Source organism: Dendrobates tinctorius, unplaced genomic scaffold (genome assembly GCF_039654945.1).
Source record: "Dendrobates tinctorius isolate UK_male_01 unplaced genomic scaffold, ASM3965494v1 ptg000221l, whole genome shotgun sequence".
NCBI classification, from domain to species: Eukaryota; Metazoa; Chordata; class Amphibia; order Anura; family Dendrobatidae; genus Dendrobates; species Dendrobates tinctorius.
The window spans coordinates 30491-251029 of record NW_027361888.1 but is presented as its reverse complement, the minus strand read 5'-3'; the positions used below and the strand labels follow the sequence as shown (position 1 = coordinate 251029).

General features: G+C 48.3%; 2 protein-coding genes across 2 annotated transcripts; one reads left to right on the top strand and one right to left on the bottom strand.

The window, feature by feature from the left end:
- Nucleotides 1-42462: 42462 nt before the first annotated feature.
- LOC141058940 (uncharacterized) lies at nt 42463-149085 on the bottom strand. Its single transcript, XM_073555153.1, has 7 exons — nt 148966-149085; nt 139041-139190; nt 138732-138911; nt 138525-138648; nt 138347-138441; nt 138058-138148; nt 42463-44285 (listed from the first exon to the last, which is right to left on the bottom strand). The coding sequence occupies exons 1-7, from the start codon at nt 148984-148986 to the stop codon at nt 42934-42936; spliced, it is 2013 nt and encodes a 670-aa protein (XP_073411254.1). The 5' UTR covers nt 148987-149085; the 3' UTR covers nt 42463-42933.
- A 32528-nt stretch (nt 149086-181613) lies between these two features.
- LOC141058930 (uncharacterized) lies at nt 181614-219115 on the top strand. Its single transcript, XM_073555144.1, has 4 exons — nt 181614-181907; nt 182037-182216; nt 218612-218761; nt 218891-219115. Exons 1-4 carry the CDS (start codon nt 181641-181643, stop codon nt 219113-219115), a joined length of 822 nt encoding a protein of 273 aa, XP_073411245.1. The 5' UTR covers nt 181614-181640.
- The last annotated feature ends 1424 nt before the right edge of the window (nt 219116-220539 follow it).

The window sequence follows — 220539 nt, the reverse complement described above, 5'->3', positions numbered from 1 at the left end:
TGAGCAAAGACGGGGCCCAAAAACTACCTAGATAGGAACGGATAGGAAGGCTGCTGACTGCAATCTGCCAAAACCCTATCAGAGACAAAAGCCAACAAGCTGATATAAAAATGGCCCTGAAGCAACTAAGCTTCAAAAATTAAATCAGCACTCAGGTACTTTCAGAAGACAGAGCTAACGGAACACTGCACACTCCAGCAGGGAGTGGCAGAATCCAAAAAGCAAGAAAAACAAAAAACAAATCTTAAATGCAAAAGGCAAAACAGAAAACTTAGCTTTAGGAGAGCAGGAATCAGACTGGTGTCCAAGAGTCCACAGAGAAATCACCCACAGGGCAGAAAGGGCGTAGGCTGCCTTATATCCAATCAGTGACTCCACTCAGCCAATCGTCTTCATTAGTACCAGGTGCCTGATAATCAGGCTCACTACCTTCCTTCACTAGAATAGGGAGTTCACCAGGCCTCAGTGACGGAGGGGAAAATGAACTCACAACACTTGTCGATACCTGCTCTCTGTGTATGGCCTATACTATTACTGGTGGTTCAGTCCCTCTGTCCTTGTTCACATTTACGTCATTTGACAAGTGGAAAGGTTTTAAATACAAGAGTTAGGACTGTCCCACAAGGGTTGCCGTGACGTGGCGGGATGGCTTCTACATTATTTTGATCAAAATTATGTTAACTAAATACCCTTATTATTACTATTATTACTACCTTCATGCAATTTTTGCAATATATTTTTTCACTTTTTTATTCCAGGATATTTGTTTTGTGTTTTGCTTTTGGTTTTCTCTGTGTAAAGGTCATGTGTTCATATGCAATTACATTTTGCATGCACATTAATTTACTTTTTCTGCTCAGACCCAGTTTCTCTGTGTATGTGCCATAGGTGAGGTAGTGACCCTGGAAGATCTGAAGTCACAGCTGCTATTATCCAGGCAGGTCAGTGGAAGGGTGAGACTCTGTAATGTGCCCCATCTTGGGTCCTGTGCTGGGACTGTTCTATGTGTTATCTGCCTGTTTTGTGGTACAATAAAGCATTGCCCACACTGTGTTACCCTCACCCTGTGTTGTCTGAGTAGCGTTCATGCTAATAGGAGAGCGGGAGTTCGGCAGGATGATCCCTGGTTCATGTGGTTTTGGCTAGTGGGTGGCGCTCATAGCATTCTGGCAGTGACAAGCATAGAGGTCTGCTGGAGACCTCTGGTTGTCATGCCAACCCATCAGTGACCCAAGATCATGTGATGGGGTCACCGATGGGCGGATTTCCGGCGCGCTTGCTGGAAGTGCGCATTAAATGTCGCTGTCAGAGGCTGTTAGGGGCAAATGGCAGCTGTTCAATAGAGCTGACGTGTGATAGAAAAGATGTCAGCTCACCGCCGGAGCCCACATCAAAGGGAGGAAGTACATTTACACCCGATGTCAGAAAGGGGTTAAAGGGGATTGTTTTTACAGAGACAGAAGTGGTAATCAATCATGTATACATACAAATAATTACAGAAATACACAGCTTCTAATGGTAAATAGTATAGAGTTACCACAAGAAAATATAATTTGTGTAAACCATGTGTAGATATAAAAATTCAGGTAAATGTCAAATGTTGTAGCTCCATCTAGTGGCCGTGTGCAGAAGTGCCATCATAGAGTAACATGTATCCTAAGAGAGCGTCACTATCAAGGTGGAGATGAGATAAGTGCACCGTATTTATTGAGTGTAAGATAAATCCATACATAGATATATGTAACCGGATTGTAGATCTATCACTGGATATCAGTGTATAAGGGGAATAGATCCTGTGCACTTATAGATGAATAGCTTATATAATGAGAGGACACGGGGGGGCGTGTCTGGATGAGGAGCTGAGCGGCTGCAGGGAACACTAGCTCCGTGCCCCAGCAGCAAATAACAGCAGGGGAAACCCGCAATTCCACTTACCACTACGTCAGACGGGGTCCGGGCTCTGATGGGGCACGCAACGAGGAGCAGGGGAGCAGCGCTGTCAGGATACCGGTCTTTGTGCCAGCGCCCGTGAAAATCCAAGATGGCCACCGCAGCATTCACCATGCGGCCAGTGGCGGTGTGGATCGCTCTGGGGAGGTCTGGTCTGACACCGGGTCAGACCTCACCGGAGAGGGGCATGAGTGCAGCGGAGCAGGCACAGGAGAGATCGGGCAGTTCTTCATCCAGAAGCCCGGAGAAGCAGAGCAACAAAACGCAAGTATATGCCCCTGACACAGGGCACCCCTCCACCCCCATCACTGAGGCCACACTGAAGTCCCTGCTGGGAGATATAAAGCAGGCTGTACATAGTGACATTACCTCAGCCCTCACTGCACTACAGAAAGACATTGGGCACATAAGGGACAGAACAGCCTGAGGAGAAGCTGGAGGAATTCACCACAGCCAACAACCACTTATTGGACTCTCATTATGAGGCAGATGAGGAGACCACCGCCCTAAAACTAAAGCTGGCGGATTTGGAGGACCACTCCAGGCGCAACAATCTGCTCTTTAGGGGGATACCGGAAAGCGTTGCTGCGGGCGCGTTGTAGGAGTTCCTAACAGATTTCTTTACCACACTAGTCCCTGAGGCGGAGCAGCGACACCTCATAATAGGCAGAGCGCACAGGATCCCCAAAACTGCCTCTGCGCCCAGGGATGTAATTGCCAGGCTTCATTTTTATCATTTTAAAGAAGCAATTACAAAAGCTGGAGCGAGTGGACCGGAGCTCCCAGAGGTTCAAGAGCATCATGGTGTTCACCGACCTATCCGCCGTCACCCTGAACAGAAAGCTGGAGTTGTCCACAGCCACCAAGATCCTACGGGACAACGGGATCGTGTGCAAGTGGAGCTACCCGGTGATCATCACCAAGAATGGAGCCACAGAGCTCCTGACTTCCCCACCAAGAGGCCATGCCTCTTCTGCAGAAGTGGTCACTGGCGACGGTGGACGAGGATACCAGCTCCCCGCTGAAGAAGATGCCGCCCACCTTGATGAAGGAGTGGACATGAACAAGAGAAAGGAATACAAGACTATTTTTCACTGTGGAGGCACGAGAGGAGAGTTTTTCTGTTCCTCTTCACCCCCCCACTATATAATGGATAGCGGAGCATATCAGCCCCAAATACCCCCTCTATGTACTGGATAGGGAGCATATCAGTCCCCAATACCCCCCACTATATACTGGATAGAGGAGCATATCAGCCCCCAATACCCCCCACTATATACTGGATAGCGGAGCATATCAGCCCCCAATGCCCCCCACTATATACTGGATAGCGGAGCATATCCAGGAGATTCACTTAGAGCCAAACTCTTGAAACTCTTACAGTTTTTTCACAAAATTAAAATTTAAATGTTTTTTGTTATTCCCCCAATTTTTCTAATTGTGTAGTGGTGATACATAGATTGTATCTGTAATCTGTACATGATTCTTCACAATTCTAGCATTAATGTAGAGGGAATGAATAGTCCGTTCAGAAGATCCCTTCTATGGAAAGAGGCCCAATCCCTAAAAGCAGATGTATTGTGCGTTCAGGAAACCCACCTATATAGCCCTGACGTCCATAGATTGCAGAATAGAAGTTTCCTAAATGTCTTTCATTCCCATGCCATTGATAAAAAAAAGAGGAGCAGTAATCGCGATATAGAACACCGTCATCTTCCAGCTAATCACCAGCGTAGTGGACGACGAAGGCAGATCTGTCATCCTAGTCTGCACCATGAATAACAAGACCTACACAATTGTCTCTATTTATGCCCCTAACTCCAAGCAGATCTCATTTCTTAAAGGAAAGCCCACCCTGGCGGTAGTAGCAGAGGCGTAGCTAGGGTTTTGGTTCGGGGGGGCAAAACATTTTCCGGGACTTTGTGGATACATTTTTGATCATCTATCTGGATGATATTTTGAAATTTTCCAGGGATTGGGACTCTCATGTGGAACATGTTCGGACTGTGTTCTGGATTTTGAGGTAGAATTCCCTCATAGAATCATAGAATCATAGAATCGTAGAGTTGGAAGGGACCTCCTGGGCCATCTGGTCCAACCCCCTGCTCAAAGCAGGATTCGCTAAATCATCCCAGTCAGATGTCTGTCCAGCCTCTGTTTGAAGACTTCCATTGAAGGAGAACTCACCACTTCTCGTGGCAGCCTGTTCCACTCATTGATCACTCTAACTGTCAAAAAGTTTTTTCTAATATCGAATCTGTGTCTCCTCCCATTCAGTTTCATCCCATTGCTTCTAGTCTTTCCTCGTGCAAATGAGAATAAAGTTGATCCTTCTAAAATGTGACAGCCCTTTAGATATTTGTAGACAGCTATTAAGTCTCCTCTCAGTCTTCTCTTTTGCAAACTAAACATTCCCAAATCCTGCAACCTTTCCTCATAAGACAGGGTTTGCAGACCGGTCACCATTCTGGTCGCTCTTTTCTGAACTTGCTCCAGTTTGTTGATGTCTTTTTTAAAATGTGGTGCCCAAAACTGGACACAATATTCCAGATGAGGTCTGACCAAAGAGGAGTAGAGGGAAATAATGACTTCACGTGATCTAGACTGTATGCTTCTGTTAATACATCCTAGAATTGCATTTGCCTTTTTTTCTGCTGCATCACACTGTTAACTCATATTCAGTCTGTGATCTATTAGTATACCCAAGTCTTTTTCACATGTGCTGTCACTTAGCCCTATTCCTCCCATTCTATATCTGCTTTTTTCATTTGTATTGCCCAGATGTAGTACTTTGCATTTCTCCCTGTTAAAAACCATTCTGTTAGTTGCTGCCCACTTCTCCAGTTTATTTAAATCTTTTTGAATCCTCTCTCTCTCTTCTCTAGTATTAGCTATCCCTCCTAGCTTTGTGTCATCAACAAATTTAATCAGTTTACCCTCAATTCCTTCATCTAAATCGTTGATAAAGATGATGAACAATACAGGGCCCAGGACAGAGCCCTGTGGTACACCACTTTAGACATTCTTCCAACTGGATGTGCAGCCATTTACGACCACTCTTTGGGTCCGATCACTAAGCCAGTTATGAATCCACCTAACAGTTGCCTTGTCCATTCCATACTTAGTCATTTTTTCAATAAGGATTGTATGAGAGACTTTGTCGAATGCTTTGCTGAAGTCAAGATATACTATATCTACAGCATTTCCTTGATCCACCCAATCAGTGATAATCAGTGATAGTGATATACTATATCTACAGCATTTCCTTGATCCACCCAATCAGTGATACCATCATAGAAGGAAATTAAGTTAGTCTGACATGACTTATTAGTTACAAACCCATGCTGACTCTGTTTAATCACTTCATTCTTATCCAGGTATTGACATACATGTTGTTTAATAATTTGTTCAAAGATCTTTCCTGGTATAGAAGTCAGACTCACCGGCCTATAGTTGCCTGGGTCCACCTTCTTCCCCTTTTTGAAGATAGGAACAACATTTGCTCTTCTCCAGTCTTCTGGCACTTCTCCTGTTCTCCAAGAATTTTCAAAGATTATCGAGAGGGGTTCAAACATTTCTTCTGCTATCTCCTTCAGTACTCTTGGGTGTAATTCATCTGGACCTGGAGACTTGAATTCATTTAGGTTAGCTAAGTGTTTCCTCACTATCTTTCTGTTTATAGATATCCTGGATTCTTCTATTCCCTTAATAGGACAGTGAATAACAGTTGATGTTACATTTCCTTTCTGAGAGAAAACAGATGTAATAGGAATTTAAAAGTTCAGCCTTCTCAACATCCTGTCTTACCATTTCATCATTTTCATCCTGTAAAAATCCTATAGCATCTTTGACTTTTCTTTTACTTTTGACATATCCCCAAAATCCTTTAATATTGCTTTTGACATCTCTTGCAAGCCTCAATTCATTTTCAGCTTTACTAATCTGATTTGTGCCCTGCAGGTTCTGCAGACAGCATTATATTCTTCTTTAGATATGCCTCCCTCTTTCCATTTTATAAACATTTTTTTCTTCCTTTTTAGCATGTGCTTAAGTTCTGTGTTCATCCATCCTGGTTTCCTTAAATGCTTCCTATTCTTCCCTCTTTTCGGAATTGTTAACAACTGTGCTTTGAGAATTTCATTTTTCAAGATTTCCCATCCTTCCTGGACATTTTTGTCTTTAAGGATATCCAGCCATTGGATCCCTCCAATTCTCTTTCTGAATCCCTTAAAATCTGCCTTTCTGAAATCTAACCTTGACGTCTGAGTCTTCACAGGTCTTCCCCCTCTAGTTATCCAAAATTCTAAAATAGCATGGTCGCTACCTCCTAGGGTCCCAGCCACTTTTACCTCCTCAACCATTTCCTCCCTGTTTATAAGGATTAGATCCAAGGTAGCAGTTCCCCTTGTTTTCTCCCTTACCTTTTAAAAGATAAAGTTGTCAGCAAGAGAGGATAAGAATTTCCTTGACCTGTTAGTTTTGCCTGAGAGAGATTCCCAACAAATGTCTGGATAGTTGAAATCTCCCATGACAACTATGTCATATTTTTTGGAGAACTTGGCCATTTGATGCATAAAGAGTTCATCCATATCTTCAGCTTGCACAGGCGGCCTGTAGTAAATGCCTACAATGGTGTCCTTTCCATTGTTCTGTCCTTGTATTCTTACCCAAACAGTTTCCACAGAACTCCCAGTCTCTGAAGCTTCAATCTCTGTGCAGATATACGCGTTTCTAACATACAATGCGACACCCTCTCCTCGTTTATCAAGTCTGTTTCTTGCAAATAAGTTGTATCCTTCTAGTCTTATATTCCAATCATGTGTATTGTCCCACCAAGTTTCAGTGATTCCAATGACATCATATTTCTTTTCCTGTGTTAGTAGTTCCAATTCTCCTTGTTTGTTGCCCATGCTTTGTGCATTAGTATAGAAACATTTTAGTTTGTGATTGGTTTCTCTTTCTCCAATATTTTTATTAATTAGATTCTTTCGTCTTTGTCCTTCCTTTCCACTTCTAATAGCAGAGTTCTCAATAGCATTTGTCAGGTGTATGGCTTTTTCTGGTCTTTTGCTTCCCTTCCCATGTTGTTCTAGTTTAAAGCTCTCCTTACAAGTGTAGCAAGGCGACTTCCAAATACATGCTTTCCAGTCTTCGTAAGGTGCACCCCATCTCTAGCAAGTAGTCCATCGTATAAGTAGTTCACTCCGTGATCCAGAAATCCAAATCGTTGTTGACAGCACCATCGACGTAGCCAGTTGTTCACCTGCAGAATCTTATTCCACCTCCTTGTTCCTTGGCCATCCACTGGGAGGATGGAAGAGAAGACCACCTGCGCTCCCTGTTCTTTCACTTTCTTGCCTAAGTCTTCAAAGTCTCTGCAGATGGTTTCCAGGTCGTTTCTTGCTGTGTCATTTGTCCCCACATGTAGTAGCAGGAATGGGTAGTCATCTGTAGGTCTGAAGAGTCCTGATATCCTGTCAGACACATCTTTAATTTTTGCACCTGGAAGACAGGTATGTTAAGGGATTGAAATGCCTTTTTGGTGTACAGAGGATTTCATTTTTGGGATTTATTTTGTCTCCGTCAACTATTGAAATGGACCCGGCCAAGGTACAGGCCATTTATGATTGGGTTCACCCCCTTCTTTGAAGGCCCTGCAGAAGTTTTTGGGTTTTGCTAATTTTTATCGTAAATTTATAGCTAATTTTTCTGGTATTGCCAAACCATTTGTCTGATTTGACTAAGAAGGGTGCTGATGTCCTGAATTGGTCTCCAGAGGCTGTTTCTTCCTTTCAGGAGCTGAAGCGGAGGTTCACTTCTGCTCCGGTTTTGCGGCAACCTGATGTCTCACTCCCGTTTCAGGTAGAGGTGGACACTTCTGAGATTGGTGCAGGAGCTGTTTTGTCCCAAAAAGATCTGGTAACATCTAAAATGAATCCCTGTGCTTTCTTTTCCCGAAAGTTCTCCCCATCCGAACGCAACTATGATGTGGGGAATCGGGAACTGTTAGCCATGAAATGGGCATTTGATTTGAGGAGTGGATACATCGGTTGGAGGGAGCTAAACATCAAGTCGTGGTCCTTACTGACCACAAGAATTTGATTTACCTTGAGTCGGCCAAACGCTTGAATCCTAGACAGGCTAGGTGGGCCTTGTTTTTCACACGTTTTGATTTTGTGGTCTCTTTTCTTCCGGGCACTAAGAATGTCAAGGCAGACGCCCTCTCTAGGAGTTTCTTTGCCGATTCTCCTATTGTGACCAAGCCTGCTACCATCTTAGGTGAGGGGGTAGTTCTTTCTTCCATCTCGCCCGATTTGAGACGTGCTCTGGAAGAGGTTCAGGAGGACAAACCTGAGCATTGTCCCATTGGAAAATTGTATGCTCCTGACCAGTGGAGGAAGAGAGTGATGTCTGAAGTTCATTGCTCCACACTGGCTGGTTATCCAGGTATTTTTGGTACTAGAGATTTGGTGAGTCGGTCTTTTTGGTGGCCCGCCTTATCTCATGATGTCAGGAATTTTGTGCAGTCCTGTGGGACTTGCTCCTGGTCTAAACCTTGTTCTCGCTCTAGTGGGTTGTTGATGTGTTTGCCGGTGCCCAGGAGGCCATGGACCCATATTTCAATGGATTTTATTTCTGATATGCCTATCTCTCAGAGAATGACTGTTATCTGGGTGATTTGTGATAGATTCTATAAGATGGTCCATCTCGTGCCACTCCCTAAGTTGCCATCTTCCTCAGAGTTAGTGCCCTTGTTTTTGCAACAGGTGGTTCGCTTGCATGGGATTCCTGAGAACATTGTGTCTGACAGTGGAGTTCAGTTTGTTTCTAGATTTTGGAGGACTTTTTGTTCCAAGCTGGGAATTCAGTTGTCCTTCTCCTCTGCATTTCACCCTCAGACCAATGGGCAGACGGAGAGAACAAACCAGACTTTGGAGTCTTGAGATGTTTTATCTCTGCTGATCAGGATGATTGGGTCTCATTTTTGCCCTTGGCCCAATTTGCTTTAAATAATAGAGCTAGTTCTGCCACTTTGATGTCACCTTTTTTTTGTAACTTTGGGTTTCATCCTCGATTCTCTTCAGGGCAGGTGGAGTCTTCTGCCTGCCCAGGTGTTGACACTGTGGTGGATAGAATGCACCAGATTTGGGACCAAGTGGTGGATAAGTTGTCTCTTCCCAGGAAAAGGCCCAGCGGTTTTCCAACCGGCATAGGACCATTGGTCCCCGGTTTAAGGTGGGTGATATGGTTTGATTGTCATCAAAGAATATCTCTATGAAGGTGGCTTCACCAAAGTTTAAACCTAGATTTATTGGACCTTACAAGATTTTGGAGATTCTTAATCCTGTTTCTTTTCGATTGGCTCTTCCTGTTACATTATTTGATCCATAACGTGTTTCATAAGTCTCTGTTGAAGAGGTTTGTTGAGCCGGTAGTTCCTTTGGTGGCACCTCCTGACCCTATATTGGTTGAAGGTAACATGGAATATGAGGTAGAGAAGATACTGGATTCCCGTCTGGCTAGACGGAGACTCCAGTATTTGGTTAAGTGGAAGGGTTATGGCCAGGAGGATAATTCTTGGGTCTCTGCTTCCAATATTCATGCCGAAAGATTGGTTCGTGCTTTTGATCGGGCCCATCCTGATCGGCCTGGTGGCGTGGATGAGGGTTCGGTGACCCCTCCTCAAGGGGGAGGTACTGTTATGAGCTCATTTTCTCGTTCACCTTTGATGTCAGATGAACTCCCTCTGCTGGTGAAAGGAGGTGGTAAAACTGATTTGGATGGGAGAGACTTGTCACCTGAACAGGTGGATTGCGATTGGATATCCGGAATCTCTGAGTAGATATAAGGCAGCCGACGCCCTGTAGGGTTGCTGGTGATTTCTCTGCTCTGAGCTCTGGCCTCTAGTTCAGTTCCTGTCTTCTAAAGCTAAGTTTTTGCTCTGGTATTGTTCCATGAGATTTTGTCTGATTTGCTTAGTTTTGTGTTCAGCCAGCCCCGGCTGGGGCTTTGATGAATTTCCATTTTTGTCCCTGATCGGTTAATTCTCTTTTGCTCTGTCTTCAGAATATATCGGAGTGCTGATATAGGGATTTTGAAGTCTAGTGACTTCAGGGCCGTTTTTCCTATCAGATGTGTTGGGACATTTTTGTAGGGTTTTTGCGGATTGCAGCCAGCATCTTTTCTGTCCTTTCCTATCTAGTTAGTTGGGCCCCATCGTTTGCTCTGCCTGTCTTTCTGTCTGTGTTTGTGTTTTCATCTTTTTTCACCGACAATACATGTTGGGGGCTGTCTACTGCTTTGGGGTTTGCTCTGGGGCAGTTTAGATTTCCCCTTTCTTTCTTGAGGCTTATTTAGTTCTCCGGCTGTGACGAGGCATCTAGGATCAACGTAGGCACGCTCCACGGCTACTGCTAGTTGTTGTTGATAAGCTCAGGGGTCTGCAATCCGCTAGCTACCAACCTCTCCGGTTTTCTGGACTTAGCTTGCATTTTTGTTTTTTCCTCCTCCGGTGACTCATTCATAACACACACAACTAGCAGCAGTCGTGGAGCGTTCCTACGATGAATTTAGATGCCTCGTCACAACCAGAGAACTAAATAAGCCTAAAGCAAGAAAAGGGGAAAACTAACTGCCCCAGAGCAGACCCCAAAGGAAAGACAGCCCCCACACATGTATTGACGGTGAGCAAAGATGAAAACACAAACACAGGCAGGAAAATAGGCTGAGAAAATGATGGGGTCCACACTAACTAGAAAGGATAGGAAAGAAAAGACACTGTCTGCAATCTGCCAAAAACCCTACAAAAATAATGTCCAACACTTCTGATAACAAAATTAACCCTGAAGTCACTATATCAACACTCTGAAATATTCTGAGACAGAGCAAAAAGAGGCCAATCTAATAAGGGACAGAAAAAGCAAATTGGCAAATACAGATGAATAAGAGAGGCAATTCAGCACAGCCCCAGCCGGGGCTGGCTGGCCTCACAAAAAACTGAATAGACCAACAAAGTCAAGTGTGAACATTAGCAAAAGACTTAGCTTGAGATGACTGGAACAGAGCTGAAAACCAAGACCTGAGAAGCCAGAAGTGTTACCAGCACCAGAATAGGGCGTCGGCTGTCTTAAATCCAGAGATTCCAGAGATCCAATCGCTGTCCTCATCAGGTGGCAGATCTCCACCACTTCAATCAACCTCACTACCTCCTGTCACCACCAGAGGGAGAACGGAAGGAGAAATCCCATCTCGTAGACCAGACAATGTGTTCACAACAGTACCCCCCCCCTTGAGGAGGGGTCACCGAACCCTCATCCACGCCACCAGGCCGATCAGGATGGGCCCGGTGAAAAGCACGAACCAATTTATTGGCATGAATATCAGAGGCAGAGACCCAAGAATTATCCTCCTGGCCATAACCCTTCCATTTGACCAAATACTGGAGTCTCCGTCTGTATTGTAAGGGTTCCAATGAATTGTAATGAATAAGAAAATGCTCACACAAGAATTGAATTTACTACATTGATTTACTATATAAAGTGATAAGATCAAATAATAAACAATATAAAACTATAAATACATATGCGTTAATCAGAAACAGGCATTATTCATACATTACATTATTCAGATAGTCTCATCTCAATGTCCTCTCTGGTCTGTCACATCTCTTTCTCTGTGTCTCTCCCTCTCTCTGCTAACCAGTACCCTCCTTTTATCCCCCCTAAAAGCATCCAAATGTGTCTTAGTTAAAAAGCTTTGATCTATCCTTGAATGCTAATGAGAAAGTCCCCTGACCAGATAACAATCCCTGGGAATGTTTACTCACCCAATCTAATTATGGCAACGAAGGTCCTTTGTTGGTAGATAAGGGTAAGCCAGTTATTTGCTCTGCTTGGACAATTTGACAATCTGGTTGAAACAAGTTTCAATGACCTTCTAGGAAGGTTCAAAAAGCGGAATATATATATATATATATAGTGTAACTGATTGAAACTATATCAATAGTTGGTATTAATTAATTGCGAGTGTTGAAACCATTAAAAATAAATCAATGTATACATTCCACCGCTTGGTTTCAATCACTTTAATTAATTAACCTGCCACTAAACTATACCATTTATCATTATTTGCATTGCTCATTTATATATATATTTATTTATTTGCTACCAATAGAAAACCGCTTGATAAAAAAATAACATCCTGGGCTTAAAACGGAACAAAAACAACATTGGACCAACAGGTAATGAAATATCAAATGTCTGTAGAAATCTTTTCTTCGGATCTTCTTGACCGCAATTTTTAAATGGGTCTCTGTTGCAGGGAAGCACAGGGATTATTATGCCCTCATCACTTTGGGGTGACTTCACTACTTTCCCTGGTTAGCAAAAGAACAGACTCTAAAGAGCAATCTGTCCCTGCCCTTCATGACATTAACCCCTCGTTTCTCCAAAGCAATGGGTGAGGGAAGTGCAGGTGTCCATGGCTGAGCATAAGAGTACCTTTCATCTTCTATTGCTGCAGCTGTTCAGGGCCTCACTTTATATGCCATTTGCATCAGCTGGCAGTCATGAGGATTCACCCTGGTTGACGGTTCAGCATCATCTGGGCTCAGTCTCAGCGCTCAATTGGACATCTTCAGTCTACACACAAGACACAGCCTGCACTGAGGGAAAGTGAAGTTCACAATCATACTTGAAAGTTCCAAAGTCTTGGCAGAGCTAACTCAGTCCAAAGCAACAGTCCAAAATAACTCAGTCCTGGTGGCTTGTTTTCCACCCCTTGATCAAATGAATCAAACAAAATTACCGTAGGTTTGTTGGTCCAAATTAATTGTGTCCAGAATGACCTTTGAAATTTTCTACTGTAGCAAATATTTCTACTCTAGATAATAATACTACATAAAATATATATCATATGTGTATGGACTTATACACTGATCAAACACATCAAATTCATGTCAATCGCATTTGCATAAGAACGATGATCATAATTACCAGTACAATCATGTTCATGGAGATCACAAAATAATGTTACTACTAAACACAATCAGTACAATTACATGTTAAGGAAAACAGAACCCAAACCAATTTGCTATTAACCCAATTCTAGCAAATTATTATTTTTACATAATATACACATTACATCAACACACACTCTGGCTTCGCCTAATGCATTCATTCAGTAAGCAGGAGAGATTCTCATTTATGGATCCAATGTAAATTTCACTGAGCTTACTCTGCAAAAAACTGCAATAAATGTGTATCTAGAAAAATGTTGCACCAAAAGGGTACCAGAAATATACCAGACCCAGTCCCTGCCAGGTGGCAAATAGTTAAATAACATGCAGTGGCTGTGCCCCGGGAATGCTATGCAGACTGGCCTCTCACCGCTAGCAGCAGAGAATGATGAGATATAATCTCCACTGATAAGGATGAAAGGTGTAGTAATTAAGTTCTGCTAATTGAATTAGGCGCCACAAAAAGTTGTTTAGATATGCAAACTGCTATTGTTAATAGACAGTAGGAAAGTGAGGCATTTACTTGTTTAGTCTTGGGGCCCAATAGCCAGGTGGTCAGTTAGGAAGCCATAAATTCTGAAGACACAGAAAACTTCCAGTGTACTGCTGAAGATCGGCGTGCTGACAGCACGTGGAGAGTGCAGGCAGGGAGCTGGGAAGAAGCAGAGGCTGACGACAGGCTCGGCCGAAGCACCGCCGTCAACACACCGCAAAGCACAAAAAAAGCCGGGGGCGTGACGTCATGTGACCAGCCGCCGTGCTGGACGGGTGGTGCTCAGGGTCAATCCGAACAACGCGCTTCGAGGGACGCGGTCCCTCTTCATCAGGTTACAGGTATTGGCCCTGATCCGTCTTAATAAACCCCTTGCCTCCCTGATTAGCTCTGCCCACCTGGTTAAAAAAATACACCCCCTTGAAAGTGAAATTGCACGAACTGGGAGCTACAGCATGAGTGGCATATGTAATGAGTTGAATACCCTGGACTTAGATAATATGCACCACGTGTATTTAAGTGATCTAATATTTAAAATAAACTGTGCGGGTTTGAATTAAAAACATACTTTATTAAGCTATATAATAAAATTGCATGCATATAAAAAACCTCATATCCACTGTACTGCTTAGATAAAAAGTAGAAAAAATATAAAATATTTTTGGATTAAAAAAGGCAACATAGAATGCTCATATAAAGAAGAAAGGGGGAACAAACGGAAAAGTTTAAAAGCATAAAACTCAATATCATGATTTAGGCCTTTAGGGGCCATACTGTCCAGAAGAAAAATCCATCTGGATTCGGTTCTAGACATTTGTTTCAAAAAATCACCCCCTCTTGGATTAGGACAAACTAATTCGATACCACAGAAAGAAACTCCGTGGCAGGAACGATTGTGAAAATCCAAAAAATGGCGAGATAGGGGGTGACCTTTGAACCCCTTATTAATGTTGTCCAGATGCTCTTTAATACGTACTGTGAGTCTACGTTTGGTCCGGCCCACATACACCCTATTGCATGGGCATTTTAGTATATAGATTACTCCTTCAGATTGACATGAAATAGCAGACTTGATATTAAACTCGTTCGTATGGTCCGAGTTATGAAAAGTGGTTTTTAACTCTTTTTTAGTGCCTGTCCGCAGACAGCATGCACATTTGCCACATGAAAGAAAACCAGTTTTTGGTGTAAAAAAATGATTTTTAGAGGTTGTTTTCGAAAGAAAAATGGGTTTGGTGGTCGGAGCTAGTAAAAGACCCAAGTATGGAGCTTTTTTATATACAAATTTAGGGTGGGGAGGTAAGAAGTTACCAACGATTTTATCTTTCATCAGTATCGGCCAATATTTTTTGATAATTTTGTTAAACTTCGTATGACCTGAGTGAAACTGGGTGATAAGAGGTAGCTGATATATTTGTTCCTGAAGAGTGGGCGAGTTCCTTTTTGAAGTGGATTTATGAATCAGATTATTTCGAGGGATGTTTTTAACAGTCAGACGAGTTCTCTCCAATATGTCATGATCATACCCCTTGGCTACCAGTTGATGAATGAGGTGTCCGGGTTCGTCATCATAGTCACCATTGTTAGTACAATTTCTCCAGATTCTGATGAATTGTCCCTTAGGGACATTAGTTAGCCAGACCGGTAAATGGCAGCTGTCGATGTGAAAATAGCTGTTGGAATCTACAGCTTTCCTGTGGCACTTAGTTACTAGTTGGTTATTTTCAATGAAAATTGTGAGATCAAGAAAATGGACACTGGTTTGACTAATAGTTGGTGTAAATTCTAGGCCAAAAGGGTTTTCATTAAGGCCTGTGAGGAATTTTTCCAGTGCCAGTTTTGACCCCTCCCAAATGAAGAAAATGTCGTCTATAAAACGACACCATAAGCCCAGCACTTTTAGTACTTGACCTTCATTATTATAGATAGCGGATTGCTCCCACATGCCAACATATGTGTTGGCATAGCTGGGCGCAAACCGCGTACCCATTGCAGTTCCGCATATCTGCAAATAAAATTGTTTTTCGTACAAGAAATAGTTGTGTGTGAGAATAAATTCAATGCTTTTCCTGATGAAATTGACTTGGCTGTCCTCATAGATCCCCAGTTTTTGAAGGAAATAAATTGCTGCTTCGCAACCCTTTTGATGATTAATCACCGTATAAAGGGATTTGATATCAAGTGTACCCAAAAAGAAATTTGATTCCCAATGTGCAGTTTGAAGGACTTGAAGAACATGGGTGGTGTCTTTTAGATACGCTGGCAGAAGACACATGGATTTTTGTAGATGTGTATCCACTTATTTTGACAAGTTGGCTGTTAGGCAGTTGATACCAGATATAATTGGTCTACCAGGAGGATTGGTTAAATTTTTATAAATTTTCGGAATATGGTAGAAAACTGCCAATGTGGGTGTTTTGTTGGTGATGAATGAATATTCCTTCTTAGTGAGGATTCCTAAGGTTCTACCTGATAGAGCCAGTTCATTCAATTGTTTAACAAAGGCAATAGTAGGGTCACCTGATAATTTACAATACGTAATAGTATCCTCCAGTAATCTTACTGATTCAAGATGGTACTGCTTGCGATCAAGAATAACAATGCCTCCCCCTTTATCGGCCGGTCTTATAATTATATTGTTATTCTCTTGGAGATCAATAAGCGATTTCTTTTCCTGGTTACTAAGGTTGCTCTTTGAGAATTTAGGCTTCCCCTTATATAGTTTTCTCAAATCAGAAGTAACCAGGGTTTCAAATGAATGAAATGCACTAGAATATTCACTGACTGGATTGAATACTGATGGATTGGCCAGTGTTGTGTGAATAAATGGTGTACTATTTTGAATCGGTGTGGTAGACATAGGCATTGACTGTGTTTTTTTAATAAAATATTTTTTATCTGAAGGAGTAATCTATATACTAAAATGCCCATGCAATAGGGTGTATGTGGGCCGGACCAAACGTAGACTCACAGTACGTATTAAAGAGCATCTGGACAACATTAATAAGGGGTTCAAAGGTCACCCCCTATCTCGCCATTTTTTGGATTTTCACAATCGTTCCTGCCTCGGAGTTTCTTTCTGTGGTATCGAATTAGTTTGTCCTAATCCAAGAGGGGGTGATTTTTTGAAACAAATGTCTAGAACCGAATCCAAATGGATTTTTCTTCTGGACAGTATGGCCCCTAAAGGCCTAAATCATGATATTGAGTTTTATGCTTTTTAACTTTTCCGTTTGTTCCCCCTTTCTTCTTTATATGAGCATTCTATGTTGCCTTTTTTAATCCAAAAATATTTTATATTTCATCACCAACAAAACACCCACATTGGCAGTTTTCTACCATATTCCGAAAATTCATAAAAATTTAACCAATCCTCCTGGTAGACCAATTATATCTGGTATCAACTGCCTAACAGCCAACTTGTCAAAATATGTGGATACACATCTACAAAAATCCATGTGTCTTCTGCCAGCGTATCTAAAAGACACCACCCATGTTCTTCAAGTCCTTCAAACTGCACATTGAGAATCAAATTTCTTTTTGGGTACACTTGATATCAAATCCCTTTATACGGCGATTAATCATCAAAAGGGTTGCGAAGCAGCAATTTATTTCCTTCAAAAACTGGGGATCTATGAGGACAGCCAAGTCAATTTCATCAGGAAAAGCATTGAATTTATTCTCACACACAACTATTTCTTGTACGAAAAACAATTTTATTTGCAGATATGCGGAACTGCAATGGGTACGCGGTTTGCGCCCAGCTATGCCAACACATATGTTGGCATGTGGGAGCAATCCGCTATCTATAATAATGAAGGTCAAGTACTAAAAGGGCTGGGCTTATGGTGTCGTTTTATAGACAACATTTTCTTCATTTGGGAGGGGTCAAAACTGGCACTGGAAAAATTCCTCACAGGCCTTAATGAAAACCCTTTCGGCCTAGAATTTACACCAACTATTAGTCAAACCAGTGTCCATTTTCTTGATCTCACAATTTTCATTGAAAATAACCAACTAGTAACTAAGTGCCACAGGAAAGCTGTGGATTCCAACAGCTATATTCACCTCGACAGCTGCCATTTACCGGTCTGGCTAACTAATGTCCCTAAGGGACAATTCATCAGAATCCCGAGAAATTGTACTAACAATGGTGACTATGATGACGAATCCGGACACCTCATTCATCAACTGGTAGCCAAGGGGTATGATCATGACATATTGGAGAGAACTCGTCTGACTGTTAAAAACATCCCTCGAAATAATCTGATTCATAAATCCACTTCAAAAAGGAACTCCCCCACTCTTCAGGAACAAATATATCAGCTACCTCTTATCACCCAGTTTCACTCAGGTCATACGAAGTTTAACAAAATTATCAAAAAATATTGGCTGATACTGATGAAAGATAAAATCGTTGGTAACTTCTTACCTCCCCACCCTAAATTTGTATATAAAAAAGCTCCATACTTGGGTCTTTTACTAGCTCCGACCACCAAACCCATTTTTCTTTCGAAAACAACCTCTAAAAATCATTTTTTTACACCAAAAACTGGTTTTCTTTCATGTGGCAAATGTGCATGCTGTCGGCGGACAGGCACTAAAAAAGAGTTAAAAACCACTTTTCATAACTCAGACCATACGAACGAGTTTAATATCAAGTCTGCTATTTCATGTCAATCTGAAGGAGTAATCTATATACTAAAATGCCCATGCAATAGGGTGTATGTGGGCCGGACCAAACGTAGACTCACAGTACGTATTAAAGAGCATCTGGACAACATTAATAAGGGGTTCAAAGGTCACCCCCTATCTCGCCATTTTTTGGATTTTCACAATCGTTCCTGCCACGGAGTTTCTTTCTGTGGTATCGAATTAGTTTGTCCTAATGAGAGGAGACTTAATAGCTGTCTACAAATATCTAAAGGGCTGTCACATTTTAGAAGGATCAACTTTAAAAATGAAAAAAGCAGATATAGAATGGGAGGAATAGGGCTAAGTGACAGCACATGTGAAAAAGACTTGGGTATACTAATAGATCACAGACTGAATATGAGTCAACAGTGTGATGCAGCAGCAAAAAAGGCAAATGCAATTCTAGGATGTATTAACAGAAGCATACAGTCTAGATCACGTGAAGTCATTATTTCCCTCTACTCCTCTTTGGTCAGACCTCATCTGGAATATTGTGTCCAGTTTTGGGCACCACATTTTAAAAAAGACATCAACAAACTGGAGCAAGTTCAGAAAAGAGCGACCAGAATGGTGACCGGTCTGCAAACCCTGTCTTATGAGGAAAGGTTGCAGGATTTGGGAATGTTTAGTTTGCAAAAGAGAAGACTGAGAGGAGACTTAATAGCTGTCTACAAATATCTAAAGGGCTGTCACATTTTAGAAGGATCAACTTTATTCTCATTTGCACGAGGAAAGACTAGAAGCAATGGGATGAAACTGAATGGGAGGAGACACAGATTAGATATTAGAAAAAACTTTTTAACAGTTAGAGTGATCAATGAGTGGAACAGGCTGCCACGAGAAGTGGTGAGTTCTCCTTCAATGGAAGTCTTCAAACAGAGGCTGGACAGACATCTGACTGGGATGATTTAGCGAATCCTGCTTTGAGCAGGGGGTTGGACCAGATGGCCCAGGAGGTCCCTTCCAACTCTACGATTCTATGATTCTATGAATCCAAGAGGGGGTGATTTTTTGAAACAAATGTCTAGAACCGAATCCAGATGGATTTTTCTTCTGGACAGTATGGCCCCTAAAGGCCTAAATCATGATATTGAGTTTTATGCTTTTTAACTTTTCCGTTTGTTCCCCCTTTCTTCTTTATATGAGCATTCTATGTTCCCTTTTTTAATCCAAAAATATTTTATATTTTTTCTACTTTTTATCTAAGCAGTACAGTGGATATGAGTTTTTTTATATGCATGCAATTTTATTATATAGCTTAATAAAGTATGTTTTTAATTCAAACCTGCACAGTTTATTTTAAATATTAGATCACTTAAATACACGTGGTGCATATTATCTAAGTCCAGGGTATTCAATTCATTAAATATGCCACTCATGCTGTAGCTCCCAGTTCGTGCAATTTCACTTTCAAGGGGGTGTATTTTTTTAACCAGGTGGGCAGAGCTAATCAGGGAGGCAAGGGGTTTATTAAGACGGATCAGGGCCAATACCTGTAACCTGATGAAGAGGGACCGCGTCCCTCGAAACGCGTTGTTCAGATTGACCCTGAGCACCACCCGTCCAGCACGGCGGCTGGTCACGTGACGTCACGCCCCCGGCTTTTTTGTGCTTTGCGGTGTGTTGACGGCGGTGCTTCGGCCGAGCCTGTCGTCAGCCTCTGCTTCTTCCCAGCTCCCTGCCTGCACTCCCCACGTGCTGTCAGCACGCCGATCTTCAGCAGTACACTGGAAGTTTTCTGTGTCTTCAGAATTTATGGCTTCCTAACTGACCACCTGGATATTGGCCCCCAAGACTAAACAAGTAAATGCCTCACTTTCCTACTGTCTATTAACAATAGCAGTTTGCATATCTAAACAACTTTTTGTGGTGCCTAATTCAATTAGCAGAACTTAATTACTACACCTTTCATCCTTATCAGCGGAGATTATATCTCATCATTCTCTGCTGCTAGCGGTGAGAGGCCAGTCTGCATAGCATTCCCGGGGCACAGCCACTGCATGTTATTTAACTATTTGCCACCTGGCAGGGACTGGGTCTGGTATATTTCTGGTACCCTTTTGGTGCATCATTTTTCTAGATACACATTTATTGCAGTTTTTTGCAGAGTAAGCGCAGTGAAATTTACATTGGATCCTTTATTGCTGTTCATATAACAGGACTCGCACAGTGCCTGTCTTCACTTGCAGCTTCTTCATTAGGTACATCAGCAGAACGAGTGCCAGTGTGTATAATTGTTTGCTGTTTACTGTTTTAGATTCTCCTTTACATATAGACAAACACACACTTTGGGTGCCCACACATTTGCATTGCATGACTCAGGTGTAGGTGAACAAAGCTATATCAAGACATTAACAAACTAGCATTCATTGAAATCATTTAACATATATATTCTTCAAAACCCAATTTGCACGGGAGCTCCCAAAAAAAAATAAAAAATGTTAAAACTCAAAAATAAGTCATAAAATATAATCTTATATTAGGTAGATGGACTCCTTTTTCACTACTGCAGGAATGAACAATTTACTGTGCACTGTATTTACATGTTAATTAAATGGCCAAGGTTTCTTCTTTCACTCCTGCAAACAAACAAAAGGTTAATTACACCCCCCAATCCAACATGTAGTGGACTGAAAAGAGAAAAAGCAATTCCTTTAAAAACCAAGAATGCTAAACACAGTACAATTAAAATTCAGAAAATGAGCTCTTAAAATAAAAAATATACCAAATAAAAAGTAAAAATAAAAATACCACGTGGGTTTTTTCTTTGGCTGTGAACCAATTTTAATCAAGGGATATCCATGACAAATACACAAAGCACATACAGTGACAAAGACAAACACTTAGTACAAATAAGTCATCTATTTATCTTGTCAACCCCCCAGTATATTATCAGTCATCTAACTTTAGGTCAGTCTTACATTCATTGTCTGTACTGTCACTCCCTCTTTGCCTTGTATGTTCCTCTCACAATGGCTCCCACATACAGAATCATCTTATATCTGCTGTGGTCTTTTGCCTTTTAAAACATCAAGGTCTATTACAAACCCTCAGGTGAGGAATGCACATTTATGCATCACCAAGACCAAACCCAATTCATCACATATCAGCCAGCGCATACGTCACAGTATGCTCACAGGAGTATTTATCATCATATATCAGCCAGCGCATACGTCACAGTATGCTCACAGGAGTATTTCTCTTCATATATCAGCCAGCGCATACGTCACAGTATGCTCACAGGAGTATTTCTCTTCATATATCAGCCAGCGCATATTTCACAGTATGCTCACAGGAGTATTTCTCTTCATATATCAGCCAGCGCATACGTCACAGTATGCTCACAGGAGTATTTCTCTTCATATATCAGCCAGCGTATACGTCACAGTATGCTCACAGGAGTATTTCTCTAAAAAACTCTAGAATGAAAACAAACATCATTAGACATCAAAAAATGGCAAAACTGTTCAAACAACAATTTTCAGGGATGTTCCACAACTTTTATAATTAGTCCATGAGGGAATCTTGGCAGGGGGTGTAGTATGCCATGGTATTGGAAGAGTGCAAGGGGCGGTTACAGTGGGGGCTTTGCATGCCTCCATCAGGTGTCCCACCTCTACCTTTCCAACCCCCTATCTCATTTGTCGCCACCCTCTTGGGTCTGGCGAGTTGCAATTTACCTTTTCTCCTCAGATCTTGCCATCTCCTCAACAGGTCACTTGTAGAGATCCCATCTATCTCCTGGAATGGAACTCCACTAGCTATCAGGTCACAAAACAACTCCGTCCTGCTCTTTCTAATTTGAGTATCATCCTCTTTTCTCCTTTCTTGATCTACTCTCTTTACTGTACTATTTTTTGATACTTTTGCTCTCTCTAGAGCAGATAGCTGGGAGATTAAATTGCATGCTGTGTAGACAGTAGTGGAATTTCCCATAAGTGCACTGAACATAGTGAACAATGGGGCTTTGTGTGACGCTGGGGCACCTTCTATGCACTTATTCTTCATCAATACTGTCAATATTGCAGCATCTGGTCCCTTCCAATCCTTAACAACAGCAAAATGATTATTCAGATCAGGCAAAGGATTTTGAGTTATGCCACCTATACCTGCGATTTCTCTCAATCTCTGAACTCCATCTGCAAGATTCTCCCATCGTGTCTGTGGTATTAATTCCATGGGAGAGTCATACACTTGTGCCACAGAATCCCTCAAATCAAAAATCAAATCAAATTTATTATCGCCAAGTACATTTTACATATATACAAGGAATTCTTTGTGGCAAAGAGGCAACATAATATATAACAACAGATACAACAAGTAACATCTAACAAGACAGATACAGTATATAGTCTACACATGACGATTTAATTGTTGAACAGAGAGTGGATAGAAGCTGTTCATATGGCGGTTGGTGCTGCATTTGGGGACTCTGAAGCGACGTCCTGAAGGGAGTAGTTGGAATGAGGAGTGTCCCGGGTGAGAGGGATTGGATGAAATTTTCAATGCGTGGGATCGAATACTCTTATCATAAAGATCCTGGATTTTAGGCAGGGGGAACCTATAATTCTCTCTGCTGTTCTGAAAGTCCTTTGTAAGTGGAGTTTGTCATGTGCAGTGGCTCCCCCATACCAGACTATCAGAGAGGAACAAATCACAGATCTGATGACAGCATTAAAGAATAAGATCAGCAGATTCTTAGACAAACCATATCTTTTCAGCTGACGCAGGAAGAACATCCTCTGTTGTGCTTTTCTTAAGACAGCATCCACGTTTTTCCCCCATTTAAGATCATGAGAGATGATAACACCAAGGAATTTGGTCTCTGTGACCCTAAGAACCACTTTGTCATGGATGTAGATTGGAAGTATCTCATGTTGATCTTTCCTAAAATCCACAACCATCTCAGCAGTTTTTTTAGTGTTGAGTACAAGATTATTGGCTTTACACCAGTCACATATTCTTTCCACCTCACTCCGATACAAGTCTTCAGCATTTCCACTAATGAGACCAATCAGTGTCATATCATCGGCAAATTTCAAGATTTTTACTGAGTCTGCTGAAGAGATGCAATCATTCGTACTCACCAAATGCAGCAAAGAGAAAGTCTCTGTAGTGTCCCTTGCACGCCTCATTTTTAGACGTACCATAGGATCAGTACAAATACTACCAAGTCCTACTGCCTCAAGACGGTTCAAGATTATAGTATCGGCTCCCTGATCCCATAATCTGAGAATCCATGCTAACAAAGGTTCTCCTGCTTGCTGCCTGTTCCTGGTAGCTAATTCTGTTAATTCTCCGGCCGTATAATTCCTAGTTTCCTCGGTCATTGAAGCTTCTGCTCCTGTAGCTGCGTTTCCTGCATCCATCCTATCTCCACTACGCTGTGTGACTTCTCTCCTAGTTTTAGTAGTCACAATCGGTCTGGCTTGCTTTTCTTCCTCATCTGTCTCACAGCCATCCCATTCTAGCAAATCTGACCATTTCTCACGTGCAATCAAGGTTCTAATCTGTGCAGTACAAATATCTGACACTGGCCGCTGTCTCCTCCTGCGCCTATTCTTATTCACATTTTTCATTACATAAGCTTCAAAATTCCTTTGCATATTGTCATGCTGTTTCATTTGGTCTCTCAAGGCTGATTGCAAGCTAATCCTTTGCTCTAAAACTGTATGCAGCTCTAAAGGCAAATTGTCTATCTTCTCCTGTATTCTTTGGGACACTTGCACACAGATCCATCCAACGGCTGCTGCAGTTTTCTGCTCTTTTGCATCATACCTTGAGAGATCAAATTTGCCAGCCACATCCTGAGGATTTGATAACCGCTGTCCCTCCATATATTTGTTACATTCCTGTGCCATTGGGGTCCACTTTCCTGGTAACACCCATTCTGGCAAAGATCTGACACTACTCTCAACGGCTTTCCTACTCTTAACAAACTTATTCAATTTTGCAAACATTTTTATTCAAAACAATCCCACTTCTGACACCAATTTGTATTGTAAGGGTTCCAATGGATTGTGATGAATAAGAAAATGCTCACACAAGAATTGAATTTACTAAATTGATTTACTATATAAAGTGATAAGATCAAATAATAAACAATATAAATCTATAAATACATATGCATTAATCAGAAACAGGCATTATTCATACATTACATTATTCAGATAGTCTCATCTCAGTCCTCTCTGGCCTGTCACACCTCTTTCTCTGTCTCTCTCCCTCTGCTAATCAGTACCCTCCTTTTATATGTAAAAACTTCTCTAAAGCCTTTGATGTCCCAAAGTAAGTGTGAGACTTAAACAGTATCTATCCTTGGATGCCAGTGAGACGACCCCCTGAGGCCAAATAGATGAGATTTCACCAGTTGACAATCCATGGGGAAAGTTAACACACCCAATCTAATTATGGCAACGAAGGTCCTTTGTTGGTAGATAAGCGTAAGCCAGTTATTTGCTCTGCTTGGACAATTTGATCATCTGGTTGAAACAAGTTTCAATGACTTGTGAAATATGTTATGGATGGTACCCGCTCATTAAATATGCGCATATTTAATGAGCGGGTACCACGTGACTGCTGAACCAGGAAGAGAGCAGCGCCGACAACATGGAACATGCAGGGGAGTAGCAGAGACAAGCGCCAGGACCCGGTGAGTATGAACGGGGGGGTGGGGAGGCATATTCACCTGTCCCTGCGCTCTGCTGTCTTGCGTCCTCTGCAGTGACATTCAGGTCAGAGAACGCTAATCGTGCTCTCTGCCTGCACAGTCACTGCAGAGCCCGCAACGCTGATGAGCAGGGGGCAGCGACTGAGGGGAGTATACAGTTTTTTTGTTTTTTTGTAAGTGAGGCAGCGGCAGCAGCACCATGATGGGGCCACACACTGTGCAGATAACTGGGGCCACATACTGTGCTGTATAACTGGGGCCACACACTGTGCAGGTAACTGGGGCCACATACTGTGCATCATGACTGGGGCCACATACTGTGCATCATGACTGGGGCCACATACTGTGCATCATAACTGGGGCCACTCACTGTGCATCATAACTGGGGCCACATACTGTGCATCATAACTGGGGCCACTTACTGTGCATCATACCTGGGGCCACTCACTGTGCAGTTTAACTGGGGCCACATACTGTGCATCATAACTGGGGCCACTCACTGTGCATCATAACTGGGGCCACTCACTGTGCTGTATAACTGGGGCCACACACTGTGCAGGTAACTGGGGCCACTCACTGTGCATCATAACTGGGGCCACACATTGTGAATCATAACTGGGGCCACATACTGTGCATCATAACTGGAGCCACACACTGTGCATCATAACTGGGGCCACTCATTGTGCATCATAACTGGGGCCACTCACTGTGCATCATAACTGGGGCCACTCACTGTGCATCATAACTGGGGCCACTCACTATGCATCATAACTGGGGCCACTCACTATGCATCATAACTGGGGCCACTCACTGTGCATCATAACTGGGGCCACTCACTGTGCATTATAACTGGGGCCACTCACTGTGCATCATAACTGGGGCCACACACTGTGCAGATAACTGGGGCCACACACTACAGATAACTGGGGCCACTCACTGTGCACCCTCGGCTTATACACGAGTCAATACGTTTTCCCAGTTTTTTGTGGCAAAATTAGGGGGGTTGGCTTATACTCGAGTATATATGGTACTCACCAAATCTCTGGTACCCAAAATACCTGGATGACCAGCCAATGCGGAGCAATGAACTTCAGACATCACTCTTTCTCCACTGGTCAGGAACATACAATTTTCCCATAGGGCAACGCTCCTGTTTTCTCCACCTCTCCTCAGTCTCGTGATATTCCTGATCATCTGGCCAATTTTTCTGGGATTGTCAAGCCACTGACTGATCTGACCAAGAAGGGAGCTGATGTGCCGAATTGGGGCTGGTGATTCTGTTATGAATGGGTCACCGAGGAGTAAAAACAAAACAAGCTCGTCTCAGAAAACCAGAAAGGTTGGTAACTATGCAGATTGCAGATCCCTGATCATAACCACACAACTAGCAGCAGTCGTGGAGCGTTCCTACGATGAATCTAGACGCCTCGTCACAACTGGAGAACTAAATAAGCCTAAAGCAAGAAAAGGGGAAATCTAACTGCCCCAGAGCAGACCCCAAAGGAAAGACAGCCCCCACACATGTATTGATGGTGAGAAAAGATGAAAACACAAACACAGGCAGGAAAAATAGGCTGAGCAAATGATGGGGCCCACACTAACTAGAAAGGATAGGAAAGACACTGTCTGCAATCTGCCAAAAACCCTACAAAAATAATGTCCAACACTTCTGATAACAAAATTAACCCTGAAGTCACTAGACTTCTCCCACTATATCAGCACTCTGAAATATTCTGAGACAGACCAAAAAGAGGCCAATCTAATAAGGGACAGAAAAAGCAAATTGGCAAATACAGATGAATAAGAGAGGAAATTCAGCACAGCCCCAGTCGGGGCTGGCTGGCCTCATAAAAAACTGAATAGACCAACAAAGTCAAGTGTGAACATTAGCAAAAGACTTAGCTTGAGATGACTGGAACAGAGCTGAAAACCAAGACCTGAGAAGCCAGAAGTATCACCAGCACCAGAATAGGGCGTCGGCTGTCTTAAATCCAGTCAGAGATTCCAGAGATCCAATCGCTGTCCTCATCATCAGGTGGCAGATCTCCACCACTTAAATCAACCTCACTAACTCCTGTCACCACCAGAGGGAGAACGGAAGGAGAACTCCCAACTGGTAGACCAGACAATGAGTTCACAACACACCCCCATATCCACCCTCTGTATACGCACCCCCATAGCCATCCTCTATAGTATATGCAACCCCATAGCCACCCTCTGTATATGCAGCCTTATAGCCACCCTCTGTATATGTAGCCTTATAGACATCCTCTGTATATGCACCCCCATAGCCACCCTCTGTATATGCACCTCCATAGCCACCCTGTATAAGCTGTTATGATTGAGTCACCGTAGGAGGCAAAAATAGAAATGCTAGCTAAGTCCAGAAAACCAGAGAAGTTGGCAGCTATCGGATTGCAGACCCCTGAACCTATCAACACAACTAGCAGTAGCCGTGAGGGGGGGCTCCTACGATGCCCTAGGCCCCTCGATCACAGCCGGAGGACTACATAGCCTAAAGACAGAAAGGGAAATCTAAACTGCCCCAGAGCAGACCCCAAAGCAAAAGGCAGCCCCCCACATATAATGACGGTGAAGCAAGAAGAAAGAACAAAACACAGACAGAAAGATAGACTGAGCAAAGATGGGGCCCATGCTAGGTTAGATAGGAAAGGACAGGAAGGCTGCTGTCTGCAATCCGTGAAAAACCCTATGAAAATAAGAGCCAACAAACTGACAGTAAAAAAGGCCCTGAAGACGCTAGGCTTCAAAAAAGCTATGTCAGTACTCAGGAATATTCTGAAGACAGAGCAACAGGCAAAAGGAGATTCAGCTCACCCCAGCAGGGAATGGCAGAATCCAGAAAAGCAAGGAAAACAAAACACTAATGCAAAAAGGCAAAGCAGAAATCTTAGCTTTAGATGAGCAGGAATCAGACTGGTTTCCTAGAAGTCCACAGAGAAATCACCCGCAGGCCAGAAGGGCGTCGGCAGCCTTATATCCAGTCATTAACTCCACTCAGCCAGTCATCATCATCAGCCCCAGGTGTTTGACAATCAGACTCACTACCTTTCTTCACCAGAAGAGGGAGTTCCTCGGGCCTCAGTAGTGAAGGGGAAAATTAACTCACAACAGTACCTCCCCCTTGAGGAGGGGTCACCGAACCCTCAACCACGCCACCAGGGCGATCAGGGTGAGCCCGATGAAAGGCACGCACCAATCTTTTGGCATGAATATCAGAGGCAGAGACCCAGGAAATATCCTCCTGACCATAACCCTTCCACTTAACCAAATACTGGAGTCTCCGTCTAGCCAGATGGGAATCCAGTACTTTCTCTACCTCATATTCTATGTTACCTTCAACCATTACAGGGTCTGGAGGTGCAACCCCCGGAACAACAGGTTCAACAAACCTCTTCAACAAAGATTTATGGAACACATTATGGATTTTAAATGTGACAGGAAGAGTCAAACGAAAAGAGACCGGATTAATAATCTCCAAAATCTTGTAAGGTCCAATAAATCTAGGCTTAAACTTAGGAGAAGCCACCTTCATAGCAATATTTTTTGATGATAACCACACCATATCACCAACCTTAAATTGGGGACCAATCAGGCCCGGATTGGCAATATAACCAACCGGGCATTTTCCCGCTGGGCCGCTGTCACGTGGGCCGCGGGCGGCAGCGCCGATCATCTGGCCGCTTGCCAGCTGCTGCGGCCACTGTTGCTCCTGCCGCCGGCCCTCTGCGGGCACGGCGGTGATAGTTTCCAAGTTCCTCCCGCACTGCAGGGAGATAAGCCGCCACTCACCCCCCCCTCGCACCCCATCCTCGCCTTAGCATGAGACCCCCTCCCCCCCGCAGCCACTCACAGCGTCGCACTCGCTTGACTGCTTGCTCTGTTCGCAGGACCTGTGATGAGGTCACAGGAGGGGAGGAGTCAGGGGGTCACATGATCAGGAGCCTTTGTCCAGACCCTCGATCATGTCACCCCTGACTCCGCCCCTCCTGTGACCTCATCACAGGTCCTGTGCGCTCAGCCTTGCCTCTACCGTCTGCAAGACTCTGCTTTGCTGTTGTCATGGTGCTGGTTGAGGTAAGTATGTGTGGGGTCAGGATTTACAGTGTGGATGTAGCAGAGCTGTGTGTGTATGAGGTGAACGGAGCGGAGCCGTGTGTGTACGAGGTGTACGGAGCGGAGCCATGTGTACAAGGTGTACGGAGCGGAGCCGCGTGTGTATGAGGTGTACGGAGCGGAGCCGCATGTGTATGAGGTGTACGGAGCGGAGCCGCGTGTGTGCGAGGTGTACGGAGCGGAGCCGCGTGTGTACGAGGTGTACGGAGCGGAGCCGTGTGTGTACGAGGTGTACGGAGCGGAGCCGTGTGTGTACGAGATGTACGGAGCAGAGCCCTGTGTGTACGAGGTGTACGGAGCGGAGCCGCGTGTCTACGAGGTGTACGGAGAGGAGCCGCGCGTGTATGAGGTGTACGGAGAGGAGCCGCGCGTGTACGAGGTGTACGGAGAGGAGCCGCGTGTGTATGAGGTGTACGGAGAGGAGCCACGCGTGTACGAGGTGTACGAAGAGGAGCCGCGCGTGTACGAGGTGTACGGAGAGGAGCCACGCGTGTACGAGGTGGACAGAGTGGAGCCGTGTGTGTATGAAGTGGAGCCATATGTGTACGGGATGTACGGAGCGGAGCCAAGTGTGTAAAAAGCATACAAAGCGGGCTTTTCCCACGGACACAGGAGTACATGGCGGAGCCCCGAGGAGCATTTTAAAACACACACATGACGTTCCACCTGAAGTGATGTGCTGGAAGCTGACCGGAAATTAGATAATTTCTTGAGGAGATTGTGACAGAACCAGGAATGCTTCAGATCCATCACCGTGTCCTCCTCCGACAGCGCAGACAGCAGGATCGCCTTGGAATCGGGGATGCCGGCCATGTGAGCGGATCATGATAGGTCCTGCACCGGGAGGCTCAGGTGGGCACTACAATGGGAGCCGGGCTGCTATAGTATCTTTGTAGAATCTTTCTTTATTTCTTTCTCTCTTTTTCTTTCTCTCTCTGTTCTTTCTTCCCCTCTTTCTTTTTCTTTCCTCTCTCTCTGTTCTTTCTTTCTTTTCTTTCCCCTCTTTCTTTCTCTGTCTCTCACTGTTCTTTCTTTGTCTCTCACTGTTCTTTCTTTCTTTCCCCTTTCTTTCTCGCTCTCTGTTTTCTTTTTTCTCTCTCTCTCTGTTTTCTCTCTTCCTTAGTACCAGTCAGTGTGCCCATAATGCCAGCCACTGTGCCCTCAGTACCAGTCAGTGTGATCAGCAGTGCTAAATGGGTGCGATTAGGTGTGGACATGGGTGTGACTATTTGTGAAATGGGTGTGGCTGGGCGTGGCCAAAATTTGTGCGCCGCAGTCTTTGTCCATCTTTCCCTTCTTCAAAAGTTGGGAGGTATGATAGGGGCGGCTATGACCAGGTGGTCTGGTTGCCCAATGGATAGCAGTTCTGCCAGGAATTCTGTAATCATGCATACAAAAGGGGACAGAGATTTGGGAGGAGTACTGTACCTAAAAGCAATAAATAGGACTGAGCTGAAATACTGGGCACAGCTGTGACTACATGTTATATAGTCGTGTTAATCTCCTCTCACTTCTTGTAAACTACAAGTGTACAAAGATATTATATAGTCACCATGTGACTAGTGGGCCTGTGTAACTTCAAATGCCAGGGCTGAATTTTAGTCCCAGTCCGGCCCTGGGACCAATGGTCCTATGTCGGTTGGAAAACCGCTGGGCCTTTTCCTGGGAGAGAGATAACTTATCCACCACTTGGTCCCAGATCTGGTGCATTCTCTCCACCACAGTGTCAACCCCTGGGCAGGCAGAGGGCTCCACCTGCCCTGAAGAAAATCGAGGATGAAACCCAAAGTTACAAAAAAAAGGAGACATCAAAGTGGCAGAACTAGCTCTATTATTTAAAGCAAATTCGGCCAAGGACAAAAATGAAACCCAATCATCCTGATCAGCAGAAATAAAACATCTCAAAAATGACTCCAAGGTCTGGTTTGTTCTCTCTGTCTGCCCTTTGGCCTGAGGGTGAAAAGCAGAGGAGAAGGACAACTGAATTCCCAGCTTGGAACAGAAAGTTCTCCAAAATCTAGACACAAACTGGACTCCTCTGTCAGATACAATGTTCTCAGGAATCCCGTGCAAGCGAACCACCTGTTGTAAAAACAGGGGCACCAATTCAGAGGAAGACGGCAACTTAGGGAGTGGTACAAGATGAACCATCTTAGAGAACCTATCACAAATCACCCAAATAACAGTCATCCTTTGAGAGATAGGCATATCAGAGATGAAATCCATTGAAATATGGGTCCATGGCCTCTTGGGGACAGGCAAAGGCATCAACAACCCACTAGAGCGAGAACATTTAGACCGGGAGCATGTCCCACAGGACTGCACAAAATTCCTGACATCACGAGACAAGGAGGGCCACCAAAAAGACCGACTCACCAGATCTCTAGTACCAAAAATACCTGGATGACCAGCCAAAGTAGAGCAATGAACTTCGGACATCACTCTCTTCTTCCACTGGTCAGGAACATACAACCTTCCACTGGGACAACGCTCAGGTTTGTCCTCCTGGAACTCTTCCAGAGCACGTCTCAAATCGGGCGAGACGGCAGAAAGAACTACCCCTTCGCCTAAGATGGTAGCAGGCTTGGTCACCACAGGAGAATCAGCAAAGAAGCTCCTAGAGAGGGCGTCAGCCTTGACATTCTTAGTTCCAGGAAGAAAAGAAACCACAAAATCAAAACGTGTAAAAAACAAGGCCCACCTAGCCTGTCTAGGGTTCAAGCGCTTAGCCGACTCTAGGTAAATCAAATTCTTGTGGTCAGTGAGGACCACGACTTGATGCTTAGCTCCCTCCAACCAATGTCTCCACTCCTCAAATGCCCATTTCATGGCTAACAGTTCCCGATTCCCCACATCATAGTTACGTTCAGATGGAGAGAACTTTCGGGAAAAGAAAGCACAGGGATTCATTTTAGATGTTACAGGATCCTTTTGGGACAAAACAGCTCCTGCACCAATCTCAGAAGCATCCACCTCTACCTGGAACGGAAGACATCAGTGAGACATCAGGTTGCCGCAAAACCGGGGTGGAGGTGAATCTTCGCTTCAGCTCCTGAAAGGAAGAAACAGCCTCCGGAGACCAATTTAACACATCAGCACCCTTCTTAGTCAAATCAGTCAATGGCTTGGCAATACTAGAAAATTTTGCTATAAATTTCAGATAAAAATTAGCAAAACCCAAAAACTTCTGGAGGGCCTTCAAAGAAGTGGGCTGAACCCAATCGTAAATGGCCTGTACCTTGGCCGGGTCCATTTCAATAGTTGACGGGGACAAAATAAATCCCAAAAAAGAAATCCTCTGTACTCCAAAAAGGCATTTAGATCCTTTGACAAACAGGGAATTCTCCCTCAAGATCCGGAACACAGTCCGAATATGTTCCACATGAGAATCCCAATCCTTGGAGAAGATCAAAATATCATCCAGATAGATAATCAAAAATTTATCGACAAAATCTCGGAAAATATCGTTCATGAAGCACTGGAAGACAGAAGGGGCATTAGTGAGCCCAAAAGGCATCACCAGGTACTCAAAATGTCCCTCCGGAGTATTAAACGCCATCTTCCATTCATCCCCATGCTTAATGCGAATAAGATTATACGCCCCCCTGAGGTCAAGCTTGGTAAACCAGCAAGCACCTTTAACTCTGGAGAATAGATCAGAAATCAGGGGTAACGGATACTGATATTTAACAGCAATTTTGTTGAGAGCACGATAATCAATACAAGGTCTTAATGATCCATCCTTTTTGGCTACAAAAAAAAAACCGGCACCTAAGGGTGACGAGGATGGTCTAATATGACCCTTCTCCAACGCCTCCTTAATATAGGATCGCATAGCCTCGTGCTCGGGTACAGATAAATTGAAGAGCCGACCCTTGGGAAATTTACACCCCGGGCTCAGTTCAATAGCACAGTCATAACTCCTATGAGGAGGCAGAGACGCAGACTCATTCTCACTAAATACATCATAAAAGTCCGCCAAATAATCAGGAACATCATGCGACTGAGGAGAGGTGGAAAACACCGGAGCCTCACTAAGGGCACACAGACAACCCCAACTCACCACAGACACAGATTTCCAATCCAAAACTGGATTATGAATTTGTAACCAGGGAAACCCCAGAACAATAGTATTTTGCAGATTATGTAACACCAAAAACCTGCAATTTTCTTGATGGTCTGGGGCGACCCGCATTACCACCTGGGTCCAAAACTGAGGTTTATTTTTAGCCAAAGGAGTAGCATCAATCCCCCTCAAAGGGATAGGCGTCTGCAGAGGTGTCATCGGAAATCCACAACGTTTAGCAAAATCCAAGTCCATTAGGTTTAGAGCTGCTCCCGAATCCACAAAAGCCTTGGCGGAAAATGTGGACAGGGAGCAGATCAGAGTAATAGCCAGAAGAAACTTAGGTTGAACACCACCAACAGAAAACGTGTGTGCAAAGCGTTTCTCGCGTTTAGGACAGACAGAAATAATATGCGAGGCATCTCCACAGAAAAAACACAACTTATTACGCCTTCTGAACTCCTGACGCTGCTCTCTGGAAAAAACTCTATCACATTGCATAGGTTCAGACATCTGTTCAACAGGTGGCAACACCTCTCGTGCAGCTCTGCGTTCGCGTAAACGCCGATCAACCTGAATGGCTAAAGACATAGAATCGTCAAGACCAGAGGGAACAGGAAATCCCACCATAGTATCTTTTATGGCTTCTGACAACCCCTTCCGAAAGAGAGCAGCCAGCCCACTTTCGGAATTTTTGACAGTACAATTCTGCAGAATCACGACCCTGGTTCAATGCCAACAGGGTCTTTTCAGCCTGATCAATGGCATTAGGTTCGTCATACAACAACCCCAAGGCCTGAAAAAATGCATTCACATTAGTCAGAATAGGATCATCTGGTTTCAAAGAAAACGCCCAATCCTGGGGATCGCCACGCAGCAAAGAGATGACAATTTTAACCTGCTGCGCGGAGCTCCCTGACGAGTTAGGCTTCAAGGCAAAAAATAATTTACAATTATTTTTGAAATTCAAAAATTTAGACCGATCCCCAAAAAATACATCAGGTACAGGAATCTTTGGTTCAGCAGCATGTGAATGAGCAAGGTAGGCGGAAATTCCCCGCACTTCCGCAGCGAGCTGCTCCACACGATCAGACAATTGCTTTATCTCCATTGAGAGAAAAAAAAATTCCCCCTACGGCCTCAGAGATATAGAGGAAAAAATATACACACTTTTTTTTTTTTTTTATACAATTCTTTCCTGCTATTGAGTACCCTAGAATCTGCGGTAGGGCGGGTGATTCTGTTATGATTGAGTCACCGTAGGAGGCAAAAATAGAAATGCTAGCTAAGTCCAGAGAACCAGAGAAGTTCTCAGCTCTCGGATTGCAGACCCCTGAACCTATCAACACAACTAGCAGTAGCCGTGGGGGGCTCCTACGATGCCCTAGGCCCCTCGATCACAGCCGGAGGACTACATAGTCTAAAGACAGAAAGGGAAATCTAAACTTCCCCAGAGCAGACCCCAAAGCAAAAGGCAGCCCCCCACATATAATGACGGTGAAGCAAGAAGAAAGAACAAAACACAGACAGAAAGATAGACTGAGCAAAGATGGGGCCCACGCTAGGTTAGATAGGAAAGGACAGGAAGGCTGCTGTCTGCAATCCGTGAACAACCCTATGAAAATAAGAGCCAACAAACTGACAGTAAAAAAGGCCCTGAAGACGCTAGGTTTCAACAAAGCTATGTCAGTACTCAGGAATATTCTGAAGACAGAGCAACAGGCAAAAGGAGATTCAGCTCACCCCAGCAGGGAATGGCAGAATCCAGAAAAGCAAGGAAAACAAAACACTAATGCAAAAAGGCAAAGCAGAAATCTTAGCTTTAGATGAGCAGGAATCAGACTGGTTTCCTAGAAGTCCACAGAGAAATCACCCGCAGGCCAGAAGGGCATCGGCAGCCTTATATCCAGTCATTAACTCCACTCAGCCAGTCATCATCATCAGCCCCAGGTGTTTGACAATCAGGCTCACTACCTTTCTTCACCAGAAGAGGGAGTTCCTCGGGCCTCAGTAGTGAAGGGGAAAATGAACTCTCAACAATAAGCACCCCCATAGCCACCCTCTGTATATGCACCCTCATAGCCACCCTCTGTATATGCACCTCCATAGCCACCCTCTGTATATGCACCTCCATAGCCACCCTCTGTATATGCACCTCCATAGCCACCCTCTGTATATGCACCCTCATAGCCACCCTCTGTATATGCACCCTCATAGCCACCCTCTGTATATGCACCTCCATAACCACCCTCTGTATATGCACCCTCATAGCCACCCTCTGTATATGCACCCCATAGCTATCCTCTATAGTATATGCAACCCCATAGACACCCTCTGTATATGCACCCCCATAGTCACCCTCTGTATATGCACCCCCATAGTCACCCTCTGTATATGCACCCCCATAGCCACCCTCTGTATATGCACCTCCATAGCCACCCTCTGTATATGCACCCCCATAGCCACCCTCATAGCCACCCTCTGTATATGCACCTCCATAGCCACCCTCTGTATATGCACCCCCATAGCCACCCTCTGTATATGCACCCCATAGCCACCCTCTGTATATGCACCCCCATAGCCACCCTCTGTATATGCACCCCCATAGCCATCCTCTGTATATGCACCCCCATAGCCATCCTCTGTATATGCACCCCTATAGCCATCCTCTGTATATGCACCCCATAGCCACCCTCTGTATATGCACCTCCATAGCCACCCTCTGTATATGCACCCCCATAGCCATCCTCTGTATATGCACCCCCATAGCCATCCTCTGTATATTCACCCTCATAGACACCCTCTGTATATGCACCTCCATAGCCACCCTCTGTATATGCACCCCCATAGCCACCCTCTGTATATGCACCCCCATAGCCACCCTCTGTATATGCACCCCCATAGTCACCCTCTGTACATGCACCCCCATAGCCATCCTCTGTATATGCACCCCCATAGCCACCCTCTGCATATGCACCAGTTGCCATGGCTTCAACCTTTTTCTACCGACAGCTCACCTTTATTCTGAAATGCCCCTCTAGTGTGCCTAACCTTATCTACGGGCGGCCACACGTAGCAAGTCAGAGCGAGCCTGCCAAGCTGTAGCGGGAAGGCTCCTTGCCTCTCACCCGGTAGACCTACAGGATGTAACGAGAAGGCTCTCACCCATTAGATCAGCTGACTAGAATAGGAATAGGCCTTTTACCTTCCAGCCCAGCTCCATGGATTGTGGGAAGGCTACTTTAACTTAGACAGCTCATCTTTCTTTTGAAATGCTCTTCTGTGTGTCTGGACCTCTGTCTTACAGCCCACACATAGCAAGTCAGAGTGAGCCTGCCAAGGTGTATCCAGAGGGCTCCTTGCCCTCTCCTCATCCACAACAAGAAAACCTGCTGACTAAAGTAAGAAGGCCCAGGTGTGATAGGCCTCTGACCTACTTTATCAGCCATACAGTCGGCTACCTCCTTTGCTGATACACAATTTGCTATACAAATCAATCACACAACTAGAAGCGGGTTCAAACACATTAATGACCAAACAATCACTTACAATTTCCTCCTAAATTAGGCACCATATTTTACTTTCAACTTCCACAATTTCTTTCCATTTCAATTAAGTACTGTTGCTTTAAAATGCACAAATCTTACAGCGAGCCTTTCAGAACCACAAAGAATCTGAGCGCCGCTCTGTGAATCCTCTCATTAGACACTCAGCAGAGATAAGACGAGAGGAGCGAGAGAAGGGGAGAAGAGAAAGTGTGCAGCGCCATCCTTCCCCCTCCCATCAGAATGTAGTGTCCTTCAACTAACAGAATGCCATAGCTCTTTAGACTTAATCAAAATCAATTTCTACAAGAAAAACTCAAAATCACGGGATTTCAATGTAAGAGCAGATAACTGTATAATGTGAGTAACCACGTCTTGCCCTTTTATGGCCAAATGCATTCAGGAAACTTTACAATGTAATGCCACATATAACACGAGCTATATCATTACTCAATTCATTCAGTCTCAGATGTAGATTTGAAATATCTATAACGCATCTGTCCGGGATTCCCCCACAACTAGAAAGGTCACAAATCTCTTGACACAAAATGATGTGTGATGATTCATTCATATTGTCATTTGATTTTACAAAGAGAAGATAACAAAAATCCCTTATCTCAATTACCGTATTTTCCGCTTTGTAAGACGCACTTTTTTTCCCCAAAATTTGGGGGGAAAACAGGGGTGCGTCTTACAAAGCGGACATGCCTTACCTAGGCTGTGATCGGGGGCGTCCGGCGGTTGCTGGCCGCTGCTGCGGGTGTGTCCGGTGCCGCGTTGTGTGCCCGTCGATGCCCGGGGCTCTGCCAACATTGTGCGACAGGCCAGAGCCCCGGCATTTCCTCGGTTCCCTGTGTGCCGGTAAAAAGATGGCCGCCGGCGCGTGCGCAGATGAGATCTCGGGACCCAGTTCTCGAGAGATGAGATTTGAAATCTCATCTCTCGAGAGCTGGGTCCCGAGATCCCATCTGCGCACGCGCCGGCGGCCATTTTCCCTGGGTTCCCTGTGTGCGCGCGGTGGTGCCTGCAAAAAAATGGCCGCCGCGCGTGCGCAGATGAGATCTCGGGACCCAGTTCTCGAGAGATGAGATTTGAAATCTCATCTCTCGAGAGCTGGGTCCCGAGATCCCATCTGCGCACGCGCCGGCGGCCATTTTCCCTGGGTTCCCTGTGTGCGCGCAGTGGTGCCTGCAAAAAAATGGCCGCCGCGCGTGCGCAGATGAGATCTCGGGACCCAGTTCTCGAGAGATGAGATTTGAAATCTCATCTCTCGAGAGCTGGGTCCCGAGATCCCATCTGCGCACGCGCCGGCGGCCATTTTTTTTTTTTTTACCGGCACTTCAGCGCACGTATACAGGGAACTGAGGAAATGCTGGGGCTCTGGTCTGTCGAACAATGTCGGCAGAGCCCCGGGCATCGATGGGCACACAACGCCGCACCGGAGGCACCCGCAGCACCGGCCTCCAACCGCCGGACAAGTGGAGAAACCTGACACCAGCACAAGACTCTGCAGCAGCAACGGCACACATCGGAGCCCCCCTCATCCCTGAATGCGGCCTGCAGCATCACTCCACGCCTGCCTCCTCCAGCAGCGAGCCTGGGACCCCGCTACACCGCAGCCACCAACCCTGGTAAGCAATAAGATGCAAGGATTATAAGAGGCACCACCATTTTATTAAAAAATATTTTTTTCTTATTTTTCTCCTCAAAAATTGTGGTGCGTCTTATAATCCGGAGCGTCTTATAAAGCGAAAAATACGGTACTCATCTCTCATTTCATTCGGAGGTTCTCATAGACATATATACAAGGATTCACACAGCCTGCGTATCCTGCACTTTGGATTTGACACCTTAACCTGCAGCCGTGTCCACTGACACTCTGAGAACACCAAAGCCAACTTCTTAAGCAACAGGAATCAATGAAAACCTGAGCAACCAAAAACCACAGCCCTATACAAAATAGAGCCTCATATGATTTACTGAAAATCCAAAATAGACGCTGCACAGAGTCTATCCCAGACTTTGTGATACACAGTACACCAGTACACGACCAGTTAGTATATTAGTATATTGCCAGAACAGATTAACAGATAATACAGATGACAATTATTATCTTATTACTCTATTATTCAACTCTCATACGGACATACTCACCGCTCACTGGTGATGTGGGTTATTTTTGAACCGTGTTTGTACAGTCTTACCCAGAGATAAGTAGAGATTAGAGTTGAGCGACTTTGGTCGGATCGGGTTTCGTGAAACCCGAATGAAACAAAATAAGTTTCAGATGAAACTCGTCCGACTAGAGCAAAAAAAGTCGGAGTTTCGTCCGACTTTTATTTCCCATTGACTTGCATTGGGGTCGGGTTTCGGACGAAACTCCGACTTTTTTTGCTCTAGTCGGACGAGTTTCATCTGAAACTTATTTTGTTTCATTCGGGTTTCACGAAACCCGATCCGACCAAAGTCGCTCAACTCTAGTAGAGATCCTTAGAGAGGTTGCAAATGCAAAATCAGTGTAAGAATAAAAGTTCTCACCTGCTGCAGCCGGGATTCTGCATTTTCAACCTCCCAGGAAACTCCCACATATGGATTCCGAATAGGCTGGTCTCCACACGGTCCCCGTTGGGCATCAAAACTGTCGTAGCTGCTTTTTGTTCTGACCAAGCGTCAGATCTTGCCAGATCACCAGTGAGGCCAGAGTACGAGGTTTCGCCCTTCTGTTCACAAGCGCTTGGAGACAAAGAGACTCAACACACATGCAGTGGTCAAATCACTTTATCTGACGTAATGCAGCAAAAGGCAATATTTTTATACCATTTACAACAATATGTGGCTCTATGGAGCTCATTTGACCCCCACCATCACCTCAGGGTCGTACCTTGTTTACAATGTACCCAGAACATGTTGTTGAGAACAAATATGATAACAAGTATAGTTTCCTTGAAGACAGAGACTAATACTCTACATAAGAATAACACATAGCAATAATAGGAAAAAAGGCATTTGAAGTCTTAAAGGTAATTAAAGGGATATAAAAGCAAACCATTAACTCTTCTATATCATACACAGGACCTCTGTATATAGTATACAATGTATAGTGTCAGTGTACAGGTAACACACTAACTCACCAGTGATGTCTCTAGGTGAAGTCCTTCATCCTTGTTTTTCTTCATCCAGCACAGATCGCCATCACTTCTTCCAGCCAGCACTCGTCTCTGCAGGAAATAACAGTTATCTAGAGCTCCGCTTGCAGAACACATTATTTATTTTTTCCCAACTACTACATTACACCACATGAATAAAAAAGGCGACAGTGTCGCTCTGCACAGTACAGGACCGCCCCCCCATTTAAAACAGTATACTCAAAAAATTAAATACATCACTGCAGTAATAATATCCCTTAATTTACCACTATGGTAATAATATCCGCCCTTCCTGACACCTGTGTGTCTCATTCCTGGCTTTAGCCATATGTTCTCCCATCCCGCCCTCATGAGTGTCCATTCTTCCCCATATGATCTCCATTGTATCCATCCTGCCCCATGATCCTGTGTGATCTGTCTCCAACCCTGCCCCATCTGTCTCCAATCATGCCCCGTATCTCCATTCTGCCCGTCTCCAGCATTCTGCCCCAGTCTCCAGCATTCTGCCCCAGTCTCCAGCTCTCTGCCCCAGTCTCCAGCTCTCTGCTCCAGTCCAGCATTCTGCCCCATGTTCAGCATTCTGCCCCATGTTCAGCATTCTGCCCCATGTTCAGCATTCTGCCCCATGTTCAGCATTCTGCCCCATGTCCAGCATTTTGCCCCATGTTCAGCATTCTGCTCCAGTCCAGCATTCTGCCCCAGTCTCCAGCATTCTGCCCCAGTCTCCAGCATTCTGCCCCAGTACAGCATTCTGCCCCAGTTCAGCATTCTGCCCCAGTCCAGCATTCTGCCCCATGTCCAGCATTCTGCCCCAGTATCCAGCATTCTGCCCCAGTATCCAGCATTCTGCCCCAGTATCCAGCATTCTGCCCCATATCCAGCATTCTGCCCCAGTCAAGCATTCTTCCCCATGTTCAGAATTCTGCCCCAGTCTCCAGCATTCTGCCCCAGTCCAGCATTCTGCCCCAGCACACAGCATTTTGCCCCAACACTTTGCCCCAATCCAGCATTCTGTCCCAGCACCCAGCATTTTGCCCCAAATCCAGCATTCTGCCCCAGTTAAGCATTCTGCCCCAGTCCAGCATTCTGCCTCATGTTAAGCATTCTGCCCCAGTCTCCAGCATTCTGCTCCATGTCCAGCATTCTGCCCCAGTCCAGCATTCTGCCCCATGTTCACTATTCTGCCCCAGTCCAGCATTCTGCCCCATGTTAACCATTCTGCCCCAGTCCAGCATTCTGCCCCATATTAAGCATTCTGCCCCAGTCCAGCATTCTGCCCCCCGGATCGCCGCTGTCAGAAAAAAAACAAAACAATTTCTCCTTACATGGCCGCGTTCCAGTGGCGGGCGACGCTCGCACTCCCTCCACGCTGCAGCGCGCTCTAGCCGGCGACTGACACTAACGTCACATGCCGGCGAGGTGCACGCTGCTGCTGACGTCAGCTGCCAGCCTCTGATTGGCTTGTGGCTGCCGTGGCTGTTAACTATTGACGTGCGGGCCGCCGGGCCCGCATGTCAATAGCGTTTAACTGCCACTGCGCCGAGGGCCCGGTTTAGCTGCCGATAGGGGCCCAGTGAGCAGAGGAGACCAGGCCCGATGCGGGCCCCCTCTGCCCTCCGGGCCCCATACGCCAGTCAGGGCAGTAATGCCCAGATGGCGGCCCTGCATGTATCATGTTAACCGAAACAGTCAGAAAACTAGCTCCATATTGGCAGATCCCAGACCTCAAACTATATACTGTGTAAGTTTATAAGCCACTCCAGTGTCGAGAATAGATAGTATGTGAAAATACAGTATATACCACTCAGGGAACACTTATCTTTCAGAGATAATTTCCATATTCATACTAAATAATGGCACAGATCTCCCAGACATTATGGTTGCACATATCCCTAGTCTTTATAACGATATTGCACTCATTCCCTGACAGACCGCAGCATGGCCATTAGTTAGAAGCTTCTAATGATCTTTGGAGCAGGTAAGTTTTCCCTGAGTGGTACATATTGGGCCGTCTGAAGACTGAGTTTAGTCTAGGACAATTTGTCTGCACTACTAATTAACAGCTGTTACAATCCCACCAAGGACAACATCTGCAAGGAGTTTGTATGTTCTCCCCTTGTTTGCGTGGGTTTCCTCTGGGTACTCCAGTTTCCTCCCACATTCCAAAAACATACTGATAGAAAATGTAGATTGTGTGCCCCATCGGGGACAGCGATGATAATGTGTGCAAGCTGTAAAGCGCTGCAGAATATGTTAGCGCTATATAAAAATAAAGATTATTATTAAGATTATACCAAACTAGGGCAGTCCCTATAGGAGAAAAATCGCAAGAATTATACTGTATTGTCACATACTATCTATTCCTGACACTGGAGGGGCTTATAAACTTACGAAGTATATAGTTTGAGGTCTAGGATCTGCCAAAATGTGGCTAGTTTTCTGACTGTTTCGGATAACATGATTTTAGCTTTTTTTGTCTAGTCTCGCTTGAATATAGGTCAATATTAAATACTCTCCTGATGAGTCGCGTTTGGTGAGGTCGATGAAGCACGTAGAAATGAGAGCCTTGGACAGTGAGTGTGTATACGTCATCTCACCCACTGAACTTTGGGTACATGTTTTTTCTATTAGTCACCTTCTGACTAACCTTCAGGGGGTGAATTATGGGTATAGTTTTACATTTGGAATTAATAAAGTTTACTTTTATCCTTTTTTCAGCAAAAATGAGGAATGACAAGAGACAACCCATTTAAGAAGATTCTATTTTGGTTAAAACTATTCAAACATTATGGACATAAAAAAGGCTTCTCCCCTATGTGACGTCTCTGATGTTTATTAACAGTTGATTTCCAAGTAAAATATTTCCCACATTAAGAAAATGAAAAAGGCTTCTCCTCTGTGTGAGGTCTCTGATGTCTAACAAGAAGCGCTTTCCGGTTAAAACATTTCCCACATTCTAAACAGGAGAAACGGCTTCTCCCAATGTGTGCTCTTTGATGGCGATCAAGATCTATTTTCCATTTAAAACATTTTCCACATTCTGAACATGAATATGGCTTCTCTGCTGTGTGAATTCTCTCATGTGTAACAAGACTTGAATTCTGAGTAGAACATTTCAACATTCTAAACATCAAAAAGGCTTCTCTCCTGTGTGAGTTCTTTGGTGAGTAAGAAGCAGTGATTTATGTGCAAAACATTTCCCACATTCTGAACATCAAAAATGCTTCTCTCCTGTGTGAGTTCTCTGGTGTTTTACAAAATGTGATTTCTGCTTAAAACATTTCCCACATTCTGAACAGGAAAAAGGCTTCTCCCCTGTGTGTGTTCTATGGTGAGTAACAAAATTTGATTTATCTGCAAAGCATTTCCCACATTCTGAACAGGAAAAAGGCTTCTCCCCTGTGTGAGTTCTCTTGTGAGTAACAAGCAGTGATTTACATGCAAAACATTTCCCACATTCTGAACAGGAAAAAGGCTTCTCCCCTGTGTGAGTTCTATGGTGTTTTACAAAATGTGATTTCTGCTTAAAACATTTCCCACATTCTGAACAGGAAAAAGGCTTCTCCCCTGTGTGAGTTCTCTGGTGAATAACAAGCAGTGATTTACGTGCAAAACATTTCCCACATTCTGAACATGAAAAATGCTTCTCCCCTGTGTGATTTCTCTGGTGATTAACCAAAATTGATTTCTGGTTAAAACATTTCCCACATTCTGAACAGGAAAAAGGCTTCTCCCCTGTGTGAATTCTCTGGTGTTTAACAAAAGTTGATTTCTGGTTAAAACATTTCCCACATTCTGAACAGGAAAAAGGCTTCTCCCCTGTGTGAGTTCTCTGGTGAGTAACAAGCATTGATTTACGTGCAAAACATTTCCCACAATCTGAACAGGAAAAAGGCTTCTCCCCTGTGTGAGTTCTCTGGTGTTTAACAAAATGTGATTTGTGGTTAAAACATTTCCCACATTCTGAACAGGAAAAAGGCTTCTCCCCCATGTGAGTTCTATGGTGAGTAACACAATTTGATTTATCTGCAAAACATTTCCCACATTCTGAACAGGAAAAAGTCTTCTCCCCTGTGTGAATTCTCTGGTGTTTAACAAAAGTTGATTTCTGGTTAAAACATTTCCCACATTCTGAACAGGAAAAAGGCTTCTCCCTCGTGTGAATTTTATGTTGAATAACCAAATTTAATTTCTGGTTAAAACATTTCCCACAATCTGAACAGGAAAAAGGCTTCTCCCCTGTGTGAGTTCTATAGTGAGTAACCAAATCTGATTTCTGGTTAAAACATTTCCCACATTCTGAACAGGAAAATGACTTCTTTGCTTTAGGAGCAGTTTGTTTTTTAATGCCTCTTTTGTGACTTTGATTTTCCTTAGTAGTCAGTAATGAATCAGAAGATGGGACCTGTTTCATAGGATCAGATGACAGATCTTTGCTGTGAATGGATGATGATATATCTGGAGTAATAGCATTCACTTCAGTTGTATCTTGTAGGATCTCAAGATCATCAGATTTAAAAATTGAAGATGTCAGCTGTCCCTCTGATCTCCTGGTGCAGTCATCTGCTAAGATAGAAACAATTTTTTTAATAAAATATCATTGAGTTTTATATTTTTGAACATTTCTACTTAAAGAAGTTGTCCACCACTATAACTTTTTTTTCATAAATCTTGCCATTATGTGCCAGTAAAAACATCCACTGTGTTTATATTAGCAATATTACCTTTTATCATGCTCTAGAAGCACATTTTCTGTGCTGGCTCCAGCTCTCATCGGGTTAATCGACAACTTCCTTTCTCCCGACTTACTGTGCTCTAATACTACAAGTTACATGATGCATTGCACTGGCCTGTAAGCCAGCACCTAGCACACCCACTCCAAAACACACCCAAACCCCTCCCTCCTCTCTCTTCAATCTGAAGCATCTTATTGTAAGGGTCTGTGCACACGTTGTGGATTCTACTGTGGATCCGCAGTGGATTTGGCCCTGCGGATCCACAGCAGATTCTCTTGCGTTGTACAGTACCATTATAGTCAATGTAAAACAAAAACCGCTGTGCACATGGTGCAGAAAATCCGCAGCATAAACGCTGAGAGTTCATTACTGCAGAATGTCGGATTCCGCAGCGTTTTACACCTGTTCCATTATAAGAATCCGCAGGTGTCAAAAAGCAGGTGAAAGTCACACAAAATCTGCAGGTAAGACGCCAGTCATTTTACCTGCGGATTTAACAAAATCTGCATGGAAAAATCCACAGCACAATCCGCCACGGGTTCACATAAAACACACTGCAAGCATCATGAGCGCACACACGCAGGAGCGTGCACAGACACAGACGTTCTTAATAATAAGTCCCCGTGTACACACCGTTATAGTGCTGAGAGCTATAAGGCTGTGTGCACACCGGGCGGATTCCAGGGCGGATCATTCCACACAGAATCTGCAGCTCTTGGCAGAAAATGCAGGTGCGTTATTGATGCGTTTTTCATGTGTTTTTCACATGCGGATTTGTCTGCGTTTTTGCAAGCTAAATAAAGATGTCATTTAACAAAAAATGATTTGTGATGTCATTTCTGTCCAACCTCCTCTTTTACACTTGTCCAACCCACACTACATTACACACCGATAGATAGAGGATAGAAAAAAAGATAGATAGATATGGGATAGATAGATATGGGATAGATAGATATGGGATAGATAGATCCATATATCTATCTATAGATAGATCCATATATCTATCTATAGATATATCCATAGATATAGCCATGGATATTTCCATAGATATTTTATTTCCATAGATATTTCTATATATATATATATATATATATATATATATATATATATATATATATATATATATATCCATAGATATATCCATATTTATTAATGAACAATATTTCATTTAAAAAAAAATAAGAAATAAAAAAAATGGCGTGGGCTCCTGCACAATTTCCTTTGCCATAGGGGGAAAGCCGATGGCCGGGGGCCAATATTTGTAGCCTGGGAAGGGGATAATACCCATGGCCTTTTCCCAGGCTATGAATATCAGCTGGCAGCTGTCTGCATGTCCTTTACTGGCTATTAAAATAGGGGACCCCCAAAAAAATGACGTGGGGTCCCCCTAAATTTTATAGCCAGAAAGGCAACACAGACAGTTTCGGGCTGATATTCATAGCATAGGAAGGGTCCATGGATATTGGACCCCCCTGGTTACAAATACCAGCCCACAGTCGCCCCAAAAATGGCGCATCTATAAGATGTGCCAATTCTGGCACTTATCCCCTCTCTTCCCACTCCCGTGTAGCAGTGGGATATGGGGTAATAAGGGATTAATGTCACCTTGGTATTGGAAAATGACATTAAGCTCGGTTAATAATGGACAGGTGTCAATAAGACGCCTATCCATTATTAATCTTATAGTAATAAAGGGTTAAAAAACACACACACATAAGAATAAAGTATTTTAATGAAATAAAACACAACATGGAATTCATATTTTTTTTGCACGCCCAGATCCAAGCGATGCCCTTGGTCTCCTGTATTAAAAAGTAATAAAATAAACAAACAAACCGTATACTCCCTGTCCGACACAGTCCAATTAATAACAAGTGTCCCACGATGATCTCCCCTACAGAACAGTGACATCAGGGGACTGGGCCTCCCAGTGATGAACTGACAGGAGACAATGGCTCCTGCAGTGCATCACTGAGGTTACATGAGTTCAGGCTCTCACTTTGCAGCAATGCTGCATGAGAATTAGGATTAGGGTTAGGGCTATGGTTACGGGATCTCTTTCCCGGTGGTGGAGGGATACACAGCGGAGGATTACCTCTGCCTGTCATTTCATTGCTGGGGTCCCTGGAGAGAGGTCACATCAGCTAATGCAACTGCTCTATATGGGAGATAGTCTTGGGACCCTCATTATTATCTGGACTACAGCGGAAAGGTGAGTATAGGTTGCTTTATTATTTTATTACAGGAGATCGATGCCCGCAGACCCCCGCATGGCCTGTCCACCAACCTGCACAGCCAGCAGACAGCCCACAGATCCCCGCACGGCCCGTCCACTCCCCGCATAGCCAGCAGACAGCCTGCAGACCCTTGCACTGCACACACAGCAGCCCGCAGACACCCGTACGGCCTGTCCACCCCTTGCACAGCTGACAGACAGCCCGTCCACCCCCCCGCACAGCCCCGTCCACCCCCTGCACAATCCCATCACTCTTGATGGGTGAGGAGACAGATGCTGCAGAGTGATGGGGCTGTGACGTGTGGTGCAGCACCGCCCACACACTGCTGTGACTCTTGATGAGTGACAGCAGTGTGTTGATGCTGGGTCACACCTGCTGATGATGTCACATCAATTTCCAGAGTCAGGAAATTGACATGACATCAGCAGATGTTAGCGGCAGCTGCAGCCTGGGGGTCACGTGACCTGGAATCAGCTGCCCGCATGACGCCGCTCACAGGCAGAATTGGCAACGCAATGTAATTACAAAAATCATTAGGGGCCCCAGGGGGATATAATGGGGGGTTACAAAAAGTAGTGGACAACCCCTTTAAATTGTCCATAAAAATGGCAAGCTATGTAAAAACCTTTAATTATTTACCAAGACAATGACAGCTCACAGTCTAATAGAAAACCTTGTTGGATGAACCAGTAGTGTGTGGTGTTCAACTGTTTGTTCATTCTGCCTCCCAAATATCAAATAAAAAGAAAAACAGATAAGGCAGGTTAGTTAGGGTTAGTGTTGGGGCTAAAGTTAGGGTTTATTCTGAAGTTAGGGGTAGGGTAAAGAATTAGGCTTTTCTCCATTGTTTCCCCAATAATTTGGTCACGTCAGTCACGTCGTAGCTTTGTATTTACCGTGTTTCCCCGAAAGTAGGACCCCCCCGAAAGTAAGACAGGATGGGGGTTACGGGGGGGGGTCCTTCAATGTAAGGCCTCCCCCGAATGTAAGGCAGGGTTGGGGGCCGCTGTGAAATGTAAGGCCCTTACCTTTGGGCCACCGCTGTCCCCCATTGGGTCCCCAGGCTCCAGAGGTGTCCTCAGGTGCAGCTGGGCGGGTCCAGCACTCATGGGGTTAACTCGCCGTGTTAACCCCACAATCCGCCCAGCTCAACAGCTCATTGGCCGCCCCTGTTCCCCACGTCACCGCCGGCCCCCGGCTCGAGCACTGATTGGTCCAGCAGCTCGGGCTGTAATTGGCCGCCCCAGCCCCACGTCACCGCTGTTTCCCTGCTGATTGGCACAGCGTTCCCTGCAGCACAGGCCTTCCGCACCCACAGCCGCACCGCAGAGGAAAACGTCCAGCATTTAAAAACCAAGTAGGGAAACATGTACTGTATAGGGTATGGGGCTGTGTGCAGTGGGATACGGCACTGTTATGGGGTGTGGGGCTGTGTGCAGTGGGATACGGCACTGTTATGGGGTGTGGGGCTGTGTGCAGTGGGATACGGCACTGTTATGGGGTGTGGGGCTGTGTGCAGTGGGATACGGCACTGTTATGGGGTGTGGGGCTGTGTGCAGTGGGATACGGCACTGTTATGGGGTATAACAGCATGTTAATAAATGTTAATTTATTGGTTAAAAGGAAATTGTCATTTTTTTTCGGCTAATGTAAGACCTCCCCCGAAAGTAAGACAGGGTGGGACTTTTTGGGGTAAAATTAATGTAAGACAGAGTCTTACTTTCGGGGAAACACGGTACGTAAAAAAAAAGAAAACGAATAAAATGGCCGGTCAGTATTATAGTGCAGAGGAGGCTTATGCACTTTTATGTTCCGACAGCGAATAAAGTATTGAAGAAAGCATACAGGATAGTATTACATACATAAGTATACATTAGAGTACAAATTATAATACTTTCCCCATATTTTAATAAATGCAAATACACCAAACACATCCCTCCCCCTTCCCATAACAAGAACCCCCCCAATCACGCATCTACAATCCTTAGCCATGCATTACAATGTTGTACACTGTTTTATAACCCTAATAACCTATTTTTGACGAGTTCTGCGGAAGCCAATCCGGGAAAGTCCAAGCACCCCCCCCAGATATTCTCGTAGTGGTTCATCTTGCCTCTTTTCATGTAGACGCTTCGCTCCATAAGGATTACAAAATTAACTCTCTTTACAAATTCCTGCCTAGCTGGAGGATTCTCATCTAACCAGTGCAATATGATAGTTTTACTTGTAACATAAAGCAGTCTGGCTATTGCTAACCTACCCCATTCATCCAACGCCACCTCCTCTACATGATCTAAAATACACGTCAATGGATCTCGAGTAATATTTGCTTCCGTCACGCTTTCCACCAAATCCAGGACCCCGATCCAAAATGCCTGTAATCTTGGACAAGACAATGGCATATGAAGAATATCCACTTCATCCATCGTACATCTCGGACATCCAGAGTCTGCCCTTAGTCCAGCCTTTTTTATCCACACAGGTGTCCTGTATACCCCATGTATAGTGTATAACTGCGGCCCCCTCCCAGATTCACTTACAGATATTCTAGGGACATATTGTAAAACCGACTCCCACTGCTCATCCGATATGTCTCCCAAATCCCTTGTCCATTTGGATCTAGCCATCAATGGGTGTCTATGCAAAAATGTACCCAGCAATCCCCTGTAAATTATCGATATAACACCCCTAGTGCCCCTCTGGGGGCCAAGCTTATTCAATATACTGTCATTCTGTATCACTATCGGTGACCTTCACTGTCTAGAGAATGCGTGTCGCAGCTGCAGATACTGGTAAAACATAGTATGCTCCAAAGGGAACTCTTCCCTAAGTGTTTCAAATGTTTTAAATGTCTCACCATCTAGCAACAGCGACACATACCATATACCTATTCTTCTCCACTGTCCAAAATTCCATAGACTTAGCAGTTCAGTCAGCCGGGGGTCAAACCAAATAACTGTATCTCATGTATTCCCCTATACCCCTCTATAGCTTTATTTTTTTTCCACAGTTTGAGATTTTGGCATTTTTATGACACTAGTCAATGTCTGCCCAGAAATGCCCCTGAACATGACAGACTATTCAAAATCAGACCCATCATCGTAGACTTGACAGAAAAGTTCTTAAAGCTCTACACCCCAACAGAAAACATTTCCATTGATGAGTCCCTTGTAAAATTCAAAGGAAGACTGCACCTCAAGCAATTTATTCCTTCGAAGAGGGCAAGGTTCGGAATAAAGCTCTATAAAATGTGCGAGAGTTCAAGCGGATCCACATCAGCTTTTCACATTTATGAGGGGAAAGACAGCCAACTAAACCCACCAGGAGGCCCTTCTTATCTGGGGACATCTGGAAAAATCATTCATTTTTACAAAAAGGCTCCAATCTGTATCTTGACAACTACTACACCAGCATACCCCTATTTAAAAGTCTGGTTGAACATAACATAGGAGCTTGTGGGACCATTCGAAAAAACCATCAGGGGTTTCAACAATCATTGGTCAGCAAAAAGTTCCGAAAGGGGCAGTCAGGGGCTTTACACAATGGAGAGCTGCTTGTCCTTAAGTTTAAGGATAAAACAGATATTTTTATCCTGAGCTCGATCCACACAGATTCCACAAGGGCCACTGCAGACCAACAGGGATCCACTACTCCAAAACCTGTGTCGGTCACTGACTACAACAAATATATGGGGGTGTGGACCTTGCAAATCAGGTTCTACAGCCATACCAGGTATCAAGAAAATCATATGTCTGGTATAAAAAGTTATTTGTTTCAGGTGGCCACATATAATTCTTTTATGTAATGCAGAAAAGCCGGAAATGCAGATACTTTCCTTGATTATCAGGAAAAGGTCACTGAAAATCTTGTTTTTGAAAATGTTGTCCCAGCCAATCCTTTAGAATCTGAAGATGTCAGAAGACTCACTGAGCGACATTTTATTGCGCTCATCCCAGTAACTGAAACAAGAAAGAACCCCCAGAGAAGATGTCGTGTATGTTCCTAGAGAGGAATGAGGCATGATACCCGCTATTATTACCCACAATGCCCATCACTGCCAGCCTTATGCCTCCATGACGGCTTTACAATCTTCCACACAGAACCACGTTTTTGAACTGTTTTGACATTCAAGCATTTGGTTTATTTAGTGACAGACACATTTGAGTAGAGCTGACTTAACAATTTCTGGGGGTAGGTGGGGGGAGGTCTCCAGAGATACAAGCTGGGCACAATATATTGGGCACTACAATGACATTTTTGCTCTAAACCTTCCTCTACGTGCTTCTGGAAATCATTTGTGTAGTGAAAATGGTCACTATATCCATAGATGAATTCCCAGAGGGGTGTCATTTCCAAAATGGGCACAAGAAATATAATTCACCGCACACTTTTCTTGGATATTATGCAAAATTAGTGAATTTTATTCATAAACATCCAGTCCACAGAAAAAAAGTGCCAGAACAGAAAAATTAGTATATACAACCTAGATTCCCATACCCAACGTTTCGATCCTCCCGGATCTTAGTCATGGGGTACTACAAAAATAGAGAGGACAATATAAGAAAACATATATGACAATATATACATATACACTGTGTGCAGAATTATTAGGCAAATGAGTATTTTGATCGCATCATCCTTTTTATACATGTTGTCCTACTCCAAGCTGTATAGGCTTGAAAGCCAACTGCCAATTATGCAAGTGAGGTGATTTGCATCTCTGTAATGAGGAGGGGTGTGGTCTCATGACAACACCCTATATAAGGTGTGCTTAATTATTAGGCAACTTCCTTTCCTTTGGCAAAATGGGTCAGAAGAATGATTTGAAGGACTCTGAAAAGTCAAAAATTGTGAGTTGTCTTGCAGAGGGATGCAACAGTCTTGAAATTGCCAAACTTTTGAAGCGTGATCACCAAACAATCAAGCGTTTCATGGCAAATATTCAACAGGGTCGCAAGAAGCATGTTGATAAAAAAAGGCGCAAAATAACTGCCCATGAATTGAGGAAAATCAAGCGTGAAGCTGCCAAGATGCCATTTGCCACGAGTTTTGCCATATTTCAGAGCTGAATCGTTACTGGAGTATCAAAAAGCACAAGGTGTGCCAAACTCAGGGACATGGCCAAGGTAAGGAAGGCTGGAACACGACCACCTTTGAACAAGAAACATAAGATAAAACGTCAAGATTGGGCCAAGAAATATCTTAAGACAGATTTTTGTAAGGTTTTATGGACTGATGAAATGAGAGTGACTCTTGTTGGGCCAGATGGATGGGCCCGAGGCTGGATCAGTAACGGGCAGAGAGCTCCACTCTGACTCAGACGTCAGCAAGGTGGAGGTGGGGTACTGGTATGGGCTGGTATCATCAAAGATGAACTTGTGGGACCTTTTCGGGTTGAGGATGGAGTGAAGCTCAACTCCCAGACCTACTGGCAGTTTCTGGAAGACACCTTTTTCAAGCAGTGGTACAGGAAGAAGTCGGTATTGTTCAAGAAAAACATGATTTTCATGCAGGACAATGCTCCATCACATGCATCCAAATACTCCACAGCGTGGCTGGCCAGCAGGGCTGTGGAGTCGGAGTCGGAGTTAGTTTTGGTTGGAGTCGGAGTCGGTAGAAATGTACCGACTCCGACTCCAGCTTTAAAAAAAATGTATTAATATTTCATAATTGAACTTTCATATGAATTTTATAAATGTTACTCAAATATACACTCACTGGCCACTTTATTAGGTACACCTGTCCAACTGTGTGTTAAGACTTAATTTCTAATCAGCCAATCACATGGCGGCAACTCAGTGCATTTAGGCATGTAGACATGGTCAAGACAATCTCCTGCAGTTCAAACCGAGCATCAGTATGGGGAAGAAAGGTGATTTGAGTGCCTTTGAACGTGGCATGATTGTTGGTGCCAGAAGGGCTGGTCTGAGTATTTCAGAAACTGCTGATCTACTGGGATTTTCACGCACAACCATCTCTAGGGTTTACAGAGAATGGTCCGAAAAAGAAAAAAAATCCAGTGAGCGGCAGTTCTGTGGCCGGAAATGCCTTGTTGATGCCAGAGGTCAGAGGAGAATGGGCAGACTGGTTCGAGCTGATAGAAAGGCAACAGTGACTCAAATTGCCACCCGTTACAACCAAGGTAGGCAGAAGAGCATCTCTGAACGCACAGTGCGTCGAACTTTGAGGCAGATGGGCTACAGCAGCAGAAGACCACACTGGGTACCACTCCTCTCAGCTAAGAACAGGAAACTGAGGCTACAATTTGCACAAGCTCATCGAAATTGGACAGTAGAAGATTGGAAAAACGTTGCCTGGTCTGATGAGTCTCGATTTCTGCTGCGACATTCGGATGGTAGGGTCAGAATTTGGCGTAAACAACATGAAAGCATGGATCCATCCTGCCTTGTATCAACGGTTCAGGCTGGTGGTGGTGGTGTCATGGTGTGGGGAATTTTTTCTGGGCACTCTTTGGGCCCCTTGGTACCAATTGAGCATCATTGCAACGCCACAGCCTACCTGAGTATTGTTGCTGACCATGTCCATCCCTTTATGACCACAATGTAACCAACATCTGATGGCTACTTTCAGCAGGATAATGCGCCATGTCATAAAGCTCGAATCATCTCAGATTGGTTTCTTGAACATGACAATGAGTTCACTGTACTCAAATGGCCTCCTCAGTCACCAGATCTCAATCCAATAGAGCATCTTTGGGATGTGGTGGAACGGGAGATTCGCATCAGGGATGTGCAGCCGACAAATCTGCGCCAACTGTGTGATGCCATCATGTCAATATGGTCCAAAATCTCTGAGGAATGCTTCCAGCACCTTGTTGAATCTCTGCCACGAAGAATTGAGGCAGTTCTGAAGGCAAAAGGGGGTCCAACCCGTTACTAGCATGGTGTACCTAATAAAGTGGCCAGTGAGTGTATATGTTCTATCAAACTATGAACAACAGTGATAAGCAGTTCTGCTGGAGATAGAGACATTTCTTACTTCTTGTGTGTCACTGTTCTCCACTGCCCTTATCTAATCTTATACTTGGTTAACCTCATGCTGCCCCAACCCCCCTACTTACAATGTATGAAACTGAAAGTGAAAATGTGTTGCAAATTCTTAGTAGTAAAGCTCCTCCTCTAGACTAGATCATACTAGGTGTGCGTCTTCCATGCATCTCACAGCTGCCTGCTACTCAGAAGAGGAAGACTGTAAGAAGTATTATCCTTTCAACAAACTTTGCATCAGTTAACTGTGAGTACATGAGGAATAACAACAGTATTACTGACCACTATATCAGTTGTACGACCTGGCAATAATTTTGTACAATTGTTTTTAGGAAAAACAATTGTCATTTGGATTGTGAATGCAGAATTAAAAACCTGAGAATGTCAAAGAAGCATCACATTAAATCAGCTGTATTTGAACATTTCACCATCACTCAAGATAGAAAACATTATGTCTGTCAGTGTATGACAAATGATCCAGACGAAAACAAATGCTGTGAAGCCAAGATGAGTGCATATTCAGGCAAAGATAAAAATGCTCCTACCAGAGCTTCTAATCTAAAGAGACATTTACAGCGCTTTCATCCAGAAGTACTGAAAGCAGTGGATGAGAAAGACTGCATCCAAACCAATGAACCAGTGCCCAGCTCTTCCAGCCAAACAAAGCAGCAGAGAACTTTGCAGCCATCAGTTGCAAGATATTTTGTCAGTGACAAAGTTACTGTGACAATGACAGTAGATACATTTAAAAACAGATCATAGAGCTTGTTGTAAAGGATAGTGTGCCTATTTCATTATTTTCACGACCAGCTTTTATGTGTCTGAATGGGGAAATGGCCCGCAAGCTTGGTGTTTCTCTGGAGAGAGTATTAGAAAATTAGTAATTGAAGAAGCTTTTAAACAAAAGGAAGAACTTAAAAAAACTCTCAAGGGAGCCTGTTTCTTAAAATGGATGCCTGCACACGTCACAGAGTGAACTATTTTGCCATCAATGTCCGATTTGTTTGTGACAAAAATGAAAGTTACCAAGACATTGGCAGTAAAAGACACCAAAGCTCATCACACCAGTGAGTTTCTCCAGGTCTTGGTGGAAAAGGTTCTGCAAGACTATGAACTTAAAAAAGAGCAAGTTCTTTCTGTCGTAACTGACAATGCTTCAAATATGATAAGTACTATTAAGCTAATGAATGAGAGTAATGATGGTGACCAGCAGCTAGAAGAACATTCTGGGTCCACAGACACAGAAATGTTTGAAATAGAGGAACACAGTATTGTAACTGAGGAGCAAACTGAAGTTGCTTCAGATGAACAGCAACATGATAGTTTAGATGATCTTGTTGAAACTGTGTCAATATGTTCTTTCATTCATCACATGCGCTGTGTTGTGCATACGCTACAGCTGGCTATAAGAGACAGTCTGCAAGAAGGACATGCTGCTGCACTGATTGGCAAGGTGAGAAAATTGGCTACTGTTGCCAGAACCCCTAAAGTTGACTCAATTTTGAAGAGACGTGCTGGAAAAGGGGCAATTATTGATCAAGCCACACGATGGGGCAGTACTTACTTAATGATTCAGCGCTTGGTTGAACTGAAAACCTTTCTTGTAGACATGGCTAACCCTCAACTGACGCTAAATGAAAGTCAGTGGAATCAGGTGACTGAGCTGGAAAAATTGCTAGAGCACCCATTTACAGTGACTAAAAAATTACAAGCAGAGGACTTAACTCCAAGTATTTTCTTAAAGGAGTGGAAGAACCTGATGTTTTGCCTGTCCCAAAGAGGAGGGTTAATTGCAAGTGGCATTGCTACATCAATGAAACGGAGAGAGGAGCTACTATTACAAAATAACATTCTTTTGGCAGCTGTTTATGTAGACCCAATGCATCGGATTCTTCTAGATGATCAACAGCTAAGTAAAGGAAAAGAAGCTCTGTTTGAAATAGCAGTAAGGATGAAAGGGTTGCAGAACAGTCAGGAGGAACAAGAAGAATTTGGTCGTCCTGCCACATCTTCACCCTCATCATCAACTGATGAAGAATTTAATTTCGAAAAATATTTGGATCACAAGGACCGTGTAAAGCGTTCCCGCATAGAAGAAGAGTCATCCCCATCAAGGAACACAGCCAGTACATTTCAGCAGAATTTTTCATGTGCACTAAAAGAAATTGAGAAATTTGACCGTTCATCAAAAATAACAGTGCAACAAGCGATTCCTCTGTATCCTGACCTTGTCAGAGATGTTGCCCGAGTGGTTACTGCTTTGCCACCAACACAAGTTAGTGTAGAGAGGTTGTTCTCTGCTCTCAAAATAATTAGATCAGATTTGAGGGCATCCATGAAGGAGGATCTGACAGAGGCAATACTTTTTCTGAGGACAAATTTATAGATTTCTTCCTTTTAACTGCATAAAAGTGTTTATTGCATATTTACTTACAGTTTAGAAAAGTTTATAAAAGTTATTTGCTATATTCTAATTGTATTCTAATAAATGCAGTTTTTGCTCTAAGTGGTCTGATTACTTATATGATGGTGAGAAACTGAATAAGCACGATGTTTAATATTTTACAACAGTAAATTTGTTGTTATGAATTGGCCATTTATGAAGGAGTCGGAGTCGGAGCCGGAGTCGGAGCCTGATAAAATCCAGGAGTCGGAGTCGCAACTGTGGCTTACCGACTCCACAGCCCTGCTGGCCAGTAAAGGTCTAAAAGAAGAAAAAATAATGACATGGCCCCCTTGTTCACCTGATCTGAACCCCATAGAGAACCTGTGGTCCCTCATAAAATGTGAGATCTACAGGGAGGGAAAACAGTACACCTCTCAGAACAGTGTCTGGGAGGCTGTGGTGGCTGCGGCATGCAATGTTGATCGTAAACAGATCAAGCAACTGACAGAATCTATGGATGGGAGGAAGGCCAGTGTCATCATAAAGAAAGGTGGCTATATTGGTCACTGATTGTTTTTGTTTTGTTTTTGAATGTCAGACATGTTTATTTCTACATTTTGTGTTGTTATATTGGTTTCCATGGTGAAAATAAACAAGTGAGACGGGTATAGATTTGTATTTTATTAAGTGGCCTAATAAATCTGCACAGTAATAGTTACCTGCACAAGCAGATATCCATCCTCCTAAGATAGCCACATCTAAAAAAAACCCACTCCAACTTCCAAAAATATTAAGCTTTGATATCTATGAGTCTTTTGGGCTGATTGAGAACATAAGTTGTTATTCATTAATAAAAAGAATCCTCTCAAATACAACTTGCCTAATAATTCTGCACACGGTGTACATATGGCTAATACATAAAAACCATATATACAAAATGATTATGTACAAAAGAGGGACTGTTAATACCAGATGAAGGGAAACCACGGTTTAAACAAGGATTTTTAGTGATAGAAATCCAGAATTTGTAAATATGCAAATAAATACAGCAACACAAATTATGGAACATACGTAGAATGTATTGTATTGATAAACGAACGCTGTAAGCTAAAGCTGGATGTTTTTGAATAAAATTCACTAATTTTGCATAATGTCCAAGAAAAGTGTGCGGTGAATTATATTTCTTGTGCTTATCTGGGTCCCACGTGGTTCATTTCACCAGCACCTTGCCCTTTTAATGACACGAGTGCACGCCATCCTACCATTATTTCCAAAATGGGGTCACTACAGGGGGGATTCTGTTGGTCTGGGAATTGGAAATGACACCCCTCTGGGAATTGGAAATGACAGCCCTCTGTGAATTCATCTATGGGTGTAGTGACCTATCTACCTATTTTCCAATGTAAAATCTGGGGTTAAAACAACATTTTAGTGGTAAAAATGTAATTATTTTTTCTTCAAAGCCCAATGGTATAATTTTCTATGGAACAGCTGTGGTGTCAGTATGCTCACTGCACCACTAGAAGAATTCATTCAGGGAAGTATTTGGTAAAATGCAGTCACTTTTGGGGGTTTATGCTGTTCTGGCACCTCAGGGGCTCTGACAATGTGACACGTCACCCACAAACAATTCCAGCAGAATCTGCTCTCCAATACGGCGCTATTTCCCTTTGGAGCTCTGCCATGCGCCCAAACAGTGGTTTACCCCCACATATGGGGTGTCAGCATACTCACGACAAATTACACAACACATTTTTGGGTCCAATTTCTCCTGTTACCCTTTGGAAAAAATTGAGGGCGGAAAGATCATTTTTTGTGGAAAAAATATGATTTTTTAATTTTCACGGCTCTACGTAATTATCTTCTATGAAGCACTTGGGGTTCAAAGTGCCAACACACATCTCCTTGGGGGGGTCTTGTTTCCAAATTGGTGTCACTTGTTGGAGGTTTCCACTGTTTAGGCACATCAGGGGCTCTCCAAATGCAACATGGCAACCGCTAATTATTCCCACATATTTTACATTCAAAAAGTCAAATGTCGCGCTTTCTCTTCCGTGCCCTGCCGTGTGCCCAAACAGTAGATTTCCCCCACATATGGGGTATTGGCATGCTCAGGAGAATTTGCAAAACAAAACGTATAGTCCATTTACTCCTGTTACCCTTGCAAAAGTGAAAACATTAGGTGTAAAGGAACATTTTTGGTATAGAAAAGTAAATGTTTATTTTTTCCTTCCAAATTGCATTCATTCCTGTGAAGCACTTGAAGGGTTAATAACCTTCTTGAATGTGGTTTTGAGCACCTTGAGGGGTGCTGTTTTTAGAATGGTGTAACTTTTGTGTATTTTCTGTCATATTGACCCCCCAAACTCACTTCAAATGTGAAGTGGTCCCTAAAAAATGGTTTTGTAAATTTTGTTGTAAAAATGAGACATCGCTTGTCAAATTTTAACCCTTATAACTTGCTAATGAAAAAAATTTGTTTCCAAAATTGTGCTGATGTAAAGTGTGGGAAATATGATTTATTAACTATTTTGTGCAAAATTTTCAAAATTTTTGACAAATTTTTCTTTTTTAACAAATAAACGCAAATCATATCAAATAAATGGTACCACTATCATAAAGTACAATATGTCACAACAAAACATTCTCAGAATCACCAGGATTCGTTTAAGCGTTTTAGAATTATGACCTCATAAAGTGACACTGGTCAGAGTTGAAAAAATTGGTCACAAAAGCAAAAACAGGCTCTGACGTGAAAGGGTTAATATTTTGTTGCACAACCTTTTGATGCAATCACTACAATCAAAAGATTCCTGTAACGGTCAATGAGACTTACGTAGTGTGCTCTGATTACATATTTATCTATATTGGCTTATGACAGGTTGCTGATCCCTCACTGACCTGCCCCCATTTTTACGTAATGCATATAATAGCATTGATATTATTGTTGATAATGCCTGTAACGATAATGTAAAATATGACGTAAGATTTCCCTGATTATCACATTTTCTGGAACATTCAATACTCTTCTATTCACATACTGAACTCTGCTATGCCAGTTGTGAGGGCTTGACACCCCCTGTTTTTTTCCTGTCATGCCTGCATCTTCACTCACAGCTTTTAACCTGAGACTACAGCTCACTCGCTCCTTCCTGTTCCCCCTCCCCATTAAGGAATGCTAATTAGCCAAGAATGTTCTTTGTATAAGCCCATGTGTTGTATATATATGTGGGAAATATCAAAGAGGCCATAACTCGGACCCAATCAGTGATAGAAATATGAAATTACATAATTGGCATGTTCTTCGATGGGACTATTTAGCCTGTGTTTTTCCAAATTATAGCTTCAGCAGAATCCGAGAAGTGGATTCCTGCGCAACCAGGGCAGCCCGATGCTTTGTGTTTCATTTTGAATGAACGCCAGCGACAAGCTGAATAAGATGATACTATGTGCGTTTCTATACGAGGTACCCTCTGCAAGATATGATTATTATAGTTTTCTTAGCCAGATTGTAACTCTGAAAGCAGGGGGAGGACCGACACAAGCCAGACCCTTTACTGATGTCACAAACCCAGGGGAATAAGTCACTTTAAGTCAGGACAGCTCATTCTAGCCTGGGAAACTGCTGCATCCAGACCCCTCAATGCATGGTGATGTCTGGCTTCTCCCACCAGCATGGTTCTGCCTGAAATTATCTAAGTAAAGGCCCCTTTACATTTAGCGATGCACCAGCGATCCCGACCAGCGATATAACCCGGTCAGGATCGCTGGTGCATCGCTAAATGATTACTAGTGAGCTTCCACACAGGAAGATCTCACAGCGATGCAGCAGGGATCTAGCGGTCGTTACTTACCTTTCACACGCAGCCCAGCAGGAAGCAGATGACGGGAAATGGAGCTACGCGATTAGCGATGGACAGCGGGGGAGCCGGTCGGAGGTAAGTATCACACATAGCGATATCGCTGCTGCGTCACCAAATCGGTGATGCTTTAGCGATATTGTTAGCGATATTGCTATGTGTAAAACCCCCTTAACATGTGAATGCCTCTTTTCTGGTTAATCCTCTTTTTTTTATTTGTAATTGCTTTGTACATAATTTAATTGTCTCATATTGTAAAATCTTTTTATATCTTCTGTAAACACTGCCTATCTTTTGGGAGTAAAAATATAAAATTACTAGTTCCGTATCTCCTTGCTCTATCACAAATTCATACGTGCCTGAAGTTGATTACGATACTAATTTGGGTTGTCTTCGTACCCCTTTATTAATTTAAATATTGATAGAGAAATCACAAGCTGGTGGTAGCGAAGTGTGCTCTGGCCTAGGTTGGCTAGCTGGCAGTGACGAAAGGGATTTTATAAGCTGATTGTCTAGCTGCGGCCAGAGCCTTTATAATTCCCTTGCTGCAGTGGGCCTAATAGCCAGTGCACAACAAGTAGCCCGTCTGGCAACTAATTATCCTAGGTGCAGTTCCCTGATTGACCTGAGGGTAAAGGGGGCGCCGGAGAGTTGCAAATTCCAAAGCGGAACTGGAAAGTGGGATATACACAATTCCCAGCAGTTTGTAACTCATTGTTGGCAGCGGTGGGATGACTAAAATAAGCCCCCATGCAGTAAATTGATAGGTCAAGACTATCTTGCTGTTTTTCATCACATTGTGGCAGTGGTAGGATAACTAAGATAAGCCCCCTGGCCCATGTAATAGCCGTGTGCTTGCCAAAGGTCATGCAACCCCTTTTCCTGACATTTGGTGGCAGAGCGGTAGGATCATAGAGCACAAATGATCTGGATTAAGCAATCATCCCTCTCACTAAAACTTGCATGGTTCTTCCGAGGACCCTGCAGCAACAGTTTGGAGAACGAACTCAGTGTTTACTAGTCCTGAGACAATTGTGTGTACTTGTGATTACCCCCTCCCTTCTCTTTGTTTTTCTATCCTATCTCTTCCTTTATTTTGCAACCATGGATACGTGGAGAGAATCTTATTATAAGCGGCTGAACAAGGATGCCCTTGCGGCCCTGTGCACATCAAACCAGCTTGACGCCGCCGACAAAAGCAGAGAAGTTGATTGCGGCGCTGGTGCAATGGGAAGAGAGCCAGGACCATTCCCAAGGCCCAGTGGACACAGAAGGCAGCGCCCATGCTGATGGTGCAGCCTCAGCGGTCTAGCTGGTGCTGGCCAGCCTTACCTGTAGCCAGGGAGCCATGGACCGCTATCCGGAACTGGCCCTACAACACGGCCCCGCTGAAGATATGGACAGACGTCAGCTGCTGATCCAGCAAGCGCTGGAGAGAGCGTCAAGCTGAGAGAGCTGAGTGCCAAGCAGAGCCTGAAAGAGCTGAGCGCCAAAGCCCAGTGAGACAACGAACTGGAGGTTCTTAGGCAGGGGGGAATCCTCTCCACAGCCTGGAGCCGCAAGCCCAACAGCGCTCAGAGTCCTAAACCCCGGCCAGAGCATTTTCCTGTGATAGAAAAGGACGGGGACTTGGACAGTTTTCTGTGGGCCTTTGAGAAAGCCTGTAGACAGTACCAGCTGCCTATGGAACAATGGGACCAGGCACTTGGCCCCAGGGCTAAAAGGCAAAGCTCTGGAGGCGTTTGCTTTTCTCCCGCCAGAAGAAGATGACCACTATGGTGCCATCAAGCAGGACCTGATCACCAAATACTGGCTAACCCCTGAGGTATACCGAAAGAAGTTCCGGAACCTCCAACATGGCCCATACGACAGTTATATTGATGTAGTGCAAGGACTCAGGACCCACTTTGACCAGTGGATCCACGGACTGTCAGTGAACACCTTTGAGCTGCTGAAAGACCTTATGATCTAAGACCAGTTCTTACATCTTTGCCCAGCTGAGGTCCGACAGTTCATACTGGACCAAGAGCCAACGGATGCGAACAAAGCAGCGCACCTATGAGGCCAACCGGAAACCAGAGACACGGAAGCCAGTCACTGCCAGCTGGAGAGGGGGTAAGCCTGCAACCAACCCCAGTGCCCCGGCCAGCCGACACACCGGAGGCCCTGTCCCATTTGCCAATGCCAGACCCACATCAGACCCTCGCCAGTGTTTTCTCTGCAAACGGACTGGACATCTCAGTGCCACCTGTCCGGAGAGGCAGAAGAACCCCCCAGTCAAGGTGTCTGGGCCCAATGCCTCTGTTCTTTTGGTGGGTGGTGTGGTTGGAAAGGTCGATGACAACGTGCAGCACATCTGTGTGGGGGCCCGCCTCGATAGAAGCCTCAAGGACACCAGGGCCGAACGAACCCTCATCCAACCCGGACTGGCGACCAGTGAAGAGATGATTGATGGGAAAACCCTAAACGTCACCGGGATTGGGGGCGTCAGCTGCCCCTTGCCGATGGCCCGGGTTTTCATTGATTGCGGTGCTGGGAGCTGGGTGAGGGAAGTGGGGGTGTCCGAAAGCCTGCCCACTGATGTTTTATTGGGGACTGATTTGGGGAGAATGGTTGCATATTATTTCCCTGACACCCCTCCCCAATCTGATAATAAGGGTAACATTGACCCTGATGATGGTCGGAAACTGAATGGGTTACCTGACAATGCTTTATATAGTAATGATGCATTTGATAACCATTCTTTCCCTAGGAATGATGCTGATAGTGATGTAAATGTGCCAACTGAACCTGATAACCATTTTTCTGAGAAGGTTGATGTGTCTACAGGTACAGGAGTGCTCAGTCACGTTGCTCTGCGGAGTGAGATGGCTGAGGAAACCCTAGCAGGAGCAAGTGTCGATGCTACAGGAAATGGGGAGGTGCATGGGAACCGTGAGGAAGGTGATGCCATGCCACTGGCCAGTGCCACCGAGGAAGGTAACTGGCCCATAAGTAGCACTGCCCCTGAAATGTTGGGGGTGGATGGGGAGGTAGAAATCCCCTTGGAGACAGCCTACGTAGCTGCTGTCACCCGCAGTCAAAGTGCCTGGAATGCAGGTAGCACCCTGCATTCTGGACCCTCCTCCGCTACAGTAGTGACTGAACTAGAGGTGGACCCACAGCAGGTCCCAGAGGGTCCCAGTGAAGAGGGGACCCCACTTCTGTCTGCCTCCAGCCAGGAGTTTCAGGTTGCTCAGCGGTCAGATGCGAGCCTGGAGAAATTGAGACACCTCGCCGAGACACCCACCTCCGCAACTGATAAGGAAAGGGTGTTCTGGGAACGAGGAAGGTTGTACCGGGAGACAGTACCTGGAGAATCCCAAAAGGAGTGGCTGAGGGAAAGACAGCTGGTCATTCCCTATTGATTTAGGGCTGAGTTGTTACGGATTGCCCATGAGATTCCACTTGCTGGACACTTGGGGATCAGCAAAACTAAGGACCGGCTGTCTCAACACTTCTATTGGCCCAAGATGGGGACAGACATGTCCGAATCATGCCACTCCTGTATCATCTGTCAAAAAATGGGGAAGGCAGGGCTTGCCCCTAAGGCTCTCCTGATCTCTTTGCCGGTGATAGAGGAGCCTTTCCAGAGAATCGCAGTGGACATTGTGGCCTGCTGGCAGTCCCCAGCAGCTCTGGAAAGCAATGCATTCTTACCATGGTAGACTACGCTACGTGGTACCCAGAGGCAGTAGCTCTGTCCTCAACCAGGGCGAATAAGGTGGCGGATGCACTGGTGACCATCTTTTCAATGGTAGGATTTCCCAGGGAGATGCTTACCGATCAAGGGACCCAATTCATGTCTCACCTAATGGAGGCTCTCTGTAAGAAAATGCAGGTGACGCAGATGGTATCGAGTGCGTATCACCCACAGACCAATGGTTTGTGTGAACGCTTCAACGGTACCCTCAAACAGATGCTCCGCTTGCTGGTTGAGACCCAAGGGCGCGACTGGGAGCGGTACCTCCCACACCTGCTATTCACTTACAGAGAAGTTCTGCAGGCCTCGATGGGGTCCTCCCCCTTCGAGCTCCTCTACGGCAGGCCAGTCTGGGGTCCCCTTAGGTTGGTAAAAGAATCCTGGGAAGATGAGCTAAACCCCACTGAAGTGTCCATCATGGATTATGTCATGCGCTTCCGTGACAAGATTAAGATAATCCTTTAATCGTCCCACCATGGGGAAATTCAGAGCATTACAGCAGCAAGGCAGGAACAAGTACAGATACAGATGCATAAAGGCATTACATTGACAGTAGGTAGGTACATATACGAAGAAAAAAAAAAAAAAAAAATTTAACCGGACTGTCACAACTTTGGATCTATCAGTTCTCTGTTTGGGTCGTTCTCCGTTTTGGACAGTGCTGGTTATACAGCCTAACTGCAGCAGGAAGGAAGGACGTTCGATAGCGCTCCCTTTCACATTTAGGATGAAGTAGCCGGTCACTGACAGTACTGCACATCTTTGTCACGGTCTCATGCATGGGATGGGAATCATTCTGCACCATGTAGCTCACCTTGGCCAGTATCCTCCTGTCGCCTACTTCCTGAACTGGGTCAAGGGGGCATCCCAGGACAGAGCTGGCCCTTCTAATCAGTTTGTCCAGCCTATTCCTGTCCCTGGTTGATATGCCACTACCCCAGCACGCCACACCAAAGAAGATGACTGATGCCACAACAGAGTTGAAGAATGATGCAAGGAGTGCCCCTCTAACTCCGAAGGCTCTCAGCCTTCTGAGCAGATAAAGCCTGCTTTGGCCCTTCCTGTACACTGCATCCAAGTGATGGGCCCAGTCAAGCTTATTATTGAGGATCACACCAAGGTACTTATAGGTGTCGACTATCTCAATGTCATTTCCCTGAATGTTCACCACTACTGGTGGATTTTTGCCCTTGCGAAAGTCCACCACCAATTCCTTGGTCTTCCCGGAATTAATCCTAAGGTGGTTCCTCTGACACCACTCCACAAAAGCTTGGTTAGTATCTCTGTACTCTCTTTCAACTCCTCCTGTGATGAGGCCTACTATTGCAGAGTCATCAGAATACTTCTGCAAGTAGCAGCTAGATGAGTGGCACCTAAAATCCGCAGTGTACAGTGTGAAGAGAAAAGGGGCAAGAACTGTACCTTGAGGTGCCCCTGTATTGCAGATCACTGTGTCTGACACACTGTCCCGAACCTTTACAAACTGAGGTCGGTTCGTGAGGTAGTTAAGGATCCAGGTGGAGAGTTGGAGGTCCACGCCAACAAGGCCCAGCTTGTCTCTCAGTAGACCTGGCTGTATGGTGTTAAAAGCACTAGAGAAATCGAAGAACATTATTCTCACAGTGTTCCCAGGTTTCTCCAGGTGAGAGAGAGTCCTATCTAGAAGGTGGATAATGGCATCATCCACACCAATGCCCGGCCTGTAGGCAAACTGGAGAGGGTCCATATCAGAGCTCACTAGAGGACGGAGACGTGTGAGAACCAATCTCTCTAGTACCTTCATCAGGTGTGATGTCAATGCTACAGGTCTATAGTCATTAAGGTCTTTCGGATAAGGTTTCTTCGGAACTGGTACCACACACGATAATTTCCACAGTTGTGGTACTATACCCATTCTCAGGCTCATATTGAACAGATATGTAATGATCTCACTCAGCTGGTGCCCACAGGTTTTGATTAGCCTTGCACTGATGCCGTCAGGACCTGAAGCCTTCAAAACTTTGATCTTATTCAGTTCTTTTGCAACCTGGGTACTTGTGAAGAATCATAGAATCATAGAATCGTTGAGTTGGAAGGGACCTCCTGGGCCATCTGGTCCAACCCCCTGCTCAAAGCAGGATTCGCTAAATCATCCCAGTCAGATGCCTGTCCAGCCTCTGTTTCAAGACTTCCATTGAAGGAGAACTCACCACTTCTCGTGGCAGCCTGTTCCACTCATTGATCACTCTAACTGTCAAAAAGTTTTTTCTAATATCTAATCTGTGTCTCCTCCCATTCAGCTTCATCCCATTGCTTCTAGTCTTTCCTTGTGCAAATGAGAATAAAGTTGATCCTTCTACAATGTGACAGCCCTTTAGATATTTGTAGACAGCTATTAAGTCTCCTCTCAGTCTTCTCTTTTGCAAACTAAACATTCCCAAATCCTGCAACCTTTCCTCATAAGACAGGGTTTGCAGACCGGTCACCATTCTGGTCGCTCTTATCTGAACTTGCTCCAGTTTGTTGATGTGTTTTTTAACCCCTTCACCCCCAAGGGTGGTTTGCACGTTCATGACCGGGCCAATTCTTACAATTCTGACCACTGTACCTTTATGAGGTCATAACTCTGGAACGCTTCCATTGATCCCGGTGATTCTGACATTGTTTTCTCGTGACATATTGTACTTCATGTTAGTGGTAAAATTTCATTCAAATAACTTGCGTTTATTTGTGAAAAAAATGGAAATTTGGCAAAAATTTTGAAAATTTCGCAATTTTCCAACTTTGAATTTTTATGCCCTTAAATCACAGAGATACGGCACACAAAAAACTTGATAAGTAACATTTCCCACATGTTTACTTTACATCAGCACAATTTTGGAACCAAACATTTTTTTTGTTAGGAAGTTATAAGGGTTAAAAGTTGACCAGCGATTTCTCATTTTTACAACACCATTTTATTTTTAGGACCACATCACATTTGAAGCCACTTTGAGGGGTCTATATGATAGAAAATACCCAAAAGTGACACCATTCTAAAAACTGAACCCCTTAAGGTGCTCAAAACCACATTCAAGAAGTTTATTAACCCATTAGGTGCGTCACAGGAATTTTTTTGAATATTTAAAAAGAAATTAACATCTAACTTTTTTTCATAAAAAAAATACTTCAGGTTCAATTTTTTTATTTTACCAAGGGTAACAGGAGAAATTGGACTGCAAAAGTTATCGTGCAATTTGTCCTGAGTACGCTGATACCTGATTTGTGGGGGGGAACGACTGTTTCGGCGCATGGCAGAGCTCAGAATGGAAGGAGCGCCGTTTGACTTTTTCAATGCAAAATTGGCTGGAATTCAGATCGGACGCCATGTCACGTTTGGAGAGTCCCTGATGTACCTAAACAGTGGAAACCCCCTACAAGTGACCCCATTTTGGAAACTAGACCCCCCAAGGAACATATCTAGATATGTGGTGAGAACTTTGAACCCACAAGGGCTTTACAGAAGTTTATAACGTATAGCGGTACAATTAAAAAATCATATTTTTTCCACAAAAATGATCTTTTCACCCCAATTTTTATTTTCCCAAGGGTAAAAGGACCCTAAAAGTTATTGTGCAATTTGTCCTGAGTACGCTGATACCCCACATGTGGGGGTAAACCACTATTTGGGCGCATGGCAGAGCTCGGAAGGGAAGCAGTGCCATTTGACGTTTTTGGCTGGAATTGAGATCGGACACCATGTCGCGTTTGGAAAACCCCTGATGTACCAAAACAGTGGAAACCCCCCACAAATGACACCATTTTGGAAACTAGACCCCCTAAGGAACTTATCTAGATGTGTGGTGAGAACTTTGAACCCCCATGGGCTTCACAGAAGTTTATAACATAAAGCCATACAATTAAAAAATCATATTTTTTCCACAAAAATGATCTTTTCACCCTCAATTCTTATTTTTCCAAGGGTAACAGGACCCTAAAAGTTATTGTGCAATTTGTCCTGAGTACGCTGATACCCCACATGTGGGGGTAAACCACTATTTGGGCGCATGGCAGAGCTCGGAAGGGAAGCAGCGCCATTTGACGTTTTTGGCTGGAATTGAGATCGGACACCATGTCGCGTTTGGAAAACCCCTGATGTACCAAAACAGTGGAAATCCCCCACAAATGACACCATTTTGGAAACTAAACCCCCTAAGGAACTTATCTAGATGTGTGGTGAGAACTTTGAACCCCCATGGGCTTCACAGAAGTTTATAACATAAAGCCATACAATTAAAAAATCATATTTTTTCCACAAAAATGATCTTTTCACCCTCAATTCTTATTTTTCCAAGGGTAACAGGACCGTAAAAGTTATTGTGCAATTTGTTCTTACGCTGATACCCCACATGTGGGGGTAAACCACTATTTGGGCGCATGGCAGAGCTCGGAAGGGAAGCAGCGCCGTTTGACGTTTTTGGCTGGAATTGAGATCGGACACCATGTCGCGTTTGGAAAACTCCTGATGTACAAAAACAGTGGAAACCCCCCACAAATGACACTATTTTGGAAACTAGACCCCCTAAGGAACTTATCTAGATGTGTGGTGAGCACTTTGACCCCCCCCAGTGCTTCACAGAAGTTTATAATGCCTGGGCGTGAAAATAAATAATTCGTATTTTTTCCACAAACATGATCTTTTAGTCACCATTTTTTTATTTTCCCAAGGGTACCAGGAGAAATTGGACCCCAAAAGTTGTTGTCCAATTTGTCCTGAGTATGCTGATACCCCATATGTGGGAGAAAACTACTGTATGGGCACACGCCGGGGCTCGGAAGGGAAGTAGTGACGTTTTGGAATGCAGACTTTGATGGAATGGTCTGCGGGTGTCATGTTGCCTTTGGAGAGCCCCTAATGTACCTAAACAGTGGAAACCCCCCACAAATGACCCCATTTTGAAAACTAGACCCACTAAGGAACTTATCTAGATGTGAGGTGAGCACTTTGAACCCCCAAGGGCTTCACTGAAGTTTATAATGCCAGGGCATGAAAATAAAAAAATCGTATTTTTTCCAGAAACATGATCAATTAGTCCCCAATTTTTTCATTTTCCCAAGGGTAACAGGAGAAATTGGACCCCCAAAAGTTGTTGTCCAATTTGGCCTGAGTACGCTGACACCCCATATGTGGGAGAAAACTACTGTATGGACACACGTCGGGGCTCGGAAGGGAAGCAGTGACGTTTTGGAATGCAGACTTTGATGGAATGGTCTGCGGGTGTCATGTGCGTTTGGAGAGCCCCTGATGTACCTAAACTATTGAAACTCCCCACAAGTGACCCCATTTTGGACACTAGACCCCCCACGGAACTTATCTAGATGTGTGGTGAGCACTTTGAACCCCCAAGTGTTTCACAGAAGTTTATAACACTCGGACGTGAAAATAAAAAAATCATTTTTTTCCACAAAAATGATATTTTTGCCCCCAATTTTTTATTTTCCTAAGGGTAACAGGAGAAATTGGACCCCCAAAATTGTTTTGCAATTTGTCCTGAGTAGGCTGATACCCTACATGTGGGGGTAAAACACTGTTTGGGCGCATGGCAGAGCTTGGAAGGGAAGGAGCACCATTTGACTTTTTCAACTCAGAATTGGCTGGAATTGAGATCAGACGCCATGTTGCATTTGGATAGCCCCTGATGTGCCCAAACAGTGGAAACCCCCAATTATAACTCCATCCCTAACCCCAACACACCCCTAACCCTAATCTGAGCCCTAACCCTAGCCCTAACCCTAGCCCTAACCCTAACCCTAGCCCTAGCCCTAACCCTAGCCCTAACCCTAGCCCTAAGGCTGTGTGCACACGCTGCGGATTTTGCTGCGGTTCCGCAGCGGTTTTGGCTGCTGCGGACCCGCAGCAGTTTCTGCTGCGGTGTACAGTACCATGATTCCCTATGGGAATCAAAAACCGCAGTGCAGACGGTGCGGAATTTTCCGCGTGGATTATCTGCAGTTTTCAATCCGCAGAAAGAATTGACATGTCAATTCTTTCTGCGGATTCTCCTGCGGTTTGCCATCTCCTCTACTGAGGAGATGAAAAACCGCAGGACAAAACCGCAGAGCAATCCGCAGGTAAAACCGCAGGTCTTTTGACCTGCGGTTTCACCTGCGGATTTTACAAAATCCGCGCGGATGAATCCGCACCTAATCCGCAGCGTGTGCACACAGCCTTACCCTAACGGGAAAATGGAGATAAATACTTTTTTTTTTAGTTTTATTATTTTTCGCTAACTAAGGGGGTGATAACGGGGGGTTTGACTTACTATTTATGGCGGTTTTTATGTTTGGCGGCTGTCACACGCTAAAAGACGCTTTTTATTGTAAAATAGTTTTTGCATCACCACATTTTGAGAGCTATAATTTTTCCGTATTTTGACCCACTGAGTCATGTGAGGTCTTATTTTTTGCGGGACGAGTTGACGTTTTTATTGGTACCATTTTCGGGCACGTGACATTTTTTGATCGCTTTTTATTCCTATTTTTGGGACGCAGAATGAACAAAAACCAGCGTTTCATGAATTTCTTTTGGGGGGGTGCGTTTACACCGTTCCGCGTGCGGTAAAATTGATAAAGCGGTTTTATTCTTCGGGTCAGTACGGTTACAGCGATACCTCATTTAGGTCGTTTTTTATGTTTTTGTCGGTTTTATGCAATGAAAACTATTTTATATAAAAAATAATTATTTTTGCATTGCTTTATTCTGTGAGCTATAACTTTTTTATTTTTTCGCTGATGATGCTGTGTGGCGGCTCGTTTTTTGCGGGACAAGATGACGTTTTCAGCGGTACCATGGATATTTATATGCGTCTTTTTGATCGCGCGTTATTACACTTTTTGTTTGGCGGTATGATAATAAATCATTATTTTTTGCTTCGTTTTTTATTTTTATTTTTTAAGAGGTTCGCTAAAAAGGTTAACTAATGGGACAGTTTTATAGGGTCATTACGGACGCGGCGATACCTAATATGTGTACTTTAATTGTTTGTTTTTTTTTATTATTTCCAAAAAATGGATTTATTGAGGGAATATTTTTTTTTTTTTTCTAATTTATTTGGCGATTTTTTTAAATTTATTTTTAAATTTTTTTTAAATTTTTTTTTTACTTTATTACATAGTCCCAGGTGGGACATCACTGTCCTGTGACAGATCGCTGATCTGTCACATCACAGATCACTGTGACAGATCAGCAATCTGTCACAGGCATTGAAGAAGACTTCCTCTTGCCTGCGCTTTGCAGGCACTGAGGAAGCCAGCTTCCTCAGGTCCCCGAAGGCCCCCGTCGCCATCTTGGATTCGGGGGCCTGGAGGATAGGAGCCCCCCGCAGCAGCGCTGCACATTGCGCTGCCGTGGGGGGCTCAGGGAAGCACGGAGGGAGCCCCCTCCCTGCCGATGCTTCCCTTTAACTCCCGGTACACCGCGATCATGTTTGATCGCGGTGTGCAAGGGGTTAACGTGTCGGGGGCGGTCCGTGACCGCCCCTGACACATAGTGCCGGGTGTCAGCTGTGATAATCAGCTGACACCCGGCCGCGATCAGCGGCGCTCACCACGTGGGCGCCGCTGATCGCGGTAGACGTACTATCCCGTCCACGGTCATACGGGCCCGGGTACCGTGGACGGGATAGTACGTCGCATGTCAGGAAGGGGTTAAAATGTGGTGCCCAAAACTGGACACAATATTCCAGATGAGGTCTGACCAAAGAGGAGTAGAGGGAAATAATGACTTCACGTGATCTAGACTGTATGCTTCTGTTAATACATCCTAGAATTGCATTTGCCTTTTTTGCTGCTGCATCACACTGTTGACTCATATTCAGTCTGTAATCTATTAGTATACCCAAGTCTTTTTCACATGTGCTGTCACTTAGCCCTATTCCTCACATTCTATATATGCTTTTTTCATTTTTATTGCCCAGATGTAGTACTTTGCATTTCTCCCTGTTATAAACCATTCTGTTAGTTGCTGCCCACTTCTCCAGTTTATTTAAATCTTTTTGAATCCTCTCTCTCTCTTCTCTAGTATTAGCTATCCCACCTAGCTTTGTGTCATCAGCAAATTTGATCAGTTTACCCTCAATTCCTTCATCTAAATCATTGATAAAGATGTTGAACAATACAGGGCCCAGGACAGAGCCCTGTGGTACCCCACTTGAGACATTCCTCCAACTGGATGTGCAGCCATTTACGACCACTCTTTGGGTCCGATCACTAAGCCAGTTATGAATCACCTAACAGTTGCCTTGTCCATTCCATACTTAGTCATTTTTTCAATAAGGATTGTATGAGAGACTTTGTCAAATGCTTTGATGAAGCAAGATATACTATATCTACAGCATTTCCTTGATCCACCCAATCAGTGATACCGTCATAGAAGGAAATTAAGTTAGTCTGACATGACTTATTAGTTACAAACCCATGCTGACTCTGTTTAATCACTTCATTCTTATCCAGGTATTGACATACATGTTGTTTAATAATTTGTTCAAATATCTTTCCTGGTATAGAAGTCAGACTCACCGGCCTATAGTTGCCTGGGTCCACCTTCTTCCCCTTTTTGAAGATAGGAACAACATTTGCTCTTCTCCAGTCTTCTGGCACTTCTCCTTTTCTCCAAGAATTTTCAAAGATTATGGAGAGGGGTTCAAAAATTTCTTCTGCTATCTCCTTCAGTACTCTGGGGTGTAATTCATCTGGACCTGGAGACTTGAATTCATTTAGGTTAGCTAAGTGTTTCCTCACTATCTTTCTGTTTATAGATATCCTGGATTCTTCTATTCCCTTAATAGGACAGTGAATAACAGTTGATGTTACATTTCCTTTCTGAGAGAAAACAGATGCAAAATAGGAATTTAAAAGTTCAGCCTTCTCAACATCCTGTCTTACCATGTCATCATTTTCATCCTGTAAAAATCCTATAGCATCTTTGACTTTTCTTTTACTTTTGACATATCCCCAAAATCCTTTATTATTGCTTTTGACATCTCTTGCAAGCCTCAATTCATTTTCAGCTGTAGATAATCTGATTTGTGCCCTGCAGGTTCTGCAGACAGCATTATATTCTTCTTTAGATATGCCTCCCTCTTTCCATTTTATAAACATTTTTTTCTTCCTTTTTAGCATGTGCTTAAGTTCTGTGTTCATCCATCCTGGCTTCCTTAAATGCTTCCTATTCTTCCCTCTTTTCGGAATTGTTAACAACTGTGCTTTGAGAATTTCATTTTTCAAGATTTCCCATCCTTCCTGGACATTTTTGTCTTTAAGGATATCCAGCCATTGGATCCCTCCAATTCTCTTTCTGAATCCCTTAAAATCTGCCTTTCTGAAATCTAACCTTGATGTCTGAGTCTTCACTGGTCTTCCGCCTCTAGTTAACCAAAATTCTAAAATAGCATGGTCGCTACTTCCTAGGGTCCCAGCCACTTTTACCTCCTCAACCATTTCCTCCCTGTTTATAAGGATTAGATCCAAGGTAGCAGTTCCCCTTGTTTTCTCCCTTACCTTTTGGAAGATAAAGTTGTCAGCAAGAGAGGATAAGAATTTCCTTGACCTGTTAGTTTTGCCTGAGAGAGATTCCCAACAAATGTCTGGATAGTTGAAATCTCCCATGACAACTATGTCATATTTTTTGGAGAACTTGGCCATCTGATGCATAAAGAGTTCATCCATAACTTCAGCTTGCACAGGCGGCCTGTAGTAAATGCCTACAATGGTGTCCTTTCCATTGTTCTGTCCTTGTATTCTTACCCAAACAGTTTCCACAGAACTCCCAGTCTCTGAAGCTTCAATCTCTGTGCAGATATACGCGTTTCTAACATACAATGCGACACCCCCTCCTCGTTTATCAAGTCTGTTTCTTGTAAATAAGTTGTATCCTTCTAGTCTTGTATTCCAATCATGTTTATTGTCCCACCAAGTTTCAGTGATTCCAATGACATCATATTTCTTTTCCTGTGTTAGTAGTTCCAATTCTCCTTGTTTGTTGCCCATGCTTTGTGCATTAGTATAGAAACATTTTAGTTTGTGATTGGTTTCTCTTTCTCCAATATTTTTATTAATTAGATTCTTTTGTCTTTGTTCTTCCTTTCCACTTCTAATAGCAGAGTTCTCAATAGCATTTGTCAGGTGTATGGCTTTTTCTGGTCTTTTGCTTCCCTTCCCATGTTGTTCTAGTATAAAGCTCTCCTTACAAGTGTAGCAAGGCGACTTCCAAATACATGCTTTCCAGTCTTCGTAAGGTGCACCCCATCTCTAGCAAGTAGTCCATCGTATAAGTAGTTCACTCCGTGATCCAGAAATCCAAATCGTTGCTGACGGCACCATCGACGTAGCCAGTTGTTCACCTGCAGAATCTTATTCCACCTCCTTGTTCCATTGCCATCCACTGGGAGGATGGAAGAGAAGACCACGTGCGCTCCCAGTTCTTTCACTTTCTTGCCTAAGTCTTCAAAGTCTCTGTAGATGGTTTCCAGGTCGTTTCTTGCGGTGTCATTTGTCCCCACATGTAGTAGCAGGAATGGGTAGTCATCTGTAGGTCTGAAGAGTCCTGATATCCTGTCAGACACATCTTTAATTTTTGCACCTGGAAGACAGCACATTTCTCATGAAGTTATATCCGGTCTGCAGATAGCGGCCTCTGTTCCTCTCAACAGGGAATCCCCCATGACCACCACTCTCCGTTTCTTCTTCACAACATTTTTCTTTCTCCATCCTGGAGGACTCTGAAGGCGTACAAGGTTGCTGTTTGTTGGCAAAGTCTTATCCTGATGTATTTCTTCATCGTTTTCCTGCGTGAGAGCCTGGTACTGGTTTCTGAGCAGTATGGGTGCTGACTGCCTCCTGATCCTCCTGCTTCTCTGGGTCACATGTCTCCATTCCTCTGTTTCTTCAGGTGCACTTCGAATTTCTTCTCTTTCTGTAACATGAAGAGATAATTCTGCTCTGTCTAAGAACTCTTCACCTTCCTTAATGATCTTCAACGTAGCTAACCTCTCTTCGAGATTTTGCAACTTTTCCTCCAACAGGGACACAAGCTTGCATTTGTGGCATGTGAAGTTTGGCTTTTCCACTGGTAAATCTGTGAACATGTAGCAAGAAATGCAGCTCACCAAATGGCTCCTGGCCTCTTCCATCTTGAGATTTCTTAAAAACGATGAAAGATGAGCCAAAATGGCGCGCGTTTTTTCCGATTTCCTCTTTTCAGCTGCAACGGTCAACACCCAGTGATCGTTGAGCTCGCGGAGACTCTTCACTTATCCCAGAAGGCACTGGGAATATGCAAATGATCTCCTCAAGACTCTTCCCCTGGTTTTCCGATTTCCTCTTTTCAGCTGCAACGGCCAAAACCCAGTGATCGTTGAGCTCGCGGAGACTCTTCACTTATCCCAGAAGGCACTGGGAATATGCAAATGATCTCAAGACTCTTCCCCTGACCCTGGCTCAGTTGACAAGTTGCAGCAGGGGGTGAGGTTATTGTAGCAGAGAGGTGTGAATGGTATGCAGGGGCAGGAGCAGCCAGTGTGTGATTAAATCTGTTAAAGAATAGATTAAGTTCATTAAGCCCCTCTTTATCTACAACTATCCTGGAGACAGTCTGTCTATGCCCAGATATACACTTTAGACCCTCCCAGACTTCATGGATCCTTTTCTGTGACAATTTCAGTTCAATCCTTCTCTTATAATTAGCCTTTCCCTGCCTGATTAGATACTTCAGATCCTTCTGAACCTCTCTCAACCTGCCCTTGTCACCTGATCTGAAGGCCAACTTCTTCTCTTTGAGAAGAGCCTTTATTCCAGGGCTGATCCATGGTTTGTTGTTAGAGAAGCACCTCACTACTTTTGTGGGTACCGTGTTGTCTACACAGAAATTAATGTAGTCCGTTATACAGTGTGTGAGACCTTCCATGTCATCACCATAGGAATCTTGCAGCACATCCCAAGTGGTTGTTTCAAAGCAGTCTCTCAGAGCATCATCACTCTCCTCAGTCCATATCCTCACTGTGCGAGTGACAGCAGGTTCTCTCTGTACAAGTGGCTTGTACACAGGTTGGAGGTGCACTAGGTTGTGATCCGATCTTCCAAGGGGTGGTAGGGCTGACGAGGCATATGCCCCTCTCACATTGGCAAAGAACAAGTCCAATGTTTTGTTGTCTCTAGTGAGGCAGGTAACATACTGTGTGCAACTGGGTAGTATGGATGCTGGAGACACATGATTGAAGTCTCCCGAAACCAGAAGGAGTGCTTGGGGGTGAAGGGACTGCATCATGCTCACTGTGGATTGTAGGACCTCAGCAGTGGCGGCATCAGCTTTCGCAGAAGGGGGGACATATGCAGCTATCATGATTACATGCGATAGTTCCCTCGGTAAATAAAAAGGTCTCATGCCCACAGCTAATAGCTCAATGTCCTTACAGCATGTTTGCTCTTTGACCACGATGTGCCTAGAGTCACACCATCTATCATTCACAAATATCGCCAGCCCTCCGCCTTTCCTCTTACCGCTCTCCCTTGTCCTGTCCGCGCGAATGAGTTTAAAGCCATCCAACGAGACAACAGTGTCCGGAGTACCTTCGGTGAGCCAGGTCTCTGTAAACAGCAACATGCTGCTCTCCATTAATTCCCGATGATGTCTGGTCAGCGCTGATAGTTCGTCCATCTTATTCCCGAGTGATCTCACATTGCCCATAATGACAGAGGGAAGAGCAGGTCTATAGCGCCTTCTTCTAGCTAAAAAAGATGCAGACCTTGATACAGTTGGTGCAGGACAACATGGTGCAGGCTAAGGCTAACCAGAAACACTGGTACGACCGGTACACCAGGGAGCGGACCTACCAGATGGGTCAAAAGGTGTGGGTGCTGGTCCTTGTACCAAAGGATAAGCTTCAGGCAGCCTGGGAAGGCCTGTACGTCATCCACCAACAGCTCAACCCAGTCACCTACGTGGTCACGCTTGACCATGCTCGGGGTAGGCGCAAGCCCTTTCAGGTCAACATGATGAAGGCTCACCACGAACGTGAAGCCTGCGTCCTACCAGTGTGCAACTGCCCGGGGTTGGGGAGGAAGACCCCCTCCTCGACATGCTGGCCCAAGCCAAGGCCGGTGGGTCCATCGAGGACATGGAGGATAACGACTTGTTAACCGTACCCCAGCGGTCGCAGTTGTTGACCACACTGGAACTCTTCCGGGCCGTGTTCTCCAACCGACCAGGAGGGACTGAGTTAGCAGTCCACGAGGTGGACACGGGGAATCATGCCCCACTACGGCGAACACCGTATCAGATCTCTGAGGAGGTGCAGCAGGTTATTCGCCAAGAGATCGATGAGATTTTACAGCTGGGGGTGATGCAATGGTCCAAGAGCGCGTGGGCCTCATCTGTAGTCCTCGTGCCCAAAAAGGATCGGACCACCCGGTCCTGCGTGGACTACAGGGGGCTCAACGACATCACAACCTCTGATGCACACCCGATGCTGCGCATTGAAGATCTGCTTGAGCGGTTGGCAAACGCAAAATACATATCCATCATGGATTTGAGTTGGGGATATTGGCAGATTCCCCTGAGCCCTGCGGCGCAGGAAAGATCCGCCTTTATCACCCCCTTTGGACAGTACGAGTCCATGGTCATGCTCTTCGGCATGAAAAATGACCCTGCCACTTTCCAGTGGATGGTCAACCACCTGCTTCAGGGACTGGAGAAGTACGCCGTGGCATACCTGGACGACATTGCAGTCTTCAGTTCCACCTGGGAGGAACACCTTCAACATCTCCAGGAAGTGCTCAAGCGTATTCACCAGGCAGGTCTGACCATCAAGCCGGGAAAGTGCCAAATGGGCATGAGCAAGGTCCACTACCTGGGACACCGGGTAAGCGGGGGTTCCATGAGTCCAGAGCCGGAGAAAGTGGATGGAATCGTGTCCTGGCCCACTCCCAGGACCAAGAAACAGGTGATGTTCTTCTTGGGCACTGCAGGGTACTATAGGAAGTTCGTACATGACTATAGCGCCCTTGCAAGACCCTTGACGGACCTCACCAAGCAGAAGCTACCCCAAACAGTCGACTGGACATAAGGCTGTGAGGCAGCTTCCGAGCATTGAAAACGGCCATGTGCAACTCTCCAGTGTTGAAAGCAGTTGACAGCAGTCGCCCATTCCTGGTACAGATCGACGCCAGTGAGTTTGGCCTCGGTGCTGTGCTCAGCCAGGTCGACTCGGGGAACCAAGAGCACCCCGTGTTGTACCTGAGCTGGAAACTTCTGTCGAGGGAAGTGGCATACTCCACCATCGAGAAGGAGTGCCTGGCCATGGTCTGGGCACTGCAACATTTGCAGCCCTACCTGTACGGGCGCACCTTCACGATGGTTAACGACCACAACCTTCTGAGCTGGCTGCATACAGTGTCCGGAACCAACGGAAGGTTGCTACGCTGGAGCCTTGCCCTCCAGCAGTATGACCTTACCGTACAGCATGAAAAGGGCAGCGAGCATGGAAATATCGATGGGGTGTCCCGTTGGGGCAAACCCGCTGAGGTGCACATGGACGAGTACCAACGGGTCCTAGGTCCTTAGCGCACTCTAAAAGGGGAGGTGTAACAATAATGTAAAATATGATGTAAGATTTCCCTCATTATCACATTTTCTGGAGCATTCAAGACTCATCTATTCACATACTGAAATCTGCTATGCCAGTTGTGAGGGTTTGACCCCCTGTTCTTTTCCCATTGCCTGTCATGCCTGCATCTTCACTCACAGCTTGTAACCTGAGACTACAGCTCACTCGCTCCTTCCTGTTCCCCCTCTCCAATAAGGAATGCTAATTAGCCAAGAATGTTCTTTGTCTAAGCCCATGTGTTGCATATATGTGTGGGAAATATCAAAGAGGCCATAACTCGGACCCAATCAGTGACAGAAATATGAAATTACACATTTGGCATGTTCTTCGACGGGACTATTTAGCCTGTTTTTTCAAATTATAGCTTCAGCAGAATCCGGAGGAAGTGGATACCTGTGCAGCCCGATGATTTGTGTTTTGTTTTGAATGAAAGTCAGCGACAAGCTAAATAAGATGATACTATGTGCGTTTCTATATGACGTACCCTCTGCAAGATATGATTATTATAGTTTTCTTTGCCAGATTGTAACTCTGAAAGCAGGGGGAGGACTGCCACAAGCCAGCCCCTTTACTGATGTCAGAAGCCATGGGGTATAAGTCACTTTCAGTCAGGACAGCCCTCAATTTAAAAGGGGGGGGGAAAGAGGGGGTTTATAAACCAATACTTACTTTTAATTGAAGGGATTTTGAGGAATATTCTTAGTGATATAGGGCGTTTGTCTGGCGGATACCTCGCCTGTGATGTTGTATTCGTGATTTCTTGTAGTGATCAGTGATACTGATAAAAGAATATATTAATAGGATTAAAATATCAGTAGTGTTAATATCCTATACTAAACCTTAATAAATTAACTGTACTCACTATGATTTACTGAATATTGCTATTTCCTTCAGTTTGGTACCGTGGTGTTTACTGTGGTGCTTGCTGATAGCCCACTTTCACAGTGCTGACCAAATAAAATGAAATACAATTAGTATTAATAACCGTGATAAAGTATCACAGCTACGGAGTAGCCGCTGCACTTACTTATATTTGTATGTGTCTGCAGATAGTATTGATTATCATATGAAAAGTAGTTGTGTTTGAGGATGAATTCAATACACTCAACTATAAATGCTATCTGGGAGTTGTGGTACAAACCCAACATATGAAGCGACCATTCGGCTGCTTGGCATCCTTTTGTTGGATCATTAACCGTATAGAGAGACTTTATGTCTAACGTCCCCAAGATAAAATTGCTATTCCACTCTAATGAATTTAAAATTTGTAGAGTATGAGTGGTATCTTTTAAGTATGCTGGTAATAATGCCATGCACTTTTGTAGGTGTGTGTCTACGTACCTGGATAGATTGGCTGTTAGGCAGTTTATGCCGGATATAATTGGCCTGCCAGGGGGGTTATTTGTATCCTTATGAATTTTTGGAATGTGATAGAACACTGCTATAGAGGGGGTTTTGTTGTTAATATATTGGCATTCTTTTTTATTTAAAATCCCTAGAGCTGTACCCTTTATGGCTAATGTATTCAATCCCTTCATAAATTGTGCAGTGGGGTCAGATAGTAATTTCTTATAAGTAATTTGATCCCCTAGGAGTCTCAAGGACTCTTTATGGTACATAGTACGATCCATTATTACGATGCCCCCTCCTTTATCTGCCGGGCGGAGTCCAGATGAAATAAGTCCTATTTGGACTGACCGATTACTATAACATCACTATATTAAGTGGTTTTCTTCCTGTCTAGTGCCTGACATAACCAGCAAACCTTGCTCCTGCTTTGTCCAACTAGCAGGAATTATCACAAGCACTCTACAAGTGAAAGTTTCTTTACAGCTAAAGCCTCATTACAATGCTTACATGAGAGGATACTGTTCCTGCTTACTTCTTACATACAAATATAAGTAAGTGCAGCGGCTACTCCATAGCTGTGATTAGTGTTGAGCATTCCGATACCGCAAGTATCGGGTATCGGCCGATACTTGCTGTATCGGAATTCCGATACCGACTTCCGATATTTTTTCAATATCGGAATTCGGCATCGGAATCGGAAGTTCAGTTGATTGACGGCCTGACGTCATCATGATGCGCGGTGTGTGCGCATCATGATGCGCCGTCATTTCGGGCCTTCCGGGGGTCTCTGCCGGCCTGCCGGGGGGCTGTGCCGGCCTGCCGGGGGGCTGTGTGGACTGCCCGGGGTCTGTACCGGCCTGCCGGGGGGCTGTGCCGGCCTGCCGGTGGTCTGTGCACCCTGTGGGGGTCTGTACCGGCCTGCCGGGGGGCTGTGCCGGCCTGCCGGTGGTCTGTGCACCCTGTGGGGGTCTGTACCGGCCTGCCGGGGGGCTGTGCCGGCCTGCCGGGGGGCCGTGCTGATGTCCGGGGGTCTGTGCAAGCATCGTCCGATGGGACTACAAGTCCTGCTACCATGACAGTGATTGACACATTAGCCAATGATGGGACAGTAGTAGTCCCATCATCCGGCTAATGTGTTAAATGTTAAAAAAAAAAATACTACATACATACTACATGCTACATACATACTACATGCTACATACATACTACATATATACTACATACATACTACATACATGCTACATACATGCTGCATGCTACATACATACTACATACTACATACATACTACATGCATGCTACATACATACATGCATGCTACATACATACTACATGCATGCTACATACATACTACATGCATGCTACATACATACTACATGCTACATACATACCACATACATACTACATACATACTACATATATACTACATGCATGCTACATACATACTACATGCTACATACATACCACATACATGCTACATACATACTACATATATACTACATACATACTAAATACATACTACATGCATGCTACATACATACTACATGCATGCTACATACATACTACATGCTACATACATACCACATACATACTACATACATACTACATACTACATATATACTACATGCATGCTACATACATACTACATGCTACATACATACTACATGCTACATACATACCACATACATACTACATACATACTACATACATACTACATGCTACATACATACTACATATATACTACATGCATGCTACATACATACTACATGCTACATACATACCACATACATACCACATACATGCTACATACATACTACATGCATACTACATGCATACTACATACATACTACATACATACTACATGCTACATACATACCACATACATACTACATACATACTACATGCTACATACATACTACATATATACTACATGCATGCTACATACATACTACATGCTACATACATACCACATACATACCACATACATGCTACATACATACTACATGCATACTACATGCATACTACATACATACTACATGCATGCTACATACATGCTACATACATACCACATACATACTACATACATACTACATACATACTACATGCTACATACATACTACATATATACTACATGCATGCTACATACATACTACATGCTACATACATACCACATACATACTACATACATGCTACATACATACTACATATATACTACATGCATGCTACATACATACTACATATATACTACATGCATGCTACATACATACTACATATATACTACATGCATGCTACATACATACTGCATGCTACATGCATGCTACATACATACTACATACATACTACATGCTACATACATACCACATATATACTACATACATACAATACATTCATACAATACATACATAGACATACAGTACATATAACATAGAGTAACATACTTACCAATACTTGTCACATTGTTCCCCGAAGCCATTGTCTTTTCCGGAATAAATATTAACATAACAAACCACAAAAATACTCACCCACGATCCGAAGCAGTCCACGAGTGTGTCCCACGACGATCTTGGGTAGAGAACTGCAGCATCAGATGATGCTGCCGTTCTCTACGGGCTGCAGGAATCCAATGACGGAAGGTAGGTATCCTTCCGCACTGTATTCCTCCGCCACTTAAAAAAAAAGGTCCCTAGTCTCACTTTATGCCATTGCTGTGTGGGAATTTCCCACGCAGCAATGGCATAAAGTGAGACTAGGGACTTTTTTTTTTTTAAGTGGCGGAGGAATACAGTGCGTAAGGATACCTACCTTCCGTCATTGGATTCCTGCAGCCCGTAGAGAACGGCAGCATCAGCTGATGCTGCAGTTCTCTACCCAAGATCGTCGTGGGACACACTCGTGGACTGCTTCGGATCGTGGGTGAGTATTTTTGTGGTTTGTTATGTTAATATTTATTCCGGAAAAGACAATGGCTTCGGGGAACAATGTGACAAGTATTGGTAAGTATGTTACTCTATGTTATATGTACTGTATGTCTATGTATGTATTGTATGAATGTATTGTATGTATGTAGTATATATGTGGTATGTATGTAGCATGTAGTATGTATGTAGTATGTATGTAGCATGCATGTAGCATGCAGTATGTATGTAGCATGCATGTAGTATATATGTAGTATGTATGTAGCATGCATGTAGTATATATGTATGAATGTATGTAGCATGTAGTATGTATGTAGTATGTATGTGGTATGTATGTAGCATGTAGTATGTATGTATGTATGTAGCATGCATGTAGTATGTATGTAGTATGTATGTAGTATATATGTAGTATGTATGTAGCATGTAGTATGTATGTAGCATGCATGTAGTATATATGTAGTATATATGTAGCATGTAGCATGTATGTAGTATGTATGTGGTATGTATGTAGCATGTAGTATGTATGTAGCATGCATGTAGTATATACGTAGTATGTATGTAGCATGTAGTATGTATGTAGCATGCATGTAGTATATATGTAGTATGTATGTAGCATGTAGTATGTATGTAGCATGCATGTAGTATATATGTAGTATGTATGTAGCATGTAGTATGTATGTAGCATGCATGTAGTATATATGTAGTATGTATGTAGCATGTAGTATGTATGTAGCATGCATGTAGTATATATGTAGTATGTAGCATGTAGTATGTATGTAGCATGCATGTAGTATATATGTAGTATGTAGCATGTAGTATGTATGTAGCATGCATGTAGCATGTACTATGTATGTAGCATGCATGTAGTATATATGTGTTATGTATGTAGCATGTAGCATGCATGTAGCATGCATGTAGTATGTATGTAGTATGTATGTAGCATGTAGTATGTATGTAGCATGTAGTATGTATGTAGCATGCAGTATGTATGTAGCATGCAGTATGTATGTAGCATGCATGTAGTATATATGTAGTATGTATGTAGTATATATGTAGTATGTATGTTGCATGTAGTATGAATGTAGCATGTATGTAGCATGTATGTAGTATGTAGTATGAATGTAGCATGTATGTAGTATGCATGTTGTATGTATGTAGCATGTAATTTTTTTTTTTTTTTTTTACATTCAACACATTAGCCGGATGATAGGACTATTACTGTCCCATCATTGGCTAATGTGTCAATCACTGTCATGGTAGCAGGCATCGCCCAATGGGACTTGTAGTCCCATCGGACGATGCCTGCACAGACCCCCGAAGCCTGCACAGACCACCGGCAGGCCGGCACAGCCCCCCGGCAGGCCGGCACAGCCCCCCGGCAGGCCGGCACAGCCCCCCGGCAGGCCGGCACAGCCCCCCGGCAGGCCGGCACAGCCCCCCGGCAGGCCGGCACAGCCCCCCGGAGCCTGCACAGCCCCCCCGGCAGGCCGGCACAGCCCCCCGGCAGGCCGGCACAGCCCACCGGAGCCTGCACAGACCACCGGCAGGCCGGCACAGACCACCGGAGCCAGCACAGACCCCCTGGCAGGCCGGCACAGCCCCCCGAAAGGCCCGTACAGACCCCAGAGAGGCTGTACAAGGGCAGGAAAGGGTTTTTCTTATTCCGATACCGGAAGTCCCATAGACTTGAATGGGACTTCCGGTATCGGAATCGGCGATACCGATACTTTTTTTAAAGATCGGCCGATACCATCCGATACGATACTTTGAAGTAATGGACGGTATCGCTCAACTCTAGCTGTGATACTTTATCACGGTAATTAATACTAATTGTATTTAATTTTATTTGGTCAGCACTGTGAAAGTGGGCTATCAGCAAGCACCACAGTAAACACCAAGGTACCAACCTGAAGGAAATAGCAATATTCAGTAGATCATAGTGAGTACAGTTAGTTTATTAAGGTTTAGTATAGGATATTAACACTACTGATATTTTAATCCTACTAATATATTCTTTTATCAGTATCACTGATCACTACAAGAAATCACGAATACAACATCACAGGCGAGGTATCCGCCAGACAAACGCCCTATATCACTAAGAATATTCCTCAAAATCCCTTCAATTAAAAGTAAGTACTGGTTTATAAACCCCCTCTTTCCCCCCCCTCTTTTTCCTTGTCCATTATAGATCCCTTGTTTCTGTTTTTTATATCTGCTCAGTATAGCGCGGTAAGGTATTTAATTATACAATTCTTTGGTTTTAAACAGGAATCGACACAGTCCTGTCTCCCTATCCGCTGCATCTGAGCTATTTTGTGGCTGGGTAGCGCCCGTGTATATTTCACTCTAGCCCTCAATTTAGCCTGGGAAACTGCTGCATCCAGACCCCTCAATGCATGGTGACGTCTGGCACCTCCCACCAGCAAGGTTTTGCCTGAAATGATCTAAGTAACATGTGAGTGCCTCTTTTTTCTGTTAATCCTCTTTTTTATTTGTAATTGCTTTGTACATAATTTAATTGTCTCATATTGTAAAATCTTTTTATATCTTCTGTAAACACTGCCTATCTTTTGGGAGTAAAATTTTAAAATTACTAGTTCCGTATCTCCTTGCTCTATCACAAATTCATACGTGCCTGAAGTTGATTACGCTACTAATTTGGGTTGTCTTCGTACCCCTTTATTAATTTAAATATTGATAGAGAAATCACAAGCTGGTGGCAGCGAAGTGTGCTCTGGGCTAGGTTGGCTAGCTGGCAGTGACGGAAGGGGTTTTATAAGTTGATTGTCTGGCTGCGGCCAGAGCCTTTATAATTCCCTTGCTGCAGTGGGCCTAATAGCCAGTAAACAAGTAGCCCGTCCGGCAACTAATTATCCTAGGTGCAGTTCCCTGACTGACCTGAGGGTAAAGGGGGCACCTGAGAGCTACAAGTTCCAAAGCGGAACTGGAAAGTGGGATATACATAAATCCCAGCAGTTTGTAACTCATTGTTGGCAGTGGTGGGATAACTAAAATAAGCCCACATGAGGTAAATTGATAGGTTAAGACTATCTTGCTGTTTTTCATCACATTGCGGCAGTGGTGGGATAACTAAGATAAGCCCCCGGCCCATGTGATTGCTGTGTACTGGCCAAATGTCATACAACCCCTTTTCCTGACAATGTCTATAATATTGTGACTATTGTGAGGCTTAAAAAAAAATTACATCCAGCAAAATGACACCATCGATGACGACGCCTGCACAAGAGATAGAGGCTACTGGACAGGGGCCGCTGGTGTCATTTTGCTGGATGTAATTTATTTTCTAAGCCTCACAATAGCCACAATATTATAGGCATTATCACCAATAATATCAATGCTATTATATGCATTATGTAATAATGGGGGCAGGTCAGTGAGGGGTCAGCGACCTGTCATAAGCCAATACAGAGGAATATGTAATCAGAGCACCACATAAAGCCCCGCCTACAGTCCATCCAAGCCCCACCCACAGCCCCGCCGCAGAGCACGAGAATGTCATTTACTGAAATCTACAAATAAAGGTTAAACAACAGTAAACCAGAGTTGCCCTCATTTATGGTGGACCATTGGAGCTACTATGAATCCTGAGCAGAAGATTAGAGAAAATAATATTGCTCCCCATTTCAGGAGAGATTGTGCAGTAATCTCAATTCCTTAGGATTGAAAACAATTTAATTTATGATGTGGAGTGAATCCATGAAACCAGGGCTTGAGCCAACACATCTCCTGCAGGCAGAGCCGTATTTGCCATTAGGCACTGGAGGGCCCGTGCCTAGGGCGGGGCTTAGTGGTGGGGCGGCACTTGAGCGAGTGGGTTTTTTTTGCTTTTTGCTTTTTTTAAATTTGGTCCGGGGTCGGCCCTCATCCTTGCTCACTCCCCCTGCGCCATCCCCCGCCATCATACTCACCTCCTCCAGGCTCCAGTGGTGCCTGTTGCAGGCAGCTCCGATGGTTTTGCACGGCTGCCAGGATGTCTGTCTTCTTCCTGTCTCAGCATGCAGTCACGTGGTGCCACTCATTAAAGTCCATGAATATGGACGCCACTCCTCTCTCATAGGCGTAGTGCCCATATTCATGTTTTAATGAGCGGCACCACGTGACTGCATGCTGAGACAGGAAGAGGTTCAAGATACCGGCGGCTCCTCCTCACGTGACATGAATCGATGCAGCCGCAGGAGCAGGGACCAGACTGCGCCAGGACAGCAGCAGGAGCAGGTGAGCTGGAAGGGGCGGGGGGGCAATAAATGATCCAGGGAGAGAAGGGAGGCCAGGGGGAAGACTGAGCAGCGGGGGAGGGGGGATGAGTGCCAGGGGGGGCAATAAATGATCCGGGGGGAGAATGGGGGCTGGAAGGAAGACTGAGCAGCGGGGGGAGGGGAGATGAGTGCCGGGGGGCAATAAATTATCCAGGGGTGAGAATGGGGGGCCTGGCGAGACTGAGCAGCGGGAGAGGAATGAGGGGGAAATGAGTGCCAGGGGGAGAATGGGGGCCGAGGGGAAGACTGAGCAGCGGGGCAGGGGGGCAATAAATGATCCGGGGGGAGAATGGGGGCCGGGGGGGAAGACTGAGCAGCGGGGGAGGGGGGATGAGTGCCATGGGGGGCAATAAATGATCCAGGGGGAGAATGGGTGGCCTGGTGAGACTGAGCAGCGGGGAGAGGAATGAGGGGGAAATGAGTGCCAGGGGGAGAATGGGGGCCGGGGGGAGACTGAGCAGTTTTTTTTTCTAATACCTGCAGTAGCGGCAGCAGCAATATATGGGGGCATAATCTATGGGGCATCTTATGTGGGCAGCATATGGGGGCATAATCTATAGAGCATCTTATGGGGGCAGCATATGGGGGCATATTCAATGGAGATCTTATGGGGGCATATTCAGTGGAGCATCTTATGGGGGCTGCATATGGGGCATATTCAACGGAGCATCTTATGGGGGCATATTCAATGGAGCATCTTATGAGGGGCAGCATATGGGGGCATATTCAATGGAGCATCTTATGGGGCAGCATATGGGGGCATATTCAATGGAGCATCATATGGGGGCAGCATATGGGGGCATATTCAGTGGAGCATCTTATGGGGGCATATTCAGTGGAGCATCATATGTGGCCATATTCAGTGGAGCATCTTATGGGGGCAGCATATGGGGGCATATTCAGTGGAGCATCATATGGGGGCATATTCAGTGGAGCATCTTATGGAGGCAGCATATGGGGGCATATTCAGTGGAGCATCTTATGGAGGCAGCATATGGGGGCATATTCAGTGGAGCATCTTATGGAGGCAGCATATGAGGGCATATTCAGTGTTGCATCTTATGGGGGCAGCATATGAGGGCATATCCAGTGGAGCATCTTATGGGGCAGCATATAAGGGCATATTCAGTGAAGCATCTTATGGAGGCAGCATATGGGGGCATATTCAGTGGAGCATCTTATGGGGGCATATTCAGTGGAGCATCTTATGGAGGCAGCATATGGGGGCATATTCAGTGGAGCATCTTATGGAGGCAGCATATGAGGGCATATTCAGTGTAGCATCTTATGGGGGCAGCATATGAGGGCATATCCAGTGAAGTATCTTATGGGGCAGCATATAAGGGCATATTCAGTGAAGCATCTTATGGAGGCAGCATATGGGGGCATATTCAGTGGAGCATCTTATGGGGGCATATTCAGTGGAGCACAGTATGGGGGCATATTCAGTGGAGCATCTTATGGAGGCGGCATAAGGGAGCATATTCAGTGGAGCATCTTAAGGGGACAGCATATGGAAACATTCGATGGAGCATCTTATGGGGGCAGCATATGGGGATATATTCAATGGAGCATCTTATGAGGCCTATTCTATGGAGCATTTTATGAGGCAGCATATGGAGCATAATCTATGGAATGTCTTATGGGGCCATAACCTTTATGGAGCAGCATATGGGGCATATTATTCTATGGAGCATCTTATGGGGCCATTATTAACCTCTGTGCAGCATTATATGGGGTGCATTTTGTATGGAGCATCTTATGGGGCCATCATGAACTGTATGGAGCATTATATGGGGCTCCTGATTCAATATGGATATTCAAAAACATTCAACCTACTGATGTCTCAATTAATTTTACTTTTATTGGTATCTATTTTTATAGTGGTTTGAAAAACCACTATATTGTAATCCGAACGCTGCTAACTTATTCTTCTTCTTATTATAGTGGTTTGAAAAAAACACTATATTGTAATCCGAACGCTGCTAACTTATTCTTCTTCTTATTATAGTGGTTTGAAAAAAACACTATATTGTAATCCGAACGCTGCTAACTTATTCTTCTTATTATTATTATTATTATTATTATTATTATTATTATTATTGTGGTTTGAAAAAACCACTATATTGTAATCCGAACGCTGCTAACTTATTCTTCTTCTTCTTCTTATTATTAAGTTGATTTCCGCAATTAATGCGGCCCGAACCGCTACACGCACAGACTCCGTTGAGGTGTCGTTTCGAAGCCAGCGTCCATGAGAGGTGTGCTAAGTATTTTTCGTGTCGATCGGATTTGTAGTTTTTGCGCAATTTGCGTTTGAAAATTTTTTTTCCCGTCATTGGAATGCACTGTCTCCAATGCTTTTCAATAGGAAATGGCAAAACGTGCCCTGAGGCGATTGAAATGACAGTTGAGCTCATTGATATGCGCAGGCAGACCCAGTTACTATGCCAACGCCTACGAACTTCACTTGAACCCCAGCACAGAGCCTCTGCCACATAATATCAGCTCTTAAAGCGAAACCCACAGCACAAATGCAAATCTAGCTTCATCACATGACACATGCCCCTGAGAGAGAATGTGAGCGCCAAAGTGGATTTAAAAGAAGCCCAGTCAGCCAAACTAGCTCTTAAAGGGCCAACGCGCCAAAGTGATTGTTAAAGGGCCAGCGCACCCAAATGAGTCTTAAAGGGCCGACACACCAAATCGGAGACTGAGCCACCCCGGCCTCCAAATCGGAGGCTGAGCCACCCCGGCCTCCAAATCGGACAATGAGCCACCCCGGCCTCCAAATGGGAGGCTGATCCACCCCGGCCTCCAAATCGGAGCCTGATCCACCCCGGCCTCCAAATCGGAGGCTGATCGACCCAGGCCTCCAAATCAGAGGCTGAGCCACCCCGGCCTCCAAATCGGAGGCTGATCGACCCCGGCCTCCAAATCGGAGGCTGATCCACCCCGGCCTCCAAATCGGAGGCTGATCCACCCGGCCTCCAAATCGGAGGCTGAGCCACCCCGGCCTCCAAATCGGAGGCTGAGCCACCCCGGCCTCCAAATCGGAGGCTGAGCCACCCCGGCCTCCAAATCGGAGGCTGAGCCACCCCGGCCTCCAAATCGGAGGCTGAGCCACCCCGGCCTCCAAATCGGAGGCTGAGCCACCCCGGCCTCCAAATCGGAGGCTGATCCACCCCGGCCTCCAAATCGGAGGCTGATCCACCCCGGCCTCCAAATCGGAGGCTGAGCCACCCCGGCCACCAAATCGGAGGCTGATCCACCCCGGCCTCCAAATCGGAGGCTGATCCACCCCGGCCTCCAAATCGGAGGCTGATCCACCCCGGCCTCCAAATCGGAGGCTGATCGACCCAGGCCTTCAAATCAAAGGCTGAGCCACCCCGGCCTCCAAATAGGAGGCTGAGCCACCCCGGCCTCCAAATAGGAGGCTGAGCCACCCCGGCCTCCAAATAGGAGGCTGAGCCACCCCGGCCTCCAAATAGGAGGCTGAGCCACCCCAACCTCCAAATAGGAGGCTGAGCCACCCCGGCCTCCAAATCGGACAATGAGCCACCCCGGCCTCCAAATGGGAGGCTGATCCACCCCGGCCTCCAAATCGGAGGCTGAGCCACCCCGGCCTCCAAATCGGAGGCTGAGCCACCCCGGCCTCCAAATCGGAGGCTGAGCCACCCCGGCCTCCAAATCGGAGGCTGAGCCACCCCGGCCTCCAAATCGGAGTCTCATCGACCCCGGCCTCCAAATCAGAGGCTTTTTGACCTCGGCCTCCAAATCGGAAACTCAACGACCACGGCCTCCAAATTGGAGGCTGAGCGACCCCAGCCTCCAAATCTTACCCAGAGTGGCCCCGCCCACCAAATCGGACCCTGTGGGGCCCCGCCCACCAAATCGGACCCAGAGTGGTCCCGCCCACCAAATTGGACCCAGAGTGGTCCCGCCCACCAAATTGGACCCAGAGGGGCTCCGCCCACAAAATCAGACCCAGAGGGGCCCCTGCCACAAAATCAGACCCTGAGGGGCCGCGGCCACAAAATCGGACCCTGATGGGCCCCAGTCACAAAATTGGACCCTGATAGGCCCCGGCCACAAAATCGGACCCTGAGGGGCCCCAACCACAAAATCGGACCCTGAGGGGACCCAACCACAAAATCGGACCCCGAGAGGCCCCGCCCACCAAATTGGACCCAGAGTGGTGCCGCCCACCAAATTGGACCCAGAGGGGCCCCACCCACAAAATCGGACCCAGAGGGGCCCCTTCCACAAAATCGGACCCTGAGGGGCCGTGGCCACAAAATCAGACCCTGAGGGGCCGCGGCCACAAAATCGGACCCTGAGGGGCCCCAACCACAAAATCGGACCCTGAGGGGACCCAACCACAAAATCGGACCCTGAGGGGCCCCTGACACAAAATCGGACCCTGAGGGGCCCCGGCCACAAAATCGGACCCTGAGGGGCCCAACCCACAAAATCGGACCCTGAGGGGACCTGCCCACCAAATTGGACCCTGAGGGGCCCCGCCCACCAAATCGGACCCTGAGAGGTCCCACCCACAAAATCGGACCCTGACGGGCCCCGGCCACAAAATCGGACCCTGAGGGGCCCCACCTGCAAAATTGGACCCTGAGGGGTTCCGGCCACAAAAATCGGATCCTGATTGGCCCCGGCCACAAAATCGGACCCTGAGGGGCCCCAGCCACAAAATCGGACCTTGAGGGGCCCCACCCACCAAATCAGACCCTGAGGGGCCCCGGCCACCAAATCGGACCCTGAGGGGCCCCGGCCACCAAATCGGACCCTGAGGGGCCCCGGCCACCAAATCGGACCCTGAGAGGCCCCACCCAAAAAAATCGGACCCTGAGGGGCCCCACCCACAAAATCAGGCCCTGAGGGGCCCCACCCACAAAATCAGACCATGAGGCCAAAGTGGCCCCTGAGAGGCACCCACAGTTAAATCGCATCCTCAGTTGAAAGTCTTGCAGGGGCAGCAGGCAAGTCTCTCTTAAAGGGGCAGCCCGGGCACCATTTCAAACCACTATCTGTACTTCCTTCAGGAAATACACATCTAGTTATTAAGTTGATTTCCGCAATTAATGCGGCCCGAACCGCTACACGCACAGACTCCGTTGAGGTGTCGTTTCGAAGCCAGCGTCCTTGAGAGGTGTGCTAAGTATTTTTCGTGTCGATCGGATTTGTAGTTTTTGCGCAATTTGCGTTTGAAAATTTTTTTTCCCGTCATTGGAATGCACTGTCTCCAATGCTTTTCAATAGGAAGTGGCAAAACGTGCCCTGAGGCGATTGAAATGACAGTTGAGCTCATTGATATGCGCAGGCAGACCCAGTTACTATGCCAACACCTACGAACTTCACTTGAACCCCAGCACAGAGCCTCTGCCACATAATATCAGCTCTTAAAGCGAAACCCACAGCACAAATGCAAATCTAGCTTCATCACATGACACATGCCCCTGAGAGAGAATGTGTGCGCCAAAGTGGATTTAAAAGAAGCCCAGTCAGCCAAACTAGCTCTTAAAGGGCCAACGCGCCAAAGTGATTGTTAAAGGGCCAGCGCACCCAAATGAGTCTTAAAGGGCCGACACACCAAATCGGAGACTGAGCCACCCCGGCCTCCAAATCGGAGGCTGAGCCACCCCGGCCTCCAAATCGGAGGCTGAGCCACCCCGGCCTCCAAATCGGACGCTGAGCCACCCCGGCCTCCAAATCGGAGGCTGAGCCACCCCGGCCTCCAAATCGGAGGCTGATCCACCCCGGCCTCCAAATCGGAGGCTGATCCACCCCGGCCTCCAAATCGGAGCCTGATCCACCCCGGCCTCCAAATCGGAGCCTGATCCACCCCGGCCTCCAAATCGGAGCCTGATCCACCTCGGCCTCCAAATCGAAGGCTGATCGACCCAGACTTCCAAATCAGAGGCTGAGCCACCCCGGCCTCCAAATCGGAGGCTGAGCCACCCCGGCCTCCAAATCGGAGGCTGAGCCACCCCGGCCTCCAAATCGGAGGCTGAGCCACCCCGGCCTCCAAATCGGAGGCTGAGCCACCCCGGCTTCCAAATCGGAGGCTGAGCCACCCCGGCCTCCAAATCGGAGGCTGAGCCACCCCGGCCTCCAAATCGGAGGCTGAGCCACCCCGGCCTCCAAATCGGAAGCTGAGCCACCACGGCCTCCAAATCGGAGGCTGAGCCACCCTGGCCTCCAAATCGGAGGCTGAGCCACCCCGGCCACCAAATCGGAGGCTGAGCCACCCCGGCCTCCAAATCGGAGGCTGAGCCACCCCGGCCTCCAAATCGGAGGCTGAGCCACCCCGGCCTCCAAATCGGAGGCTGAGCCACCCCGGCCTCCAAATCGGAGGCTCATCGACCCCGGCCTCCAAATCGGAAGCTCATCGACCCCGGCCTCCAAATCGGAGGCTCTTTGACCTCGGCCTCCAAAAAGGAAGCTCAACGACCCCGGCCTCCAAATTGGAGGCTGAGCAACCCCAGCCTCCAAATCTTACCCAGAGTGGCCCCACCCACCAAGTAAGACCCAGAGAGGCCCTGCCCACCAAATCGGACCCTGAGGGGCCCCGCCAACCAAATCGGACCCTGTGGGGCCCCGCCCACCAAATTGGACCCTGAGAGGCCCCGCCCACTAAATTGGACCCAGAGTGGGCCCGCCCACCAAATTGGACCCAGAGTGGTCCCGCCCACCAAATTGGACCCAGAGGGGCTCCGCCCACAAAATCAGACCCAGAGGGGCCCCTGCCACAAAATCAGACCCTGAGGGGCCGCGGCCACAAAATCGGATGGGCCCCAGTCACAAAATTGGACCCTGATAGGCCCCGGCCACAAAATCGGACTCTGAGAGGCCCCAACCACAAAATCGGACCCTGTGGGGACCCAACCACAAAATCGGACCCTGAGAGGCCCCGCCCACCAAATTGGACCCAGAGTGGTCCCGCCCACCAAATTGGACCCAGAGGGGCCCCACCCACAAAATCGGACCCAAAGGGGCCCCTGCCACAAAATCAGACCCTGAGGGGCCGCGGCCACAAAATCAGACCCTGAGGGGCCGCGGCCACAAAATCGGACCCTGAGGGGCCCCAACCACAAAATCGGACCCTGAGGGGCCCCAGCCACAAAATCGGACCCTGAGGGGCCCTGCCCACCAAATTAGACCCTGAGGGGCCCCGCCCACCAAATTGGACCCTGAGGGGCCCCACCCACCAAATCGGACCCTGAGGGCCCCACCCACAAAATCGGACCCTGACGGGCCCCGGCCACAAAATCGGACCCTGAGGGGCCCCACCCACAAAATTGGACCCTGAGGGGTTCCGGCCACAAAAGTCGGATCCTGAGTGGCCCCGGCCACAAAATCGGACCCTGAAGGGCCCCAGCCACAAAATCGGACATTGAGGGGCCCCACCCACCAAATCAGACCCTGAGGGGCCCCACCCACAAAATCGGACCCAGAAGGGCCCCTGCCACAAAATCAGACCCTGAGGGGCCGCGGCCACAAAATCAGACCCTGAGGGGCCGCGGCCACAAAATCGGACCCTGAGGGGCCCTGCCCACCAAATTGGACCCTGAGGGGCCCCGCCCACCAAATTGGACCCTGAGGGGCCCCACCCACCAAATCGGACCCTGAGGGCCCCGGCCACAAAATCGGACCCTGACGGGCCCCGGCCACAAAATCGGACCCTGAGGGGCCCCACCCACAAAATTGGACCCTGAGGGGTTCCGGCCACAAAAGTCGGATCCTGAGTGGCCCCGGCCACAAAATCGGACCCTGAAGGGCCCCAGCCACAAAATCGGACCTTGAGGGGCCCCACCCACCAAATCAGACCCTGAGGGGCCCCGGCCACCAAATCGGACCCAGAGGGGCCCCGGCCACCAAATCGGACCCTGTGTGGCCCCGGCCACAAAATCGGACCCTGAGGGGCCCCACCCACAAATTCGGACCCTGAGGGGCCCCACCCACAAAATCAGGCCCTGAGGGGCCCCACCCACAAAATCAGACCCTGAGGCCAAAGTGGCCCCTGAGAGGCACCCACAGTTAAATCGTATCCTGAGTTGAAAGTCTTGCAGGGGCAGCAGGCAAGTCTCTCTTAAAGGGGCAGCCCAGGCACCATTTCAAACCACTATCTGTACTTCCTTCAGGAAATACACATCTAGTATTATTATTACTATTCAGTTGATTTCCGCAATTAATGCAGCCTGAACCGCTACACGCACAGACTCCGTTGAGGTGTTGTTTTGAAGCCAGCGTCCACGAGTGGTGTGCTAAGTATTTTTCGTGTCGATCGGATTTGTAGTTTTTGCGCAATTTTGCGTTTGAAATTTTTTTTCCCGTCATTGGAATGCACTGTCTCAATGCATTTGAATGGGAAATGGCAAAACGTGCCCTGAGGCGATTGAAATGGCAGTTAAGCTCATTGATATGCGCAGGAACACCCAGTTACTATGCCAACGCCTACGAACGTCACATGACGCCCCCAGGACAGAGCTTCTGCCACATATCAGCTCTTAAAGCGAAACCCACAGCACAAATGCAAATCTAGCTTCATCACATGACGCATGCCCCTGAGAGAGAATGTGCGGCAAAGTGTGCCCCCGCCCACCAAATCGGACCCTGAGGGGCCCCACCCACCAAATCAGACCCTGAGGGGCCCCGCCCACCAAATCGGACACAGAGGGGCCCCGCTCACCAAATCGGACCATGAGGGGCCCCGCTCACCAAATTGAACTCTGAGGGGCCCCGCTCACCAAATCGGACCCTGAGGGGCCCCGCCCACCAAATCGGACCCTGAGGGGCCCCGCCCACCAAATCGGACCCTGAGGGGCCCCGCCCACCAAATCGGACCCTGAGGGGCCCCGCCCACCAAATCGGACTCTGAGAGATCCCGCCCACCAAATCGGACCCTGAGTGGCCCCGCCCACCAAATCAGACCCTGAGTGGCCCCACCCACCAAATCGGACTCTGAGGGGCCACGCCCACCAAATAGGACCCTGAGGGACCCCGCCCAGCAAATCAGACCCTGAGGGGCCCTGCCCACCAAATCGGACCCTGAGGGTCCCCACAAACCAAATCGGACCCTGATGGGCCCCGCCCACCAAATCGGACCCTGAGGGGCCCCGCTCACCAAATTGAACTCTGAGGGGCCCCGCTCACCAAATCGGACCCTGAGCGGCTCCACCCACCAAATCGGATTCTGAAAGGCCCCAACCACAAAATCGGACCGAGGTGCCCCGCTCACCAAATCGGACCCTGAGGGGCCCCGCTCACCAAATTGAACTCTGAGAGGCCCCGCTCACCAAATTGAACTCTGAGAGGCCCCGCTCACCAAATTGAACTCTGAGAGGCCCCGCTCACCAAATCGAACCCTGAGGGGCCCCGCTCACCAAATCGGAGCCTGAGGGGCCCTGCCCACCAAATCGGATTCTGAAAGGCCTCAACCACAAAATCGGACCCTGAGGGGCCCTGGACACAAAATCGGACCCTGAGGGGCCCCGGACACAAAATCGGACCCTAAGGGGCTCCACCCACAAAATCGGACCCTGAGGGGCCCCAACCACAAAATCAGACCCTGGGGGGCCCCGCCCACCAAATCTGATCCTATGGGGCGATGCTGACCAAATCGGACCCCGAGGGGCCCCGCTCACCAAATTGAACTCTGAGGGGCCTCGCTCACCAAATCGGACCCTGAGGGGCCCAGCCCACCAAATCGGACCGTTAGGGGCCCCGCCCACCAAATCGGACCCTGAGGGGCCCCGCCCACCAAATCGGACCCTGAGGGGCCCCAGCCACCAAATCGGACCCTGAGGGGCTAAACCCACAAAATCGGACCCTGTGGGGCCCCGGCCACAAAATCGGACCCAGAGGGGCCCCATCCACCAAATCGGACCCTGAGGGGACGCACCCACAAAATCGAACCCTGAGGGGCCCTACCTACCAAATTGGACCCTGAGGGGCCCCGGCCACAAAATCGGACCATGAGGGTCCCCAATCACAAAATCGGACCCTTAGGGGCCCTGGTCACAAAGTCAGACCCTGAGGGGCTCCAACCACCAAATTGGACCCTCTGGGGCCCCGGCAACAAAATCGGACCCTGAGGGTCCCCACCCACCAAATCAGACCCTGAGGGGCCCCGGCCGCTAAATCGGACCCTGAGGGGCCCCACCCACCAAATCGGACCCTGAGGGGACCTGGCCACTAAATCGGACCCTGAGGGGCCCCACCCACAAAATCGGACCGAGGCCAAAGTGGCGCCTGAGATGCACTCACAGTTAAAACGGATCCTGAGTTGAAAGTCTTGCAGGGGCAGCAGGCAAGTCTCTCTTAAAGGGGCAACCCGGGCACCATTTCAAACCACTATCTGTACTTCCTTCAGGAAATACACATCTAGTTATAGTGGTTTGAAAAAACCACTATATTGTAATCCGAACGCTGCTAACTTATTCTTCTTCTTCTTCTTCTTATTATTATTATTAAGTTGATTTCCGCAATTAATACAGCCCGAACCGCTACACGCACAGACTCCGTTGAGGTGTCGTTTCGAAGCCAGCGTCCATGAGAGGTGTGCTAAGTATTTTTCGTGTCGATCGGATTTGTAGTTTTTGCGCAATTTGCGTTTGAAAATTTTTTTTCCCGTCATTGGAATGCACTGTCTCAATGCATTTGAATGGGGAAATGTTGCTATAGACAAAACATGCCCTGAGGCGATTGAAATGGCAGTTGAGCTCATTGATATGCGCAGGCAGACCCAGTTACTATGCCAACGCCTACGAACGTCACATGACCTCTCCAAGACAGAGCTTCTGCCATATAATATCAGCTCTTAAAGCAAAACCCACAGAACAAATGCAAATCTAGCTTCATCACATGACGTATGCCCCTGAGAGAGAATGTGTGCCAAAGTGTATTTAGAAGCCCAGTGAGTCACCCTGGCTCTTAAAAGGTCGACGCGCCAAAGTGATTCTTAAAGAGCCGGCGCACTAAAATGAGTCTTAAAGGGCCGGCGCGCCAAATCGAAAGCTGAGTGACCCAATTCTCCTAATCGGAGGCTGATAGACCCTGGCCTACAAAAAGGAGGCTGAGCCACCCTGGCATCCAAATTGGACCCAGGGTGGCCCCGCCCACCAAATCGGACCCAGAGTGGCCCAGCCCACCAAATCAGACCCAGAGTGGCCCCACCCACCAAATTGGACCCTGAGGGGCCGCACCCACAAAATCGGACCCTGAGGTGCCCCGGCCACAAAATCGGACCCTGAGGGGCCCCACCCACAAAATCAGACCCTGAGGGGCCCCGGCCACAACATCGGACCCTGAGGGGCCCCACTCACAAAATCGGACCCTGAGGGGCCCCACCCACAAAATCGGACCCTGAGGGGCCCCGCCCACCAAATTAGACCCTGAGGGGCCCCACCCTCAAAATCAGACCCTGAGGGGCCACAGCCACAAAATCAGACCCTGAGGGTCCCCAGCCACAAAATCGGACCCTGAGGGGCCCCACCCACAAAATCGGACCATAAGGGGCCCCACCCACAAATCCAGACCCTGAGGGGCCCCAGCCACAAAATCGGACACTGAGAGACCCCGGCCACAAAATCGGACCCTGAGGGGCCCCAACCACAAAATCGAACCCTGAGGGGCCCCACCCACAAAATCAGACCCTGAGGGACCCCAGCCACAAAATCAGACCCTGAGGGGCCCCAGCCACAAAATCGGACCCTGAGGGGCCCCACCCACAAAATCGGACCCTGAGGGGCCCCGCCCACCAAATTAGACCCTGAGGGGCCCCATCCTCAAAATCGGTCCCTGAGGGGCCCCGGCCACAAAATCGGACCCTGAGGGGCCCCGGCCAAAAAATCGGACCCTGAGGGGCCCCAACCACAAAATCGGACCCTGAGGGGCCCCAACCACAAAATCGGACCCTGAGAGACCCCGGCCACAAAATCGAACCCAGAAGGGCCCCACCCACAAAATTGGACCCTGAGGGGCCCCGCCCACAAAATCGGACCCTGAGGGGCCCCGCCCTCAAAATCGGACCCTGAGAGGCCCCGCCCACCAAATCGGACCCTGAGGGGCCCCGCCAACCAAATCGGACTTGGAGGGGCCCCACCCACAAAATCGGACCCTGAGGGCCCCCAACCACAAAATCGGACCCTGAGAGACCCCGGCCACAAAATCGAACCCAGAGGGGCCCCGCCCACAAAATCGGACCCTCAGGGGCCCCGCCCTCAAAATCGGACCCTGAGGGGCCCCGCCCTCAAAATCGGACCCTGAGGGGCCCCGCCTACCAAATCGGACCCTGAGGGGCCCCGCCAACCAAATCGGACTCTGAGGGGCCCCACCCACAAAATCGGACCCTGAGGGGCCCCACCCTCAAAATCGGACCCTGAGGTGCCCCGCCCTCAAAATCGGACCCTGAGGGGCCCCGCCTACCAAATTGGACCCTGAGGGGCCCCGCCAACCAAATCGGACTCTGAGGGGCCCCACCCTCAAAATCGGACCCTGAGGGGCCCAACCAACAAAATCGGACCCTGAGCGGCCCCAGCCACAAAATCGGACCCTGAGGGGACCCACCCACAAAATCGGACCCTGAGGGGCCCCACCCACAAAATTGGACCCTGAGGAATCCCGGCCACTAATTCAAATCCTTATTAGCCCAGGCCACCGAATCGGATCCTGAGGGGCCCCACCCACCAAATCAGACCCTGAGGCCAAAGTGGCCCCTGAGAGGCACCCACATTTAAAACAGATCCTGAGTTGAAAGTCTTGCAGGTGCAGCAGGCAAATCTCTCTTAAAGGGGCAGCCCAGGCACCATTTCAAACCACTATCTGTACTTCCTTCAGGAAATACACATCTAGTTCTTCTTATTATTATTAAGTTGATTTCCGCAATTAATGCGGCCCGAACCGCTACACGCACAGACTCCGTTGAGGTGTCGTTTCGAAGCCAGCGTCCACGAGAGGTGTGCTAAGTATTTTTCGTGTCGATCGGATTTGTAGTTTTTGAGCAATTTGCGTTTGAAAATTTTTTTTCCCGTCATTGGAATGCACTGTCTCCAATGCTTTTCAATGGGAAATGGCAAAACGTGCCCTGAGGCGATTGAAATGACAGTTAAGCTCATTGATAAGCGCAGGCAGACCCAGTTACTATGCCAACGCCTACGAACGTCACATGACGCCCCGAGGACAGAACTTCTGCCACATAATATCAGCTCTTAAAGCGAAACCCACAGCACTAATGCAAATCTAGCTTCATCACATGACACATGCCCCTGAGAGAGAATGTGCGACAAAGTGGATTTAGAAGCCCAGTGAGCCAAACTAGCTCTTAAAGGGTCGACGCGCCAAAGTGATTGTTAAAGGGCCAACGCGCCAAAGTGATTGTTAAAGGGCCGGCGCACCGAAATGAGTCTTAAAGGGCCGACACGCCAAATCGAAAGCTGATGACCACAGGCTTCAAATGGGAGGCTGATCGACCCCCCCGGCCTCCAAATCGGAGGCTGATCGACCCCGGCCTCCAAATCGGAGGCTGAGCCACCCCGGCCTCCAAATCGGAGGCTGAGTCACCCCGGCCTCCAAATTGGAGGCTGAGTCACCCCGGCCTCCAAATCGGAGGCTGAGTCACCTCGGCCTCCAAATCGGAGGCTGAGTCACCTCGGCCTCCAAATCGGAGGCTGAGTCACCTCGGCCTCCAAATCGGAGGCTGAGCCACCCCGGCCTCCAAATCGGAGGCTGAGCCACCCCGGCCTCCAAATCGGAGGCTGAGCCACCCCGGCCTCCAAATCGGAGGCTGAGTCACCCCGGCCTCCCAAATCGGAGGCTGAGCCACCCCGACCTCCAAATCGGAGGCTCTTTGACCCCGGCCTCCCAAATCGGAGGCTGAGCCACCCCGGCCTCCAAATCGGAGGCTGAGCCACCCCGACCTCCAAATCGGAGGCTCTTTGACCCCGGCCTCCCAAATCGGAGGCTGAGCCACCCCGGCCTCCAAATCGGAGGCTGAGCCACCCCGGCCTCCAAATCGGAGGCTGAGTCACCCGGCCTCCAAATCGGAGGCTGAGCCACCCCGGCCTCCAAATCGGAGGCTGAGCCACCCCGGCCTCCAAATCGGAGGCTGAGCCACCCCGGCCTCCAAATCGGAGGCTCTTTGACCCCGGCCTCCAAATCGGAGGCTGAGCCACCCCGGCCTCCAAATCGGAGGCTGAGCCACCCCGGCCTCCAAATCGGAGGCTGAGCCACCCAGGCCTCCAAATCGGAGGCTGAGCCACCCCGGCCTCCAAATCGGAGGCTGAGCCACCCCGGCCCCCAAATCGGAGGCTGAGCCACCCCTGCCTCCAAATCGGAGGCTGAGCCACCCCGGCCTCCAAATCGGAGGCTGAGCCACCCCGGCCTCCAAATCGGAGGCTGAGCCACCCCGGCCTCCAAATCGGAGGCTCTTTGACCCCGGCCTCCAAATCGGAAGCTCATTGACCCTGGCCTCCAAATCGGAGGCTGAGCGACCCCAGCCTCCAAATCTTACCCAGAGTGGCCCCACCCACCAAATCGGACCCAGAGAGGCCCTGCCCACCAAACCAGACTTTGAGGGGCCCCGCCCACCAAATCGGACCCTGTGGGGCCCCACCCACTAAATCGGACCCAGAGTGGTCCCGCCAACCAAATCGGACCCAGAGTGGCCCCGCCCACCAAATCGGACCCTGAGAGGCCCCACCCACCAAATCGGACCCAGAGTGGTCCCGCCAACCAAATCGGACCCAGAGTGGTCCCGCCCACCAAATAGGACCCAGAGGGTCTCCGCCCACAAAATCAGACCCTAAGGGGCCCCACCCACAAAATCTGACCCTGAGGGTCCCCAACCACAAAATCGGACCCTGATTGGTCCCAACCACAAAATCGGACCCTGAGGGGCCCCAGCCACAAAATCGGACCCTGAGGGGCCCCACACAAAATCGGAACCTGAGGGGCCACACCCACAAAATCAAAGCCTGAGAGATCCCCGCCAACAATTCAAGCCCTGAGGCACCCAGGCCAAGTAATCGGATCCTGAGGGGCCCCACCCACCAAATCAGACCCTGAGGCCAAAGTGGCCTCTGAGAGGCACTCACAGTTAAAACGGATCCTCAGTTGAAAGTCTTGCAGGGGCAGCAGGCAAGTCTCTCTTAAAGGGGCAGCCCGGGCACCATTTCAAACCACTATCTGTACTTCCTTCAGGAAATACACATCTAGTTATTAAGTTGATTTCCGCAATTAATACGGCCCGAACCGCTACACGCACAGACTCCGTTGAGGCGTCGTTTCGAAGCCAGCGTCCATGAGAGGTGTGCTAAGTATTTTTCGTGTCGATCGGATTTGTAGTTTTTGCTCAATTTGCGTTTGAAAATTTTTTTTCCCGTCATTGGAATGCACTGTCTCAATGCATTTGAATGGGAAATGGCAAAACGTGCCCTGAGGCGATTGAAATGGCAGTTGAGCTCATTGATATGCGCAGGCAGACCCAGTTACTATGCCAACGCCTACGAACGTCACATGACCTCTCCAAGACAGAGCTTCTGCCACATAATATCAGCTCTTAAAGCAAAACCCACACCACAAATGCAAATCTAGCTTCATCACATGACACTTGCCCCTGAGAGAGAATGTGCGCCAAAGTGGATTTAGAAGGCCAGTGAGCCACCCTGGCTCTTAAAGGGCCGACGCGCCAAAGTGATTCTTAAAGAGCCGGCGCACCAAAATGAGTCTTAAAAGGGCCGGCGCGCCAAATCAAAAGCTGAGTGACCCAAGGCTCCAAATCGGAGGCTGATAGACCCTGGCCTACAAAAAGGAGGCTGAGCCACCCTGGCATCCAAATTGGACCCAGAGTGGCCCAGCCCACCAAATCGGACCCAGAGTGGCCCCGCCCACCAAGTCAAACCCAGAGTGGCCCCACCCACCAAATTGGACCCTGAGGGGCCCCGGCCACAAAATCGGACCCTGAGGGGCCCCGCCTACAAAATCGAACCCTGAGGGGCCCCAACCACAAAATCGGATCCTGAGGGGCCCCACCCACAAAATCGGATCCTGAGGGGCCCCACCCACAATATCGGACCCTGAGGGGCCCCACCCACAAAATCAGACCCTGAGGGCCCCGGTCACAAAATTGGATCCTGAGGGGCCCCAACCACAAAATCGATCCCTGAGGGGCCCCAACCACAAAATCGGACCCTGAGGGGCCCCACCGACAAAATTGGACCCTGAGGGGCCCCACCCACAAAATTGGACCCTGAGGGGCCCCACCCACAAAATTGGACCCTGAAGGGCCCCGGCCAAAAAATTGGACCCTGAGGGGCCCCACCCACAAAATTGGACCCTGAGGGGCCCCGGCCACAAAATCGGACCCTGAGGGACCCAGGCCACAAAATCGGACCCTGAGGGGCCCCAACCACAAAATCGGACCCTGAGGGGCCCCGGCCACAAAATCAGACCCTGAGGGGCCCCGGCCACAACATCGGACCCTGAGGGGCCCCACTCACAAAATCGGACCCTGAGGGGCCCCACTCACAAAATCGGACCCTGAGGGGCCCCACTCACAAAATCGGACCCTGAGGGGCCCCAACCACAAAATCGGACCCTGAGGGGCCCCGGCCACAAAATCGGACCCTGAGGGGCCCCGGCCACAAAATCGGACCCTCACGGGCCCCGGCCACAAAATCGGACCCTGAGGGGCCCCGCCTACAAAATTGAACCCTGAGGGGCCCCAAACACAAAATCGGATCCTGAGGGGCCCCACCCACAAAATCAGATCCTGAGGGGCCCCACCCACAATATCGGATCCTGAGGGGCCCCACCCACAAAATCAGACCCTGAGGGCCCCGGTCACAAAATTGGATCCTGAGGGGCCCCAACCACAAAATCGATCCCTGAGGGGCCCCACCGACAAAATCGGACCCTGAGGGGCCCCACCCACAAAATTGGACCCTGAGGTGCCCCACCCACAAAATTGGACCCTGAGGGGCCCCGGCCAAAAAATTGGACCCTGAGGGGCCCCACCCACAAAATTGGACCCTGAGGGGCCCCGGCCACAAAATCGGACCCTGAGGGACCCTGGCCACAAAATCAGACCCTGAGGGGCCCCACCCACAAAATCGGACCCTGAGGGGATCCGGCCACAAAATCAGACCCTGAGGGGCCCCAACCACAAAATCGGACCCTGAGGGGCCCCAACCACAAAATCGGACCCTGAGGGGCCCCGGCCAAAAAATTGGACCCTGAGGGGCCCCATCCACAAAATTGGACCCTGAGGGGCCCCGGCCACAAAATCGGACCCTGAGGGACCCCGGCCACAAAATCAGATCCTGAGGGGCCCCAACCACAAAATCGGACCCTGAGAGGCTCCGGACACAAAATCGGACCCTGAGGGGCCCCAACCACAAAATCGGACCGAGAGGCACCGGCCACAAAATCGGACCCTGAGGGGCCCCGGACACAAAATCGGACCCTGATGGGCCCAACCCACAAAATCGGACCCTGAGGGGCCCAACCCACCAAATCGGACCCTGAGGGGCCCCGCCCACCAAATTGGACCCTGAGAGGCCCCGCCCACCAATTCAGACCCGGAGGGGCCCCGCCCACTAAATCAGATTCTGAAAGGCCCCAACCACAAAATCGGACCCTGAGTGGCCCCACCCACAAAATCGGACCCTGAGGGGCCCCGGACACAAAATTGGACCCTGAGGGGCCCCGGCCACAAAATCGGACCCTGAGGGACCCCGGCCACAAAATCAGATCCTGAGGGGCCCCAACCACAAAATCGGACCCTGAGAGGCCCCAACCACAAAATCGGACCCTGAGAGGCACCGGCCACAAAATCGGACCCTGAGGGGCCCCGGACACAAAATCGGACCCTGATGGGCCCAACCCACAAAATCGGACCCTGAGGGGCCCAACCCACCAAATCGGACCCTGAGGGGCCCCGCCCACCAAATTGGACCCTGAGAGGCCCCGCCCACCAATTCAGACCCGGAGGGGCCCCGCCCACTAAATCAGATTCTGAAAGGCCCCAACCACAAAATCGGACCCTGAGTGGCCCCACCCACAAAATCGGACCCTGAGGGGCCCCGCTGACCAAATTGAACTCTGAAGGGCCCCACTCACCAAATCGGACCCTGAGTGGCCCCGCCCACCAAATCGGACCCTGAGTGGCCCCATCCACCATATCGGACCCTAAGGGGCCCCACCCACAAAATCGGACCCTGAGGTGCCCCGGCCACAAAATCGGACCCAGAGGGGCCCCACCCACAAAATCGGGCCCTGAGGGGTCCCACCCACAAAATCGGACCCTGAGGCCAAAGTGGCCCCTGAGAGGCACACACAGTTAAAACCGATCCTGAGTTGAAAGTCTTGCAGGGGCAGCAGCCAAGTCTCTCTTAAAGGGGCAGCCCGGGCACCATTTCAAACCACTATCTGTACTTCCTTCAGGAAATACACATCTAGTTATAGTGGTTTGAAAAAACCACTATATTGTAATCCGAACGCTGCTAACTTATTCTTCTTCTTATTATTATTATTATCAAGTTGATTTCCGCAATTAATGCGGCCCGAACCGCTACACGCACAGACTCCGTTGAGGTGTCGTTTCGAAGCCAGCGTCCACGAGAGGTGTGCTAAGTATTTTTCGTGTCGATCGGATTTGTAGTTTCTGCGCAATTTGCGTTTGAAAATTTTTTTTCCCGTCATTGGAATGCACTGTCTCCAATGCTTTTCAATGGGTAATGGCAAAACGTGCCCTGAGGCGATTGAAATGACAGTTGAGCTCATTGATATGCGCAGGCAGACCCAGTTACTATGCCAACGCCTACGAACTTCACTTGAACCCCAGCACAGAGCCTCTGCCACATAATATCAGCTCTTAAAGCGAAACTCACAGCACAAATGCAAATCTAGCTTCATCACATGACACATGCCCCTGAGAGAGAATGTGTGCGCCAAAGTGGATTTAAAAGAAGCCCAGTCAGCCAAACTAGCTCTTAAAGGGCCAACGCGCCAAAGTGATTGTTAAAGGGCCAAGCGCACCCAAATGAGTCTTAAAGGGCCGACACACCAAATCGGAGGCTGATCGACCCCGGCCTCCAAATCGGAGGCTGATCGACCCCGGCCTCCAAATCGGAGGCTGATCGACCCCGGCCTCCAAATCGGAGGCTGATCGACCCCGGCCTCCAAATCGGAGGCTGATCGACCCCGGCCTCCAAATCGGAGGCTGAGCCACCCCGGCCTCCAAATCGGAGGCTGAGCCACCCCGGCCTCCAAATCGGAGGCTGAGCCACCCCGGCCTCCAAATCGGAGGCTCATCGACCCCGGCCTCCAAATCGGAAGCTCATCGACCCCTGCCTCCAAATCGGAGGCTCTTTGACCTCGGCCTCCAAATCGGAAGCTCAACGACCCCGGCCTCCAAATTGGAGGCTGAGCGACCCCAGCCACCAAATCTTACCCAGAGTGGCCCCACCCACCAAATCAGACCCAGAGAGGCCCCGCCCACCAAATCGAACCCTGAGGGGCCCCGCCCACCAAATCGAACCCTGAGGGGCCCCGCCCACCAAATCGGACCCTGAGGGGCCCCGCCCACCAAATCGGACCCTGAGAGGCTCCGCCCACCAAATTGGACCCAGAGTGGTCCCGCCCACCAAATTGGACCCTGAGAGGCCCCGCCCACCAAATTGGACCCAGAGTGGTCCCACCCACCAAATTGGACCCAGTGGGGCTCCGCCCACAAAATCAGACCCAGAGGGGCCCCTGCCACAAAATCAGACCCTGAGGGGCCGCGGCCACAAAATCGGACCCTGATGGGCCCCAGTCACAAAATTGGACCCTGATAGGCCCCGGCCACAAAATCGGACCCTGAGGGACCCCAACCACAAAATCGGACCCTGAGGGGACCCAACCACAAAATCGGACCCTGAGAGGCCCCGCCCACCAAATTGGACCCAGAGTGGTCCCGCCCACCAAATTGGACCCAGAAGGGCCCCACCCACAAAATCGGACCCAGAGGGGCCCCTGCCACAAAATCGGACCGAGGGGCCACGGCCACAAAATCAGACCCTGAGGGGCCCCGGCCACAAAATCGGACCTTGAGGGGCCCCACCCACCAAATCGGACCCTGAGGGGCCCCGGCCACCAAATCGGACCCTGAGGGGCCCCGGCCACCAAATCGGACCCTGAGGGGCCCCGGCCACAAAATCGGACCCTGAGGGGCCCCACCCACAAAATCGGACCCTGAGGGGCCCCACCCACAAAATCAGGCCCTGAGGGGCCCCACCCACAAAATCAGACCCTGAGGCCAAAGTGGCCCCTGAGAGGCACCCACAGTTAAATCGTATCCTGAGTTGAAAGTCTTGCAGGGGCAGCAGGCAAGTCTCTCTTAAAGGGGCAGCCCAGGCACCATTTCAAACCACTATCTGTACTTCCTTCAGGAAATACACATCTAGTATTATTATTACTATTCAGTTGATTTCCGCAATTAATGCGGCCCGAACTGCTACACGCACAGACTCCATTGAGGCCTCGTTTCGAAGCCAGCGTCCACGAGAGGTGTGCTAAGTATTTTTCATGTAGATCGGATTTGGAGTTTTTGCGCAATTTGCATTTGAAAAAACATTTTCCTCCATGCATTTCAATGGGAAAATGTTGCCATAGGGAAAACATGGGACAGTCGTGAGGTGGCAGTTAAGCTCATTGATATCCGCAGGCTCACCCAGTTACTATGCCAACGCCTACGAACTTCACATGACCTCTCTAGGACAGCGTTTCTGGCAGATAATTTCAGCTCTTAAAGCGAAACCAACAGCATAAATGCAAATCTAGCTTCATCACATGACGCATGGAGAGAATGTGCGCATTAGAAGCCCAGTGAGCCAAACTGGCTCTTAAAGGGCCGACGTGCCAAAGTGATTCTTAAAGGGCCGGCGCACCAAAATGAGTCTTAAAGGGCCGGCGCGCCAAAATGAGTCTTAAAGGGCGCGCCAAATCGAAAGCTGAGTGACCCCAGGCTCCAAATCGGAGGCTGAGCTACCCCGACCTCCAAATCGGAGGCTGATCCACCCTGGCCTCCAAATCGGACCCAGCGTGGCCCCGCTAAAAAAATCAGACACCGAGTGGCCCCGCCCACCAAAACGGACCCAGAGTGGCACAGCCCACCAAATCAGACCCTGAGGGGCCCCACCCACCAAATCAGACCCTGAGAGGCCCCGCCCACCAAATCGGACCCTGAGAGGCCCCGCCCACCAAATCGGATGCTGAGGGGCCCCGCCAACCAAATCGGACTCTGAGGGGCCCCACCCACAAAATCGGACCCTGAGGGCCCCCAATCACAAAATCGGACCCTGAGGGGCCCCAACCACAAAATCGGACCCTGAGGGGCCCCGGCCACAAAATCGGACCCTGAGACACCCCGGCCACAAAATCGAACCCAGAGGGGCCCCACCCACAAAATCGGACCCTGGGGGCCCCGCCCACCAAATCGGACCCTGAGGGGCCCCGCCCACCAAATCGGACCCTGAGGGGCCCTCAAAATCGGACCCCGAGTTGACCCGGCCACAAAATCAGACCCTGAGGGGCCCCAACCACAAAATCGGACCCTGAGGGGCCCCGGCCACAAAATCGGACCCTGAGGGGCCCCACCCTCAAAATCGGATCCTGAGGGGCCCAACCAACAAAATCGGACCCTGAGGGGCCCCAGCCACAAAATCGGACCCTGAGGGGCCCCGGCCACAAAATCGGACCCTGAGCGGCCCAACCACAAAATCGGACCCTGAGGGGTCCCAGCCACAAAATCGGACCCTGAGGGGCCCCAACCACAAAATCGGACCCTGAGGGGCCCCGGCCACAAAATCGGACCCTGAGGGGCCCCGGCCACAAAATCGGACCCTGAGGGGCCCCACCCACAAAATTGGACCCTGAGGGGCCCCACCCACAAAATTGGACCCTGAGGGGCCCCACCCACAAAATTGGACCCTGAGGGGCCCCACCCACAAAATCGGACCCTGAGGGGCCCCGACCTCAAAATCGGACCCTGAGAGGCCCCGCCCACCAAATCGGACCCTGAGGGGCCCCGCCAACCAAATCGGACTCTGAGGGGACCCACCCACAAAATCGGACCCTGAGGGCCCCCAACCACAAAATCGGACCCTAAGGGGCCCCGGCCACAAAATCGGACCCTGAGGGGCACCAACCACAAAATCAGACCCTGAGGGGCACCGGCCACAAAATCGGACCCTGAGGGGCACCAACCACAAAATCGGACCCTGAGGTGCCCCGGCCACAAAATCAGACTCTGAGGGGCCCCACCCTCCAAATCTGACCCTGAGGGGCCCCGCCCACCAAATCGGACCCTGAGTGGCCCCGCCCACCAAATCGGACCCTGAGGGGCCCCGCTCGCCAAATCGGACCCTGAGGGGCCCTACTCACCAAATCGGATTCTGAAAGGCCCCAACCACAAAGAGGGACCCTGATGGGCCTCGGACACAAAATCGGACCCTGAGGGGCCCCACTCATAAAATCGGACCCTGAGGGGCCAAAACCACAAAATCGAACCCAGAGTGGCCCCACCCACAAAATCGGACCCTGATTGGCCCCGGCCACAAAATCAGACCCTGATTGGCCCCGGCCACAAAATCAGACCCTGAGGGGCCCCGGCCACAAAATCAGACCCTGAGGGGCCCCGGCCACAAAATCAGACCCTGAGGGGCCCCGCCGATCAAATCGGACCCTGAGGGGCCCCGTCCTCCAAATCGGACCCTGAGTGGCCCCGCCCACCAAATCGGACCCTGAGGGGCTCCGCCCACCAAATCGGGCCCTGAGGGGCCCCGCTCACCAAATCGGACCCTGAGGGGCCCCGCCCACCAAATCGGATTCTGAAAGGCCCCAACCACGAAATCGGACCCTGAGTGGTCCCACCCACCAAATCTGACCCTGAGGGGCCCCGCCCACCAAATAGGACCCTGAGGGTCCCCACCCAGCAAATCAGACCATGAGGGGCCCCACCCACAAAATCGGACCCTGAGGGGCCACACCAACAAAATTGGACCCTGAGGGATCCCGGCCACCAATTCAAACCCTAAGGAGCCCAGGCCACCGAATCGGATCCTGAGGGGCCCCACCCACCAAATCAGACCCTGAGGCCAAAGTGGCCCCTGAGAGGCACTCACACTTAAAACGGATCCTGAGTTGAAAATCTTGCTGGGGCAGCAGGCAAGTCTCTCTTAAAGGGGCAACCCGGGCACCATTTCAAACCACTATCTGTACTTCCTTCAGGAAATACACATCTAGTATTATTATTATTATTCAGTTGATTTTCTGCAATTAATGCGGCCCGAATTGCTACATGCACAGACTCCGTTGAGGTGTCGTTTCGAAGCCAGCATCCACAAGTGGTGTGCTAAGTAATTTTCATGTCGAACGAATTTGTAGTTTTAGCGCAATTTGCGATTGAAAAAACATTTTCCTCAATGCATTTCAATGGGAAAATGTTGCCATAGAGAAAACATGCCCTGACGCAATTCAAATGGCAGTTAAGCTCATTAATATGCGCAGGCACACCCAGTTACTATGCCAACGCCTACGATCTTCACATGACCCCACCATGAGAGGTGTGCTAAGTATTTTTTGTGTCGATCGGATTTGTAGTTTTTGCACAATTTGCATATGAAAAAACATTTTCCTGTCATTGGAATGCATTTTAATGGGAAAATGTTGCCATAGGGAAAACATGGGGCAATCGTGAGATGGCAGTTAAGCTCATTGATATGCACAGGCCAGGGCCGGCGTCAGCACCCGGCGCACTCGGGCAAGTGCCGGGGCCCTGGAGAGATGGGAGGGCCCCCTCACACTGTCTGGGATACCCGCCGGCCGCCGCCACGCCTCCCATGTACTGACCCCATCCTGCGACCTCCGCGAGGGACCCACGCAGTGACGCAGCCCCTTACAGCCAGCAATGATCATCGCTTCCTTCGGCTGTAATCTTGTGTGCGGTGTTGACACAGGACCTGTGATGAGGTCACAGGAGGGGAGGAGTCAGGGGTCACATGATCAGGTTGGCTGCAGGACTCTGTTGTGCTGGTCGCTTTTCATTATGGTGCTGGTCTGGATGGATGAGGTAACGTTTATGTGTGGGACAGTGGGGTCAGGGAGGGGTTTAACAAGGTGGATGTATCAGAGCCGTGTGTGTACTTGTGTGGGGTCAGGGAGGGGTTTACAAGGTGGATGTAGCAGAGCCGTGTGTGTACTTGTGTGGGGTCAGGAGGGGTTTTACAAGGTGGATGTAGCAGAGCCGTGTGTGTACTTGTGTGGGGTCAGGAGGGGTTTACAAGGTGTATGTAGCAGTGCTGTGTGTGTACTTGTGTGGGGTCAGGAGGGGCTTTACAAGGTGGATGTAGCAGAGCTGTGTGTGTACTTGTGTGGGGTAAGGGAGGGGTTTTACATGGTGGATGTAGCAGAGCCGTGTGTGTACTTGTGTGGGGTCAGGAGAGGTTTACAAGGTGTATGTAGCAGTGCTGTGTGTGTACTTGTGTGGGGTCAGGAGGGGCTTTACAAGGTGGATGTAGCAGAGCCGTGTGTGTACTTGTGTGTGATCAGGAGGAGTTTCACAAGGTGGATGTAGCAGAGCGGTGTGTGTACTTGTCTGGGGTCAGGAGGGGTTTACAAGGTGGATGTAGCAGTGCTGTGTGTGTACTTATGTGGGGTCAGGAGGGGTTTACAAGGTGGATGTAGTAGAGCTGTGTGTGTACTTGTGTGGGGTCAGGAGGGGTTTACAAGGTGGATGTAGCAGAGCCGTGTGTGTACTTGTCTGGGGTCAGGAGGTGTTTTTGAAGGTGGATGTAGCAGAGCCGTGTGTGTACTTGTGTGGGGTCAGGAGGGGTTTACAAGGTGGATGTAGCAGAGCCGTGTGTGTACTTGTCTGGGGTCAGGAGGAGTTTTTCTAGGTGGATGTAGCAGAGCCGTGTGTGTACTTGTGTGGGGTCAGGAGGGGTTTTACAAGGTGGATGTAGCAGAGCCGTGTGTGTACTTGTGTGGGGTCAGGAGGGGTTTACAAGGTGGATGTAGCAGAGCCGTGTGTGTACTTGTGTGTGATCAGGAGGAGTTTCACAAGGTGGATGTAGCAGAGCGGTGTGTGTACTTGTCTGGGGTCAGGAGGGGTTTACAAGGTGGATGTAGCAGTGCTGTGTGTGTACTTGTGTGGGGTCAGGAGGGGTTTACAAGGTGGATGTAGTAGTGCTGTGTGTACTTGTGTGGGGTCAGGAGGGGTTTACAAGGTGGATGTAGCAGAGCCGTGTGTGTACTTGTCTGGGGTCAGGAGGTGTTTTTAAAGGTGGATGTAGCAGAGCCGTGTGTGTACTTGTGTGGGGTCAGGAGGGGTTTACAAGGTGGATGTAGCAGAGCCGTGTGTGTACTTGTGTGGGGTCAGGAGGGGTTTTACAAGGTGGATGTAGCAGAGCCGTGTGTGTACTTGTGTGGGGTCAGGAGGGGTTTTACAAGGTGGATGTAGCAGAGCCGTGTGTGTACTTTGTGTGGGGTCAGGAGGGGTTTTACAAGGTGGATGTAGCAGAGTAGTGTGTGTGCTTTGTGTGGGGTAAGGAAGGGTTTTACAAGGTGGATGTAGCAGAGCCGTGAGTGTACTTGTGTGGGGTCAGGAGGGGTTTTACAAGGTGGATGTAGTAGAGCCGTGTGTGTACTTTGTGTGGGGTCAGGAGGGGTTTTACAAGGTGGATGTAGCAGAGCAGTGTGTGTACTTTGTGTGGGGTAAGGAAGGGTTTTACAAGGTGGATGTAGCAGAGCCGTGTGTGTACTTTGTGTGGGGTCAGGAAAGGATTTTCAAGGTGGATGTAGCAGATCCTTGTGTGTACTTGTGTGGGGTCAGGAGAGGTTTTACAAGGTGGATGTAGCAGAGCCGTGTGTGTACTTGTGTGGGGTCAGGAGGTGTTTCACAAGGTGAATGTAGCAGAGCCGTGTGTGTACTTTGTGTGGGGTCAGGAGGGGTTTACAAGGTGGATGTAGCAGAGCCGTGTGTGTACTTGTGTGGGGTCAGGAGGGGTTTACAAGGTGGATGCAGCAGAGCCGTGTGTGTACTTGTGTGGGGTCAGGAGGGGTTTTACAAGGTGGATGTAGCAGAGCCGTGTGTGTACTTGTGTGGGGTCAGGAGAGGTTTACAAGGTGTATGTAGCAGTGCTGTGTGTGTACTTGTGTGGGGTCAGGAGGAGTTTTTCAAGGTGGATGTAGCAGAGCCGTGTGTGTACTTGTGTGTGATCAGGAGGAGTTTCACAAGGTGGATGTAGCAGAGCGGTGTGTGTACTTGTCTGGGGTCAGGAGGGGTTTACAAGGTGGATGTAGCAGTGCTGTGTGTGTACTTGTGTGGGGTCAGGAGGGGTTTACAAGGTGGATGTAGTAGTGCTGTGTGTGTACTTGTGTGGGGTCAGGAGGGGTATACAAGGTGGATGTAGCAAAGCCGTGTGTGTACTTGTCTGGGGTCAGGAGGTGTTTTTGAAGGTGGATGTAGCAGAGCCGTGTGTGTACTTGTGTGGAGTCAGGAGGGGTTTACAAGGTGGATGTAGCAGAGCCGTGTGTGTACTTGTCTGGGGTCAGGAGGAGTTTTTCAAGGTGGATGTAGCAGAGCCGTGTGTGTACTTGTGTGGGGTCAGGAGGGGTTTTACAAGGTGGATGTAGCAGAGCCGTGTGTGTACTTGTGTGGGGTCAGGAGGAGTTTCACAAGGTGGATGTAGCAGAGCCGTGTGTGTACTTTGTGTGGGGTTAGGAGGGGTTTTACAAGGTGGATGTAGCAGAGCCGTGTTTGTACTTGTGTGGGGTCAGGAGGGGTTTTACAAGGTGGATGTAGCAGAGCCGTGTGTGTACTTGTGTGGGGTCAGGAGGGGTTTACAAGGTGGATGTAGCAGAGCCGTGTGTGTACTTGTGTGGGGTCAGGAGGGGTTTTACAAGGTGGATGTAGCAGAGCCATGTGTGTACTTTGTTTGGGGTCAGGAGGGGTTTTACAAGGTGGATGTAGCAGAGCAGTGTGTGTACTTTGTGTGGGGTCAGGAGGGGTTTTACAAGGTGGATGTAGCAGAGCCGTGTGGATGTAGCAGAGCCGTGTGTGTACTTGTGTGGGGTCAGGAAGGGTTTTACAAGGTGGATGTAGCAGAGCCGTGTGTGTACTTTGTGTGGGGTCAGGAGGGGTTTTACAAGGTGGATGTAGCAGAGCAGTGTGTGTACTTTGTGTGGGGTCAGGAGGGGTTTTACAAGGTGGATGTAGCAGAGCCGTGTGTGTACTTGTGTGGGGTCAGGAGGGGTTTTTCAAGGTGGATGTAGCAGAGCCGTGTGTGTACTTGTGTGGGGTCAGGAGGGGTTTTACAAGGTGGATGTAGCAGAGCTGTGTGTGTACTTGTGTGGGGTCAAGAGGTATTTCACAAGGTGGATGTAGCAGAGCCGTGTGTGTACTTTGTGTGGGGTCAGGAGGGGTTTTTCAAGGTGGATGTAGCGGAGGTGTGTGTCGGACAGTGGGGTCAGGGAGGGGTTTACAAGGATTATGTAGTTGAGCCGTGTGTGTACTTGTGTGGGGTCAGGAGGGGTTTTACAAGGTGGATGTAGCAGAGCCGTGTGTGTACTTTGTGTGGGATCAGGAGGGGTTTTACAAGGTGGATGTAGCAGAGGAGTGTTTGTACATTGTGTGTGGTCAGGAGTGGTTTTACAAGGTGGATGTAGCAGAGCCGTGAGTGTACTTGTGTGGGGTCAGGAGGGGTTTTACAAGGTGGATGTAGCAGAGCCGTGTGTGTACTTTGTGTGGGGTCAGGAGGGGTTTTACAAGGTGGATGTAGCAGAGCAGTGTGTGTACTTTGTGTGGGGTAAGGAAGGGTTTTACAAGGTGGATGTAGCAGAGCCGTGTGTGTACTTTGTGTGGGGTCAGGAAAGGTTTTTCAAGGTGGATGTAGCAGATCCTTGTGTGTACTTGTGTGGGGTCAGGAGAGGTTTTACAAGGTGGATGTAGCAGAGCCGTGTGTGTACTTGTGTGGGGTCAGGAGGTGTTTCACAAGGTGAATGTAGCAGAGCCGTGTGTGTACTTTGTGTGGGGTCAGGAGGGGTTTACAAGGTGGATGTAGCAGAGCCGTGTGTGTACTTGTGTGGGGTCAGGAGGGGTTTTACAAGATGGATGTAGCAGAGCCGTGTGTGTACTTTGTGTGGGATCAGGAGGGGTTTTACAAGGTGGATGTAGCAGAGGAGTGTTTGTACATTGTGTGTGGTCAGGAGTGGTTTTACAAGGTGAATGTAGCAGAGCCGTGAGTGTACTTGTGTGGGGTCAGGAGGGGTTTTACAAGGTGGATGTAGCAGAGCCGTGTGTGTACTTTGTGTGGGGTCAGGAGGGGTTTTACAAGGTGGATGTAGCAGAGCAGTGTGTGTACTTTGTGTGGGGTAAGGAAGGGTTTTACAAGGTGAATGTAGCAGAGCCGTGTGTGTACTTTGTGTGGGGTCAGGAGGGGTTTACAAGGTGGATGTAGCAGAGCCGTGTGTGTACTTGTGTGGGGTCAGGAGGGGTTTTTCATGGTGGATGTAGCAGAGCCGTGTGTGTACTTGTGTGGGGTCAGGAGGTGTTTCACAAGGTGAATGTAGCAGAGCCGTGTGTGTACTTTGTGTGGGGTCAGGAGGGGTTTACAAGGTGGATGTGGCAGAGCCGTGTGTACTTGTGTGGGGTCAGGAGGGGTTTTACAAGGTGGATGTAGCAGAGCCGTGTGTGTAATTTGTGTGGGGTCAGGAGGTGTTTTACAAGGTGGATGTAGCAGAGCCATGTGTGTACTTGTGTGGGGTCAGGAGGGGTTTACAAGGTGATGTAGCAGAGCCGTGTGTGTACTAGTGTGGGGTCAGGAGGGGTTTTACATGGTGGATGGTACAGTGCCGTGTGTGTACTTGTGTGGGGTCAGGGAGGGGTTTTACAAGGTGGATGTAGCAGTGCCGTGTGTGTACTTGTGTGGGGTCAGGAGGGGTTTACAAGGTGGATGTAGCAGAGCCGTGTGTGTACTTGTGTGGGGTCAGGAGGGGTTTACAAGGTGGATGTAGCAGAGCCGTGTGTGTACTTGTGTGGGGTCAGGAGGGGTTTACAAGGTGGATGTAGCAGAGCCGTGTGTGTACTTGTGTGGGGTCAGGAGGTGTTTACAAGGTGGATGTAGCAGAGCCGTGTGTGTACTTGTGTGGGGTCAGAAGGGGTTTACAAGGTGGATGTAGCAGAGCTGTGTGTGTACTTGTGTGGGGTCAGGAGGTGTTTTTCAAGGTGGATGTAGCAGAGCCGTGTGTGTACTTGTGTGGGGTCAGGAGGGGTTTACAAGGTGGATGTAGCAGAGCCGTGTGTGTACTTGTGTGGGGTCAGGAGGGGTTTACAAGGTGGATGTAGCAGAGCCGTGTGTGTACTTGTGTGGGGTCAGGAGGGGTTTACAAGGTGGATGTAGCAGAGCCGTGTGTGTACTTGTGTGGGGTCAGGAGGGGTTTACAAGGTGAATGTAGCAGAGCCGTGTGTGTACTTGTGTGGGGTCAGGAGGTGTTTTACAAGGTGGATGTAGCAGAGCCGTGTGTGTACTTGTGTGGGGTCAGGGAGGGGTTTTACAAGGTGGATGTAGCAGTGCCGTGTGTGTACTTGTGTGGGGTCAGGAGGGGTTTTACATGGTGGATGTAGCAGAGCCGTGTGTGTACTTGTGTGGGGTCAGGAGGGGTTTACAAGGTGGATGTAGCAGAGCCGTGTGTGTACTTGTGTGGGGTCAGGAGGGGTTTATAAGGTGGATGTAGCAGAGCCGTGTGTGTACTTGTGTGGGGTCAGGAGGGGTTTACAAGGTGGATGTAGCAGAGCCGTGTGTGTACTTGTGTGGGGTCAGAAGGGGTTTACAAGGTGATGTAGCAGAGCCATGTGTGTACTTTGTGTGGGGTCAGGAGGTGTTTTACAAGGTGGATGTAGCAGTGCCATGTGTGTACTTGTGTGGGGTTAGGAGGGGTTTATAAGGTGGATGTAGCAGAGCCGTGTGTGTACTTGTGTGGGGTCAGGAGGGGTTTTACATGGTGGATGTAGCAGTGCCGTGTGTGTACTTGTGTGGGGTCACGAGGGGTTTACAAGGTGGATGTAGCAGTGCCGTGTGTGTACTTGTGTGGGGTCACGAGGGGTTTACAAGGTGATGTAGCAGAGCTGTTTGTGTACTTTGTGTGGGGTCTGGAGGTGTTTTACAAGGTGGATGTAGCAGAGCCGTGTATGTACTTTGTGTGGGGTCAGGAGGTGTTTTACAAGGTGGATGTAGCAGAGCCGTGTGTGTACTTGTGTGGGGTCAGGAGGGGTTTTACATGGTGGATGTAGCAGTGCCGTGTGTGTACTTGTGTGGGGTCAGGAGGGGTTTACAAGGTGATGTAGCAGAGCTGTTTGTGTACTTTGTGTGGGGTCAGGAGGTGTTTTACAAGGTGGATGTAGCAGAGCCGTGTGTGTAATTTGTGTGGGGTCAGGAGGTGTTTTACAAGGTGGATGTAGCAGAGCCATGTGTGTACTTGTGTGGGGTCAGGAGGGGTTTACAAGGTGATGTAGCAGAGCCGTGTGTGTACTAGTGTGGGGTCAGGAGGGGTTTTACATGGTGGATGGTGCAGTGCCGTGTGTGTACTTGTGTGGGGTCAGGAGGGGTTTACAAGGTGGATGTAGCAGTGCCGTTTGTGTACTTGTGTGGGGTCAGGAGCGGTTTACAAGGTGATGTAGCAGAGCTGTTTGTGTACTTTGTGTGGGGTCAGGAGGTGTTTTACAAGGTGGATATAGCAGTGCCGTTTGTGTACTTGTGTGGGGTCAGGAGGTGTTTTTCAAGGTGGATGTAGCAGAGCCGTGTGTGTACTTGTGTGGGGTCAGGAGGGGTTTACAAGGTGGGTGTAGCAGAGCCGTGTTTGTACTTGTGTGGGGTCAGGAGAGGATTTACAAGGTGGATGTAGCAGAGCCGTGTGTGTACTTTGTGTGGGGTCAGTAGGGGTTTACAAGGTGGATGTAGCAGAGCCGTGTGTGTACTTGTGTGGGGTCAGGAGGGGTTTACAAGGTGGATGTAGCAGTGTGGTGTGTGTACTTGTGTGGTGTCAGGAGGGGTTTACAAGGTGGATGTAGCAGAGCCGTGTGTGTACTTGTGTTAGGTCAGGTGGGGTTTACAAGGTGGATGTAGCAGAGGCGTGTGAGTACTTGTGTGGGGTCAGGAGGTGTTTTACAAGGTGGATGTAGCAGAGCCTTGTGTGTACTTGTGTAGGGTCAGGAGGGGTTTACAAGGTGGATGTAGCAGAGCCGTGTGTGTACTTATGTGGGGTCAGGAGGTGTTTTACAAGGTGATGTAGCAGAGCCGTGTGTGTACTTGTGTGAGGTCAGGAGGAGGGGGTTTTACAAGGTGGATGTAGTAGAGCCGTGTTTGTACTTGTGTGGGGTCAGGAGGGGTTTAACAAGGTGTATGTAGCAGAGCCGTGTGTGTACTTGTGTGGGGTCAGGAGGGGTTTTACATGGTGGATGTAACAGAGCCGTGTGTGTACTTCTGTGGGGTCAGGAGGGGTTTACAAGGTGGATGTAGCAGAGCCGTGTTTGTACTTGTGTGGGGTCAGGAGAGGGTTTTACAAGGTGGATGTAGCAGAGCCGTGTGTGTACTTGTGTGGGGTCAGGAGGGGTTTTGCAAGGTGGATGTAGCAGAGCCGTGTGTGTACTTGTGTGGGGTCAGGAGGGGGTTTTACAAGGTGGATGTAGCAGAGCCGTGTGTGTACTTGTGTGGGGTCAGGAGGGGTTTACAAGGTGGATGTAGCAGAGCCGTGTGTGTACTTGTGTGGGGTCAGGAGGGGTTTTACAAGGTGGATGTAGCAGAGCCGTGTGTGTACTTGTGTGGGGTCAGGAGGGGTTTACAAGGTGGATGTAGCAGAGCCGTGTGTGTACTTGTGTGGGGTCAGGAGGGGTTTACAAGGTGGATGTAGCAGAGCCGTGTGTGTACTTGTGTGGGGTCAGGGAGGGGTTTTACAAGGTGGATGTAGCAGAGCCGTGTTTGTACTTGTGTGGGGTCAGGAGGGGTTTACAAGGTGGATGTAGCAGAGCCGTGTGTGTACTTTGTGTGGGGTCAGGAGGTGTTTTACAAGGTGGATGTAGCAGAGCCGTGTGTGTACTTGTTTGGGGTCAGGAGGGGTTTTGCAAGGTAGATGTAGCAGAGCCGCGTGTGTACTTGTGTGGGGTCAAGAGGGGTTTTACAAGGTGGATGTAGCAGAGCCGTGTGTGTTGTTTGGTGGGGTCAGGAGGGGTTTAGAAGGTGTACGGAGCAGAGCCGTGTGTGTACGATGTGTACGGAGCGAAGCCGTGTGTGTACGAGATGTACGGAACGGAGCCCTGTGTGTACGGAGCTGAGCCGTGTGTTTATGGAGCGGAGCAGAGCCGGGGGTGTACGGAGCGGAGCCGTGTGTGTACGAGGTGTATGGTGGGGAGCATTTATACCTCCCGAGTCCCAACCGTCCCGGATCCAGCGAGACAGTCCTGATTTTGAGAGAGAGACTGCCCCAGCCGGGAGCATACTTTCCCCGCGGGACACAGGAGTACACAGCGGAGCCCCAAGGAGCAATTTAAAACTTGCACGTAACGTTCTGCCGGAAGTGACGTGCTGGAAGCTGACCAGAAATTAGGTAATTTCAGTAGGAGATTGTGACGGAACCATGGAGGCACTTCAGGGAATGCTTCAGATCCATCACCGTGTCCTCCTCTGACAGAGCGGACAGCGGGATCGCCTTGGAATCGGGGATGTCGGGCATGTGAGCGGATCATGATATGTCCTGCACCAGGAGGCTCAGGTGGGCACTACAATGGGAGCTGGGCTGCTATAGTATCTTTATAGAATTTTTCTTTCTCTGTTTCTTTCTCTCTCTGTTCTTTCTCTCTAATCTTTTTTTCTCTCTCTCTGTTCTCTTTCTTTCTTTCTTTCTGTCTCTGTTATTTCTCTCTCTCTCTCTCTCTCTCTCTCTCTCTCTGTTCTCTCTTTCCTCTTTTTCTTTCTCTCTCTCTGATCTTTCTTTCCCCTCTTTCTTTCTATCTGTTCTTTCCCCTCTTTCTTTTTCTCTCTACCTCTCTGTTCTTTCTTTCTTTCCCCTCCTTTCTCTCTCTCCCTGTTCTTTTTTCTGTTGACGCTTTTTCTCTGTGTTCTTTCTCTCTCCGTTCTTTCTTCCCCTCTTTTTTTCTCTCTCCCTCTCTGTTCTTTTTTCCCCTCTTACTTTCTTTCTTTCTCTCTCTGTTCTTTTTTTCTGTCCACTCTTTCTTTCTCTTTGTTCTTTTTCTTTCTTTTTTCTTTCTCTCTGTTCTTTCTTTCCACTCTTTCTCTATCTGTTCTTTCTTTCTTTACCCTCTTTCTTTCTCTTTCTCTCTGTTCTTTTCTTTCTCTTTCTCTCTCTGTTCTTCCTTTCTTTCTCTTTGTTCTTTATTTTCTTTCTTTCTCTTTCTTTCTCTGTTCGTTCTTTCTATGTTCTTTCTTTCTCTCGCTCTCTGTATCTTTCTCTCTCTGTTCTTCCTTCCATTCTTTCTCTCTTTCTTTCTCTGTTCTTTATTTCCCCTCTTTCTTTCTTTCTGTTCTCTCTCTGTTCTTTCTCTCTCTCTCTTCTTTCTTTCATGCGTACACTACTAATCAGTAGCCTCCTTCACATGAACGTGTTTTGCCACAGAGCGAGTGTCTGTGTGTATCACATGCGTGTTCGTGTGATCCACGCGGAGACAAGTACGTTTTTGGCGGTCACCACGGATGTCACACGGCAGGAGTCGTGGTATGTGTTAAGGGGGGGCCCACTGAGACTTTTTCGCCCGGGGCCCTCAAAAACCTGGAATCGGCCCTGGCGCAGGCACACCCAGTTACTATGCCAACGAATACGAACTTTACATGACCCCAGCAGGACACAGTTTCTGCCAGATAATATCAGCTCTTAAAGCGAAACCCAAAGCACAAATGCAAATCTAGCTTCATCACATGATGCATGCCCCTGAGAGAGAATGTCCGCCAAAGTGGATTTAGAAGCCCAGTGCGCCAAACTAGCTTTTAAAGGGCCGACACGCCTAAGTGATTCTTAAAGGGCTGACGCACCGAAATGAGTCTTAAAGGGTCGGCGCGCCAAATCGAAAGCTGAGTGACCCCACGCTCCAAATCGGAGGCTGAGCCACCCCAGCCTCCAAATCGGAGGCTGATCGACCCTGGCCTACAAATCGGAGGCTGAGCCACCCTGGCCTCCAAATCGGACCCAGAGTGGCCCCACCCACCAAATCGGATCCTGAGGGGCCCCACCCACCAAATCAGACCCTGAGGGGCCCCACAGGCCAAAGTGGCCCCTGAGAGGCACCCACAGTTAAAACGGATCCTGAGTTGAAAGTCTTGCAGGGGAAGCAGGCAAGTCTCTCTTAAAGGGGCAGCCCGGACACCATTTCAAACCACTATCTGTACTTCCTTCAGGAAATACACATCTAGTTATAGTGGTTTGAAAAAACCACTATATTGTAATCCGAACGCTGCTAACTTATTCTTCTTCTTATTATTATTAAGTTGATTTCCGCAATTAATGCGGCCCGGACCGCTACACGCACAGACTCCGTTGAGGTGTCGTTTCGAAGCCAGCGTCCATGAGAGGTGTGCTAAGTATTTTTCGTGTCGATCGGATTTGTAGTTTTTGCGCAATTTGCGTTTGAAATTTTTTTTTCCCGTCATTGGAATGCTCTGTCTCCAATGCTTTTCAATAGGAAATGGCAAAACGTGCCCTGAGGCGATTGAAATGGCAGTTGAGCTCATTGATATGCGCAGGCAGACCCAGTTACTATGCCAACGCCTACGAACTTCACTTGAACCCCAGCACAGAGCCTCTGCCACATAATATCAGCTCTTAAAGCGAAACCCACAGCACAAATGCAAATCTAGCTTCATCACATGACACATGCCCCTGAGAGAGAATGTGTGCGCCAAAGTGGATTTAAAAGAAGCCCAGTGAGCCAAACTAGCTCTTAAAGGGCCAACGCGCCAAAGTGATTGTTAAAGGGCCAGCGCACCCAAATGAGTCTTAAAGGGCCGACACACCAAATCGGAGGCTGAGCCACCCCGGCCTCCATATCGGAGGCTGAGCCACCCCGGCCTCCATATCGGAGGCTGAGCCACCCCGGCCTCCATATCGGAGGCTGAGCCACCCCGGCCTCCATATCGGAGGCTGATCGACCCCGGCCTCCAAATCGGAGGCTGAGCCACCCCGGCCTCCAAATCGGAGGCTGAGCCACCCCGGCCTCCAAATCGGAGGCTGAGCCACCCCGGCCTCCAAATCGGAGGCTGAGCCACCCCGGCCTCCAAATCGGAGGCTGAGCCACCCCGGCCTCCAAATCGGAGGCTGAGCCACCCCGGCCTCCAAATCGGAGGCTGATCGACCCCGGCCTCCAAATCGGAGGCTGATCCACCCCGGCCTCCAAATCGGAAGTTCATCGACCCCGGCGTCCAAATCAGAGGCTCTTTGACCTCGGCCTCCAAATCGGAAGCTCAACGACCCCGGCCTCCAAATTGGAGGCTGAGCGACCCCAGCCTCCAAATCTTACCCAGAGTTGCCCCGCCCACCAAATCGGACCCTGAGAGGCCCCGCCCACCAAATCGGACCCAGAGTGGTCCCGCCCACCAAATTGGACCCAGATTGGTCCCGCCCACCAAATTGGACCCAGAGGGGCTCCGCCCACCAAATCGGACCCAGAGGGGCCCCTGCCACAAAATCAGACCCTGAGGGGCCCCTGCCACAAAATCAGACCCTGAGGGGCCGCGGCCACAAAATCGGACCCTGATGGGCCCCAGTCACAAAATTGGACCCTGATGGGCCCCAGTCACAAAATTGGACCCTGATAGGCCCCGGCCACAAAATCGGATCCTGAGGGGCCCCAACCACAAAATCGGACCCTGAGGGGACCCAACCACAAAATCGGACCCTGAGAGGCCCCGCCCACCAAATTGGACCCAGAGTGGTCCCGCCCACGAAATTGGACCCAGAGGGGCCCCTGCCACAGAATCGGACCCAGAGGGGCCCCGGCCACAAAATCGGACCCTGAGGGGCCGCGGCCACAAAATCGGACCCTGAGGGGACCCAACCACAAAATCGGACCCTGAGGGGACCCAACCACAAAATCGGACCCTGAGGGGCCCCACCCACAAATTCAGGCCCTGAGGGGCCCCACCCACAAAATCAGACCATGAGGCCAAAGTGGCCCCTGAGAGGCACCCACAGTTAAATCGTATCCTGAGTTGAAAGTCTTGCAGGGGCAGCAGGCAAGTCTATCTTAAAGGGGCAGCCCGGGCACCATTTCAAACCACTATCTGTACTTCCTTCAGGAAATACACATCTAGTATTACAATTATAATGCGCCAATCACAAGTTATTCAGTTGATTTCCGCAATTAATGCGGCCCGAACCGCTACACGCACAGACTCCGTTGAGGTGTCGTTTCGAAGCCAGTGTCCACTAGAGGTGTGCTAAGTATTTTTCGTGTCGATCGAATTTGTAGTTTCTGTGCAATTTGCGTTTGAAAATTTTTTTTCCCGTCATTGGAATGCACTGTCTCAATGCTTTTCAATGGGAAACTTAAAACGTGCCCTGAGGCGATTGAAATGGCAGTAAAGCTCATTGATATGCGCAGGCACACCCAGTTACTATGCCAACGCCTATGAACGTCACATGACGCCCCCAGGACAGAGCTTCTGCCACATAATATCAGCTCTTAAAGCGAAACCCACAGCACAAATGCAAATCTAGCTTCATCACATGACACATGCCCCTGAGAGAGAATGTGCGCCAAAGTGTGCCCCCCCGCCCACCAAATTGGACCCTGAGGGACCCCGCCCACCAAATCGGACCCTGAGGGGCCCCGCCCACCAAATCGGACCCTGAGGGGCCCCACCCACAAAATAAGACCCTGAGGGGCCCCAACCACAAAGTCGGACACTGAGGAGCCCCACCCACCAAATTGGACCCTGATCGGCCCCGCCCACCAAATCGGACCCAGGGGACCCCACCCACAAAATCGGACCCTGAGGTGCCCCAGCCACCAAATCGGACACAGAGGGGCCCCAACCACAAAATTGGACCCTGAGGGGCCCCACCCACAAAATCGGACCCTGAGGGGTTCCGGCCACAAAATCGGACCCTGATGGGCCTCGGCCACAAAATCGGACCCTGAGGGGCCCCAACCACCAAATCGGACCCTGAGGGGCCCCAGCCACAAAATCGGACCCTGAGGGGCCCCACCCACCAAATCAAACCCTGAGGGGCCCCACCCACCAAATCAAACCCTGAGGGGCCCCGGCCACCAAATCGGACCCTGAGGGGCCCCGGCCACAAAATCGGACCCTGAGAGGCCCCACCCACAAAATCGGGCCCTGAGGGGTTCCGGCCACAAAATCGGACCCTGATGGGCCCCGTCCACAAAATCGGACCCTGAGGGGCCCCAACCACCAAATCAAACCCTGAGGGGCCCCGGCCACAAAATCGGACCCAGAGAGGCCCCACCCACAAAATCAGCCCCTGAGGGGCCCCACCCACAAAATCAGACACTGAGGCCAAAGTGGCCCCTGAGAGGCACCCACAGTAAAACGGATCCTGAGTTGAAAGTCTTGCAGGGGCAGCAGGCAAGTCTCTCTTAAAGGGGCAGCCCGGGCACCATTTCAAACCACTATCTGTACTTCCTTCAGGAAATACATATCTAGTTATAGTGGTTTGAAAAAACCACTATATTGTAATCCGAACGCTGCTAACTTATTCTTCTTCTTATTATTATTATTATTATTAAGTTGATTTCCGCAATTAATGCGGCCCGAACCGCTACACGCACAGACTCCGTTGAGGTGTCGTTTCGAAGCCAGCGTCCATGAGAGGTGTGCTAAGTATTTTTCGTGTCGATCGGATTTGTAGTTTTTGCGCAATTTGCGTTTGAAAAATTTTTTTCCCGTCATTGGAATGCACTGTCTCCAATGCTTTTCAATAGGAAATGGCAAAACGTGCCCTGAGGCGATTGAAATGACAGTTGAGCTCATTGATATGCGCAGGCAGACCCAGTTACTATGCCAACGCCTACGAACTTCACTTGAACCCCAGCACAGAGCCTCTGCCACATAATATCAGCTCTTAAAGCGAAACTCACAGCACAAATGCAAATCTAGCTTCATCACATGACACATGACCCTGAGAGAGAATGTGTGCGCCAAAGTGGATTTAAAAGAAGCCCAGTGAGCTTTAGCTCTTAAAGGGCCAACGCACCAAAGTGATTGTTAAGGGGCCAGCGCACCCAAATGAGTCTTAAAGGGCCGACACACCAAATCGGAGGCTGAGCCACCCCGGCCTCCAAATCGGAGGCTGAGCCACCCCGGCCTCCAGATCGGAGGCTGAGCCACCCCGGCCTCCAGATCGGAGGCTGAGCCACCCCGGCCTCCAAATCGGAGGCTGAGCCACCCCGGCCTCCAAATCGGAGGCTGAGCCACCCCGGCCTCCAAATCGGAGGCTGAGCCACCCCGGCCTCCAAATCGGAGGCTGATCGACCCCGGCCTCCAAATCGGAGGCTGATCGACCCCGGCCTCCAAATCGGAGGCTGATCGACCCCGGCCTCCAAATCGGAGGCTGAGCCACCCCGGCCTCCAAATCGGAGGCTGAGCCACCCCGGCCTCCAAATCGGAGGCTGAGCCACCCCGGCCTCCAAATCGGAGGCTGAGCCACCCCGGCCTCCAAATCGGAGGCTGAGCCACCCCGGCCTCCAAATCGGAGGCTGAGCCACCCCGGCCTCCAAATCGGAGGCTGAGCCACCCCGGCCTCCAAATCGGAGGCTGAGCCACCCCGGCCTCCAAATCGGAGGCTGAGCCACCCCGGCCTCCAAATCGGAGGCTGAGCCACCCCGGCCTCCAAATCGGAGGCTCTTTGACCTCGGCCTCCAAATCGGAAGCTCAACGACCCCGGCCTCCAAATCTTACCCAGAGTGGCCCCACCCACCAAATCAGACCCAGAGAGGCCCTGCCCACCAAATCGGACCCTGTGGGGCCCTGCCCACCAAATCGGACCCTGTGGGGCCCCGCCCACCAAATCGGACCCTGTGGGGCCCCGCCCACCAAATCGGACCCTGAGAGGCCCAGCCCACCAAATTGGACCCAGAGTGGTCCCGCCCACCAAATTGGACCCAGTGGGGCTCCGCCCACAAAATCAGACCCAGAGGGGCCCTTGCCACAAAATCGGACCCTGAGGGGCCCCAACCACAAAATCGGACCCTGAGGGGACCCAACCACAAAATCGGACCCTGAGAGGCTCCAACCACAAAATCGGACCCTGAGAGGCCCCGCCCACCAAATTGGACCCAGAGTGGTCCCGCCCACCAAATTGGACCCAGAGGGGCCCCACCCACAAAATCGGACCCTGAGGGGCCGCGGCCACAAAATCGGACCCTGAGGGGCCCCAACCACAAAATCGGACCCTGAGGGGACCCAACCACAAAATCGGACCCTGAGGGGCCCCTGACACTAAATCGGACCCTGAGGGGCCCAACCCACATAATCGGACCCTGAGGGGCCCTGCCCACCAAATTGGACCCTGAGGGGCCCCGCCCACCAAATCGGACCCTGAGAGGCCCCACCCACAAAATCGGACCCTAACGGGCCCCGGCCACAAAATCGGACCCTGAGGGGCCCCACCCACAAAATTGGACCCTGAGGGGTTCCGGCCACAAAAATCGGATCATGAGTGGCCCCGGCCACAAAATCGGACACTGAGGGGCCCCAGCCACAAAATCGGACCTTGAGGGGCCCCACCCACCAAATCAGACCCTGAGGGGCCCCACCCACCAAATCAGACCCTGAGGGGCCCCGGCCACCAAATCGGACCCTGAGGGGCCCCGGCCACCAAATCGGACCCCGAGTGGCCCCGGCCACAAAATCAGACCCTGATGGGCCCCACCCACAAAATCAGACCCTGAGGCCAAAGTGGCCCCTGAGAGGCACCCACAGTTAAATCGTATCCTGACTTGAAAGTCTTGCAGGGGCAGCAGGCAAGTCTCTCTTAAAGGGGCAGCCCGGGCACCATTTCAAACCACTATCTGTACTTCCTTCAGGAAATACACATCTAGTTATTAAGTTGATTTCCGCAATTAATACGGCCCGAACCGCTACACGCACAGACTCCGTTGAGGTGTCGTTTCGAAGCCAGCGTCCATGAGAGGTGTGCTAAGTATTTTTCGTGTCGATCGGATTTGTAGTTTTTGCGCAATTTGCGTTTGAAAATTTTTTTTCCCGTCATTGGAATGCACTGTCTCCAATGCATTTGAATGGGGAAATGGCAAAACGTGCCCTGAGGCGATTGAAATGGCAGTTGAGCTCATTGATATGCGCAGGCAGACCCAGTTACTATGCCAACGCCTACGAACGTCACATGACCTCTCCAAGACAGAGCTTCTGCCACATAATATCAGCTCTTAAAGCAAAACCCACAGCACAAAGACAAATCTAGCTTCATCACATGACGTATGCCCCTGAGAGAGAATGTGCGCCAAAGTGGATTTAGAAGCCCAGTGAGCCACCCTGGCTCTTAAAGGGCCGACGCGCCAAAGTGATTCTTAAAGAGCCGGCGCACCAAAATGAGTCTTAAAGGGCCGGTGCGCCAAATCGAAAGCTGAGTGACCCAAGGCTCCAAATCGGAGGCTGATAGACCCTGGCCTACAAAAAGGAGGCTGAGCCACCCTGGCATCCAAATTGGACCCAGAGTGGCCCCGCCCACCAAATCGGACCCAGAGTGGCCCCGCCCACCAAATCAGACCCAGAGTGGCCCCACCCACCAAATTGGACCCTGAGGGGCCCCACCCACAAAATCGGACCCTAAGGGGCCCCACCCACAAAATCGGACCCTGAGGGGATCCGGCCACAAAATCAGATCCTGAGGGGCCCCGGCCACAGCATCGGACCCTGAGGGGCCCCACCCACAAAATCGGACCCTGAGGGGCCCCACCCACAAAATCGGACCCTGAGGGGCCCGAACCACAAAATCGGACCCTGAGGGGCCCGAACCACAAAATCGGACCCTGAGGGGCCCCGGCCACAAAATCGGACCCAGAGTGGCCCCGCCCACCAAATCGGACCCTGAGGGGCCCCGCTCACCAAATCTGACCCTGAGGGGCCCTGCTCACAAAATTGAACTCTGAGGGGCCCTGCTCACCAAATCGGGCCCTGAGCGGCCCCGCCCACCAAATCGGATTCTGAAAGGCCTCAACCACAAAATCGGACCCAGAGGCGCCCCGGACACAAAATCGGACCCTGAGGGGCCCAGCCCACCAAATCGGACCCTGAGTGGTCCCACCCACAAAATCGGATTCAGAAAGGCCCCACCCACAAAATCGGACCCTGAGGGGCCCCGCCCACCAAATCGGACCCAGAGTGGCCCCGCCCACCAAATCGGACCCTGAGGGGCCCCGCTCACCAAATCTGACCCTGAGGGGCCCTGCTCACAAAATTGAACTCTGAGGGGCCCTGCTCACCAAATCGGGCCCTGAGCGGCCCCGCCCACCAAATCGGATTCTGAAAGGCCCCAACCACAAAATCAGACCCTATGGGGCCCCTGCCACAAAATCGGATCCCGAGGGGCCATGGCCACAAAAATTGGACTCTGAGGGGCCCCGCCCACCATATCGGACCCTGAGGGGCCCCGCCCACCATATCGGACCCTGAGGGGCCCCGCTCACCAAATCGGACCCTGAGGGGCCCCGCCCACCAAATCGGACCCTGAGGGGCCCTGCCTACCAAATCGGACCCTGAGGGGCCCCGCCCACCAAATCGGACCATGAGGGACCCCAACCACAAAATCGGACCCTGAGGGGCCCCACCCACAAAATTGGACCCTGGGGGGCCCCACCCACAAAATTGGACCCTGAGGGGCCCCACCCACAAAATTGGACCCTGAGGGGCCCCGGCCAAAAAACTGGACCCTGAGGGGCCCCACTCACAAAATTGGACCCTGAGGGGCCCCGGCCACAAAATCGGACCCTGAGGGGCCCCAACCACAAAATCGGACCCTGAGAGGCTCCGGACACAAAATCGGACCATGAGGGGCCCCAACCACAAAATCGGACCCTGAGAGGCTCCGGACACAAAATCGGACCCTGAGGGGCCCCAACCACAAAATCGGACCCTGAGGGGATCCGGCCAAAAAATCAGACCCTGAGGGGACCCGGCCACAACATCGGACCCTGAGGGGCCCCACCCACAAAATCGGACCCAGAGGGGCCCCAACCACAAAATCGGACCCAGAGGGGCCCCAACCACAAAATCGGACCCCGAGGGGCCCCGGCCACAAAATCGGACCCTGAGGGGCCCCGCCTACAAAATTGAACCCTGAGGGGCCCCAACCACAAAATCAGATCCTGAGGGGCTCCACCCACAAAATCGGATCCTGAGGGGCCCCAATCACAATATCGGACCCTGAGGGGCCCCACCCACAAAATCAGACCCTGAGGGCCCCGGCACAAAATTGGATCCTGAGGGGCCCCAACCACAAAATCGAACCCTGAGGGACCCCAACCACAAAATCGGACCCTGAGGGGCCCCACCCACAAAATTGGACCCTGAGGGGCCCCACCCACAAAATTGGACCCTGAGGGGCCCCGGCCAAAAAACTGGACCCTGAGGGGCCCCACTCACAAAATTGGACCCTGAGGGGCCCCGGCCACAAAATCGGACCCTGAGGGGCCCCAACCACAAAATCGGACCCTGAGAGGCTCCGGACACAAAATCGGACCCTGAGGGGCCCCAACCACAAAATCGGACCCTGAGAGGCACCGGCCACAAAATCGGACCCTGAGGGGCCCAACCCACAAAATCGGACCCTGAGGGGCCCAACCCACAAAATCAGACTCAGTGTCCCTGCCCACCAAATTGGACCCTGAAGTGCCCCGCCCACTAAATTGGACCCAGAGTGGCCCCGCCCACCAAATCAGACTAGAGTGGCCCCGCCCACCAAATCAGACCCTGGGGGCCCCGCCCACCAAATCGGACCCTGAGGGGCCCCGCCCACTAAATCGGACCCTGAGGGGGCCCGCCCACCAAATCGGACCCTGAGGATCCCCAGCCACAAAATCGGACCCTGAGGGGCCCCAGCCACAAAATCGGACCCTGACGGGATCCGGCCACAAGATCAGACCCTGAGGTGCCTCGGCCACAAAATCGGACCCTGAGGGGCCCCACTCACAAAATCGAACCCTGAGGGGCCCCACCCACAAAATCGGACCCTGAGGGGCCACACCCACAAGATCGGACCCTGAGGGGCCACACCCACAAAGTCGGACCCTGAGGGGTCACACCCACAAAATAGAAGCCTGAGAGATCCCGGCCAACAATTCAAGCCCTGAGGAGCCCAGACCAAGGAATCAGATCCTGAGGGGCCCCACCCACCAAATCAGACCCTGAGGCCAAAGTGGCCCCTGAGAGGCACTCACACTTAAAACGGATCCTGAGTTGAAAGTCTTGCAGGGGCAGCAGGCAAGTCTCTCTTAAATGGGCAGCCCGGGCACCATTTCAAACCACTATCTGTACTTCCTTCAGGAAATACACATCTAGTTATAGTGGTTTGAAAAAACCACTATATTGTAATCCGAACGCTGCTAACTTATTCTTCTTCTTCTTCTTCTTCTTCTTCTTCTTCTTCTTATTATTATTAAGTTGATTTCCGCAATTAATACAGCCCGAACCGCTACACGCACAGACTCCGTTGAGGTGTCGTTTCGAAGCCAGCGTCCATGAGAGGTGTGCTAAGTATTTTTCGTGTCGATCGGATTTGTAGTTTTTGCGCAATTTGCGTTTGAAAATTTTTTTTCCCGTCATTGGAATGCACTGTCTCAATGCATTTGAATGGGGAAATGTTGCTATAGACAAAACATGCCCTGAGGCGATTGAAATGGCAGTTGAGCTCATTGATATGCGCAGGCAGACCCAGTTACTATGCCAACGCCTACGAACGTCACATGACCTCTCCAAGACAGAGCTTCTGCCATATAATATCAGCTCTTAAAGCAAAACCCACAGAACAAATGCAAATCTAGCTTCATCACATGACGTATGCCCCTGAGAGAGAATGTGCGCCAAAGTGTATTTAGAAGCCCAGTGAGTCACCCTGGCTCTTAAAAGGCCGACGCGCCAAAGTGATTCTTAAAGAGCCGGCGCACTAAAATGAGTCTTAAAGGGCCGGCGCGCCAAATCGAAAGCTGAGTGACCCAAGTCTCCAAATCGGAGGCTGATAGACCCTGGCCTACAAAAAGGAGGCTGAGCCACCCTGGCATCCAAATTGGACCCAGGGTGGCCCCGCCCACCAAATCGGACCCAGAGTGGCCCAGCCCACCAAATCAGACCCAGAGTGGCCCCACCCACCAAATTGGACCCTGAGGGGCCGCACCCACAAAATCGGACCCTGAGGGGCCCCGGCCACAAAATCGGACCCTGAGGGGCCCCACCCACAAAATCAGACCCTGAGGGGATCCGGCCACAAAATCAGACCCTGAGGGGCCCCGGCCACAACATCGGACCCTGAGGGGCCCCACTCACAAAATCGGACCCTGAGGGGCCCCACCCACAAAATCGGACCCTGAGGGGCCCCGCCCACCAAATTAGACCCTGAGGGGCCCCACCCTCAAAATCAGACCCTGAGGGGCCACAGCCACAAAATCAGACCCTGAGGGTCCCCAGCCACAAAATCGGACCCTGAGGGGCCCCACCCACAAAATCGGACCATAAGGGGCCCCACCCACAAATCCAGACCCTGAGGGGCCCCAGCCACAAAATCGGACACTGAGAGACCCCGGCCACAAAATCGGACCCTGAGGGGCCCCAACCACAAAATCGAACCCTGAGGGGCCCCACCCACAAAATCAGACCCTGAGGGACCCCAGCCACAAAATCAGACCCTGAGGGGCCCCAGCCACAAAATCGGACCCTGAGGGGCCCCACCCACAAAATCGGACCCTGAGGGGCCCCGCCCACCAAATTAGACCCTGAGGGGCCCCATCCTCAAAATCGGTCCCTGAGGGGCCCCGGCCACAAAATCGGACCCTGAGGGGCCCCGGCCAAAAAATCGGACCCTGAGGGGCCCCAACCACAAAATCGGACCCTGAGGGGCCCCAACCACAAAATCGGACCCTGAGAGACCCCGGCCACAAAATCGAACCCAGAAGGGCCCCACCCACAAAATTGGACCCTGAGGGGCCCCGCCCACAAAATAGGACCCTGAGGGGCCCCGCCCTCAAAATCGGACCCTGAGAGGCCCCGCCCACCAAATCGGACCCTGAGGGGCCCCGCCAACCAAATCGGACTTGGAGGGGCCCCACCCACAAAATCGGACTCTGAGGGCCCCCAACCACAAAATCGGACCCTAAGAGGCCCCGGCCACAAAATCGGACCCTGAGAGACCCCGGCCACAAAATCGAACCGAGGGGCCCCGCCCACAAAATCGGACCCTCAGGGGCCCCGCCCTCAAAATCGGACCCTGAGGGGCCCCGCCCTCAAAATCGGACCCTGAGGGGCCCCGCCTACCAAATCGGACCCTGAGGGGCCCCGCCAACCAAATCGGACTCTGAGGGGCCCCACCCACAAAATCGGACCCTGAGGGGCCCCACCCTCAAAATCGGACCCTGAGGTGCCCCGCCCTCAAAATCGGACCCTGAGGGGCCCCGCCTACCAAATTGGACCCTGAGGGGCCCCGCCAACCAAATCGGACTCTGAGGGGCCCCACCCTCAAAATCGGACCCTGAGGGGCCCAACCAACAAAATCGGACCCTGAGCGGCCCCAGCCACAAAATCGGACCCTGAGGGGACCCACCCACAAAATCGGACCCTGAGGGGCCCCACCCACAAAATTGGACCCTGAGGAATCCCGGCCACTAATTCAAATCCTTATTAGCCCAGGCCACCGAATCGGATCCTGAGGGGCCCCACCCACCAAATCAGACCCTGAGGCCAAAGTGGCCCCTGAGAGGCACCCACATTTAAAACAGATCCTGAGTTGAAAGTCTTGCAGGTGCAGCAGGCAAGTCTCTCTTAAAGGGGCAGCCCAGGCACCATTTCAAACCACTATCTGTACTTCCTTCAGGAAATACACATCTAGTATTAATGTTGTAATCCGAATGCTGCTAACTTATTCTTATTTTTCAGTTGATTTCCGCAATTAATGCGGCTCGAACCGCTACACGCACAGACTCCGTTGAGGTATCGTTTCAAAGCCAGCGTCCACGAGAGGTGTGCTAAGTATTTTTCGTGTCGATCGGATTTGTAGTTTTTGCGCAATTTGCGTTTGAAAATTGTTTTTCCTGTCATTGGAATGCACTGTCTCAATGCATTTGAATGGGAAACTTAAAACGTGCCCTGAGGCGATTGAAATGGCAGTAAAGCTCATTGTTATGCACAGGCACACCCAGTTACTATGCCAATGCCTACGAACGTCACATGACGCCTCCAGGACAGAGCTTCTGCCACATAATATCAGCTCTTAAAGCGAAACCCACAGCACAAATGCAAATCTAGCTTGATCATATGACGCAAGCCCCTGAGAGAGAATGTGCGCCAAAGTGCGCCCCCGCCCACCGAATCGGACCCTGAGCGGCCCCGCCCACCAAATCGGACCCTGAGCGGCCCCAACCACAAAATCGGACCCTGAGGAGCCCCACCCACAAAATTGGACCCTGAGGGGCCCCAACCACAAAATCGAACCCAGAGTGGCCCAGCACACCATCTCGGACCCTGAGGGGCCCCACCCACAAAATCGGACCAAGAGGGGCCCCGGCCACAAAATCGTTCCCTGAGGGGCCCCGGCCACAAAATCAGACCCTGAGGGGCCCCACCCACAAAATCGGACCATGAGGGGCCCCACCCACAAAATCGGACCATGAGGGGCCCCGCCCACCAAATCAGACCCAGAATGGCCCCCGCCCAGCAAATCGAACTCTGAGGGGCCCCACCCACTAAATGAGACCCTGAGGGGCACCGCTCACCAAATCGGACCCTGAGGGGCCCCGCTCACCAAATTGAACTCTAAGAGGCCCCTCTCACCAAATCGGACCCTGAGGAGCCCCGCCCACCAAATCAGATTCTGAGTGGCCCCGCCCACCAAATCGGACCCTGAGAGGCCCCACCCACCAAATCAGACCGAGGGGCCCCGCCCACCATATTGGACCCTGAGGGGCCCCGCCCACCAAATTGGACCCTGATGGGCCCCGCCCACCAAATTGGTCCCTGAGGCGCCCCGCCCACCAAATCGAACCCTGAGGGGCCCCACTCACAAAATCGGACCCTGAGGGGCCCCGCCCACCAAATCAGACCCAGAATGGCCCCCCGTCCACCAAATCGGACCCTGAGGGGCCCCGGACACAAACAAATCGGACCCTGAGGGGCCCCACCCACCAAATCGGACCCTGAGGGGCCCCGCCCATCAAATCGGACCCTGAGTGGCCCCGCCCACCAAATCGGACCCTGAAGGGCCCCGACAACCAAATCGGATTCTGAAGGGACCCAACCACCAAATCGGATTCTGAAGGGACCCAACCACCAAATCGGACCCTGATGGGCCCCGCCCACCAAATCGGACCCTGAGGGGCCCTGCCCACAAAATCAGAGCCTGAGGGGCCCCAACCACAAATTCGGACCCTGAGGAGCCCCACCCACCAAATCGGACCCTGAGGGGCCCCACCAACCAAATCGGACCCTGAGGGGCCCCACCCACAAAATCGGGCCCTGAGGGCCCCACCCAGAAAATCGGACCCTGAGGCCAAAGTGGCCCCTGAGAGGCACCCACAGTTAAAACGGACCCTGAGTTGAAAGTCTTGCAGGTGCAGCAGGCAAGTCTCTCTTAAAGGGGCAGCCTGGACAGCATTTCAAACCACTATCTGTACTTCCTTCAGGAAATACACATCTAGTTATTATTATTAAGTTGATTTCCGCAATTAATACAGCACGAACCGCTACACGCACAGACTCCGTTGAGGTGTCGTTTCGAAGCCAGCGTCCACGAGAGGTGTGCTAAGTATTTTTCGTGTCGATCGGATTTGTAGTTTTTGCGCAATTTGCATTTGAAAATTTTTTTTCCCGTCATTGGAATGCACTGTCTCCAATGCTTTTCAATGGGAAATGGCAAAACGTGCCCTGAGGCGATTGAAATGGCAGTTAAGCTCATTGATATGCGCAGGCAGACCAAGTTACTATGCCAACGCCTACAAATGTCACATGACGCCCCAAGGACAGAGCTTCTGCCACATAATATCAGCTCTTAAAGCGAAACCCACAGCACTAATGCAAATCTAGCTTCATCACATGACACATGCCCCTGAGAGAGAATGTACGCCAAAGTTGATTTAGAAGAAGCCCAGCGAGCCAAACTAGCTCTTAAAGGGCCGACGCGCCGAAATGAGTCTTAAAGGGCCGACACGCCAAATCGAAAGCTGAGCGACCCCAGGCTCCAAATCGGAGGCTGCGCCACCCCGGCCTCCAAATCGGAGGCTGATTGACCCCTGCCACAAAATCAGACCCTGAGGGGCCCCAACAAAATCGGACCCTGAGGGGCCTCGGCCACAAAATCGGACCCTGATGGGCCCCAGCCACAAAATCGGACACTGAGGGGCCCCAGCCACAAAATCGGACCCTGAGGGGCCCCAACCACAAAATCGGACCCTGAGGGGCCCCAACCACAAAATCAGACCCTGAGGGGTCCCAACCACAAAATCGGACCCTGGGGGCCCCGGACACAAAATCAGACCCTGTGGGTCCCCGGCCAGAAAATCGGACCCTGAGGGGCCCAACACACAAAATCGGACCCTAAGGGACCCCGGCCAGAACATCGGACCCTGAGGGGCCCCGCCCACCAAATTGGACCCTGAGGGGCCCCGCCCACCAAATCGGACCCTGAGGGGACCCGCCCACCAAATCGGACCCTGAGGGGACCCGCCCGCCAAATCGGACCCTGAGGGGCCCCGCCCACCAAATCGGACCCTGAGGGGACCCGCCCGCCAAATCGGACCCTGAGGGGCCCCAACCACAAAATCAGACCCTGAGAGGTCCCAACCATAAAATTGGACCCTGAGGGGCCCCGGACACAAAATCGGACCCTGTGGGGCCCCGGCCACAAAATCGGACCCTCAGGGGCCCAACCCACAAAATCGGACCCTGAGGGGCCCAACCCACAAAAACGGACCCTGAGGGGCCCCAACCACAAAATCGGACCCTGAGGGGCCCCACTCACAATATCGGACCCTGAGGGGCCACACCCACAAAATCTGACCCTGAGGGGCTACACTCACAAAATCGGACCCTGAGGGGCCACGACCCAAAAAATAGGAGCCTGAGGGATCCCGGCCAACAATTCAAGCCCTGAGGAGCCCAGGCCAAGGAATCAGATCCTGAGGAGCCCCACCCACCAAATCAGACCCTGAGGCCAAAGTGGCCCCTGAGAGGCACTCACAGTTAAACCGGATCCTGAGTTGAAAGTCTTGCAGGGGCAGCAGGCAAGTCTCTCTTAAAGGGGCAGCCGGGTACGATTTCAAACCACTATCTGTACTTCCTTCAGGAAATACACATCTAGTTATTTTTGAAATTTACCAGTAGCTGCTGCATTTTCCACCCTAGGCTTATACTTGAGTCAATAAGTTTTCCCAGTTTTTGTGGCAAAATTAGGGGGGGTAGGCTTATACTCGGGTCGGCTTATACTCGAGTATATACGGGTAATCCTCCAATGTCAGCTGGACATGGTATGGGGATAGTTTATAGTTCAGTTAGTAAAGGCATCATACTTCTTGCTGTTAACTAGTTAATGCTTTCTTGACCACCACACTGCAGTGTCAAAAGAGGAAGACAGAGAGACAGGCAGCAACATCATATCAGAGAGCTCGTGACCTCAAAACAGAAAATCCTCAGATCCTAATATTGTGACATAATATTAAGAATAATATCTATTCATTGATATTGCGCTATTAAATCCACTGACGGATCTGCTGTGAATGGCGAAACTCGCTGATGTGAAAGTAGCCCAAGTCACTGCCGACAGTGTCTGCATTAGTCATACTCGCCAAAGGGGGGGGCAGCAAGAAAAGTGCCTAGGGCAGCACAAACTCTAAATACGGCCCTGCCTGCAGGCGTGAATAAATGTATATTACAGCCATCAGCCACGCACAGCTTAGAGATATATCATGGCACAGGTGGAATGTTTGCCCTGTAGATTATCACAATCCTCCTTGAAGTTAGTTGGTTTTAATACAAATTGAAAAGTCAGGATAAAGGGAAACTCTGCTGTTATTATACAGAAATTCACACTTGGCCTCACTGCACATTTACTGTTGTCCATCATAAAAGGGAAGTTTGGCCAGAAAGACTGGACCTGGTCTTGTAGGGACCATGAGACATTCAGCAGCACAGAAGGGAGAGAAGATTCATCCGATAAGATCTCAGGGATCTAGGAAGCCAACAGCATCATTACCCTCCGCTTTCTGTTACAGGCCCATCATACCTTTCTTCAAGTGATTTTCTAACTTGTCAGCACATTCTACGTACGCTGTCATTTGGCTTTATAGTTACAGATCTGGGCAGGTAACGGTCAGCGTCTTCTAATGTGAAGGAGACAATGGCTAAGGAAATCAGTTATTAAACCTTATATAAGTCAGTTCTGATATGGTGTACCAAGATGGCGTCTGTGTCTTCAGACACCTTGGAAGGAATCCTTGGAATGCAGAAGCTAAGATACTGGATACCATATATAGAAGTGAAGTTGAAATGGACCTATCATAGACTGACACTGGCTACTCAGGAGATTGTGTGACACCCATTTCCTGTCTCTTTGTCTTGAAAATAAACTTCAGTTGTGTGCAAGCCTTTACTGAGAAAGGAGTAGACATCTAACTCTGTGTTCAGTGTGACTCTTTAAGAGTGCACTCGGCCTATATTGGATCAGGTGCAAGCAATCATATAGATCTCTCTTTAAGGGATCACCCTCACACTAATACCAGGGGGTAGGTGGATCCTCCAGGTTGTAAGTTCTATAGAAAAGGTCAAAGTCATTTGAACAGTTTTGGGTGGAGGAGAATGTTGTGGTCAAGAGGCAAAATGGTGATCATGGTAATATGGCCGGACTACACCACCGATAAGGCAGCCACAGCCAGTGACTGAGAAGAATCTGTGACTTCTCTGCATTCAGTGGTTACTACTCACCTGGGTAGTCATATGTGGGAATCTCCTCTTTACACCGCTCATCATCTCTCACATATGTCTCTGTAGTATTAATATGGGTCAGATCTTCACCCTGAAACAAATATTGTAAAAGTCACCGACAGATGGAGAAGTCCCATCTATGATCAGCTCTAATCCTGCCATCTCCACCGTTCTCATTACACAAGTATAAAACATATAATACTGGTGGATAAAACAAGACTGAGCACAAGACCTTCACAGCCGTCTACACATCATAGGGAAGATCTCCTGACACCTTCTCTCCATCTACCTGATGATCCTGAGGAACATTGGGATCTTCTTGGTTACAGTCCTGTGGAAGAAGAGGACGGGGACATCTCTCTGTTGTCCTCTTACTGGATAGATCTGGAGGAAACACATACAGGGACTGAATTCATTCTCTACATACAGATAATTATAGGCCGTGTGTATTTAGTCCTGTCTATTACCTTGTGATGTGAGGGGTTTGGGAACCTCCATTATGATGGTCTTGTACAGATCTCTGTGTCCTTCTAAATACTCCCACTCCTCCATGGAGAAATAGACAGCGACATCCTGACACCTTATAGGAACCTGACACATACAATGATACCGTCATCCCCCCGATCCCTTCATAGTGTTACTGTATAATGTCCCAGCATTCCCAGCAGTGTCACCTCTCCAGTCAGCAGCTCAATCATCTTGTAGATGAGTTCTAGGATCTTCTGGTCATTGATGTCTACATGGATCAGGGGGTGAGGTAGAGGCCCTGTGATTGGGCTCAGGGGTCTTCTCCATCCCTCAGACATAGGGTCCTGACAGTGATCACCAGAGATCTTCTTCACCACTGTGTAATCCTGGTAATGGAGAGACACATTAATAAATCTCACTCCAGACATTTCCAGAGTCCTCACCTCTCCAGTTCTGTCCATCTGTTATTCCCACAGATAAGAATGATGTAATGTGACGTCATCAGAATCTCTCACCTCTCCAGTGAGACTGAAGAGGATCTCTAGGGTGAGGTGTAATATCCTCTCCACCATCTTGTCTCTGTCCATATCCATCCTTGATGGGTAAATCAGGAAAATTTTCTTTTGTAGAAGATCTTCCCTGAGAGGATCCGATATTGTAGAGACCTGAATGAGAAGATGATGAGCCGATGTAACATCATATGAATCCTGTGTAATAATACAATTACTGGAGATAATAAGGGAAACATATGAGATTTATTATTTTACAGTGCTTAGTTTTGTTCCCTGACGTCCCCCCAGTTCCATCACCCTCATTCCCTTCTTTTGAGGTCCATACCATCAGGCTCTTCTGTCCCCTCTCCCTCAGAGTAGCGGTCATATACCGGCCCCCAGGCTCACCCACCCACTTCCTTGACCACTTTTCAGCCTGGCTGCCGCACTTCATGTCCTCAGAAATACCAACTCTTATTCTGGGAGGCTTCAACATCCCCATTAACAGCCCTACTTCCACATCTGCATCCCAGCTTCTATCACTAACCACCTCTCTTGGCCTCTCACAGCTCTCAACCTCTGAGACACACAAAGACGGTAACACCCTTGACCAGGTCTGTGTCCGGCTTTGCTCAATCTCCTACCTAAATAACTCACCACTTCCCCTCTCTGACCACAACATTCTCTCCTTCACGCTCACAAATCCTCGCCCACCCCAGCACACTCCTACCTATCACACATTCAGAAATCTACAAGCCATTAACCCTCAGACACTTTTAGACTCCCTACAATCTTCCGTCCCCAATCTCCTCTTTTTCCTGTAATGATCTGGCTGTTCATCACTACAACACACTCTTACAACCACCCTTAAACAGGTAGCGCCCCTCACCCTCAGAACCTCCAAACACAGAGTAAAACAGCCCTGGCTCACATCGCAAACTCAATTTCTCCAGCGATGCTCTAGGAGTGCTGAACGCCGATGGAGAAAAACCCGCACAGCAGAAGACTTCATCCACTTCAAATTTATGTTAAGAACCTACAACTCTGCCCTTCACCTCGCCAAACAGACCTACTTCACCACCCTGATCTCCTCACTAGCCAACAACCCCAAGAAGCTTTTTGACACTTTTCACTCCCTCCTCAGGCCAAAAGCACAAGCTCCTATCTCAGACATTTGTGCAAATGACCTGGCCTCCCATTTTATAGAGAAAATAGATAATATCCGTCAGGACATCCGCTACCAACCACCAAGTGCTGTGACTCCCATCCCTAATTGCATTTCCCCTGGCTCACTTTCCATATTTGATCCCATCACAGAAGAAGAAGTCTCCAGACTCCTATCTTCTTCTAGCCCAACTACATGCACTACCGACCCCATTCCCTCACAACTCCTCCAGTCTCTTTCTCCAGTCATCACAACTCACTTAACTACAATCTTTAATCTCTCCCTCTCCTCAGGCATTTTCCCATCCTCCTTCAAACACTATCATTACTCCATTATTAAAGAAACCTGCTCTCGACCCATCCTAGTCTACTGCAGCCTTACCCGTTACCTCTCCTCTCACTCCCTCCTAGACCCTTCACAGTCTGGCTTCCGACCCCTACATTCGACTGAAAGTGCACTTATCAAAGTGACCAATGACTTTCTGACAGCAAAATGTAACGGTGAACACTCTCTGCTCATTCTTCTCGACCTTTCTGCAGCTTTCGACACTGTTGACCACCGTTTCCTACTCCATAGGCTCCAGTCACTAGGCATTAAGGACATCGCTCTCTCCTGGTTCTCTTCCTATCTCTCTGACCGCTCCTTCAGTGTTTTGTTTGCTGGCTCCAAGTTATCTCCTCTTCCTCTCGCTGTCGGGGTACCTCAGGACTCAGTCCTTGGCCCCCTTCTCTTCTTTCTCTACACGGCCCCAATTGGACAGACCATCAGCAGATTTGGCTTTCAGTACCATCTTTATGCTGATGATACACAACTATATATGCCATCCCCTGACCTTACCCCCGCTGTACTACAGAACGCCAGTGACTGTCTGTCCGCAGTCTCCAACGTCATGTCCGCTCTCTATCTGAAACTTAACCTCTCAAAAACTGAACTTCTTCTGCTCCCGCCATCTACTAACCTCCCTAAATATGTCATTTCCCTCACCGTAGGTGGCACCATAATAACACCCCGGCAGCAGGCGAGCTGTCTGGGTGTTATGTTTGACACCAACCTCTCCTTCACATCCCATATACAATGTCTTGCCTGCTCTTGCCGCTTACACCTAAAGAACATTTCTAGAATCTGCCATTTTCTCACCAGGGAAACAAAAAAAAACGTCATTGTCACTCTGATCCACTCCCGCCTGGACTACTGCAATGATCTATTAATTGGCCTCCCCGCTACTCGACTTTGCCCTCTCCAGTCCATACTTAATGCAGCAGCCAGGGTCTTCTATCTGGCTAATCGGTACTTGGACGCGTCCGCTCTTCGCCAGTCCTTACATTGGCTGCCCATTCATTATAGGGTGCAATTCAAAGTACTTGTTCTCACCCACAAAGCTCTCCACAGTGCGGCACCCCCCTACATCTCCTCCCTCATTTCCGTCTATCGGCCTAGCCGACCGCTGCGCTCTGCAAAAGGCTTTCGACTAACCTCTGCACTAATCCGCGCCTCCCACTCCCGACTCCAAGACTTCTCCCGCGCTGCGCCAATCCTCTGGAATGCTCTACCCCAAGAAATTAGGACTATCCACAATTTGCACAGTTTTAGGCGCTCTCTCAAAACACATCTATTCAGAGCAGCCTATCACGTTCACTAATCAAAGTCATTTTATGTGCAAGTGTGAGTATGTAGCCCATTCACTATCTCTGTCCCCCACCTTCTCAAGAAGGCTGGACCATCATTGTAAATACATCACTGTAAATACACACCTGTACTTTGTATCTCCCCCACCTCATTGTAGATTGTAAGCTCTCACGAGCAGGGACGGCTTATTTTACTTTAATTATTGTATTGTTAACGTTGTTACTTATGACTTGTGTTTTGAAACTGTTAAACTGTAAAGCACTGCGGAATATTTTGGCGCTATATAAATAAAGATTATTATTATTATTATTTTATCTACTAATAAAACCTATATATTTAGGTCACAGACAACAAGCAGTTTCCTCCTCGGAGTCGGCAGCTGAACACGTTCCTCATAGACTCATCTTCCATAACGCTAATTCTCGTCTCATTACCGACACTGGAATCGGCATTAGCAATACTGCAGGAGAGATTCATTACACGCGACATGAGAAATAACTCCTTCATGATGAGGACGACATCTTCATCTTCTACTGCGGCTCTAGAGACAGATGTGGCCAGAGTCGGTCACTGCCTCCATCCCCACCGGCCGTCTATATGAAGGTTTCCCGTCTTCCCCGCACTGGAATCTTCTATCACGTTAGATCTCAGCTCTGAGTCACACACAGAAGTTTGAGGCTTTTAGAAAAGATTTTTAGTTTCCACAAACACAACGGACAGAAATGATCTGATCCCAAAGTCTCCATGTACAGTGATTTATGGGGTTTATTTCTGGACTTAGGCTTTCCTATATTACAAGAAAAACTCCAGAAAAAGCCGATATTAAAATGTTTCTAAAGAAAAATTGGCTCCAACAATTCTTGTAAGAAGAAAAAAAATAACAAAAAAGCAGAAGACACATTTTATAATTTTTGACATGTTAAACATTTATTAAAAATAAATTAATCTTTTTGGGCCCCAGAACATAGATGTACACCGCAGGGACAGCACAGATGAGGCTGCAACAAAAACCCTGAGAGTTTAACCACTTGCTGATGTGAAAAGCAAACATGGCATCTAAGAAGTTGTGACAGAGTTTGGCTGAATGCCCCCCGCCTTCAAGTACTCGATAGTATGGGGCGGCCTAGTTACTGCGATACTTACATGCCTAATAATGGGGTCTGGGCTGCAATGTATGAAGGTCTATTAGGCCGGGCCAGAGGCAGCGTCCAATAAGTTACCTTATAACGCCCCCATACACATTAGACTAAAGTTCCATGAAGGCACTGATTTCGGGGGGTTTGGCCGACCATATAATGTATTTGGGGGCCTCCCGACAGATGTCAGGGCAGAGAAGGATCCGGCATCCTGAATTTCAGAGGATAATCCGTTTGTTCTTCCTGTAGATAATCCTCCTCTAGAGGAGTCTGGAGGCGACTCTCTCATACAGACCACAGGAAAGCTGGAATATTTGTGTGTATGGGGGAGTCGGGAGAGATAGCCGTTTGCCAAATGACCATTCAGCCAACTCTGATCTCATCTGTATGGGGCCGTTAGTATTATGTGGCGCCCCTGAGGGTTCAGTCGCCGCAGAGTTACTGCACCTCCTCCTGAGGTGTGGTACCCCACCATCCAGGTAAGGTGGAGACACCTGACCACACTCCAACACCGGCACCTCCACACCACAAAGTAGTGTAGCAAAGCACCACGGGTGGCTCCCTGCTTGGAGTGTAGCAAAGCACCTTTGGTGGCTCCCTGCTTGGAACACGAAACGTGCTGGGAGGCGGGTGGAGTTTAGTTTGCACTCAAAAGAGCGGGAAGAGTTTAGGATTTGTTCAGTCTGACAGAGTCAGAGGAGGAGAGAAGATCCCCGGAGTGGGATGGATGGAAGTAAGTGCTGCAGCCGACCTCAGTGACCTGGGTCCGCTGGCACAGGAAGGAGACATTATAGAAAGCCTGACTCTCCATGAGAAGGAAAGGATTGTACGGAACGCAAGGAGAGGAGGATTAAGGATTAGGGTTAGAGGAGAACCCTTCCCAAGTTCACATCGCAAGGCCGGGGTCCGGTCCCCGAGGTTGTATGGATACTAATGGTCCTGCAGCAGACACCGGAGGAATAGAAGTTGTCACCACTTTATTCCTACACAAGACTTGGGGGCACAACAGCATCATGAGTGAGCCGGGACTATGTAGTAAGGAGTCCCCGAAGCAGGCCACAGCTGTCTGCCGTACAAGTAGAGTTCATAGGAACATCTGACAGGAGGAACTCCAGTGTAACTCAGTACTGTGATTACTATAGGCGCAACAAGGGAGACGTTCAGAAAAGGCATATGTTGGCGGAGTGTTGGAAAGGAGTACTTCATCTTACCTGGAAGTTGGCTGAGCTCCTGACCCGGAGGACACGGCACGGATGCGGGCGCTTGTACCACAACAGACTGTGAGTAAAGCTTTGGAACTAAATGCCCTGGTGTCCTCCACTTATTCCTGCATCCACCTGCTCAGCACTGCTACATCCCTCGTGCCTGACACTGCACCATCTACGTGTCACTTCACCTACACTGCCCTGGGACTACAGCCCTGCCTGTGGAGGGCTATAACATCATTGCTGCACCACACCATCTGTCCCAGAGGATCTGTCTGCAGCGTCTGCTTAACATCTTCATTGCCGAACGCCACAGGTGGCGTCATGAATCATTCATTCATAAACTGTAACTATCAGAAACAGACTGAACTCATTCCCTCTTTACAATGGGCGCCCAGGGCCATGGGCCGGGTCCCAGCTGCCGTGACATCTCCCATTGAAGCTCATCGGGCCCGGTACCGAGTACCCCGCCGGCCCTGGGAGGGCGACCCAACTTGGCGTCGCGAACAGGATGACGAAGCCCGGTACCACCGGGTTCTGTGTACCTCAGATTTATTGGACTTAAAACATTGCTGAAAATGTGCCGAAATAACCACATTTATAGACTGTAAAATGGACTCTAAAAATGGCCGCCGACACGGTGAAGAAGGGCGTGACAACATGGGTGGTCCTAAGAAAAGACCACAAACTGTCCAGGGCCTCCCCTGCCTGAACTTCTATGCAACCGCAACATGGCCCACCCCCAGAGGGGTTCGTATACTGGCTTGGTATGGAGGAGTAGGAAGAAGACGCCGCCCCCAGAAGGAGGAGCGAGAGTCGGTGGCGGGAAAGGAGTCCAGACAGGAAGAAGGAGAGACCACCATGATGAAAGAAGGAAGGAGGCCCGAAGAGAGCACGGAGGTTGAGCTGAACCTCCCCCGGCACACTGGCTGAAGGCTCCAATCAGACTCCCAACATGAACCGTCAGCAGCTGGAAGACGAGATAACCCAGCTGACTACCCGTCTGCGGCTGAGACAGGAGGCACTTTGGATCCTGAACTGGCAGCACGCCCGGGAGGGGCCCACGCCATCGGCACCTCTATCACCGGTACCTGTCGCTGCTGCTGTACCACCGGTACCTTCACCCGCAGTACCTGTCGCTGCTGCACCGGATCTCCCTCAGGCAGCACCCATGGAACCGACGGCTGCTGCAATGTTACCGGCAGCGCCTGTCTCCACCTCCATGCTGCAATTACCGCTGGTCGCGGCCTGCCAAGAGGAGTTGTTTGAGGGCTGGGGAGCTGAAGCGGAGGAAGTAGAGCCCCAACCCGGACCTGACACGGCTGCGCAGGCCCCACCAGAGACCCTTGCGGACCCGGAGCCGCCATCTGCTCCACTGCCGCCACCAGCAGCTGATTGGACTATGCCGGTGGATGTCCATGCTTTCGACTGCCGTCCCAAACCTGCACCGGAGCATCGCCAGGAGGCTCCAGGTACGTCTGCTGCCCCTACATCTGGGCAGGCCTCGGGGTGTGTAACTGCTGCAGTGTCCGGACAGGTCGTGCTGGACCTTGTCTGGGACTGGGACTATGAGCCCTGGGGGGAAACACCTGAACCCCTAGCAGTAGTGCCCTTGTCTACGGTGGGTAGAAGCAGATCCTGGGAGGAGGATGAGACCATGGCCAAATGTCAGACCATCCACCAGCTGGCAGTCAAGCAGAGAGAATGGGAACAGCGGAGGCTGGCTGTGCTGGGCCCTGATCTGGACCAGAAGGAAAAGGTCCGTGCCGGTCACTACAGTCCCCGGGACTCAGCAGGATGGGGTCAGGTCCTGAATGTTAATCATGAGCGGGGGTTTTGTTTCATCACCGACCCCAAGTGGATCTCAGACCTATTCTTCAGCAGGAGGGATGTGGAGTCTCACCTCAGAAAGGGACACCCTGCCAGAGACCTGCAACCAGGGGAATACGCTACTTTTAACCGGCATGAGGGGTTACGTGGCTGGTACGCTATGAATATACGCCGAATCCCCGAAGATTTCATTGCGGCCTACGAGAAAGAAAAGACCTATGTCCCTCCGGCAGGAATACCTCCCACTGTGGTGATCACACCTGCCAAGGCCAGGCAGGCTACATCCACCCCTGTTAACCACCCTATGGTACAGGTAGTTGCACCCGCTGTACCTCAGGCAGAAATTCCACCAGCTGCCACCACCTCGTCCTATGTGAACCCACAAGCAGGAGGAGGATGCCCACCAGTTCTCCCCTGGCAGCAGCCCAAGTCATCAGCTTCCAGCACCCCAGGAGGGGACCACCAACACTAAAGAGCATACCAATAACTAACTCTGTTACCCAGGAGGGTATTTGCACCATTGTGCCTGTTTTTTCTATTTTTGTTATGATGTTTTCTTGTTGATTCCAGTTTTTGTTGCCCAGTTTTATTGGCAGTGTTTTTCTTACTGAACTGTGGAGATCATGGACACTGAATGATCCAGAACTGTTAAGTATATAGTTGCACCTCTTTAGGTGCCCTTTCTTGGTTTTACATAAGTCTTTTAGGAATAAGGACTACCTCAACTAATTAGCGTTTTACTTTTGGAATAAGGACATTTCATGACATCTTGGCTGGATCAATGTCTATATTGCACTTATTAATAATGTTTAGCACTTTTTGATAGTAAAAATAAATAATGATAGTGGTTAATAAAGGTATTGATCGTACTAGAACAGATTTTATAGCTGATAGTGAGATCTAGGAAAGATGTGAAATTTGAATAAAGATTTAAAGTTACAGGTGACGAACCAGGCATCAGCGGTTGTCACTTAGGCTCAAGAAAATGTGAAAGAAGAAATATGTTAATGAGAATACTTGAAGTGGTAGTGTGTTTACTGCCAATAGCACTTTGAATTAGGTACTGTATTAGGACATAGATAGTTAGTTAAAATTGCTTGCAATGTTCAAGAATGAGTGCCTCCCACATTGGGAAGTTTAGATAATTGTTTATTAGCATATCAAAATTTTTGTATGTCCTGTATCTGTCCATCTTTGTTTCTCTTGCAGCCCGCGGACGTGCTGTGTTTAAAGGGGTGGTATGTGGCGCCCCTGAGGGTTCAGTCGCCACAGAGGTACTGCACCTCCTCCTGAGGTGTGGTACCCCATCATCCAGGTAAGGTGGAGACACCTGACCACACTCCAACACCGACACCCCCACACCACAAAGTAGTGTAGCAAAGCACCACGGGTGGCTCCCTGCTTGGAGTGTAGCAAAGCACCTTTGGTGGCTCCCTGCTTGGAACACGAAACGTGCTGGGAGGCGGGTGGAGTTTAGTTTGCACTCAAAAGAGCGGGAAGAGTTTAGGATTTGGTCAGTCTGACAGAGTCAGTGGAGGAGAGAAGATCCCCGGAGTGGGATGGATGGAAGGAAGTGCTGCAGCCGACCTCAGTGACCTGGGTCCGCTGGCACAGGAAAGAGACATTATAGAAAGCCTGACTCTCCATGAGAAGGAAAGGATTGTATGGAACGTAAGGAGAGTAGGACTAAGGATTAGGGTTTGAGGAGAACCCTTCCCAAGTTCACAGCACAAGGCCGGGGTCTGGTCCCCGAGGTTGTATGGATACTAATGGTCCTGCAGCAGACACCGGAGGAATAGAACTAAAAACAAGGAGAAACAAAGAGTATATGTTACCAAAAAATTATAACAAAAATTTTTTTTGTGGGCGCCCCTGGTCAAAATGAGAGCGAGAGAGAGCGCTGTATAGTGAGGCCCAGGCTTTATAGTGAAGGGATAGGAGTCTGAGGAAAGGGCTGTTCTCAGGAGCTACAGTCTGAGGAAAGGGCTAAAAAGCATTCACTAGACCCCTGTACAGCTGTATAATGAGGCCCAGGCTTTATAGTGAAGGGACAGGAGTGAGGGCTTGTGCCCAGGAGCTACAGACTGAGGAAAGGGCTAAAAAGCCTTCACTAGACCCCTGTACAGCTGTATAATGAGGCCCAGGCTTTATAGTGAAGGGAAAGGAGTGAGGGCCTATTCCCAGGAGCTACAGTCTGAGGAAAGGGCTAAAAAGCCTTCACTAGACCCCTGTACAGCTGTATAATGAGGCCCAGGCTTTATAGTGAAGGGACAGGAGTGAGGGCCTGTTCCCAGGAGCTACAGTCTGAGAAAAGGGCTAAAAAGCCTTCACTAGACCCCTGTACAGCTGTATAATGAGGCCCAGGCTTTATAGTGAAGGGACAGGAGTGAGGGCCTGTGCCCAGGAGCTACAGTCTGAGGAAAGGACTAAAAAGCCTTCACTAGACCCCTGTACAGCTGTATAATGAGGCCCAGGATTTATAGTGAAGGGACAGGAGTGAGGGCCTGTGCCCAGGAGCTACAGTCTGAGGAAAGAGCTAAAAAGCCTTCACTAGACCCCTGTACAGCTGTATAATGAGGCCCAGGCTTTATAGTGAAGGGACAGGAGTGAGGGCCTGTTCTCAGGAGCTACAGTCTGAGGAAAGGGCTAAAAAGCCTTCACTAGACCCCTGTACAGCTGTATAATGAGGCCCAGGCTTTATAGTGAAGGGACAGGAGTGAGGGCCTGTTCCCAGGAGCTACAGTCAGAGGAAAGGGCTAAAAAGCATTCAGCAGACCCCTGTACAGCTGTATAATGAGGCCCAGGCTTTATAGTGAAGGGACAGGAGTGAGGGCCTGTTCCCAGGAGCTACAGTCTGAGGAAAGGGCTAAAAAGCCTTCACTAGACCCCTGTACAGCTGTATAATGAGGCCCAGGCTTTATAGTGAAGGGACAGGAGGGAGAAAAGTGGGGAAAGGAGCAAGAAGAGCCGGATTGCCCATCACTAACCTGCAGAGCCGCACTCCACATATATGGCTGCTCTGTGCGCACAGGACCTGTGATGAGGTCACAGGAGGGGAGGAGTCAGGAGTCACATGATCAGAGGCCTCAGTGTGTTCAGGACTCTGCTGTGCTGGTTGTCATGGTGCTGGATGAGGGGAAGTTTCTGTGTGGGGTCAGGAGGGGTTTACAGGGTGGATGTAGCAGAGCCGTGTGTGTACGAGGTGTACGGAGCGGAGCCATGTGTGTACGAGGTGTACGGAGCGGAGCCGCGTGTGTACGAGGTGTACGGAGCGGAGCCGCGTGTGTACGAGGTGTACGGAGCGGAGCCGTGTGTGTACGAGGTGTACGGAGCGGAGCCGTGTGTGTACGAGGTGTACGGAGCGGAGCCGTGTGTGTGCGAGGTGTACGGAGCGGAGCCGCGTGTGTACGAGGTGTACGGAGTGGAGCCGCGTGTGTGCGAGGTGTACGGAGCGGAGCCGCGTGTGTACGAGGTGTACGGAGCGGAGCCGCGTGTGTACGAGGTGTACGGAGCGGAGCCGCGTGTGTACGAGGTGTACGGAGCGGAGCCGTGTGTGTATGAGGTGTACGGAGCGGAGCCGTGTGTGTACGAGGTGTACGGAGCGGAGCCGTGTGTGTACGAGGTGTACGGAGCGGAGCCGTGTGTGTGCGAGGTGTACGGAGCGGAGCCGCGTGTGTACGAGGTGTACGGAGCGGAGCCGTGTGTGTACGAGGTGTACGGAGCGGAGCCGTGTGTGTGCGAGGTGTACGGAGCAGAGCTGCGTGTGTACGAGGTGTACGGAGCAGAGCTGCGTGTGTACGAGGTGTACGGAGCAGAGCTGCGTGTGTACGAGGTGTACGGAGTGGAGGCGCGTGTGTACGAGGTGTACGGAGAAAAGCTGCGTGTGTACGACGTGTACGGAGCGAAGCCGCGTGTGTACGAGGTGTACGGAGCGGAGCCGCGTGTGTACGAGGTGTACGGAGCGGAGCCGCGTGTGTACGAGGTGTACGGAGCGGAGCCATGTGTGTACGAGGTGTACGGAGCGGAGCCGCGTGTGTACGAGGTGTACGGAGCGGAGCCGCGTGTGTACGAGGTGTACGGAGCGGAGCCGTGTGTGTACGAGGTGTACGGAGCGGAGCCGTGTGTGTACGAGGTGTACGGAGCGGAGCCGTGTGTGTGCGAGGTGTACGGAGCGGAGCCGCGTGTGTACGAGGTGTACGGAGTGGAGCCGCGTGTGTGCGAGGTGTACGGAGCGGAGCCGCGTGTGTGCGAGGTGTACGGAGCGGAGCCGCGTGTGTACGAGGTGTACGGAGCGGAGCCGCGTGTGTACGAGGTGTACGGAGCGGAGCCGTGTGTGTACGAGGTGTACGGAGCGGAGCCGTGTGTGTGCGAGGTGTACGGAGCGGAGCCGTGTGTGTACGAGGTGTACGGAGCGGAGCCGTGTGTGTGCGAGGTGTACGGAGCGGAGCCGCGTGTGTACGAGGTGTACGGAGCGGAGCCGCGTGTGTACGAGGTGTACGGAGCGGAGCCGTGTGTGTACGAGGTGTACGGAGCGGAGCCGTGTGTGTGCGAGGTGTACGGAGCAGAGCTGCGTGTGTACGAGGTGTACGGAACAGAGCTGCGTGTGTACGAGGTGTACGGAGCAGAGCTGCGTGTGTACGAGGTGTACGGAGCAGAGCTGCGTGTGTACGAGGTGTACGGAGTGGAGGCGCGTGTGTACGAGGTGTACGGAGCAAAGCTGCGTGTGTACGACGTGTACGGAGCGAAGCCGCGTGTGTACGAGGTGTACGGAGCGGAGCCGTGTGTGTACGAGGTGTACGGAGCGGAGCTGCGTGTGTACGAGGTGTACGGAGCGGAGCCGCGTGTGTACGAGGTGTACGGAGCGGAGCCGTGTGTGTACGAGGTGTACGGAGCGGAGCCATGTGTGTACAAGGTGTACGGAGGGGAGCCGTGTGTGTACGAGGTGTATGTAGTGGAGCCGTGTGTGTACGAGGTGTATGTAGCAGAGCCGCGTGTGTACGGAGTGGAGCCGTGTGTGTACGAGGTGTAAGGAGCGGAGCCATGTGTGTACGAGGTGTACGGAGCAGAGCCGCGTGTGTACGAGGTGTACGGAGCGGAGCCGTGTGTGTACGAGGTGTACGGAGCGGAGCCATGTGTGTACAAGGTGTACGGAGCGGAGCCGTGTGTGTACGAGGTGTATGTAGCGGAGCCGTGTGTGTACGAGGTGTATGTAGCAGAGCCGTGTGTGTACGGAGTGGAGCCGTGTGTGTACGAGGTGTAAGGAGCGGAGCCATGTGTGTACGAGGTGTACGGAGCGGAGCCGTGTGTGTACGAGGTGTACGGAGCGGAGCCGTGTGTGTACGAGGTGTACGGAGCGGAGTCGTGTGTGTACGAGGTGTATGTAGCAGAGCCGCGTGTGTACGAGGTTTACGGAGGGGAGCCGTGTGTGTACGAGGTGTAAGGAGCGGAGCCGTGTGTGTACGAGGTGTAAGGAGCGGAGCCGTGAGTGTACGAGGTGTACGGAGCGGAGCCGTGTGTGTACGAGGTGTACGGAACAGAGCTGCGTGTGTACGAGGTGTACGGAGCAGAGCTGCGTGCGTACGAGGTGTACGGAGTGGAGCCGCGTGTGTACGAGGTGTACGGAGTGGAGGCGCGTGTGTACGAGGTGTACGGAGCAAAGCTGCGTGTGTACGACGTGTACGGAGTGAAGCCGCGTGTGTACGAGCTGTACGGAGCGGAGCCGTGTGTGTACGAGGTGTACGGAGCAGAGCCGTGTGTGTACGAGGTGTACGGAGCAGAGCCATGTGTGTACAAGGTGTACGGAGCGGAGCCGTGTGTGTACGAGGTGTATGTAGTGGAGCCGTGTGTGTACGAGGTGTATGTAGCAGAGCCGCGTGTGTACGGAGTGGAGCCGTGTGTGTACGAGGTGTAAGGAGCGGAGCCGTGTGTGTACGAGGTGTACGGAGCGGAGCCGTGTGTGTACGAGGTGTACGGAGCGGAGCCGTGTGTGTACGAGGTGTACGGAGCGGAGTCGTGTGTGTACGAGGTGTATGTAGCAGAGCCGCGTGTGTACGAGGTTTACGGAGGGGAGCCGTGTGTGTACGAGGTGTAAGGAGCGGAGCCGTGTGTGTACGAGGTGTAAGGAGCGGAGCCATGTGTGTACGAGGTGTACGGAGCGGAGCCGTGTGTGTACGAGGTGTACGGAGCGGAGCCGTGTGTGTACAAGGTGTATGTAGCGGAGCCGCGTGTGCGAGGTTTACGGAGCGGAGCCGTGTGTGTACGAGGTGTAAGGAGCGGAGCCGTGTGTACGAGGTGTACGGAGCGGAGCCGCGTGTGTAGGAGCTGTACGGAGCGGAGCCGCGTGTGTACGAGGTGTACGTAGCGGAGCCGTGTGTGTACGAGGTGTACGGAGCGGAGCCGTGTGTGTACGAGGAGTACGGAGCGGAGCCGTGTGTGTACGAGGTGTACGGAGCGGAGCAGTGTGTGTACGAGGTGTATGGAGCGGAGCCGCGTGTGTACGAGGTACGGAGCGGAGCCGCGTGTGTACGAGGTGTACGGAGCGGAGTCATGTGTGTACGAGGTGTACGGAGAGGAGTCGTGTGTGTACGAGGTGTACGGAGCGGAGTCGTGTGTGTACGAGGTGTACGGAGGGGAGCCCTGTGTGTACGAGGTGTACGGAGCGGAGCCGCGTGTGTACGGGGTGTACGGAGCGGAGCCGCTTGTGTACGAGGTGTACGGAGCGGAGCCGTGTGTGTACGAGGTGTGCGGAGCGGAGACGCGTGTGTGCAAGGTGTACGGAGTGGAGCCGTGTGTGTACGAGGTGTATGTAGCAGAGCCGCGTGTGTACGGAGTGGAGCCGTGTGTGTACGAGGTGTAAGGAGCGGAGCCGTGTGTGTACGAGGTGTACGGAGCGGAGCCGTGTGTGTACGAGGTGTACGGAGCGGAGCCGTGTGTGTACGAGGTGTACGGAGCGGAGTCGTGTGTGTACGAGGTGTATGTAGCAGAGCCGCGTGTGTACGAGGTTTACGGAGGGGAGCCGTGTGTGTACGAGGTGTAAGGAGCGGAGCCGTGTGTGTACGAGGTGTAAGGAGCGGAGCCGTGTGTGTACGAGGTGTACGGAGCGGAGCCGTGTGTGTACGAGGTGTACGGAGCGGAGCCGTGTGTGTACGAGGTGTGTGTAGCGGAGCCGCGTGTGCGAGGTTTACGGAGCGGAGCCGTGTGTGTACGAGGTGTAAGGAGCGGAGCCGTGTGTACGAGGTGTACGGAGCGGAGCCGCGTGTGTAGGAGGTGTACGGAGCGGAGCCGCGTGTGTACGAGGTGTACGGAGCGGAGCAGTGTGTGTACGAGGTGTACGGAGCGGAGCCGCGTGTGTACGAGGTACGGAGCGGAGCCGCGTGTGTGCGAGGTGTACGGAGCGGAGTCATGTGTGTACGAGGTGTACGGAGTGAAGCCGCGTGTGTACGAGCTGTACGGAGCGGAGCCGTGTGTGTACGAGGTGTACGGAGCAGAGCCGTGTGTGTACGAGGTGTACGGAGCAGAGCCATGTGTGTACAAGGTGTACGGAGCGGAGCCGTGTGTGTACGAGGTGTATGTAGTGGAGCCGTGTGTGTACGAGGTGTATGTAGCAGAGCCGCGTGTGTACGGAGTGGAGCCGTGTGTGTACGAGGTGTAAGGAGCGGAGCCGTGTGTGTACGAGGTGTACGGAGCGGAGCCGTGTGTGTACGAGGTGTACGGAGCGGAGCCGTGTGTGTACGAGGTGTACGGAGCGGAGTCGTGTGTGTACGAGGTGTATGTAGCAGAGCCGCGTGTGTACGAGGTTTACGGAGGGGAGCCGTGTGTGTACGAGGTGTAAGGAGCGGAGCCGTGTGTGTACGAGGTGTAAGGAGCGGAGCCATGTGTGTACGAGGTGTACGGAGCGGAGCCGTGTGTGTACGAGGTGTACGGAGCGGAGCCGTGTGTGTACAAGGTGTATGTAGCGGAGCCGCGTGTGCGAGGTTTATGGAGCGGAGCCGTGTGTGTACGAGGTGTAAGGAGCGGAGCCGTGTGTACGAGGTGTACGGAGCGGAGCCGCGTGTGTAGGAGCTGTACGGAGCGGAGCCGCGTGTGTACGAGGTGTACGTAGCGGAGCCGTGTGTGTACGAGGTGTACGGAGCGGAGCCGTGTGTGTACGAGGAGTACGGAGCGGAGCCGTGTGTGTACGAGGTGTACGGAGCGGAGCAGTGTGTGTACGAGGTGTATGGAGCGGAGCCGCGTGTGTACGAGGTACGGAGCGGAGCCGCGTGTGTACGAGGTGTACGGAGCGGAGTCATGTGTGTACGAGGTGTACGGAGAGGAGTCGTGTGTGTACGAGGTGTACGGAGCGGAGTCGTGTGTGTACGAGGTGTACGGAGGGGAGCCCTGTGTGTACGAGGTGTACGGAGCGGAGCCGCGTGTGTACGGGGTGTACGGAGCGGAGCCGCTTGTGTACGAGGTGTACGGAGCGGAGCCGTGTGTGTACGAGGTGTGCGGAGCGGAGACGCGTGTGTGCAAGGTGTACGGAGTGGAGCCGTGTGTGTACGAGGTGTATGTAGCAGAGCCGCGTGTGTACGGAGTGGAGCCGTGTGTGTACGAGGTGTAAGGAGCGGAGCCGTGTGTGTACGAGGTGTACGGAGCGGAGCCGTGTGTGTACGAGGTGTACGGAGCGGAGCCGTGTGTGTACGAGGTGTACGGAGCGGAGTCGTGTGTGTACGAGGTGTATGTAGCAGAGCCGCGTGTGTACGAGGTTTACGGAGGGGAGCCGTGTGTGTACGAGGTGTAAGGAGCGGAGCCGTGTGTGTACGAGGTGTAAGGAGCGGAGCCGTGTGTGTACGAGGTGTACGGAGCGGAGCCGTGTGTGTACGAGGTGTACGGAGCGGAGCCGTGTGTGTACGAGGTGTGTGTAGCGGAGCCGCGTGTGCGAGGTTTACGGAGCGGAGCCGTGTGTGTACGAGGTGTAAGGAGCGGAGCCGTGTGTACGAGGTGTACGGAGCGGAGCCGCGTGTGTAGGAGGTGTACGGAGCGGAGCCGCGTGTGTACGAGGTGTACGTAGCGGAGCCGTGTGTGTACGAGGTGTACGGAGCGGAGCCGTGTGTGTACGAGGAGTACGGAGCGGAGCCGTGTGTGTACGAGGTGTACGGAGCGGAGCAGTGTGTGTACGAGGTGTACGGAGCGGAGCCGCGTGTGTACGAGGTACGGAGCGGAGCCGCGTGTGTGCGAGGTGTACGGAGCGGAGTCATGTGTGTACGAGGTGTACGGAGAGGAGTCGTGTGTGTACGAGGTGTACGGAGCGGAGTCGTGTGTGTACGAGGTGTACGGAGGGGAGCCCTGTGTGTACGAGGTGTACGGAGCGGAGCCGCGTGTGTACGGGGTGTACGGAGCGGAGCCGCTTGTGTACGAGGTGTACGGAGCGGAGCCGTGTGTGTACGAGGTGTGCGGAGCGGAGACGCGTGTGTGCAAGGTGTACGGAGCGGAGCCGCGTGTGTACGAGGTGTACGGAGTGGAGCCGTGTGTACGAGGTGTACGGAGAGGAGCCGTGTGTGTACGAGGTGTACGGAGCGGAGCCGTGTGTGTACGAGGTGTACGGAGAGGAGCCGTGTGTGTACGAGGTGTACGGAGCGGAGCCCTGTGTGTACGAGGTGTAGGGAGCCGTGTGTGTATGAGGTGTACGGAGCCATGTGTGTAAAGAGTGGAGCCGTGTGTCTACAAGGTGTACGGAGCGGAGCCGTGTGTGTACGAGGTGTACGGAGCGGAGCCGCGTGTGTACGAGGTGTACGGAGTGGAGCCGTGTGTACGAGGTGTACGGAGAGGAGCCGTGTGTGTACGAGGTGTACGGAGCGGAGCCGTGTGTGTACGAGGTGTACGGAGAGGAGCCGTGTGTGTACGAGGTGTACGGAGCGGAGCCCTGTGTGTACGAGGTGTAGGGAGCCGTGTGTGTACGAGGTGTACGGAGCCATGTGTGTAAAGAGTGGAGCCGTGTGTCTACGAGGTGTAAAGAGTGGAGCCGTGTGTCTACGAGGTGTAAGGAGCGGAGCCGTGTGTGTACGAGGTGTGCAGAGCGGAGCCGTGTGTGTACGAGATGCACGGAGGGGAGCCGTGTGTGTACGAGGTGTACGGAGCGGAGCCATGTGTGTACGAGATGTGCGGAGCGGAGCCGTGTGTGTACGAGGTGTATGTAGCGGACTCTTGTGTGTACGAGGTGTAAGGAGCGGAGCCGTGTGTGTACGAGATGTACGGAGCGGAGCCGTGTGTGTACGAGGTGTACGGAGCGGAGCCGAGTGTGAACGAGGTGTACGGAGCGGAGCCGCGTGTGTACGAGGTGTACGGAGCGGAGCTGCGTGTGTACGAGGTGTACGGAGCGGAGCCGTGTGTGTACGAGGTGTACGGAGCAGAGCCGCGTGTGTACGGGGTGTACGGAGTGGAGCTGTGTGTGTGCGAGGTGTACGGAGCGGAGCCGCGTGTGTACGAGGTGTATGTAGCAGAGCCGTGTGTGTACGGGGTGTACGGAGTGGAGCCGTGTGTACGAGGTGTACGGAGAGGAGCCGTGTGTGTATGAGGTGTACTGAGAGGAGCGTGTGTGTACGAGGTGTACAGAGAGGAGCCGTGTGTGTACGAGGTGTACGGAGCGGAGCCCTGTGTGTACGAGGTGTACGGAGCCGTGTGTGTACGAGGTATACGGAGCGGAGCCATATGTGTACAGAGCGGAGCCGTGTGTCTACAAGGTGTACGGAGCGGAGCCGTGTGTGTACGAGGTGCACGGAGCGGAGCCGTGTGTGTACGAGGTGTACAGAGCAGAGCCGTGTGTGTACGAGGTGTACGGAGTGGAGCCGTGTGTGTACGAGGTGTACGGAGCAGAGCCGCGTGTGTACAAGGTGTACCGAGCAGAGCCGTGTGTGTACGGGGTGTACGGAGCAGAGCCGTGTGTGTACGAGGTGTACAGAGAGGAGCCGTGTGTGTGCGAGATGTACGGAGAGGAGCCGTGTGTGTACGAGGTGTACAGAGCGGAGCCGTGTGTGTACGAGGTGTACGGAGCGGAGCCATGTGTGTACAGAGTGGAGCCGTGTGTCTACAAGGTGTACGGAGTGGAGCCGTGTGTGTACGAGGTGTACGGAGCAGAGCCTTGTGTGTACAAGGTGTACGTGGAGGAGTCGTGTGTGTACGAGGTGTATGGAGAAGAGCCGTGTGTGTACGAGGTGTACGGAGCGGAGCCCTGTGTGAACGAGGAGTACGGAGCCGTGTGTGTACGAGGTGTAAGGGCGGAGCCATGTGTGTACAGAGTGGAGCCGTGTGTCTACAAGGTGTACGGAGCGGAGCCGTGTGTGTACGAGGTGTACGGAGCAGAGTCGTGTGTGTACGAGATGTACGGCGGATAGCCGTGTGTGTACGAGTTGTACGGAGCGGAGCCATGTGTGTACAGAGTGGAGCCATGTGTGTACGAGGTGTAAGGAGCAGAGCCCTGTGTGTACGAGGTGTACGGAGAGGAACCGTGTGTGGACAAGGTGTACGGAGAGGATCCGTGTGTGTACGAGGTGTACGGAGCAGAGCCGTGTGTGTACGAGGTGTACGGAGCCGTGTGTGTACGAGGTGTACGGAGCGGAGCCATGTGTGTACAGAGTGGAGCCGTGTGTCTACAAGTTGTACTGAGCGGAGCTGTGTGTGTACGAGGTGTACGAAGCAGAGCCGTGTGTGTACGAGGTGTACGGAGCAGAGCCGTGTGTGTACGAGGTGTACGGAGCGGAGCCATGTGTGTACAGAGTGGAGCCGTGTGTGTACGAGGTGTAAGGAGCGGAGCCATGTGTGTACGAGGTGTAAGGAGTGGAGCCATGTGTGTACGAGGTGTACGGAGAGGAGCTGTGTGTGTACAGAGTGTAGCCGCGGGTATAGGAGGTGTACCGAGCAGAGCCCTGTGTGTATGAGGTGTACGGAGTGGAGCCATGTGTGTACGAGGTGTACGTTGCGGAACCGTATGTGTACGAGGTGTACGGAGCGGAGCCGTGTGTGTACGAGGTGTACGGAGTGGAGCCATGTGTGTACGAGGTGTACGGAGTGGAGCCATGTGTGTACACGAGGTGTACGGAGTGGAGCTGTGTGTACACGAGGTGTACGGAGCGGAAACGTGTGTGTACGAGGTGTACGGAGCGGAGCCGTGTGTGTACGAGGTGTACAGAGCGGAGCCGTGTGTGTACGAGGTGTACAGAGCGGAGCCGTGTGTGTACGAGGTGTGCGGAGCGGAGCCGTGTGTGTACGAGGTGTACGGAGTGGAGCCGTGTGTACGAGGTGTACGGAGAGGAGCCGTGTGTGTATGAGGTGTACTGAGAGGAGCGTGTGTGTACGAGGTGTACAGAGAGGAGCCGTGTGTGTACGAGGTGTACGGAGCGGAGCCCTGTGTGTACGAGGTGTACGGAGCCGTGTGTGTACGAGGTATACGGAGCGGAGCCATATGTGTACAGAGCGGAGCCGTGTGTCTACAAGGTGTACGGAGCGGAGCCGTGTGTGTACGAGGTGCACGGAGCGGAGCCGTGTGTGTACGAGGTGTACAGAGCAGAGCCGTGTGTGTACGAGGTGTACGGAGTGGAGCCGTGTGTGTACGAGGTGTACGGAGCAGAGCCGCGTGTGTACAAGGTGTACCGAGCAGAGCCGTGTGTGTACGGGGTGTACAGAGCAGAGCCGCGTGTGTACGAGGTGTACAGAGAGGAGCCGTGTGTGTGCGAGATGTACGGAGAGGAGCCGTGTGTGTACGAGGTGTACAGAGCGGAGCCGTGTGTGTACGAGGTGTACGGAGCGGAGCCATGTGTGTACAGAGTGGAGCCGTGTGTCTACAAGGTGTACGGAGTGGAGCCGTGTGTGTACGAGGTGTACGGAGCAGAGCCTTGTGTGTACGAGGTGTACGTGGAGGAGTCGTGTGTGTACGAGGTGTATGGAGAAGAGCCGTGTGTGTACGAGGTGTACGGAGCGGAGCCCTGTGTGAACGAGGAGTACAGAGCCGTGTGTGTACGAGGTGTAAGGGCGGAGCCATGTGTGTACAGAGTGGAGCCGTGTGTCTACAAGGTGTACGGAGCGGAGCCGTGTGTGTACGAGGTGTACGGAGCAGAGTCGTGTGTGTACGAGATGTACGGCGGATAGCCGTGTGTGTACGAGTTGTACGGAGCGGAGCCATGTGTGTACAGAGTGGAGCCATGTGTGTACGAGGTGTAAGGAGCAGAGCCCTGTGTGTACGAGGTGTACGGAGAGGAACCGTGTGTGGACAAGGTGTACGGAGAGGATCCGTGTGTGTACGAGGTGTACGTAGCAGAGCCGTGTGTGTACGAGGAGTACGGAGCCGTGTGTGTACGAGGTGTAAGGGCGGAGCCATGTGTGTACAGAGTGGAGCCGTGTGTGTACGAGGTGTACGAAGCAGAGCCGTGTGTGTACGAGGTGTACGAAGCAGAGCCGTGTGTGTACGAGGTGTACGGAGCAGAGCCGTGTGTGTACGAGGTGTACGGAGCGGAGCCATGTGTGTACAGAGTGGAGCCGTGTGTGTACGAGGTGTAAGGAGCGGAGCCATGTGTGTACGAGGTGTAAGGAGTGGAGCCATGTGTGTACGAGGTGTACGGAGAGGAGCTGTGTGTGTACAGAGTGTAGCCGCGGGTATAGGAGGTGTACCGAGCAGAGCCCTGTGTGTATGAGGTGTACGGAGTGGAGCCATGTGTGTACGAGGTGTACGTTGTGGAACCGTATGTGTACGAGGTGTACGGAGCGGAGCCGTGTGTGTACGAGGTGTACGGAGTGGAGCCATGTGTGTACGAGGTGTACGGAGTGGAGCCATGTGTGTACACGAGGTGTACGGAGTGGAGCTGTGTGTACACGAGGTGTACGGAGCGGAAACGTGTGTGTACGAGGTGTACGGAGCGGAGTCGTGTGTGTACGAGGTGTACGGAGCGGAGCCGTGTGTGTACGAGGTGTACAGAGCGGAGCCGTGTGTGTACGAGGTGTGCGGAGCGGAGCCGTGTGTGTACGAGGTGTACGGTGCGGAGCCGTGTGTGTACGAGGTGTACGGAGGGGAGTCGTGTGTGTACGAGGTGTACGGAGCAGAGCCGTGTGTGTATGAGGTGTACGGAGCGGAGCCGTGTGTGTACGAGGTGTATGGAGCAGAGCCGTGTGTGTATGAGGTGTATGGAGCGGAACCTTGTGTATGCGAGGTGTACTGTGCGGAAACGTGTGTGTACAAGGTGTATGGTGCGGAGCCACATGTGTACGAGGTGTACGGAGTGGAGACCAGCTTCAAGTTAGTCTGCAGTTCGTCTTTAGCTATTAGATTTTAATTTATGGTGCACCAACTGTATATAAATTTTATTTGGATCAGGGTACCCTGGACCACTAGTCCTCAAAATGAACAGCTCAATGTCCTGACTAATATTTGGCAAAAAAATTATCAACTCTCACAGCCATCAGTCATTTCCTCCTTTCTTCTGGGCGCCGCCTCCTCAGTATTCAGTTATTTACCTGGTGCCTGCGCTGTAATCTTGTTTCTTGTGCATGTGCAGTTAGCGCTGCCCGTCCACTGACATCACATGATGTCTTCCTTCTCGCACCTGCGTGGACCCGTGGCCCGAGATCCCGCCCTGCAGTGTGAATAAATAAGAGACTGGGACGGGATCTCAGGCCGCGCCTCCACGCAGGCGCGAGAAGGAAGACATCATGTGATGTCAGTGGACGGGCAGCGCTAACTGTGCATGCCCAAGAAACAAGATTATAGAGCAGGCGCCGGGTAAATAACTGAACGCGGAGGAGGTGGCGCCCAGAAGAATGGAGAAAATGACTGATGGCTGTGAGGCGTCTGTGTCCGGGGAGAAAGACCTGCACCCCGGACAAACTAGAGGTATGAGGGACAAATTATAAAAACGATTCTTTCTGCGGTGGAAGGGACCCAACTAAAAGAGAATGCAGCATTAGTGCCGCACAAGGAGGGTCTTTCAGTTAAAACCACCTGGGGGGTGACAGGTTCCCTTTAATATGATTAAGAATAAAAGGAGATGATGAGATCAGCCTGAACATTTTACTAAACCCTTTACTTGCTGAATGCACATTTTTTGAATGTTTGTGTATTGATATCTCGAATAGGTTAGATATTGGGGGTCTTGCTATAAAATGTCTGAATACGAAGCTGTTCCAGTGTATGGACAGATATTGTCCCCAAGTGTCATCTCGCCATCCGGTGTGCGAGGAAGTCGTACGTCACATGGATATTCAGGCTCCATGTATTACAGGCACAGACTGGGGGACATTCATCAAGTGATAATAATATTAGAGCGTTTACATATTATAAATGCTTGTTATAGTCATGTCACTGACAATCATTCATAATCTGTGGATGATTACGGTTTATGCACCGGATCCAGGCTGTTGATTTAGTAAACGATGATAATTAGACATAAATGTTAGTTGTCACCAAACCTTGTGATATCTATGAAATGCAGCTATAGTGAGTTGTGTCACTGTGACAAGTGTAACCTTCCTGCATTCTATGTACAGGGGAGAACTGGGATCTGTGGGCCGCCGGCTTAGGAATGGTGTGATGAAGAGCAGCCATAGTCACATTAAGACGTTTACAAGGCAGATGAGAGACTTTAGTATGTCTCGGTGGTTGAGTCTATGCCATCGCTGGACTAACAGGGTGGCGCTTGTTACAGCGTGCATGCTCGCTGCTGCAGGGCGTACATTTGGGTGGCTGTCTGGCATCAGGGTTGTATGACCGGCGTTCTAGTTGGCTCAGGCCTGAAGATATGTGTGGTCTGTTGTCCTGTTTCTAGTCTTTGTGATCGGGAATGTTGTCCATTGTAAAGGTGATGTAATAACATTACACGCACTTACATTGAAATTCTAACCCTAATGTGGCGCACTGAGCACTGAAATAAACATTCCATACACTTACATTAGAATATCACACACCTGTGGCACACTGAGCACGTCATAAGAATAAAAGTCACCTGGTTAGCTTTGTAATGCAAAAATTAAGTGTTGTGTCTGTCGTTGTCATTTTCCATGACCTCTCCGCCGTAGTCCAGATAATAACGAGGGTCCCACGACGACCCCCCATGGAGACCAGCCACGTCAGCTGATGTGACCGCTCTCCAGGGGCTCCACGATGAAATGACAGGCAGAGGATCCCTCCGCCGCCGGGAAAGAGGTCCCGTAACCCTAATTCCCACGCAGCATTGCTGTAAAGCGAGACTCTGAACTCAGTTAACCTCAGTGATGCACTGCAGGAGCCATTGTCTCCTGTCAGTTCATCACTGGGAGGCCCTATAGAGCGGTCACATCACCTGATGTCACTGTTCTATAGGGGAGAGCGTCGTGGGACACTCGTTTTTACTTGGACTGCATCGGACAGGGAGTATGCGGTTTATTTTTTTTTTTTTTACAAGAGATCGAGGGCGTCGCTTGGATCTGGGCGTGAAATAAAAATATGAAAACCGTGTCGTGTTTTATTTCATGAAAATACTTTATTCTTATGAGTGTGGGTTTTTTTAACCCCTTATTACTATAAGATTAATATCGGATAGGTGTCTTATTGACAACCTCTCCATTATTAACCGGGCTTAATGTCACCTTCCAATACCAAGGTGACATTAACCCCTTATTACCCCATATCCCACTGCTACACAGGACTGGGAAGAGAGGGGCTAAGTGCCAGAATGGCACATCTTATAGATGCGCCATTTCTGGGGCGACTGCAGGCTGGTATTTGTAGCCGGCGGGGGCAATATCCATGGCCCCTTCCTAGGCTATGATATCAGCCCGCAGCTGTCTGCATAGCCTGTCTGGCTATAAAATATAGGGGGACCCCACGTCATTTTTTGGGGGGTCCCCCTATTTTAATAGCCAGTAAAGGCTATGCAGACAGCTGCGGGTTGATATTCATACCCTGGGAAGGGGCCATGGGTATTACCCCCTTCCCAGGCTACAAATATTGGCCCCCGGCAGTCATCTTTCCTCTGTGCATTTTTTTTTTAAATGAAACATATTGTTCATTAATACCCATGGATATATCTATGGAAATATCTATGCACATATCTATGGAAATATCTATACACATATGAAGAAATACATCAGGATAAGACTTTGCCAACAAACAGTAACCTTGTACGCCTTCAGAGTCCTCCTGGGTGGACAAAGAAAAATGTTGTGAAGAAGAAACGGAGAGTGGTGGTCATGGGGGATTCCCTGTTGAGAGGAACAGAGGCCGCTATCTGCAGACCGGATATAACTTCAAGAGAAATGTGCTGTCTTCCTGGTGCAAAAATTAAAATTGTGTCTGACAGGATATCAGGACTCTTCAGACCTACAGATGACTACCCATTCCTGCTACAACATGTAGGGACAAATGACACCGCAAGAAACGACCTGGAAACCATCTGCAGAGACTTTGAAGACTTAGGCAAGAAAGTGAAAGAACTGGGAGCGCAGGTGGTCTTCTCTTCCATCCTCCCAGTGGATGGCCATGGAACAAGGAGGTGGAATAAGATTCTGCAGGTGAACAACTGGCTACGTCGATGGTGCCGTCAGCAACGATTTGGATTTCTGGATCACGGAGTGAACTACTTATACGATGGACTACTTGCTAGAGATGGGGTGCACCTTACGAAGACTGGAAAGCATGTATTTGGAAGTCGCCTTGCTACACTTGTAAGGAGAGCTTTAAACTAGAACAACATGGGAAGGGAAGCAAAAGATCAGAAAAAGCCATACACCTGACAAATGCTATTGAGAACTCTGCTATTAGAAGTGGAAAGGAAGAACAAAGACAAAATAATCCAATTAATAAAAATATTGGAGAAAGAGAAACCAATCACAAACTAAAATGTTTCTATACTAATGCACAAAGCATGGGCAACAAACAAGGAGAATTGGAACTACTAACACAGGAAAAGAAATATGATGTCATTGGAATCACTGAAACTTGGTGGGACAATACACATGATTGGAATACAAGACTAGAAGGATACAACTTATTTGCAAGAAACAGACTTGATAAACGAGGAGGGGGTGTCACATTGTATGTTAGAAACGCGTATATCTGCACAGAGATTGAAGCTTCAGAGACTGGGAGTTCTGTGGAAACTGTTTGGGTAAGAATACAAGGACAGAACAATGGAAAGGACACCATTGTAGGCATTTACTACAGGCCGCCTGTGCAAGCTGAAGATATGGATGAACTCTTTATGCATCAAATGGCCAAGTTCTCCAAAAAATATGACATAGTTGTCATGGGAGATTTCAACTATCCAGACATTTGTTGGGAATCTCTCTCAGGCACAAATAACAGGTCAAGGAATTTCTTATCCTCTCTTGCTGACAACTTTATCTTCCAAAAGGTAAGTGAGAAAACAAGGGGAACTGCTACCTTGGATCTAATCCTTATAAACAGGGAGGAAATGGTTGAGGAGGTAAAAGTGGCTGGGACCCTAGGAGGTAGCGACCATGCTATTTTAGAATTTTGGATAGCTAGAGGCGGAAGACCTGTGAAGACTCAGACGTCAAGGTTAGATTTCAGAAAGGCAGATTTTAAGGGATTCAGAAAGAGAATTGGAGGGATCCAATGGCTGGATATCCTTAAAGACAAAAATGTCCAGGAAGGATGGGAAATCTTGAAAAATGAAATTCTCAAAGCACAGTTGTTAACAATTCCGAAAAGAGGGAAGAATAGGAAGCATTTAAGGAAACCAGGATGGATGAACACAGAACTTAAGCACATGCTAAAAAGGAAGAAAAACATGTTTATAAAATGGAAAGAGGGAGGCATATCTAAAGAAGAATATAATGCTGTCTGCAGAACCTGCAGGGCACAAATCAGATTATCTAAAGCTGAAAATGAATTGAGGCTTGCAAGAGATGTCAAAAGCAATAATAAAGGATTTTGGGGATATGTCAAAAGTAAAAGAAAAGTCAAAGATGCTATAGGATTTTTACAGGATGAAAATGATGAAATGGTAAGACAGGATGTTGAGAAGGCTGAACTTTTAAATTCCTATTTTGCATCTGTTTTCTCTCAGAAAGGAAATGTAACATCAACTGTTATTCACTGTCCTATTAAGGGAATAGAAGAATCCAGGATATCTATAAACAGAAAGATAGTGAGGAAACACTTAGCTAACCTAAATGAATTCAAGTCTCCAGGTCCAGATGAATTACACCCCAGAGTACTGAAGGAGATAGCAGAAGAAATTTTTGAACCCCTCTCCATAATCTTTGAAAATTCTTGGAGAACAGGAGAAGTGCCAGAAGACTGGAGAAGAGCAAATGTTGTTCCTATCTTCAAAAAGGGGAAGAAGGTGGACCCAGGCAACTATAGGCCGGTGAGTCTGACTTCTATACCAGGAAAGATCTTTGAACAAATTATTAAACAACATGTATGTCAATACCTGGATAAGAATGAAGTGATTAAACAGAGTCAGCATGGGTTTGTAACTAATAAGTCATGTCAGACTAACTTAATTTCCTTCTATGACGGTATCACTGATTGGGTGGATCAAGGAAATTCTGTAGATATAGTATATCTTGACTTCAGCAAAGCATTTGACAAAGTCTCTCATACAATCCTTATTGAAAAAATGACTAAGTATGGAATGGACAAGGCAACTGTTAGGTGGATTCATAACTGGCTTAGTGATCGGACCCAAAGAGTGGTCGTAAATGGCTGCACATCCAGTTGGAAGAATGTCTCAAGTGGGGTACCACAGGGCTCTGTCCTGGGCCCTGTATTGTTCAACATCTTTATCAATGATTTAGATGAAGGAATTGAGGGTAAACTGATTAAATTTGCTGGTGATGACACAAAGCTAGGAGGGATAGCTAATACTAGAGAAGAGAGAGAGAGGATTCAAAAAGATTTAAATAAACTGGACAAGTGGGCAGCAACTAACAGAATGGTTTTTAACAGGGAGAAATGCAAAGTACTACATCTGGGCAATAAAAATGAAAAAAGCATATACAGAATGGGAGGAATAGGGCTAAGTGACAGCACATGTGAAAAAGACTTGGGTATACTAATAGATCACAGACTGAATATGAGTCAACAGTGTGATGCAGCAGCAAAAAAGGCAAATGCAATTCTAGGATGTATTAACAGAAGCATACAGTCTAGATCACGTGAAATCATTATTTCCCTCTACTCCTCTTTGGTCAGACCTCATCTGGAATATTGTGTCCAGTTTTGGGCACCACATTTTAAAAAAGACATCAACAAACTGGAGCAAGTTCAGAAAAGAGCGACCAGAATGGTGACCGGTCTGCAAACCCTGTCTTATGAGGAAAGGTTGCAGGATTTGGGAATGTTTAGTTTGCAAAAGAGAAGACTGAGAGGAGACTTAATAGCTGTCTACAAATATCTAAAGGGCTGTCACATTGTAGAAGGATCAACTTTATTCTCATTTGCACAAGGAAACACTAGAAGCAATGGGATGAAACTGAATGGGAGGAGACACAGATTAGATATTAGAAAAAACTTTTTGACAGTTAGGGTGATCAATGAGTGGAACAGGCTGCCACGAGAAGTGGTGAGTTCTCCTTCAGTGGAAGTCTTCAAACAGAGGCTGAACAGACATCTGACTGGGATGATTTAGCGAATCCTGCTTTGAGCAGGGGGTTGGACCAAACGGCCCAGGAGGTCCCTTCCAACTCTACGATTCTATGATTCTATGATTCTATGATTCATATCTATGGAAATATCTATGGATATATCTATGGAAATATCTATGGATATATCTATGGAAATATCTATACACATATCTATGGAAATATCTATGGATAGATCTATGGAAATATCTATGGATATATCTATAGACATATCTATGGATATATCTATCGAAATATCTATACACATATCTATGGATATATCTATGGAAATATCTATACATATACACTCACTGGCCACTTTATTAGGTACACCTGTCCAACTGTGTGTTAAGACTTAATTTCTAATCAGCCAATCACATGGCGGCAACTCAGTGCATTTAGGCATGTAGACATGGTCAAGACAATCTCCTGCAGTTCAAACCGAGCATCAGTATGGGGAAGAAAGGTGATTTGAGTGCCTTTGAACTTGGCATGATTGTTGGTGCCAGAAGGGCTGGTCTGAGAATTTCAGAAACTGCTGATCTACTGGGATTTTCACGCACAACCATCTCTAGGGTTTACAGAGAATGGTCCGAAAAAGAAAAAAAATCCAGTGAGCGGCAGTTCTGTGGCCGGAAATGCCATGTTGATGCCAGAGGTCAGAGGAGAATGGGCAGACTGGTTCGAGCTGATAGAAAGGCAACAGTGACTCAAATTGCCACCCGTTACAACCAAGGTAGGCAGAAGAGCATCTCTGAACGCACAGTGCGTCGAACTTTGAGGCAGATGGGCTACAGCAGCAGAAGACCACACTGGGTACCACTCCTCTCAGCTAAGAACAGGAAACTGAGGCTACAATTTGCACAAGCTCATCGAAATTGGACAGTAGAAGATTGGAAAAACGTTGCCTGGTCTGATGAGTCTCGATTTCTGCTGCGACATTCGGATGGTAGGGTCAGAATTTGGCATAAACAACATGAAAGCATGGATCCATCCTGCCTTGTATCAACAGTTCAGGCTGGTGGTGGTGGTGTCATGGTGTGGGGAATTTTTTCTGGGCACTCTTTGGGCCCCTTGGTACCAATTGAGCATCGTTGCAACGCCACAGCCTACCTGAGTATTGTTGCTGACCATGTCCATCTCTTTATGACCACAATGTACCCAACATCTGATGGCTACTTTCAGCAGGATAATGCGCCATGTCATAAAGCTCGAATCATCTCAGATTGGTTTCTTGAACATGACAATGAGTTTACTGTACTCAAATGGCCTCCTCAGTCACCAGATCTCAATCCAATAGAGCATCTTTGGGATGTGGTGGAACGGGAGATTCGCATCAGGGATGTGCAGCCGACAAATCTGCGCCAACTGTGTGATGCCATCATGTCAATATGGTCCAAAATCTCTGAGGAATGCTTCCAGCACCTTGTTGAATCTCTGCCACGAAGAATTGAGGCAGTTCTGAAGGCAAAAGGGGGTCCAACCCCTTACTAGCATGGTGTACCTAATAAAGTGGCCAGTGAGTGTATATATCTATGGATAGATATATCTATGTATCTATCTATCCCATATCGGTCGATCTTTCTACCTATCCCATATCTATCTATCTTTCTATCTATATATCTATCCCATATCTATCAATCTATCTATCTATCCCATATCTATCTATCTGGGCCGGACTGGGACAATAAAGCAGCCCTGCCACGCAAACCCCACCAGCCCACAAACTATAACACTCCTCACCCTGATCAGTGAATTTTACTTTACTTTGTCGTGCCCCTCACTCTCCTTAAAGGAGATATTTGAAGAGCCACATGTGAATGACGCCACAGTGCGTATGATCGACCACGGCTGCATTTACACGTTGCTCTGCAGACCTCTGATTTTCGGGAACATAGGGGTCCCAGCAGTCGGATCTCCAGCAATTTGAAAGTTATCCCCTCTCCATAGGAGAGGGGATTACTTGGGATTATGCATTTAAACCGCTTTTCCAAAATTTTATTTTTATTTAGCCATAGTAATATTGAAAATAACACATACCACAAATCATAATGCACAGATACAGTAGAGAAATATAGGTATACAATGCCAAAGATTTCACTTCTTATATTACAAGAGTGATAACTATTGTACATTCTATAATAGGTCATAAATCAGTCAGTATAGTCCTCTATACACTATTATGGGCACCACATAGTGCTCCATACAGAATAACATGTCCCATATATTGTATATTGCTCCATACAGTATGAGCCCCATATATTGCTCCATACAGTATAATGAGCCCCATATATTGCTCCCAACAGTATAATGAGCCCCATACCTTGCTTCATACAGAATGGGCCTCATATAATGATCCATACCGAATATGATGGGCCTCATATAATGCTCCAAACTCCAAACAGAATGGGCCCCATATAATGCTACATACAGTATATGATGGGTCCCACATATTGCACCAAACTCCAAACAGAATGGGCCCCATATAATTCTCTATATATAATGGTCCCCATATGATGCTCCAGTATATGATGGGCCCAATATATTGCTCAAAACATTTTTTAAAAAATCTAAAATCCTCACCTCTCCTCGCTGACTGCTGCTCTGCTCTTGCGTTGGTGTCTTCTGGCTGTCTGCACTGTGACTGTTCAGGCAGAGAGTGCACGGACATGATCACTGCACCCTCTGACCTGAAACATCGCAGTCAGAAGATGCGGCAGCTGAGGAGTGGGAAGAGGTAAGCATTGCAAGTGTTGAGCAATCTGGGGAGGGGAGGACTCTATTAGCCCATGTGGCAACATTTCAGTTCACAGCAGAGAAAGGTTATGTTATGGATGCAAAATGTTCCATAGAGGCCAATAAAAAGTCTGCCCCTTTTTTCACAACTTATCGGAGTTTATATATATATATATATATATATATATCTCACAGAGATCACAGGTGGGCACAGAGATCACAGGGGAGCACAGAAATCACAGGGGGAGCACAGAAATCACAGGGGGAGCACAAAGATCACAGGTGGAGCACAAAGTTCACTGGGGGGTGGCACGAAGACAGTGGGGCACAGAAATCACTGGAGGGCACATAGCTGGAGGACACAGATCGCAGAGGGGTGTGAGGAACTGAAATACTTTCCCAGCACAGATGACTAGCTACCTCAATTTATGTTGTATTTACATGCAATGACCTTATCTGGTGGGGGAATATGTGCCTTTCTTTCTCTCGGCAGGGGGGCCACTTGGGTTCACACCACTCCAGACTGGCCGGAGACTTCACTGGCTGTGAATTCAATGTACATTGGTGAAGGGGGTTGGAATGTTGGATTTGGTTAGGGAGATGGGAGTAGAGTTGAGAGACTTGATGGGGGAGAGCAGTTGTATCTGGGGATCTGAAGCAAAAGGAGCAGAGTTAAGGCCGCTCCTGGAACCCATGAATGGACTATCGAACTTGGAACTAAGTTTTCTCGGGCTTCGGTCGTGAGATCTATATTCCCCTAGGAATTATCCCATGGACTATTTTTACTAACTTGTTGCTGATCCCGTGGACTGGGGGCATTACATTGGGGTCATCTACCTGGACTTACTGAAATGCTTGTATGGATACAAATAAAACTTGTTGCATCGTTAACCTGCCTAGGTGATTACCAACACCCACAACTCTAGATCTTCACAAGTGGTGGCAGCAGTGAGATCACCTATCTCTGAACAGCGTAACAGAGAAAGTTACTGATGGTCACTTGGCAGAAGAGAGGGCAGACTCCATCTACAAGAGACTCAAGTAGGAGCAGCTGAGAGCCCTGTGCTCTGGGAGAGAGCTGGGATGGTCGATGGCGGACAACCAGATGGCCCTAATACAACGCTTGGATGAGTAGGATCGAGAACACCCACAGGAGGAGATCAGTCCAGATGTAGAAGAGGACAGCCCAGTGGATGGACAACAGCCGCGGGCAATCATTCCGATGGCAGAGGATCGATTGACCAATTTGGGGCGGGTGCTGGCTGCGCTAGGAGAGCGGGCCACAGAAAGAGAACGGGCGGCTGTGATAAGCAAATATCTGGGTGTCCATGTAGCCGTAACCCCACCACCCTCTGCGCAGATGACAGTGGATAACGGGAGAGGGGGACCCGCATCTTTGAGGTACCGGGACATGCCACAGTTTAATGAAGACACCACGGGTATTGATGACCATCTTCGATTATTTGAGAACCTCTGCCTGCTTCATGAGGTGTCCATTGAGGACTGGTCGAGATTTTTGAGTGTTGGCCTGACCGGGAAAGCCAGAGAAGCTTTTAATAACTTGTCTTCTGGGGATCAGAGGTGTTACGCTACCATTCGCAGCGCATTACTGGAGAGGTATGCCGTCACACCTGAAACCTACCGGAGGAAGTTTCGGGAGACTGAAAAGCCCAATGCAGATACGCACCGGGAGTTTGCCAACACATTCCGTACAGCATGTGCTTGGTGGATCGAAGGACTGGGAGCTCGGGAAGCTGAACATGTCTTGGATATATTCATGCGGGAGCAATTTATGTCCAAGCTCCCACGTGACCTAAAGGAATGGGTGGCGGATGGAAAACCACGGAGTCTGGAGGAGGCTGCAAGATTGGCTGATGATTGGTTTGCCAATCGTCCAGGGCGGTGTGGGAGAACAGCTCTGGCAAGTCTGGAACAGGGGCTTCCCGAGAGGCCAGCGAGACCCATGGTCCAGCGAGAGGAGGAACTGCGAGGATTTTGTACTCTACAAAGAGGGGGAGGTCTCCAAAAACCCCAAGTACGGCCAGCATCAGGGCGAGGGGGATTAAGCTGCCATAACTGTGGACGCATGGGACTCTTCACCAGGGAATGCCGGGCCCATTCGGGTCCACGTCATCTGCATTTCCAACCTGTGAACAGTGTACTGCAATGGGTCTGGAATGCTGGGGGCGAGAAAAGAGGGGGAGGTTTCCCAAAACTCCAAGTACAGCCCACATCAGGGCGAGGTGGATTAAGCTGCCATAACTGCGGACGCGGGGGACACTTCACCAGGGAATGCCAGGCACATTCGAGTCCACATAGCTGGAGGAGAATCTCTGAACATTCAGACAGCCTGACTACATTTAGACTGGGGACACAGCAAGGGAATGGTGGATGTGGAGGTAGTGCGACACCTACCTGTGGATGTCTTGCTGGGCAACAACTTAGGAGCAGGGTTGGTGTTCCACTGGACCAGTGGAACAACCCAAAGCCAAGGACTCATTCCCGCTGCATCAGAAGACCTTGACATGCCAAATAACCTCCCGCCAGTGTGGGAGAGACTCTGCCAGTGTGGGAGAGACGGCAATGCTGATGGACTATCGAGACAAACTGAGGAAGCCACGAACTCTGATAATTGTTGTCAGAAGAAGGATAGTCAATTTCATGAATTGGAGCCAAATACTTGCCATGCTGGAAAAGTGGGGGAGGAATGTGAGGAACTGAAATACTTTCCCAGCACAGATGACTAGTTACCTCAATTTATGTTGTATTTACATGCAATGACCTTATCTAGTGGGGGAATATGTGCCTTTCTTTCTCTCGGCAGGGGGGCCACTTGGGTTCACACCACTCCAGACTGGCCGGAGACTTCACTGGCTGTGAATTCAATGTACATTGGTGAAGGGGGTTGGAATGTTGGATTTGGTTAGGGGGTTGGGAGTAGAGTTGAGAGACTTGATGGGGGAGAGCAGTTGTATCTGGGGATCTGAAGCAAAAGGAGCAGAGTTAAGGCCGCTCCTGGAACCCATGAATGGACTATCGAACTTGGAACTAAGGTTTCTCGGGCTTCGGTCGTGAGATCTATATTCCCCTAGGAATTATCCCATGGACTATTTTTACTAACTTGTTGCTGATCCCGTGGACTGGGGGCTTACTGAAATGCTTGTATGGATACAAATAAAACTTGTTGCATCGTTAACCTGCCTAGGTGATTACCAACACCCACAACTCTAGATCTTCACAAGGGGAACATAGCTGGGGGCTACTTTCATAATTGTCTGGTTCTTGAGGCCTCCTTCCTGCGTCAACCATGATACAGCCCCTAGGGCTAATGTTTTAGAGACACTATGTCTATGCCTACACATTGGGCAGTGGCAGTGGAACAACAAGGACAGTAGTCCAAGCTTTATAATTGTGAATCCCTTGTGATGATGATGATGGGTGGCTTCTTCCTGCGTTAATCATCACACAGCCTCTAGGGCAGATTGCTCTCCTTACACCACTTACACACTTAGCTGTCAGAAGATCGCCTCCATCATCACTCGCTCTTACGGTACTTCTGATATATCACTGGCACTGCGTAAGTGGTGTACGAGTCCCGCTCTGCCAGCAAAAAACAAAGGATTTCAAATAGTGTTTGTACAGTCTAGTGAAGCAGTGGTGTAAAACCACTCGTGCAGCCCCTGACCAGGTGCCCCCATGTTATATACATTTGTTTACAGCATACTTTTTTTAACATTTGCACATTTTTTAGCCTTTTCCTCAGCCCCCAGACCGCTTTGTAGGGTCCAGCAGACAATTACTCGCATTTTCCATTGACTATCATTGGACTCGCTACTCGTACCGAATACCCGAGTATTATGGTATAATCGGTACGAGAAAAGCGAGTCCGAATACTTCACTACTCGCTCATCCCTATTCAGTACATAAAATAATTTGAAGTTACCATAATTAGACTCAAAATCTTTTGGAACCATTTTTTCATTGAAATAAAGAGAGTGCCTCCTGATTTTTGAGCATTTACCATCCTCTGTGTGTTGCTTGAAACAATCCATCAATTACGCAATGGCAATTCAGGTGTCATCATACTGAAGGGTGAATTAGATTTAATGTTTACTGTGTTTCTATAGTCTTTTCTGTTGTCAGGATTTCTATTTCCTAACTGTGAAGTACATGTTCCAGTTTACAAAGTAAAATGCATGAGAGTCAAAAGATTCATTTTATTGATAATATCCCACTGTCATCGTCTTATTCTTGCAATAGTTCGAGCCTGCCCTCAGCAGTAAAACAGTCTGGTATAAGAAGACCAACACTCCATTTCAGCCCGCTACACCCAGTGCTGAGAAAATTGTTGAAGCAGTGGTAAGTTTGCTTGAAGGAATTCCCACACTTTCAGTGATGGATTTAGATCATTCCGGTGAAGCATCAGCTTGGAACCATGTTCTGTCAAAATTATATCAGAGTGGTAACAAAAAGAATCTATTAAAGTGCTATAAATGTTGGAAATTTCACCCAGAAATTAGACAGAAAGTAAGTCATGGGAAATCTGGCCAACTGGTAAAAAAGAACTTGCTTCAGCCAAAGTTTCCTTGTTAAGAAAGAGTTTACCAACCTACTTTTGACAGATGAGTTTAAAAGTTTATCTAATGATATGTCATGCGCCGTGAAAGATAAACCAGCTCTTTGTGGCCTTCAAAACCTTGGAAATACATGTTGGGTTAATGCAACTATGCAGTTATTAGCTAGGAGCAACATTGTGAAAGTGTGCTTGGATTGAGAAATAACGAGTACGTTTTGTGGAAATTCGTTGTACTTACATGCGCTTCACTTCCTCTCCCATCTGAGGATGGGTGATCACACTGGAACAGTTCACCTGGAAAGTTTCTCAAAGATGTTAGCTCTGCTTGTCATTTTGTTGACGGCACACAAAATGATCCGTGTGAAGCCTTGTCTGTTGCACTCCATTGTCTTTTGGAAGGAACGTGTCATGAAGCAGAAATACAGAAATGTACAAATGTTCATTGTGTGGCTTGTGTGGGAGCGTTCCAGAAAGAACCGCATGCATCATTCTGAACCCAGGAAATACACAGACGTCTGTACCACAGTTATTGCAGGATTCAGTAAAGGATGAAATGATTTCTCAATGGATATGTCTTGGCTGCCATAAGAGAAGCCTCAGTAGGATCACAGAGAAGTTTCGTAATCCACCGGAAAACCTTCTGATGCAGGTAGCCAGAAATGTGGGATCTTCACAACAAAGGAATGAATCCACTGTCTTCATTGACCATGTTTTGTCGTTAAGCAGCACAGGAGCTGACCAGGACATGGAACTCAGTTAGGCTAGTTTCACATTAGCGTTTTTTTACGCAGCGCATCGTGCGCATAAAAAACGCAAAGAAAAACACAAAACAAACACGCTTTTTTTAGCGTCATGCGTACGCTGATGCGTCAAAAAACGCAGCGTTGCTTGCGTTTTACATGCGTTTTCGCATGCGTTTGTGTTTTTATGCGCATGCGTTTTTAGGTGTGACATATTTTCCATTGTCTAGACCACATTCCAGACTTGTTTACCTCAAAAACGCATGCCCAAAAAAAATGCAAGCGTGCGCAAGACCATGCGCACGCATGCGTTCCCATAGACTTCAATGTGTTGTTTTTGCGCATTCCGTGCGCATGCGTTTTTTTGACGAGACAGGGTGGACCAAAAAATGCAACATGTTGCGTCTGGCGCGCCTGGCGTGAAAGACAAAAAAACGCATGCGCACGAAAGCGCAAGTGTGCGCAAGACCATGCACACGTCATGTTAAACATAGGGGCGCAGTGCGCATGCGCACGGGTGCGCACGATGCGCTGCGCACAAAAGCGCTAATGTGAAACCAGCCTGTTGGTGCTATATTTCGTTATGGCACATCAGCTTCAGGCCATTACATAACTGTGGATTTCGACAAACAACATGAAATCAATGTGTTAGATGATGCTTCTGTTAAATGCTATCAAATTACAAACTATGAGGAAAGTATCCAGAAGAACTGCTGTGTGCTGTTGTATGAAAAATTTCTAACACCTAGTAATCCTGATAGCCATTCATGGTTTTCCTGAAGCACTGCACAACAGTGATTCAGAAACGTCACTAAGTAATACTGCGGTAAGTGACGAGAGCAGCATTTATGACCCTTCAGCAACTGAAGATGCAGGGTCCTCAGCATCAACTAAAGTCAAGCCTTATGTTCAATCTACTGTGTCCTCTGCTTTGAAAGAAGGTCCTTCATATCATGGTTTCCCTCAAAGGAAAAGAAGTTCTAATGTCCTCCCTGAAACATCATCCAATGAGAGTGATTTGTCAAATCCAGTTTTCCAAAATAGAAGTAAAGGTGATGGACACTCATCTTCTGACACAGGAAATCAGGATGTAACAAAAGATTGCAAGCTTCGTTTTGTACATTCAACACCAACCTCTGATCAAGTTCAGAGTGTCTATGCAATTCGCCATCACAAAAGGATGCATCCTACTGTAGCATCATGCTCATTCTCTAGTAAAGAAGAAAATTCATGCTATAAAAAGACCCCAACAGCTAAAGACAATGTTTCATCTGAATCCATGCTAATTACTCAGGAAGAAAATTCCATGCTGATCACGGAAAAACGAGAGAGACTGTCATCATCATCATCATCATGGAATGGCAGTGTCTACGTGAAGGTGGAAGAAACCCCCCAAAAAAGAGTAAAACCATTGAAGCCCATAGCACAGAAAACTTTACTTTTCTACTAAGTGAATGTGAGTAGGAGAACATTAGACCAAAAAATGGGAAGCGGTTGATTGGAGACTGGTGCAGCATGTTTTATGATAAAGTGAGAGAGTTTCGGCCACAGTGTGCATTGAAATTTTATTACAACCAGATCAAGAAAACAGGATCCCGAAAGCGAAGGGCCCCATATCTAAATGTTAAAGCATGCTGCAGAGTTAATGATTGTTCACACTTCCATTTTCGTATGGACCAAGAACCTAATCTCTTTCCACTGAAAGTGTCTGTTATTGCAAATAAATAGTGCACACATTCCAGTTTACGAACAGATTCAGATGTTCAGTCTCGGAACTTGGCAAAGTCTAAGAGAGAAGAAGCCGCACAATGCGCTACACTAGTTGGTAGTAACTAAACTTACCACGACCATGAGCATAAAGGAAATGACGTGTAAACTGAAGCTGGCAATATACCAGACATTAAGAATCGTCATGTGTTTCCACAAGCAGCATATGAAGCAAAATTAAAGCGGAGACTTTCCTCTAACTTGAAGACACTGAAGCCTCCAGACTATATACCAACAAAAGCCAAACTCAGTGGGTGCATTCAGCTGAAGCCAGGTAATCCATTCATGTTAGCACTCCACAGTGAACGGCAAACTCGGCTCTTCAAGGATTACGCAAACTTCCATGAGCGTGCTTTATACTGTGATGCCACAGGTTCGCTTACAAAGAATGTACACCGTGAGAAGAAAATGCTGCATTATGCTGCAGTGCTTGAACATCCCAAGAAGGGTCAGCCACCTTTACCATGAGCAGTTTTTGGCAGATGAACACAATGTGCCTGTTGTGTGCTTCCTGTTGAGTTACTTAAAAAGGCACATGCATAGCACCTGCTTGAATGTCACCGTTTCGTGTGGTTACTGATCATAGCTGGGCCCTTCTACAATCTATAAATGTGTCATTTAACCAAATGTCTATTTCTGAGTACTTAGATTTATGTTGGCAAATCATAACAAAGCAGAAATGTTGGAACCCACAGACATGTTTAACCCCTTAACGACCAGGGGTATTTTTGGTTTTGCATTTTCATTTTTCCCTCCCCTTCTTTCCAGAGCCATAGCTTTTTTATTTTTCCACCTATATGGCCATGTGAGGGCTTATTTTTTGCGGGATGAGTTGTACTTTTAAACAACACCATTGGTTTTACCATGTCGTCTACTCGAAAACAGGAAAAAAATTCCAAGTGCAGTGAAATTGCAAAAAAAGTGCAATCCCACACTTGTTTTTTGCTTGGCTTTTTTGCTAGGTTCACTATATGCTAAATCTGCCTGGCCATTATGATTCTCCAGGTCATTACGAGTTCATAGACACCAAACATGTCTATGTCCTCTTTTATGTAAGGGGTGAAAAAAAATTCCAAAGTTTGCTAAAAAAAATGTAAAAAAATTGCGCAATTTTCAGAGACCCATAGCGTCTCTATTTTTCATGATCTGGGGTCTGGTGAGGGCTTATTTTTTCCGTGCCCGGGCTGACATTTTTAATGATACCACTTTTGTGCAGATACATTCTTTTGATCGCCCGTTATTGCATTTTCATGCAATGTCTTGGTGACCAAAAAAACATAATTTTGGAGTTTTGAATTTTTTTCTCGCTAAGCCGTTTAGCGATCGGGTTAATGCTTTTTATTGATAAATCGGGCGATTCTAAACGCGGCGATACCTGATATGTGTATGTGGGCTTTTTTTTTAGTTTTATTTTGATTGGGGCGAAAGGGGGGTGATTTGAACGTTTTTTTAAATTTTTTTTATTTTTAAACATTTTTTTTAACTTTTGGCATGCTTCAATAGCCTCCAAAGGAGGCTAGAAGCATGCACAACCCGATTGGCTCTACTACATATGGGCGATGAGCAGATCTCCCATATATAGCAGATTTACTGCTGTGCTTTCAGCGCCTTCCACCGGGTGGCGCTGAAAGCCATATGCCTGGAACAACCATAGAGGTCTCATAGAGACCTCTGACTATCCAGGCAACATGACGCCGACCCCTGATCACGTGACGGGGTAGGCGATGACGTCATTTCCGGCCTGGTGGCCGGAAATGCTATTTAAATGCCCGCTGTCAGCTTTGACAGCGGGATTTAACTAGTTAATAGGCACGGGCAGATGGCGATTATGCTCGCGCCTATTGCGGGCACATGTCAGCTGTTCATAACAGCTGACATGTCCCAGCTTTGATGCGTGCTCAGTGCCGGAGCCCTCATCAAGGCAGGGGAGATGTCTGATGATGGACTGTGTCCATCATTGGACATTAAGGGGTTAATTGCAATATTCTGTGCCCATGCAATGAAAGCATTTGTCCCATTCATTAATACATAAAGAGGTGACACATATGTTGAAATATGCATTTGCACAAATGCAAGAATGTACAAGCCTTCCTGCCGTTGAAAAAATATTCTCAGACATATGTACAATATGCTTAACAGAATACAAGACACCTGAAACTCACACATACATTGAGAATATACTAGGGTTTCTTCTTCAGGACGACTTTCAATCAAGCGAAACAGAGTCCCCCGCAGAATTACTGGAGGAAAGTACGCTAAAGCAACCCTTGTCCAAGATTTCCCCATTTGGAAGACACTTCTTAGCACTCAAGCTGAAGTATGAAGAGGAATTTGTTTCTGAAAACATCAATAGTCCAAAAGCAAATAACCCACTTTATGGCCCTGAAGCTGTAGATTATTTTATCATGTATCACCTACCCTACATTCCACTGTGGACCAGAATCTTGTATCATTCAATCAGACCGGATGATAAACTAAATCGTGAAAGCAACTGCCATGTTGATAATTGGTTTAAGATATTGAAGCATGATATAATTCAGAAAAGGTTCAGGTACCACGTTGGTGATTTTGTTCGACTGCTCCAAGCGAATATCAGAGATCGAATTAAATCTTACAAACTTAATGCAAAGTTGTCAACAGTTCAGAAGAGCAAAAAACAACAAGCACAACATTCAAGTGAATCTTCAGAAGACCAAGTGTTATCGCAAGAGAAATGGAACAAATGAAGCTCTCGACGAAAAAAATCACCTATTACCGACATCCTACAACAAGCCAAAAATCAAGACTACTTTCAAGAATAAATAAGGCCACGAAACAGGAAACAGACAGACTACCGCACACGGGATATGAAGATCAATATGTTAATTCTACAAACGAACGTACACCGCACAAACCTCTCCGATCCAAAATTACTACATCCAATGTTACTGCTGCAGGAGGAAAAGAAGAAACCAGTGACCTTAAAAATTCATCACTAATAAGGAACAAATCAATACTGGAGCCTCAAAACAATTATTATCCATGGAACAAAAGTACAAAAGTGGACATTTCAAGTGTTGAGTGCCTACAGCCAAAACAATGGATATCTGATGAAATTATTGGTTCAGTAGTAAGTCACCTATCACTGCTGGAGATACGTGCACTGAAACCAGATAATTATCAATCGCATTGGGGCGATATGATGGAGTCGTACAATAATTTCACAACACAGACTTTCTCAGTGGTGATGCTCTGTCTATCCCTTTTATTACATCACCTGAGACACGTGGGCTCCATTGGAAGCGAGGTGTAATAGATTTCAATAAGAAGTTGGTATTTGTGATTGACTCTCTCCATAGAAGACCTCAAGTCCCAGAATCCTTGAACCTTTTTCGGACAGCTGCTGCTATTTACCTGGCTGACAGTTTACCAGTTACTCCTGACGATTGGAAGTCTTTAAATGTCCCTGACACAGACGTGCAAAGAAATACATACGATTGTGGCCTGCTTGTCATTTGCACAGCTGTCGCACTAGCAAACTGTGAAGGTTACAGCAACCTCAGAATTGTCTCTTAATAAAAACACGCCTGTGGGTTGCTGACCAGTATGACCAGTTTCTGGTTCAGAAGAAAACACAATGTCCACGTAAAGTGTTACCAAGAAGACAACAACCAGTTACTGAAAAGTTACAAAAGCTGAGAGACTACACGTTGTCCATGGAAAGCATAGCTGCTGTTTCTATCGGCTTTGGAGGTTTAAATGATTCCTGCAGTTGGAAAATATGCTCACGAAAACCACGCATTTCACAGAAAGAGCCTCTCAGTGTCAATGTGTGACCTGCCGGAATTGGTTTCACTATTCTTGTGTGAAAGTCACCTCAACGGAAATTAAAGATATAAAGAACTATGTATGCCCTACATGCGATATTAAAAGTGCAAAATCAAAACAGATAAGTGGTAAAAAACATTCAAAAGCTACTATGAAAAAATCCTTCTATACAGCCTTAAGATTAGACTCTGAAGAATACTGTCTTCACTTTCTAGTGACACACAAAAAGTGTACCATCGAGCCAAGTGTTTCCCAAGTGCCTGGCCAAAATGTCAGATTAGTCAATTTAATGGTTTTTGAATTTAACATTTTGAAATGACTTTCCTAGAATCCATGACAGTTATGACTTGAATATCTTTCATTCTCTTTCAGGTAACAAAAGTCATGAGTTGTCACTTTCATATGCTAATGCGTAACTTTAAAGTAGAAAAATATTTAAAAAATGTAAAAACAAAAAAAATGTTAATGGTTGTTTACTAACACCAGCACAAGTAATTGTCATGTTATGTCCTCCATCTTTTTTGTGGGATATGTGTGGAGGCAAATTTAGAATAAGTCTGAAAACCTCAAATTCACAGGAATGAAAATGATAACACAGAAATTAACTTTGGAATACATTTTTTAATGATTCAATTCAAACTTAAACAGAGAATATTTAACACTGGCCAGCCACCCTTAGCAAAATCTACAGAACATTCAAGGTTTTCAAGTGTTAATCCCATTACCTTGACGTGGTGAGCGGCTTTTTACTAAACTACTCACTTTAACTCCCAAACTGATTGCGTAGTTTACTGACCAGGTATAAAACATCTTGAAAACACACCTAATACATTATTAGCGACATTTTACCATGCTTATTTTCACACATGGAAATAAATTATTTTTCCTTTTCACTTCTGAACTATACGGAGTTCAAATTTTTTATTTCAGATTATGTGAATGTACAAGGTACAGTACGTTGAATCTGTGAATAATTAATGTCTTACTGGAAGTAGTTCACAACATTCTGGCCTTGAAGTACATTGTGATGATAGTCCGAGCAAGTTACTGGTGAAACTCTTCCAAGTTTCCGCTAACATACATAAATAAGCGATTTACGTGAATAACTTCTGAACTACACATAGAGTTGATAACTTTTTTGGCAAATATTATTCAGGACATTAAGCTGTTTATTTCGAGTACTAGTGGTCCAGTGTACCTTGATCAAAATAAAATTTATATATGATCTGGTGCACCATAGATGAAAATCTAATAGCTAAAGTCCAACTGCAGACTAAATTGAATCCAGTGGGGCAAATAATGGCGGGAATGTCACTGACTGAGAAGTCTCCATGTAGCGTCTTCACTCCGGATATCATGTGACCCCTGACTCCTCCCCTCCTGTGACCTCATCACAGGTCCTGTGCACAGAGCAGCCATATATGTGGAGTGCAGCTCTGCAGGTGGAGGGATGTGGAGATTCCCCCCCATTACTGAGCACATTAATAAATATATTGCACAGGGGATATCACAGCCAATTCCCACAAGAAGAATCCTTGGAACATCGGCTCATCTTCTTCTCATTCAGGTCTCTTCAACATCGGATCCTCTCAGTGAAGATCTTCTACAAAAGAGAATTTTCCTGATTTACCCATCAAGGATGGATATGGACAGAGACAAGATGGCGGAGAGGATGTTACACCTCACCCTAGAGATCCTCTTCCATCTCACTGGAGAGGTGAGAGATTCTGATGACGTCACATTACATCATTCTTATCTATGGGAATAACAGATGGACAGAACTGGAGAGGTGAGGACTCTGGAAATGTCTGTAGTGAGATTTATTAATGTGTTTCTCCATAACCAGGATTACACAGTGGTGAAGAAGACCTCTAGTGATCGCTGTCAGGACCCTGTGTCTGAGGGATGGGGAAGACCCCTGAGCCCAATCACGGGGCCTCCACCTCACCCCCTGCTACATGAGGACATCAATGACCAGAAGATCCTAGAACTCATCTACAAGATGATTGAGCTGCTGACTGGAGAGGTGACACTGCTGGGAATGCTGGGACATTATACAGTAACACTATGAAGGGATCGGGGGGATGACGGTATCATTGTATGTGTCAGGTTCCTATAAGGTGTCAGGATGTCGCTGTCTATTTCTCCATGGAGGAGTGGGAGTATTTAGAAGGACACAGAGATCTGTACAAGAACGTCATAATGGAGGTTCCCCAGCCCCTCACATCTCCAGGTAATAGACAGGACTAAATACACACGGCCTATAATTATCTGTATGTAGAGAATGAATTCAGTCCCTGTATGTGTTTCCTCCAGATCTATCCAGTAAGAGGACAACACCAGAGAGATGTCCCCGTCCTCTTCTTCCACAGGACTGTAACCAAGAAGATCCCAGTGCTCCTCAGGATCATCAGGTAGATGGAGAGAAGGTGTCAGGAGATCTCCCCTATGATGTGTAGACGGCTGTGAAGGTCTTGTGCTCAGTCTTGTTTTATCCACCAGTATTATATGTTTTATACTTGTGTAATGAGAACGGTGGAGATGGCAGGATTAGAGCTGATCATAGATGGGACGTCTCCATCTGTCTGTGACTTTTGCAATATTTGTTTCAGGGTGAAGATCTGACCCATATTAATACTACAGAGACATATGTGAGAGATGATGAGTGGTGTAAAGAGGAGATTCCCACATATGACTACCCAGGTGAGTAGTAACCACTGAATGCAGAGAAGTCACAGATTCCTCTCAGTCACCGGCTGTGGCTGCTTTATCGGTGGTGTAGTCCGGCCGTATTACCATGATCACCATTTTGCCTCTGGACCACAACATTCTCCTCCACCCAAAACTGTTCTAATGACTTACAACCTGGAGGATCCACCTACCCCCTGGGATTAGGAGACGCTGACCGTTACCTGCCCAGATCTGTAACTATAAAGCCAAATAACAGCGTACGTAGAATGTGCTGACAAGATAGAAAATCACTTGAAGAAAAACATTATGATGGGTCTGTTTGAGAAAGCGGAGGGTAATGATGCTGTTGGCTTCCTAGATCCCTGAGATCTTATTGGATGAATCTTCTCTCCCTTCTGTGCTGCTGAATGTCTCATGGTCCCTACAAGACCAGGTCCAGTCTTTCTGCCCAAACTTCCCTTTTATGATTGACAACATTAATTGTACAGTGAGGCCAAGTGTGAATTTCTGTACAATAACGACAGAGCTTCCCCTAGCCTGAGTTTTCAATTTCTTTTTTCTTTTTAAAACCAACTAACTTGAAACAGGATTTTGATAAACTACATAAAACACATTCCACCTGTGCTTTGATATATCTCTACTCTCTGTGTGGTTTATGGCTGTAATATACACATATAGGGGTTTGTCTACTGTGATGCGGTGCTGTGACAAGTGATGCCCGGCACCCAATCAGCGCTGGCGTCACTGTCTCCACCTTCGGACAAACTGAACATGAAGAGGAAGACAGAGCTGCAGCTCATCCCGGACTTCCTTCTCATGTTCAGTTTGTCCAAAGATGGAGACAGTGACGCCAGCGCTGATTGGGCATCACCACATCGCAGTCCCAATGCAGCGAGTGCCAACATCACTGGAAGGGAGCCAGATTGGCAGGTGAGTATAAGCTTTATTATTTTATCAGGGACGAAGATTTAGTTTAAGAAGTGCTTGTCCTAGTACTGGACAACCTCTTTAAGAAATACTATAGATATGCGCTAAATACACTAAATGACACTGATATATGCATTACTAAACGTCTATGTGTATGGCTGGGCAGAGTAGTCAGGGGCTCCCGTACACTTAAGGCGATGATCAAATCGATAATGAAGCCATACTGTATCTTGGATATATACTGTGTAGGATGATGCAGAGTCAGCAGCGTTCAGGCCGGCTGCGCTGATCCTGCCTCCTGCTTGAAAAGGAAAGAGCTGCCGCCCTATGTCTGCGTGACGTCACTACACTGCGGACTCTCTTCTATTGCAAAACAGAGTGATATTATCCAATGCGTTTCTGAGGCTTCGGTGTCCTTCGTCAGGGATCCCTTCTTTTTTGCAATAGAAGAGAGACGGCAGTGTAGTGACATCACGCAGACACAGGGCGGCAGCTTTTACCTTTTCAAGCAGGTGGCAGGATCAGCGCAGCCGGCTGCAACGCTGCTGACTCTGCATCATCCAACATAGTACAAATCCAGGACACAGTACGGCTTCACAATCAATTTGATCACCTCCTTAAGTGTACGTGTGCCCCAGCCTGCTCTACCCAGCCATACATGTAGACGTTCAGTAATTCATAGATCAGGGTCATCTGTGTATGTAGCGCATATCTACTGTATATATTTACTGCATTTCTACACGTTAAGCAAGAGGGCAAGCAGGTGCTGAAGCAGGAAGCAGATAACTTCACCTGGACAGCACCCACACATATATACTGCCAGACTGGACGGTACTACTGGTCCCAGGCACCCTAATCTTAGTGGCTGAACAGTGCCTGTGCCGCCTACAGCTTCTGTTTCTAATGTCGCCTCCATCACCGGTGCAGCCTGCAGAATGAATAAGATGGCACTTGGTGACAGAAGCAGACGTCACCGGAGCAGATCCCAGAGAAAATGGGACATACCGTTTGCGGAAGTCTCAATATGACAAAATGTCAGAAATCCAGAGCAGTAGAAATCCTCATAAAGTGACTACATTTTGGAAATTATAACCCTCGGTCAATTAATCTATAAGAGTAGTGACTATTTTGACTCCACAGGCACTTTGTGGAAATTAGCACACAGGGGATGTTGGAGAGTGAAGATTAGAAATATGCCATATTATTGCCCAGCACATAATGTCCGGATTGTGCTCCACTAGACACGCACATAGAAAACTAAGTGGGTCCTTCTCATTGCACTGATGCCAAATACATGGATGGTAAATGTGGTTTAGGTACACTGCAAAGCTCAGAAGCCAGGGGGAGATTTGACTTGGAAAGAGTGCATTTTGCTGGATTTGTTTATGGAAGCCATGTTGCTTTTCAAGAGTCGTTGAGCCGCTAATAATGTGGACATCTGTTTTTTCTATGACAGATGATGGACCTGAGTGGGAACTTGTATTTTGTGAGATGAGTAGGAGTTGTTATTGGTGGTATTTTCACCTACATATCATTGATGGGTTGCGTTTTATTTATTACTAGATTATGGCCCGATGCTATCGCATCAGGAGGATGCGATAGCATCACACCTCTTGCCATGTTAACCCTCAACACACACACTCCTCTCACCTTTCACCATCTCCACTCACTCTTTCACTCCACATACGACCCCTTCTCTCACTCCGTCTCTCATGCTCACACCGTCATCGCCGCTGCTCCACGATCCCCGACATCTTCTTCCGCCGGCGCCATCCTGGATCCAGACGTTGTCCACGCCGGCGACATGTTCTTGCGGCGACGCCATCTAGAGTATCGCAGGATTTCGCCGATCCAAAATAGCGTCGCCGCAGGAACATGTCGCCGGCGTGGATGCCGTCGGGATCCAAAATGGAGTGGACGTAAGAGGTGTGCGGTGACGTCACCGGTTACAACTGGACGGAAGTTGTTACAACCGGAAGCTGCTTAGGGCATTTATTATAGATGTTTGGGAGGCAGAATGAACAAACAGTTAAACACCACACACTACTGGTTCATCCTCTAACTTTTTCTATTAGACTGTGAACTGTCATTGACTTAGACAGTCATTCATATTTTTACATAACTTGCCATTTTCACTGGCGGTTTAAGCAGCCATTTTCAAAAATATAAAATTCAAGGATATTTTATTTAAAATAATTATCTTTTTTTTCTTTGCAGGTGACTCTACCAGGAGATCAGGACAGCTGATATCTTCAATTTTTAAATCAGATGATCTTGAGATCCTACAGGATACAACTGAAGTGATTGCCATTGTTCCAGATATATCATTATCCCTTTACAGTAAAGATCCTGTGAAACAGGTCCCGTCTTTTGATTCATTACTGACTACTAAGGAAAATGAAAGTAAGAAAATAAGCATCAAAAAAGAAACTGCTCCTAAAGAAAAGTCATTTTCACATTCAGAATATAGAAATAGTTTTTCCCTCAAAAAGTCATTTCTTAATCATCAAAAAAATCACACAACGGAGAAGAGATTTTCTTGTTCCAAGTGTGGGAAATGCTTTAACTGCAATTCAAACCTTATTAGGCATGAGAGAACTCACACAGGGGAGAAGCCATTTTCATGTTCAGAATGTGAGAAGTGTTTTAACCAGAAATCACATTTGGTTCAGCACCAGAGAACGCACCCAGGGAAGAAGCCTTTTTCCTGTTCAGAATGTGGGAAATGTTTTAACCAAAAATGTAATCTTGTTAGACACCAGAGAACTCACACAGGGGAGAAGCCTTTTTGCTGTTCAGAATGTGGGAAGTATTTTAACGAGAGATCAGCTTTGGTTAAGCACCAGAGAATTCACACAGGGGAGAAGCCTTTTTCCTGTTCAGAATGTGGGAAATGTTTTATCCAGAAATCAGATTTTGTTAAACACCAGAGAACTCACACAGGGGAGAAGCCTTTTTCCTGTTCAGAATGTGAGAAATGTTTTAACCAGAAATCAGCTTTGGTTAAGCACCAGCGAACCCACACAGGGGAGAAGCCTTTTTCCTGTTCAGAATGTGGGAAGTGTTTTAACCAGAAATCAGATTTGGCTAAGCACCAGCGAACCCACACAGGGGAGATGCCTTTTTGCTGTTCAGAATGTGGGAAGTGTTTTTACCAGAAATCAGATTTGGTTAATCACCATAGAACTCACACAGGGGAGAAGCCTTTTTCCTGTTCAGAATGTGGGAAATGGTTTACACATAAATCAAATGTTGTTAGGCACCAGAAAACTCACACAAGGGAGAAGCCTTTTTCCTGTTTATAATAATAATAATAATAATAAAAATCATTATTTATATAGCGCCAACATATTCCACAGTGTTGACAGTTTAACAGTTTCAAACACAACAGTCGTAACAACGTTAACAATAATTCAATAAAGCAAAATATAACGACCCTGCTAATGAGAGCTTACAATCTACAGGGTGGGCCATTTATATGGATACACCTAAAGAAAATGGGAATGGTTGGTGACCAGATCGGTGCGCTGAATATGCAGAATGGGCAAAACAAAAATTGGAACAGGACCCTCAGTTTACACAGAACATTATGTTTAGTGATGAGGCAAACTTTTTTGGGTGGCCCATTTATATGGATACACCTAAATAAAACGGGAATGGTGACAGATTTCTTGTGTGGGTTTTTTTGCATTGAAATCTGCTGCAATGACCCCGGTACTGCGTTCAACAGACATCAACATAATTTCTATCCGCTCCTCACATGTTAACCTCTGTGACACGTCAATGGCTGTAAACAAAGAGAAATTTGTAAATAACTCATGAAAGAATAAAGTTATGTTAAAACCAAGCACACCATTTTTTTTTGTGAAAGTCTCAATACGTTTGTGTCACATGACCCTCTTTCCATTGAAAAAAATAAAGTTAGATCCAAAATGGCCAACTTCAAAATGGCCACCATGGTCACCACCCATCTTGAAAATTTTGATTTTTTTTTCCCCTCCCATTTACAAATGTGCCACAAACAAGAAGCTGATATCACCAACCATTCCCATTTTATTAAGGTGTATCCATATAAATGGCACACCCTGTACAATGAGGTGGGGGAGATACAAAGTACAGGTGTGTATTTACAATGATAGTCCAGCCATCTTGAGGAAGGGATGGATGGAGATAGGGAATGGGCTACACACGCACACTTACACATAAAATGACTTTGATTAGGGAATGTGATAGGCTGCTCTGAACAAATGTGTTTTGAGAGAGCGCCTAAAACTATGCAAGTTGTGGCTGGTCCTAATTTCTTGGGGTAGAGCATTGCAGAGGATAGGAGCGCAACACGGGAGAAGTCTTTGAGTTGGGAGTGGGAGGTATGGATTAGTGAAGAGGTTAGTCAACAGTTGTTTCCAGAGCGCAGCGATCGGCTAGGCCGATAGACAGAAATGAGGAGATGTAGGGGGGTGCCGCACTGTGGAGAGCTTTGAGGGTGAGAACAAATACTTTGAATTGGATCCTATAATGGATGGGCAGCCAATGTAACAGCTGGCAAAGAGTGGATGCGTCCAAGTACCTATTAGCCAGATGGACGACCCTGGCTGCTGCAATAAGGATGGACTGGACAGGGGATAGTCGAGTGAGGGGGAGGCCAATTAATAGAGCATTACATTTAAGCATGCAAAAAGGAGTCTATATCCTCATATAAAATCACATGATTATTTTATTGCTAAATAGCTCACAAATATAAGAATCGACAAAATAATGCAATAGTAGTATGGCTGAGTGTCAGAAAGAGACCTAGGTGCAACAAAAGTGCTGAGCTTATGACAGCGGGAGGGAATAGTATGTGTATTGCCAGTGCAAATAGATTCAAGAGGCCCCAAGAATGCAAATTAGCAGAGGTATAATAATCCCCTAGTGAGGTGTGAACATAACAATAGTCCCTCGCTAATCACTCATCAGGTCATAACCCCATGTTTTCATTCCTTACTCGTGGCTGCCAAGAGAACCACATGCTGCGCCCCGACACGCGTTATGCGTGGGCTTCTTCCGGGGGCTCCTCCTTATATAAAGCACACCCAGGTGCCGGGTAAGCCGCAATTAGTGGCTTGTGTTCCCGGAGCGTGAACCGGAAGTAGCGCCACATCCGGCGCCAGGATGACTATGCATGTCACAGGGAAAGCCCTGATGATGTCAGTGACACGCACAGATCATCTAGTGGCGCCGATGGGACGCATCCATCCAGTACCGTCCGAGGACATGCACACAAGCGGTCAACGTGATGGCACAACTCTCACCAGGGGAATTATACCTCCTACTATAAATAGCGATCTCATAAATAGGTCCAATGCATTTATCTTACTTTCCTTTTTTCTATCATACACAAAAGGAACAACCCACAAAACTCTGCCTAAAGAGAATATTTGGCCCATTTGTAAAAAAACCTTTAGGCTGTGTGCACACGCTGCGGATTAGGTGCGGATTCATCCGCGCGGATTTTGTAAAATCCGCAGGTGAAACCGCAGGTCAAAAGACCTGCGGTTTTACCTGCGGATTGCTCTGCGGTTTGGCCCTGCGGTTTTTCATCTCAATGGAGGAGATGGCAAACCGCAGGGGAATCCGCAGAAAGAATTGACATGTCAATTCTTTCTGCGGATTGAAAACCGCAGATAATCCGCGCGGAAAATTCCGCACCGTCTGCACTGCGGTTTTTGATTCCCATAGGGAATCATTGTACTGTACACCGCAGCAAAATCCGCAGCGTGTGCACACAGCCTTAACATGCTAAAAGTGTTTACCAATACCATATATCATATAAAGTGCTAACAGTGACAAGTGCTAAATACACATAAACAGGGTAAGTGGTCCAGGTTACCCATCCTAAACAACATCAAAAAAGTATAAGGCTGGCGTCTCACTAGAGAGAAATACGGAGGAGTGAGAGGCGTTAAAACAACGCATTGCACTCGGACCAATGTTTCTCTATGGGGCAGCTCCCATCAGCAGTACATTTTTTGGCCGTATTTTACGGGCTGAGAAAATAGCAGCATGCTGTGATTGTCAGCATATTTTGGGCAAAATACGCCAATGCAAGGCTTTGGGGGCGAGAAAAATACGGATTACCCACGGACCAGATGTGTGACTCGCGAGAAATACGCACCCGGTGTCCTTTACCAAAAGCCGGCAATTCATTTTGCGATACAGTAAAATCACACTGACATGTATATTAAAGAAACAAAAGTATAGATATAGACACATAGAGAATATATATATATAACACATAGAATATATATATACACACACATGTCATTGAGACACATATATTTATATATATTAGCGGCGATAGAGTTCTACATAGCAGAATCGCTGCTAATTCAATTTCAGTCTTCTGTGAAATCATTCTAAAACCCGACATGAAATGACACATGGTTTACATACAGTAAACCATTTCATTTCATTAATTTTTTTATATGTGTTTGGCTAATAATTAGATGAGGGTTTGTGTGTAAAATTTGGGACATGTAGGTGTTAAATAAAGGGGTTAATTCGTTGAAAAAAATTGCGTAGGCTCCCGTGGTAAATTCGCAACCAGAGAGGGAAAGCCAGTGAGTGAGGGCAGATATTAATAGCCTTGAGAGGGACCATTGTTTTTGTCCCCCACTGGCTACAAAAATCTGCCCCCTGACACCTCAGAAAAGGTGCATCTATAAGATGTGCCTTTTTTGCACTTAGCCTCTCTATTCCCATTGCACTGTAGCTGTGGCTAATGGGATAATAAGAATGGGTTAATGTCACCTTGCTATTGGAAGGTGACATTAAGCCGATTAATAATGGAGCAGTGTTAATTAGACACCTATCCATTGTTAACCCTAGACTAGTAAAGGGTTAAGAAAACACACACAGTCATTAATTAAAAATTCTTTTAATGAAATAAAGACATCAAGTTTTTGGCCATATTAATTCCTCTGCTAATCCATAAATAAACCATGGACCTGTAACAAAAATAAAACAAAAAGCAACAATATCCTTACCTCTCCGCTGGTCAGACAGGTCCCCTGCTGCAATCCATCAGAAGGGGTTAACTGGTTTACAACGGGACCAGTGCTAATGCGACCAGCCCTCTGTAAACCACTGCCAGAATGAATTAGTTCATCTCTGCGCAGCCTCCCTGGCTGACCGAAGAAGAACTAATGAGTGTGGGAAAGTTTCTGCATATTTTCCCACGCTCATCAGTTCACCTCAGGTCAGCCCGGGGACTCCGTGCAGCCTCACATGACGTCCCTGCTTCATCTAGATGCTTAGCTGCTGGGGTGCTTTGCTGAGGGGATGTGCACCCCTTAGAATGCTTCTAGATTTATAGGCCACACTACAGGGTCAGGAGAGAGCGATTGTGGGACCTTATTTGGGATAATTTAGCAGTTACTCCTACACCAGGGGGTGGATAGATGATCAAAACATTAGTCCTGGCTCCATCTCTATGCTATAACACCTTTCCCAAGATAATATCTACAATGACTCCAGTCATGGATATACAGCAGTGAGTATTGAGTACAATGCAACAGATGAATTATGTCACGGGGCAGTAGTGGGAAAACAGGGAATGAGGAACCTGGGCCCCTGAACTGCCCCTCAGGCTAAGGGGGTGCCCTGACTTTTCTTGGGGGTACACTTGATGGTAGTGAGGCCCAAATCACCGACCTGTCCCTATCTCCTGTTTAGCCCTGAGCTAAACCCCCAACCCCCCCAGGAGGTGAGACAGGGAAAAAAGTGAACTGCACAAATAAAACAAAAGGAAAGATAAGACAGACACCTCGGGGTTAAATCAACTAAAAAGCAAAACTTTTCTTTATCTGCTGCAATGTACCACACAGCAGAGTTAGGCACCAGAACAAGGTTATAGCTGAATCTCCACTGCACTCAGCCAGCTCCTGACTCCAGCTTGGTTGGTCTACAAAGAGGAAAAGTATCATCAACAGTTAGCTGCATCACATGGTGACCTTTTAAAGCAAGGGGGAGTGGTCACCACCTGCATAGCAAACAGACCAGCCATGCAATTACACCAGCGGCCACTAGGGGGAAAAACTGATATTAACCTCTGATGGCCTGAAAGGAAAAAAGGTTTAATATGAGAATGCAGATCTGACACAGATCCAAAAATGGATCGTGACAAATTATAGCGATAATTCAGCAAGCAGAGTTCTATGTTCTATACCATTAAACGAAATGTTGCAGGATGATAAACAGCCGATGACAGCAAGCAGAGATTGTAACCATTAAAATAAATGTTGCAGGATGATAAACCTATGGATACGTCCAGGCGATTTTGCACTCACATGGGCTGTGCGCGCGATCATCACCGGGAGTCAGTTAATTCTGTCAGCTGACACCCAATACTCAAGGCAAGGAGCAGTCCCGCACTGCTCCGAGTACTTTAACACCCTAAGGCTAGTTTCACACTAGCGCTTTTGAGCGCAGCGACGGCCTGTGCACGGCCGCCGCTAAGCCCCGCCGACTGCCGCGCCTCCGCCGGTAGCTCCGCCTACCGGCGCATGACGCTGCATGCATCCTGCGTCCCCTATCTTTATCACTGGGGGCGCAGGCCGTGCGCAGTATGCATTATGCGCACCGTCAAAAAGGCGCATGCCTGCGCACGGCCTGCGCCCCCAAGTGATAAAGATAGGGGACGCAGGATGCATGCAGCGTCATGCGCCGTAGGCGGAGCTACCGGCGGACGCGCGGCAGGGGGCGGGGCTTAGCGGCGGCCGTGCGCAGGCCGTCGCTGCGCTCAAAAGCGCTAGTGTGAAACTAGCCTTAGTGATGTGATCAAACTTGATCACAGCATTTCGGGAGCAGGCAGAGGGAAGATAGCCCCTCAGCCCTTGGAGCAGAGACCACGCAACAACATTGCGAGGTCCCGTTTGTTGCCATGTTGACCCAAAGTCATCACGATGACATCCAGGTCAACAGAGCTAGCAAAGTTGCTTGATCATGCTCAGAGCACAATCGGCAACTTTGTCTGTCAGAGCAGCGCTGACAGTTTGCATAGCATAGGGACGCTCTTGCATCCCCATGCTATTCAAGCAATCATCCTGGGAAAAATGAAAGGACCATAGTGGGACAAAGTAAAAAGTTTGAAAAAAAAAAGAAAAAAAACAAGTTAAAAAAAAAATGTAGAAATATCTGAAAAAAATAATACAAAATAAAAATATGTTGTGCCCATAAATAAATATTTGTATAAAAATATATATAAGCAATAAAAGTACACATTTGGCATTGCCTCATCCAGAACGATTAGACCTATGAAACTGTCCCACTAGTTAAACCCTTTAGTGAATACCATAAAAAATAAATAAAAAACAATGCTTTATCATCATACTGTCAAAAAGTGGAATAAAATGCGTTCAATTAGACAAATACAAATAAGCATGGTACTACTGAAAGCGTCATCTTGCCCTCAAAAAACCATGGGCGCCGCCATATTGGAAAATGGGCGCATGCGCAGTGCGCCCGCCGGCTGCAGATTCCATTCATTCATTTTGATCACTGTGATAAACTCTCACAGTGATCAAAATAGAGTGAAAAGTAAACAAAGCCCCCTTTATCACCCCCATAGGCAGGAGCAAAAAATTAAATAAAGAAATTATTTTTATTTTTTTTTCCATTAGGGTTAGGGTTGGAAATAGGGTTAGGGTTAGGGTTGGAAATAGGGTTAGGGTTAGGGGTGGAATTAGGGTTAGGGTGGAATTAGGGTTAGGGTTGGAATTAGGGTTAAGATTAGGGTTAGGGATATGTTGGGGTTAGGGTTGGTATTAGGGTTAGGCTTGTGGTTAGGGTTATGGTTAGAGTTGGGATTAGGGTTAGGGGTGTGTTGGGGTTAGGGTTATGGTTAGGGTTGGGATTAGGGTTAGAGATGTGTTGGGGTTAGGGCTGTGGTTAGGAGTGTGTTGGGGTTAGGGTTGGAGTTAGAATTGAGGGGTTTCCACCGTTTAGGCACATTAGGGGGTCTCCAAACGCGACATGGTGCAACCATTGATTCCAGCCAATTTTGCGTTCAAAAAGTCAAACGGTGCTCCCTCCCTTCCAAGCCCCGACGTGTGCCCAAACAGTGGTTTACCCCAACATATGGGGTATCAGCGTACTCAGGAAAAATTGCACAACAACTTTGGGGGTCTAATTTCTACTGTTACCCTTGGGAAAATAAAAAATTGGGGGCTAAAAAATTATTTTTGTGGAAAAAAATTTATTTTTTTATTTTCACGTCTCTGCGTTATAAACTTCTGTGAAGCACTTGGGGGTTCAAAGTGCTCACCAGATATCTCAATAAGTTCCTTGGAGGGTCTAGTTTCCAAAATGGGGTCACTTGTGGGGTGTTTCTACTGTTTAGGCACATCAGGGCTCTGAAAACGTAACGACGACCGCAGACCATTCCATCAAAGTCTGCATTTCAAAACGTCACTACTTCCATTCTGAGCCCTTACGTATGCCCAAACAATGGTTCCCACCCCATATATGGGGTACCAGCGTACTCAAGACAAACTGGAAGACAACTTTTGGGTTCCAATTTCTCCTGTTACCCATGTGAAAATAAAAATTTGCACGCTAAAAAATCATTTTTTGAGGAAAAAAATGATTTTTTATTTTCACAGCTTTGTGTTATAAACTTCTGTGAAGCACTTGACAAATCCCCAGGCCCGGATGGGATACACCCCCGAGTACTGCAGGAATTAAGCACAGTCATAGATAGACCATTATTTTTAATCTTTAAAGATTCCATAATAACAGGGTCTGTACCACAGGACTGGCGTATAGCAAATGCTGTGCCAATATTCAAAAAGGGGACAAAAACTCAACTCGGAAATTATAGGCCAGTAAGTTTAACCTCAACTGTGGGTAAAATCCTGGAGGGTTTTCTAAGAGATACTATACTGGAGTATCTGGAGAAGAATAACCTTATGACCCAATATCAACATGGGTTTACAAGGGACCGTTCCTGTCAGACTAATCTGATAAGCTTTTATGAAGAGGTAAGTTCCGGACTGGACCAAGGGAATGCAGTGGACGTGGTGTACATGGACTTTTCAAAAGCTTTTGATACGGTGCCACACAAAAGGTTGATACATAAAATGAGAACAATGGGGATAGGGGAAAATATGTGTAGGTGGGTTAAGAGCTGGCTCAGGGATAGGAAACAAAGAGTGGTCATTAATGGAGCACACTCAGACTGGGTCACGGTTAGCAGTGGGGTACCACAGGGGTCAGTTTTGGGCCCGCTTCTTTTTAACATATTTATTAATGACCTTGTAGGGGGGCATAGAGAGTAGAATTTCAATATTTGCAGATGACACTAAACTCTGCAGGGCAATCAATACAGAGGAGGACAATTTTATATTACAGGAGGATTTATGTAAACTAGAAGCTTGGGCTGATAAATGGCAAATAAGCTTTAATGGGGATAAATGTAAGGTCATGCACTTGAGTAGAACGTATAAGATGTATAATTATGTGCTTAATTGTAAAACACTGGTCAAAACTGTCACTGAAAAAGACCTGGGTGTATGGGTGGACGACAAACTCACATTTAGTGGCCAGTGTCAGACAGCTGCTACAAAGGCAAATAAAATAATGGAATGCATTAAAAGAGGCATAGATGCTCAGGAGGAGAACATAATTTTACCTCTATATAAGTCACTAGTGCGACCACACTTAGAATACTGTGTACAGTTCTGGTCTCCGGTGTATAAGAAAGACATAGCTGAACTGGAGCGGGTGCAGAGAAGAGCGACCAAGGTTATTAGGGAACTAGGGGGTCTGCAATACCAAGACAGGTTATTACACTTGGGGTTATTTAGTTTGAAGAATGGAAGGCTTAGGGGTGATCTTATTACAATGTATAAATATATGCGGGGACAATACAAAGACCTTTCTAATGATCTTTTTACTCTTAGACCTGTGACGGGGACAAGGGGGCATCCTCTGCATCTGGAGGAAAGAAGGTTTAAGCATACTCACACTCACAGACACGGATTCTTTACTGTAAGAGCAGTGAGACTATGGAACTCTCTGCCATATGATGTTGTAATGAGTGATTCACTACTAAAATTTAAGAAGGGACTGGATGCCTTTCTTGAAAAGTATAATATTACAGGGTATATACACTAGTTTCCTTAATATTGCGTTGATCCAGGGAGCTAGTCTGATTGCCGTATGTGGAGTCGGGAAGGAATTTTTTTCCCCAATGTGAAGCTTACTGTTTGCCACATGTTTTTTTTTGCCTTCCTCTGGATCAACATGTTAGGGCAAGTTAGGATAGGATATGGGTTGAACTAGATGGAATTAAAGTCTTCCTTCAACCTTAATAACTAGGTTACTATGATAAGTCCAGCATTAGTGTCCTTGGTCCATTCCTGGGCAAATGGTGAACTAATTACAAGGAAAGTTTTGACCACACACAGTCCTATGGTTCAGTGTCCATGAAACAAGGTAAAAACTGGAAAATTCAAAGGAAACTCTTACAGATTACCTGTAGGCACAAAACTTGAAAACAGTTACATATATATACATACAATTTCAACATTTACATTTACTTATCTATACACGATATCTGATGGGCGGTATACCTTGTGCAGTACGGGTAGACCTGCGTAACACTGGTGTGACTGGAAATCTCTCTGTTTGTCTGGTGCTAACTACTGGTGTAGTGTGTGATGTACTGGATACACTACTGGTGGTTCTGTGTAGCACAGGGATACTAGATTGTCTAGGAACTCTTAGACTCACCATGGGTATAACAGATTCACCACTGGCAGGGCGAGGGTTCTCTGGCTCCACTGCTGGTGTGGCATCTGCCGCCTGATTTTCCTGATCTTCAGGATATTCTTGAGTCATGTCTTCCTGTGCTACCAGTTGGGGAAATGTCAACACTGGCACCACTATAGCATCATTTACTTTAGTCCAATTTGCAGGGAATTCTCCAAGTATGGTGCTGACCTTTTCTTCTTCTATGGGTTGGATGTTATTTTGTTCTTCCATTCTTTCTCTTAACTGTTCAGGGCATAATTTCAAATGATCCCTTGATACGGCTGCTGAGGTTTCTCCTCCGTCTTTACTGATAAGGCACACCTTGGTATTGTCGAAATTTGAGGGTAGAATGGTGTAGGGTTCAGCTTCCCATTGGTCATCCAATTTATGCAATCTTCTTTTCCTTTATAAGACTTGTTCTCCTGGTGACAAGGGAACGGCAGGCGCATTTTGATTGTAAAGCTTCTCCTGCTTTTGTCTTGCCTGAGCTAGCCTCTTTTCCACACACTCTTGAACTCTTCTGTACTGTTGTCTTTCTGTATCCCAGTCATCATCTGGTGACGTTACTTCAGGTGTCAGGACTCCCATGTCCAAATCAATAGGCAGCTTACCAGGCCTCGTTTTCATTAGGTAGGCTGGAGTGCAGTTGGTGGAATTCACAGGAATGTGATTGTAGAGGTCTACCAGATCTGGCAACTTTTCTGGCCACAGATTCCTCTCCTCCAAAGGCAGGGTCTTCAGTAGGTCAATCACTACCTGGTTCATCTTCTCACACATGCCATTGGTCTGTGGGTGGTACGGTGCTGTCCGGATCTTCTTACAACCATACAAGTTACAGAATTCCTGGAACACTTCTGCCTCAAAAGCGGGACCTTGATCTGTAAGCACTCTTTCAGGATATCCATGTGGTCTACAGAAGTGCTGTTGGAATGCTCTGGCTGCTGTCCTGGCTGTTTGATCTTTGACAGGCACAACTACCAGGAATCTTGAGTAGCGGTCCACGATGGTAAGAGCATAGATGTAGCCTGACCGGCTTGGGACCAGCTTAACATGGTCCAGGGAGACCAACTCGAGTGGCTGTTTGGTTATTATTGGCTGCAGAGGAGCTCTCTGGCTGTTTCGATCCTTTCTGCGCAGGTTACATTGTCCACACTCCCGGCACCACTTTTCAATGGCTTTCCTCATACCAGCCCAGTAGAACCTCTCCCGGAGCAATGCTTCCAACTTCTTCCATCCGAAGTGTCCAGCTCCATTGTGGTATGCTTCCAAGACCATTGATGCCTCTCTCTTTGGGATTACCACCTGCCAGACCAGCTCATGAGTGCGGGCATTGATACTCCTCCGACACAGCTTTCCTTCATAGATGAACAGCCGGCCTCTTTCCTTCCACAACTGTTGGGTTTCTTCAGGAGCATCCGACTCTGGGCGTGAGTCAGCTTGTCCTTCACCAGGCGGACTGCGGGGTCGCTATCCTGCTTTTCTGCCCAGTCATGATGAGGCAAGGGGTTTAAGGTGACCTCTTTCAAGCCAGACCGTCTGTTTCTCACTCCCTGAGCACGTTGGGCCGCAAGTGGCCGGTGGAAGGGAGACAACTCTATTTCTTCAAGAGCCTCAGGGTCTTCTCCTGCATCTGGCAGATTAGGCATTCTGGACAGTGCATCAGCATTGGCATTCTTGTGCCCTGCTTGGTACTTGATGGTGAATTCATAGTTAGACAGCCGAGCCATCCATCGCTGCTCCAGTGCACCTAGTTTTGCAGTTTCCAAGTGAGTCAACGGGTTGTTGTCCGTGAAGATGGTAAACTTGGCTGAAGCTAGGTAATGCTTGAATCTTTCAGTCACAGCCCAGACTATGGCAAGGAACTCCAGCTTGAAGGAACTGTAGTTATCAGGGTTCCTTTCAGTGGGACGCAGCTTCCTGCTGGCGTAGGAGATCACTCTTTCTTTTCCATTCTGTACCTGCGACAGTACTGCTCCAAGTCCCACGTTGCTGGCATCAGTGTACAACACAAACGGTTTGTCATAATCTGGGTAGGCTAGAACTTCATCCCCTGTGAGAGCCATCTTCAGTCTAGTGAAGGATCTTTCCAACTCCTCAGTCCATTCAAAGGTAGAATTTTTCTGTTTGGTCTTCTTGGACTGCCCCACCAGAAGATTTTGCATAGGGGTGGCTATTTCAGTAAAGCCTTTGATGAATCTTTGGTAGTAGCCTACCAGTCCAAGGAATTGGCATACTTCATGGAGGTTGCTGGGTTTCGGCCAGTCCCGGATGACTGTGACCTTGTCAGGATCTGGTGCCACGCCTTCTGCACTCACCACATGACCGAGGTACTGTACCTTGGGCTTCAGGAGGTGGCATTTGGAAGGCTTCACCTTCAGGCCAAAATTGGACAAGGCTTCAAACACCTCAGCCAGGTGTTCCAGGTGGTCTTCATAAGTCTTGGAGAAAACAATGACATTATCAAGGTATAACAGGACTGTCTCAAAGTTTTTATGTCCCAGGCAGCACTCCATCAGCCGTTGAAATGTTCCTGGGGTGGTGCAGAGCCCGAATGGCATATAGTTGAACTCACAGAGACCCATTGGGGTGGTAAAGGCTGTCTTTTCCTTGTCTGCCTCTGCCACGGGAACCTGCCAATACCCACTAGTGAGATCCAAGGTGAAAAAGTAGTTAGCAGTTTTAAGTGCAGCTAATGATTCCTCAATTCTAGGTAATGGGTAGGCATCTTTATGTGTAATGCTGTTAATTTTTCTGTAATCAACACACATTCTCATGGTACCATCCTTTTTCTTTACAAACACTATGGGAGCTGCCCAGGGGCTACAACTGTCTCTGATAACCCCAGCCTCCTTCATTTCTCTCAACATACCCTTAGCACATTGGTATTGTGTTGGGGGTTTAGGCCGGTACCTTTCTTTAATGGGTGGATGATCTCCAGTGGGGATATGATGTTGAACCCCATTTGCCTGCCCAAAATCTAGTGGGTGTTTACTGAATACCCGCTCATATTCTTGTGTCACTCTGTAAACCCCATTTTTCTGGTATGAAGGTGTAGAGTCAGTCCCCACCTGCAGTTGCTGGCACCACTCCTCCAGCTGCTTCACAGAGCCATTGTCCTCCACCTGATCGGATGAGACCAAGGGCTCTGCTGCCTGCAATGAGTTGTTATTAACAGTGAGCAGCTTAGCAACTGTGGCGTACCGAGGTATTGTGGCCTCCTCCTCCCCTCAATTCAAGAGGCGTACAGGTACTCTCCCTTTTCGTACATCAACTACCCCTCTGGCTGTCAGGACAGTGGGCCTGCTATCAGAATATACTGGCTCTACCAATGCCTGGTAATCCTTCCCTCTGAGGCCTATAGCTGCCCGACACCAAATCAACATTTCACATCTGGGGGGTATTGCAATGGGGAAAGCATCACTCACTCTGACGCTGCCAATTTCTCCACCAGAGAGTTCTACCTGCTGTCTTTGCATCAGGGCTTTGATCTCCTTCTGCAGGACTCGTTGTTCACTGGAACCAGCAGTCTCAGCCACCTGTTGCAACAAGACAATAACCTCGGAAAGACAATTTTCAATTACATTGGTACCAAGAGTCATCATGGGATTACATTCACGTCGATCAATATCCACAACTATCAGACCTTGAGATTTTAGCTCTACTCTACCCACTTTAACAGTAATTTCTTTACATCCTACTTGGGGTAAAGACTGGCCATTACTGTCAACTACTGTCAGTTCATCAGTTGGGCCATGGGTGAGTTCAGAGTCAGCCCAAAACCTCTTGTAGAGAATGTACGGCATGGTGGTCACCTGAGAGCCAGTGTCCAGCAGAGCGTTCATGGGGATGCCGTCAATCACCACTGGAAGGATTGGTCTCCCTCCAACATACTTGGCTCCCCAGTTCTTTGGGCCTGGGGATCCTATTCTTGGGGGTTGGCACTCTGCCCCAGGGGTTGCTCGTTTAAATGACAGAACCTGGCGGTGTGGCCTGTCCTGCGGCAGTTACAACAGATGGGACATCCGTCCGGGTCATAGTGATCGTTGATTCTCCCTCAGAGTGGCGGAGTCCTCTTCTTCCGGAGCCACGGGACATCCTCTGGACTGGAGGCGAGCTGGATCTTCTCCTTGGAGGACACTTGCAGGGACTGCAGTTTTACTAAGTGCAGTCATTCCTTTGGTCAACTCCTGGACCTGAAGATACAGCTCTTCAGTTGGATCTTTATCCAGAGTCTGTGCATCAGCCTCCACAGGGATGGAAGGGAAAGATGTTGCTTCCTGGTGGTAGGTGATTGCTGGCGCCTCTGGGGCGCTGGACGGCTGTCAGTTGGCTCCTGCAGTACCCGAATAGCCCTGTCCTTGAAATCAGCAAAGTCCAGATCAGGGTTTTGCAGGGTTATGATGCGCAACTGTCCTGTGGGTACTGGATAGGAGTCCTTCAATGAACTGCTCCTTTAACAGTGTATCTTCCTCCTTCACACTGTCAGGATCAATTTGCTTATCTGCTCCCAGCGACTCCTGCAGGTTAAGAGCATAGTACCTTATACTGTCCTGCGCTCTCTGCTTGCATCCAAAGAATCGCTTCTTGATTTCAGCTGCAGTGCGGGCGTCAAAGGTGCTTCTCAGCTTGGCTAGAATCTTTTTAACAGTCTCTTTGTCAGTGTCCTGCCAGGCTTTCACCTCTCTCTGTGCTGCACCCGTTAGCTGTCCGATAAGGATGTTCACTTTCTGGCTTTCAGACAGGGGGTATACTTCAAACAAACTGCACAGTCTCTCTTTGAATTCACTCAGGGTATGGGACTCCCCTGAATACTACGGTAGCCAGGCTGCTCCCGGAAGGTAGGGCATAGACAGCGGCATTATTGGGACCGCTGCGGTAGGCACTACTCCTTGCGGCGCTGAGGGGTTGGCAGCGGCGTTCGCCGCTCCATTGCTGCGTGGCGCAGACATCCTCTCCCCCCTAGTTAACGTTAGCCAGCGCCGGTGGTTAAGCAAGCTTACCGGCTGCCGCTCTGCAGGCTCGAGGCTCCGGGCTGTAGGCCTCAGCTCCTCCCACCTCTCGCGCGCATTTTTCCTCTTCCCGCGCGGGACTTCACTGTTTCGCGCTCTCCGGCAGGCTACACCCACGAAGGCCCGCCTCTTTGGTTTCCCGCGCGCGTCAAGCAGCGCGTCAATGGCAGCAATGGCGCCAACACAGTCTTTTACACAAACACAGTCTATAGCACACAGGACCCTTGGACACCGGGCTCCGTAATCCTGTTCGTGATGCCAAGTTGGGTCGCCCTCCCAGGTCTGAGGGGTACTCGGTACCGGGCCGGTATCAGCGGGATGTGTCACAGCAGCAGTGACCCGGTCCGTGGCCCTGGGCGCCCAAGTAATAGGGAGATTGAATGGTGGAATGTAGTTAATTGAATGAATAATTTGTGATGCCACCTGTGGTGTTCGGCAAGGGAGGTGTTAAGACGACGCTACATGCAGATCTGCTGGTACTGATGGTATGGTGCAGCAAAGATGTAAAAGCTCCCCACAGGTGAAGCTGTAGTCCCAGGGCAGTGTAGATGTGATTGGCATGGGGATATAGCGGTGCCGGAAGGGTAGGAAGCAGACAAAGACACAGCGGGGTGCAGTTTCTGTACCTTTACTTGGCAAATGCAGTCCAGGGTCCTGATTACAGATGGTACCAGAGCAGGCTAGCCTGGAAGCAACTCAGGGTTCTCTCTCAGCAGATGGGCTGTGCAGTCTCCTTCCTAGCGCTTATTTGAGGTGTCTACAGTACCGAGTTACACTGAAGTTCTTCCTTATTATCGTTGCTCTGAATACCTCGTATGGCAGACAGCTGTAGCTGCTATTTCTCTCTTGGTTCACACATTGCTGTTGTGCCTCCGAGTCTTAGGTGGCAGTCAAGTATTTACAACTTCCTACTCCTCTGGTGTCTGTTGCAGGACCATTAGTATCCATACAACCGTGGAGACCAGGCTCCAGTTCGTGCGCACTCACTGGAGATGAGCCTTTCCTCTCTGCTCGATCTCCGTGCTTTCTCCACATCTGCACACTTCACCCTCCTCACACTAACTAACCACTCCTTCCTCCTGGCCCTCAGAAAGCACTCTTCCCCTTAATTCCGGTTCAGAGTCCCCCCTGCTGGCCTGGAGTGGAACTGTGTTGCATGTATAGGTTAACTGCGAGAGAGACCCTTCACTGCTTCCAAGCCTGGCATCACCCTCCCTGGAGGAAGGCAAAACCACTGTGGCGGCCATACTCCTGGGGGCGCCACAGAACATACTAAAAGAGGCCGACCATACAGCCGGTATCTGAGGCTGAGAACAATGAATAGTAGAGAAGAAGGTTTCCTACAACAAGCGAATGACCTGACAGACGACTTATTACACAGAGGTTATCCGCCAACATTATTACACTGTGCTAGAGCGATGGAGGAACCCATGTGGGTCTAGTTACAAGATCCAGGAGGAAGAGCAGAAAAAAGGACGAGATAATAAAAGGTTTATTGTTACTTTTACACCTAATCCCAATATGAATGTAATAAAATCATCGATAAACAGGAATTGGCATTTGTGAGGAGATAAAGATTTAGCCGTAGTAGCAAAGAACAACCCTCGATTACTTCTAGAAGAAGCGGTGACTTAGATGACTTATCGCTACAGGAAAGATTCCAGGAGAAGAACAATAAAGTCACCTGGTTACATGGAAGACGTCCAAGAGGCCATTTCCATTGTGGGGATTGCTCCTTCTGTCATCTCCATCTTACAGGAGAAATCTGAGGATCGGAGCGATGACGGTAGATAAACTAATCACGGGCCGCACAGAGCAAGCGCTTTATGTCATATACTGCCCAGGACAATTATTATACTGCCCAGACTATTAGATCGCGGCACATCAGGCTCAGAGAACATTTCCATTCAGTCACACAGGAAAAGGATCTGTGACATTAATGATATAAGAGAGGTCCATAATGCGGACCCCGATGTGCTGAGATCTGCAGGAATTGAGCCCGCTGATTATCCCGTACAAGGCGGTGACCAGAACAGATTACTACTAGAGTTGAGCGACTTTGGTCGGATCGGGTTTCGTGAAACCCGAATGAAACAAAATAAGTTTCAGATGAAACTCGTCCGACTAGAGCAAAAAAAGTCGGAGTTTCGTCCGACTTTTATTTCCCATTGACTTGCATTGGGGTCGGGTTTCGGACGAAACTCCGACTTTGTTTTGCTCTAGTCGGACGAGTTTCATCTGAAACTTATTTTGTTTCATTCGGGTTTCACGAAACCCGATCCGACCAAAGTCGCTCAACTCTAATTACTACTAAAAAGAGCAAAATCCAAAAAACTGTCACTCACAACTCTACATCAAGAGATAGAGTTGACAGAAAAAACACAAGAACTAAAATTATACATAAATTGCAATTTTATTAGAAATATCATTTTTTTATATCACATAAAATTTATTATTAAGCAATTGTCTACCATATTTGAAAGGAAGAATAAGGCTAAGACATCATTAAACACAGTATACAAATAAGAAATAAAAAAATCATTTCTGCTAATTTGCTAACAAATATTCCACCTTGTGAGATAATAAATATTATTATAAAAAAAAATCCTTTAATCCTTTCCTAAATAATTAGCTGTAATTTTATCTGTCACATAAAGCATTATGTAAAATATGCCAAAAAAGAATGTAATTATGACGGTGCTTTCATCTAGGAATTACCCACAGGTGAATAGAACAAGAAGACTCGCTCATCAATGTCACTCCGCATACAAGAGCTGCACTGATTCAGTCATTCTAATCATCTGCCGAAGGGCAGAGAACCAGAAAGAAGCGCTGCTAACACAACACAGGCTGCAGCAGAGGCGTATCTAGGCTCTCTGGCACCTGGGGCAAGAATTTGGTTCGGCGACCCCCCCCCAAGTACATATGCGACTTGCACAGTTAGTCATGTACCCACGAGCTGCTCTCCCTAATGCTCTCAATGTTCAGTAAAAAACTGAAAGCAGGAAGAGACGCTCATTGTCACAGGACCATAACTATGAAAATCGCATATGAGTGAGGTGTCCATGTGATGAGTACTGGAACCTGCAGAGCTGAATCCTGACATTGCAGCTTCTGAATCTCACAACTAATGCACTGCACACTTTTAGGATTCTCCCTTGCCGATGTACAGTCATGTCAGCACAAGTATGTGATTTATATACTTCTGGCCACATTCCGACTAGACGTGCCCGGCCTCGCTCTGTTCATTTTCATTGAGTGAGGCCACACATGTCTAGTCAGCATGTGACCGCATGTATGTATATTATCGGCACGAGAGAATCCTAACAGCGTTCAGTGAGCACTGTGAGAATTCAGAAGTCTGCAGTCACATAGAATGACTGCAGACTCAGCACAAACCTGGACAACCCCTGTAATGCTCCTAACAAAAACATGAGAATTAGTCAGTATCACAAATATTTACATCCAGGTACCTTATAGATGACGTCATCTCTGCAGTCGTTCTCCTTTTCTTCTTCTTGTCCAGACCCCATGATGAGTTTTCTCATCCACAGCCGTCTCTGTAGACTTCCATCTTCTCCGGTATTCTGCAGCAAATCCCCACACGATGCCCTTAAAGATAGAAGTGTCATTATAATGCCCCTAAATACAAATATCTGCAATATACTGTCACCTCATACTATTCCCCTCCCTCCTCATACTGTCTCCTCTAACATCCCTCCTGTTCACCATACTGTCTCCTCATATATTTACCCCCTCACTCTCTATACTGTCTGCTCACACATATCCCCGACTCCCCATACTGTGTCCACATGCATTCACCCGTTCGCACCCCTTACTGTCTGCACCCATCCCCCATACTGTTTCCTCATACATACTCTTCATTTTGTGTCCTCAAATCTCCCCACATACATTAAATACCATCCCCACTCCAAATCCCCCCATCCCCAATCCCCCACACACATTAAGTACCCCCCATCCCCACTCAATAACCCCTCGTCCCTACTCCCAAATCCCCCCACACATTATGTACCCCCACTCCAAATGCCCCCACACATGATGTACCCCCCACTCCAAATCCCCCTATCCCCAATCCCCCACACACATTAAGTACACCCATCCCCACTCAATAACCCCTCGACCCTACTCCCAAATCCCCCCACACATTATGTACCCCCACTCCAAATCCCCCCACACATTATGTACCCCCACTCCAAATCCCCCCACACATTATGTACCCCCCACTCCAAATCCCCCCATCCCCAATCCCCCACACACATTAAGTACACCCATCCCCACTCAATAACCCCTCATCCCTACTCCCAAATCCCCCCACACATTATGTACCCCCACTCCAAATCCCCCCACACATTAACCCCCATCCCCACTCATTAACCCCTCCACACATTAACCCCCATCTCCACTCATTAATCCCCCATCTCCACTCATTAATCCCCCATCTCCACTCATTAATCCCCCATCTCCACTCATTAACCCCCACACTCATTAACCCCAATCCCCACATTAACCCTCCACTCATTAACCCCCCACATTAATCCCATCTCCACTCATTAACCCCCACACATTAACCCCCATCTCCACACATTAACCCCCCACTCATTAACCCCCCATCTCCACACATTAACCCCCCACTCATTAACCCCCATCCCCACATTAATCCCATCTCCACTCATTAACCCCCATCTCCACTCATTAACCCCCACACATTAACCCCCCACTCATTAACCCCCATCCCCACATTAATCCCATCTCCACTCATTAACCCCCGCACATTAACCCCCACACATTAACTCCCATCTCCACTCATTAACCCCCACACATTAACCCCCATCCCCACATTAACCCCCATCTCCACTCATTAACCCCCATCCCCACATTAACCCCCATCTCCACTCATTAACCCCCATTCCCACATTAAGCCCCATCTCCGCTCATTAACCCCCATCTCCACTCATGAGCACCCCCCCCATCTCCCATCTTCGGTGGTTCTTCAGCTCCACAGAGGAGCACACTTACCACCAGCGTTCGCTCTGGGCGCCGGGAGTGACGTCAGCAGCGTGATCACATGACCTTATCACGCTGCTGACGTCGCTCTGACCCGGCGGTCAGAGCTTCAATTGTACTGGTGTCTGTATAGACGCCAAGTACAATTGCTGCCTGGGAGTCGGCGTGGCCTCCTTCTCTGCATCGGCTGTCAGCTTGACAGCCGACACAGAGAACAGTCGACTCCCAGGACTGGTAGCGGCAGAACGCAGCCGCCGGGGGGGGAGACACTGCAGACCGCTGCATTAGGCGGCCGGGCGGCCCGACTGCGCCCCCCTGCTTCCTGCGCCCGGGGCAACTGCCCCGGCTGCCCCCCCCTGGATACACCACTGGGCTGCAGAGAAACAATTCTAAACAAACTTCCATGTGCGATGTCTAAAGCCGCGCTCCTCAAACCCCCCTATTAATCGCTTAATAATACATTTTATGTGATATGAAAAAAAATGATATTTCTAATAAAATTGCAATTTCTCTATTATTTTAGTTCTTGTGTTTTACCTGTCAATTCTATGTCTTGATGGAGAGTTGTGAGTGACAGTTTCGTGGATTTTACTAATTTTAATAACACAAGTTATTTGGGATCATTAGTTGATTTAATACTACTAACAAGAGAAGCAGCATGGATTGTGGATTGCGATGCACAAGTTCCCCTTGGCCTCAGTGATACATTGAATATGTCTATGTGGCTGTGATCTATGTTATATTTCTTATAATTTTTTATATTAATCATTTCACTGTACTCACTGTAAATGTTTTGCACTTCTCAGTTAACCATTCCCTAACCCTTGTTATAAGGAAGTGGTGTGACCCCCTGACAAGCATGGACCGGTAGAAGCGCTAAGCAAGTGCGAAACGGCCGTAGTCCGTCAGGCTCTCTCATCTGTATAGCTCTCTGCTACCTGCACGCCGCACTCTAATATGGTTTGATGTCTCGTTTCACCATGGAATAAAATTGCAAGAAGGATCTGGGTGACAATTCTTTCAACTCCTTATGATTACTCTTATACGTATACACAATGGTGATGAATGGAAGGCCGCATTCAATACACCGGAGGGGCATACTGAAAATTTGGTGATGCCATTCAGATTAAACAATGCTCCGGCAGTCTTTGAAAATTTCATTTTTTTCTCCTCGATGGGTAGATTTGCGGTAGTTTACCTGGATGATATATTGAGTTACTCACGTCCTCTGCAGGAGCATCATGAGCATGTCAGACAGCTGGGGTGGGAAAAACATTACCCAGCAATCCCTTTTTGACATTTTGAAGACTTCCATCATTGAAAAATGTCCTGGCACCAAGAAACATAAAAGAGAAGAAGGAAGATTTGCTAAAAATCGCCTGTCTCCCGAATAAAATCATTACATGCAATCTGAAAACTTGCCTCTGCTGTGACTCGATCTGCCATGGTCTCTCTGAATTCACCCTTATTTCTACTGGTGAAATTTTCCTGTTAAAAACTCCCATGTCATGTTCCACCAGTTATGTTACATACGTGATTATATGCTCATACCAGAAATTATATGTGGGAAGGATGACCCAACCCCTCCACAAAAGGCTGAACTCACACCGTCCCAATACTCCATAGGGTTTTCTCCAACATGGGCTTTCACGTCACTGCACCATCAAACACAAGAAAGATTCCACACAACTGAAAATATTCCCCACAGAGGAGATTCCCCCACAGGGTCAGAATCGCATTGGACAACTACATCGGGAAGAAATCTTCTGGATTTATAAACTAAACCCCCTTACTCCAAATGGCCTCAGTGAGAATACAAATGTTACAGAGGCTCCTGCTGCACCAGCCTGGGATCAGTCAGATCATCGCCGGAACCCCGAACATCTCCTGTGACCCGGCTCCACCAGCGCTGCCGATCCCCCCCCCCGGGTTTACTGAATTCGGACTGTGGGCCAGAACCCCATTTGACACATTAACTTTTGCCCTATTATCCTTCTGAAAATTTGGGGTGCGTCTTATAGTCTAGTGCGGCTTATAGTCCAAACCAATGAAGGAACTGCTGGGACCATAACGGGGTCCATCTGAGACCCCAATGCAGAAGCCAAATGTCCTGAGAACTGGACCTGCTGGACCACAAATTGTCATTTCTCCAGGTTACCAAATAAATAGTTGTCACGTAGAACCTGGAGAACCTGTCTGACATGCTCAGCATGCTCCTCCAGAGGACGGGAGTAACTCAATATATCATCCAGGAAAATTACCACAAATCTACCAATCAGTGAGGAATAATACAATGAATGACATTTTCACAGACTGCCGGAGCATTGGTGACCCCGAATGGCAGCATCAGGTTTTATATCGGCCCCTCAGGTGTATTGAATGCGGTCTTCCATTCGTCTCCCTGACGTACACTTATAAGGTTATATTCCCCTCTCACGGTGAGTTTGTAAAACCATTTAGCTCCAGAAAATTGGATAAACAGGTCAGGTATAAGGGGTAAAGGATAGGGAAGGTGACGCGTGACTCACAGGCACAACCCTCCATCCTTCTACCAAACCCCACGGTGACTGGAGAGGAGCATGGCCGTATATGAGCCTCAGCTGGACTCTGGAAGGGAGGAAATAAACGAGATTTGGGCATTTTAGCTCCTGGAGTGGAGTCGATAGCACAATCATATGCCGCCATATAGTAGACGGCCGGTAACTGGTGATAATTCCCTCATGTGTGGGGTCTATTTCCCTCCAGAGAAATCACACGTTACATTCCACACATAACACTGTGTAGAGAAGGCGGCGCGGGGTAATTGTGCCAGTAGTGAGGGGCGAATAATGGCGGGAATGTCACTGACTGAGGAGAAGGCTCCATGGAGCGTCTTCACTCCGGTGATCATGTGACCCCCTGACTCCTCCCCTCCTGTGACCTCATCACAGGTCCTGTGCACAGAGCAGCCATATATGTGGAGTGCGGCTCTGCAGGTTAGTGATGGGCAGTCTGGCTCTTCTGGCTCCTTTCCCCACTTTTCTCCCTCCTGTCCCTTCACTATAAAGCCTGGGCCTCATTATACAGCTGTACAGGGGTCTAGTGAAGGCTTTTTAGCCCTTTCCTCAGACTGTAGCTCCAGGGAACAGGCCCTCACTCCTGTCCCTTCACTATAAAGCCTGGGCCTCATTATACAGCTGTACAGGGGTCTAGTGAAGGCTTTTTAGCCCTTTCCTCAGTCTGTAGCTCCTGGGATCAGGCCCTCACTCCTGTCCCTTCACTATAAAGCCTGGGCCTCATTATACAGCTGCACAGGGGTCTAGTGAAAGCTTTTTAGCCCTTTCATCAGTCTGTAGCTCCTGGCAACAGGCCATCACTCCTGTCCCTTCACTATAAAGCCTGGGCCTCATTATACAGCTGTACAGGGGTCTAGTGAAAGCTTTTTAGCCCTTTCCTCAGTCTGTAGCTCCTGGCAACAGGCCATCACTCCTGTCCCTTCACTATAAAGCCTGGGCCTCATTATACAGCTGTACAGGGGTTTAGTGAAGGCTTTTTAGCTCTTTCCTCAGACTGTAGCTCCTGGGCACAGGCCCTCACTCCAGTCCCTTCACTATAAAGCCTAGGCCTCATTATACAGCTGTACAGGGGTCTAGTGAAGGCTTTTTAGCCCTTTCCTCAGACTGTAGTTCCTGGGCACAGGCCCTCACTCCTGTCCCTTCACTATAAAGCCTAGGCCTCATTATACAGCTGTACAGGGGTCTAGTGAAGGCTTTTTAGCCCTTTCCTCAGACTGTAGCTCCTTGGATCAGGCCCTCACTCCTGTCCCTTCACTATAAAGCCTGGGCCTCATTATACAGCTGTACAGGGGTCTAGTGAAGGCTTTTTAGCCCTTTCCTCAGACTGTAGCTCCTGGGCACAGGCCCTCACTGCTGTCCCTTCACTATAATGCCTGGGCCTCATTATACAGCTGTACAGGGGTCTAGTGAAGGCTTTTTAGCTCTTTCCTCAGACTGTAGCTCCTGGGAACAGTCCCTCACTCCTGTCCCTTCACTATAAAGCCTGGGCCTCATTATACAGCTGTACAGGGGTCTAGTGAAGGCTTTTTAGCCCTTTCCTCAGACTGTAGCTCCTGGGAACAGGCCCTCACTCCTGTCCCTTCACTATAAAGCCTGAACCTCATTATACAGCTGTACAGGGGTCTAGTGAAGGCTTTTTAGCCCTTTCCTCAGACTGTAGCTCCTGGGCACAGGCCCTCACTCCTGTCCCTTCACTATAAAGCCTGGGCCTCATTATACAGCTGTACAGGGGTCTAGTGAAGGCTTTTTAGCCCTTTCCTCAGACTGTAGCTCCTGGGCACAGGCCCTCACTCCTGTCCCTTCACTATAAAGCCTGGGCCTCATTATACAGCTGTAAAGGGGTCTAGTGAAGGCTTTTTAGCCCTTTTCTCAGACTGTAGCTCCTGGGCACAGACTCTCACTCCTGTTCCCTCACTATAAAGCCTGAGCCTCATTATACAGCTGTACAGGGGTCTAGTGAAGGCTTTTTAGCCCTTTCCTCAGACTGTAGTTCCTGGGCACAGGCCCTCTGTCCCTTCACTAAAAAGCCTGGGCCTCATTATACAGCTGTACAGGGGTCTAGTGAAGGCTTTTTAGCCCTTTCCTCAGTCTGTAGCTCCTGAGAACAGGCCCTCACTCCTGTCCCTTCACTATAAAGCCTGGGCCTCATTATACAGCTGTACAGGGGTCTAGTGAAGGCTTTTTTTGCCCTTTCCTCAGACTGTAGCTCCTGGGAACAGGCCCTCACTCCTGTCCCTTCACTATAAAGCCTTTGGCCTCATTATACAGCTGTACAGGGGTCTAGTGAAGGCTTTTTTGTCCTTTCCTCAGTCTGTAGCTCCTGGGAACAGGCCCTCATTCCTGTCCCCTCACTATAGAGCCTGAGCCTCATTATACAGCTGTACAGGGGTCTAGTGAAGGCTTTTTAGCCCTTTCCTCAGTCTGTAGCTCCTGGGATCAGGCCCTCACTCCTGTCCCTTCACTATAAAGCCTGGGCCTCATTATACAGCTGTACAGGGGTCTAGTGAAGGCTTTTTAACCCTTTCCTCAGACTGTAGCTCCTGGGAACAGGCCCTCACTCCTGTCCCTTCACTATAAAGCCTGGGCCTCATTATACAGCTGTACAGGGGTCTAGTGAAGGCTTTTTAGCCCTTTCCTCAGTCTGTAGCTCCTGGGATCAGGCCCTCACTCCTGTCCCTTCACTATAAAGCCTGGGCCTCATTATACAGCTGTACAGGGGTCTAGTGAAGGCTTTTTAGCCATTTCCTCAGACTGTAGCTCCTGGGCACAGGCCCTCACTCCTGTCCCTTCACTATAAAGCCTGCTCCTCATTATACAGCTGTACAGGGGTCTAGTGAAGGCTTTTTAGCCCTTTCCTCAGACTGTAGCTCCTGGGAACAGGCCCTCACTCCTGTCCCTTCACTATAAAGCCTGAACCTCATTATACAGCTGTACAGGGGTCTAGTGAAGGCTTTTTAGCCCTTTCCTCAGACTGTAGTTCCTGGGCACAGGCCCTCACTCCTGTCCCTTCACTATAAAGCCTGGGCCTCATTATACAGCTGTACAGGGGTCTAGTGAAGGCTTTTTAGCCCTTTCCTCAGACTGTAGCTCCTGGGCACAGGCCCTCACTCCTATCCCTTCACTATAAAGCCTGGGCCTCATTATACAGCTGTACAGGGGTCTAGTGAAGGCTTTTTAGCTCTTTCCTCAGACTGTAGCTCCTGGGAACAGTCCCTCACTCCTGTCCCTTCACTATAAAGCCTGGGCCTCATTATACAGCTGTACAGGGGTCTAGTGAAGGCTTTTTAGCCCTTTCCTCAGACTGTAGCTCCTGGGAACAGGCCCTCACTCCTGTCCCTTCACTATAAAGCCTGAACCTCATTATACAGCTGTACAGGGGTCTAGTGAAGGCTTTTTAGCCCTTTCCTCAGACTGTAGCTCCTGGGCACAGGCCCTCACTCCTGTCCCTTCACTATAAAGCCTGGGCCTCATTATACAGCTGTACAGGGGTCTAGTGAAGGCTTTTTAGCCCTTTCCTCAGACTGTAGCTCCTGGGCACAGGCCCTCACTCCTATCCCTTCACTATAAAGCCTGGGCCTCATTATACAGCTGTAAAGGGGTCTAGTGAAGGCTTTTTAGCCCTTTTCTCAGACTGTAGCTCCTGGGCACAGACTCTCACTCCTGTTCCCTCACTATAAAGCCTGAGCCTCATTATACAGCTGTACAGGGGTCTAGTGAAGGCTTTTTAGCCCTTTCCTCAGACTGTAGTTCCTGGGCACAGGCCCTCTGTCCCTTCACTAAAAAGCCTGGGCCTCATTATACAGCTGTACAGGGGTCTAGTGAAGGCTTTTTAGCCCTTTCCTCAGTCTGTAGCTCCTGAGAACAGGCCCTCACTCCTGTCCCTTCACTATAAAGCCTGGGCCTCATTATACAGCTGTACAGGGGTCTAGTGAAGGCTTTTTTTGCCCTTTCCTCAGACTGTAGCTCCTGGGAACAGGCCCTCACTCCTGTCCCTTCACTATAAAGCCTTTGGCCTCATTATACAGCTGTACAGGGGTCTAGTGAAGGCTTTTTTGTCCTTTCCTCAGTCTGTAGCTCCTGGGAACAGGCCCTCATTCCTGTCCCCTCACTATAGAGCCTGAGCCTCATTATACAGCTGTACAGGGGTCTAGTGAAGGCTTTTTAGCCCTTTCCTCAGTCTGTAGCTCCTGGGATCAGGCCCTCACTCCTGTCCCTTCACTATAAAGCCTGGGCCTCATTATACAGCTGTACAGGGGTCTAGTGAAGGCTTTTTAACCCTTTCCTCAGACTGTAGCTCCTGGGAACAGGCCCTCACTCCTGTCCCTTCACTATAAAGCCTGGGCCTCATTATACAGCTGTACAGGGGTCTAGTGAAGGCTTTTTAGCCCTTTCCTCAGTCTGTAGCTCCTGGGATCAGGCCCTCACTCCTGTCCCTTCACTATAAAGCCTGGGCCTCATTATACAGCTGTACAGGGGTCTAGTGAAGGCTTTTTAGCCATTTCCTCAGACTGTAGCTCCTGGGCACAGGCCCTCACTCCTGTCCCTTCACTATAAAGCCTGCTCCTCATTATACAGCTGTACAGGGGTCTAGTGAAGGCTTTTTAGCCCTTTCCTCAGACTGTAGCTCCTGGGAACAGGCCCTCACTCCTGTCCCTTCACTATAAAGCCTGAACCTCATTATACAGCTGTACAGGGGTCTAGTGAAGGCTTTTTAGCCCTTTCCTCAGACTGTAGTTCCTGGGCACAGGCCCTCACTCCTGTCCCTTCACTATAAAGCCTGGGCCTCATTATACAGCTGTACAGGGGTCTAGTGAAGGCTTTTTAGCCCTTTCCTCAGACTGTAGCTCCTGGGCACAGGCCCTCACTCCTATCCCTTCACTATAAAGCCTGGGCCTCATTATACAGCTGTAAAGGGGTCTAGTGAAGGCTTTTTAGCCCTTTTCTCAGACTGTAGCTCCTGGGCACAGACTCTCACTCCTGTTCCCTCACTATAAAGCCTGAGCCTCATTATACAGCTGTACAGGGGTCTAGTGAAGGCTTTTTAGCCCTTTCCTCAGACTGTAGTTCCTGGGCACAGGCCCTCTGTCCCTTCACTATAAAGCCTGGGCCTCATTATACAGCTGTACAGGGGTCTAGTGAAGGCTTTTTAGCCCTTTCCTCAGTCTGTAGCTCCTGCGATCAGGCCCTCTCTCCTGTCCCTTCACTATAAAGCCTGGGCCTCATTATACAGCTGTACAGGGGTCTAGTGAAGGCTTTTTTTGCCCTTTCCTCAGACTGTAGCTCCTGGGAACAGGCCCTCACTCCTGTCCCTTCACTATAAAGCCTTTGGCCTCATTATACAGCTGTACAGGGGTCTAGTGAAGGCTTTTTAGCCCTTTCCTCAGTCTGTAGCTCCTGGGATCAGGCCCTCACTCCTGTCCCTTCACTATAAAGCCTGGGCCTCATTATACAGCTGTACAGGGGTCTAGTGAAGGCTTTTTAACCCTTTCCTCAGACTGTAGCTCCTGGGAACAGGCCCTCACTCCTGTCCCTTCACTATAAAGCCTGGGCCTCATTATACAGCTGTACAGGGGTCTAGTGAAGGCTTTTTAGCCCTTTCCTCAGACTGTAGCTCCTGGGCACAGGCCCTCACTCCTGTCCCTTCACTATAAAGCCTGCTCCTCATTATACAGCTGTACAGGGGTCTAGTGAAGGCTTTTTAGCCCTTTCCTCAGACTGTAGCTCCTGGGAACAGGCCCTCACTCCTGTCCCTTCACTATAAAGCCAGGGCCTCATTATACAGCTGTACAGGGGTCTAGTGAAGGCTTTTTAGCCCTTTCCTCAGACTGTAGCTCCTGGGAACAGGCCCTCACTCCTGTCCCCTCACTATAAAGCCTGGGCCTCATTATTCAGCTGTACAGGGGTCTAGTGAAGGCTTTTTAGCCCTTTCCTCAGACTGTAGCTCCTGGGCACAGGCCCTCACTCCTGTCCCTTCACTATAAAGCCTGGGCCTCATTATACAGCTGTACAGGGGTCTAGTGAAGGCTTTTTAGCCCTTTCCTCGGTCTGTAGCTCCTGGGAACAGGCCCTCACTCCTGTCCCTTCACTATAAAGCCTGGGCCTCATTATACAGCTGTACAGGGGTCTAGTGAAGGCTTTTTAGCTCTTTCTTCAGTCTGTAGCTCCTGGGATCAGGCCCTCACTCCTGTCCCTTCACTATAAAGCCTGTTCCTCATTATACAACTGTACAGGGGTCTAGTGAAGGCTTTTTAGCCCTTTCCTCAGACTGTAGCTCCTGGGCTCAGGCCCTCACTCCTGTCCCTTCACTATAAAGTCTGGGCCTCATTATACAGCTGTACAGCGGTGTAGTAAAGGCTTTTTAGCCCTTTCCTCAGACTGTAGCTCCTGGGAACAGACCCTCACTACTGTCCCTTCACTATAAAGCCTGGGCCTCATTATACAGCTGTACAGGGGTCTAGTGAAGGCTTTTTAGCCCTTTCCTCAGACTGTAGCTCCTGGGAACAGACCCTCACTACTGTCCCTTCACTATAAAGTCTGGGCCTCATTATACAGCTGTACAGGGGTCTAGTGAAGGCTTTTTAGCCCTTTCCTCAGACTGTAGCTCCTGGGATCAGGCCCTCACTCCTGTCCCTTCACTATAAAGCCTGGGCCTCATTATACAGCTGTACAGGGGTCTAGTGAAGGCTTTTTAGCCCTTTCCTCAGACTGTAGCTCCTGGGAACAGGCCCTCACTCCTGTCCCTTCACTATAAAGCCTGGGCCTCATTATACAGCTGTACAGGGGTCTAGTGAAGGCTTTTTAGCCCTTTCCTCAGACTGTAGCTCCTGGGAACAGGCCCTCACTCCTGTCCCTTCACTATAAAGCCTGGGCCTCATTATACAGCTGTACAGGGGTCTAGTGAAGGCTTTTTAGCCCTTTCCTCAGACTGTGGCTCCTGGTCACCATGTGATCTCACCATAACCCTAACAAGCTAATTAAGGTGTGAAATCTTGGTCAAAATTATCTCAGTACACAAATCTCCAAGGGTCCCCAAAGTTTTGCGTTGCCCCTTTTTCCATTTTGCAATTATGAAATTGTAAAAAAATCTATATATATCTATTTTTATTATTATTTTTGCCTAAAATACAAAGGCCATGTGTCATCTTAGAGGTTCGGCCTTTTAGAGATCATTTCATCTTCATCTTACTACTGCTCACAATAACGGTCATTTTGACCCGGGGCGCCCACACTTTTACATGCCGCTGTCAATGCTTCATCCCGCTGGTGCTCAATATTTAATAGGGTGTCGCTATTAAACTTAATGAAAAGTTCGGTGAATTTCTTTGAGCTGTTATTACTAGAGATGAGCGAATATCGTCAGAGAAGTTGTTATTGGCTAATATCACTTACCGAATAGCTGCATCGGGACCCCGGATCCCTGGAGTGCTCCCGATAATCAGCTGCATGTGTCGCCCTCCATGCAGGTGCTGTGACTATCACACAGAGAGACACACGCAGCTGATTATCGGGAGCGCTCCAGCACACTGAGTCCTGCACACACTGAGGCTCCTGATCATGTGACCCCTGACTCCTCCCCTCCTGTGACCTCATCACAGGTCCTGTGCACAGAGCAGTCATATATGTGGCGGACACTCCTGGACCTTCTGCTTTCTGGGCCGGTTCCTCCTGTGAGTCCTATTAACCCTTTCGCTCCCTGTATTCTCCTTTCTGACAGGACAATATCTGAATTCGGATAGTGTGAGAGGAATTTAAGCAATGTGGAAGGAAAAAATGACAATTTTACTTTTTTTTTGGGATCTGTGATTTCTATCTACTCCATTGTGTACAGGATAATAGAGTATAATAAAGTAGTTATGGACGTGACGTAACTAACATTGTGCAGTGACTCTGCTTTCCATATAGTGACAGATATTTCTTGTTGCTGAAACAGTGATTTTTTTTTTTCCTCTTTAAACCTTTTTTAAACCCCTCTGATCAGTGCGATCATACAACATACAAGCCTCTGATGGCTCCGGTGATGCCCTGTACTACTGTAGTGCCGTGTATCATCACTGCCTGTCAGTGTAATACTAACGGCCCCATACACATGAGATCAGAGTTGGCTGAACGGTCATTTGGCAGACGGCGATCTCTCCCGACTCCCCCATACACACAAATATTCCAGCTTTCCTGTGGTCTGTATGAGAGAGTCGTCTCCAGACTCCTCTAGAGGAGGATTATCTACAGGAAGAACAAACGGATTATCCTCTGAAATTCAGGATGCCGGATCCTTCTCTGCCCTGACATCTGTCGGGAGGCCCCCAAATACATTATATGGTCGGCCAAACCCCCCGAAATCAGTGCTTTCATGGGACTTTAGTGTAATGTGTATGGGGGCGTTATAAGGTAACTTATTGGACGCTGCCTCTGGCCCGACCTAATAGACCTTCATACATTGCAGCCCAGACCCCATTATTAGGCATGTAAGTATCGGAGTCACTAGGCCGCCCCATACTATCGAGTACTTGGAGGCGGGGGGCATTCAGCCAAACTCTGTCACACCTTCTTAGATGCCATGTTTGCTTTTTACAGCAGCAAGTGGTTAAACTGTCAGGGTTTTTGTTGAAGCCTCCTCTGTGCCGTCCCTGCGGTGTACATCTATGTTCTGGGGCACAAAAGTGTTAATTTATTTTTAATAAATGTTTTCCATGTTAAAAATTATAAAAAGTGTCTTCTGCTTTTTGCTTTTTTTTTTTTTTCTCTTACAAGAATTGTTGGAGCCAATTTTTCTTTAGAAACATTTTAATATCGGCTTTTTCTGGAGTTTTTCTTGTAATATAGGAAAGCCTAAGGCCAGAAATAATCCCCATAAATCACTGTACATGGAGACTTTGGGATCAGATCATTTCTGTCCGTTGTGTTTGTGGAAACAAAAATTCTTTTCTAAAAGCCTCAAACTTCTGTGTGTGACTCAGAGCTGAGATCTAACGTGAGAGAAGATTCCAGTGCGGGGAAGACGGGAAACCTTCATATAGACGGCCGGTGGGGATGGAGGCAGTGACCGACTCTGGCCACATCTGTCTCTAGAGCCGCAGTAGAAGATGAAGATGTCGTCCTCATCATGAAGGAGTTATTTCTCATGTCGCGTGTAATGAATATCTCCTGCAGTATTGCTAATGCCGATTCCAGTGTCAGTAATGAGACGAGAATTAGCGTTATGGAAGATGAGTCTATGAGGAACGTGTTCAGCTGCCGACTCCGAGGAGGAAACTGCTTGTTGTCTGTGGCCTAAATATATAGGTTTTATTAGTAGATGTCAGGGAAGAAAACTAAACCCTGTAAGATAATAAATCTCCTCATATGTTTCCCTTATTATCTCCAGTAAGTGTATTATTACACAGGATTCTTATGATGTTACATCGGATCATCTTCTTCTCATTCAGGTCTCTACAATATCGGATCCTCTCAGTGAAGATCTTCTACAAAAGAGAATTTTCCTGATTTACCCATCAAGGACGGATATGGACAGAGACAAGATGGCGGAGAGGATATTACACCTCACCCTAGAGATCCTCTTCCGTCTCACTGGAGAGGTGAGAGATTCTGATGACGTCACATTACATCATTCTTATCTATGGGAATAACAGATGGACAGAACTGGAGAGGTGAGAACTCTGGAAATGTCTGTAGTGAGATTTATTAATGTGTCTCTCCATAACCAGGATTACACAGTGGTGAAGAAGACCTCTAGTGATCGCTGTCAGGACCCTGTGTCTGAGAGATGTGGAAGACCCCTGAACCCAATCACGGTGCCTCCACCTCACCCCCTGATCCATGAGGACATCAATGACCAGAAGATCCTAGAACTCATCTACAAGATGATTGAGCTGCTGACTGGAGAGGTGACACTGCTGGGAATGCTGGGACATTATACAGTAACACTATGAAGGGATCGGGGGATGACGGTATCATTGTATGTGTCAGGTTCCTATAAGGTGTCAGGATGTCGCTGTCTATTTCTCCATGGAGGAGTGGGAGTATTTAGAAGGACACAGAGATCTGTACAAGAACGTCATAATGGAGGTTCCTCAGCCCCTCACATCACCAGGTAATAGACAGGACTAAATACACACGGCCTATAATTATCTGTATGTAGAGAATGAATTCAGTCCCTGTATGTGTTTCCTCCAGATCTATCCAGTAAGAGGACAACACCAGAGAGATGTCCCCGTCCTCTTCTTCCACAGGACTGTAACCAAGAAGATCCCAGTGCTCCTCAGGATCATCAGGTAGATGGAGAGAAGGTGTCAGGAGATCTCCCCTATGATGTGTAGACGGCTGTGAAGGTCTTGTGCTCAGTCTTGTTTTATCGACCAGTATTATATGTTTTATACTTGTGTAATGAGAACGGTGGAGATGGCAGGATTAGAGCTGATCATAGATGGGACTTCTCCATCTGTCGGTGACTTTTATAATATTTGTTTCAGGGTGAAGATCTGACCCATATTAATACTACAGAGACATATGTGAGGGGTGATGAGTGGTGTAAAGAGGAGATTCCCACATATGACTACCCAGGTGAGTAGTAACCACTGAATGCAGAGAAGTCACAGATTCCTCTCAGTCACCGGCTGTGGCTGCTTTATCGGTGGTGTAGTCCGGCCGTATTACCATGTTCACCATTTTGCCTCTAGACCACAACATTCTCCTCCACCCAAAACTGTTCAAATGACTTTGGGCATTGAAAGCCCTTTTCTATAGAACTTATGGAAAGTATGTAGTGTATGTCAGATTGGTGTGTAGTGTATGTCAGGTTGGTGTGTGGTGTTTACTACACCACACAGATCAACCTGATGTACACTACACCACACACCAACCTGACGTACACTACACCACACACCGACCTGACGTACACTACGCTTCACACAACAACCTGACACACTTTGTCAGGTTGGTGTGTGTGGTGTAGTATATGTCAGGTCGGTGTGTGGTGTAGTGTACGTCAGGTTGGTGTGTGGTGTATTGTATGTCAGGTTGGTGTGTGGTGTATTGTATGTCAGGTCGGTGTGTGGTGTAGTGTATGTCAGGTCGGTGTGTGGTGTAGTGTATGTCAGGTCGGTGTGTGCTGTAGTGTACATCTGATTGGTGTGTATGCCAGGTCGGTGTGTGGTGTAGTGTACGTCAGGATGTTGTGTGTGGTGTAGTGTATGTCAGGTCGGTGTGTGGTGTAGTGTACGTCAGGTTGGTGTGTGTAGTGTATGTCAGGTCGGTGTGTGTGGTGTAGTGTATGTCAGGTCGGTGTGTGGTGTAGTGTATGTCAGGTCTGTGTGTGGGGTAGTGTATGTCAGGTCGGTGTGTGGTGTAGTATATG

What these genes read in the sequence shown, in the direction of transcription:
- LOC141058940 (XM_073555153.1), bottom strand. Translation starts at nt 148,986, where the DNA reads ATGTGGAGTGCGGCTCTGCAG. An exon ending in TCTTCAGTCTCACTGGAGAG is followed by an intron (nt 138,912 to 139,040) that starts GTGAGAGATTCT and finishes CTCCATTACCAG; the next exon opens with GATTACACAGTGGTGAAGAA. An exon ending in TTGAGCTGCTGACTGGAGAG is followed by an intron (nt 138,649 to 138,731) that starts GTGACACTGCTG and finishes TGTATGTGTCAG; the next exon opens with GTTCCTATAAGGTGTCAGGA.
- LOC141058930 (XM_073555144.1), top strand. Translation starts at nt 181,641, where the DNA reads ATGTGGAGATTCCCCCCCATTACTGAGCACATTAATAAATATATTGCA. An exon ending in TCTTCCATCTCACTGGAGAG is followed by an intron (nt 181,908 to 182,036) that starts GTGAGAGATTCT and finishes CTCCATAACCAG; the next exon opens with GATTACACAGTGGTGAAGAA. An exon ending in TTGAGCTGCTGACTGGAGAG is followed by an intron (nt 182,217 to 218,611) that starts GTGACACTGCTG and finishes CTTCTCATTCAG; the next exon opens with GTCTCTACAATATCGGATCC.